At 42.5% G+C, this 234363-nt stretch overlaps 5 protein-coding genes across 11 annotated transcripts; 2 read left to right on the plus strand and 3 right to left on the minus strand.

The window, feature by feature from the left end:
• Positions 1-76541: 76541 nt before the first annotated feature.
• Positions 76542-91759, plus strand: ATP1B1 (ATPase Na+/K+ transporting subunit beta 1). The gene is made up of 6 exons (XM_062004744.1): positions 76542-76898; positions 79557-79685; positions 86781-86936; positions 87705-87889; positions 89548-89628; positions 90257-91759. Exons 1-6 carry the CDS (start codon positions 76799-76801, stop codon positions 90521-90523), a joined length of 918 nt encoding a protein of 305 aa, XP_061860728.1. The 5' UTR covers positions 76542-76798; the 3' UTR covers positions 90524-91759.
• NME7 (NME/NM23 family member 7) lies at positions 91623-185507 on the minus strand. The gene is made up of 12 exons (XM_062004731.1): positions 185431-185507; positions 167367-167474; positions 163790-163956; positions 158991-159101; positions 155372-155422; positions 152745-152952; positions 149468-149573; positions 132304-132368; positions 131384-131452; positions 126480-126581; positions 108490-108597; positions 91623-91836 (listed from the first exon to the last, which is right to left on the minus strand). The coding sequence occupies exons 1-12, from the start codon at positions 185431-185433 to the stop codon at positions 91804-91806; spliced, it is 1131 nt and encodes a 376-aa protein (XP_061860715.1). The 5' UTR covers positions 185434-185507; the 3' UTR covers positions 91623-91803.
• A 109-nt stretch (positions 185508-185616) lies between these two features.
• Positions 185617-195376, plus strand: BLZF1 (basic leucine zipper nuclear factor 1). 2 transcript variants are annotated; one of them, XM_062004819.1, is made up of 7 exons: positions 185617-185828; positions 188380-188437; positions 189526-189971; positions 190633-190832; positions 192140-192268; positions 192863-193082; positions 193967-195376. In XM_062004819.1, the coding sequence occupies exons 2-7, from the start codon at positions 188389-188391 to the stop codon at positions 194150-194152; spliced, it is 1230 nt and encodes a 409-aa protein (XP_061860803.1). In that variant the 5' UTR covers positions 185617-185828; positions 188380-188388; the 3' UTR covers positions 194153-195376. The 2 variants fall into 2 exon arrangements, with proteins under 2 accessions (XP_061860803.1, XP_061860811.1); XM_062004827.1 differs by having other exon boundaries at positions 189532-189971.
• Positions 195377-196078: 702 nt separating this feature from the next.
• On the minus strand, positions 196079-212934 carry CCDC181 (coiled-coil domain containing 181). Of its 2 annotated transcripts, none has more exons than XM_062004756.1 (6): positions 212850-212934; positions 202410-202570; positions 201089-202066; positions 198636-198782; positions 197452-197606; positions 196079-196841 (listed from the first exon to the last, which is right to left on the minus strand). In XM_062004756.1, exons 2-6 carry the CDS (start codon positions 202545-202547, stop codon positions 196679-196681), a joined length of 1581 nt encoding a protein of 526 aa, XP_061860740.1. In that variant the 5' UTR covers positions 202548-202570; positions 212850-212934; the 3' UTR covers positions 196079-196678. The 2 variants fall into 2 exon arrangements, with proteins under 2 accessions (XP_061860740.1, XP_061860748.1); XM_062004764.1 differs by lacking the exon at positions 212850-212934 and adding an exon at positions 204223-204278.
• Positions 202522-222705, minus strand: SLC19A2 (solute carrier family 19 member 2). 5 transcript variants are annotated; one of them, XM_062004796.1, is made up of 7 exons: positions 222316-222705; positions 221621-222226; positions 217849-218071; positions 213866-214058; positions 213253-213394; positions 212850-213018; positions 202522-202570 (listed from the first exon to the last, which is right to left on the minus strand). In XM_062004796.1, the coding sequence occupies exons 1-6, from the start codon at positions 222496-222498 to the stop codon at positions 212893-212895; spliced, it is 1473 nt and encodes a 490-aa protein (XP_061860780.1). In that variant the 5' UTR covers positions 222499-222705; the 3' UTR covers positions 202522-202570; positions 212850-212892. The 5 variants fall into 5 exon arrangements, with proteins under 5 accessions (XP_061860780.1, XP_061860772.1, XP_061860763.1 ...); XM_062004788.1 differs by lacking the exon at positions 202522-202570 and adding an exon at positions 210498-210734; XM_062004779.1 differs by lacking the exon at positions 202522-202570 and adding an exon at positions 210498-212374.
• Between the last annotated feature and the right edge of the window lie 11658 nt (positions 222706-234363).

The following is a 234363-nucleotide window of genomic DNA, read 5'->3' on the forward strand; positions in this document are numbered from 1 at the left end:
ACAGCCTCCTCTACTCTTCCTTGAAGCCTCTCTGTAGCCTTAGATGAGATAACAAAAACTGTTGTTTTTCATGAGGGAAGATAAAAAAGGAAGATGAAAAGTAGGAAAATAAACTTATCTTAAGATGTAGTTGAAGCTGGTGATGGAGTAAATTATATTTGGTTTCTACTTTGCAGTTGTTTGTCTCTGCCATCACCTACTAATATAGTTGAAAGGTTAACTACTGAAATCATCAAATGCCTTCTGATTTATTCTTCCCTCTGTTTTATATTCAGTGTATATTTTCATCAGTTAGGTTATCATTACAATGAAAGTAAAATTTCTGTCATTTTTCTAGAGACTAAATGTATAAGAAAATAAAACCGCAAAACATTTATAGTATCACAGTGTGTCAGAGTATACTTAGAGTCTAAAAATACTTATTTTAATTAGCAACCTCTTGTTGGTGAGCTGAGAGCTCCATTTTTAGTTACAAGATATTGGAGGAGGTGGAACTCCAGGACAGTTCCAGGGCAATAATGTAGCACGAATTTTGGTAGCATAGTCCCCAGCCCAGCAGAGAAGTGGAGAAAGAAAATATGTGACTTTCATCATCACAGCATGCTTGTACTGTAACTACAGTGTGATTGATACATCTTTAAATCACAATGTTCTATATTAAAAATGCAAACAATGGCTGATTAAAACAGGAGGGAGTAAGGACTACTAGAACCTACTGTTACTGGGAAGCAATTATGAACTAAACACCCAAATGCAGATACATTTGATGGAAGGTATCAGCTTATGGGATACTATCTGCATTGGACTGGGCTTGTAAAGAAAAATTATAAGTTAATCAGTGGCATGAATAAATTTTTTTAAATGGTTATATTGGAGAATTTTCCTTTGAATTCTGCTTTTCCCACTGGCATAAATGTGAGTGTACTCCTGAAGTGAAAATAACACTACTGTGTTAAATTATTTAAATTATTATTAGGTTTATAGTCTGTCACATCCTACTGTCTGACTAACCCTATTGGACAGGGTTAATACTGCTGTGGAAAACTTGATTTAAGACTGTGGGATTTACTAAATATTAGTCTTTATCTTAACAAGTATTATATTATGTAAGTGGGAGCTGGGAGGGGGAGCATTTATCTTGCACAATGCTATAGAACAGTAATTGTAATTGCAAAGCAGTAGTATCTTGAGTAACTCTTATGTTTCTGAAATAGTAACGGTAGTGGACTGTTTCCTTGCTTCCCTCTAGACATAAGTAGAAGTTATTGCAGGGTAGCTAGGGAAGGAGCTTTGCTGTCAGGAGTACCAGCCTGTGTGCATCCTTTGTCCATATGGTAAGTTTCAACAAGCTTGCTTCCTTTCCACTAAGTGTAAGCTGCTTCAAGCTTTTATTTACTGCTGCATAAGAGCACGTAATTGAGAAAGTAGATAATATTGACCTATTTCTGTGCCTGTGCAATAATAGCACTGCGCTGACTTCAGAAGAGTGATGCCTGGTCCTGAGACTGCATGAAGATTGATCTGGGATACACAGACTGGAGTTTTCAACAGTGCATAGATGAGCAGAAATAGTATCCACTAGTTAATAAAGTTCCCCTAGACACTGTGAAAGTACCATGTGCAGTGCTTATCTCTGCATTCCTAGTTATTAGCTCCATGTAGTTTAATAACAATCTAGTTATTGCCCCATACTATGATCAGTATGATACAGTGTTCACGTGCTATCATTGTTGGACATTTGGGCCATTTAGGGACACAGACAGCTATCAGCAGTAGGTTAAGTTACATGGAAGGCTTGAGATAACTCTGCTAAAGCCAATGTGAGTCTTTCCCATAACTGATTTGAAGCTAGATAGAGCCATATTTTGGCGTGAAATTTATGCATACTTCTTAGAAACTGTATCTGCAGGACAGAGTTGAAAGACAAAGTTGAAGGAGGACTTGAGAGGAACTTGTATAGCTGTGGTCAGTGCTATACTTAACACTCTTCTCTCAGACATACAAGCTGGCCTCTTCCAACTCTGTTTACAGAAGGGCCTCTATTTTTTCTAAAGGAGGTGTAATTTTTGGTGATTTGTCCTTTCAGATTCTCTTCCTCCTCCAGCTGTTGTCAAATACACTGTTATTACACAACTGCTGTATTTGTTATATTGTCAAATAAGTTGTGCATTTATAGGCACAAAAAGCCCAATAGATCTGAAATTATCTCTCCTTCTCAATGGCAGGAGCAGTGGCAGCAGCAGCAGATATTTACTAAGAATACCTCTGGAAGAGAGAGGAAGAACAAGTATGCCTGTATGTATCACTTTGCACACTGACACTCCTCTCAAGGGAACTGAGAAAATAAGACAATTAAGCTTGAAAATGGCAGTGTTACTTGCAGATACTTCTGTCTGATTCTTAAAAAGTTTTACCAGATCTCTGGGTTTGGCAAGAGATTAATTTTAAGAAATAACTGCTGAAAGAACTCCCCTTATTCATTTGCTGTCAGTCAGAATCTCAACTTGCAGCCCCAATGGCAAACATTCCACCTTTACACTCTGAGTATCTGTCTTTGTGTCCCCAGCTCTTTTCAGACAGTGGGAACCAACAGTGAGCAGTCAGAATATTTTTATTACTGGAAAGTTACACTATCTGTGTGCGGATGTTGCTGCTGTTAACTTGAAAATCTGGATGTGTAGTGGTAAGAGCAAGAAATTTCTGTAAAACTAGGATTCTGCTCCTGGATCTGCTGCTGAAGCTTCATCATATGATTGTAGTTGGTGCAGGCATCACAAAAGGTACACCAGCAAGACTGTATAGTACTCTCAAAAGAAGTAGTTAGTCAGCTGAACAGAAGGAGCAGTTCAGGTTCATTTATTGCAGGTTAGAAAGTGCACTTAAGGCAAAATCTTCTAACTACTCATGGAATAGGTACAGTGGTGATAACAATTTCTATCAGTGTGTACAAGCTCCGACCATAATTAGACTTTGTGTCATGGTATCTGTCCTTGAATTCATACCTACAGGTTATAGTTATGTGGCTTTATGTGGCTAACTCCCCACCAGGAACCAGATGAGGATGTTCATTTGCTCTGCACAGACTTCTAATTAAACTTGAAATTAAAATAAGTTTTGGCCACAGTATCTTGGACTGATTTTTAGTTAGGAGTTGAACTAGATGATATTTCAAGGTCTTTTCCAATCCTTAAGATTCTGTGATTGTGTGAAAGGATGGTGCATCTCATTTGTATATATCAGAAGATCTCAGAAGAGGAATGGGTATAAGATAGTAATGTTATAGTAATGTTTGCAGATAATTAGTTTGTTTAGGCTAAATAAATTTTCAGTCAGAATCTTCACAGGGACATAGCCAAAGCTGGCCAATCTCTGGAAGTATGCATGTGTATTAGTAACTACTGGGGAGCTAAAGGCAGGTAGGGATTATTAATACATTTCACGTGAGTTAAATGCAGACACAGAGCCAAGGCACTTACTACCAATGTCTGTCTAATGGTGCTTCATTAGTACCATGCTTTTGAAATAAGTTCTATCTGTTAGGGATTACAGACAAATTTATCCTAAGTATTTCGCCCAGAGTTTGGCCTCTCACAGAGAAAGGACCATGGGCTGGATGGTGTTGCATGAACCAATCTGCTACAAAAGAACTTTAAAAGATAGAGGACTTTGCCATCCATTACCATTCTTCTGAATCTTTCATATTATTAAAATAATCTCATAACAATGCCTTTTTTCAACAGGAAGCTATCAAATGGACCTCAAGAATGTGGTCGTTCTGATCCAGCTCATTCAGCTTCACTTATCTCATGATAAACAGCATAGCCAGCATATACCAGCTGTACAGAAGAAGATAAATAGTTCAAACGTCCATTTGGAACCACTGTAAGTAGATCTTTTCTCTCCAGTAATGTAATTTTATCTTGCTGTATCTAATTGTGAGTAGTTACTGAATCTAATGATAAGGTTGTTCTGTTTTCTGTCTTAACAAGGTCTCTAAAGCCTGAAACAATGAGAAAAATCAAGATTATTTAAAGTTGTCCCGAGTGATTCCATTGTTGCACAGGAGTATGTTTTTCTTGGGCTTTCATGGATTTCAGTAGTTCAAAGCTATATTGTCTTATTTTATGGAAAAAAAGTTCTAAAGCCTCTTGTAAGATGAGAAGGTTCATGAATTAGTTCAGTAGACAACCACCGATAAGTGAGACAGAAATTGAACTAGATAAGTGTTCTCTTAAACATATCACACCCCAAAGCCATTTCTAAAAAGTGAAATTACGATGTGATGCTTCTACTTTGCTGATACTTTACTGATTTATCTGTGGTTTGCTTAAGATTTTCTGTGTCAGTAAAAGGGATAACTGCTCTGCATTGTCAAAGCAGATTGGTTACCTCATATTCATGGCCTGCATACCACCTAGAATACAGCTTGGAAGCCTCCTTGCCAGCCATAGACCTCTGATACTTGAGCAAGAGCTGGCTCACGATTGAGCTGTAGGCGTCTGTTCCATTTGTAGCCATTCCCATCTTTTAAATTGTTTGCCAAGTTTGATCCCCGCACTAGAGGGCAGTCAGAGTCAACTGCACCAGCTGGGAGGTACGTCCTCAAGAAAAGTGGGGAAATCTGCAAGCAGAAGGGGTTGCCAAGTATCAGGACTTGTCTTTTAGTCCTTCAAACCCGTAGTATTAGCCCTTTGCCGGGGCCGGGCTGCCATTTCTCAACATGAATGAGAAACCAAAGCGACTGCTGCATCCCTCTCTGTAAGACATATATGCAATCTGATCCCTCTTCCTTGGCTCTTCTTAACCCTAACTTTGCATTATTGGGTATTTTCTGGGCCCATCTGATAAATTTTAATGTAGAAATAAAGGAGAACCACTGGCTAGGAATGAAATGCTGAACAAAACTACTGAATTACATGATTCCAGTGGGACAGGTCTCAGACAACTGTCATTGATTTCAATAGATATTTAAGTGTCTGGGTTTGTCTGGAAAATCAAGTGTGATGTGTTTACATAGTCCCTTATACCACTGTGGAAGTCGTCAAAACATTTCTGCCTCTTGGGAAGCTTTGTGCTTTTCACAAGTCCAATCAACTTGCTCCACATCACCTTCATGAAGGGATACATTCACTTATTTGGAAGGTCCTGCATAATTCCAAATCCTGTTTGATTTCATAGAATCATAAAATCATAGATTTGTAGGTAAAACACCAGGAATATCCATTCCCTTGCCTGCCTTCTCCCCAGAGAGTCTGAAAACATCTGGCTTCTGAATGCAGATTGGTATGGACTGTTGGTCTGTAATGTGTGGCATGTGGCATGCCAAGGGCAAAGGATTTGGTGGATCCCTTTAGAAAGAATGTGGGCTCCCATGAGATAGTGTGTGCCCAAGATTTGGAAAGGAAAGCCATCATATGACTGAGGAAGTGTATGTGAAGCAGAAGTGAAAAGGAGTGTGATGGCAATAGGTCTGAGACACTGGGTACTTCATTTATTTAGAAGAAAGCAATTTTTCTCCCTCATCCTAGCACTGCACTATCCATGGCATTCTGAGTTTACCTCTTGAACAAATATTACCTGATGCCTCAGACAAGATACTAGTCTTTGTGGCTCCTAATGTGACCTGGCCTAGCAGATCCTGTGTGTTGAAGGGAGAACCCTGTCAACAATCTGCCTGGAAATTCCTGCCCTTAGGTGCAGCCAGATTTACTGCACCACAAGCATGAGGAAAGTGTATTGAAATAGGAACCTCATATAAATACCACACTGTCTCAACAGCTTTTGAATGACAGCTTTTCATAGAGCAGTTGACTTTGCAGACCAGCCCCAAACAGATTTCAGGAAAGAGCTATTCTTTTTCCATCAAAAAGGTGATGAAAGGCAGAGAAACAGACACCTTCTTTACCAGCTCTGGTTGAGGGCCCATGCCACCAAGTCATCTTAGTGAATTGTCCTCCTCCCTTTGCACCTCATGTGCAGTGTTCGGGGCTGTCCACAGCCCACTAGCTGCCAAGCTTGGTTTTCCACCATCTGCACTAGACAACATTTCCTTTTGGCTTGCTGCTGACATTCATGGCTCTGTCAGTTTGAATGGCAAACACAGATACAATCCATTACCAAAAGCAAAGCCTCATGTGGAGGTGACAGTGTGGGTCTGGAAGTGGTCCAAATTGACTAAGTCTTCCTTCCCATGCTTAAGCAGGAACCAGGAAATATCTTCAAGGGATTTTTATTTTTCTGATTCCTGCTTATTCTTTTCATAAAGGGCTGGCAATTTGTAAACATCCCCAAAGCATCAGGTGTGTCCCAAGCCTTTGCTTTCTCAGGTTTCATGTCTGTTTACACTATAAGAAGGCTAAATAAATGAAGGACAATAGTAGCATCTCTTTGCTTTGATTTCTGGCTGGCATTTCTAGTCTGCTTCGAAACAGCTGAACCCAGAAAGGGATTCCCACTGTTGTCAAAGGGCTCTGCATGAATATGGCCAGGGCCAGTCTTGCATTTCTTTTATTTTGCACACCCTAAACTCCCATCAGTTTCACTGGACTCTGACAATATTTTTTTTTTGCCAACAGCAGCATCAGATCCCCCAGCAGAGAGCTCCTGTGTTGAGGCTAGAGGAGATTTATGTCTCATTTCCCTGTGCTCTGTGTAATCCTTTGGCTGAAGCATAAGGACATAGAGGGTACAAGGTCCTGCCATTCTGCTTTCATAGTATTTTGCGACAACTTTGTACTCTCTTCATTTTTGTAGGGGACTGCAAGTGATGCAGGGCAATGGGGAGGAGGATTGCTAGGGCCTTGAGGAGTGCTCATCCTGATCTCTGAGTCATATTAGCTCTTGGGCATAAACAAATTAATCCAAAGAAAATAAACTAAATCCTTCTTTAAAATGTTAAACTCTTTTCCCTTTCCCTTTTCCTCTTTTCCTTTTCCTCTCCTTTTCAATTTCTTCCTCTTTTTTTCACTTTTCTTCTTCTCCTGCTGTTTCTCATTTTTTAATCTCCTCTTCTGTGTGCACCAAAATGTCTTTTAACCTTCTCTCTCAAATTTTCAGACAGCTCTGGCCTCAAACAGGAACTGATGTACCAAACCCCCCATGAGACAGGTCTATTCTTACTGTAATTCTGGCCTATTTTTGCTATGAAGAGAGATGGATGCCCTCTGGAGCTCAGAGTGTTATCTAGAGTTTCAGATGCTTCCCCTTACCACTGTGGCACTTGTCCATCACTTGTCCGTCACATATTCTGTTACTTGTAAAGTATTTGTCCACTTACAAGAGGGGAAAAAAATCACTACAGAAGTGAACTGCTGTCAGTTTGGAGAGTAGAAGGATGGGAAATGTCACTCTGTCTTTCTCTTTGGTGGGGTGGAAAAAGCGGGAGAGCATGTAATAAAATAAGCGCTTGAAAGGCAGTAAGAGTAAAGAACAAAAGGATAGAACTCACTCACATTTCAGGTCAGCTAAGTGCTAGGTTTTCCCCCACCCAAAGTACATTATCTGTTTGAAGCATTTTTCTTCACAGTGCTGTTAGTAGACAAGGTACTTGATTTATGGATAAGAAAACAAAAGATAGAGAGATAAAGGGAACATTTGCTCCACACCTTCTCCCTTCCCTGTGTTACCCAGTGCTGCTGCAGGGCAGGAAGAAGGGAGGAGCCCCTTCGAACTGCACTGTACCTGCCCCCACGGGCAAACAGAGCTGTCCTCTTTGCCAAAGTTCTCAGTCTGTCACTTTGCATAAAAAATAACATAATGTCAGATTGATTTCTGGAATATCCTTTTGGGAGCACAGACCTTTTGGCCTCTGTAGCTGAACTTTATATAAAAATTAAAAGCATCTTAAAAAAAAAAAAAAAACAACAACAAAAAAGAGAGTCCTACAGTCTTCCAAAACCCATAGTGGATATGAATCAAGTCTTCCACATAAACTGTCTTGAAGTCTCTACAGGTCAAATCCTGCCTCCTTGATGCTTTTTCTCATAGGTATTGGTGGACCTCAGATGTCATGACTAATTTGAAAGGCAAACAGTATAGTGATGATGCCCAAGGAGGGAAGCCCATTATATTGCCTACATGGTGCAGAATAAATGCAGGCAAGAGCAGAGGGATGAGGGAGCTACACACTTTACTGTGTTTCACTGAAGTGAGAAGAGTTGCTGGAGAACCATTTCCATGGCAGCAGTTCTGTTGAGTTAGTGTCATAGTATCATAGAATCATAGGGATTGGAAGGGACCATTAGAGATCACCTAGTCCAACCCCCCTGCCAAAGCAGGTTCAGCTTGGTCAAGTCACACAGGGACACACCCAAGTGGCTTTTGAAAACCTCCAGAGAAGGAGACTCCACACCCTCCCTGGGCAGCCTGTGCCAGGGCTCCCTCACCTGAACAGTGAATTATTTTTTCCGTATGTTTAAATGTAACATTTTATGTTCCAGCTTCTTTCCATTACTCCTTGTTGTGTCCTGGATTCAATAGAAAAAAAAAAGATGCCCCATCCTTCTGACATCCACCGTTTAGATATTTGTAAATATTAATGAGATTCCCCCTCAGTAGTACTTTTGCATAATAGTTTATCAGACTAGAACTGCAATTAAAAAAAACCAAAAACCAAATAAATAATAAAAATAAAACCAACCAGAAAACCTTAATAATAATCCCTGGGTTTAAAGTAAGATATATTTCACCTTTGGTGTCTCTTTTCGTTTCCTTGTCCTTTGGAAAAATGACTAATGGAAACCATATATGTGTCACTTGGACACAGTAGTACATAAAATGGGAACACTTTTTAGAACTTTTTCTCCTGTTGTTTTAGGAGGCAATTCAGGCCTGTAAAAAGATGCATTCTTCACTGCACTAGCAGTTTATTCCATTTTTAATCAGTCGCATGATGGTATCCAAATATCATTTAACCTATAATGGTCTCTGTCCAGACACCCAAATGTTTGTATCACTGGCAAGAACTCATTAAGTTGGCAGTCAGATTTTCTTTTTGTCCTCTGAATGTTGCCAATCACTTAAGTTACAATATATTCAGAGACTTGAAAGGCTGCAACGTGAGTACTCTCCCTAGTTATAAAATTGCTTTTCTGAGAGCTAAATATCCAGTTAGTACAATTACTTATTTCCAGTAACAGCAGGTCCAACCTGGTTCAAAGGTAATATACTCAGTGATGTGTAATATCATAGCTTATTTGGAAGTTCCTAAGAACAACTACAATCACCTTGAAGCAAGTACATTAGAAGTCCTTCAAGATCTGTACTTTACATGGTGTTGCTTGAAATGCTGCTTTTCTTAAATTCTAATATTTTATTCAAGCAAAAAGTTAGTAGGCTTTTTTCTTATCCAAGAGATTGTGGCAACTTGTAGGACAAAGTGAGGTGGCATTGAATTCTAAAACACCTGACTTAGCAGAGCTGAAGGGAAAGTGAGGAAGAACATGTGCTGTGTGTGCATGGTAAATTGGAATTGTGTACAAAAACAAATAAACTGGTACGATGGATGTTTCAGATCTGAATTATATGCACAGCCTTTAGATCAAAGGATACCTAAGTGTTTTATTATGCTGATCTATCTAATGATATTGTGCAAACTCCAAAGTACTAGTATTTGGTAAACATTCACTTACCCACCTCTGATATGGAGCAATTGCAGGAATCAATTGTAGTTACTGTCTAACAGCATGCAACAAATGAAGCTCAGATTCATTGGAAGAGGAAAGGAAGCTCTTAGTCATATGAAATGACAGGTCAAAGTCTTGTAGCTGACGCCCTTGCCACAGTTTTCTCTATACATATCTTGATCTTTCCTAAGGAGTAGAAAAGATTGAATGGCAGGTTAGGGGCAAGATCTTTTGTCCTCAACTGTGGGAATTGCCCCAGGGGTTCTTATGGGGCAATGCAAAAACACTGACCTAGCACAGGGAGACCAGAAGCAACTGAAATGTTGTTGAAGGTGTTCTGAGCTGTTGCACTGGGGGAGTGAGTTGGGAAAATGAACCTTCAGCTGTGAGTGGGTCAGTTTAGGGAAGGGGCAAAGAGGAGCCTGATGAAGTCCAAGTGTTTGCAAGATGATTCATCTTCACTCCAGATGTTGCACAGGTGGCTGGGCAGGCAGCCATGGGGACATCCACACTTCTATAATGTTTCTGTGAGTTTGGGATACAGAGGGTATATTCAAATGGCTGGCACTGAAGGTGTAGACAGTGCCAGTTGTTGTTCAGAGTGGGAAGAGGTATCAAGGGACTCAAATGGAGCTGGTCTGGAAGTGTCACTGATGGATTAACCGCTGTTGACTGTATTAACACACGAGCTGGTGCAGCAAGAAGCTATATGCTTGTCACAACAGGTCGTTGCAGAAGCTAGAAAGGGCGGTAGGCTTGCTTAAAGAACTGGACAGCTTGATCTTAAGGAGGTAGAGAAATGGCATGAAACTGGTAGAGGAAGAGAAAGGAACACTCATCCAATACTCCTTGAAATCTCACTGGCTCCTCAATCATAAGGCTTAATGGTATAATCATGCTTTTCTGGCATTTTAATTGTGAAAGGTTCAAATGATGTTCTCCTGTTGTCGGATGGAATACTGCAAACCAGCTTAGAATCACCTTGTTTTTTCTCTGCCAGGGGAACAGAGAAGAGCCACAGCTTATTTCCTATGGAAAAAAAAAAAGAGTTAAGCTCTTAGAGCTAGAGTGATCTTTTTTTTCTAGGTGTGGTTGAGTTTTGGTTCGTTGTTTTTTCCTCCATACCAAGTTTTTTCAGGTCTGAATTATTTTAGTTAGAACATGTTACTATTTTAGTCTCTCATCAGCCTAAACCATTGACCTAATGTCTTCTGAGATAAAATGCATTATTTGACACAAGAAAATTTGTGTCAGTTTAAAAAAAAATGAATTACCTGCTCACCAGTAAAGGACACCCTTAAAGATCAGGTCTCAGCTTCTGAATTTGTAAATGAGTGCTGATTCAGGTAATCCAGTTTTTGACAAGTTAGTCTGCTCCCCCACAATGTCACATTGAAGCCTAAAATATATTTCAAGCAGGTGTTTGCTAAGATCACACATGTGTCCACGCATTTGTTTACAGAGTTATCCTAAACACAATGTCAAAACTCCACTGTAGCTTACCTAAGTTTCTGAGAAGAAGGAAAATCCAATATGCTTTTCTTCTTGATTTTAGTACTTTATGTGTTAATTTAAAACTTTTCCACTGCTGTGGAGAGCAAAAAGTGAACCTGACTAGAGGCAAGGGGCAAAGATAAAAATTTTGAATTGTTCTAACCCTGAAAATTCCAAGCACAAAATCAACTCTACTAAGAAAAAAATAAATCAGGTCATTAACATTCTCACAGCTATATCTGAGTCATGGCATTTTAATAACACCACTAAGAATGCTATTGCAAATTATCTAATTATTCAAGGAAGAATTTCCCCAGCCTAGGTTTTCTACTGAAACACTTCTCACCATTACTGGAGGATTGCTCTGAACAGGGATGGCTTAACACTGGCAGAACCCTTGTGGAAGTCTATGGGAGTTTGCTTTCACTGTGAACTGCAGGAAACAGTTGATGAAAAAGCTAAGCTTGATGGTAAGTGCTGTCAGGCAAATGGCCAAGTCCAAGAGGAATTCAGACACTTAAACTCTTATGAGCTCTGTGACAGGCAGTGGATCATATTTCTTCAGGTGGCTGGTCCTGTATCTTCTTTTGTCTTTTAGGATTAACATACCAAAGTTCAAATACATGCTTATTTTCACAAAGTGGTGTGTTTTCAAGAGCTGTGGGTACACTAGACAGAACTGCAGACAGAGTCTTGGCAAGGACAATTGAAAAGCCAGGAGCAATCTTAGGTTACCTGACACACAGATAGGTTGTGTTGAATGCAGAGTCCTTTGGCCATGCTGCTGGACAGAGGATGGAAACGAATGCTGGAGCATATGCAGGGATGCCTTGCAGCTTGCTGATGCACCAGTGGATCTGGTGCATTGATGGCTCCAAGTTTCTTGGACAGCATCCTAGGTGCATCAGGTTTTCTAAAGAAAACCAGGACATGGAAGAAATGAAATACGAGGGAGAGTTGTACCGTCCAGTTGCTTTGCATCCTTACAGAAGTCCTCAGGAGCCACTAAAGCCAAGTGCACATCTCTCACAATCCTTAAGGCAAGAAAATACAATCTGAGGGCAAAAGCTTTCCCTTTACAGAGATCTGGGAATGCATCAGATCTAAGCCTGGCTGGTCTACTGAATTGAACCACTGCATCTTATTGCTGGGGATTCACATACTATACAAGCAAAGTCATCATACAGCACCTTCTTTCCTGTGTTGTTGCTTCTCTACTCTGTATGAAGGGTCTTTTAGACCAGCACTCAAGTACAGAAAAAAATTGCACAAGACATGTATCTTTCCCTGGGCAGGCACAAAGCACCTCTTCATATATCTAGTAGGTTAGTCTTGATAATGATGCAACCTGAGACCTGCCCTTTCCTGAATCCCACCTTTTGTGATCAACAGTCAACTTTGTATTGCTTTGATACACAGTGTCCAGGACTGGGCCAACAACCAGCTGTCTGAGCTCAGAAGAGCATAGCCCACATAAAGTCAGCAATTTTGCCACCTGACTCGATGCAGATCTTTATCTTATTTGTGGCTCCTGTGAAACAACTTGGCTGTAAATCTAGTTAGGCAGCTTGAACAGAAGTTTTGCTGAAGTAAGATTACCAAGTTCAATCCTTGATTAGCATCTAACTTCCAGAAGTGGTTGTGCTCTAAGGAGACACATAAATGTTTTTCTCTGTGAGAAGGTACAATATAATTTAATTCATTGTAACATGTCAGGATTTCTATTAGAATAAGAACCTTGAAGAGGAGTACGTGCCTTATTGAGAGAAAGAAAAGCCAGAAGTACAAAGAATCATCACACATATACAGCTAGTGGAAAAAAATGAAGAAAAATCCAAACCCTACTGCACACATACAACAGAGATTATATAATTTTAAACACTTTAAGTGCAGCACTCATATCTGGAGTGACCAATTATCTGGCTTTTTTTTTTCCTTGAGGAAAAGAAAAGTATTATGATAATTGCAGGCCTTGATCAATGGTAGATGAGTCATATAGTGACAAAACTGCAGCAAAGAGTCCAAACCTTTTAATTCAAGTACATTTTAATCTCCAGTCACATTTAATCATCCAGTTACAGCTACTTGGATGGAGATTATCTGATAGACTGTGTATATCAAGTGACATAAACTCCAGATTTTATTTGTAAGCTATCTATGAAGAGGATGGTATGTGGGACTAGATTCTAACTTCTGCTGAGTGGTACTGCACTTAGTTAATTCAGATGAAGAGCATTCCCACAGAGTTAAAAGGAATTCAGTAAAACTTCAGTGAAACTGGAGAGTCATCACGCTTTGAAAGGAAGAAAGAGGAATATATGACAGCTTGCATTATGACCTAGAAACTTAGTCACTCAATTTGTATAACCATTCTGCACTAAAATCAGAAACATAGCCCTGCCCCAGAAATTATAACATCCAGTCCTACAACCTGTATGGAAAATAGGAGTGTTCTCTGAACTTACCATAGGACTTTGGTTTGCTTTTTGTTTACCCTGTTTTTCCTAGTCTTTGGTCTTCTTTGTTTGCTAAAGCTGTTCAAGAATGCAGTGAGAAACAACACCTATTACTGCTCTGCAGCTTTTAAATGAGAAGATAGCCTCTCAGATGTACTCATCCTAGGCAGTGATGGCTACCTTCACCCACAGTTAAGGTTACACAATCATTTGCATTACAAGAGTCTTTTCTCTTTTTTTTTCTTTTTTTTTTTTCTTAATTTTGAAGTTGCTTGTAACTTTCCTAAACTCATTCAGACTAAAATTTTCCATACCAGTTGTCTACCTCAGGCCTCTTCTGCTTAATTGAAAACAAAACAATTTAAATACCACCCATTTCTGAGAACAAGATGATGCAAAATGTGTACATCTGCCTACACTAGGAATCATACTGTCAGTTGAAAAGCTCTGGTACATTCACTCCTTTGCCTTGCTTAGAGGTCAAGATGAAGCTGCCCTGCTTTTAAAGTGCCTTCGTCATTACTGTGGTATTTCTTGAAAGCTGAAAAAAAGGTAGGACTGAAGCATGCAGGCTGTGCCTGACTAGAAGGAATTTAAAGTTTGGAAATTAAACTCTGCAAAAATGTGCCAACCTTTCATGTGGAAACAAGTGTAGCCTGAAGCTTCACAGCAGTAGCAGCACCCTCCTGGCCTCAGGCAAAAAACACAGGTACCAGAGAGAAGAGAGTTCACCACAGGCAGAAGATTTTCCTCTCCAGTTCTAGAACAGGTCTGGGTCTTTTGTTTGTGTTCAGTGCATTATTTTAAAACTCCCTAGCAAACTGGGTACTTGAGGTACAGGTGGGGAAAGGCTGATGAAGAGCTGATGTTCCAGCTACATATAAAAAGTCTTGTGACGACTGAGGTGAAATTTTGACACTGTCATTGTTGAGTGTTCTTTTAATACTTTGGAAGCATTATGGAATGTGATTCACACATCAGCAACATTGCAAACATTCAGAAACCAAGACTGCCCTTGCAACTGTGTTCAGCCCCCCTTTATGGAATGAGAATGGTGTGAAGAGTATGAAGAAACAGATGAGAAATTGTGATATCAAGGTGACCAACTGGACAGCTACATCCACCTCCAAACTTTCCTCATCAACCCTTCTCCTCTAGGACTTATGACTTCCTTAAGAAGCTTCAAAGTATTGCCATTTTCTTTATGTCAGACTACTTCTCATCCCCTCTCTGTTAATGGAAGTATTACTACACTGCAAATAAAGAGCACACATGTTGCTAAAAGCAAGGGTTATGGCAAGATGTCAGATCTTTCTTCATAATAACTAGATGTTAGAAAGAAAAGCAAAAAGTGGTTTTTTTGAGGTGCATGTGCTGTTTTGTTTACATTTTTCCTCTTCTGACAGAAGCTGTAGGAGCAAGTCTGTGATAATTCAAAGCATTTAAAGACAGATCTACATCGAGCACAGACAATGCAGGTCTACCTGGGGCAGCAGACATATATGGTCTACAAAGTTAACGATTGCCACAGTGCCTATTTGGCCAGTACAAAAACTTTGCCTACTGTTGGATCTGTGGCAGTTGCAGGAGCCATGGTCTTTTCCTGGTGACTGCTGTAGGCACCAGCACATGAGGACATGGTCTCGGCAGATGCAAACCGTGTTCTCCTGTTTCTTTCTTCCTTCTCTCTTCCCTGACACCTGCCTCTCCTTTCCAATCACCAATGGTAACTTTGCCTATACTGCTCAGTTAATTTGTTCTGCCAGGGAAGATGGGGTTATTACTGAAGAAATACTAGAATAAGATTCTTGAAAAAGACCTCACTTATTTAAAAATGTTTAAGAGCTTTTCCTCTAAAATACAGAACACTGAGTTCTCAGAATGAACTATGCATTCGGCTGAGGTTTTGCCACTTATAAGTAAAGCAATCAAAACAACCTCAAGCCACCTCATGAGTCTCACACTGTTGTACCTGCTCTTGCTCTCTCCAACACACTTATGTAAAAAATTATGAAACTTGCAGAGAGGAGTGATGTCAAGAAACAATATACATCTGGTTTTTTTTAAGAATATGAACAAAACCATCAACACAGTTCTCCATATTTTCTTGTCAAGTTTTCTCTTGGGATAAATATTAAAAGATGGATGACTCCACCACCTTCAAATCTGATTTGTGAACTACATCAGGACTGATCATCAAGGTGAGATCACAAGGCAGATCTCCCTCTTACAAAAATTTGCAATGGGTTTTTGAAGCTGGAAGTGTGTGATGCTGCACTACTAGAGGGGCTGTACAATACAGGATCTCTGATATCTTGTTGATGTTTCTTAACTCTTAGTAGTAATGAGTTTTAAGTGGCTTAGTTATCTTAAACTGCTCTAAAGGCTTAGACTGATTTAAGTAGCTTAGCTTATAGTTGTTCCAGTCATGTTTCATAGGGTTGAGAGATCCTGATTAAAGCACTGGATGGCCAGGACATGTCAAGACATGTAGTTCAGCTCTGATGAACGTTCAACATTTTGAAAAGGTAATAATCTTCAGGCTTTTCTCATGATTTTCCTTTTAAATAGAGGACTATCACACTTAAAAATAGAGGCTTTACAGCATCAAGGTTAAGGGCAGATATGAATTTCCTATCAGTAAGAACATTCCTAAATACTCTGGAAGTAAGAGTTGATCTGAAAATCTGAAATGAATATTTCAGCGCTTTTTGGCATCACTAATGATGTTACTTGTGTTACTAAGTATGTTACTCATTTTTGGTTTTGCACTGCTGTCTTAGGAATTTTCCCTAGAAGCAGATCATTGAAACAATGCCTAGCTTGCCTAGTTGTTAAGTAGGGCTTCTCATCTGCATGTTGAAGTAGCTGTTTGCGTTGTCCACTCAAATTTGAGGAAGGCAGTTGACAAAAGCTTTAGAGGTTTGCAACAGCTACTTTGTTTTCACCCTGACATAGTAAGAGGCTAGAAGACACCAATGCCTCTCCTTTCCCTTTGGGAAGGAAACTCTCCTGAAGTAAGGCCTGAATCTAGAAGACCCAGCAGACTACCAGTCTGCCTGGAAGTATTTGTGTAAGAGGCAAAGGCAGATGTCCGTTTTTTGCATCAAGAATTGGTCCAGGTCACACAGAAGAGAATGAGCAACAAAAACCTAGTCTGGGAAGAGAACACAGAGGCCTCCAAAGCTGGTGACCCTGTGGTTGTGTGTTGGAACGTTCTAGCTTTGCTAATCATCTGTATAGCCCAGCTTTTGCCAGCATCAATTGATTACATAAGTGTATTAATGCACTAGCACTGTGATGAAAGGCTTTCTGGAGCTCAAGCTACATAGGAGAGATGCAGCCCTGTGTTTCTTATCTAGTGTTGAAGTAGTCCAGACATTTGGCCTCAACTTCCTATCACAACTTCTGACTCCTGCTGAGAGTATATTTGCTCATTGGCAGCGACCTCCTCCAAGGAGAGATTGTTCTGCCATTGATTCCATTGGAAATGTAAGAATGGACCTTGCTGAGGGAATATTTATATCTGTAAGGTGCTTAACACGCTTGGCACACTGCTGAGAGGAATACTTCTCTAATAATAACAGTAATACTGTCTCTCTAGCAAAGATCTTTACAAACAACAGAGAGGAGAAGGAAAAGAGGAGTAAATCACTACAGCTGTCCATTCATCCTGGGGCAGTTTCAGGAAAATCCTTCACTAGGGACAACTTGGAGCAAGAAAATCCCTTTTGCTAGTGCCAGAGCCTGCATTTGTGCCAAAGTGGTAATGTTTATGTGCTAGTAATTTTTCAGATAATACCACAGAAACATTTAAGAGGGTAAGAAATACAGATGAATAACAAAGAAAAAGATAAAGCCAGTTGTGTTCCCCTGGCCTTTAATTTAGTTTTTAGAGCATATTGGGCACAGATATGTTAGTCATAGGAATACATGATGTGACTTTTGGTACTTCTGTCACTTTAGGATGATGCTGGGAATATTCCCTTGCTCCCCTTTCACTATTCATTCCCAGTCCTTCAGCAACATCATTACATTATAAACACCTTGCCAACTGGCTTGTGAGGAAAGGTACCATTATGGTATCCATGTGACTCATGGGAAACTGAATGATAAGAGTATTAACTGGTTTGTCCAATGATGCATTCAAAATCTGGACAAGTCAAGTAGTTGAACCTGCATCTCCCAAGTTCCAGCCTTTCTGTAAGTACACTGGACTTTAGCAGAGGATGCCTGCACTCTCTTAACAAGTTTGTCAACACACTTACTTAAAATCACCAGAATAAAAGCACACACAGAAATCTGATCCTTTGTGTTAGATCAGAATTTAGGAAAAAAAGGCATTAATTCTTTAAATCTCAAATGTGAGTTGTTGCCTTTAGATAGCCACATTTTATTGTCAAAAGCTCTGGGTTGTATATCCAAGTTTACCTGATACAACAGTACAATCAGTTCCGGAAGAGAATGCAGTAGCAATCTTACAGCATCCAGCAAGATTGTAAGATTTTGTAAAAAGTCACAGAACAGCTTATAAAAAGGATGGAGAGGAGATTATTTGTGTATTTGTAGCCTGGCTTCAGCTTTTCTAAAGAGCTAATGGGTGATAGGGACCAGAAATTCAAACTGCTCACCCTGTTCTACTGGTTCCTAACTGTCTCAGCAAGATCCTTAGTTATGAGAAGTTGTGCAGGAACCAAACAAAGGCAAACAAAAAAACATATCTGGAACTGCAGAACAAAAATGGAAACCACACTGTGAAGCCACAGAAAAATATCTGTACAATTAATGTGAAAGAAGAAAATGTAAAACTCAGAAAAGGTTTTTCTGGTCTGTTGTTTGAGATAACAGGGATTTAGTAAGGAATTAGTCTCCATTAAAAAGTGAAGGTGTAGGACTGCCATCAAAGAGGAAAAAATATATCAGAGCCAGGACCTTCACTTGGTCTGTGATGTCAGCCTGTCATTACAAAGCTGTGAAGTCAGTGATGGGGTCAGTACAATGCCCGCATGACAGATAAGACTTGGATTTCTTTCATAGAGGAGCCTGGAGAAAGTGGGAGAATCAAAGGTGGTTGTGCAAAAGTGATGGTTTCCTAATTTACCTTTCTTACCACCAAGAGGAAAGACAGAGAGAAAGAGGCAATCTAAGAGACGATGCTGGAACGAAAATTTAAGAGAAGTCAAAACTAGGTCCAGAGGACAAGGGAGACCAGGAGGAGACATGAGGATTTATCCCAGTGCCAGAACAAATTCTTATGAACATGACTATATAGTAATCATTCTTGAGCTGAAAGGGTGGATCCTGGAATAATTCTCCAAGGCAAAGAAAGTGATCTCAGAATCAAAAGAGTTTTCTAATTGAAACTTGGTCTAAGACAAGACAAAAGTGCAGACTTGTTCTAGTGTGACCTCAGTTTAGGATTGAGGAGGAGATTCAAAAGACAGCTGAAGATACTTTTTAAGGGTTATTCCAGTTCAAAGAATGAATGGAGCTTGAAGTAAGTTGCTAAATATAAATACAGGAGACTTATAGGTCAAGAGAGTGCTTTTTGTCCATGGCTGGATCTGAGACTAGATGATCTGTCTAGTTAAACCTCTGCTTCTCATTTGCAAAGACTGCATGATACCCTTCACCTCTTGAGGCTGAGAGTAAAGGAGAGCATCTTCCACAGTGGAGTGAGCTGTATTCTACCTACTCAGCTGTTGTCCTTGCAGTCATTTAAAGTCTGATGTGAGAATTTGAAGAGAAAGACCAGCTGTGATTTCTATGAAGTGAATCTTCTTTCTAACAAGGATACTTATCAATACTTAAAACATCCCTTGGATTCTTTTTTACTTTTCTCCCTGCAGACATCAGGCAAGACTTCTCTTTGAGCTTTATGGCTGAATTTTGAAGGCAAATGTGTCCTCATCTGCAAATGTTATTTGCAGATACTTGTCAGCAGGTTAATGAGGAGGTATGGAGAAGAAAGGACATACTATCTAACAGAGATATGAATGCCAAGGACTAGTCTCACAGTGAGCTGTGAAAGATCTATTCCACAAACAATGTCAAAAGAAGCAAAAGCTAATGTTTACCTCCCCCTCAGTTCAATGATCTCAGCTGCAGAGAAACAAAGCATGAGAGAAATCAGGAATAAAATCCAATCAGCTGTGTGATGTTGAATGATTTCACCTGCTCCTGCGAGTACAGGTTGGCCCGGCTGTGGGAGACAGGCCCCATCACTATCCTAGTCTGAAAAAATGACTGCATCAGAGGGACAAACATTGCTGATAGAAGTTTTATGTTGGCAAAATAGCTAAATGAAGCTATAATGGACTATGGTTTTTTCTCACCTTAAGGAATTCACTTTGTGGAAAATCACAAATTACATTGATTGGCCAATTTTACTGAATGGAGAAGGACTTAAAAATTCCTGTAGTTCTTCGTCTGGCCAGCTAGAAAGAGTTAGTTAGTTAGTTGTGATTTCTAAGACTCAATCCTACTTGTCTAAAAAAGGGATAACATCTTCTACCCACCATCTCCTAGAGTTGTTCTGAGGGTATGTTCACTAAGTGCTAGCAAAGAAAAGGTGTGTTTTCACGGCACAGCGTAAGGCTACTTAGCTGGGTATAACGTGGCTACAGGACACATGCGTAATTCAGAGCTGGCCCCGGGTGCTTGGCCTAGCACTTCACTGTATCATGGAGACCCACAGTATGATACTGTGCTGAGAGTACCAGGGAGAAATACATACAGGGAAAATACCAGTTGTGCATTCAATGCAGAATTCTTCTTGTGGGCAGGATACGAGGTGCAGAGATTCATATAGAATGAAAACAGTAAGGAGGAGCACGCCTGTTTATTCAATCCATGACTGTATCAGACAATAAGTCCAATTCTAGGACAAGAGCAAATGTACCATGGATGCACAATGCATGGTGCTGAAACAGTACATACTTACTCTGCTGTGTCAAATGCTTTTTAAAGAAGTGAAGGGACACCCTGTTCTGGCAGATTGTATATCATACGCAGTCTGCCTGCACTTCACTGACTTCATGATGAGTCAAGTATAGTTTGTCCTTCCACAGCTGGTGTAAGTCCCCTATATGAATATAAACCTTCCTAAATGCCATCTTGTGAGCTTTGCCTGAAAAGATTATTAAAATGTGACTGTATGCATGCATCTGGTCCATATGAAATTTGTCCTGCAGTGGTCCAGTGGTGCTCAGGCCACATATCAATGATTCTGGAGTCACTGTTCAGGTTCATCAGTTCCCTGTGCAGAGTTCGAGATGGGTTCCTCAGACAAAACAGTTTGTGAACCTGCAGTTGGAGATTATATCACAGTGCCTTATCTCCAACAGGGAACAAAGGTTTCATAGGTAGTTCTAATCCTGGCATTTCCTACGTTTGAGTGCATCATTTCATGCCTTTGGTGATGTTCTTTTTATGTGTCATATGATCATAAGTCTACGTTTGTGAGCATTTTCCATGCAGTACCTGGATATTTTGTCTATAACTCTTTAACAATGTGCTTTTATGTCTTCCTTTGCAGAACTTTTGCTACCATCCTGTTTGTAATCTTTAGTGATCAATTCTGCTGTGAAACAAAGCAGCCTAAGACATGATTGCTTAGGCATCTACAATAATGAGACTAAATGTTTTGGAATTCAGGAGCTGCTGGGAACAGAGCTTCCTTTGTGACAGCTTTGATCCCTTCTGGAAGTTATTGAGATCTCATATCAGTATTTTTTGTTAAGTTTTAAAACATACTGCTTCCTTTATTACCTGCATCCTTGGCGATTCTCTTTGTCATTCAACAAATTAATAACACAGTTGTGTCAGAAGCCAGTTTTGCATCTGAACTTGAGGGTGACTTTCACCAGAATGCAATTCAGTTATGGCAGGTGCTGTGTCAGCTGACAGGTGCTGGGGCCAAACTGGAACAAATACTAGTTTATTAGATGGCTCTTGGAAGTGAGGCTGCTTTCGTGCCTCTGCCAGGCAGGGATGAGCAGTTTTCCTTACTGTGAGGCTGCTCCTTATGTCCCTAACCAGGGGCTGTGGATGGCTGTTGTCCCAGTAGGAGCCACAGCAGCTAACCTGATTTTCAAATGGGAGCCTGCCTTTTGCAAGAAGAAAAACCTTCACACTGCAAATTTGGTGTACTTTTGAATAACCACAGCACCTCTCCACAGCAGTATCGGGTTTTCCAGCAACATGGCAAAAGTGAATTTAGCTGCTGTTCAGTATGAGAAACAGATACTGTGATCTACTCCTGTGACAGAAAAGGGAAGGAAGGCATGGAATATGGATGCAAGGAGCAGTGGTGGTGACCCTGCATAGAGATCAGAGGATTGAGGACAGATGATGCTGCGAGTCCTGATGCTGGAAATAGCAGTTGTCCACACACTCTGAACTCATTCAATCAGAAGTGATGGCAGCAGAAGACAAACTGGCTCTCCATCACCCTGGAATAGGCAGCTGGGTCATAACTGCTTTGCATGCTTTGGTTTCCTGCTTTGGGATGTTAAATGTTTTATTGATTCATAGAGCTAGCCCTGCACCTGTCTATGCATAACCAGAATTATTTCTCTTCCTGTTTACATTACACTATGCTTTTCCTCTCACTGCTAAATCGCTGACCATTCCTGTGTGTTATCCACTGACAGAGAAAGACCTTACCAGCACTCTCTTAAAACAAGGATGCTCTTTTCTTTCAAATGGTAGCAGTCTGTGTGGTTATGCTAAACATCTTTGTTTCCATCTCTCACTGGTTACCTTTGCAGGGTGGGCTACTCCACACATTCCAGGTCTAGCAGTATCATGATGGATTGTCTCACAGCAGGCATGGCTGAAGCATATGAAGGACAATAAGCATTCCCCCAAACTGCCAATGAGGGTAAATATTAGCTTCACTAATGAGGACTTCTGTCTTTTTTCATGCCAGCACATAATTTCAGTGTTGCAACAGCATCTTTAGTTCTTGTCTGCTAACTGCTGAGGCCACGCTGACTGGCAAACTACTCATGTGCCTGAATCCAGGAGAGTGATGGGAGTGTTTTCCCCTGTGCTGCAGCCAAATCCACTTCCATACAGCATACCAGAGGACTGCCAGACAAGCTTCATGCTATATGTTGAGGGGGGAGGGTGGCAGACTAGGAAAAGATGGAAGTGTGGCCAGAAGGCTGGTGCCCCGGATCTGCCTGGCATGGAAGCTGCAGCTGTGTTTCAACAGTAGCAGCAAAGCACAAGAAAAGTGAGCAATAGCTCTTTTGTCCCTAGTGGCAGAGCAGCACCAACTCTAATCCAGACTATATGATAGAGGGGCAGTCAGTGTTTTGCCTGGACCCTGGGGACCTGCCAGCTGTTCACAGTTGGGAGCCAAGGCAGTGCTTCCATGGGACTGAGGGAATGTGGGCATTATCCAGAGTGAGACGATGAACAGAAAAGAATTGGCAGATGGAAATGGCGAGGATATAATATAGTGGGAAAGTGGCTGATGTTCAGGAATACTTGTCCTGAGGATTTGCAGGGAGCAATTAGGGAACACCCTGGCTACTGGAAGAAATTGGCTCCAATTTCATATGTATAGACATTTTCACCAGCTACACTGTACCAGTTTACTTCCACATCTGAGACTGCATATTACTGAGTTTCCCCAAACTGAAAGAGCCCTCTGGAAACTGAAGAGTTACTACCAAGACTTCTGCACAATCTTAAAACTAATCTTTCAAAATAACTTTAAAAAAAAATTACAAATTAATTTTAAACTTCACTAGTGCAATTTTCTTGTGGTAGCAGAGACAAAGAGTAGGAAAGGGTGAATCACATCTGTGTGTATGTCCATGCTGCCTTTAAAAAAAGGCCTGGCTCAGACAATGTTTGTTTTCTCTTTAGGAATCAGTCTAGAAACTTTTACAAGCTGCCAACTATTGATAATATACCTGAGTGGGATAGCCTCAGTATGTACTCAGTTGTACTCCAAACTGAGTACTAGTTACCTTTTCATTACAACTTCAAACAAGATCAGCAGGGCAGATGAGTGCCCAGAGTTGAAAGAAGGCATAAACAATGTCATTATCTCCTAAAATTATGTTGTCTGCCAATAACTTGCTCTCTTCCTGTGAACAAGTCCTTTAGTTTTTCTATGCCTGGGATGGTGGCTTGATGACACAGTCTTCCTTGGTAATACAGACTTCACATATTGCTACTTTATTTTCCAGTATCATCTCCTCCTTTGCCTTCTCCTTACTCCATAGCACATTTCTCCTCCTATGCCACTGCAAGTTACTACTGTATTCATCATCAGTTAACATTTTCCCTTTAATATTATCAGTCTGGTAACTGCTTAGACTATAAAATACAGCAACAACCAAGTTTTATTAGGTTTGTTTGGTTTTCAATTGAAATAGTTGCACTGTCTGGTTTATGGAGTGGCACACAGTCAAGGGTCAACCTACCGGGAGGTGGCAATGGCACAAGGAAGGAGTGAGGAAGAGGCAGAAGCAGAACTCACTGAAAATCTTGCCGCCATCACATCCTTCACAGTGACAAACTAGGGCCTCCATTTCAGCATTAAATAGCAACGGAGAGAAGGTGCTGTGAGTCACCACTAAAGGATGTTTGCAAAGTGTTTTGAGGTCCTTACATATGCCTCACAGAGAAATGTCCTTGAGGAATAGGCAAACAGTAATAAACAAGAATCACTGTAGGTCATCACTAGCCTTGGAGCATGAACTTCTATTTTGGAAGAAGATGCCTGGATAGTGTAAGATTCACATGTTCTGAGGAAAAGGAAGGAGGAGGAGTTGTTAGGTCGCAGATACTTTTCTGTTGACTAATTGCGAGAAGATAGAAGACTCACAGCTACCAGCCAAGCTTCTGATTCTGTTCAGTATGCAGTGGGCTGACTTCTGTCTAGCAGGCTGCCACTCTTGAGAGCACTAAGGCTATAATTTGCAGTTGCCAGCTTAAATGTTTTAATTCTCCTTTTCCACCATAGTTGTTTGTTATCATTCTCCTTCTCCAATGCAGTTGTCCCATCTGTGGTGCTGGCTTGAGAGTTTGTGTCATAGTGATGTGAACCAAATAGCCATTTTGAGGGGAAAGTTATCTTTCATTCTGAGCTATTTTAGCATCCAGATGTACAAATACTGAGATCAACTCAAGCAAGAGTGAGATGCGGGAGTACATCAAGTTAAGTAGCAGTGATGTCTCAGTCTAACCAGAATGAAAAAGGGAAACGAGCTCTTGTCTATCTTCTGGAAGTCTTGGCTTTTACCTTTTTTAAAAGGCTAGTGAATAGAAAGTAATGCACTGAGATTTGACAGCTAATTACAGACAGGAGAGAAAAGGAGGAACAGAAAATGTGTTTATAAAGGAATACACAGAGGCAGTGCCTTTTCAGTAGCTCCTCTGATTTGGCTGCAAGTCCACTGCTTTCATAAGGTTCTGTGTTCCCAACTGAGGTATTGGAGAAGTGCACCATCGTGCCAATATACTAACTGCTGTGCAGCCCAGCTGCTGCTTTGGGTTACCCAGCAAGCTGAATTACTTTCCTGATCTGTCTGAAAACTTGCTCAGCAGAAATCACTAGACCTAGCACAAAAGAAAGAACTGAATCATGCAGTTTAAGACAATTGTGAAATGACCAGATCTGAGACCTAAATTCATATACCCTTTTCATAGGATAAATAATATGAGAGCAAGAAGGTAGTGTTTAGTGAACACAATTGGCCATGTAATGCACTATATGCAGTGCACTATACTACAACCAAGAAAGAACTCTATTTTACAGAAAGACTGAGATCAGGGTATTGTTGCTTAAACGTTTTGTACATGTGACTGAAATAGAGTGTCTTTACTCTGAAGAGACTCCATGTCTGTGTCCAAATGTGGTAAGAAAGGTTGTCATCTGCAAGGGACCATTCAGCATCCAGCAGGTAACTACTCTGTGGTGATATTTGTGCTGGTTTGGGGGGGGTTGAAATTTTCAGTAAGCAGGGAGTTGTGTTCATGACTGGGAGTAGGGGGAGAATAAGGAGAAAAAGAGAAAAAACAAGTCAGAATCACTTGTGAACGAAGGCTGATATGAGGTGATCAGAAAGGAAGAAAACCACTATTCAAGAATAAATGCTAATTTAAAATTGTAGAGAATTTGGACGACATTGTGAGTACAGCTTTGAGCTTCTTAATGTGGTTCTGTGTCTGTTCCTGCCAGCCTCCAGTATGATGTCCTTTGCATCTGTCTCTTTGCAATATGTATTTTATCTTTTCTTTTGTTCCACACAAGCCTCTATGGCTCTTGTGTAGAAGACTCCCCATGTCTCTCTAAAGGGAGTCACAGAATCACAGAATCTTAAATATTGGAAGGGACCTCAAAAGATCATCTAGTCCAACCCCCGTGCCAGAGCCAGCTACCTATAGTAAGTCACATAGGAGCTCATCTAGGTGAATTTTTAATATCTCCAGAGAAGGGATCTCCACAACCCATCTGGGAAGCCTGTGCCAGTGCTCTGTCACCCTCACAGTGAAGTATTTCCTTATGTTTCTTTGGAACCTCTTATGTTCCAGCTTATACCCATTGCCCCTTGTCCTATCATTGGACATCGTTGAGAACAGCTTGGCTCCAAAGGTCAGAAAGAATATTAGGTCTAGCAAGTGCAGCAGTAAAGTAGGGAAGCTAAGCCAGCATACAGAGTAAAACCTAAGAGATAGTTTAACTATATCATAGGCTTGAATAGAATTGCTCACGAAATTGCTAGGCCGTGCAGATGAACATGTATTGTAAAGCTTTAAAATGCAGCTTTTTATTCCCTTCCCATTTTCTGATACAGAAAGTACACATGGCAGACTTGTTTGGATCTCATAAAAGGCTGGAGGGGTGTTTCTGTTCCTCTAGAAGAGCTATAGGGAGAAGCTTACCACTGTGAGTGGTGGGCAGGCTGAATTGGAGCAGTACCCCTGCTGCTCCCATGCGCGCTGCTGTCCAAGCAGCCTCCCACACAGAGTGTACCATGTGCTCACACGCAGGGAGCAAGTGCAGAACAGTTTGGTTACTGCAAGTAATTCCCTCCATCTTCACATGTATAGGTTTTCCTCACAGAAAGTTGAGCATCAGTGCAGACATTTTCACCAGCTACATTGTACCAGTTTACTTCCACATCTGAGACTGCTCACTGCATGCCCCTGTGGACGTGTTTTCCACCTGGGGATGGACACCAAAGAGGACACGGCAGTGGGGGGATGCTGTCCTCTGTGTGTGGCAGGAGTGCACCTGCAGAAGGGAGGAGTTGGTGGAAGACATGCTGTGCTTCGTCCACCACTCCAAGGAGAAACTGAAGATGAATGAGGGTCCCAGCCTCATAGACACCCTTTGCACTGGCACCTGCTTAGGCATAGAGAAAACGATCTGCTGGTTCCAGGTGTTGGTAAAGCAGCCAGTATGCTTTTGCCTCAGTTGAAGCAGTGCTTTGTAACTGTGCTGCCCTCTCTGTGCTCCTACAAGCTGCACGTGATGAACAATTCTCATGGTACAATCCTGATTGAGATGGTGTTTGAGGGGCAGCAATGTTGCCTGGGCACCTTCCTGAGCTTTAATTAGGCAGAGGCCAGTGTTACCAGCAGCAGGACATGGCCAGAGAGCTGTGTTGGACAGTGGTGGAGTTCTTCGGGCCCAGCGACAGACCTGAAGACATTTCCCGGGAGCTGGAGCTGCAGAACTAAGCACACAGGATATGGAGAAGATGCTGCTCAGTTGGCAGTGGGAAACGTTGCTGCACCTTTGCTCCCTAGCAAAGACACACTCTGGGGATGAGGACCTGATACAGTTGAAGGGACCCTCTCAAAGAGCCTGGCAAGAGAGACTCTCATTAGCATCCAGATAGTGACCACTCTCCCTCTTCGAGAGAGCTTGTTTCCTCTAGGAGCTTGACCCTATACAAAGTTGTTTGTTTGAACAAATGGTTGAATAAATGGTTTTTTGAAGAAATGCTGCATCTGTGAGAGTCTGAGGATCCCTTTGTGGGGAAGGCAGGTACAGGGTGCTGACTGCCCAATGGCCCAAAAGAGTCAGTCTGTGATTACTGGTGGATGTGAGGAATTTTTATTTTGAAGGGAGCTTTTGGAAAGGGAGAGATGAAAGAAAAGACGACCTGTGCAGTAGTAAACTTGTCTGTTTTGTTTGTTTGTTTTCTTATATGCTGCTGCTCTACACTGCTAACCTGGTAGCCCAGTACAGCTGTGTTTCAGGAGCAGAAAAAGTCCTTGTAACACCCTGTGGGATCCCGTGGGATGGGATGCACAAGGCCAATGTGAAAATTGTGCAGCACTTGTCGTTTAATTGCCAGCCTTGTCCTTGCTCATGGAGTCAAATGCTTTTCTGACTGGACTCCCCACAGACTTTTTGCCAGCCCAGTTCTGTACAAATTCTGCCTCATTTTTTATGGTGGTGGTTTTGCAGGGCACAGCTTTAAATATTGCAGGCTGATTATCCTTTTTATTTTTTTCTGTAATCCTGGCTTGCTTTTATTCTGCCCTTTGTTTCTTCCACCGTATTGTCCATTTATTTGTGCTCCCTTTGTGCCCTATCTCAAGGCTGCGATCAACGTCTCAGCGCAGGGAATTCATTGTGCTACCACGTCACAGCGGAAAGAGCTCCCATTCAGATACAAGGAAGTCTTTTTTTAAAGGGGAAACTGTGTTATCCACAGCTTCATGTTTGTACAGCACAATGTACAAAGACTGTTCTCTTTGGCATGGCTTTATCTCCTGCTGTTTATGGCAAAATATTAATTGAGGAAGAGAGAAATTGTGACAAAGGAGCAAGTTGGTGCCAGTTGAAAGGGAGAGAGAGCAAGCAGGGCAAATGTCTGAAGCCACAGGCCACAAAGGGACCACATGGAATACAGCTATGATTTGGTGTAAGCCATCTAAAAAGCAGGTGGGAACAGAAAGCAGAGACTACATCTCTGTGTGAGGTGTTACATTTCTGCTCCTGAGCTGCTGCAGTTTACAGACAAATGCACCTGATGATATTAAAGGTGTCTTCCAACCTAAATGATTCTATGATTCCACGATTACCCTAAGCTCATCTCAGTTTAAACTTGCACTCAGATGTTCAATTGTGAAATACAGCAGCTGAAAAACAGGTACACGCCCCTGCTTCTGAATAGTGGGAGCAGATAGTGAACTAGCATAACTGACAGAGAGCCCTGGAAAATCTGTCCCTGAATATAAGTTAGTGCCTGGGATTCCCACATGATGTTCCAGACAGTGGGGCCATCGGAGGAGTGAGCTGCCATATCAACAGTGAGAGGATTAAATCCAGTGGATATGATAAAATAAGGGCTAAATTAAGGAAAAAGCTTGCTTTTTTCAGAGTTAAAAGTATGAACAGGGATGTTTGGGAGGGAAAAAAATGATGTTTTGTTAACGCTGCTGCAAGCATATTGCAAAGATGATGCATCCTTGAGGCTGCACTGCAAGATGGTTAATACAAGTCCCATTGGTGCTCACTGTAGCAGCTTAAGCCTGCCCTGAGTTTGGCCTACTGGGGGGCTCCATCAAGAAATAGGAGATGATGGTGAAAAAGGCAATTCAAATGGCTGGTGCCTGTGGGAAGGAAGCTGAAGGAAAGGTCCTGAAACTAGACAGACCTGTAATAGCATAGGCTTTATAAGCAAGGACCCAGCCTACATATTACTTTCTGTAGGTACTTCTGCTGATACCAGTGTGCAGTTACTGGCACAGATAGCAGCACATGCTGCAAGAGAAGGAGAGAAAGTGGTTTGAGTTGATGCCCTGTAGTGAAAGGAGAACTTTCAGAGTTGTTTGGTACAAGTAGAGGTTCATGAAAACGCAGCTTCCAATTTATGTTCTGATATACAAGTACTTAGCAGTAACTGGCTGTCACTGTGACCTGGTATTGGTCCTTGGCAAGACTGCAGCCCTAGAGCTGCTCTTGTATGAATTCACTTGCTGATGTTCACATCTGAACACTTGTATTTGGCTTCCAAGCACTGGTGCTGAAACGTGTAACATGCTGAAAGAAGTTGTGAGCAACTACCTACTGCTTGCTCTTGAGTGAGCTTTTCATGTTCATTCTTCCAATGATGGATATTTCCTTGCATGTTATGTGATTCATAGCCTCCATTTCAGAGATCAGTATGAGTTCTACTAAGCAATTATGTCCATGGCAAGTCGATCACTATAATTAGCTCCAATCTGTGTCCTCATTAGCTGCAACATCCTCTACCCACCATTGAGCAGCCAGCAGCAAAAGGTATGAAAATCTTCATGATCTTGGAAATGCATCTAAAATGATGAAGCAAATTCCTCTGGCCAGATACTTGTGGGCTACTGAGAACACATAGCAGGAACTGTCTGTTGGACAAAGCGTTGCTGAGGAAATCCCCAACTGTGGTATTTTGTAAAGCATAGTTGTTTTTATCAGTCTTGAGAAACTATGACAGGAAATTTAACTAAAGGGAAAGTAATGATAAACAGTCCCCATTAAGGCACTTTTTGTCTGGATGTGTATCAGTTTTGATATAGCTCTGGCTTTACAGGTAGGAATAGGTTTTTTTAAAGTCATATAGTGATGTAAAGACACAGACATTTAATAGGATTTTAAGCTGCTACCAAGCACTATATGGAAAACATACCTGACTCCCACTAAATCCTTAGTTAGATATTGCATAAATCAGCTTACAGCTTAGGTTTGGTTCTCTTGCTACTGTGTCTTTATGTACCAATTGCTTTGAATGGATACTATCTAGTGTTTCTTTAATATACCACAATACAGACATAAACTGGGAAACCAGTTATGCAGCTTAGTAGTATTGTATGTCTTTTTCAACAGATACAAAAGATTACTAAACATACATTGCCTCAGAGAAAACGCCTCTCCTGTGGTCCAGTCAAGAGGTACCTCAAAGAGTGTGAGCAAATCTAAAGATAGGCAGGATTGAGAAAGAAGAGTGTTTCTCATCAGTGCTCCTGCCCACATGCTTTTAATGACAAAAAATACCACTGACAGAAAGATATTAACAGTGAATAGTCTGGACAGCCCATCAAAACCATTCAGTAGGTCTGTACAGAGCATGGGTATCTATAATCAGCTCATTTTTAACTGTGACTCAAGCAACCGTGTGCTCACAGCAGCATTATCCCAATAAGATAAAAGCTGTTCCTCTGCAGAGCTCCCTGACTTCCTAAGTCCTCCTTCATATCCAGCTATCTGTCCCCCTGGAAGTCATGTACCTCACTGTGGTTTGCATGTTTCTGTCTCTGAGGCAACACAGACTAGCTGTCTCAGAGCAAAGGGCCATGATGAGCAGGCAGGAGTTACATGTGCATGGGAGAAACCTTTTGGGTGTGGTAGGAAGCCTCATATCTAAAAGGTGTCAAGTGGACATCCAGCACTATAACAAAGAGCAGTATACTTGTGAAGAAAAAAGCCAGGTTAGGGAACAGAACCTACAAAGATTTTTGGGATAGTAACCTGTCACTACAGCTGGAGGGATGAGAGTAAAGAAGACATTTTGTTCTGCAACATTTTTATTTTTGTGTGTAATTTCTAAACAGTCCACATTGTTTTCCCTAAAGTGCATTTTCTCAAATGTGTAGTTTAGGTTCAGCTGGAGCATTCAGAGTGGCTTAGGGTGCTTCTCCTCACTGTTGACCTTTTTTTTCACAGAAAGTTTTAAAATGAAAAATTCTCTTTTCCATTGTGTTAGACACAATGTCATTGCCATCAGTGTGTGTTCTTGCACAGAAAGTGCAACTTTGTATTTTCCCAAGGAGAATATTTTGCTGAAATATGCTTCTGACTTTCCTTTGAATGGCTTGTGCACACTCTATGAAAGCCTTGGGTGCGTTACAGGGAGCTGGAAAATCCAGAGGATTCTGCAGTAGTTTCCCATGCAATGAGCAGTTTTCTGCACTGGGAGACATCATGTGATTTAATTTACCGCATTCTCCTGATAATTCTTTAATTTAGTACATCTTCCTAGTGAAACTGATGTGTTGTGGTCTAGACAAGTGGTCTATGTAGTGGATGGAGAACTGACTGACAGATTGCACTCAGAGGGTGCTGGTAAATAGCTCCTTTTCAAATGGGGAACCTGGCACAAATGGCGTCCCTCACAGATCAATATTGGGCCCAACACCATTTAGTATCTTCAGAAGCGGTCTCGATTATGGGATCAAGTGAACCCTGATGAAGGTTGCCCATGATACCAAACTGTGTGGGGAAGTAGACACATTGGAAGGGAGAGCTTTCCAGCAGGAATACCTGAATGGGCTGGAAGAGTGGTCTAACAAGAACTGCACGAAATTTAACAAAAACAAATGTAGGGTCTTGCACATGGGAAAACATAATACATGACAGCAACATAGGATTGGATGTACCCAGCTGGGGAGCAACTCTGTGGAAAGGGGTCTGGGTTCCTGGTGAACAAGCAACTCAATGTGAGTGAAGATTGTGCTTCTGCAGCAAAGCAAGACAACAGGATGCTGAGTTGCATCAACAGGGGCATCACCAGCAAAGATAAAGAAGTCATTATCCCACTCCACTCACTGCTTGTCAAGACATACTTGTAATACTATGTTCAATTTTGATCCCTGCTGTACATGAAAGATTTGGCCAGGCTGGAGAGGGTCCAAGGAACAGCCACAAAGATGGTCAAAGGACTGGGAAACCTGTTGTATGAGGAAGGGCTGAAAGGACAGAATTTGTTCAGCCTTGAGAAAAGGCAGCTTAGAGCAGACCTTATCACCATATTCTGGTATTTAATAGGTGGCTACAAAGAAGATGGAGACTTCATTTTTACGAGATGTCACATGGCAAAGACATGGGGTTAGTCCTGAGAAGGTTCCTGTTGAACACAAGAGGAAATTTTTTCATCCTTCATAATAAACTTCCCAGGGAAGTGGTGGATTCCCCAACACTGGATTCCTGTAAGATTTGGCTGGACAAGATGCTTGAGACATCTTGCCTAGACTGTGCTTTTGCCAAGAAAGATTGGACCAGATGATCCTTGAGGCCCCCTTCAACCTGGTATTTAATGATTCTGTGATTCTGACATTGGCTTAAAATGACCCAAAGGAAAGTTTCCCATTCATATGGGATGTCTCATCCAGGCATGGAATAAGGAGTAGCTGCTGCATACTCGGTGAACTCTTAGCAATTTCACAAATACAAATCATAGACAGGTGCTAACTAGGCACTGCAACTGTTACAACTTGGCAGAGTTCCTCAGCAGTTCCCCAAAATTTCATGCCTGAGGGAATATCCTATCTTGTTACACCAGACAAATGGTTTTCAACTTTCTTCCAATGTGTCAGCCACCAAAAATTCCAGCAGAGGTGTGGGCTTCTGTGGGGAGAGTAGGTTTACTTTTCTTGGTCTTTATCTGTGGACTCCTTAAAAGGAATTTGAAGATCCCTGGGGTCTCACATACTGTAGGTTGAAAATCAACACTATTTGATCAGGAAACAGATTCCCTGGTGAAATGAACAGGTCTATTCCTGGCTTCAAGTAGTGCAGAAGCAGGGTATGAAGCTAGTCTTGTTTCAGTTGTTGGTTGTTAGGCAATGTGTTCTTGAGGATAAAGTACTGGTCTGGCAGTCAGGAGATCTGGTAGCAAACGGTACCTTTAGTTGTGCGACACACTCTGCAAAGCAGAAAGTATGGTTGATGCTTGTGGAAAGGTGAGATGGGTACTTAGCCCAATATTTTAGACCCATAGAAGCAATATTAGATAGAAAACTGGCTTCTGAAAGAGGCAAGTGCTGAAGCATTGTTATTGGATGGGAGAAGTTCTGAAATAGACCTTTCCTGAGATACTCTGTTATTACAGAGGGACATTTTTCAATAAAAGCAGGTTTCCTAGGATGATGACAGTAGTAACTGTACTTCAGATTTTGTGTTTCCATGTCCTAGCACCACCAGAAGAAATTTCCTCTTCAATGTGTGGAAGGTCTGTTTCTCTTGTATTACAGGAGACAGTAAGAACACAGTACTTCACTGAGAAGTTCAGTATGTCTCTAGTTAAAAGTGCATGAGCTTGCTGTGGTTCTCGCTTTAAAAAGATCATCAACCTTTTAACTTTTACAACAGGCTTGAGAAGAGCATTGCATTCACCTTATTTAATACAAGGACTAAGTCTTCCATTTTCCTTCCAAATTGCTGTCTGAACACAACCTGCTTGTAGGACATCATCGCCACATCTTACACCTCCCCAGTGAGCTACTGGGCTGATGAAGTTATCTGTAAGAGGTCATGAAAGTTTTCTCGAGAGTTTTGTGTACAAGCAAAGATCCAGGAGTAGGAGAAAGTCTCATCTTCCTACTAAACATGCCTTCAGCCTGATGGGTAGAAATATAGGAACCATCTGAATGTTGCTTTTCCAAGCTGGGATAGGTAAATGAGGACTGCTGTCTTGCTGTTTATATATGCATCAAAATGCTGAACAGGTTCCTGCAAAGCTGCTGCTAATTACTTCATATCTCACAATGCCAGAATGTTTTAAGTGGTTCTTGCTGCTGTCCTGAACAGGCAGTTCTTGCAGCTGGGTGCTTAGAAAGCAGAGAGTTTGTTTTTAGTGAACAGTTTTAAGTGTTGACTAAACAAGAGTTTCTCCCAGGAGGAGGAGGGTTTGGGACCGTTTCCATGGTTGGAAATGAAAGCTTCCAAATGTCTTCAGAAAGGACTTTCTGAATAAGATACAAGGAGGAGAGGATATTTTTCTGTCTTCTCCCTATGGAATCAGCCCTGATTTGGTGGATGAAGAGAAGGGCATGCTTGAGATGTAGTCTATGTGAGGACCAGAAGTGAGGGATGTAGGAGCATCACTTGTTTTGTAGGTGCTCAGGGTATTTTGAACATAATGTCTGCATTCTGGCTGTCCTGCACCAGAATGAATCTGGATTCTTACCACTGCAGACAGAGACAGAACATCCTGCAGTTTCCGTTTGAGTCATCACATTTGGAGGCAATCAGGAAAAACCCCAGACAGTCACCCGTGACCTACTGCACTTCTATGCATTTTTTTATTCTACATTTGACCTCACATCTCCTCCATATATCTGCTAAGAGTTGAATTAAGTCACATTGAATCCTAAGACTTGCAAAGGGAGAGTATTTGTCTGATAATCTTGTAATTCCTGGAAGGCTTCTCAGGAGCAAGATGTGCTGTTTTGGTCTGATATTACCTGTCCCTCACCTCCCTTTTGTCACTCATGCTCGTCTGGCATTAGAGAGCTGCCTCACAGACACTCCTCTGCTGTCACTTTGATGTAGGTCCCTGCTTTTTTGGTTCAGAGACAGTGACACTTGGCATTTACAAAACCATGTAGCCTGTGCAGAGTATTGTCCAGATACGAAGTTGCTGACCCACATGCCATCTGTACAAATTAGATCACCCTGGCAGTTTCGCAGTATAGGTAAGGGAAACAGCTTATCCTTCTGGAAAGTGGGACGGAAGTCAAGTACAAAGATTTTAGTCCCAGCAAGACTTGAGCAGCTTTATTTACCAGCCCTAAGTGGGCATAATAAAAACCAAGCTGGGGTAAAAAAAGTTGTAAAGTGCAAGGTGCATATCATGCCCCAGAGCGAGGATGTCATGTGTATGAGCACTGCCTCTAAGCAGAAGTCCCTATTATTGTGACAACACTGGAAGATCTCAGCAAGAGGCAAGCCTTATTTTAGTGATTTGCCAGGAAAGACATCAGAGTAGACTATTCTTGCCCCATGGGCATTAATGTACATTTGCTGGGAGGAAAGCAGGAAAAAAAATCAGACCACAGAGAACTGAGAGGAGGTATGACTTTTCTCAAGTAATATTAAAACTTGTGGCAAAGCCACAACTTAAATCCCTTCCCTCTTTCAGTGCTCAACCATCCCCCCTCCAAATATCCCTCTGTGGCTGTGCCTGCAAAGCTGTCATTCTGAAGAGCATTCCGATATGCCTCTGAAGTGACTTCAGTGCAGTTTCTCTCTTCCTCACCCCCGCACCCCCTCTCATTAGCTTGAAAACTCCTATTTATAAACCTGCTTAAGCTTGCTTGTTCAGGAAGGAGGAGCCGAAACACTCAGCACACAGACTAGGAGACTCAGCAGAGATGCAGGCAGAGCTGCTTCTCACTCAAAGGGTAATAACCAGATGGAACAAGTCAGCAGGAAGAGTGCCTGAAATGTCACAGAAATGAGATCAAGCAACAGCTAGAGCTTTGTGTCTGACGGCAGGAAGGGAAGAATCATAGGATCTCAGGAAAGAGTAAGAAAGGCTATGTGAAAGCAAAATATTTATGGGGATAAGTACTCTGGACTGAGTCGTCTGATCATCCCCCCAGACCATCACCCCTCTGTTACACATTTCTGACACTTTCTCATAGCCTCTATGACAGTGATGAGCAGGAGGCCCATCAAACTGGCTTGCTGTGAAAAACTGTGCCAAGCTATGAACTGCAGAGTGCCATGTCACCTCTCTTGTTAAACAGAATCTCACTGAGATGCACTTTGTAAGCACAACACTTGTTAAACTCAGGCTTGCCTGCAATTTCTGTAGCACCTGGTGATTTTGTGCTGGCAAGCTAGAGAACGGGCTGATGACAACTTGAACCCCTGTGAGGGGAGAAGTGAGTACCTAAATAGCTGTCCTACATTGTATGGCACTATATACAACAGCCTGACTTCCCTTGGCTTTCCTCCTGACTGTATTTTATGGTAATGATCCAGACACGACCCAGCTATCTCTGGCATCCTGGGAAACCACGGGAAAATTGTGAAAGACCAAGACAAGCTCATCTGCTATGAAGAAAGAGAAAAAGCTAATTCCTGAGTTTTATGTAAAGAATAAACAAAACTGCAGTAACCCATAAGGGGTTACATTCATGGAGAGAAACAAAATCACGTTGTTCAAAAAATCAGAGGAGAACAATGAGATTCAATGAGAATTTAAGACCAAAGCTGTTTCTGCTCAGAAATTTCTTTTCATATCCTGAACGTAACCTCACCTCTTCCCCTTCTGACTTACCAAATAATTTAATGGAGCTTTTTCTGCCGGTGAGCAGGGACCTCCCTGAGCTGCTTCTCTTTCCTGGACTTCTGAGGCAGTGGAGGTTAAAGGACCTGCTGTTCTGAGTGCTCTGCTCTTCTGCAGTCTGGATTTCTCCTGTTAGTCTCAATAATATCAGATTATCTCTCCTTGACATCTATGCTCTTAGGTGCTTTGTCATCTCATACATTATTATGTTACTTCAAAAAAAAAAAACCAAACCCATTTTAATGTGCACAATCTTACCAGACTGAAGTCCCAATGTATGAAGTGACAATTTCCAGACCTAGTAAAGGACAGTCATTCCCACAAAATGCTCACAAGGTGTCAAAAATTAGATACAATTAGTGAATGAAACAGGTAGGCTGAGGGGATGGGACCAAGAGTTTGGGTGGCAAAAGTAATGTGATGTGCACAGTTGTGACATATTCATTCTGGTGATTTTAATGATTGTGTGCTGGACATCCTGGAGTACTGAGAAATTCTCATATTACAAAAAATATTCTAAAAAGAAGTTTATCAAGTTTGCTTATATGCAGTGGCTCTCTTTGCTGGAGAAAACCTGATCTAGTTTGTGGTATCATCTGACTTATCTTAGGTATTTCAGAACCTCTGCTAACATCAGAGGAAAAAAAGTCAGCCTATCTAGAACATGTCTGTGTGTCAGACACTGACTGAAGTGGTTTTAGAAGTAGAGTGATGAAAATTGTCACAGGTCTAGAAAAGCTGGCCAAGGTGAAATTATTGAAGGAATAGGGTTTGCTGAGTTTAGGAGACAGAAAACTGAGGGAGAACATGGAAAACTGTCTTCTAATGAAGCTATAAAAAGAACAAGGAGTTCTCTGTTTCCATGGCAGGAGGGATATGCAACAAATATTTTGCATAAACAAAGATTTTAGTTAAGTATCTGAAGGAGATTTATTCTGAGAATTGGAAAAGAGAAGCAGTGAAGCAATCTTAAACGCTGTGAAGTCCCTGCTTGTGGAGTCCTTTAAGAACAAAGCTTTGTTCGTGGATGATAGTATAGGTATGTTTACTTCATTGTAAGAAAGGGACCTCTGAAGTCCTTCCAGACCAATATTTTTAATATTTTTTATTAAGTCTACAGTTCTGACAACGAGGCTGCAAGCTATAACCTCATTATATAAATAAAGGTAAATGGAAATCTCCATTGGGTTCCCAAAGGCCAGACCTGGAAAGGGAAACAGAAGGTTTTGGGGAAAACAAATGTCACAAATACTTTTAAAGATTTCTTGGTGTAATTTTACATTGTAGTTTCAGGATCACCTGTGAAGAGAGGCCTAGGTTGAGGGAGCTATAGCGTGAAGAAAACCCTACTTTTTGTCCTTAGCTTTTCTGAAGGGACTGACTGCAGGAAATGGTTTTACCCTATGTTTAACCAGGTGTCTTCGGGGCTGGCAGTGGAATCCAGCCTGTATCTCAGGCACTACACTCACAAATGTACAAATAATGAAAATCACAATTAAAAAATGTTATTGATGGAAATATCCTGATGTAGCTAAAGTGGTTCACTGGAATAGGAGAGAAATTCATCAAATTAAAATGGCTGTATTGTTGTTCAAAGTCAAAGGGAAAAGCTGAACAGCACCCAGGTAAAATGGATGAATTTTAATTGACATTGTCAATAACCTATGATATAAGCACTACATTTAAGTTTGTTGAGTCTTTTTAAACAACATCCACTGGGCTTGAGTTGAAATTTTCGATTTACTCCAGTGTAAGTTGTCTTAAGTAGTAAAACTATGTGTGAATTGCCACTGTACACATGAAAAATCTACTATGTTTGCTTTAAGATAGTTTCATTAAGTTTCTTTCTTCATCCCAAGATGCTGATTGTTCGTATTTCTGTCATCTAAACATTCTTGGATTTGGTTTTTTGGTTAGGTTTTTTTATAAGAGTTTTCTGTGTCAAATATAGAGGTTCCTAAACAGTGATAGACCACGATCTTAAGCTCTAAAGCATATGCATAAGACCTGAAACACTGTGGGCTTAACTCTGGAAGATGAACAAATTGCATTTGTCATGGGCATAATCTGATTCAGATGGACCACTTGCATGCTCCAATCTAAGCACCAGAACGGAGAGCAGTTAAATCAGGACCTGTTGGGATAAAGAGAGTCAATGTAGTTCTGATCATAGTAATGAACTGCACTCCCTTGTCTTCAGTGCAGTTCATCTGGTGTATGCAAAGTAAGTAAAATTGCATCTGGAACTCTAAGATCCATTCTCACTTTAGACTCCAGCCTTCAACATGATCTCTTTCACTTTGAATAAGTTAATTGACAAAATAAATATTTATTTTATGACAGAAAGAAGTTTCTCAGCTTCTATAGAAATAATTTATCTTTCTGTTAACAGAACTTAATTAACATATCTCCTACAAGAGATTAAGCTGGGAGTATCTAAAAGTACTGTCTAAAGTCCACGGTGGTGAAAGGAGCAGGCTCTGTCATGCTCCCTTTGTTAATGTCTTGGAAGGATGGACTGTTTAGCCAGATTGGTGTGATGAATCTATGGCAAATCTCAGAGCTGCTTCATGTGAACACCCGTGCTGAGTGAGGGACTCATTTTGTAAACCTTATCAAGTTAAGAGACTTAAAACTGAGGCAGTGTGCTAAGGCTGTTAGCTTTATCCTGTGCTGTTATGTGCTTAGAAAGGTGATATTTTTCTAGGAGTCCTCTAAGATACAGCCATTTGATGTGACTTTTTAGCTTAAAAGGCATGGTGAGGAAAGAACTTTGTAAGTGCTTTCATCTGATGCTCTTAGCACAGGTGTAGCTATTGTAACAATAAGCTATGTTGCTATTTAGATGAAATTTATTGTTATTGTTGTTCCCTGCTACCTGATCTCTCTCCTATTTTTTTCCATCCCTTCCTTCCCTAGCCAACTCAGAAAGTAGTATCCTGTGGCCCAGCAGTGCATTAAAGTAGCTGTACTTATATCTGCACTTAAACTGAGTACATCAGTGTATCAGCATGCTGCAGAGATCTGTGAAGGAGCCTTGGCTCAGCTCAGCCCTGCCACAAGCATCTCTGTCCTATGCTCCCCTGCGCAGCGCAGAGAAGCCCAAGATGTTGGGAAATCTGTAGACCAAACTGTTTCAGATCTACTTCTCTGACTATCAGAACTTTGTTCAGCATGCCATGGAAATGAATACTGCAAAGACTATTTGAATCATTGGCCTCTGCTTGTTCTTAAGGTCTTTTTTGATGAGCAGTAGTATACTGTAATATACTTCAGCACCAGAAATGTATCTAAGACTATTTTTCATGCTTTTCTTGCTTCAGAGTGATAAGGCTTAGACCACTGAAAAAGGTTAATGAAAATGTAGAGCAATATCAAGTCCAGACCTTATGGCTTAGAGAAATGGACATTCTGTGTTTCCTGCCTCTGCTATGCAGGCTGCACGGCCTGGATCAGAAATCTGGTTATCTGGCCTCATTGGCAGTCAAGTCTTTGCAGTTAATCAATCCAAAAAGTCCTAAGTTGGTACAGAGCTACAGGGCCAGTACAGACGGCTACTCAGTAGTGCTTATTGTAGGGGAAAAAAAAAAGAAGAAAGAAAACAACTAACACAAAGTTGTTACAAACTGCAAAGTAAGGAAAACTGCTGTTCTTTCACATACGCTTGGAATTATCTGCTGTTTACTCTCTTTGCTGTTCTCTGCTCTTTCCATAGTCTTTTAGTGTATAAAATAATAATCCTTACATCACATAACTTACAGTGCTGATGTCATTGTGGAATTTGGGGCTTATTGATTGGATTTTTTTTTAATGTAGGGGTTAGAATCTAAGCAGTGGTCATAGCTTTAAAACTTGTTTAACTATGTACTTGTTTCCAGTGGGATTTTCTTTGCTAAATATCTATCTGATTCTGAACACTCATCACAACTTGGGAGAAAGTGTGTGTAGAGAAGCATTAAGAGGAGATTTGGATTTTAAAAGTCTTGTCAGATGACTTAGGGGTAGCAAATTTCTACTGTAGGGTAAGGTGCTTTATTTCTTACAGTAGTGACAAATAGAAAATAGCTTCCAGAAGAAATATATGATCTCAAAAATATTGGCAAGGAGATATCATGTCTCTTTTCATTGCATTGGTGAACCAAAGACAGCCCAAGGCTATTGAGAACTACTAATGAACTTGCTGGGAACCATGGAAAAGGGGTTCAGATTCCAGTGGCTGGGTTCCCAAATGTCAGGTCACCAGTAAAAGATCAAGAATCAGTGTCCATCTTTTCTTTACCTACATCAGATGAGGCGGGGTTCCAGGAAGAGGAAGGTGGGATCTGCACTTCAGGTGAATCCATTTCTGTACATCTGATTCATCTACTTGTGTGTGGATGAACTGGAGTATCCCACCGAGGAAAGGAGGCTAGGTCATAGAATCACTATGGTTGGAAAAGACCTTTAAGATCATTGAGTCCAACCACTAACATAACACTGCCAAGCCCATCACTAAACTAAACCATGTCCCTCAGCACTTCATCTATGTGTCTTAAATATCTCCAGGGATGGTGACTCCATGGCCTCCCTAGGCAGCCCATTCCAATGCTTAATAACCCTCTTGATGAAAAAGTTCTTCCTAATGTCCAATCTAAATCTCCCCTGACACAACTTGAGTTTATTTCCTCTTGTCCTATCATTCATTATTGGAGAAAACAGATCAACCCACACCTCAATAGAGCTCCCCTGCATGTATTTGTACAGAGCAATAAGGTCTCCCCTCAGCCTCCTCTTCTCCAAGCTAAACATCCTCAGCTCCCCCAGCTACTCCTCATGAGACTTGTTCTTCAAACTCTTCACCAGCTTCATTGGTCACTTGAGAAGGGAAACCTATCCTTCTGCATGTATTTGATTTGTTTGGTTTTGGGGGGCTGTATTAAAACTATGTGCCACCACAAGGACAGTTTTTAAAAGAGTTGATTTTCCCACTGGGTTAAAAACAGTGATTTCCATGTTTCATTTTGGTGTTGCCTTTCCTTGGCATGTGATCTCTACCTGCAGTTGTAGTTATTACAGATAAGGAGTACCTTTTTCTAGTTTAAGATAAGCCACTTCTGTACTGGGTTATAGGTGCTGCTCTGTGTTACCTTGACTGGCCTCTTCAGTGCTGTTCACTCTCCCTTTTTTATGGCCATCTTGTCTTTTCGAGCCTTGTCTCTCCAGGTTGACAGGTTTTTTGTCTCTAACTCTCTGCCTGTGCAGTCCTTGGAAGAATCTCTTATCAAGAGAAAAAGAAAAGACTTTTTTTGGACATTTCCCAGCATGCGCTCAAGGGCACATGCAACAGGTATGTCCTTGGGAGCTATCAATTCAGAGTCCATGTTTCAAAATGTGTTCTAGGACACACTGTTCTTTCTGGAGAAGCCATCCATAGGTATTTTTTGAGACACCTACACCTCGTTTATTAGTTCAATGTCATTTGACATTTTCTCTCATCCTTTCACCAGAAAAAAAAAATAAATGAGTGCACACAAAAGGGTCAATGTTTTTGAAAGGTCAGTAATTGCAGATGAAATGCAAACCTAAGGCTTTAAAAGAAAAAAAAATCTCCATTAAGCAATAAAGCACTTAGAGTTTGACTTTGTTACGCAAGAGAGAAACTTTCCAGCTGGCTGGCAGTGGTTCCGAAGGGTGTCTGTGTGGTTATTGATTAATTAAATCTATTGTTACTCACTTCTTTCATTAATCCAAGTGTTTTCTCTTCAATTGTGTCCCTGCATAACCTTGTTTTAAAGACTTAGAATCTCTCAGAGACAACTGCTTTGAATATCATGTTGCTTATTTGAAATGCTAACTCTTCCTATCTTGGATGTTCCTAGGTGTGGCATTTTAGACCTCATTAAAATGAGAAAGCTGCTTAAAGTTGAAGGTGTCTCCAGTCTCATGTTCAGACCAGGAACAACGTGTCCACACGTGGCAGAGAGGAGGGTGCAAAATGCTGGACCGGAGACATGGCTCCACTGCTTTCTGTAGGTCTGCTCTCAGTTCCATTGCCAAAATGAAAACCTTGTAGGGGATTCCCTGCTGAGGGGAGGGGCAGATGCCTCTAGTAGGTTGACACTTGCTGTTCAGTATTATAAATGTCTCGTGGAGCTGTGTGGAGGATGGGCTAATAGTATCAGAGAGTCAGCAGCACAGTTTTGCTTCTCTGTATGCCCACCTCAGCACTAATGAAAATTTACAAATAGCCCTATGCCCACACAGTCCTCTGCTCATGGTCCCAGTAGCTAAACCCTCTGATCAGCACTGCTGCTGCAGCAGTAGGAGGCTGTGTGTAAAAACCCAGAGAAGCCTTCAGCTTTTGCTAAGCCACCCAGTCCCTAGTGTCTCTGTTTGCTGTACTGAGGGTACTTTGTTCACTGGTCCCTGGCTCTGCGCCACTGACTCATGTCACACAGGAAGCTGAACCTCTGCCAGCTGGGAACCATTTCTGGTTGCTATCTCCAGTCATCGGTGCTTGATTGGAGCCAGTTAACCAGCCTCCTGACCTGACAGCCTCCCAGGTCCCAGGCATTTGCTTTCCCTTTCGAGCCCCTTGAGATAGCAGAATCTGTTCTACTGGGATGAATGCAAATGAAATGCTAAATCTGAACCAAGCACTATCAAGTATCAGAATTTTTAGCTGCAAGACTCCAATCGCGACTGGAAACACATGCCAGAAAGTAGGATAGACTGAGTTCAAGCCCAAGAGCAGGGCAGAACTCCTTGATAAAGCTTCCTCACAGCAGCAATGCTCATTCAGAGATTGTTTATCGCAGCAGCCACAAGTCACTCCTGCTTCCTTCCTGCTGTATATCAGCATTATTTCTACTGAAATTCAGGGGTCAGTTCAAGGGTAAAACTGCAGCCATCAGTAAGGTCAAGAGAACACCATCTCCACCTTTCTGAAGAAGGGAAAGGGAGGAAACAATTTGAGTTCATGGCTGTTTGGCTACTTTATAGTTTTGTTTGGTAGACCATAAAAGAGATCTTGAAATTTCAGAGGGCTATATTAGGAAATCCTTTGCAAATTCCTTTAGGTGATGGGTTTTACTTTAACAATTCAGCTAATTACAATTAGTCACTTGATCCTGAATGCAGAAGGAAATCGTATCATGCATACTGCATACAGGATTTACTTAAGCATTCTGTTTTTTTAGCTCTTTGGCACCTGCTGTTAGTCCTTTTGCCTATAATTTCAGCTGGCACTACTTGGGCCTTTGTACCAGAGAAGTGAGCTTCCTCTCTGAAGAGCTTAATAACAATAGTGTCTGCTGGCAAACTCAGTTCTTGTAAAAAATCAGATGCAAACAATCCAGCCCAGTCAGATGCACAGAAAATATTTGTGCCTGGGGACATCCATTTCCCCTCAGCTGTATCGATAGGTGTCCAGAAACTTCCTTGTAGATCACCCTGGTTATGGCAGTACTTCTTATAAACATTGCACTAAACCATCATGCCACATAGTACCAGGAAGGTTCCCTACTTGCCCTAAAACATTTCAAAATGGAACCTTTTAACCATTTCCTAGCCACAGTGCTGTGTTGGCCATCATGAGAGTCCCTCCAGGGGAGCTGAGACCTTGAAGTGGGTTTCACACAGCAGATGGGGAGGAGCAGCTGGTGATGTGTTTGGTCTTAGTGTTTAACTTGTGTGCTTGCTTAGCCGTATCAATGTCTTGAGCACCAAGGAAAGTCGCAGTCAGTTTGGGGTAAACAAAATATTATATTTCAGCATAATTACAGTAATTATACAAGGACACTGCTTCTAACTGAACAGCTGTTACCTTTTTCTGATTGAATTAGATATCTGTAATCCTCCAAGGCTTGCTATCACTCTCCCTGTCTTGCTTAAATCTCTTTTCTCTTGTCCTTTTTATCATTCAGTGGTTATGTGTGAGGATTTTGCAGCATCTCTCTTTGGTCAAGTTAGAAATGTTTGTGGTGCCTTGCTCTCTAAAACCTCACACACACAGGGCAACTTTTCTGGAGAAGTTCCTCAGCCACCTTAGAAGTGCCTGTGTGCTGGCAGCTGCCTGTGCTTCCCCACCGTTGCCCCAACCTCTGTGGAAGAGACCAGCCCTAGAAATAAGTTGATCCTGCTTTGAATAAGCCCATTAGTAGAAGTATCTGATGCTTTGCTTGTACAGCAGTCTCAAACACATTTTAACAAACCCTCAGCAGTTTCCTGAATTAGAGTGATGCTTCACCTGTTTTTGCGGTTGTGTTACAGCAGCATAAGGTGCTATGACCAAAGCAGAATTAGGCAAAACCATTTAACTCTGTGCTATATCAGACAAAGAATTTGACAGTTGCCACCTTCCAACTGAAAAACCTCCACAAGTAAGATGTGAGTGCGAACAGATAGAAAGACAGTAGCAAGAGTGACTCTTCTAGCCTTGCAACCCTTCGGATCATTTTCCACCCCTTTCTCATCATCTTATCCTTACCCTCAATGCTCTCCTCCTTGCACTCTTCAAACTTTTATCTGTAGGTGTTTCAGGTCACCTTAGCAAATCTGGAGGAGAAACTACTTTTGAAAGAGCAACAGTGATGATAACTCAGCAGCACAACTCCTGTGTACTCAGCTCTGCTAGGTTCCCTCAAATGCAAGTGCCTGGCCCCTCCTGACCTGTGGCCCCAAGCAATGCTGTCTTTGCATTGGCTTAATTTTGCTGCAGACAGGTCACCTTATGTAAGAAAGACCGTAAGAAAAGAATCTTGAACATTTTAATTCACTGTCATTTCAGAACTGGCAATACTCCTGGACAGTGCATGGTAGAGCTTATAAACAGCCCTTCGATTGCCCATGATGTCACAAAAACCACGAGAGCGTCTGACCTGTGATTTATTGCATCAAACCATGGCTTGTTCATAGGCTTATTTACAGTCAGTACACCCACTATTATTCCTAAGCCATCCCAGTGTTGAACAGATACATAACTGCTGCCTGGAATTGAAACAGTAAACAACCAATTAAAAGTTTAACCTCTTCCTTTCCAATCTCCATATAATTAAATAAAGATACTATTGTTTAAATTAAGGTTATGTAAGACAATGATAAAGAAAGGCTCTATCATTTGCCCGTGGATCACATTTGCACAAACAATATTTGCAGATTTTTGGAATATTCTTTGAGTATTTGTGCTCAAAAATAACTTCTTGTTAAAATTACATTTCTTTGAAGACATGTTCTTTCCTTTTTTCCAATGCAAGATAGCTGTTTTATAATATTTCCTAGAATAAAAGAGTGTAAGCTCATTTCTAGAACTTAATGAAATAAGAATTTGAATTCTTTTTATAGCTGTTGACATTACACATATATGCACACAAATTAGTTTACCTAAACAATAGTTCACAAAATTATTTTAAGATTGGAAAATTCTTTGTCTTGCTCATTTTCCCTCATATTTCTGAGTTCCAAGGATGATTTGGTTTCCAAAAACCCAGTCACAGAGAAAGGTATGCAGCTAGAAATGTCCTGCAAGAACTGAAACTTTTCAACCAGTGGTTGTCTAACTAGATCCATTTTAATATAAACAACAGCCCACCTAAAAATAAAATGTTTTCTAAAAACAGGTACATACTGGTATCTGACAGCAGGCAGAAGAGTGCACCATTTAGAAATGGGAAATAATTTACATAGCAACTCTCAACTGACTATCACTGGACCTGGCTGGCACATTAGCACATGTTCTCTATCAAAGGTTACCATAGAGCACTCCAAAATGTGCCGTTGCTATTTACTTGTTCTCTCTTAAAAAAATATACAAAAAAAAAAAAAATCAGGTAGGTCTAAGGCTATAGGACAAGAAAAGTAATTAGTGGTACTATTGTTTTGTAAAATATCTCAGGCTGTGCTTCGTGGTTTCATAGTCTGTGATCTTAAAAAGCACAGCCTATGTTCTGAGACCCAAAGCTCCTTTTGTATTCTCACAGGACAGAGTACTCTAAACCAGGTAGTCGAATGAGGTCAAACACTACACGTCCATGTGATTTGCAAGAGGGACACAAAGGAAACTTTCCTGTAGACAGTTGCTTCTTTTTAAATGTTTGTTTATATTAATTAAAGGGTTTACAATGTTAGCAGCCCTTACTGGAGTTGGGACTGAGTGCAGATAAGATGGTTCAAAGTGCATGAGAAATCTGGTTTATTGCAGTCTTCTCTGTACAGATTTTGTGTTTTATATCTAACCTTGTTTAGCAAATACTGGGTTGGCTAGCTAAGGTGTACTGGTGGCTATGAAACTGAAATGTACTGCACAGCATGTCAGTGGTATTTCTTCTAGATGGGTTTGCATACATCTGTAGGTGGCCTCAAAACTATTTTTTATTTATTTTTGTACTGGACCTGCTTCTGAATATGAATGTTTTCTGACTCTTGTTGAGGAAGGCAGAGGGCTTAGTGGAGATTTTGGGAATGCCATGTGCTTGCTGTCTGTGGAAAGAAAAGCCAAGGTGCCTTGAATGTCAAGAAAAATGCTTATCTTTGAGCAAAGAAAAAATATTTGTGTGCAGTACTAATCTCAGATGTTTAGTCATCAAGAAAGCAGCCTTCAAAATTTATAAATCAAAGGATTATTAAATAAATAAATTGGAAAAAAATGCCCCTTTTTTATTCCCTCTGGATATGAGTGCCATCGGGGTACAGAGAAGCTCTGTTTTTAGGCTTTTCTATGCAGTCGTGACAGCTCAAATCCCATTTCCCTTTGATCAAAGCACCTGTGCAAATCCTTGGTACCGGGAAGTGCAGCTTTAGGGAAAATACTGCAAAGCTTTCCTCTGTAAAAGTATGCAGAGTTTTTGGAACATTTGTCATCCAGTTACTAGCACACTGCCACTGTCACAGGGTAGTGCTGGAGGTTGAATGGGTACCTTCAACGATTATCAGTATGTACTTTCCTCTGTGTTACCATCTCCCTGGGCACGTGGTATCAGCCACTGTCAGAGCCAGGACAGTAGCTAGATAAGCATTTACCCTGCTTGCTGAGGCCTTTCTTATGTCTTATTTTGGATTTGGAAGAGTTAATAAATACACAGATTAATTTCTTTTGTCCTCCCAAATTAGATCCCAGAAGAAAAATGCCACAAGACTCTACTGCGTCCTTCATGTCCTGAGCAATAGAAACCATATTAAAACCCCTCGAGTCTCTTCCTGGGAGGAGTGGATGCTTGTCAGTGACCCAGAGCTGTGTTTCTGGTGCAAGAAATGGGCTGGCCTTGGGCAGTCAGGGTGGCCACCCACAGTTGGTGAGGTCCAGGGATGCCTCCTGCCTAGCTGGGCTGGGCTGAGTTCCTACCAGACAGGTATGTGTGGCCAAAAAACTAGCAGGGATCTTTGCAGAAGTGTGGAGAGTTGTCAGGGAAGGGAGAGAGTGGGAAGGTAGGCAAGTAACTTGCTGACCTCCGCAAGAAGCAACTTCCTTCCAGGTCTAGAACACTTTGGCAGAGAGTCCAACCCTTGTCCTCGCTAAAGCAGGTTCACCTCGATCAGGTTGTACGGGAACATGTCCAGCTGGGTTTTGAAAACCTCCAGAGCAGGAGACTCCACACCCTCCCTGGGCAGCCTGTGCCAGGGCTCTCTTACTCTCACAGGAAAGAGTTTTTCCTTAAGTGAAACTTCTTGTGTTCCAGCTTTTGCCCATTACCCCTAGTCCTGTCACTAGAGACAACAGAAAAAAGTGCCACCCCATCCTTTTGACATCACCTTTCAAATACTTGTACATATTAATGAGATCCCTCCTCAGTTTCCTCTTCTCCAGTCTGAACAGCCCCAGGTCCTGTAGTCTTTACTCATAAGGAAGATGCTCCAGTCCCCTGGTCATCTTGGTGGCCCTGTGTTGGACTCTCTCCAGCACTTCCCTGTCCCTCTTGACCTGGGGAGCCCAGAATTGGACACAGGACTCCAGATGAGAGGAACCTCCCTCAACCTGCTGACCACACTGTTGGCCTTCTTGGCCATGAGAGTACATTGCTGGCTCATGGTCAGTTTGTTATCAACCAGAACTCCCGGGTCTCTCTCTGCACAGCTGCTCTCCAGCTGGTCACCCTCAGCCTGTACTGGTGCATGGCCTTTCTCCTCTTCAGGTGCAGGACTCTGCACTTGCCCTTGTTGAACCTCATGAGATGCCTCAGGCTTGCCCAACTCAGCTTCTGGAGAGGTGTCTTCCCTCTCCAGGTCTATCAGTTCCCCAGCACTAAAAATACTTCTCTGAAATGTGCTTCTCTGTAAAGCACTTCTCTGAAATCCTCTGCACACAACCATGCAGACACCCTTAGCTAGGCTGACAGAAAGCAGTCTCCTGGTGTTTTCTTTGTACTTCAGGAAGGGCACAATCAGCTGCCCAAGAGCATTATGAAAAGAATTGGGACAGAGAACTGCACACAACCTAGCTCCTCTTCCTCCTCCCTCTGACTCAACAGCGGTGCAAACTGCAAAGAGTATCCTTATCCAACAAGCATGTTCTTCATTGCCATAACAAATTGAGGCATTAGGAATTTTAAACTCCAGATATTTCTCAGGGTTACATAAAACAAGAAGCACCCATATGCCCACGTAAGAGCAGGAGCTCCCTTTGTGAGCACATGCTTGGCCCACCGCTGCACTGAGCTGCTGAGCAGCATTATTCAAACTGTGAGGTACAACAGGCTGAGATAGCAAAAGCATAAGAAGAATGAGGTGAAGGTGTAAAATGACACACTCTTCCTTTCCTTTTTCCTCAAGACGGGCATTGACAAAACTAGCATGTAGTATAGTTGTGGTTCCCAAGTCAAGAGCCCGGTTCTGCTATGTATGAACTCAGGCAGAAAGCCAACCAGCAGAAAGCGGCCTAAATGCCAAAGTGTGTCAAAAGACAAAAAGGCATAATGAAATGGGTAAATATTACATTCAGCATTTCCCAATATACTATATCTCATTTTCCACTCCTCATTTCCTTCTCCTTTTGGCACTGAGAATTTTCATCTAGAAGCAAAGAGAAATTTTCTCTTGTTTTGTCACACTAGGGTATATCAGGAAGGTTTGAAAATGTTCAGGCTTTTAAATATTAGTTTTTATCTTTAGAACTATCATAAGCATTGAGTGTGCTTCTGGGAGGTCTTTCTTGGTGGACTCAAGACATTGACTAGGGGTTATCTGTATTCTTAGAGAAAGTAGATGAGACTTTAGTTCCTTCCAACAGTTTATTTTGTCCTTCCATTTGAAGGAATATTAATGAACACACATTGTTTAAAAACAGCTGCTCCTGCCTTATCCTAGAGCTCATCTCCACTCTGCTGAAAAAGAGAAAGCAATCTCCTGGTATGGATTCAGTCCTGTGTGAGCTTATGCTCTACTTTCTTCTGAAAGGCTTTGTACATTCCCCAGAACTGGCAGCCTGCCTCTGTCTACCTCCTATCTGCCCCAGGATGTCCTGCATTACAGAGATCAACACTATGACCCAGCCTTATCACGTACTAGGAAATTATCGAGCTATTAGGAACATGGAAAATAACTTTTCTTTCCCTCTCCTCCCACCAGTCAACTGCAATCAGCACAAGCTTTAATGGAAATGCAGTGATAGAGGCAAAAGTGGCAACAGGAGGCTTTTTACTGGTGTGGTTTATTACTATTATCTGAGAAAATAAGCTGCAAATGCAATAGAGAGGTTTTCTAGTTACGGCATGGCCCCTGTAGCTGTACCTTGCTTGGTGGAGTCAAAGAACAAGATTTGAAACTGTGCCGCTGGTGGGACAGGAAAGTATTTTACCAAGAGCTGCAGCACCCTGAGGAACAGAGGAATTAAGCTGTAAGCACATAAGAAAAGGCATTTGTTGATGTCTTGAGGACATCCACATGGACATGGGGTCTTTCTGAGGGGAGCTTCACACAGCTCTATGTGTGCAGCTTCTCATCTCAGCTGGCTTTTGTTGGGATTCTGAGGAATCCATGGTTGGGATACCATTGGGTCTTTATGGCCAAAAGGTACTGACTGTAAAAGCAAGTGGCTGACTCAGTTTCAGTCTAGTGGTCTCCTAAAACTCTCAGTGTGTGTCAGATATAACGAGCAGGTATCTCCAAAGAACCAAATCAAGGCCAACATATCCTGGCATGCAGAGTACTAATCAGTCCTCCAAGGCTGAGTCACCATCCATTCTCACCAGACCAGGTTCTGAATCAGGTCAGAGGATCAGTTGTTTATTGTCAAAATCCTAAAGCTCTCCATCCCTCCTTGCCAGGAAAGCTATTTAACTTTCTGCCACTGTTTCTAAATGTCACTCTTTCAAAGCAGCCTTCTTCTCTTTAATGCTGCTTTCTGGAGAGAAGTAAACACAACATCAGCCCTGTTCAAGGCTGGGTGTCCTGTGTCTGTGACCTTTACCACGCTAACCTGCCCTCATCTTGCCCGACAGCATTAATTGCCTCTTAGGGCAACTTTGTTACCAGCTCTGAGGTTAAGACAGACAGCTCATGCTTCTGATAGTTAGGAACTAGTAATAGCCAGTTTGGAGTCCTGGTATGAGTGAAGGAGAGGCTGGTAATACCCCTGCTTCAGTGTGCCATTAGAGTAGAGGAATCCTCAAAATGTGGGTTAGTTTCAGCTGAACCCCCTCCCTTACCAGCCCAGGCTCTTCCTCATCTTCTGTTTCAGCTCTGCACCACAACCCACGTGAGGAGGGCGTGGTGCTATTTATTCTTGCTTCCTCCCTCTCTGGGATCCTATCAGAAACACCAGCCTGAGTCAGAGGCAGAAGCTGTGACTGAAATGAGAGAGAAAACTTGGAAATGCAGAGATTTTAGCCTAATGTGGCTACCCTAGGTCTGTGAAGGAAAATTAGGCCTCAAAAAATGCATGAGATGCTCAGCAAAATAGCGGCTAACGGAGGACTACGTGAATTAGAAGCTGCCTAGCAAGCAACAAAAAAGGAGTGACTGGCTTGTCATGAGTAATGAACAGGACTCAAAAGAGTGTTGTAGCATGGGTGTTACATGACCTTTTACCCTCTTACAATATCTGCTATTTTTGGACATTTGCTGAGAAGAATTCCTCCAAGTTCACTCTTCTGGTTTATTGGGTGGTGTTAGCTGGGGTTTCCAGCACAAACAGAACTGTGCTACAGTGAGAGGTTTCCAGCAGGGATATTTTTTCACATGCATTTGGATGAGAAGTCATTTAAAAGCCTACTCTCTGTGTTTGGTGGATAGGAGCATGGTACCACACACCAACAACATGTGTCCAAATATTCTAGTCCCAGACATGTAAATCTAGTTGCTTGCAGAGTGTTCCCATTGTACGTTAAGCGGCATAGCTCTGGAAGTATCTGGAATTACTTTCCAGATCCAGATCTCCCCAGCAAGAACCATGTCTTGGGCAGATTGCATTTTTATTGCCTTCACTACTGTGCTCAGATGATATCCTGGTGCCTAGGGTGAGCTGCGTGAGTAATGGGACTTCAACATAATGTAGCCATTTGCTTCTGCCCAGGTAGATTAGTGCTTAATGGTCTGTACAGTTATATGACCTCTGGTCACAATCTGATCAGATATCACAAACTAAATGAACTGGAGTTTTGCTGATAATGGGAGAGGAATTAAGAGTCTTAGGAAGGAGGGTCAGGATCTAGGGTATTGCCCAAAGCAGGGACCATTGGTCAGTAGGTGGCAATCTTATATCTGAAGCAAGAAAGGCCCCCACAGTCCCAGAGAAATCCATTCTGGGGGCCATGTCTTCAGTGGGATGTATAATGGTGAGGTCTAGAAGCTTTGTGTACTGATTCTAATCACATTGATTTGGATTTTAATTTTGTAGTGTGTTAACCTTGCACCCTTGATAAGCACCAGATGTTATCACAGAATCTTAAGGGTTGGAAGGGACCTCAAAAGACCATCTAGTCCAAACCCTCTGCCAGAGCAGGACCACCTACAGTAGGACACACAGGAACTCCTCCATGACTTAGTTTCCCTTCCTTCAATTTTTCCATATACTATAGTTGCATATCTGATAGGTTATACACAGCCTTCTCCTTTGCCAGACAGCAGTACAGGGCCAGAGGTGGAGCCTTGCTACTTACAGCTAGGAAGCTGATGCAAAGCAGACATATTGTGCAAATGTAGTGTCGTGAATTATCATTAATCAAATCTGCTGTTCAGACATGGCATCTGGGTCCTTGCAGTGAATAGCTCACAGGCTTTGCTGGCCTGGTTTGTCCATGCAAAGTCAGTTCACTGCAGCAGTTTGATCAACACCACCTTCAATTCAATGCTGCAACTTAGACATCTTTGCTCATATATTGCTGACTTGAGAAATGTTTTCATTTGGGGCTTTTTGTAATATACAGAAAAAAGTGCTGTAAACCATTTCCAGAGCTTTTGACCTCATTTACAGCCTGTCAGGTGGGAGAGAGGCCGTGAAGCATGAGAGTGATTGAGACCAAGCAGGAAGTATGCAGCAATGGAAGCGTTTATGATACGCCTTGTCCTAACAACAGCAACCTTCTCTAGCCCAAGATTTCTTCTGTTGACATGTTGCAGAGACTTTGGGTTATGGCCTGTTACCTGAAAAGCACTTCATGCACTTGTGGGGAGGGAGGAGGTGAGAAAAAAAAACAGATGCTGCTGCTTTTAAAGCGTATTTAGCATTGATGAGAGTAATTCATTCACAGCCCTGGAGCCTGAAGCTTTGTCTTATCCACAGGGTGTGGAAAACAGGCAAGGCTGGAGAAAATGTCCCTGTTCTGTGTTTGCTTTAGGTGAACTGAGACCTTGTGCCCATGAGAGTGCAGGTGCAGTCCTGCAGGAAAGGTAGAAATATTAGCGCTAGCCAGTCCATTGTGTGGACTCTTCTTAGGTGCCTGTCACCTGTAATGGCCAAACTTCATACAGGCCTCATGAGTACCAGCCCCCAGAACCCTGCTGAAACATGGAGTTTGCTTCAGCAAAGCAAGGTGAGGAGGCTGAAAGCAAGGTGACTCGGGCATAATACTTACATGACAGGTTTGTGGCAAGGCAAGCAGTTATGCTACAGCCTCTCAAATCCTTGCTTTTTCTCTCAGAGCACTTTCAGTTGCCCATTCAGATCTCAGCCCCATAACCAAACAGATAATTTGGGCTCATTGCAAGTGAGATGTGAAACACTGAGGCCTAAAACTCCTTTTACTCAGCCTGCCAAGAGTCACCAACTGGAATTTGACAGCTAAGCACTGCTAGTCTGTGCTTGATTTAAGCTGGCAGCCTTCTTGTTGAAGTCAAGGTCAATGGGAGTAGCGCAGGGAGGTGAAAAGGCTACTACAGCACACAGAAGCCACCCAGGCACTCACATGGGGTTTAATTGCTCGCCCCTTCCGCTGCCTAGTTTTCACAATGCACAGCCACGGATCTAGGTTATAACCCCAAAAGTGTTGCAACAAGTTACGACTTGAAGCACGTTTTGTCTGCAATGTTTGTATGACCTGTCTCGCGAGCAGCCAGGGCTGTCCCAGGCACACTGGCAATGCAGGCTGGGTGAAGCTCCCAGGTAGCAAGCAGGGTTTTAGTTCCCATCTCGCTTGTAATCTGAATCACACCAAGCAGAAGCTCACTAAAACTGACTCCCTGCCCAGGTGTGCACCCCTCTGTCCTGCCCCCCCTCCCCCCCTTCCCTGAGGCCTTTGGCGTGAGAGCTTGAGACTCTGTGGCAGTACAGATCAGAGATGCGTGGGAAGGAAAGGGCAAGCATGAGAGCTACGCTGGCTAGGGCAGCTGTTCACACCCTGCCCACTTGAATCAGTGACCCGTGTTCAGAATCTGACCCAATTTCAGCCCCTGATGGCTTCACTGTGGGTTTTCAGGAGGCACTTGCACAACAGTCGATACTAGGTGAGGTGCAGGTCAAGGCAGACACGTTGTCAAAGCAATGTTGCCACATGTGTTGCAAGGGTGAGAGAAAGATATTGGTATTTTCTGTCATTCATACCCAGGGGACGATTTTCTCCTTCTGAATACAGTCGAAATAGAGGGGAGGGGGGGATAAGCATGGGTGTGACTTTAATATGAGTGGGAATGTGTGCCTGGCATAAAGTCAAGTTGTTCAGTAATGCTTATGTTGCTATAATGTTTGTGGAAAATTCAGAAGTGGATCAGCCCCTAGGAAAGTCTAGAGGCCTTTGCTTTTAGAAAACAGCTTTGGCCTGGTGGTGTGAAATTACTGTGTTTTGGAAAATTTCCCTTCATATCAATCTGCTCTACATCTACCCAGGAGCTCTGACCCAAGCAACAATCTGTCATGAAAGATAACCTTTAACCACACGTAAGCACAAGTGGAGGATAATATTTTCTCTTTCACAAGGATGAGGAGAAAAAGCAGTGACAAACACAACAACTGATAGGAAGAGTCCACCCCTTATTACGAACCAGGTGTCTTCCAACCTGATGCATCGGTGTGTGGCTCACAGTGGAGTGGAGGGGTGCTGGAATATGCAAGAGGGCTTGGACACACACATCTGACCTGGCCCAGTCATGCACACTCCTTGTCACCTTTGGGAAAACACTGGTTGTTTTTCTCTGAAAGCTGTTTGCTTTCCATCCACCTACTGTGTCAGTCCTGAAAAAAGTTGGCCTCGGAAAAAATACCTGATGATCAGCCTGGTAAGGCTTCACATCTCCTCTCTCTCTCAACCTTGCTCCCAGCCAGAAGCACACTTGTCACAGCTCCACAGAGTCCACAGCAGAAATCTCTGCTTTGCCTTCCCTGGAACTGGGAAAAAAGTAGAGCAGCAAAAGAAAGAAATGAGAGGAGATGATGGGATAAGGAGGTAGTAAAAAAAAGTGCACAGGAAAAATGAGATGAATATGTGATCCCAACCTACAGGACAGGTATGTGAAGAAAAGGAAGGGACAGGGCTTTTGTCCGTGCTCAAGAAGCTCTAAGGGAACCAATTGGGAGACATGGGAAATTTTATTGGAAAGGTCTCCAAGGATGAAAAATGATAGAAGCAGGGAGACAAAACGCTACTCATCTTGGCAAATGGGAGGTGTAGCGATAGCTACAGCCCTATAGAGAGCTTCACATTTGTTTCTTTAGATGGCCTTTGCTTAATTATTCTTTGTAGCAGTACTTATAGACCTGCTTATGCTACAAGTTTAACCTGCAACGCTAGCCAGTGACTGTAATGACTGGCCCCAAACCACATGGATCAAGGTGCCACATGGCTTTCCTTCTCAGCTAGCACCCAAGAAGGGGCTGTAGCAGCTCCACAGGCCCCATCCCCACCCCTGTCTTCCTGGAGGCCTCCCCTGTGTCCCAGCCAGCTCTGTGTGGGGGCTGGGAGGACAGTGGTGCTGGTGTAACTGGTTTGGTCAGCATACCAGGCCAGAGCAGCTGCCAGACAGCACTGCTCCAGCCTCCAGCACCTCCTTAGGCTCTTTGTAGAGGAAACTTGGGACATATAGGCGAGGGAGCAAGTTTCCACTGATAAGGGCCCCATGCTGGCCCATGGGCAGTAGAAAGCCAGCAGAGCATCAGAGCGAGCAGGAAAGAGTATGTACTGGCACTGGGTCCAGCCACGGGTCAGGCTGGGCGACCAGCCAAGCAGCAGCATGGCTATTGCACGTTAGGTGCCTCTGCAAGGCCGAGTGGAAGGACAGAGGTGCTTTACGTCAGCCTCCAGCCATGTGTGTACAGGGTCAGGCCACAGCACCGCCCCAGGGAACAATCGGGTGCTACAGGCCGGTTTGCTGGGCAGCAGTGTCCTTGCAGAAAAAATTACTCTCCTGGTCACTCTTTTACTGTCCCAAGTTGCCCTTAAGACCAGTGGAAAAAGCCAAGGCAGGGGAGGAGGGGAGTCCTGTTCTGCAGCATTTTCTCCTTGAACTCCAGAAGGAAAGTTGATGTTGCTGTAAATGCAGCAACACACTTTGCTACTGAGGCATTTCTGTGTGGCTGAGGGGGATTTTGCCTAAATGTCACGCAGGAGGACAGGGATATGTGGTCCTAGCCTTAACAGCTTTTTCTGCTCCTGCTTCTCTGAGAAATGACATGAAATGGTGAAAAGGACACCAGTCAAGGACACCTAGCCCTTGTTTTCTGCCAGTCAAGGCTTGAGCAGGACATTCCTGATCTGGAGGTCACAAGTCAAAGAAGCCTCCTTGGAACATGCAAGAAGACCAGATTCTAAGCCTTGAGCTGAGACTTGGTCTTCACCATTATCATGCTGGAAGGATGAAACCAGACTGGCTTGTTTCCTTTTCTTTTTTTAATTCCTTTTCTCTTGAGGCCCTGATGCTGTGGACCAACAGTAAGAAATCTCCCCTTGATCTCCCTATCTTTGTAGTTTTTTTGCATCCTGCTTATATCCCTGGAGCAGGCAAACTTCCCCCCCCCCCCCCCCCCCCCCTTTTTACCACAGATTCTATTTTTTTAACCAGTGTTAAATGCAATGCAGTCCAGTGAAAGAGGTGTCCTGTAAGTGCTTTGTCTTAGATCATCCTGCCATCCACAAGCCAGGACTTGTGGAAACAGAAATCTGTTTGGGTCAGGAATGTGTTAACGGTTTGCTGTAGGCTCTCCCATCAGGGGCTGTACATTGTGCTGGGGATTTTCCACCAGCTCTGCCTGTTCCAGCTTTTCAGATGGGTGCATTTTCCCACAAAGATGTGATCTCAGAAGTGTCAGGGAAAGAAAATGGTTAGAGTATGGTTCTCATACTGTCTCCTTCCTACACGGCACTTGGCTTTATCTTGCATTATAACTGAGACTAAATCTTCTTGAAAAACTATGTGTCAGCACGGAATTATTTATAGTCATGTCAAACATTCCTGAGTATATGGGTAAAACCCAGGATAAAGTATCCTGGTGTGCCACTGATGCGAAAGACTTGTTTTGCCAAGGAGAGAGCTGACAAAGATGTGATGCAGCCAAAATTGAGGTTTGCCTATCAGGGTAGGGGGTGGGGGTATTGCAGCAAAGTCAAACAAGATGTCATGTTTTATCATTACCTTAATAATCACATATATGGTAATATATTTTTTTCATCATTGGAATGCAGCAGGAGATTAAAGCCTAGAATTACAATTTGTGAATCTGACTGGAGGAGGTTGCAGTCTGTTTCCAGGCCATGTTTCTTCTCTTCACCAAAACAAAGTATTACTTAAACAGAAGGCTAAAGATACCATGCTGTAGCTGAAATATGACCCATTAGGAATGGTTCATATTAAAATACGACCAACTAAAAACTCAAGTAATTTAAAATAAGTTCTCTCAAGTAAAACTGGAGGAAAGGGGAGTAATTTTATTGGTGCGTCAGTTACAAATTCAGATCTTGCTTTGTAGCCACTCATTCTGTTCCTGTGCTATTTGCCATTTTGAAAGAACAGGACAGGCCTTATACACGTGCTTATAAAGTATATACTAATACATCATTATCCTGTTTGCCTTTTATTAATTTTCTATTTTAAGGTCTTACAGAACTTAGAGTGCTTATTCTTGTATTCAAGAACTGCTTGGCTGTAGTGACTGCGCTCTCCTGTTCTCAAAATAGTTAAGACCTCCACATCTCTGAATTTTAATGTTCTGATGTGTATTGACCAGCCCACCAGTAGAGGAAACTATTAGATAGATGTGGTAGATGTCATAGATCATGTCTTCAGTTAGAGAATGTCTCTTGTCTCTCTCATCATGAGCATTTTTACTCCCTGCTTTGTTGTTCAGTTCTCGGTGCATTGCTCACATGAATGGGCTGGATAGTTGTCAAAGGAACAGTTAAACCTCAGCCAGACCTGAGAGGGTTCAAGTGGAGTCTCCAAGGGCAAGGAACGGTAAACTTTCAACCATTTTGATCTTCTGAATCTTATCATAGCAATATATACTTGCTCAGTCACTCCCTTTTGAAAAACAGTCAGTCTGCTGAAAAACTGTATCCTTTGGTTTTCATTTAGGCAAAACCAGTCCTGATTCCTGGATTATAGAAACGCATGCTTTTTTTGCCACTCTTCAGCTAAGGAGGAAGGGAGAACAAACATTTGAGCAAATCTGTCTATAAGAGTATAATGTTTTACATGTCTGTTTAATAGACAACTACAGCAGTGAAGGAAAGCTCTTTGATCTGGGTCTTCATCTGGATTCCAAGAACTCTGTATCTCCTTGGGAATAAATTTACGCATCGCTGACAAGTCACTGCTGGTGAGTCCAGACACCTTGTGTTGGTTTGTGCCCTGAAGGCTGCTCAGCTTTTCCACTGTCCTGCAGAGTCTGCAGATTGAATTGTGATTTCATGATGGTTTTAGTTCATGGGTATAAATTTGTTTTCTGGTAATGCTTCGACAGAGGTAGAAACTTCCCAACCATAAAGGAATCGTTGGCATCCTCATGGTCCTGAGGACTAAGGACAAACCACCTAATGGAAAGTTTAATAAAGGGTGGGAAAACAGGAGTTACTGCTGTTCACTTTTCAGCAGGGATGTGACTTCTCATACTGGAGTGAATGGTTTTCCTCGGGTTTGTTTTTGCCTTGTCGAAGAGTAATGGTGATATCAATAATGTGCATATGGATTATTCTGCATTGACAATTTTTGCTGTCTGTCTGGGGTATACTAGTTGGGAGTATATGAGAGAACACACATCAAACTCATATCAGCCCTGGCCTTAACATAATTTAAATCGTGCTTTAAGAAAAATTTACAAATTCTACAGCTTAATCTATTTAGGTAGTTGAGAAAATAATTCCTTCAGTGGTATGAAAGGCATCTCCATTACTGAAATAGCTCTGTCATGGTTCTACCAATATATATATATGCTGGAAAACTACTTTTAGCGTAGACACACACTAGAGGAACTGGGTGTTCAACTCCCCGAGGAAGTCACCTAGGTCCCCAAATACATTTGAAATCACTGTCTAAAGCCTATTTTTTTCTCTTTGAATTTGTGGTTTAACACATTTCTCCATGTCTCTGCTGTGTGCATCCGCCTCCTATCCTGTGAGGTCTCTGTGAACAATATGGCATCTTCCTTCTTCAATCCCAAATCCAGCCCACCTGTTGGTCATGCTGCTTTCAGCACCGTCCCTTGGACCTAGCTAGGGGAGGAAGTCTGGTCTGGGCTGGTCCAGAGAGACAGTGGAAGGGTAAGGCTAGATTTGTCAACAACAGGCAGCAAAGCCTATGTTTTTAACTGGCAAACAGAGAGACATTTCCCTTTAGTGAATAGACCTGCCCCTATGATGCAAATGAAGAGGAAGATTTGCAGTGTTACACCAGTGGGTGTAGATTTCACTTGTTTTAAGATACACAGATCTTAAGCCTATTTTACTCTCTTTTTTTTCACCTCTGGAGCTAATGCATTTAACTCTCAAAGAGGAGACAGCTGGTTGTTAGCTTCAGCTTCTCTAGATGTTCATTTTCCTTTTAAGTGAGCTTGCATATTATTCTAGCTTAATTAGATCTTTCTGCAGATAAAATCCTTGGAAGGGGTCCACCCCCCTCCCCCCATTCTGTTAGGTTTCTTGCTTCATTTCCTTCACATGTCCCTTCCCCAGTGAATATATCTGAATGTTACGTGGTGTTAATTAAGAATCTCAATTGCATATTTGTCTTTGCAAAGCTTGCCAGTGTGTACAGGCATGATTGATTGACAGCACATGAAGAACAATGGAGAAGCCTTAACAAGGCTTGGCAAAGCAACACAATCAGTGGAGAGCATGCAGAGAGGAAGAACTTCACACAAGGACTCAGGAAAACCTGTGCTTGGCGACTTATTTCCTTAATCAACGGCAGGAAACAGTTCAGCCCTGCTGCAGCTGGTGATAAAGTATCTGTCCCAAAGCCCACCACTAGATAAAATAACCACATGGCTTGAGGTAGAACAAGCTGTTCTGGAACATACAGTTGTGTGGTTATTCAGGGAAGTCTTAAGAAACTGTGATTCTTCCCAGCAGTGGTGTGGAGCTGGGAGATTTTGGTGTTGGGCTCTGCAGCTGTGCCAGGACAAGGTGCTTGTGATGCTGGTGCAGAGTTCTCTCCTAGCTGAGGTCCTGGCTAGTTTACCCACGGCTATACAGATCAGACATGTTCTGCTTCCATCCTAAGGGAAATTTTGATGAGGAGGGATGAGAGAAAATCTGGATTTACCTCAATTTATGCAGGATAGGGTGAGCTTCAGTTGTAGCCACCTGTCCTGCATGTCAGGGGAAAAGTTCACCCCTGCACTGTTCATCAGGCATTTTCCACGGGGCTTGCTTGTCTCACGTGCTGTGATGGTCTCTGGTACAACTGAATCTGAGCACCTCACAGCTTCCCTTCATCTTTGCACTCTCCTGACATTCCTAAGGGGTTAAAAACTGCTTTGAGCCCTGCTTAACAGAAGGGAAGCAGAGGCTCTGAGATGTCACCTCTTCAGTTTCCAAAGCAATGATGAGAAAGCCTACAGTATAACCAGGAATTGAACCTGGTTTTCCTGTTGACATTCCCTGGGGAGTTACCTCAGGGGCTTCCTGCCCATGGAGACAAGACTATGGCCAGTAGTACAGAGGATGCAGTGGTTCAGGCAAAACACTGAGGAATTAGAGCTGTCTGGGATCTGTTATATTAGAGAGCAGCAGAATAATGCAGCTGCATTAGAAACTCCTTTCTCCATCTGTCATGCCTGGAGTGGCATTGACGCAGGCAGATCTCTATGCTGAGGGGTCACGTTACAGCACAATTCTCTGCTAACCATGTTGCTGCATGTTTTTACCTCACCTGTGTAGGCAAGACTAATCCACGTTACAGCTCAGAGGACAGACTCCTCACTAAAACAGTTTGACCTTATGTGTACCAGTGGCAGCAACCACTATTGCAGCAGGATTCCCAGGCATGTTCTGTTTTCTGTGCAGGGAGGACTGCTCACACCAATAGAGAAGATCGCCCAAGTAAGGTGTGCGCTGTAAACTTTAGTGGGACCTGGTGCATCAACCTATAAAAGTTTGCAATACCCTTTTAGCCAGTTGTGTAATTATTATTTCTTGCCTATTTTACCAGCTTCTCCCTGTCCTACACTTGTCTCCTGAGTTGAGAAGCATAACAGATCAGTTGTTTGGGTGCTGGCAAAGCACTTGGGAGACCCGAAATCAATACCTTTGCCTTCCCTCAATACTTTGTGTCTAGGCTGGGCAAATCCCTCAGACTAAATCTGCACCAGGTGAGCTAAGTGCCTCTTGCAGGCAATAGCTGGACAAATTAAACCAGGCAGAACGTGACATGACTATCTCCCTGTCGATCTAGAGCTTGTCTTTTGAAGAGGTTGCCTGGGCTGCAGGGATGGCTCAGCTGTGTGCAAAGTGGTTGATGAACAATTGTGGTTACCCAGCTTCATCATTAAGGCAAATTACCACCAACATAGAAAGTTTCAAATGAAAAATGGTCACATTGGATCCTGCTAAACCTCTACCTAGTCTAGTATTCTCTCTTCATTGGTGGTTGGTAGCAGATGTTCAGAGAAAACATGTATGTATAGGATAAAGGGAAGCATGTAGTGATAATTCTCTGATGTACTTGCCAGGCTGTGGGTTTCTGAAAGCTTCCTAAAATCTTGCTGTTTAATAGCGCTTAATAGATCTGTCCACGACTTTGTCAAATCATTTCTCAAAATCTATTTTTGGCATCCACAGCACTGTTGGCAGCAAGCTCCAGAATTTAACTATGCATTAGATGAAGCGTTTCTTTTTGTCAGCTTTGACTCTGCCACCTCGTAACTTCATTTTATGCTGTTTCTTCTGCATAATCCTGATGTGAACAGGCTGCATGGAAGCCTTTCTTTAGTCACCAAAAAACTTTCCAGGCTACTGTCTGATCCATAGTTGCATGCCTGCACAACTGCTGTGGTTATGTATGTGTCAAGAGAAGGTTGTTTTTCTCTTAACCAGGTCCATACCAATGTAACTTCCAATTTTAAATTCCATCACAATAGCCTGAATTGGCCTGACACTGATTGGCCTGACACTTCAGTCTTCTTGGAAGTGAAAGCACTGCTGATGTAAAGCACCAACATATGGGTGTGACCACACTCGCTGAGCAGATGTCATGTAAAAAGCACATCTTTCAGCCACAGCTTTGTTACAAACGCTTTTCCAGCACCAGTGATTTTACCAGGGAGGTGTTTCTGCTGTGGAGATGGCACATTGTCAAGCTTGTGCTCTGTGCCAGCCTGTACCCACAGGCAGAAAACAGGACTTTGCTGGAAGAGTGATGCCAGCCATCTCTTTGCTGTCCTGACTGGTACACAGACCAAGAGAAGCCTCCAGTGATCCAGCCTTTTAGGCTAAACCAGCTTGAGGGGATGCATAGCTGAAAGAAAAAGCACAAATATCCTCATGAAGTGGAGGAACTCCTTCCTATACTAAGGAGTCTCCCTGCCCTATAACTGCACTAATGACACAATGTTCAAGGAAGGCTTGTGCCTATGATTTGCATAAAAAGGTATGTCCCAAAGACCATATCTGACAGTCTGTTAAAAGACTTGACTTTTCAGGAATGCTTGAGTTCAGTGAGAGAGATTGAGAGCTTTGCTCATTTGAAATTCAAGCTATTTACTCAGAAGTCTAAACATGGACTTGAACTTCTATTTTATGATATATTGACCTTTGTCTGGACTGTCATAAAACAAACATGATAAGCTAACTACTGGCATAAAATTTTTGGCTACTTTCTAAATGTAACAGTGGCAGAGAACGAGGTAGGGTTACCAAAGGGTCAAAGGCTTAGATTAGAAACATCATCAAGAAATGGCAAGAAAGTTTTCGTGTCTTTGTTTTATTACTTCCCTGCCTCAGTCAGGTCTGCAAACATGCCAATTCATGTTTAATTGAACAACAGCTTCATTGTGAAACCTGCCATTCTTAGCTCCAGCATAGAAAATATCTTCAAAAACACCACCCCCGTGTTCTAACATTGTACAGACAAAGAATTACAGCTCATCTGCCACCGGATATACACTACGAGTGGCATGATCTTCCTTAAGTCTCATTTTCTCCTTCATATGTGGTGTGTCAAACAGCAGTCTGGAGGCCTGTGTGCTGCATATGCCTCTGCTCAGAAGGGTTGCCTTGCTGACAGCCTGCAATAGGCACCTCTCCTTCCCCCACCAATCGTCTACTCTGTGTGCACCTTGTGTCTGCATCTCAGTCACGACCAATGTCCTCTGGGTTGGTGTCCTGTCGTTGCAGACTAAAGCAAGGCAAGTAATGCCATGTGGAGGTGTGTAAGGGTGCCTTTCATTTCAAGTTCCTGAAGCCCTGTCCTTGATCTGGATTGTGCACCAGCCAACATGCCTCCCACTTCCCTGAAAACAGAACAAAATGAAGCATGTTCTGCTCCCTTTGGCCATGGGCTATCGTATGCTGCAACGATTGCTACCTATGATCAGTCGTATATATTTGATTGCTCTCAAAGAAATAAAAAGGATTAGCTGTCTCAGAGCATTTGGCCTGCGTTTCACCATTTTGGTCATGAAGCTGAGCTGGATAGAAGTGTGAAAAAAACAGGACTTGTGAAAGCCCTGGTGCTGACACAGTTATGTCAGCAAAATGAGCCCATTTTTGGCTAGATAAGTAATTTCCTTTTGAGGAATGCATTCCTTTGGTACTCTTAGCTGTGGCTTCCACTGTTGTACTGGCAAGCCCCATCTCAAGTAGATCATGCAATGCATGGATGATAGATAGGGTGCACAGTCTAGCTTGGCTGTGACTCAGGCTATGTGGCGCTGGCAGCGAATCAATCTAGGTAGTAGTCTGATGACCTTGGTGCAACTTCTAGGAGTGGTAGGCTTCTATTGCAAAGTCTAGGCTTGAGGGGAACACTCCACAGGCTTCTGACCTGCCTCTAAATTAGGATACTGCAGTCACGTGCTCAAGAGCACCTTTACTTCAGCTTATTTCACTTCCATCATACAGGGCACGGTGCAGTGGAAGATGGAGTGGTTTGGAGGAAAGTAGATGATCCTTTAGGTCAGAAGACAAATGTAAGCATGTTTGCAGAATGCCTCATGCTGTGTAATACGCCCCTATATCCGCCTTAGACCATGTGAGATTTCACAGGTCTAGTGTCACCATAAAAGTAACTCACTGGAGTCATCTAAATTGACTTAACCAAGGCTAAAAGTGACAGTTTTGTACTGATAAGCATCTCATTTTAAAGTATTATTTACACTAAATCAGCCTGTGTGAGTCATAGCATCTGACCTGAACAACCCATTCCACTACTTGGATAAAAGTTTGCCTTGCACTGTCATTTTTTTGCCATTTTTAAACTCCTCACACAGTCAAGACTAGTAGAAGGAGGCTGGAATCTTCACTGGAACCATAACACCTTCCCTCGTGCTCTCAGCTTTAACCTTCAGTCATTTTACTTGCAAGCAAAATTGCTGAAAGCTGGTTTCTCCCAGTCTGCACATTAAAGATCAGGAAAAGCTAATGAGAAAAACTAAAACTCATTTGCTCAGAAAGAATAATTCCAACTCTCTCCCGTGGCAAATGAGAAAATTAGGCAAAAGTAGTGCATTTGTCATAGACTCAGATAAATATTATATGTTTTATTCTGCTTCATTTAAGGGTACTCTAATAAAGGTCTGAGCATAAGTCCTTGGCAGTTTAATGATGACTCCAACAGTGTTTCTGCAAGGCTTTGTCAGAGTGCTGTAGTTTTCCAAACAGAGAACTGACAGCCTGAGGAAAGGTCTGGGCCCAAGGGATCCTGACAACAGTGAAGGTGGGATGGCTGGATATCTATGAACGTTGCTAGAGGAGATCACGTCCACGGGTCTCTACTTAACGACTGTGCCCAGCTTTGCTGTTGTGAGCTTTGACCAGATGGGCCTATGAATCAGGGTGCCAAACATATTACAACTATCATTTGACTTCTATCTGTTCCCCCTCTCAAGTTCTCTAATAAACATCAGCCTAGGCCCTTTTCCCATCTCTCAGTTTCTACCTCAGGAAAAGGTAAATGCTTCTTGTCCTTAGTATCATGTTAAGATGCAGCACCTGAAAACTTATTATATGTATATTCTGAACACTACTGGTGATCTCAGAATACTGAGACAGTGCAGCATGGTAAATCTAGTCTGATAAGACTAAAACATTTGTGAGTGAATTGCCTACCCTACAGGGAGTATTCCCCATCTTTCTGTCTTGCTCATTGTTATTTGTTATTCCACTGCATATTTGAATCTCTCTGCACTGCCCAACCTCATATTGCCATTTGGGTAGGGGAAGAGGCTAAATTCATGGCTCATGTAACTGCCTTGAAGCTGCCCACCAGGTTCTGCTTTTGACTCCTGTGTAGTGCCTAAGACTGGGACCCACACAGGCTTTAGTGTTCTTGTTTCAGCTGCTTTGCTGACATGGTGAGGTAGACAAATGAGGCCACTGTATGTCCTCAAGAACCTAGATATAGCAGTGACCATAAGAGAGAGGCATTTGAGGTTAAGGGAAATTTACATTCATGCTGGTGTAATGATTTCAGACCCCTGGAAAGGAATGGACTTTCCCCCTCCCCCCCTTTTTTTTTTTTCAAGCTGCTATAGACCAAAGCTGCATCCCCAAGAAAGCAAGAACTATGGGTTTGCACAGAAAGGCATGTCTGTCAGAGGGCAAAAGATTATTTAAAAAATCTGTAGTTTACTAAAAGGAAAAATTGTTTCGATGAAATACATGCATCCAACAAAATGCCTGGAAAAAAACTGACTGCAGCAAATACCTGACTTCATGCTTCAGATAAAGATAAGCTATCATGCTGACTGAAGAAGTAATGCAATGAAATTATACTGCCTGTGTTATGCTGGAAGGGCAAAATAACTGATCCCCAGACTTTGTGATCTTGAAGGACTGTGGCATTTTCCTGAATTTCCTACACACTGTTGTTTGGAGCCAAGCAAGACACCTGCTAGCTGTCCCTTCCTTTCCTGTCTCTGCTGTTCAGGTCTGTTGCAAAGCTTGATGTGATAGGGGTAGAGAAAGAGTACAGTAGTCCTAGATAGGCAGAAAATATTTCCAGCAGTGGCAGAAAGGCCATGGAGAGAAAAGCTGCTTCCCTGAATGCTTGTGTATATCTGGGCTCCTCTGCTTCTGCTCCTGGCGCTTCTTTTGGATGACTCTATACAAGTACCTTCTTCTCTCTCAAATGGCATCTTTACAGAGGAAAAAGTCATTTCAATGAACAAAAAGCATGGCTTTCAAACAGATGAATCAACTGCATTAAAGTGGACACCTTTAGTAAGAATTAGGGAGGACTAAATTAAATGCTCTTCCATTTGCTTTGGAGGTGGAGTATACTGCAGAGAATAAACATCCCTTTAAGTTAAAATGCCTATGTAGGGCTTTAATGTGATTTCATTATGTTTTTAAAGGTTTTGTTAGCTTGCAAAGTTCATACCTGAACTTTATGAAGCCATTCCTGAAGTGGCAAAATACTGGTTCTACTCTTTCTTCTACCACCAGCTTTCTGTGTACCACATGTGCCAGAAACGTACCTGCTAGAAAAGGAGCCAGAACAATATACTGGCGTTTGCTCTTTAACATGCTTTGAAGCTGAGAGACATCTGCAGACCCAGTGTGAGCACTTGATGTGGGGGACTTTCCCTGTGCCCTTTTGTTATGGGAACTCAACTGCAGTAGATTCCTGGAAACCTGATCCCTGAGATAAACGTGGAAGAGTGAACTGAAACAGCAGTATCTGCCCAGTGCTTCAGACTTTCAGTTCAGAGGCAGGTCAGAGACCCCCTGACCTGGAACAAGGCTGTCAGTATAAAGATAGCTGCTTGCAGTCATAGGCACCCAAGGGGCCTCAGTGGAGGCAGAAGTTACATTAAACAGCCACACTGCTTTCAGAGTCACATGAGACCTACTGACATGCATCTTCTAAGAGACTGATGATATTTAAAGCTCTTTGAGTAAACTGTTTGCTTTCCATTTATAATGGGATATTCATCCCACTGATTGGCACAGGAATGAAGTGCCCTGGTGCCCATCCCAATGACCAAATGTTTGCCACCTCAAGAAAATACGCATCTTCATTGTTACATTCTCTCTCATTAGTAATGCTGGGACAGGTTATCTTACAAAGGTATCAGGTTTAAGAGCTCCCATCTTACTAACCACACCAGCCTTTTTCCAGATGGTGTTTTGAACACAATATAGACCAGTGGCTTTTGCTTACCAACCCGTTATTCAATTAATTAGCGCTTATAAATTAAGTATGTGCCTAGCAGAGTGTGTCTTTCCGTGTGGCAAGCTGCTTCTCACAGCACAGTGAGGAAGGACTGAGCCAGTGGGTCACCACGGGTGACATGCAGGCCACCTCAGTTGGTCATCTGAACTGAAAGACAAGAGGCAATTCCCACATGCTAGGAGGATATAGCTGAAGGAAGAGCTCAGGGTCAAGGATTCAGAGCTCTTTGTATACTCTCACATTATGGGCTAGTATGCTATTTGGTGGTGGTGACACGTGGGTGACTGTTCAAACACCAAGGCGAGAGTAAGGTGATGGCATAGCTGGGTACCTCACTCATCAGACACACTACCACATGTCCGCTGAAGTCTACTCCACACCCCACAGGAAGCTCATTCTGTGGACCCCACCAAGGCTGATGGTGGCTTATTCAGGAAGACCAGACACAGCTTTAAACCACCTTGCTGAACCCTGATGAAACGCATCAGTGCAGAAGCCAGGGCAGGCTATAGCTGTTCATGTGTGTGACTATGAGGCCTGTCCTCACCTCCGCAGAGTTGCTGGTCTCTAAAGCTCAGGCGAACTTGCAGAGGCTGCAGTCACACTGCCAAGCTAGAGGTGTAACCTGCCAGATACTAACTGCTTCTCCAAAATGAGATGCAGATTAGGTTTGTGACTGCACCCAGTTTACTTAGCTGTCAGTGTACTTCCTGGCTTGGGAAATCCCATGGCAGCAGGCACCTAGGAGGTCATATCAGTCACTCTGTACCTGCCCCATTCTTAGGCTATTTTCCTAAATATTTGCTACTGGACCCTAGCTGGAGAAGCCATACTAGATCAAATGGACCTTTGGTGCACCCTAGGTTTTGCCAATCTTTTGATTTTACAATCAACAAAACTAGCTTGTAATAAAACTGGTTAGCTAAGGCCATTTAGGTATTGAGTATTCGTTTGTGACGTGCTTTGAACATCAGGTGATGGTAGCTAATCTTCCATTACTAGTAGTGACTGCTTTTTCAAAAGGAAATGCAGGTGGGGAGAAAAGGGAATTTCTGTACAGTCCCTGGTCCTGGTTGCCTGGGGAATACTTTCAACATGCAGAAGAACAGATTTGTGTGTTGGTATTTTGGGGACGTTTCCCATAAGTAATAAAAAAGTGCAATTCAAAACCCTAGCTGAGTTGAGTATCTTGTCACGATTATATTCTCCAAGGGTTTGTGTTATCCTGCTGATAAATAGGGTTTAAACAACTGAAAAACAAATGTATTGTCTTATGTGAAGAACAGTAGCAGCACTGCATGTGCTGTCTTCCTCTACCTGTCCTATTGTTAGACCACACATGATAGAGTGGTTTGCTTATGGTGTTCACTTCCCCCTGCCCACAGCTTGTGGTGTCTTATTCATCCAGAACTAATAGTTTCTGAGAAACATTTGATGGATCTGTGGGTGCCAGTGACACAAGTGCCCAGCTCCCATCATGCCTTTGCAGACGGATGCACTTCAACATGGGCCTGGTACAAATACCCGTGTCAAATGTATCCTGGCTATCTGAGCAGAAAGGCTGAACTGTGGAAAGCCAAAGCAGGTTTTCCAGGGTGCACAAACATCTGAAAATGCAAGCTGAGGCCCACACAGCTTTTGAAATCATCCACGCAGGTCAGGTCCTTAACTCCTACTGATTATAAAGAGGAAGACTTTGGTGCTTTTTAAAGTCATATTAGACGTGTATCTGCCTCCTTTGGCCTGGATGTGAATGCCTCTCAGCCTAGTGTGCCCTGCTGTGGTCCACACAGCACCCATTAAAAGAGAAAAGGGAATTTCAGACTCCAGTGTGGTTATCACAGCACTGAATTTACATCAGGGGAATGAAGACAGGCAGTTCCCATCACAGCTACTTGATGTCTTTTGTCACGATAACCGGATGCTGAGGACTGGAGAGAGATTCTCTAGTCAAAATGTGTTTGTTTTTCACATGCATCATGTTAATGTGTTGCAAGTGAGGCTGCAGTGGAACCAGACAACCCAAACGAAATAAAAGACCACCAAGAAGCCCATAGTGGGCTTCCTGGTTTGCGGAGTCATATACCTTCAGTCAGTAAGAATTTTTAGCGTGGAAGAATTTTTAGCTGGAGGAATCTTTGAAACTATCACAGACATATGTGAGTTGTTTTAGAGGAAGGACCTCCCACAAGGAGAAGGACAAAGGCCTCTGGCAGGCACTGTAAATCATGTAGCATCCCACTGTGGCCCTGACCAAACCATTAAAAGACAATATTTAGGAACAAGATGAACCATAACTTACCATTCCCATTGCCAGCTTCTGTGTGGTGCTGTTTAGAGAAGTCTTGCTCCTGATGGCTAAACATAGAAATGTTTTTCCACTCTGATTTTGTTTTTCTTTTTTCAACTGTATTAGAGCAGGCCTCAAAATAGTTTTGAAGTTTATTTAGTTCTTGTTCTTCAGCTTGGTTTTGTGCTGGACATCCCAGACTGGCTGGCCCTGGAGACAGCAGAGCTCTAACTGGGGCAGCCAAGCAGACTGGTGCCATGGCCAAATACAACCTGCCAAATGGAAACTCCTTACAAACCATGGTTTGGAGTGAGTGGAAAGTGAAGCCTCGTGATCATCCTGCCAAGACAGAAAACTAATGATGGCCTGTTATAATGGTGCATAGTACTGGTTTAATGGTGCTATGTCCAGTAGGAGCTAAACAAGGATCATTTAATTTGCACCAGTGGGGTTGAAGACAAATCGGTCTCCCAGACTTGTAGCTGCTGGCTGTGTCAGGAGCTCATGTAGCTGCCTGAGCTTGGTGGCTGCATACAAGGAAGCTGAATGCTGCTCCAGTAAGGGTTCCAAGTGCCCATTGTCACAAAACAAGTGCTGATCTTGCCGACTTCAGAGCTACTTCCTTGGGTAATGCTTCTTCACCCTGTTGTGGCCGTTTCCAGCTGTGCCAAGGAAAACAGCGTGGATTTCATGCAAAGAAGTGTTTTTTAGTTGGTTTTTTTTTTTCAGTGAGGAGATGAGAGTCATTTTTCCTGCATCAGCCAAAAAGAGAAATTCTGGCAATATGGTTTGTCTTCTGCTGCCTTCACAGCTACCTTTGTCTCTATCAAAACACTGTTGAGAGCTGGCAGATTTAGCTACTGGTTGCTGTGCTCAGCCAGAGGAACTCTGTACTGTCCACCAGAAGTATTTGTCCCCATTATTAAACATCTGGCATACAGCATCACTCTTCTGTCTCCACCTGCCAGCCAGTCCACCCCAGAAACCATCCTTTGTCCTACACCCAGTCTCCAATTCAAAGGGAAGTGATTTTTTTCTTGATCACTGAGCATATAGGTGTTCTGCTGCCAGGGCTGTTCAAAAACTTATGTCAATTACTCACTGTCACAGAGAAAAAAATGGCTCAGTTCAAGTAGGTTAAACCAAATCAGCATTGAAATGGCTGATCAATTTATTAAGGGCATGTAATTAACTGGAAAACGGTGAACTATGTATTCAGGATCTATGTCAGCAATGCAGCAGCACAACCACAATGTTTGACACTAAAAAAACATTAATGAATTCCTACAAGTTCTTAAGACACACTTTTCTGACTACTCCCCAGAAGTTCTCATCCCACACACACACACAGGCACCCAGCATTCTCACACTGGCAGGGGGGTCACTTCTGGTAGTGTGAGTCCCCACACTAAACGCTGCACTCCCACTGTGGTTGTGGCTACTCCAGCTCTCTCTGCTCCGCTAGGAATGTTTATGCTTCTTTCACACTGCTCTTAAGATCAACTCCTTCTTTATTTCAAAATAATCTTTTGTCATTCCCTGGTTACTGTTTAATCCAGCTGATGGCTGCCATCCTCTTTAGCGTGATCAGTTGAGGACTGATGGTTGTTTCCCTCTTAGGAAATGTGCTCTCAAACACTTTTGGATTTTCCATCCACAAGTACTATTTACACTCACTTATCTATCTTAACAGTTGTTGTTATCCACATCATTTTGCCAAGGGTGAGCTGTGCAGGCACTCCCACAAGTTATATTCTACAACTATCAAACTGATACTAAAGAAAACAATACTGTTCCCATGGCTGGATTTGGGGGGAGGTTATTTCTATACATATTGACTTTCTTGGTTCCAGGTCATGATTTTTTTAACTTAGTTACTTCAGCTTGCATAGCTGTATGCAATTAATCTGTTCAAATGCAGTCATTGTACTCAGAGGACCAACCACATCTAAGCCTAATCCCTAGTGACCCCACATCTAGGGGTGGTGGCAAGGAGGAGAAGGAGGAAGCTTTGAAAGCTGTTATTGTTGTCATATTGTGTTCTGGGAGATTACGGATCCTGTTTAAGCCAGTGAAATGTGCAGGAGCCCCTGAGTGGGCTCTGTTTCCCCAGAAGCTCCCAGACAGAAAATCAGAGGACAGCCCTAAGGCAGTGTCCTCTCCTCTTTGTGGCCCCTTGAAGCTCCCAGAGGGCTGTAAAATGTCCATGTGCCACCTGGCCTCTTGCTAGCAGCCTGCAGGCCCACAGCAGCTCCTCTCTCACCTGTTGTGTGTGATGCAGGCTTGGAGCCAAGCCCTTGAGCAGCTGCCCTTTTCCAACTCCCAGGCATGCCAGCCTGAGGAAGCCTAGCCCCAGTTGTTTGCAGGGGCAGCCCATGAGTAGTAAGTACTTGAGGCCGTTTTGCACACTTCTGTCATCTTATAATTAGCACTTGGTCCCGCAGTCTGTGAGAGCCCCTCCCGCTGTGGCATGTCTCTCTCCTTCCCCTGCTGCATATTGCAGCATCATCCACAGCCACCTTCAGAGGTGTTTCTAGATCAGACATTACCCAAAGCTTCTACATGTGACCATCAGCCACAAGGTCTCATTTCCCCCCATAAATGGCACTAATGGGCAGAATAGTCACCAAGATGGACAAATCCTCAGTTTGCTCTGCGCCTGGACCTTCTCTTTTGCCACCACATCAAGAGTAATTCTCCATCCCTCCTTGCCCTGAGTGCTTTCTCCTAGTCCTGCAAGGCAGGACACCCAGAGGAAGCAAGGGATCTCGATGGTGACTATACCCAAACCCAATAGAGAAAATCAGAGTGTTCTTCACATGCTAACCCCTCAGGGCAGCAAGATAAACCCTTAACAATTCCCATCTTGCAGGTTGTTCCTTTCCTTCCTAGGTGCAGGTGCACAGCTTTCTTTTTCCAGCCCAATCCTTTCACACACAGCTAATCTCCTGGATGTGGATTGCTTTGCACATTTTGTTCTTGGCAGTTTCAAACATTGCCTCAGGCCCTTATCGCCTTAAAAAATCAGATCATATAGTGGTGGCCTTAGAGACGGCCTGATTGATATCTGAGCAGCCAAACAAACAGTAAATCTGAATAAAATCTGGCACTCTGTTGCCTACTAGTTCTGCCGATTCTGAGAGGATAATTCACCAGCACCAAGTAAAGTGCATGTCCTGAGCATGCCTGGGAATGAGGTTTCAGGTGTGTATCAGGGTTTGCAGAGATGGTGTGACACCCTCACCAAGGAAGGGTCCTTCACCCATTCCAGATCCTGCAGGCCCCAGCCTGTGCAGTCACAGGGTTTTGGTATCACTGGACATTGCAAACCCAACAGGACTTCTCTGTGTATTTATATAGAAATAAAGACGGTGACAGGAAGAGGAGAGAGTTTCATGGTGATCCTTAAACAAACACTGATGAAGCCAGGAGCTCCTGCAGCTCAGCTTCCACCAGCACTGCTAGAGCTCATAGTGACGATGAGAATGTGCTCAGAGGAAGATCATGTTTCTGGGTGGCCACTTACCATGTTATTGCTATACCATTATTCCAGTATTCTCTAGCTGCTTTCTCCAGACTCGTTCTCTGTGGTCTTAGGAGATAATGCCATAGGAGAGTGTACTCCCATTCAAATCCTCTTTGATTTGAATATTACTGTGAACCTGTCTGAATATCACATGCCTGTTTTAATTCAGATGACCCCATTGCTTGGGCAGAAGGTAAGGGGAGGACTGCACTGACTGCTGCAGTTGCACCTACCCTGAACTAACTTGCATGGTGTTTTCCTCTGCAGACTGGACAAGCTGAGCCCTGTACCATGGATAATGCCAGACACAGCGTCCAAGCGTACGCTGTCTGATTAGTAGACTTTGTGTTTGTGTGGCACTACTGCGGATCCACACATAACTCCCAAACTGCTGCCCTTTGTCAAGTAATATACCTGTGCTGTAAATTGCACCCAGGGCAGGAGAAGGAGAATTAGTTTAGTCCCCCAGTGGACAGTGCAGACCTGGCAGCTCAGCAGCTGAGAAGAATTGCCTAGTTGGCTACAGCAGGGACTGTGCTCAGGTCTGGGAGTTAAAAATGGGTGTTATATCCTCCAGTGGTGCTTGTGTATTCATTGGCTCAATGGTAATCACAGCCGCCTTAACTTGTAACTGATACTATCCTCTGCATCACAGATAGTGTTCATTTAGGTATCAGGTACTACTGCCTCTACCTGCTTTTGTTATCACCCACCATCAGCAGGTCTCTTTAAAAGACCATCTCTGACCAGACACCAAGGAGAAGAGAGAAGTGCCTCTTGTTCTCTTCGATCTAGCTGACCAGTTCTTTCCCATCACATAAATGGCAGCAAGAGCTGATTCACCTAAGCTAGGATGGAAATACATATGGCACACCTTGCTTACTTTGATCACGCTTAATGTATCATGGAGCGTTCAGCAAACCAGATACTCCCAATTAAACACACACAGCCTTCTAGGTACATGACCTCTCTGTACCTCCCGCATGGTATCTATCCTCTTTCTAACCCACAAGCCTGGGCAGCTTTGGGAAATCTGATGATAGTTGGTAAGGTCACGCTCAGCCACTGCCTTGACTAGTGGTGGGACATTGAAGGTACCTGGCCTGTGTGGACCCAATGGGCTAAGGCTGATGACCTAAAAAAGTGGGTTTTTCAGTTGTCTGTTCTGAGTTGTAGCCATGGATCACTTGGAGAAGGGTGCCACATTATGACTGCTAGCTTAGCGGCTTAGGGAGAGTAGGAGGTGATGGTGGCCAGACTACTACTTCAGATCTGAGAAGGGCCTGCTGAGGTTGTTTGGTCAGTTGGTTGATGCGGTGGTTCTCAATTTCAGGCTAGGTCATTTCTGCAGGTAACTTCCAGAACATGCACCTGCTAGGTGTTACCAAGGGAAGGCCCATCTTCTCTGTGGTGTCTTGCTTCTCAGGCAAAAAGAAATATGGACTGAGTTGAAGTTGAGACAATGTATCACTAGCTTACAGGCAAGAAAATACACAGGATACAATATTGCAACCAAACAGGAAGTTCAGAGGTAAATCCAAGTAGGCTTGGATTTACACATGAAACTTTATCTGTCCTGTAATGGTACCCGTGGTCACAGAGCAGATTAACAATGGTGCATTAAATGTCCTTTTCCTTCTTTTTCCCGTTTTCCTACAAGGCACAAACGTAGGGTTGCCGAGAGAGGGGCAGCAGGGCCAGCTGCCAGGTTGCGATGCCGAGGCCCCTGGGGTACGGACCTCCCGCAGGTCCTCCCCGGCGAGACACACGGTAACCCCGGCGCCCCGGCGGAGCGGCGCCGGGCTCCGCGGCGCGCCGTGCAGCAGCGGGGACACGGGCCCCGGGCGCAGGGGAGCCGCCCAGCCAAAGCCTTGTTGACCAAGGGCAGGCAGGTGGCTCCTCGCAGAGAACGCCCCAAAGCCCAGCGGGTCAGGCCGGGCAGCGCCGGCCGGTGTCCGCCGCAGGGGCTACGCCTCCGGCAGCCGCGTCCCCCTCGACTCCGGGACGACAGAGGCGTTTGTGCACCGCGCTGAAGGTCACCCTGCAAGGGCAGCTGCGGCCCTTGTTGTTCCACCCCTGCCGCACCTCGCCGGGACAGACGAGCGGACAGGCAAGTCCCATTCCCCACCGAGCTAGCCTCGGCCCCGGGGCAGCCTCTGCCTGCCCGCACTCCTTTCCCCTCCCGGCAGGTGCTTCCAACGCTGACGCGGCAGAACGCGGAGCTGGGGAGGGAGCGCCGTTTGCATTAAATATTCCGCAGCCATGTTACACGTGAGCCAGCCGGAGCGTGGCGGGGCCGTGAGGAGAGAGAGGGGCGGGCGGGCTGGTGCGGGGCGGCGGCAGGAGGAGGAGGAGGAGGAGGAGGGGCGGGGGGGGAGGAAGACGATGCTCCGCGCCCGGCCGATCAGCCTGGGGCTGGCAGCGCTCTGGCCTCTGCAGGCGCCGGGACCCGCAGGGAGCGGGAGGAGGCTCTCACGTACCGGGCAGCGCCCCGCGGCCCCGGCCGGCGCGCGGACAGGTGTGCAGGCGCGTGCCCGCGCGCCCCCGCGCACGCAGGCGTGCACGCAGCGCGGGACGGGCAGGGGCGCGCCGCCCTCCCCGACGCCCGCCCACCTGCCCGCGCGCGCCCCCCGCGCACGCAGGTGCTCGCCGCAGCACGCGCGGTCCCGGCGGCGGGACAGAGCCGGGGCGCGCGTCGGTGCCGCCTGCGCCGGTACTGCCTTGTGCCGGTGCCGACGCCAGCGCCGGTGCCGCAGCCCCCCGCCCGCTACCGCCCCTCCGCTCCCGCGGGCGACGCGCCCCCACCACGCCCCACCCGCCGCCGCGGCCCGCCCTCTCCCCGCGGCAGGCCCCGCCCCCGCGGCACTCTACCGGCGCCCATTGGAGGCGGCGGCGGCAGGGCGGAGCGGGCGGTGTATATGAAGGGGAGCGGCAGGCGGGGAGCGCGGTTGTTCTGTGCTCCGTGGGCTGCGCTCAGCTTCCCCTCGCTGCCGCTCCAGCGCGCCCGCGCTTCCCCCTTCCTTCCCGCCCCCGGTCGCTCCCTTTCTTCCCTCCCCCGCCGGGCCGGCGCCGCCGGCTGCCCCGCAGAGCGGGCGGGCGCCCGCGTTCACACCTTCCCGGTGCCGCGGGGCAAGGAGCTCGGCCGGGGCCTGCCCGCGCCGCCCGCCGAGGGCTAGACCGCTCTCCGCCGCTCGCCTGCCCGCCCGCTCGCCATGGCCCGCGGGAAGGCCAAGGACGGCGATGGAAACTGGAAGAAATTCATCTGGAACTCGGAGAAGAAGGAGCTGCTGGGCCGCACCGGGGGCAGCTGGTGTAAGTGCCGGGACGGGGGCGGCGGGGCCGGGCCGGGGGGCGGCGGCGATGCGGCGGGCACTGCAGCACGGCCCCGCGGCGCCCCGCCTCCGCCGGCTGCGGTGCGGCTGCGGCCCGCGGCGGGGGAGGGGGCCGGAGCCGGCGCGGCGCTTCCCCGCGGGGGGCCGGGGGGCACTGCCCGCCTAGGTGTGCCTTCAGGTGGGGCCGGGGCCGAAGCGGCGTCGGCACGCGGCCCCGGGATGGAGCCCGGGGCGGGCCGACCTTGGCGAGGGCGCCTCGTCCTTGTGTCTCCTTCCCCGGCGGCTGGCCCGGCCCGGGAGCATCGCCGTCGGGGGAGCCTGCCCTCCCGGCCATCACCTGCTTTAGGCTTCAGGGCGGCTTTTCTGTTTTCATCCCGCTTTCTCTGGATAAAGGAAGCCGAGTTGTGGGTTTTTTTCTGCCTCGTCGAAAGAGAGAACAATTGGCTTTTAACGTCTCTGCAAGAAGGAAGTGGCTATATGTGCGTTCGCGATTAAATGCTCGTGATGTGTTTATTAGATGCTGCACAAACAGCACTTAGACTAAGAGGCTTTTAATATTTTCTTTACGCAAATAGGCAGTCTTCCAGTTGCTGCCAACCACAGCTGGTGTGCCACCCTTGCCATGTTGAATTCGGCTCCCGTTGTAATGGATCAACCGGAGGTGCCACATCCGGAGCTGCCAGCTTTAGCTCTGGCAGGCGGGCGGACTTAGAGCAGGCTTCTGCTGTATCTATACGTGAGCAGAATTGGGTTATGGGTGCGCATGGATAGGTATTTTCTGCTCTCGAGGCACCAGGCAACTGCGCAGTGCTTCAGACGTGGAGGCTGAACCAGGTCCTTCTCCTTGAGCGCCTGTACCTTTCTGCCCAGGACTCGTTTCCGTTTTGCAGAGCCCATCTGCAGGCTGATGATCTCGTTGCTCTGTTATAAGCCTACCTGTTGCGGGAAGCCGTCTCCTTCCACCCCATTGCGTGCGGTCGCTAGACCCGCTGTGTGTTTTCCAAGACCTCAGAGAGCGCTTTTGACCTTCAAGGTGTCTTTGGCGTTAAGAGCATCCTGGCTGGGAACCTGATTAAATAAGCTACCTCCCAGCGTTTGCCTTTTGATGTTACAAAACCCAAAGGCGTTACGCTGCAGACAACAGCATTAGTGTTTGGTTTGTTACAACAGCACCTCCTATGACCGTGCTCTGGAAAAAATTTCCACACGTCCCTGACGTCACGGCCATTTGCTTTACGCTGCCTGGATACCAAAGAGTGCTTTTAACTCCTGGAGCACCACGTTACCGCACCCAGCTCTGCCCTCCGGCCCTGGCTACCTCCCCTGCCTCCAGTGCGCGCTGGGAAGATGAGAGGATGGAGGGCTCTTCTGACAGTGTCCCTCTGCCTCTGTTTCGCTGGCGCTTCCGCCAGCTTGCCCGTCTTTCATAGACTTGAAAAGAAAACAACCAGAACAGCTTGCTTTTGTCGGAAGGCTTCTCAAATGATGGAGGCTTTTTTTATGGTGGGGCTGGAGAGCAGGAGGAATGCTTCCACCTACTGCTTCCTCCCCTTGTTGCTTCGAGACCTTCAAATAAGCCACCTCTTTTATTCGTTTGTGATTAGATGAGGACAGTCCAAGATCAAGCAGGCACTCTTTCAAGACCTTTTTGGCCTCTGAACTGGCCTGCTTGTTCCTGCAGCCTGATTAGCATATAGTTGCCTGGCATGGGCTGACTTATCCTTCCCGTAGGCGGCCTGGTGATGCCTAGTACGGCATGTTACTGTGCAGTTAATCAGTTGAGATAATCCTTAGAAACTGGTAACTGATACCCAGAGTCTGAGCCATGCTGCGTCTCCAGGCTTTTCTTCACTACTACCCCCCCACACACACACACTCCAGATTATTCTAGGCATCTCCCTTTAGACCAAAACTAAATACAATCTCTCATTATTATGTAATTCACTTTTTAATTGCTATGAGCAATGCTGGAGTGCTTTTGTAGTCACACAAGGCTGGAAAACGTGCAGTACTGTGACATGTCTGTGTACTTCCCTACATTTGAGATTGAGTTTTGGAGCTAATTTGGGTCTGAATTCTGTTCCTATTGTCTCTATTAGAGACAATAGCCTGAGTTACTAGGAGACATCAGGATATACAATCACCTGTAAGCCTGAACAAAACATTTACTGCAGGCTTTCCTGGAAATACCTTTGAAGCCCAGAGCTTTGTGGAATGGATGTCCTTCCAAGCACACCCATAGTCTGGCTTTTTGCTGTTGGGCACTTGCTTTGCTGAAAGTTCATCACATGTGACAGTGTGTTATGGTAGTGCTGGGTCAGCCAATAGATAGCCAATATGGAAGAAAGTGTTTTAATCTTCACGTTTTACAATCCCAAATCCTGATTCATGGATTTCTAGGTTCTCAGGGGCTTGTGCTTCCAACTCCTCCCCCTACCCCAAACAACTGGAGTGATTTAGATTTTCTGTCTGCATCAGGACATCATCACCCTGTTAAATACCTGCCTCTGCAACAGGACTTGCTGTCGAAATTCAGTGTGCTGGGCTGTTGCTTGCAAGTGGCAAAAGCTGGAAATGTTGTCCTGAAATCTGACTGCCTTGAGGGATTTATTTGATTCCTGTTTGTTTTCTCTTGCAGTTAAGATCCTCCTCTTCTATGTCATCTTCTACGGTTGCCTGGCAGGTATATTCATTGGGACCATCCAAGTGATGTTGCTCACCGTCAGTGAATTTGAGCCCAAATACCAGGATCGAGTGGCACCTCCAGGTAATTAAATAGGTGGCCCGTGTTTGACTCGGTGCAAGCTGTTCAGGGGAGGCGGGCTGGTTACTCACCTCAAGAAGGAGGATGAAATAAGCACACTGTGGCTGCCACACATTTGTAGGGGGTGGGTATGTTCTCAGCCTTCTGTGTTAACAGTACTGGGGCTTGAAGGAAATCCTGCTAGAATTAAAGGTTGCATGATGTGAAAGATGCTTCCTATCTGAGAGGAGCTCGAACCTGTATCGCTCCTCTGAACCGAAGTGATGGGGTGAGGCTAAGAGGCTTCACTTGGGAATGAGCTGCATGGAGAGGCTGGGTTCAGTTTCTCTTTCTTCACAGCCCCTGTGTTCTCATGGGTAAGTGAAGGGATGAAGGTAAAATGTTTGCTTGTGGAACTGGGGTGCCTAGGGAGACAAGGGGTCAGAACTAATTCTGGGCGTGCTTACTGGATTGTATTAGCCACCCATGAACTAACCACTGCATTGATCTGGAGGAGACGATAGTGCTTACTAATGACTCTTTCAATTGAGGGAGGTTAAAGGTGGGTCTTGTAGCTGCTGTTGTATGGCACATCAAGTGAAAAATAAAGACAAAAGTCTCTGCTCAAAACAACACTGATGGCTTGAGCCGTATCTGTGGGCAGCCTGGCTGGGGTAGGGGCAGGTGGAGTGAGTAGCCCTTGCTTCAGGCTGCCCACTGTGCCCACTCAGGCTCTGCTCTGCGCTGCCTGGCTCCTGCCGCAGCCAGCGACGGTTTGAGCAGAGCGTGGCGGGGGAGCTGCGCCACCACCGCTCACCCACACTACAAATGACCTTGAGGCTGCTTGGCACTGGGGACGGTAACGATCTGTCTCCAGTTGCTCTGTAAAACAGTTCAGAAGCTTTTAATAACAGTGGTATTTAAGCGACAATTGTGAGGCTGATGGCTTGTAGCTACAGAAGTTGAGCCAGTGTCGCAATGGCTTCTTGCAGCCCCATCGTCTGCAGTGCAGCGCTGGGTTTATTCCCCGCTCCAACAACACAAGGAATGCTACCGTCACCAAATGGTCTTGTATCTCAGCAAAAAATCATCTTTTTCAGATGATTGCTTCTCCACCAGCACTTTTTAAAAGGCAGGACAGATGCCGAAACTGCTGTGTTAGCGTGTTGCACTTCTTAATGTACCAGTGTGGCTGGGGTGAATGCCATCTTAAGTGCTGAAAGTGACCGTTTCCACATCTGCCACAAGCTCTGACTTTTGCAGGAAAGACTAAAGTGTTGCTGATGCTGCCCAGAGCCATGAAACTTCATCTGAAAAGCCAACATTGCTAATGGCGGAGTAGGTGTTATTTTGATAATGAGTTTTTCCCTGGCTGAAACCCAGTGGTCTCACCAGATGTGAAACAAACATTTAGCGATGATGCCCATAGATCTTGAGTCACATCCAGACCTGCTGTTTAGCCTGATGTCGCATAATTACTCATTCTAGGCAAGCTGTTTGCTTTCTGTGCAATAGCAGTCTGTGATTCCAGTTTCAAAGCAACTCTGTGGTTAAAGTTCTCATAAGTTTTTAGCCTGCAGAGGATTTTTATTCATCTCATAATCACATGCTGACTGCACCAGTTTTTCTCGGACCTGTTCTTTCTTTCGTTAACCAAAAAGAGGAACTGAGTTTTGAGACGCTCTTGTAGTGTGTACCACAGAAATCAAAACGGAGGAAGAATGAAAAGACGATCAGGAATCCTTGTAATTGGCTTCCAGGACATATGTGGAAATCAAGGGGAACAAAAACCCAGCTCCTTGACTATATGACAGTGGGCAGCCCAATAAACAAGGGTTTTGAACCAAGCAGTGATGGCACATGCATATAACTTCAAGGAAATAATGATAGTTACTGGCACAGGGCCTTTTGCAGGGCATTGTGTGACAACTCTTTCTACAAGCTAGGGGTAAGGTGTGGTGGGGGTTGGCTCTTAATACCAAGCCTGTTCCTTGTCCTATAGTACAGCAGCCATTAGACCACAAAGAGTCAAAAATAGCCTTCTAATGTAAGCTTCCAGAGAGATGGACACTGTAGTGGGTTACTGCACCGCTGTGTTTGGGAGGTCAGCAGTCCCTGTACAGCTCTCCTCTGTGCTGCAAACACCAATGGTCTTCTGGCAACCAACATGTGTGGGGGCACTTTTGCATTTGGGGAGCATCAAACCTGTGTTTTTTGTAATCTAGGATCCCTGCAGACTATGAACTAAATAAAATAAGAGGTCATGCCATTCTAATTCCTGGTTCTTGTGGGAAGATGGGCAAGCCAAGTAACTGTATTGGCAGCTCAACATAGCCCTGGATTTTCTAGGATAGCAGATATAGTTTTATTCTCATTTACAGTGCTCTGTATGTCACTGGTGTGTCAGCCCAAAACAGCTGGGAAAGGGGAAACTACACTCTCCTTCGGTATTTGCAGAAGGAAATGCTGTGGGGTCTGCTATAATATCATTCTTGTTCTGAAATACAACAGATTTCATAACAGCAACAGAACCTACAGGATGTTTTATTGAGTTATTGACACGAGTATAACACTGAAAGCCATAAAGTACTATTTTTGTAGCCAAGTGTCATTAATATGCTAATTGGTTTTTGCATTGAACCCAACAGGAATGTTATAAAGGGCTTGGGGCAAGCTGAGTTTTGTACCTTTCCATAATGTCTTTTTTTTTTACCTCTTTGTCTTGGGGTGGGGGAAGGGACAGTGCAGTTCACCTTCTTGTCCAGCCTTGCCATTGCGACAGCCTCGGCTCCCAGTTCCACGTGTGCTGCAGGCTCGGACTCTGCTTTAAGCACAGAGGACTTACCCTGCTAAGAGGGAAGGATGAGTATACTGCCTCTTAAACACAGCAGACTGAGTGGTTTTTAGTTTGTTAGGGTGTTTTTTAAATACTCCATTCTGTTCCATCCGTTCCTCACCCCAGTAACATTGGGCTGTGTATCCTGCCATCTCGTGGTGTGCAGCCTGTGAAATGCAGGGCCCATCCCTGGGGCCAGAGAGCTCACCGCTGCCCGAGGCCCTTCTTCAGCAAGTGGTAGCTGGAAGAATCCCTGCTCAAGCCAGGGGATTTCAGGTGTCCCTCCACGCTTAAAATGCTGGCTACCTGCACATGTGCCTGGGCAGTGAGTGTGTCATGGAAAGGGCTGCTCTGGTGTGTTCCTCACCCACTTGGCTTATTTGGCTTGAGTAGCTGCAGGAGGTGGCGGGAAGGCCCTGAGGAGTGTGTGCTGCTTCCCATGAAGCTGTGCTTTTCTGCTTCTGTCTCTTGTCATCTCAGCACCTGTGTCTGGGGGAACAAAAAAAAAATACAACCTCTGAGTCTCAAGTTCCAGGGATGTTACCTGCCAAGAGGATTTTGCTGCATTTGTAGCAAACTCGCACCTGCTTTTCGCACTTTAGGGATGAGGTAGAGGATTGCTGGAAGCTTGCCAGGATGTTGCTTGGTATGGAGGCATTTAAAGTCTATCCTCATTTAGTCAGCTGGTGGGGGTGGGTGGTAAATAGGAATAGTGTAGCGACCACTTAATTTGTCATCTGTGTCATCAGGAGCATTCAGACTCATGAACCAAGATTATCCAGTGCTTGGAAATGAGCATTGCACGATGAAGCAAAAGTGGTTACTATGGACTTACACAACCATTCCTAGTAACAAGCTTGACTTCACACTTCCACTTTCTTTCTCTTCACCCCCAGGACACTGTTCTTCTTGAGGTCTTGCACTTGCAGCTTAAAATCATAAAGTCTCTGAGAAAATCTGGTTTAAAATGAACCTGAATGGATGCGATTTTAATCTACAACAGTGTTTTGGAAATGGAACTGTAGCCAAAAAAACCCACCTTTACGTGTGTGGGTTTTTTTTTCTTTGGTATCTCTGTACATTCACTAGAGTTAGAAAGCCAACAGAAGGTGGTGTCTGTTACCACATCAAGGCATCACTACTCTTTCATGTGGACAGTGTCAGTCAAGTGAGGATGGGAATCCTGTTTTCTAGCAATGCACTCTGAGAGCCAATTGCAGAATTCTTTTCAAGTAGTTTTGTCAGCATTTTATCAGTAAGTTACTCAGTTCTTCCATGTGTGAGGAACAGTATCACCACACATGAGAGTATGGTGCATCTCTGTGGCAACAGCATGAGATGCAGAACTGATTATGGCAAACAGATTATGGTCTGAAGATAGGGTGAGGGTTATTTAGACTCCTGGCTGTGAAAGAACTTGAGACTTTCTTTTTCCCCCCACAGGATTTGCTTATGAATAGTCTCCTCATGTGCATGAAGCCCCTAAGAGGCTTGTTCATCCCTGTAACTTACTGGAGCCACATGCTTCCTTAGGTGTCAAGCAACCTTTGGTAGGTAGCACTGGAGTGGCTTAGCTTTGTAATTTCCTTTCTTGTTCCTACTTGCTTCAGTTCCCTAAGGGGGATGAGAAAAGGTTTCTGAAAGGCTCCAGAAGTGTTCTGCAGAAGCTACCTCCTCTTGTCAAACAAACAAGATTGCTTAAGAAGGGCTCAGGGATAATGCTGCCCTGATAACAGTGCTGAAACTTTATATTTTGGCTATGAGATGTACAGATGGCAAACAAGGAAGGAAATGATAAATCTGTACTTTGCATCTGGTCAGTTACAGGCATGTGAGAAGGGAGGTTGGGGTGGAAGCCAGTAATACGATTTTAATCAGGATAAAGCTATTTTTCATAACAAGTCTTTGATACTCACAAAGATTTCCTTCATAAGCGGGAAGGTTGATCTCAACTTTGTTGTCCTAATCAAAGCAAGCACCTGCAGCACCAAAGTCTGCTTCAGTCTGGCTCGTCCAAGTACCTGTAAGTGCCCACAGTTAGTCTGGAAGCGGCCCAGCTATGGCCACAGGCCGAGTCTGCCTGGCAGGAACAGTTGTCCTCTTGGTCTGGCTGCTGGAACAGTGGCACAGAGGTACTGCTTGGGCTTTAGTGCGCTTCTGTAAAAATCTGCCAGACAGAGCTGGATTGGGATGGGAGTCTGTGCTCCCAACCAAGTCACTTGTCTCATAGGCAGAGGGACTCTACATACCAGTTGCCAGGCTCTCCTAACTGGAGAACAGGAATATTTAATAGGTGGCTTCTCTTAAACCCTGGGGTGTGCGTTGCTGACCTTCCCTCCACCTTTGCCGTGCCTTAATGCATAACCTTGGACAAGACAAAAAGACTGAAGGGGAGAATGCCTTCGCCTTAGAAGTCCTGAGCAAAACTTAACAGCTTAACTGCCTGACTGAAGCTTAACAAGCCTGGGCCAAGCTTTCTTGAATTTTATATTTATACACTTGAAGGACACACCTGTAACTTGAACTCTGGAAAAAGCAGATCCAGGAGAGGAACCAAGGCCTGGCCTGCCGTTGCTGTGATTCCAGATAACCACTTCAATTGACTCTGAGCCTGCTGCTTCCCAGCTGAGCAGTAACATGAGGAGGGTTTGGCAGGATGGGGTTGAAGTCCCTTACTAAAATTGAACCCAGCTTATTTATTTTATATATATTTATAACTGTTTGTGAGGCAAGAAAGCAAGTAATTGCTTGAGAAGGGTTTGAAAGCCACCAACTTTGGAGGGTAGGATGTAATTCTGCCAGGAGAGTGGCAAGTTGCTTCTAAATCTGATCAGTTTGTACCAGAGGGATTTTTGAGTGGTTAAAGCTGCTTCCTGGAATAAAACTTGAAACCCCCGAGGTACTTGCTGGATGTCTTGCTATCTTTGGTGACTAGGAGCTGCGTTTAGGGGAACAAAGCTAATCTTTGTCCTAGGTTACAAATTCCAACTCTCAGGGGGTAATGGGGGGGGGGGGGGAAGGAGGGGGGGTGGGAAACGGTGAGCTGGCTTGAGGAGGGACTAAGCAAAAGCACTCAAGTGGCTTTGGAAAAATTGCTGGAGTCACAAGCTCTTGTGGGTTGGAGCCAGCCAGCTAAGCTGCCTGAGTTTTGCACCAGGGGAACTTGTTGGCAATAGGCCGCTTGTGAAAGTTGTCAAAGCAAATGCTGCTCCCTCTGCTCCTTGTTCTTGCTAAAACAAAGATGACAACCTGACCAGAAGCAATAATTACAGTGGCCGCTGCTAAAGCAGCGTGAACTCCCCTTCTCATTACTGAAGTTTAAAGTGTTGGCTGTGCATCGATGCTTTCAATTAAAATGTGACCTAAATATCATGCAAGAGCAACTCTTTCCAAGTCCCATAACGAAAAGCAAAGGGGTTGACACCTTTTATTATCTGTCAGTTTTACTTGTATCTAGTCCTTTCTCTTTCTCCATGCATTTGATTTCCATTCATCTACTCAAAGTCAAAAGCAGAGCTAGTTTCACAGCCTAGAACCTAGCACAGTCTTTTAAACATGTCTCCTGTGTGGTGGTATTTCCTGCTTACCTCCTGGTTACAGAACTCAGCAGGCTGTTTCTGCAATAGGAAATACCTGCTGATGGAGTGAAAAGACCAGAGGAGAGTGATCAGGCTGATGAATTTGCTGAGTGAGAAAAGGTCTCCTGCCCTGCATCCCCCAGGGGAGACTACACAAACACAACAGGGATGCAAACCAGCAGAAAGTGACCATGCCTCATCTTTTATTGTACGAGTGGACATGAGGGGACAGCCCTGATGTATCCTAAATGCATCCTCTGTTTTGTAGGCTTTAAAGTCAGCCTGTTAAGGATACATATGTAAGAGTAGGCGTCTGGGGGACTCACTTGGGTCATTGGCCTCCTTGGAAGACAGCTTCCCTTCTGTCCTTGAGGAGAAGGCAGAGCGGGCAGGGGACCAGTGGACAACTGTTTTTCTTGAGGAAAACCTTGACTTATAGGTTCCTTTCAGGGTTCTGTAATTTTTATCTGCTTAGTGATGCAAACATAACGAATATTCCAGACTGTTGCTGGACAGAGCAGATATGAGGCTGGCAGAGCCTCCCCTCTAGTGAACGTAAGCTGCTCTGTGCAAGTCCTGAAGCCTGAAAAATAGAGATTATTTGAATGAGTTACGTTCTTGGTGTTCTTGGTCTCTTCATTGCTCAGAGACACGGCAGCTCTGAGGTTGTACTTAATGTTTCCTTCCCAATTTTGCTTTTCTTAGGACTGACCCAAGTCCCCCAGGTACAAAAGACAGAAATTTCCTTTACTGCCTCCGATCCCAAAAGTTTTGAGCCATACGTGAAGAACCTCGAGAAGTTCTTAAAGGACTACAGTGCTGATCAACAAACCGAAAGCATAGTGTTCCAGGACTGTGGGGGTAAGTCTCCGTGGTTTCCAGCAGCTGAGGGCTCTGACCAGTGCTTCTATGTCAGCTCCATCAGAAGCTGAGGGGGAGCTGTGGTGGTCTCTGTCTTTGGTTCTTCCTTTTACCCTAAGCAAAGGCATGTTGCTAAACTGACAGGTTTTGGTTATGTGGTTGCTAGTTAAATCAGTTTGGACAGACCAGACGTGGCCAGGGACATACCTAAAGGTTTATTGTAGGGGTTATATCATTGTTAACTCCCAGGTTTCACTTGGAGAAAGTTGCAGCTGGCTCTCAGAAGTGATGTTGACCTTGCCCTTTTGAAAGCCAGACGGGGATGGGGGGAGGTTGGTCCTCTTGATGCAATGCAGCAAAACATCTGTGAGGTATTAACCTTTAATAGAGGATACATAATAACACAAATGAGACTGTCACCTCATAATATGTGCATATAAAACTGGAGGGGAATCCACTTGTAAAGGCTACCAGGAAAAAAAAAGATCATATTAGAGCCAGTGGATTACAGATGTGTTTGTTCTTGTGTCACCTGGAAGAATCCTCAACTGAAAACCAAAACCCCGTGCAAACTTGGTGGTCTGGGACCAGCTCAGGTATGGAAGGGGGCTGGGGCAAGTCTGTGGTGTCAGCCTCAAGAAGATGGTGCCACTGACATGGCTGGGCGAGGGGGAAATCCAAACCATGCAGGGAAGCCTAAGCGTGGCTGCTCCTGACCAGAAGGTCACATTGCATATGGTTGTTTTTGTCATTCCCTTACTGTGACAGATGTACCTAGCGATTACAAAGAGAGAGGACCATACAGCGATGCCCAGGGCCAGAAGAAAGTCTGCAAATTCAAACGTGAATGGCTGGAAAATTGTTCTGGAATAAATGATCCGACCTTTGGGTACAGGGATGGCAAACCGTGCATCCTCATCAAGCTCAACAGAATTATCGGCTTCAAACCTAAGGCAAGTATCTGTTCCCTATCTAGCAGAAGCTGCTGATGAGGAAGAGCTGGCTGCAGATTCGCTCTGCCTGCTTTTGTGTCTCTGGAGAGAGATGAGTGACAAACCCTCTCTGCAGAGGAGAAATTGAGACCATTTCAGTAACTGTGGATTTAAAAACACTTCTCATGAGAAAGCAATGAAAAGTGCACACAGAGAGCTGGTAACAAGCAGCAATGAACCTCACTGTGCGGATTCCTCCTGGTTCTGTACCCAGTACCTGCTCACTGAACTGCTTTCACTGAACTGCTTTCACAGGGTATTTTCATCAAGTGATAAAGCCCATTTTTTAAGTTCCTTTGTGCCTCTGTGGGACTATTGCAGACTGACTCGTATGTGTAGTAAGACCAGTACTTCTTGTCATGGCCCAATCTACTCTGTCCTTTCCTCAGGCAGCGTAGAGTTGCCTGCCTTGCTAAAAACACTGAAATGAGGCAGTGCTAACATTAACTTTCAGGTTATAGAGTGTAAACTACATTAGAGAACCAGGCACAGCTCTTACTGTAAGAAAGACCAAGAGGTTGTTCAGTTATTTAATGCCGTCTCCTAGATGCTGTGGGTTGTCTGTCACCTGCTTGCTCTGTGCTGCACTCGAAGGCAGATCTGCAGCGGCACTGAAGGACAGGAATGGCTTTTACTTCTAGGTTTTAGTTGTGTTTTTTTCTCCCCCAACACACATAAATGCTAAAGATTTCTGTTAAGAAATATCGAATATTGCTACTGAATAAGGTAGTGTGCAACACCTGCCACTTCACCTTCTGGACGGAAAAGGGTGCAAATGAAATGTTGTGCTGAGTTGCCTTCACCACTGCCTGGCTGTGTAGCTAATGAGTTGCGAGGAATGTTCTTCTTTGAAGGGAGCCTGCCCTGTGCTGAAAGGAACGGGTTGGATTTTGGCTCATCTGATGCAGGGTGGAAACAATGGGTGCATCTTAGCAGGAACGCACTGGTGCTTGGTGGGGTGGCTGTAGGGTGGTGTAAAATGTGCACGTTTGGTGATGGGGCAAAAGAAGGGTTTGGCACATTCCTCTTTTCTTTGCTACAGAGCTCTGAAGGGCTCCAGTTTGTGTTAGACAGCAGGATCTAGTCATGGAATTACTTTACATGTTTCATCTAGAAACGAGGCACATATCCAAGGCAGTGTCTTCCTTGTTCCACTCTCCAGCAGAGGATGTGTAGCTCTGGTGTTGGGCAAGATGTGTGTGAAGCAGATCAGAGACTTGCAAGGCTGTGAAGGAAAGCCACTGCACTTGTTAAGACACCAAAGACCAACATCCGCGTTGGCACTCCCACCTTTTTCTGATATCCTCAGAGCCTTTATCCTTCCCTCCCCAGTGACAACATGGGGACTAAACACAGCTTGCCTTGGTATCCACAGTGGCAGAGCATAGAAACAGACAGCAGCTCTGCTTGGATTAAGTTCCCAACTGTTTCTAGTTGTGTAGCACTGCTTGTCTGTCCCAAGGACCGCCACTGAGAGCCGCTGTCTCTGAAACTGAGACAGAAGGGACTCTGGTTAATGGCACATGTTTGGTACCGCTGACCTTTGCTGCTGCAAAGGTGCTCCAGTCTGCAGAGAAGTGTCCAGTATTTAACCTCCCTTTGTTCTGGGTTGCTTCTAGGCTCCGGTAAATGAGAGCCTCCCTCCAGAGGTTATGCCAAAATACAATCCGTACCTCATCCCTGTGCACTGCGCCGCTAAGGTAAGTTGAAATACAACAGAGTCGGGAAGCTGCAGGGGAAGGCTGTTGGAAGCATTTTTTCTGGGTGTAGCTACCCCTCTGCCTTTCTGTGGGTGGCCCTTACTTGAGATATCATCCTCTTCCTCCTTGGGAACAGGAGTTTCTCAAAACCCCACGGATGATGGGCTGCCCTCACTGGGAGGGGTAACAAGCAGGGCCAGATAGTAAAAGGTATCCTCAAAAGTAGCCAAGTGCTGTACTGGAGCTCCTGGTTGGATAAAAGGACTCCAGAGAAGAAGTATTTACTTAGCAGCATTAAAGCAGCTGAGGCACAGTTAAACTTAGTCAAAAACAGACAGATAGTGCATCATCACAACAGGAAGCTGTGGTGGCTTCTGAAAGCATAAGGTGGCTGAGGTTTTAAATCAAGAAAAAGCCCTTCTCCTGGGAGGTGCCTGTTGTGTAGCTCCTGGTTAGCCAGTGCTGAAGCATCCCCTCCACCGCTGGGATACCCTGCTTGTGCTGTCCCACGTGAGGATCAGCGGTGACCAAAGAGAGGTCAAAGAAGATGCTGCACGGAGAACAGGCTGCAAAAGGTCAAAGTTTGGGTTGTCATTGTTTGTCCTTACTGTTTTTCCCTCACCTCTAGAGAGAGGACGACATGGACAAAATAGGCACGGTGGAGTACTACGGGATGGGCGGGTACCCCGGCTTCGCCCTGCAGTACTACCCCTACTACGGGAAGCTGCTGCAGCCACGGTACCTGCAGCCGCTGGTGGCCGTGCAGTTCACTAACCTGACCTACGACATGGAGGTGCGTGTGGAGTGCAAGGCCTACGGGCAGAACATCCAGTACAGCGACAAAGACCGCTTCCAGGGACGCTTTGATATTAAATTTGACATAAAGAGCAGCTGATTGTAAGCACAACTTCTCTTCTCCCCCGCCCTCCTCCAATCCCAGCCCCCACCTTCCTCCTCCTAGCCATTTAAAAAGGTTAAAAAAACAAAAAACCCATTAAAAAAAAAAGAACAAAAAAGAAAACCTACTAGTCTTGAACAAACTGTCATACGTATGGGACCTACACGTAATCTATATGCTTTACACTAGCTTTCTGCATTTACTAGGTTAGAATGTAAACAAAGTGTAGCAATAGCGAAAAATATTTATTCTACTGTAAATGACAAAAGAAAACAAAATTGAGCCTTGGGACATGCCCATTTTTACTGTAAATTATGATTCCATAACTGACTCGTAGTAAGCAGTGTTTCTGGCCCCTAAGTATTGCTGCCTTGTGTATTTTATTTAGTGTACAGTACTATAGGTGCATACTCTGGTCATTTTTCAAGCCATGTATTGTATCTGTTTTCTACTTCTCGTGAGCAAAGACTTTTGCTGTCCAAGGTGTAAATACTCAATGGGACTAGAACTGGCATGATAACTTCTCATTATTTCGTTCCTTTTCGAAGAAAGGCCCACCTGCGAGACTCTATTTCACAGCACTCCATCCGGCTTCTGACTTTTTTCCTGTGGTGTTTGTTTGTTTAGAGTATTTTATTTGGAGGGGTGGCAGGGCAAACACTAACTTAAGCGAAGGCAAAGAGAATAGATGATTGTGTACTGTGCTTCGTAGCGGATGCTGTCTCTCTCTCTCTCTCTCTCTCTCTCTCTCTCCATCTTTTCCCTCATCCTCCAGTACGTTGTGTGAGAGACCGAGTCAGACTATCACTCTCCTGGGTGATAGGTGTGTAACTCTTTGCTTTGTATATGTTCTTTTGGGTTTTTTTTTCTTTTTTTCTTTTTTTTTTGTTCTTTTTCCTGCTGGAGGCATCGCACACTGTGGTGCTAATGTCTTTATTGAATGTTTTAACCATTTTCATGGTGGAAGAGTTTTATATTTATGCAGTTGTACAATTTTATTTTTTCTGCAAGAAAGTGTAATGTATGAAATAAACCAAAGTCACATGTTTGAAAATAAATCTTTATTTTAAACTTTATAAAAGCAATGCAGTACCCCATAGAATGGTGTTAAATGTTGTCTAAAGTGCAAAACTCTATGTTCTAACATGTAATAATAGCCAGGAGTACAGTGCTCTTGTTGATCTTGTATTTCAGTCAGGTTGAAACATTGGACAAATAAATGAATGAACACACTGTTCTGTGTGTGTGTCTTTTGCACGGGGGGAGGATGGAGGTTGTCAGTTGTCCAGGATCTTGAAGAAGTACTGCACCTATTTCAAGTAGAAAACACACACCTTCATCAGTCCTGGGCTGTCTCTGCTGAAGGCAGCTGAAACAGGTGTAGGTACTGCTTTAGCCTCCATTACACATCAGCTCTGCAACCCTGAGAGTTGAGTACTTGTTTTCCCCTCTCTCCCAGCTGCATCAGAGGTGGCTGGGGCACGTGTGCCTGTGATCACACCAGTCAGCAACCCCAAAAGTTCAAGGTATTCACTATTACTGGAGGTTCTCCCCCACAGGAGGCATGGGTCGTGTTCTAATAGTAACTACAGGTAAAAATGGTTTCTCCTGAGTGGGAGTTAAAGCAGCCATTGGCAGCCCATGCTGCAGGGCTGGAGGGGAAGCTGCACACGGAAGGCAGGAGCCAAAGCAGCAGAGTTTTGAGGCAGCTGGGCTGGGAGATGGGCTTGGGGAGCAGGGTGGGCCTGACGAGACACGGCAGGTGCCTTCCATCAACAGCCACCAGTACTGCTGCTGCGGCAGAGAGGTCTGTGAGCAAGGAGACGGAACACGCCTGGTCCCGAGCGAGCTGCTTGGCGAGGCCTTCCTAACCGAGACGCTCGATGCTGGCAGAGCGAGCTGCCAAAGTGTTTGCGCCTGCCAGACGCCGCAGCAGTGACGGTAGGCGATGGGGCTGTGTGGCTGCCTTTGCCTGTTCCACGGTATGCCTGAGGAGCAGGAGCGAGTGCAAACGGCACCTTCTGCTGTTGCATTCGCTGCTGTGTGTTTACAGCCAGGCAAGGCTTTAACAAAGACGGTGTGATTAAAGTGTGTGTTGGGGTAGGGTTGTTGCACGGCTCAAGGTTTGGCAGGATCAGCTGCCCCTACAATTCAATCCTTAGGTATGGGGCTTGGGACAGTATAAAAAAAACCCAAAACAACAAAAATCCCAAAAGCCAAAAAAAATCAAACCTTAAAAAAAACCAACACATCATGTTCCCCACCTGCCCCACACACAAACACACACCTGCTCAGTTTATAAAAGACCTGGTTTATGGTTAGATAATTTATGTCCTTTTAATTTACCCTATATGAGTGCAAAGTCCAAGTATGAACTAACTAGTACTAAAGATGGCAACAGCTTATTCCAGGGAGTGAGACAAATACTGTAGAAGACTTTACAGTGCCAGTGTTGGCTTCAGTGAGCCAGTACCACAGTGGAACGTGAAACAAAGCAAACTCAAACCTTTCCCTGCCGCTGCCATCACTTTCTAGTCCCATGCCAGTGAAAGCAGATCACTAATTAACTAGGCAGTTCCGGCAGTAGCAGCGACCCCAGGCATGCACCGTGGGGCCACCCCCAGAAAGGAGCCAGCTAATCACAGGCCTCATGACCTCTCTGCTGCCAAAAAGCTGCACCCCCCGCCCCCCCAAAAAAAACACCCACAAACCACGTGGTCAGACACGTACCCCCTCTCCCCATGAGAAATGCTGAAGTAATTTCTCAGACCTGGCAGTGATATAGCACGAAAAGGCTGCAGGGTGGTTTTAAAAGAACAAAAAGAAACCCTAAATCCCCCAAAACCCAACACCCAAACCACCCCCCCAATAGCAGGTATAGACTTTTGTCTGGCCAGCCTGCTCGCCCCATGGCACCAGTAGTTTTGGTACACAACGAATGGTACTAAAACAATCTTTGGGCAGAGGGTCAAGCTGTGACATCACATCAACTCAAAATCTGAATTGCTTTAAAGATTTTAAATTAATTTGTTTTCATCTGTGCTGTATTGCCTATATAAAATGTACTGTCTTCAGGAAGGCATCGCTTTCCTCGCTGCCTGATAGGACATTACCTCGTAAACTGCCAGTTTGAACATGTTGTTCTTTTGGCCAGACTGGCTCAACGTCGTTAAGTATAACTGTAGCCATTAAAGTGAATTTTATCTCCCTTGTTGTTGATACAGGGCACCTGCATTTCAAGGTTAGCTAGGCACACAAAAAATACTAACAAAATAAAAAGCAGAGAGATACACACACATACACACACACATTTGGGGGGCAAGAACCTTTAAGGTTGTCTCTGCGTGAACACCTTCACTGTCACACACTAGCCATCCATTTTACAGCTCTGATTGTTGGCACTTCTGAGCTCCTGTTCCCAGTTTAGTTGAGGGCAGCTGCCTGGCACGGGCCAGCCACGACCCTTGGCATGTGCAGGGAGCTGTGCCAGGAGCAAAGAAAAAGGCCCAGCACAGCAGCACCTGCTCCTCTGCGAGCAGTAACACGGGGTTCAGCCTCAGGTTTCCCAGAGATAGGGAAGGTTTAAAGGGGCTGCATCTGCTGCTGCTGGCTCCTGCCAACCTCAGCCAGAGCCTCGTGTCCTCCCGGGGCTCAGTTAACCATCCACCCCTGCAGCACACAGTGACACAACTGAGTGCTGCCCTCACCCCACTCCTGCTCACTTGCTGTTAGAGACAGAAGGTATTGTGCTATTTTAGTCCTTAGAAGCCCCTGATTTTGTAAAACTGATTTCCCCAGGCTTACTTACAACCTAGGGAAAACCCCTTCCTCCGCAATCAGCTTTTATTGGGTTGTTGAAGATGCACGCAGACCGTGCGGGCAAGGCTCAGACATCAGACCAGGCACACTATGTACTGTATCATGCACAAAAGCAGCTGCTGCCATGTGCTCTTCATATATAATTATCTTTATGTGGGTCAGCTGCCACCCAGCTCCCAGTAAAACCAGTTAAGAGCTGGCATATCTGCAGCATGCAGAAAGGATCTTTCTCTCCAAGGACATCACCCCTGGAAGCATGGCACAGTGGTGGACAACAAACACCAGAAGTAAGGGCCATCCATTGTCCCATTCACACCACAACACATGCGGCGTTTTGCAGAACCGAGACCAAGGGTTTCAGAACTACCATCAGATTTGGGGTGTCCTCATATTAGGAAGCCCCAGTTGGAGACAGCTTGAAGAACTCCATTTTAAAAGCACCAGGTCCTGCCCCAAGGGGAACTGGGACTTGGAGGAACTTGTATCGAGCATCCAGATGGAGGTCAGGTATTCCAAAGCACTCTCTATTTCAGGAAATACAGTCACTCTCTTTCCCAGGTCCAAGTACAGTATAAACCACAGCAAAGGCAGCTGCACCTGTACAAAACATCTCCACAAGCCTCACATTTGACCTAGGGCAAGGTCAGCCTCACTGAACCAAACACACCTGTGATCTCATTATAGGGCCCAAAAGTGACAGAGGGCAAACGCGTGCCAGACACTGACCTGACACCAACCAAACACATCTCACAGATGCCACTCAAATGCCCTTCAAACAATGCTGACATCCAGGTGTGCTCAATCCTTCCCTGAGATCGAACAGGATTCATTTTAACATCAGTGCTCTCCTTAGAGATCCCAGGAACCACCTACCTCCTTTACAGCACTCAGCCATGCCTGCTCTAGCTCCTGTTCAGGGACAAATAACAATAATGCTCATGAAGGAGTAACAAGTGAATAACTGTGACCTTCTGGTCACAGCTTCACTGAAGAGAAGCAAAGAGCTGCTTCAGTTCCATGAAGTTTTGCTTCAGCTACACATACCTGCAAAATCCACGTTAATGAAGCTTGCTGCTCCCTCTGAGTGCCTCCCCACGTTACCTCAAAGCTTCAGGAGTTAATACAGCAGGCAATACAAAATCCAGCCCAATGCCCTGGCTGAGCACAAACAGTTACCACTTGAACAATGTGTGCCCTAAGAGGACAGGCAATTTTATTTTTTAAGTTAAAAAAAGAAAAAGAGGGAAGCAAATGAAATGAGGGAGAGCAAAAGATCTTGGGAATAACACAGGATCCAGCGCAGGCACAAAATGTCCTGAAGACTGCAAGTATAAAAATCACAGACACCTACAATTCAATTCTCCTCTGCCCAGAAAAGAAAAGCAGTGCTGGTGAGAGATGCCAGCTGGGCAGAGCTTTTGTCTACAGAAAGGCAGACTAAGGTACACCTTGAATGGTACCAGCGTGTCACACAGGCAGCATGACAGCTTGCCTCGAAGAAAACCCCAGCACTCAAAGAGCACCTTGGCCTTCACACTCCAGCCCCCTTGTTCGCTTGGGCTGACAGTTTTCAGTAAGAAGAACTTGTGAGAAAAACCCTGTAGGCATCATTGGTGGCAGAAGGAAGGGGGATGATGAGGAGACAGACTAGTAGGAAGTATGCTGAGGTCACAGATGCACTTCTCATCCATCACCAGGAAGATGATGGCAATTTCAGACCTTCCTCACCTCTGCCAAGCTAAAATTGGCAGCCGGGAGATGGAAGGCTCTCTCATCCCTGTATTCATTTAGAGCCTGGCAGTCAACTTAGTGCCTTCCACATAGCTGGACAGACACTCACCAGTACCCTCTCCCCAAAATCTGCACAAAACTGTCTCCTTGGTTCAGCATAGCTATCCAGGCACATCATCCAGAGTCTTTGCTGATCTAAAGTTTCAGCATCAGTACACTCTCCCTGAACACTTAGGTCTTGTAATTTTTGACAGGTTATCTCTGTTTGAGGTCTCTAGTAAGAACCAAAACCAAAATCTCTCTTTGCCCATTCATCTTAGCCTGCACAGCAGCATGAATCTTCCAACTCCGTTTGCAAGTGTGCTTGACAACACCTAAAATGCATTTCAGCTACAGTTCACTCAACTAACTCACGTGACTAAACCATTAGATTAACACACTGAAACCCCCTGGATTCCTACTATCCTTCCAGCCACAAGCAGTCCAGAACTAAAAATGGTTGTCAAAGATGAGGGTTGACTTACTTCTTGTATTATTTGTTCTGAAAATAAAGAATTCTTTTCCCACATGAACCTGAAGAGAGTTTAGTCCCAGGAAGTTTGTTCAATAAATGGGGAAATTAGTCACTCCTGCCTCTCTCTCTCTCAAGCATCATGTGCTATAAGAAAGCAAACTGTTCAGGCTGCCCAAGGCAGAACAATTTGTACACAGGCACTGCAACTGTCCAAGTTAATTTCTTAAGTACAACTAGTACAAAAACCCCTATGCACCACAAAATGAAACTCTGTGATGGAAGGTTTTATTAAAGAAACATTGTGGGATAACATGGGAAGCCATTCTGCTTTTATGCTGTGTACTGTTAACACAGTCACCTCAAACGCTGTGTGTGGTTACCATCAACTCTGAAAACACAGTCAAGGGAAGCTGTTTGGAAATTGCACCATAAAATAAAAGACTAAAGAATTGTGAGTTGCAAACAGAATGCAAACAAGAGGACAAGACAATAATGGGTTACACAACAATCAAAACCAGCAAGATTGTGAGTTTTGTGCTATTTACTCTGTAACACTACAAGAAAAATAAGTGAGCCCAAACACTTATTTAAAATGACTCAGCATTGGTTTTACATCACACGTAACTGCTGTGCTGACTCAGGCCATTGACTTCCAAAGTATTGACACTTGTAGGTTTAATAAGAAGGTACAGGTTCATGAGATCTCCCTGCTCCATGGCATAAGCCAACCGCTCAGTAACTGGGGCTGAACACAAAAGCACAGGACTCTCCCCCTAGGAACTCTGTTTCTCCTTTGGCAACATCTTTGGTCACCATCAGAAGAGATCCCTGGCCTGGTAGAGGCACTGGAGTGAAATAACATGGAAGGTCCTGGCTCCCATCACACATAAAAAACTACAATGTGACTGTGAGTACTGCTGTCCTGAGGATCCTAGGCAGCTCACTGAGTCACCATGATCACTGTCTCTGCATTTCACGCTTATCTCGAGGGACACTTGTCTGCCTCAAAAGCAGAAGCTCCTGGGGACCTCTTAAATGATGCCCTTGAACCAGTCAGCTTAGGTCCAGACAAGACGCTAGGCACACCACCACAGATGTAGATGCAAGCTGCAAACACATCCTGAACACTTGATAAGAGCACTGGAAAGGGCTTCTGCTTCTAGGATCTGAAATATTGGAGTAAAGCCTAGTTTGGATGCTGTCACATGAGCCATAGTCATTGTGGGGGCTCCTTGCCAATGCCTAGCTAAGGCTCTCCAGCCTACTTACAGAGCACTGACAGTCATGGTCCTCACAAGCTACCAGATTATGGCTAACAGAGGAGGACGTGGTTGCAGAGAGAGAACAAGAACTCGTTTTCACTCACATCACAGATTCAAGCAAAGATGGAAGCAACAAGCAAATAAATGACGTAGAAGGCAGACAGCATTTGAAACTTTTCCTGAGGAATCAAGATATTCTTCAGGGCAGTATTTGGCCAGGGGACCCAACAGGCTACACCTGGGAACAGTATAAAATTTATGACAAGTAAGACAGTAACAAAATATCCTGAAGAAAAACAGAAACAAAAGAAAAAATCAGTCCACAAGCAGCAGCCTTGCATGCACCATCCAAGCCCCTGTGTTGACTCTGACTCCCTGTGTTAACAGGAAACAGCTCACCAAACTACTGCCATAAATTCACCCAACATAGTGCTCAAAGTACCTTCTGAGAAATGTCTTTGAATCTGGAAAGCTCCACTCCTCTGTGCAATGGGTCAGTATTAAGAGGTCATTTCAAGCCCTCTGTGAATTCAACCCTCCTGCTGCATGCTAAACCATGTACCAACACCATAGGACTAGACTCTTGACACATTCAACAGCTTGTCTGAGTAATGCAGCTAACAGAGAAAGCCCACAGGTTCCTCGTTTGTGGCCTCAGCACACTCCCTCCCCAGCAGAAGAGCAGTAACTACTACTGATGCCACCACGGAAGGAAACTTGCCCACTTAGCAACTCCAGCCACTTAAGAGCATTGCCTCTTGCTCAGAGCCTTGCCTACGTATCACAGTATATCACAAGTACACTTCTAGATACATCATTCCTACATAATTGCCAATGCACTTAGGGTTAAAGAGGAAGAGGAAGAGTCTGGCTCTTACTGAAACCAGAAGTTGTTTGGTGACTTTGAGGAGCCAACATCCTTCCAGGTCGCTCCTGCCACCTTGTTTCGTGTTTGCATAGCTGCCAGCACAAGATCATTCCAGCCAGCCTCTAAGCCCTGAGTATTACCACAGCACAAAACTGAAACACAAAACTAGTGGTATGACAATACACTTTGAAAGAAGAAATGATCAGTCTCTCATCTCAAGATATGCTCACCTACGAGAGACAGGAAAGCTTGTTCACAGCCTTCTATCTGTATTAACACCTTTGGCTTTGGGTTTTTGGTTTTGGGTTTTCCCTCACCTGTTCCACACACATTTCAATACAAATATGTACACAAATAGCTGGCTTAAGTAGTCAGTCAAGGAGATTGCACTGGTGAGGCAAGGTGTAAACCCTACACAGAGAGTACTGATACAGCTCATTTGCCTATTTGACCTCTGAGGGAGAAGTGGGAGGTGCAATTGGCTGATGTCAATAATAGAAATTCCTGTAAAAACATATTTACATCCCACAGTAGCGTGTGCTACAGACAAGAGTGCTTCTCTTACCTGAACAAAAGGGTGCAGAACCCTTTGCTCAAGAAACAAAAGGAGATTCTGAGCTTCTACATGACTGTGTAACTACAGTGTTCCCTCGCTGCTTTTGCTGTACCAACTATTCCCCTGCACTGTTTTCACTTCTTTGCTGTACTTGGCCCACCGTGCAGCTGAGCTGCAGCGAAACTGCTGCTATGCTTCAGCTGGAGAAAGAGGGGTAATGGAAAAAGGATCTGGGATTTTTGGTTCAAAATAAGAACATGCTGAAGGAAAGGAAGAAGGCAGCAGCCCTGAAGACACAAACTGGGCCTCAGATGAGTTATCAAGAAGTGTCACGCCTTCTCTCTGCCTTGACCTCCCCTCCACAAAATTACCTTGCTCAGCGCAACATGAACACGTGCCAAAAGCCAAGCCCTGTTTATCACGTAGGTTACCTTCAGGATCAGGTGAATCTTAAAGAGCTTTGGGAGCTGCTTGGTTCACACTTGTTAACTACTTCTCTCTGGCACTTATAAACCTCAGACTTGGCAGAACAAGGGGCAACTGGACCTCGGATCTTACCCAGAAGAGGAAGCACAAGAACTGAACTGTTTCACAACTGTGTTTAAACAAGTTTCTAGTTTAGTTTGCTCATTTGTCCCACAAGTATAATAATTATACAACCTATGTTCAAAATTAGGCTGCAATAATAATACCAAAAATTGGTTTTTTTAAAAAAGAGAAATCACCACCACGTGTTCAAAGTCCATCTCTCTATTATTGCTATTTCTAATTTTAATTTCTCTTCAGATAGGCCTAGGCAAAAAGATTAATTAATTCTCTGTACAATTCTATATACAGCATCAGGAAACATCATGAGATAGAATTCCAATGCTGGCTGACATCCTCTGAAATGCAAAAACACTACCAAATAAGATTAAGTTTTCCTACACTCCAGATTCTTTCCAACTTTTTCCCACAGCTGTTGGATACAAAGTCTCAGAAAGTTAAAACAGTGAATCACTTGAATCATAATAACCATTATCTGGGAGATCTCTCTAGAAATCGTTTCATGCCAGGGGCGACTGAAATTTCCAACTGACTGACACAACCAGCTACTGCTTTGATGAAAACTAGCAAAAAAGCCCCGCCAAAAACCAACCTCACACAAACCCTCCAACTTTTTATTTCTTTTCACTGGAGATGATTAAAAGCATCTTACCCTGGATTATGCAGCTCAGTATGGGCCCCTAATAAAAGACTTCATTGGAAAATTGCCGTATGACTGAGTGAAACAATGGCTTCTTTATTAATATTTTAAAGACTCCTGAGGGAAATGCTGCACGGCTGAAATGCCCTCAGTGAAAGGTTCATTGCCATGCTATGCACTTCTGCTGTGTAATGTTTTACAGGCTGCGCTGCCCTGTGAATGGGGAGAGTTAGTTCTCAGCTAGTAGAGGCAGCTTGCATAATACCAGACAAGTTAATCGGTAACAAGCAATGCAGGAGACCTTTGTTCTGAGTGTGACATACACAAATTCCACACTAAGCACATTGACGCTTCTGAGAGTTACTCATTGACATGCTTTATTAAATTACTTGGACTATATCTTGACACACCAAAAAGATAACAGAGCTGCATCCTTCTGATGCCTTCCATCCCAAACTGGTGCGCTGTAACCTCAACCCACGTATCAGCTCACTAGTGGTACAAAGGCATTCCCCAGGTAGGATGATAGCAAGAACCTTGCAGCATGCCCGTGTGTCAAGGCAATGGCAGTGGGCAGGTAAGGAAGAGCAAAGAGAAAAATGCCAGCTGGCAGCCAGCAGAATGCTTCTGTAACAGGATTCGACTCTTGCTGGGAAATGGTTACAGGAAGCATTTGTGGAGTCCACCCGCTGCAAGATGAGTACCCCTCTGTCCATCTGAACAGCCTGCTAAAACCCCATGCTCCTCCCAGCCTCCCAGAATAAGGCAAAGGGAAAGGAGGCATAAGGCGTGCTTCCCTGGCACTGTTTGGAATGCCAGATCGAGGACAGCTGGCTTCTAGCAGGTGGCAGACATGCTGCACCAAAAACCCAAGAGCAGCACAGCTCTCAACATTCTCAGAGCATTTAGTTAACACTAAGCCTGAGGAGAACGGTGATGGTTTTTGTCAGCCACAGCACTTGTCTGGACAAAACACATCCTCTCAGCTGGCCCATCCTGTCACCACTTGTATTCCAGTGCTTCCCATCTCCCCATGGCTGGATCCAGACAACTGAACTGCCAGTGCCAGAACCTCAGCAAGTCTCACCCATCAGACCACCACAGCTGGATCTGTGCAGGTAGATGATAGCACTCATTTGATAAATGCTTCAGAAATGGTAAGCCACTGCTGCGAGGCCAAGCAAGGCAAAGGAGAGCTTCCAGCAGTGCCTTGCACAGTCTGAAAGTCACCGCACTCACTCTCAAACACTACTGCATGGCTGATATTCAAAGAAGTGATAGGGAAAAAAACCAACCACCATGACAGCTCTCTCAGAAGACAAAACCCACTCTTCTTTGATTACAGCAAAATCATCCCCCTTTGATAAGCTATTTATTTTCACGTCTGTGGATGCCACAAATAGCTCCAAGGCAAGGAAGAAGGCCAGAAAACGATACTCAAGGAGGTCCTTCCTACTGCCCGCCTGGAAAGCTGCCCACAACATTGCAGAGCGACACGTTTCCCTCCAAGCCTCAACACCCCAAGGGACGGCAGCCGCGCGCAGGCAGCACACAGCGCCCCAAGCAGCCAGCGGCGAGGGCCGCAAGACTGGCACATCCTTCACTCCCATGAGAACTGCCTTAACAGCACACCCCGCTCCGCAGGTTCACACAGAGCCCACCAAACACGCAAAGGCACAGGTAAGCACACTCCCGCAGCAGCTGCCATGCTACTGTCCACTAGGAGAACTAGGTGCTCATAACAGCACCTCCCTCGGCAACAGGGAGAGGCTTATGGCACCTGGAACTCGAGTTTTACCCATCCCACAACAAATCTTTCTTTGTGTATATCTCACTGAGGGCAGCAACCGCTGCTTCTACGTGTATGTACACACACACTTACATGTGTATGACTATGGAGCACTTTTTAATTATGCAAAGAAACCCCATGAGACTCACTGATTGCCCAAACATTGATTGCACAGGAGCCCAGAGCTAGTGGGAATGGCTCAAACACAGTGGGCTGCACCTCAACAGAGAGACCTTTCAGGTTGCCCCATACGTGTGCAGTCTATCATCCCCAGAGTGTTTTGTTGTAGTACAAATGCCCCGATGGAATTGCTCACAAAAAACCCACCTTTAACTGCGCAATGCGAGCGACAAAATACTGGTTTGGTTACAACTGCAGTTCTAGGTTACCAGCTTTTTAATGGTTGCAGATTATGTGGATTCCTGCATAATCTGAAAGGTACTCAGCCACTTGAGACTCAAGGAACTGAGGTGTGTGTACAGCACCACCTCCTGTGGAAAGTTTTACTCACTGTACTTCCAGTGATGTAAGTAAGGCCTTCACTGACTGATTTCTAACTTGTCTTCATTTCTCTAAGGAGGCATATAAACTGTGAAGTCTGCTAGCCACAACACCTTATCTCAATTACTTTGATTAAAACTAGTCCAGGAATGACTAATTTCAAGGAAACTTGCTTTGTCCAGAGAATGATGATTCGCCAGATCCAATGGTTTGCAAACTTCAACAAGATTTGTATCAAAAATGTTCCTCAGGTCAAAGACGATGTTGAGAAATGGAATTAGCTTTTGCTACGTGCACATGAAATACACACACGCAAAATTGTATCTAGTCTGTTAAATAGAATACTTGGCATATAAAACATACATGTTCCAGCCCTTGCTCTACCTGACTCAGAAGGAATGTGAATGCAGGTGAGCACTATAATTGTTTGCTTGCTCCAAATAGTACCTATTTTATACAGAATGCAAACACCTGATCCAAAGGAATGTCCTACACAATACCAGTTGATAGGAAAAAGTAAGAAACTGATGGTTCAGCCTTTACTCATGAAACCTCATCAACTTATAAATACTCTATTGCTAGTAGACTCCTTTCTTCATTTCCTCCTTTCTTTCCTTTCTCAATTAAAATGGGGAACTGATGACAAGGCTGAGAAAACAGACTGTTCTGAGCTATGTGTGTCCATCCATTGTCACCTCTGAAAATACTTTTTTGTACTGATGTGAGGACAAATAAGTCTATGAAGTGAATAAAGAAGTACCTGACCCAAGAAGTCAAGAGGCTTCAGGGCAATGCTTATCCTCCTCTCTTGTATCACTAAACTAGGAATAAAAGAAGTAGCAACAGCTTTCAACAGAAAATACATTGATTTTTCCATTATGACCAGTCGTGTTATAGGGTCAGCTGCATCTCTCCTCCTCTCTTGAGCTGAAGCAAGTTATTAATTAATTCCAGTATGCTTTAGTCACTGCCTACAACATGAAGTAGTTTCTAGAACAAAGACAGAGGAGTTAAAGGTCAAACTGGTGGGAGCAAGTGCTGGTATTTGCATTTGGGGTTGGTTTACTTGTTTATTTGAGAGGTTTTTAAGATTAAAAGTGAATTTTCTTTTTTTCAGGTCCAGGGAATGACATCTAACAAAAAACCCCACCATTGAAAAAACGCTGTACTTAATTACATACAGTGTTCTAAAACTAGGTGCAAAAGCTGACCCTTCCTTAGTTAACTAGTCCTTGCTGTTCTCAAGACAGTGTTCTCTCTCCTTTCCCTGAGTACTCCTCAGTCATGATTTCTGGGAAAAAGGTCACTACCTGCCCTTCCTAGTGACTGTCAAGTAAGTATGAACCACCAAAGTCACCTAGAGTTTGGCTATTAACTTCAGCAAGCCTTTGATCTAGCCTTCAATTACCCATCTCTTCTAAGAAATGTCCATTTGTGGACAATCAGACAGCAGCTGCCATTGCAAACACTTCTCAAATTTCAGCTAGATCTTAAACTAGGGGTGATGAAAACTGCAGAGAAGGGTAAAGAAATCTTAAAACAAGAAATAGCTCACACTAAGGATATGTGACTCCTCAGGAAAGCACTGGTGTGTTTCTCTCTACACAGGAACATGCCTTTGTTGTGTTTCCATAAATACTGTGCTTTTAAGTCTCACAAGAGCAGAGTAGGTCAATCAGATATCTCCCCTCTCCATCTCCATTTGGTTCTGGAAGTTCAAAAGTCACAAAACCAATTAATACACAGACCAAACTATTCAGCTTCCTATCTACAAAGTGGCAACAGCAGCAATCCCTTTGACTATCTTTCCTCCCAACTTCTTTGGGCACTGCTGACCCTGCAGATATGCACACAGAACACGCATCCAACAACAAAGTCAGGACTGTGGCAGAGACTTCTAAGAAGCTGCTTTAACAGCGTAATTACTCCACATGCCCAGCCAACACACACAACTAAGGTTTTGCACGAACCCACCAAGCTCAATTCCGGCCCAGAGATACTGGGACTTCCACTCCACAGCCCTTACACTTGTAAGGAGAGGCTGCACTGGAAATGAGAACTTCTGGAAAAGGATGACTCAGTCATCAAACACAGTCAAGGTTGTGCAGAAGCTCTGAATCAACAGCAGTGAACATCTTTATTCACAGTGTATCAGACTGGCTCTGCCTGCTTTTGGGCTATAACAGTTCCCTAAGACTCATCTCTCTGGTTCAGCAAGAGTTTCAGAGAGCTTACAAACACAGCATCCTCTCTCCAAGAAAGCTTACCGTGTTTCATAACAGCAATTAAGCTACTTTCTATTCTGGAAAAAGAAAACAACAAAACACCCTACCAAATCATCCACCACCACTAAAAACCAACCCAAAACTAACCAACAAAAAAAATCAAACCAAATCCCATAAAATACCAAAGCCAATCGACCCCTCAAAACACACCGTCAACATTTTTGTAGTGGGAACTGGGGGGTTAAAAAGTGTTAGAAATTTGGTGATGTTATTTGTAATAACAATTCTGCAGTTTCCTTTCTAAAATTTACTGCATTTAGTATTTGTTTTGGAGAAGAGAAACAGAAATCAGAATATCTTCATACAAAATTTTAGAGACATGCACTTTCATGTCAAAATTTGAAAAGTGGCTTAGTCAAGCTTCAACAAAGTCAGCATCACAGTTAGATATGAAACTCTGGGGTTCCTAGCTCTTGTGCCTGGATTCAGATTATCAAAGTTATCTTTCACCAGCAAAACAGGAGTGCAATAAGTCCAAAACTCAGTGTATACACAAATTTCTACATTGATATCGTAAAGCTTTTCTAGCAAAAGCAGCGTTGACATCTCAGCCACAGCAACATCTCCTACCAGAACGTGCACATAGCAAATATATGTAACTCCATATTGAAAGAAGTCAGTTCCAATGCACCAACATAGCCAAGGTCATTTCCATCAGTAATAAGTGCCTTGTCTACTTCTGAATTCACCCAAGGTCATTTCCATCAGTAATAAGTGCCTTGTCTACTTCTGAATTCACCCAAGGTCATTTCCATCAGTAATAAGTGCCTTGTCTACTTCTGAATTCACCTCCTATCATGTTGAGAAAATTGTACTGTTAAACTCAGCATACTAAAATATTCAGTTACCCAATCAAGAATGAAAACATTCATTACCATCTACTAAACAGTATACTTCTTGAAAATGTTAGTCTGGCTCAGTTTCCCTCTACGGTTGTCTTGCATGCCACACAGTTATTCTGCTCTAGCCCGGTGTATCTAATGTTATTACAGTTACTGGGGCTGAGTGGGAGAGAAGAGTCTGGCTTCTGCTTGTCTGCAAATGAGACTTCTGTGTCTGGATTGGAGCTCTTCTCACAGAACAGCACTGAGGAAAAAGTCTTTCCCAAGGATGATCTCTGTGTATATAGTATCATTTCTTTTTCATCACTTGTGACAAGCCACAGAATGACAAAATGGTAGGGGTTGGAAGGGACCTTTAGAAATCATCCAGTCCAAATCCCCTGCTCAAGCAGGTTCACCTCGATTAAGTCATTCAGGAATGCATTTCAGGTGGATTTTGAAAACCTCCAGAGAAGGAGATTCCAGAACCTCCCTGGGCAGCCTGTGACAGGGCTCCCTCAATCTAACAGGAGAGAAGTTTTTCCTTAAGTTTAAGTGGAGCTTTTGTGTTCCAGCTTTTGTCCATTATCCCTAGTCCTATCACTAGACACTACATCCCCTTGACATGCACCTTTCAAATACCTACAAGTATTAGTGAGATCCCCCCTCAGTTTCCTCTTCTCCAGTCTGAACAGCCCCAGATCCCGCAGCCTTTCCTCATAAGAAAGATGCTCCAGTCCCTTGCACTTAAGCAAATCCAGGGGTTAGTTTTTATTAGTTTTCAGGCAACTGCATTTCTAACAGTACACAGACCTAAAGATACTCCAAGAATTAAACTGTTAGCAGTGAAACAAGGTTATAGTCTACAGTTTACATTATAATGCTTGCTTGCCAAACAATCAGAATGAAACACTCACTGAGTTATTTACTCTTTGAAGAACATTGGCCCATGTCCTTTACAACTGCTGGCTCAACCTGTGCTGTTATAGAAGAAACTACAGATAAATGAAGAGCCATATTCCATATACAATTATGCCTATGGTATAAAAAAATATTTTATATCCTTCTCCCCCTCAAAAATACAATCAATAACTGGCTGTTAAAATGATCATTCTGCAATGGGAACTATGAGGTGTATAGTCAGAGTAATACTGGATGAAGAACTCAGCGTACAATTCAGCTGTGGGATTCAAAGGACAAACATCTGTAGTGGAGACTGTGAGAAAGAACTCCAGACACAATTCTTGTTTCAGAGAAGCAATTCAACCGCTTTGTCCCACCCACTGCACTTACAGTAGCTGTAAAATCAATTTAAATAAATGGTAAACTGGAGTCATATCTGCTTTGCACCAGCATACAGGAAAGAGACTATGGAAGTGAGAGAGAAAGAATTCTGCTGAAGTACTAAAATGCTCTGTAAATTTTGACGAGACTTTCGTTTCTCCCTTGTAGGCTATGTCTTTTCTTCTGTTGCCATTGAAAAGTCACAACTGAGGGATTTTAGGCATATGGTGACAAATACCTGTTTGCTTGTTTAAATTCAGTCTCTTTGAACAAAAACTAGTTGTCAACTTTTAAAGACAGTTTGGAAATGGTTTAAAAAGCTGAGACTTTGTTGATACTGGCTGCCGTTCTTGGTGTTAAATATCACTAGTCTGTTCCTTAAACTTGATGCAATTTCCTGGCAAACAGCACTTTAACCTACATATGTGACTATTTCATGAAGGGAGACGGTGAGGCAGTTAGCTCTTCCCCTCCCCTCAATGACAACACATCTTTTTCAGTGTAAAATTATCCAAGGTAGGAAAGCTCTTGCTGATCCACCAGTCTACTATAGTCTGACAGCAAAACATTCACAAATCCATGTAGACAGTAAAGCCCAAGCTACACATGGAAAAACACTTGCATTGATACAGAGATCACCCAAGATAAGCTAACACAGCTCTTTAAACTCCCTTTACAGACATTACTCTTGAGATGTAGAGTTAAGTGAGTCAACTTGGTCTAGCTTTCATAGCACGTACTTAGTATATAGTTTCAGCAAACTCCATTAATTTAACATTTTCCCATTTTGGGGGACTTTAATGAAAGCAAAAAAAGCCAAAATCAGATGACAAACAGTAAGTTAGTATCAAACACAGGAAATATCAACCAATGTGCACAGTATGATTGTCTACAAATAAACCTGGACCCTAGCTGAAGAATTTGAATCCCTAGTGCTATTAATATTCCAAGCTCCACACAAGCTCACTGCAGAAACAATCCAGATCAGGAATAATGGTGGTCTCCCGAGAAAGGGTTAAGAAGGGTGTCTCTGCAGACACACTGTTAGGTGGTGATATCCAGTCCCAAGGACATACTCAACCAAAGAGAAGACTCAACTTCTGTTTCATATACCTCTTTGTACTATATTCACTCAAGAAAACTGTATGGATGATTTTTTTACAGTACCAGAATTTAGTTAAATGCACTTAATAAACTGTTTGCTTTTGTTTCTGGTTGGTCATTGGCCTCCAGTATGGATGCTCCACAAATAAAAACACCTCAACTGATCAAAACAGTGTCAAGTATAGCTTTTCACTTTTCAACTTCTTATGACATAAAAGCACATCTTTGTCTAGCAGGCCTTACCTCCAAAAGTCCATCATCAGGTAGGTCTGTGCAGTGGACAGCATTCTGAATCTTGTTCTTCCCAAAGAGAGCACGCAGAGTTCCTGGACGAAGGTGACGGGCTATTTCCTATTGAACACAAGAAAACCCAAAGACCTTTGTGAATCACACTGGTTCCTTTATGTTGTGGATTTAATAGAATTTTATAATGGAAAACATCATTGTGCTGTTAACATGTGCAGTACACTACAGAAGAAAACAAAGAAGGAAATTCCACCTTGCACTACACAGACACATACACACACACAAAACAGGTGAAAAAACAAGACAAAGACTGTGAAAACTAACTGCTTGAAATTGGGCCAATTGACACCTTGGGTGAAATGCAGAACCCTTCATAGACACACCTTCCTTGTACTTAGAATCATAGAATGGTAGGAGTTGGAAGAGACTCTTACTGATCATCCAGTCCAACCCCTGTTCTAAAGCAGGTTCACCTAGATCATTTCACGCAGGAACACATCCAGGCAGGTTTTGAAAACCTCCAGAGAAGGAGACTTCACACCCTCCCTGGGCAGCCTGTGCCAGGGCTCCCTCACCTGAACAGTGAAACAGTTTTTCCTTATGTTTAAATGAAACTTTTTGTGTTCCAGCTTCTCTCCATCACCCCTTGTCCTGTCACTAGATACAACAGAAAAAAGTGATGCCTCAACCTCCTGACATACACCATGTAGATATTTGTAAATATTAATGAGATACCCCACAGTCTCCTCTTCTCTAGACTAAACAGACCCAGTTCTCTCAGCCTTTCCTCCTAAGGAAGATGCTCTAGTCCCTTGATCCAGTCCCTTGGTGGCCCTGTGCTGGACTCTCTCCAAAAGTTTTCTGTCCCTCTTGAGCTGAGGAGTCCAGAATTGGACACAGTACTCCAGATGAGGCCTCATCAGGGCAGATTAGATGGGGAGCAGAACCTCCCTTGACCTGCTGGTCACACTCTTCTTGATGCATCCCAGGATTCCATTGGCCTTCTTGGCCATTGCTGCCTCATGATTAGTTTAGTTTCAATCACGACTCCCAAGTCTTTCTCTGCAGAGCTGCTCTCCAGTAGGTCAGTCCCCAGCCTGTCCTGGTGCATGGGGTTGTTCCTTTCCAGATGCAGGACTCTGCACTTGTCCTTGTTTAACCTCATGAGGTTCCTCTCTGCCCAACTCTCAAGCCTGTCAAAATCCCACTCAATGGTAGCACAGCTTTTTGGTATTAATAGTTGTATTATACAATTGTATCATTTTAACATCTTTGCAGCTCTCAAGCACAGAATCTGTTGCCTTTAGTAAGCAGACACAAGCATATCACCTTGCAGTCTGCCTCCCCTAACGCTGAACTATTTGCCTCTAAACCTGCCATTTGTGAAGTCCATCTACTGAATAGTCTCTTGGTCTTTTCCTCTGCAATGCTTCACTGACATCATTACTAATACCAACATCTGATCTCCTCTGAGGAACAGGCCAGATCCTCTCTGCGTGTTCTTTGGAGTTGACAATTCAATACTCTTATTCATCTACAATGCCAAACTTCTCCCTGTCTTTTCATTGTGTGTCTTAATACAGCAGGTGCTGCTCAGGTCCTGAGATAACATTCGTCTCCTGCTTCTTTACTATGGTATATCTCTCATACCAGAGAAGTGCCTTCATTGGCTCTCCACTCCACCATGCTCTTTCTTTCAAGGCAGAATGCAGTCCTGCCATACTTCTCTGTATCATCACCTTGCAGTGTTGTCTTTAATCTCTTTCCAGTGCCAACTGTGCCACACCCCATTGGCCTCTCTTCCCAACATCCTGTAGCTCTTCTCACAGTGTGCCTCCATTTAAAATTCAGTGGTGATGACATTAACCCTGTTTTCTCTCCTTTGGCCATTTTTCCATGACTGTCACCTGAGCGCTGCCACCTTTGAGGGGACAGGCTGACGACAAACTCACACTACAGCTACCGAACAAACAAAAGTATCCTTCTTTGCCAACAGAGCCTACACCAGCCCCTTTCTATAAAGGCACTGGGATGTAATCACTGTGGAAGGGGCCAGTGTGGTTTCAGTGTGCCACTCCCAGGTTGGTTTTTGTTTCAGTGTCACAGACCGCCCCCACAGTTGAGTCATCAGACTGGATTTCTTAAGCATTTCCAAGCATTTCTTAACTTTCAGTGTCAAATAGGTTCACAGTGACTTCAGCAGTGGCTCTTGGCTGACCTGGAAAACTTACAGGTTCGGACGAGAACCACTTGCGTGTTGATGCACACTGTCTTCTGGAATGGTAGTGAATGTTTTAAGCTAGTCCCAAGAGACCTCACAAGAGCATTATCTGACAATACCCTTTAGCCACTTTCTATCTTAACCCACTTGTCATGTCACAGTACTAAACTGAGACAATTTGACTTTGAGGACAAGACCTGCCCTTAGCCCAGCAAGTCCTAGATATTTTCCCATAATAACAATTACAGTGATCTGACACCTAGTAACCTAGATCTGTTACCCATGATGATCTGTTACTCAGATGGAAGACAATTAAACTGTTTTAATACTTGGATTATGTCTAACCCAAGATGTGATATGTGAAGAAGTTTCAGTTCCCTGTTGTTATTATATGTCACAGGTTATATAAGGACTTTTGGATACAGATGTCAAGGGTTATTTGAGTAAGATATTCTCAACATCAAACAAATTTTGCTTCAGAGGAAAGTTCAAGAGTTTCACTTTAAAAAAAAAAGCCCTAAGGAGAAAAAAAAAACCCTACCCCTCCTCTACATGGTTCTCATTAAAGGCTTGCGATAAGAAAGTCTGCTGGAGAAAAAAAAAAGTCACATGTCAGTTAACAATAGCTATGTGACACTTTGATCAAGCCTTCCTTGAAACAACTGTTGATTCCAGTAACAACTAGCTGTCAGGAAGCCACAATAGCACCAGGCTTTCAATTATTTTAAGAAAAGTTTGGGCATATTAGGAAAAAGTATTGTGGCTATGAAACTGTTAGAAACACTTTAGCAAGAAACAGCTCAGATCTATAAAGCTAAATCTTAGTATTTCATATTCTATTTCCAATCCAAAATCTTTTGCTCCAAGTGTTTCATCCTCCAACAGGTCCAAAAATACAGCTTGTTATGAAGCTTTCCCAAGTTTTCCCTTGATCCATATTCCTCATCAAACCTTTTTTCCCTTTTTTTTAAAAGCAGTCAAGGCCTCCAGTCCTATCATTTGTCCTAAGCTCTCATTTCTACTTCACAACCTCATAACAGAAGATCTCATGTTTCTTCTCTCAGACTCACTTTCTCACTAACATTGGCAAAAGCTCCTGCTGTTTCAGTATGCTATCTCCTATTCTTCCTTCAGTTTTTGAACATGGGTTGCTATGTATTCTCCTGTCCTCCTGAAACACATCAGCCATCTTGCACAAAAAGGGACTAATTCCATTCTGTCTGGGATTTCATTAGATCAGAAGTACAGAGAGGTCAGTCCTCCAGAACTTTACACTGTTAACATCTGATTAATAACCTAAATCAGCTGTCCTTGTCATCAATTACCAAACACAATGAAAGGTAGAGCAGTCTCGGTGGATACTTATACAGCCAAAAAAGGACAGCAATTGTCAATTCTGAAGTTTTACTATTCCATTGCTTTCTTGCTACACCACTGAGGAACCCTGAGGAAACAAGGCCTCTGTAAATGATGGAGATACAAAGAGATGTATGGATCATATATAGGTGTCCTTGCATATGCATGACTGGAAATCTTGGGAATGTTTCAGGGAAGGAAGAGCAGAGTTCCTTGCAGAATTTACTGCTCATAGCACATATTAATACACACTCCTTCTGTCCCACAACAGGAAGCATTTTATTTATAGGGCCTCATTTGCAACAGCAAGGACAAATACAATAGTGGGGCTCCCCCACACCCCTCCATCTCCTTTTGAAACCTCTTTTTCCTAAGCTTTCTTCTGAGTCTAGTTTCCAGAGCATGCATTTTATGCACTGGTTTTCAAACACTTTCTGAAAACAGTTGAGAGGAGGATGACAGAGGAGTTAAGAGCAGTCACAGCTCTACCACATGCATGAGAGGAGAGTGTGTGCTGGAGCTTCATGTGCACGTGTAAATGATGTCACAAACTCACACCTCAAAGAATAAATACACTGCAGCAAAACAAACCAGGGCTGCTGTAGCAAAAGGCTTCACTCTCTTTGGTCTTATTCAGCTGGCTACTTGATCCCGTCTTACAGGAAGGGCTTTGATCTACAGCTAGCTCATTGGAGCTAGGCCATCTTGTCCTACACAAGATACAGATTGATACATTTCTTGTTTCTCTCTGTCATGTTAACTGTGCACAGTGTAACACTGCCTGTATAAAGTATTTAGCACATTCTCAAACATTTCTATTTCTATGTAAGTAAAGGGAAATAAAAATGCCAGCATTGTCAGTAATATGTTAAAATAAGACTCATGAGCAAATCTGATTAACTGTTTTTCATCCAAATATCTGTCTTTTCATGGGTTGGATGGGAAGTTGCATAGAACAGTAATGTGTATACCAGTGAAAATTGCAGATTTCAATAAAATTTGACCAGGCTTTCAAAAGCATCTGCCTTGAATACTTAACTGGGTATCTAGAAAGGCCAAAAGGCCACTGCTCTTAAACATTTCTGCATACTCTGTTGTTTGTTTAAATGGCATTCATGGAAAAGTCAAAGAGGAGACCATTGTCTGTGCAGCAACCATTCCCTCTTCAGTGGCAAACCACACAAAGGAACTTCTAAGGCCTAATACTTTGTTCTATTTGACTATGAACCACAGCAAGGGAACCTTGAAAATTCATTTCTGGTTCTCTTGAGTAAATTAGAATAAAAATAAGAGTCTGTGACCAAATCTTGTCCTACCTACAGTATGCTCCAAGGGCAGGTTCATTCTTTTACATTTGCTTTCAGAACAGCAACATTGAGAGGACTTCTTGGGCTGCAATAAACTGCACAGTCTCCTCTAAGCACCTTCTTTCCTTCTCTATCTGAGCCCCGACTGTGCGTCTGCTCCTTGCTGTTCATGGCACTCCTCATTCATCACTCTTTCTGAAGGCTTTATGTTGACTCGATCTCCCCACCTCCACTTTCCCTATCCTGCACTCATGAAGCTTTTTTTCTTCTGCAGTTTCCCATGCTCTGCTGCTGTCATGAAAGAGGTGGTTTCTCTTTCCCTTTGAGAGTGCCAGCTGATCTAGAAGTAGGTAGCCAACCTCAGGCAAACAAGCAAGCGCCTCTTCCATTTTAAGGACCAGCTATGCCCTTGTCAAGAGAACAGAAAACAGATTAACTGTGAACAAACAAAATAACATGAATTCCACCACTCACCATGGAATCTGACTGAACTGTAGCCATCAGAAATATGACTATCTAATCCAAGCAAGGCACCTGAACTTCCTCTGTCATGAGAGGAAGGTGGTAAGTCCTTTTGAGGAAAAAAATCCCCAAACCGAACCAAATCCCAAGCAAGACTCTTTTGCAGTACAACAGCTATGAAAGTTAGGTAGGATAAGTGCCTCTCTCTTCTCTTCCCATCATCACAGTTCTTCAGTTGGCTTTTACTTTCAGGGGATTTTAGCACTAGTCATATCACACACTGCTGGTTGCAGCAGCAAGCTGCACAAATTATTCCTACACAAGACATCAGCAAGAAGAAAAATTATAAAAGCAGCAGAGTCTCTGTCATGTAGAATACAATACTAGACAAGCATCTACTGTAATGCTTATTCAAGCTAAGAAACACTCTGACATTACTGTTACTGTGGGAACAACCTCAGTTGATCAGTTTGATATATCATTCCTGGAAATTCCCATCCAAAGACAAAGGCTTAATTGTCAAAGCGAAGTCTATGGTCACAGATGATCCAGTGCATGATACCACAAGGGCTTGCTTGCCTTAGCTTGCTTTGCATCTTTTCTGTGCCATCCATACTCCTCCCAAACTCCAGCCAACCAATTTTGATGTGTGTGCTTCCCCCGTAGTTACCTCAGGTCTGAACTGGTTTATGTTCCCCATGTTTCATGCGATGAGCCACCTTACACTCAACATCAGCTGCTGTAGAACACAACAGTTTTCTACTCCTGCATAAATCCAAGGTCCATTTAATCATCCTTAAATGCAGTACTAAGCCTTCGGTCTGTACTATGGAGAGAAAATTCTACCTAAGAAGGGGCTGTCACAACCATAGTTTTTAACTGGGGAAAAGCACATTTTGCTCTGAAAACTGGGGCCCATCTGTTGAAAGGTACTTCAGAAAGTGTCTAAATATGAAAACAGGTCGATGTCAAAGAGAATACAATAGGTGTCCTTCAGCTTACATTTCACGGACCAATCCAGAAGTCTCTTTAACAGTGACATGTTTTCTCCTTCCACATGAACTCTAGTAACGTCCTGGACACATATGGAGTCAGTATCAAATGCCTTATGCACACTTGCAAGGGAGTCAATGCTATTAGAAAGTCTTTTGCATTTTCCATATATTGCAAAAAAAACCCTTAAACCAAAGCCATTTCCCCCAAACTAACCCGTTCCACATTAAACCTCATTCATCTTTAAACACAAAACAAACAGATACACAGGTTCTCAAGAATCTGGAAAGGTTGCATTGAAAAATCTTTATAATATTTAGCCTAATCTTCTGTCTCCCAAGCACTCTGCATTTGACCTAGACATTCATATTGTCTTCTCCTGACTGATGGTAAAATACCTGTGCCTCCAATGCTATTCTGGTAAGCTTCTCATATCTTCAACTGAGCTATGTCTATGTGTGTATAGTTACGTACTTGAAACAATGTGGCTTTAAAGGTTTGTTCAGCAAGTCAAATGATCTGATAAATATAACAGCAGCTAAATTTTCAATTGCAAGGCTGTAAACAGTGCACCTGAGGCTCATACCCTTCCAAAATAAAATAGCTTTGCAACAGTAGCAGCAAGTACTCAAATTTATTATGTTACAAAAGCCTACTCTGGTCTGAGTATTTTTTTTTTAATCCATCTGCTTTTCTGTTTATTTTAAAGTCAGCCTACTTCTGAACTATCAGTCTGAAGCCCTGGATCTTTTGGAAGTTTTTGTGAACAGACCTAAAATTATCTTCCATACTAGTAATGTTGGCAGGTTTTTTGGAAGCTCACACTTTTGTAGAAGTTGTTACACTCTCTCTTTCTCACCCTCCATCCCTTTGAGGCACATTCATTCTCTCTGCTTCACTCCCACACATTCCCTACCACTCCTCCTCTCTGGCAGCCCAAAGGTGCTGCACCAGCTCTCCTCAGACTCTCTGCTGTGGGCAGCAAACGTGGCACATTTGCCAGCCTGAGATAGTATTTTTACTGGTCTTGGTGCTTCTGGTTGATGCTTAAGCAATTGTAATGATAAGTGCCTGCTCAGAAACAACTGTTTTATTTGTGTGCCTATCTGCCACTGCCCAGGGGTTGAATTTAGATAAGAGCAAACAGCCAGTGCTTCTGAGTTAAGTGTAAACTAGATTGGACAGTGAAGTCTTGAGGATAACTGACATACTAAATGTAAGTTTGTCATAAAATAATAATAAAGAATAAAGAGAAAATATCTAGTTACCTTGTTATATTATCTATGTGTAATTAGAGATACTTACATAACTTGACAAGTCGGAAAAAGGAAGCATTTAGAACTGAAAAGCAACTAACCCCACAAGACATCAGAAAACACAGTATAATTGTAAATTTTATTATTATTTGCTTCATTTTAAGCTTTAAAGGTGAAATATTGGCCCTACTGATGATTTTCTGGTGCCTTCAAGGCATCTAGAATTTCATCTATTTATTAATTCACCTGTAACACAATGACTAAAAAAAGTCACTAGGCTGCAAAGGATATTTTGGCATTTCATTAATTCATGTTATCAAAATATCTGGAGAGTCTCCCATGAAAGTCTCTTGGAAGTTGCAAGACATTATTTTTAGCCTGCAGACATCTTGGCTGGGTTTTCCATTGTAAGAAGAGTAAAAATGAGTAAAAATCTTTTCCTCTGAAATTGTTGAGATAGAACCTTACATTTGCAAAAGCAGTCCAGATATCAGAGATTTACACTCTGCAAAGCAGCAAAAACTGCTTCAAAATTTTACTGAGACTTCCTTAGCTGAACCAGCTTCAGACCATCCACTTCAACAGAAGATGCAGACAAACTGAAAGACAAAACTCACAATTCTGCTGCAAACCCCAGAGATCCTTCTCATTTGGGGCTTAGCATAGGAGAGTCATTTCCCTTCTACTCTGTGCCCTGAAGCCTCCCAACCCAACAGCAAACTTCTCCTTGGAGATGGCAGTGCTGCCACCTCCAACCACACAGTTGTGAACAGCCCTGTTCTGATGGAAGGGATCACTCATAATTTGTGTTACAACTGTTTTTTTAAAAGCCTTTGTGGTGTTCAGGACTAGCTGTACTAGTCAGGGTTTGTATATATAGTATGGACAGTTCCTGGCCTGAAAAAAATATGAAAAGAAACAAAGAACAGAAAACAGGACCAGAATGGATGCCAACTTTTGGAGTGGGAAACCAAGACAGGGGACAGTAATATCCCAGTGGCACAAAGAAATACACATTTCACAAGGATCACAAAGTTAATGTCTAGCTCTTAGCTCAGATCTTTTCAATTCAAGATCAGTTCCTCAACTATTCTCTTTCCCTGATTTAACACTGCTTTAATTCCTGCATAGCACTCGGATGATAAGCCTGCAAAACCCAGGTAATCCAGGGGAACTTGAGAGCTGCCATAGGAATGTGAAGAACCACTGCTCACCTATCTTCTATCCCAAAGTCATTCTAGTCCCTTGATCTGGGAAGTCAAGGGACTCAGAGAAAGGGAAAGACTCTTAGTAGGAGTATCCAAGGAAAGTCCTATGTGCACATCGGATGCAGTCTATCATACTGTAAGTGAAAGAAGCTGCTAAAAATTCTGCTCAGGTCACCCTGCAGTAGAACACAGAATGTCAGCATAAACCAAACAGATCAGCAAGCAGTACCTCAAATTATTCAGTAGGCTCTCAGCATTTGAATTACTCATTTTATATCCACTTTTTTAAATGCCTTTGTTTAGTTAATAGCGCCCACAGTCAATTAGGACAGTGGTAGAAAATGAAAACTATTTCTGCAGCTGTTTTCATGGCTGTCAGCCACTGCACAGAGAAGGGTTTTAAATAAACAAACAAAAGAAAAGAATAATGTCCACCATAATCAGAAATGCAAAACCAGGCTACCTCCTTCCTTTTGTTACAGGAGGGGAGGCTTAGGCCACAGTAATTGCTTTCACCCACTTTGAAGCTTTCAATAATGTAGCTCAAGCAGAAAATAATTGCAGATACCTTCTAGCCACAGCATGTACTTCTTGCATTACTACAATGGCATGCAAAGCACCTAGGGAATTTCAGTCCATACACACCCTCTTGCAATATACAGTACAAGAATATCGCCTATGTCACCTAGAAAGCCAGTTGATCCCTCTTAGGGGCAACTCACTTGAGAAACTGATAGATCTCCCTCTAGCAGTTATCAGTTCCCTTCAGATCAAACTCTTTTTTGTACCAATTTATCATAAAGAGTACATAATACTTCTTTTTTATTTGGTTATTATTAGATCTTCCACCAATTTAACCAATATTAACCAAGCAGAGCCTGAGTAAGCAATCCTCTGGAATAAGAGAAAAAGAAAAACAAGGCTCATGCATGTCCAAGAATTGACTAGTCATAAGCTGCCAACTGAAAAACATGAAATCTTTAGGGACAGTCACTGTCAACCTGGGGATGCTCAAGATCAGAACATCATCATGGTTATACAGAAAAGTGCCCTAATGCCCTTTTTCTACACCTTTACAACTTTTTCTATTGCACACTTTCAACAAGCATCTTTGTGTGCTGACTCTTGCTAATTGCTTCTGCAGTGCTCTAGAAAAAGTCCTGCCAGCCTGTTCTACCAAGTCTTACCTTTTTAACACTAGATAACATTAGCCTGGCTTTGTAACCTGAGGCGTGGGTAACAGCACTGCAAAACTACTATGTTCTCATGATAAGTTGGGAAAAATTCAAGTGAAGGACAAAGCTATCTATAGTCAACAAAAGCCTGAGTCAGGCAGGTAAGCTCTATTTCAAAGAGCTTAATCCATTCAAATCAAAGATTCTGCAAACACATAGGGTCAATGTGACCAGGATGCTAAGAAACAGGAGAAAGAAAAAAGAGTTGTATAGTACAGTAACAGTATAATTTTCTTTTCCATACAGAATGATCTCAGCACTTCCCATATCTTCTAGAAACACAGCTCCCTTTTTCCAAGAAAGAATGGAGGTTACAGAGAATTTATTTTTCACTTGCACGCTTCTGGTCAGAGATCAGCTTTTATATATTCAAAAACATCACTATCCAGTGAAAAAGAGAGATTTGATGTCTGCTGTAACCAAACAGAACACAGGGGAAGCAAGGAAAACAATCACATAGATGGAAATTAACCTAGAAAAATCTTGTTCTTGAAAAGGCTCTTACCTTGGGCCTTTGTAGACTGAATATATCAATGAATCTATTCTGAGAAACCTCAGCAATTACAGCAGAACCATAATTGAATAGGAAGGAGAAAAAAGGGAGAAAAAAAAATCCCAAATAAACCAAAAAAATCCACATAATAAACCAATAAGGAATCATGGAGTAAGGCAGACCTCCCAGGACTTCAGGAAGAGACTACAACCTAAGACTTCTGATGACCAGCTCTGTGTCTTACTGACAAAGACTATAATCTCACAAGGGAAGAACATTTTTGTTTTTTAAGTGTAAAAAACCCTCCACAGGCAAGGTAAATTGCATTTTAATCCAGTGTAGCTGGAAGAAACAAGCCCTAGACAGAACCCTGTGGATTCCCTTTGATCAGCCTACTGGTGTAAAATTACATTGTGTCTTTGTCTATAGCAGGCTGGTATCACACAGTCACCTGATAGGTCAAAAGCCTACCTCTTTGTCTACAGTAGCAAGAAACGAAACTGTCTTCCTTAATTCATCTCAGATACATAAGCAGAGATACAATAACAACATGGTCTTAGCATTATTTAAAAAACAAACGGAACAAATGCTCAAAGAAACTAGGGAAGCATGCACTTCTTAAAACTTTGTGTGGTCACTTTTTAAATAAAATACAACCCATCTATATGAGATACTAAATCTGTAATACTGCTCTCAAACTTGGCATATATTCAAAGGTTGGAGAGAACTTAAACAGGAAGATGCAGTGCAAACAGGATCTGGAGGCATTCATTTTGCACCTCCCCAAGGCTGATAGACAAACTTATGTAACCCATAGCAGTTATAAGAATCTTGGGTTCAATATAGATGCTTAAAATGCCACTTTATTAATAACACCCACCTACTACTTGGAGATGCACTCAGTTTGAGTGCAAAGAGAGCCTTTATGATCGCTAGGCCAGTATTTCAGGATTATTTCACACCTATCTATAGATACAATCAGTCTTTGTGATTTCTGATTAAGTCAAATGTCTTCACAAGTCTGCAGAGCTGAACAGTACAAAGTCCTTGACCAAGAAATCGAGTTTTCTTTACAAATAAATAATCTAAATGTGGATTAAACTCTTAAAAAAAGGCTAGCCTTATGATGATTTGCAGGGAAAGGCCTAAAAACCTAGCTCCAGAGGACAAAAGCAGCAGGCTCCTTCAGCTTCATGCCTCTGTGCTGGTAGTGGACTTGCTATGAGACAATGCAACAATTTTTATTATCTACTTTACCAAATGACTGTCATTTTGGACCACTAAATCTAAATTCTATGACCTCTCATCCAAGATTTATTTAGTCATGGTTGACACGTTCAAGGCTGGTAGCTCTGGAGCCTCAGACAAAGAGTAGCAGATAAAAGTATTTTTTGAAACTGTAATCTTGCCAATACGCCTCAATCATGTTGGATTTAAAGCAGAGTTCAGTTTTGAGGGCTCTGTCAGTATTTAGTCTCCTGATGGAAACTGCCAGTCACTACTAATAACAGCAATTTTCAGCACACATGGACCTAATCATGAAGAATCAAAATGAGCCTTCAAACTCCAGTTCCACATGACACTGAATAGCCATCATATGACAACAACTTTCAGACAGTAATAAGCTACATTTAAAGCAAGCCACTTGCAAGGAAAAGGCTCCTCCACCAGTACTAGTGCTCTGATTTTTGTTCTATTCTCCCCACAAACATGTATTTCAGTGAGGCTGAAGCCCTTCTTCCTACCAAAAGACTTCCAGTCACCCACATAGCGTGGCTTGGAGAAGACAAGAAACAGAGCTTTAAGCAAGTCACCTCAAAATTGTACCCAGATCATGCATAGATGCCACCACAAAGCACATACATTCCAAATTAAAACAGAGGGGTGGGGGGAGGGTGTCAGGGGCTGGCAATACCCATTCACAAGCAAGATAAACACATCAGAAGAACTTCCTATGAACACTGAATTCACGCTTGTAAAAATTACTGATCAGATTCTTGACTCTCAGCAGCTCCCACTGCTACACCCAGCTTTGACAGGAAAAACAAATATGACATTTATGTATCAGCCTTGTTTCTGGTGCAGCCAGTGCAGACTCCATCCACTTTAAATCAAGGAAAGCAACTCCCTGCCACAGGTGTGGTTGTTGACACCCACACAGACACAGGCCTGTTTCTGACAACAAGCTGTAACACTTTTGGGGTAAATTTCAAACCATACACCAACATATTCACAAGTCTGAAGTGCTGGTAGCAACTCATGGTTACAGTTGCATTACAGTTGTGCGTCATAAGACTTCCTTCCTTCTAGGTCCAGTCTTAGTAAGGTCCCTACCCATGCCTTAGAAGGGTGACACAGAACAAGGCAAAGAACTCCTGAACACAGTGAGACTTTGGGTTTTATGAATGAGGAGCATCAGCTCAGCAAAACGGGCTGCACTAGAGGGAACAATCTCCCTCCATAGATGTCTACACAGCCCGAAATTACCATAACTACCAACTAAGAAGCCTTAACACCATCTAAAACACATTTTCATTAGACCTGCGGAGGCTGATGTGGAAATTAAAAACTGAAAGGACAGAGTCAGATGGCTGACCCTAAATAACATCTAAGCAATTCAACTGTGTCTTTCCCACTGCAGGCTTAGACAGATGATATCATAACTAGTATCGATCGATCTGTTTGCTACTCTGGCTCATAATGGTCTGACACTGAATTAAAATTTTTAGTATTATTACATGACTCAGGCTATCTGAGCAGATAATTATTTGTATGAAAATCTTCATCATCAAAGAGTTAGATTAATGAATCTTATTTCTCCTGAAATACACTATGTACTCTTCACTGTCAACACTCTGACCAAGGTTCCCTCAGCTACAGGGAAAATCCACATTGAAACAGCTGTGAAGGTATTACAGGAAAAGGAATACTTAGGAGCTCAAAAATAGTACTTCATATTTCTTTGTATCTTCCACTGAGCTATTTTTTATGTGATGTAACACGAAAACGTCATACTGCTAACGTAGTTCTAGAAATGAACAGGATTTTGGCATCACATATTGATACTTCTTGTTTCTAGAGACTCACAGGAAGTCTATACAAACAGAAATCTTACAGCAACAGTGCTCTTTGGCTCGTATTGTTATCCCTGTTTAACTGATGTGATAACTGAGGCAGAAACATATTGAACTTTTTGTACAAGGTCACACAGTGAGGTTAGGAATAGAGCTAAAGTAGACTCCAGCTCTTTTCAGTTCACTGCTTTGTTTTAAACCATCTAATCTCCCTTTTAGCTCTTTGGTGTTAATGCAGAAGTACAAAAGATTGTTAATACATTGTTACCCCTAAAAATTGTAAATCCTCAGTGTAAAAAGAATGCAGGTTAGGGTCTAAAGCAAGTATACGAAAATCCCTTTTCAGTCTATTGTATGTTGAAATATTGCAGCATGTCCCATTGCTTTAATAATATCTCAAAGCAGAAGGTACTTGAGGCACTTTGAGTGTACTGCCAATCCTAACTAAAAGCTCTTAAGACTACTAAAATTTGTGCAATCAGCCAGGAATATGTAACTGATGTAGACTCCTGCAATTGCACGTCAATCTTTTCATTTGTGTGTGAAGATATTGCAAAAGAATGGTTATAAAAATAAAAAAAAGGCAAGACATCTCATTTCTAAAGCATTTTACACCTGTCATGAATACTACGTAATCACCTCAACAATTCCACAGCAAAATGTTACCAGCAGCTTTTTCATAGAACTTGCACGAAGATGTGAAAAATGTAGCTGTAGCTTCACATCAAAGTAATAACAAAAGGCCTCCAAGTGCTCCTGAGGCCAAAAAAATACAAGCACCAATCAAATGAGATATTGATACCAACAAGCTCAAGCAGTGACAGGATTCCCTGGCTACCATCCCCCTGTTGCCAGCTTTTCCATTTTAGCCTTTGCTTTCTGATTAATGGAAAACAATGTCAAATCAATGCAGAATAGTTTGTTGGTTTTTTTTCTTACCACACTTAAACAAAACAGCTTCCTTGCTAGTGCATCCTGTGCTGCATTGACCCCTATCCCTCCAAGGACTTTCATTTCTCTAAAACAAAGAAGCAGCAGCATAGATTCTTTTCAGTTGAACTTTGGTCGCAGTTAACAACTCTTATTTCTAAGTGATAGTGTGTATTAAAATTCCAAAAGGTTTGTGCTCTGTATTAATCTGACTTAATTAACTTTTTAAGTCCTCTTCCTCCCTTTCTAGAGAAGTTACCTCTTTGCCATAGGTGTATTTTTTTCTCTTAACGCCAGAATTGCACCAGTAGAAACAGTGAAATAAGATCCACCATGAAAAACATAATTTAACAACCTGCATAACAAGATTTTACACTATATTTTTGAAAAGGGCTTAAATGATTCAGACACACCATAGAAAATCAGTGTAATTGAAAGTCATTTCAGAAATCCCATTCCTATTTAGCCTGAAGAAAAGAAGGCTCAGGGAGACAGCGATAACGCTGTCTACAACTACCTGAAAGGAAGTTGTAGCGAGGCAGGGGTTGGTTTGTTCTCCCTAGTAACATGCAACAGAACAGGAGGAAACAGCCTCAAGTTGCACCAGGCGAGATTCAGGCTGGATATGAGGAAGGGTTGTCAGGAATTGGAAGGGGCTGCCCAGGGAGGTGGTGGAGTCACCGTCCCTGGAGATGTTTAAGAGACAGTTGGATGTTGAGCTTAGGGAAATGGTCTAGTGGTTGATAGGGCTGGGACAATGGCTGGACTTGATGGTCTTAAAGGCCTTTTCCAGCTGAAATGATTCTATGACTCTATTGGAAATCTAAATATCATATCTCAAACCTGCTAGCTTTGGGTGCACAGGGGAGGCTGTGGGTGCTTCCCCTCCTTGAAAAGCTACAGTCTTTGTTGAATTCAGAGATCTTTTTTAAAGAGTCCTTATTAAAATCACAAAGAAATAGTATTTTCAAGATGGGCACTATAATGGCTGCTGGTCTTTTAAAGGGGTGCTTCAACCATAACTAAAGCATAAATACAGTAGATGTGGAAAGAGCATTCGATTTCTAAGCCCTACACGTTAGCTACAGTGGCATTCCAGGACAGAGAGAAGGGGATTAAGAGTGATACCAAAAGCAATGTTTACATAAAGAGCGGGTGGCAGGAGGATGGAGCCGGGCTCTTCTCAATGTTGTCCAGTGATAGGAAAAGGAGTAACAGGTACAAGCTGGAACATCAGAGGTTCCAAAGAAATACCAAGAAGAATTTGTTCACTGTGAGGGTGAGGGAGCACTGGCACAGGCTGCCTAGATGTGGTTGAGTCTCCTTCTCTGGAGACATTCAAAACCCACCTGGATGAGTTCCTGTGTGACCTACTCTAGGTGGCCTGCTCTGGCAGGAGGGTTCGACTACATGATCTTTCAAGGTCCCTTCCAACCCTTAAGTTTCTGTGATACAATCAGGTGCATCTTGTAGTAAACTTGCTTTTCATCTGTGTTTGTAAACACATTGTACACACAATGAGACTGAAATATATAAACAAATAAGCAAACAAGTTACAGAGAGATGCAGATCTCTCAATGATAGTGTTGCATGATGCTTTACTTTAACCACTGGAAAATCAAGTCCATGGTATCTTCATGGTCTGTATGTAAACATGCCAGATAATTAAACTGCTGTTATGGCTTCTGCTACACAAATTTGAGACAGATACTGTAACCATGATGTTCAGTTGTTAGCTTCTCTGAGAATTCCATGGGAGTGATAAAAGATCACTGAGATACATTAGTCCTTTCTTCCTCAAGGACAAGCTTCCAACACTATCTGAAGAGACAGATAGATTTCAGGCAAAGATCACTCTTGAGAGCAGCTATAATTTCTGCACACGTGCTTTATGTACTTGAAAATCAATTAATTTGCAATTCTTGTAGAAAACAGGAAATATAAAAAAGAGTTGCCTGTCTTCCAAACATAACAGCTATGAAGTTAATGTTCAAAACTTACAATCACCTGCTTCCTCTAGAAGCAGGCAAGTACTCATTTTCACTTCACATCTCACACAGTTAATCATTAAAAGGGAAGTATAAACAACAGATGTGGATCAGTAGCAAGAGGTTTGGGAGACCAGAATTTAGTTTCCTCTGCTATTTTCTTGTGCTACCTAGAGAACTGATATGTTTATACATCACTCAGTTCCTCAGCTCATCAACAATTCCTTCAGTCACGCACATATTGTACGGCCATGACAGAGCTTTCCATTTGATGTAGTATGGCAAACAATAAATTGCCCTTGTTTAGGTACACTTGTTTTAATTTGTAAAAGACAGCTGTGACATTTGCAATTATATTTTGATTTTTAACCCATCAATTATTAAACAAGTAGAAAAATGAAAAGGATATAATAGGCCCAAATAAAACAAATGCATCTTCAAAAGTTTTAAAGACCAGAAACCTTAAACATGAAAATTGAAACAAAACTGAAACTACCGTATTGTGTACATTACTACTGATATATCATCCTGCAGTTAAAACTAAGTCAGATAAACAGGTTGTGCTGTTTACAAGATGCTAATGCAGCAGAGAAATATTTGAATGTTACCAAATAGGAGAGGGAAAAAAAGGTTTGAATAATGCCTTTAATTTGTGCTTTCTGTAATGGAAAATCTGAATCTGAAGAAAAATACATCTTGAACAAATTGTTCTCCCCTTTGCATATTAATCTACGTGACTATTTTCCATGGAAACTAGTAAACCTACTCATTCTCCCATGAAAACGCCAAAACATAACCCAGAATGCTGACCTCATTGCCTCCATCTTGATATTTCATTTCATGGCTCCTCTGTGGTATAGTAGCCTTCATTGTTTAACAAAAAACTGCAAATTTTGAGCAGCACTTTTGCTTACCTCCAAATAGCATGCAGAATCATACATATCCAATTAGTTTTCTCAAGAAATGAAAAATAAAAGGTAGAAGCACTAGCACAGCAAACAGGAACAAGAAATTTGACATATGTTTTTGCTTATTTCCTTCTAAAAACCAAAATGGAACCAGATCTCCTGTTACAGTTTCACTCTAGGAAAATGCTACAGACCACAGTGGACTAACATTTGATTTACACTGGCATGAACAAGCAATAACTATTTGTTCCAGGACTCTAAAATCTTCTGCCAGAACATTTACAAATCTTCAACACAGATTTTTGCCTAGATAGTTTTCCTTTCATGTATATATCATGACAGTACTTTATCATTTAGTTTAGGAAAGATCAGAAGAGTTTCTAGAAGATTTGCCAATCAGTCCACTGAGACTAGGATTGACTTCCATAATACGGTATTACCTACAAGTTTCCAAGGAACGCAACAGGTACATGGCAGCCATACCACACTGTGATCTTTTCATTCACATAGACAGCACATCAAAACTTTAAGCATTATGACTCAAGACAGTACTTACAGGGTCAGAAGGTCCACAGAAGTCTCTGAACACTTTTGGAGGCTCAGACTGTATAATTTCCATTGCTATGCAAGGCCCTGAACACAACTCTGTAACCATCTCCTGGAAGAGAAAAAAAGAAACGAATCTGAGCTTCTTCAGGCATTTTCCCCAAAACTAAACACAAACTCATAGGACAGAAACAATTAAGAAATGTTGCTGCATTTAGGAAAGAAAAGACATGAAACGAAGATGCTGGTAGTATTTACAGCAAAATAAACATTTTCCATTTTGCTACTTGGTTTACAAGGTGGAGACTGAGGTAAATTCAGTATTTGGCTTTGACAAGATAATGAATAACATGCAACAGAGTCAACAACACTTGAAATTCTTTTGTGGATACATCCTTATTGATCCGGACCTAGATTTTACAGAAGCATCTCAGAAGAATCCTGTTACAGTAGCTAGTAACAGGACAAGAGGTAATGGGACGAAGCTGAAACACAAAAAGTTCCACTTAAACATAAGAAAAAAACTATTTTAATGTGAGGGTGATGGAGCAGTGGAACAGGCTGCCCAGAGGGGCTGTGGAGGCTCCTTCCTTGGAGGTCTTCAAGACTCACCTGGATATATTCCTATATGACCTGATCTAGGTGAATCTGCTTCTGCAGGGGGGTTGGACTAGGTGATCTCTAAAAGTCCCTTCTAATCCCCACCATTCTATGATTCTATGATAACTAGTCAAACTAGATTGAATCAATGGAACACACTTTGCTTGGTGTAATTCTGGGGAAAAAAAAAAATATCTCACACTGTGTTCAGCCAGTTCCACAGGCAGCAATGTACTCTGCTGTGTTCCCTATGGGGAGCACAGTACACAGCCTTTCTTTGTTTCCAAATATACACCCATTCCATGGCTATAAGCCATTACAACATCTCTTGGGCTTGTGGTTCTCACTGTCTTTTCCTCACGTATTACTACAGAAGCCAAAACACAACAGAATAGAACTGAAAGGGGTCTGTGGCACAATCTGCTAGGGACAGGGTCCTTGATATGGCAACATTCAGAATCTCAGTTACAGTGAAGTCAACTGTTTCCTGGAGCGCCCTGGGTACTAAAGAGACATTGTTAGTTCTGAGAGGGTGATGAAGATGGGCATTATTTTTCAAAAACTTAAATTAACCCTGGGCATTAGTGCCAGTTTGAAGTTTGTTAATTAGAATTATAGGTTTCACAAGCAGAAAGGACCTATTTTGATGTTATGGTCTGACTTTTTAAAAGTGTCCTTATAATTGCACACTTGTCTAGAAATCTGGGCAGAAAATTTTTAAGCAAACTAGGACAATGAAAAGAATCAAAACCAATGAGGAAAGGGGAAAAGAGAAAACCCACCAAGATGACCAGGAGATTGGAGCATCTTTCTTATGATGAAAGCGTGCAGGATCTGGGGCTGTTCAGCCTGGAGAAGACTGAGGGGATCTCATTAACACTTACTAGTATTTAAAGGTGTTAAGTCAAAGATGATGAGGTGGCACTTTTTTCTGTTGTCTCAAGTGACAGGACAAGGGGTAATGGACAAAAGCTTGAACACAGAAAGTTCCACTTAAAGAAAAACTTCTTTCCTGTTCAGGTGAGGGAGCCCTGGCACAGGCTGCCCAGGGAGGGTGTGGAGTCTCCTCCTATGGAGTTTTTCAAATCCACCTGGACATTTTCCTTTGAGGTATGATTGAGGTGAATCTGCTTGAGCAGAGAGTTTGTACTGGATGATCTCTAGAGGTCCCTTCCAACCCCTACCATTCTGTGATTCTGTGACTCTGTGACAGGGAAAGACAAACAGGGTACTGCAAGCACACCCATCAGCCATGGACAGATCAAGGATGAGCCATGACAAAGAATAAGAGCACACAGATTGGCCAAAAAAACAGTAAGAAAAGAAAGATTAAGTAATTTTCTGCCTTTTATGAACTGTGATGGAAATTAAATACATAAAGATTCAAAGTCAAGCAGGATTGTTTCAAAGAGTTGGTATCTTCAGAACAGATTCCATGATGGGAGCATGCACTTACTCTCCCTACTCTGGAATCAAGAGAACAGCATTTTAGCTAAGTGCCTCTATCATCAACCCAATCCTAGGAAATGTAGGTTGAACTGTTCCTGAGAGAACATGAAAAAGAGTTCAGCCTAGTTTCATGCTCTCAACATGAATAAATATTTTCATTCCAAAAGCAGATGATAAGAACAAGTGAAGGGGCAATATATTTCATTCTGTTAAGAAACAGTAAATTGCCACAAAGTTATTACTCTGCCATCTAAGTAACTTTTAACAAGAAAGTGAAAAACAACCATGCTTTTAACTTCACTTGAGTCAACTGAATTCCTCATTGCAAACTGTGGTTTTTCCTGTTCCTCTCTTTTCTGTTGTTTCTGTATCTGCATTAACATCTCATCAGCAACAGCAAACAGCATAAGCAAAGTTACTCCTGACTCCTTCATTACAATACAATGCAGAAGACTGAAAACCAGGTGCCAACAACTACAGTACACAGACACGTAGTACTATATGAGACAAGCTTACACAGCTTCATTAAGCCCAGAGTTGAATTTAAAGAGCAGACACTGTTTCTCTGGTAAGATTGCCATCTAGAGCCAAATCAATGTTTTTTTCTTCATCAAATAACATGGCTTGTGGTCAACCAAAACCATTCCTTGAGCTGGATGATGCTCAAGTATTTTTGATTAACAAAGTGGATTCTGAGCTGGCCCAAAATAATATCCCTCCTTTTTTCTGGCTACAAAGCTGCTCCATAAGCATCCCCAGCACCAAGGTCATACTAACAAGTCTGTAGTTCCTCAGATCCTCTTTCCAGTCCTTGCTGTGGATGGGTGCAACTTCATTGATGATTTGCTGACTTCCAGTCAACAGAGACTTCTTTGGTTACCCAAGACTGATGCTAAATGATTGAAAAGTGTTTAGTGAGCACTTTCATCAGCTCTTTCAGTACCCTTGGGTGGTTTCCATCTGGCTCCATAGACTTGTCTATGTCTAAGTGGTGTAGTAGACCACTAATCATTTCCTCTGGGAATATGGGGGCTTCATTCTGTCCCCATGCCTGTCTTCCAGCTCAGGGGTCTGGATGAAGAAACAGGAGCACAGTTTTTGAAAAGGATTTCTAGATGCCAAGTATCTTCTGTGCTGAGTTATTTTGGAATGATAAATAAAATTTGTACCAAACCACACGGTTCTGAGTCACAGATCTAAGAGATCATATTCTTTCTTCAATTTCCTACTTTACAACATAGTTCTTCCTATTTGGCCTGCACTGACAGTATCTATCACTGTTCCCATATGTGCCTTCTCTGGATCCCTTTACCATTATGATTAGCTTTCCCACATTTTCCTGTTTCACAGATATCCTGAGTACACGGAGATATTAATTTCATTTCATTTCATTTCATTCCAATGAGTGCACCCAGCACATATGGCTGCAGGACAAAGCCCTAGATTCTCACTTGGCTTAGAATTCTTCTAAAACATATCTTCTTTATTGACTTCTACCCTGTTTAAATGTCACTTTCCCTTCTGAGTAACTCTCCAATTGAAGTCTATAAACTAAAATCTGCAATTTATTAGGGGGTAAGACATTGTACAAAAGAGCTGCAGAAAATTCTCTTTCGAGAATTTCCAATTCGATTCACAGCAGAGATTTTACAGTACCATGGGATTTTTCAGGCCCTGAAATATTGGTTAGATATTATTATATTTGAATTCTGCCATGTACCTACAAGCCTGCTTGATCAATCTTTCTTTAGTCTTTCTAAAAAGCAATGTTACCAGAGGAGACTCGAAGAGTACTCCCCAGTCTGAGAAAGAACTAACGGTACTTCTAATCTATTTAAAGAGAAATCTAAAAATCCCGTTGAAGTAAGTTAGGCTAAACAGTCATAAAGAGAGGAAAGAAAGAAAATAATGCCATTATCAGAGTAATATTAGCAACTGTCAGGAGTAATATTAGTAATCATGTAGAAAATTTTTAATAACTCAACCATTTAAAAATTTAGGATTATTTACATAAACATAGCATGGCTACACTCATTACTATTTGTAAAATGAACCAAAATTCTCTGACAGAAGATGATACAGAAATGCAAGCTTGTCTCCTGTTCTCATTGGTCCATCTGCAGTCAGGGAGCATGTGACAGTACAACAAAGTATAATAACATATTGGATGTCCACTGAGATTACAGTATAACTTCTTAATTTTCTGAAGATCCATAAAAGTCAGATCAATAAACTCAAGAATAGCTCAAAAGGTCATTAGGAAACCACTCAAATACAGCAGCCCCATTGTAAACACAATAATACATATTCTGGTACAAGCCACTATTGCAATATCAAATTGAAGATACAGATGTGACACATTCTCATAGCTATATCACAATAAAATAATTTATCTGAGAGGGTGCTTTTTTCACTCTGTTGTATTTCACAAATTCTTCCTCTGAACAATTTTCACACAAGACTCTCTTAAAATGGAGATAGCATTTTCAAAATCATAGAATCACAGAATGGCAGGGGTTGGAAGGGACTTTTAGAGATCACCTAGTCCAATCCCCCTGCAGAAGCAGGTCCACCTAGATCAGGTCGCATAGGAACTTATCCAGCTGGGTCTTGAAGACCTCCAAGGAAGGAGCCTCCACATCCTCCCTGGGCAGCCTGTGCCAGGGCTCCCTCACCTGAACAGTGAAATATTTTTTTCTTATGTTTAAATGGAATAAGTTAGTTTATTTGAGAACAAGCTAGATCTGGTCAATAACAGGTTCATAAAATAAATCCTATCACAATCCTCAAAAAGGAAAGATACGACTGCTTCCTCATTTAATAACATTTTATTTTTAAACAGATTCTTCTCAAACTTACACTTACCATGTATTCAGCGACAACACCTTTGTAAATCTCATAAAATTCTTCCACATTTGCACGCTCCATGTTGAACTAAGAAAACAAAACTGTCAGCAACTCTGCCTTAAATAAGAACAAAAAAACCCAGACAGACAGCCTTTCTTAACCAGTAAATATTCAGAATACTCAAAATTAAGTTCTACTCAGTAAATGAATGGCTTTACAGCTATACTACAAAGTTTGTCAACAACTTGGTCAAAGATACCACAGGCTACATAGCACACATTATCTTCTCCCGTCTTAAAAATAAGTAGACAATGTGGTGTCAGTTGATGTCACAGAGACATGAAAGAGGTTCTATTTGTTCCATAGTAAAGGAAAGTGGCTGTTCTTCATTTCTGGCAAGGATTTCAGCCATAAGGGGATTTCAGATCTCGAGACTTTCAAAGGACAGGATTTACAGGATTACTCTTGGGAACAATGTTTGTGTCAACTTCCTTTAACTGCTGAGGGTGATCAGGTATCAAACTCTTCTAAATATCTTTTAAAATGTTCCTCTAAATTCACACTAAATGTATTCTTAAAATTGAGGAAAGATATTAACAATCATTATAAACTGTACTGAAATTAGAGAAAAGATATCTCAAACTGCTCCAGAAGAGACAGACATCATCATCATCTCCCTTCTAACTACAAGGAAACTGAGATATAGAACTTTGGTAAAGTGTCTTGGCTCAAGGTCACGCAGTAATGAGAAACAGATCAGCTGATCAATCAAATAATAAAACACAATTATCATAGGGACAGTGCTATCCCAAAACATTGCTACACAGTCTGCACAAGGGTTTTGGATTGTAGGAAAACACCTGTGCATTGCTGTGAAGCACACACAACATTGCTTCAGATTCTCATTATTGGAAAAGCATACACAAAACAAAACCTACCATCTGTAAAGCTGAGATCTGAAATCCTTCATTGGTGATGGCTTTTATAATCTTTCCAGCTAGCCCTAAAGAAAGATACCAAAGACAGTATTCAAATTTAAAAGCAGAATTTACACGTGGAAGGTATTTATGCCAATATATCACTTATTCTCAAACAAAGAAAAAAAACCCCAGAGTGTTTGCATAATGCTGTGAGAGGAAGCAGAGAGCAGAGCTGAGTTCACATACTCCATGTTCTATCTTAAGTAACATGCTGATGATTTCAAACAACTAAATTTCATACAGCTGTTGAAAAGAATCTCTATCAAAGGTAATAAGGCCTTATTTTTTTTCAGATCAACCGCAAAACATGCAGTTGCTTCAAAATCAAGATTTATATTTTTAATTAAATGCCACTGGCAGTACTGACATCAGTTGAGGGTACAGGCTGCCTATTTTGCTGGTTTTATACAGTGGGGAGGGGTGGAGTCTGACTTCAAGCTGGAAACAATGCAGGATGATGACAAATATTCCCAACAAACCAGCACACAAGTTCAGGTCTTCTATGGGAAAAACACAAGGGCAAAATAACCTATTGCGACTATGATTATAACTCACATATGCTACTGACTGACATGGTAAAACAAAATACTAAACTTCAGAGAACAAAGCTACTGATTTTTCCACTGAATATGTATTTTAGATTTGCCTGGGCTTACAAAATCAGGCCACTTGAAAGATTATATCAGCCAAGGACAGTATGAGTGAATTTCATAGAATCACCGTTTTTAGAGAACAAAAATGCCTGTCCTCTAGTACAACTTGTGAGAAACTACACGTCTGGATGTTTATTTAGAGCAGATTTAACCATAGATATACCCTGTAATGAATGACAATAGTAGAATTTCCCTCATTGCCATTAAACCTCTTTATTAATTAGACTTTAAACTGTAGCATGTTTTAGCACTGTGCAAATTTAGTAGATGAGAATAAAACACACCTGGTAACTGGGTTCTAGTATCCTCAAGTCCTAAATTGTACATAGTATGCTAATATCTGTAGCATAGGATTGGTGAGCATCCTACCACATTAAAAGGTCAGTAGAAGCTCTGAGTAAATGAGACAGATAGTTGGACGACTTTCAGAAATTGCATTTACAAATGAGGATTTAAAAAGTTGCCCCTAAAGTATTACCCACCATATTTTTACATGTAAAAAAACCTTGCACTGCTAAAATGGTGCATAATTCACTATATGTAAAAAAAAAAAATCTTCAAACTAATCAAATGAAAACCTGAGATTTTGGTACATACCCAGTCCATACAGCTCCTTGAGTTTACAAAACAAGGAAACAAGCAGAGAGAGGCAATGCAGTTCCTGCCATCTTACTATACTGTTACACCACTGTAACACTCATGTGAAACCTGGAAAATATATTTCCCCTTGTTTTCAAGGTGAAAAAAAACCCATAATTGCATCAGCAAAATGAAGGGACTTGGATAGGCTTGTCCAGAAAATGAAATACTGTGTCAAAGAGAGAAATCAGATAGTTTTTATCCAAATGGGCTGCTCAGGTGGGCTGCTGGGTCTCTCTCTGGAGACATTCAAAACCCACCTGGATGAGTTCCTGTGTGTCCTACTCTAGGTGGTCCTGCTCTGGGAGGGGGATTGGACTAGATGATCTCCCAAGGTCCCTTCCAACCCTTAAGATTCTGTGATTCTGTGTGAAGCCAAACAGCTCAGACACTTCAGGTTTTAGTGAGGCAGTCAGCCTACCGTCTTGACTTCAGAGATGAATGGGCAGTTTATAAAGAGATTAAGTGCCTGGCTGGGGATCATTCAGGAAATAAACATCTGTGACAGAGTATAAACATTTCCTCATTCTCGATTTTCAGAGATAATATTCCAGTCAATAACCACTGCTTCATAAGAAAGGAGCAAAGAAGGAAGAAAGAGCAGTGGCAGAAAAACAACAACCTCCACTTGCAGGGACAAGACTACCTTGGTATGAGAAAGTTGCTCTACATGACATATCTCCATTTTACATTTTATCAGTCAAGAATGGGTCACTTGCATAGGCCTTCACAGCCAGCAAGAATTGAATTAAAATAATCATCAGGTATCAGGTTCTGAGGTACTATGGAGATCTGTTTTTTACAGAACTTTTGTCCTCTGCAGTGTTACGAGCTCAAAGCAAAATCTTTGTTTTAGAGAAACAAAGAGTATCTCAAATCGTCAGCTTTCTGTGTTGTTTCCCTACTGTAGTCATCAAGATTTTTTCTTCTCTGCAGAGAGGAGACAGGCTTCTTTAATGATTGAAATCAAAGCAGGAATATATTTCGCATAAAGGTTGTTAAAACAAGGTTCGTTTAATAATTAACTGTGATAAAGCTATCAAGATTTTCCTCTGCATTGTATTCCTGAGTTTACTTTCACTCATCAGAACAAGAGAACCTTGTTGTTTCAGATAGATTGCCAACACCTGCAACACCCAAAAGATATAACCAAAGGAAGTATTGCTACCATTGTACACAGATAAATGTCTTGGGGAAAAAAAACCCAATTATGTCTTGAGGAAGAGGTAAGAAATTTCATTTATGATTGCAAAGTGAAAAGTTAGCTCCATTTCCCAAATGTGGGAATTAAAACATAGGAGGATAAGTGAGTTGCCAGTGGCAGCACTGACCTACAAATCTAGTGATTTGGCCTCCTTTGCCCCAGTTTAGGTAACACACACTCCTAGCGATGCTTTCCCTTCATATTCTGCCTTAACCAAAATAGAAACAAAAAGCATAGAGGCAATCCCCAAGCAACAGAAGAGTTGAAGCTCAAGGCTTGGTTTAGGATCTGTTTCAGGCTTTCAGCCAGCTGCGTGACTGAACTGGGACGTGTTCTCTCCTTTGTGGGCAGATAAGGTTGAGGAAAGTAAGAACTAATTAGATAGAATGCCATTTCAGCACCTTTCAACAATTTGTTTTTAACTTTCAAATCCAGATCTGCAGTGAAAAAACAACTTTTTAAGTACCCTTAGAAGAAGTCCAGTTCACATTTAAAATGTGATTACAGTAAGAACTCAAATCAAAGCTGCAGATTAGGCACCAGTTATGATGAATTTTCAGTCACAAAGTAAAAAAGAATCACAAGTATTACTAAATACAACCAAGGGAATTTAGTACTAATCCTAACAAATATGAGAGTGAGAGAGAGAGAGAGTGTGCACACTCTTTATGTCTCCTAGGCAGCATTATGTTACTATGCACCTGATACAGGAAAGATAATCTTCCAACATATTTGGATCAGATAAAATACTAAGGCATCAAGACAGCAACAGTCACATTGTTCATCTACAATTTGTTGCTTGACTATATTTGAAAATTGTACTTCCTTAAGAAGCAGAAAGTGTCAGGGAAGACATCACACTGAAAAATGTGAGAACTGTTTGTAGACTGGAATAAAATAAACCAGTCCACGAATGTCATTTTTAAGCTAACGGCACTTCAATTAATGGGATGTAACAGCCGTGTCACTGAGATCCACCAGTTCCAGCACACTACAAACCACCAGCCCTTGCGCTAGGGATGTTACATTCTCTTCCTTTTGTTCTTGGCCTGTTTCCCAATTTAACCATGCCGCCCTTAAAAGCTTATTAAGCAAGACAGCAGATTGCCTTCAAAGGAAGTCAAGAACTAGCTTCCTCATCATAGGTCATTTTTTAAAATATCCTTCCAAGAATAAAAAATAATTCCACTGGAGCGACAACAGGTTTGTGACAGGAATATACAGACTGCTCTGACTGATCAGATCCCTGATCTACCTAATTCAATAACATATTTCTAGAAATAACCAGTACTAGATGCTTTAAGTTGCACTAACTGTAAGTATTGTTTAATTTAATGTCTATTTTTGACACTTTTATAATGAAATTTTGCCTCACAGTATAATGAAATTAACCAATTCCCTACTGTCAGATGTTAAGGTCCTGTCCCAGAACTCTAGAGAATCACGATCAAGCTTGATTCTAAACAAAGTCTTTTCTGAATTCCACAGGAGGAAAAAGTAGGATCCAGAACTGGATCTCCTGCAACGTATTTCAGTTGAAGCTCTCACTAATATTTGTTTCTGACAACACTGTAAAACACTGTGCAGTAGGAAGGTGACAGATAACCCTCTCAAAAAGCCCCCTTCTTCCCATCAGATGATTAATCTGTCCCCCAAAGAACATGGTTTATCTAACTCTTCTCTTAGAAAGTTTTTCTACACAGACAAAAAAAATCACTCCAGGCATTCTTGCTATGCAAAATAAATTCACCTTTTTTAGACTCCCCAAAATTTTGGCCATAGTGATAACCTGCAGCTACTGATCTCCCAGATTCACTGTGCACTCTATGAAAAAGAATACCCAGTCATTTTTTTGTGTTTTTTAAATACTCTGGAGCACTAAGTGTGTCACAAAGGGACACAGCATCACCTGAGTGGCATACGCTGGGCCAACAGAGAGAAGTGGAGCTCAAAAGCTACCCAGCCTAATCATGAGGGGAGAAAAAACAGACAAATGGATGCAGATAGAACATAAAGTGGAATATGTGAGGAAATTATGAGAGAATATTGTTCATAGTGACAGAATCCAAGATTATCCATCATTCCTCATTTCTCTCTAGGTATTGCATTAAAAGAGAACTCAAAGAAGTTTGAAGGGCATCTCTGCAGATATTTATGGAGAACACTATGAACCCTGGAGCACTGATGAAAATCTTTACAAACAATATTCACTTGAAAATACTAAGAGGGCAAGGACAAAAGATATCACCACTGCTTTACTGGAGAACAGAAGTCATCATTTTGTTAGTATAAGAAAAATTATGCATACAAACAGTAAATCTTAAGGGACCTTGAAACCAAAACAGCTAACATTTGATGCAATTGAGAATTGGAATCAACAGAAAGATTCAAAGAGAGTGGAAGGTTCAAAGGCTTAATCTCAGCTACAGCTTTCTGAACTGCTATGAACGAGGCAAGATCACACTTGTGAATGCCAGACAGGGTATTAAGACACTGATGAAAACCTCTGGTAAAAAAACATAATTGTTTTGGGAGTTCTTGTATGGGAACAGACAGGAGTCACACTTAAAACTCAGATACAAAAACCTATTCAGAAACTCAAGTCAAGGATCACAATCAGGCTACAGAAAGTATCCAGCTCTTTGGCTATGCAGTGTGTGCCATTTTGAGAAAGAAAGAAAGAAAGAAAGAAAGAAGAATCAATACCTCTGCAACAGTTATGCTGAACTCAAACTGATGGCTCTATGTTTACAAAAAACCAGAGACACTTGGGATTCTGTCTTTCATTGTTCTTGTGCTAAGAGAAAGCTTAACAACAAATATTTAGTTTGGTTTTCTTTTAACTTCTTTCTTTTCAGTTCTTAATTATCTTGTACTCCTTTAGCTGATCCACTCTGATTTTTATTCACTTGAAAAAATATAGGCAGTCACTCTGGCCAGGAGAATGTTTCTATGGCTATAATGATTTTCATTCACTTTCATTTTTTTCTTAATAGTGTGAACAAAACTAACCATGATATTTTAGTTCATAGAATCACAGAATGATAGGGGTTGGAAGGGACCTGTAGAGGTCATCCAGTTCGCTCCCTTGCTAAAGCAGGTTCACCTAGATTAGGTCATTCAGGTCATTCAGGTGCGTTTTGAAACCTCCAGAGGAGACTCCATATGCTCCCTGGGCAGTCTGTGCCAGGGCTCCCTCATCTAAACAGTGAAATAGTTTTTCCTTATGTTTAAAAAGAACTTCTTGTGTTCCAGCTTTTGTCCCATTACCCCTTGTCCTGTCACTAGACACTACAGAAAAAAGTGTTACCCTATCTCCTTGGCATACACCCTGACATACAGTATTAATGAGGTCCCACCTCAGTCTCCTCCAGGCTGAACAATCCCAGCTCTCTCAGCCTTTCCTCATAACAAAGATGCTCCAGTCTCCTGATCATCTTGGTGGTCCTGTGCTAGACTCTCTCCAGAAGCTTCTTGTCCCTCTTTAGCTGGGGAGCCCAGAACTGGACACAGTACTTCAGATGAGGTCTCACCAGGGCACAGTAGAGGGGGAGCAGAACCTCCCTCGACCTGCTGGCCACACTCTTTTGGATACATCCCAGGATGCCATTGGCCCTCTTGGGCAGAAGGGCACATTGCTGGCTCATGGTTAGTTTATTGTCAAACAGGACTCCTAGGTCTCTCTCTGCACAGCTGCTCTCCAGCAGGTCAGTCTGGCCTGTACTGGTGCATGGGGTTGTTCCTCCTCAGGTTCAGGACTCTGCCCTTGCCCTCATGAGGTTCCTCTCTGCCCAACTCTCAAGCCAGTCAAGATCCTGCTGAATGGCAGCACAGCCTTCTGGGGAATCAGCCAGTCCTCCCTGTTTGGTGTCATCAGCGAACTTGCTGAGGGCATATTCATCCAGGGCATTGATGAAGATGTTGAACAAGATTGGCCCCAGAACCGATCCCTGTGGAACTCCACTGGCCACAGGCCTCCAACTCAATTCTGTGCCACTGATCACCAGCCTCTGGGCTCTGTCATTCAGCCAGCTCTCGATCCACCTCACTGTCCACTCATTGAAGCCACACTACTTGAGCTTTCTATGAGGATGTTATGGGAGACAGTGTCAAAAGCCTTGCTGAAGTCAAGGTAGATGACATCCGCTGCTCTCCCCTCATCTAGCCAGCTGGTTATGAAGGTCACAGAAGGCTATCAGGTTGGTCAAACAGGATTTTCCCTTGGTGAAGCCATGTTGACTCCCCCTGATAACCATCTTTTCCATCATATCTTTTCAGATGGCTTCCAGGATGAGTTGTTCCATCACCTTTCCAGGGATGAAGGTGATGGAACTGACTGGCCTGTAGTTTCCCCAGTTCCTTTTCTTGCCGTTTTTGAAGACTGGAGTGACATCAGCCTTTCTCCAGTCCTCTGCCACCTCAGTTGAGTCAGTACTGCTGGATTATAGGATAGCATTCAGTATTATAATTCAGAACATTTGTGTGCTTACCTAATATTTCTTTCTTTTTCCTGGTTATCCCTACTGAACACTGTGCATGGCACTTTTCATGAATGGTTACAGTTACAGAGAGGAAATGGTTAAAATTATGCCCTGTAGTGTGCATTAGCCCATAATTATAAACAATAATTTTAATCTACTATTGCACTGTCAATTAACTTAACTCTAGAGGTTAAAACCCTCAGGAGATCCCCTATAATCTGCTACAGTCTTTACTAATTTTATATTCCACTTCCTGTGGAAGGTTGGCCAAATCACTGTCCTAGATCAATAGTAAATATACTGTAAGCTCTATTATTTGTTTTTGAGTTGGCAAAAGACTATCACATATTCCTACATTCTATATCTTGGCTCTTTTCAGACTCAATAACTTGTCTTTCTCTTTACACTCTTGATTTGAAAAAGGCAGGAAGAGAAGAGAAGAGAAGAGAAGAGAAGAGAAGAGAAGAGAAGAGAAGAGAAGAGAAGAGAAGAGAAGAGAAGAGAAGAGAAGAGAAGAGAAGAGAAGAGAAGAGAAGAGAAGAGAAGAGAAGAGAAGAGAAGAGAAGAGAAGAGAAGAGAAGAGAAGAGAAGAGAAGAGAAGAGAAGAGAAGAGAAGAGAAGAGAAGAGAAGAGAAGAGAAGAGAAGAGGAGAGAAGAGGAGAAGAGAAGTACAGTGAAGTCAGTCTATGCACGGCTGCATCTTTAAATACTTTTCTAGAATGTTCTCAAAACTTCTGATAACAAAGGTTCCATTACATTCTTGGATAATAGGCCACTGATCTACTCTCAAGTTTTCCTTACTGATTAGATTAAATCTTACATCTTCTAAATTTGTAAATATTTACATTTTTCCAAATTTACTTATAGAAATCTGTATATTCCTGTCTTCTCCATCTTCATTCTAAGGGCTAAATAAATGAAATTCTTCCACTTTTCAGCAAGTTTTCATTGGCTAAACCTCTTATTCTTTTTGCTCTCAGTTTTTAATATTTTTTTTGAAACAGAGTGCTCAGAAACTGGACATGGTACACAAGGTGGATCCTCACCAGCACCACAAGTTACTGAAAAAGAGGTAAATGAAGCATGTCCAATATTGTGAATATTGATTGTGTTTATGATATATTACCATTCCAACAATTTCTCTACACACTTTTCACTACTACCCTGCCAGTTCTTCTCTATTTTATATTTATTAATTTACTTTCACTCCTCTGTAGTAGTGTTACGCAGTGGTTTATATTGTTTCATCTTTTTCACATTGCTTCATTTCTGCAGTTCATCAGGAACGTTCTGAATTCTAACCACATCCTCCAAAACTGTGGTAGGCTCACGGTACCATGTGATAACACTGTATGGTCTATCCTTCCCCATCCAAGTCATGAATGCCAATATTAACAAGAACTGGCCCAAGGATGCGTGACAAGACTTGTAAAGACTTTTTAAATTGATGTGTTTAAGTACAATCCAGTGTCCAGGAAACACTTAAAGCTATGCAGAGGCCTATGCTGCACAGATCTAGGATTACTTCCCTAAAGGAAAATTCTGCTTTCCTAACAGCATGAGACTTTGACCAAGGAAGACACTGATACTCAAGTGAGTAAGACCATTTGGGCTCTGGTTTACCTTCCTTTATGGAAAGCATACTTAGGAGAATTCAGAGATCAGCAAAGCCTATTTTCCTTCAGAAATGTCCATCGTACCATCATCATCTATCATTAACCATGAAATTATAGACTCTTGATTCATCAGTGCCCTTGATATGAAAGAAGTTTCACTAGCCTAAATTTGCCCAGACCACTCTTCAAATTAACTTTTCTGTAACACTTTAAGAATGAAAACCCCAAAATAAAACATCAATAAAATACTCACTCCTAATGTATTTTGGGTTTTTTTTTCACAATAACACCATCACCGCTTCACAGAAATGATTTTCAGCAACACAAGCACAAGTAATGTGAGTCCCCTGGACACTATTGGGAAACACTCGCTTTCCAGCAGTAGGAGGATACTTATGAGCTTCAGAAAGGATTGGTTGTGTCATTTGATCTGTTCTTTTTCTCTGAAGTATACTGCCTCCTCTTCCTTCCAGGCTCAAATTGTCAGAAAGGATTTTCAGATTTATTTCACCTCCACCTCAATCAAATCAAATATCACTTCCTCACTAACTGCTGAGATCCAAAGTCAATCTAAATTGGGAAACCAATGCCAAGCTGCTAAAACTTTATGCAGCAAATAATCAAGAAACAAGACAGGTTTGTTTACAAAAACAAACATCCTAAGCAAGGAATATCCACAATTACAACTACAGCAAAGAATCTGAAAAACAGACGGAAGCGGATGGACTACTGTTCTCTTGGAAGATATTTTTTTTCTAAGAAATGGTGATAGAGTTCTAAAATGGCTTGCTTTTATTTTAATCACTTTTTCATAGCTTCTCTGAAGAGAAAAAAACCCCAATCAAGCAAACAAGAAAATCCCCAATACCACCAGCCATCACCAAACACTTCAACATCCTATACAAAACATGTTAAGGGAACACATAAGAAACAAAAAAACATTTAATTTTGCATAAATAGACTTTCTGTCTGGATAAATCTGAAAGAGTAGTGCTTTACTAGATAGTTTTCACATGATTGTAGCACTGCGATTATCATATTGCATGTGGGGATACTCAGAGGTCTCAAAAAAATCTACTGTAAACTACTGTACTGTACCACTGTACTGCAGATTTGTATTCATTCCACTTATTTTTTTTCCATTTCCATTCAAATAGTTCCTTTCAGACTTCTAATTGTTAAGTGTATCAAGGCTATCACTGAAGCTCCTTTGCACTCAGGCTTGTAGACAACAGGCAAAGAAAACATGTTCATCAATGACCTGGATGAGGGAACAGAGTGTACCCTCAGCAAGTTTGCTGATGACACCAAAGGATTGGCTGATTCACCAGAGGCTGTGCTGCCATTCAGTGGGATCTCGAACAGCTTGAGAGTTGGGCAGAGAGGAACCTTATGAGGGCAAGGGCAGAGTCCTGAACCTGAGGAGGAACAATCCCATGCACCAGTACAGGCCAGACCTACCTGCTGGAGAGCAGCTCTGCAGAGAGAGACCTAGAAGTCCTGGTTGACAATAAACTAGCCATGAGCCAGCAATGTGTCCTTGTGGTCAAGAAGGCCAATGGCATCCTAGGATGCATCACAAAAAGTTCCATTTAAACATAAGGAAAAACTATTTCACTCTTCAGGTGAGGAAGCCCTGGCACAGGCTTCCCAGAGGGGTTGTGTTGCGCCCTTCTCTGGAGGTCTTCAAAATCTGCCTGGAAGCGTTCCTGTGTGACTTGTTCTAGGTGAACCTGCTTTGGCAGGAGTATTGGACCAGATGATCTCTAAAGCTCCCTTCCAACCCCTCTTATTCTATGATTCTATAATTCTATGAAAAGTTCTGCCTATGATGAAGTCCCCGGCACCCACACTCTACTTCCCTATTATAAATATTCATCACAGACAGAAGAAATATTTTCAGATTACTTATGAGAAAATTGCATTCCTCATTTTTTCTCAAGTATGAGAAAATAGCTTTCAAATCTCCTCAAAATTAAAATAGTAAACTACTTAAAGTTATGACTAAAAATCCAGAGTGAAAAAAGAAACAATTTCCAGAGTTTGTTTATAATTTTCAACATATTATCTAATGAATACAAATCATCTTGATAAATAATAATTGGACCTATACCCAGTCCTGAGCACGATTACAGGTTTGCACCTCTTCTGTCTCATCCTCTTTTTCTTTTCCAGCTTATTTTCTTTCCTAACAGCATACATAAAACTATATTTAGTCTACTACAGAGGTGGACTGGACATACTAATGGTGATACTTTATCTCTTTCAAAGAGGAACAAGTATACCATATGTCAGCTCTCTACTTGTCTGCAGTCAGACAAATAATCTACTAAAATGTTGGATTTTAGTCCTTTCCATTTTCTCTCATAAAGAAACTTCATTTTGAGATCTATTTGTAAACTCTGTTTCTTTACCTGCTTCAGATTGAACTACTGTCCATCATATGCTTTTTTGTCAGTTAGGTTTGTCTCTGGAGCAAGGAACTACTCTCTCAATTAATATTTTCCTAAGTCTTCACATAAATAAGGAAATATGATTCCTATGGTTACCTGTCATGCAGCATTTTGTAGATCAATATAAAGGTCTACGAATTTCTAAAGCAGTCCAGTACATGTTAAGGCAGAAGCACTCTCTAAGATTTATTGTCCACTCAAAACAGGTCTAAAATCACATTTCTAAAGAATATCTTTTCCACTTTGGAAGAACCCACTCTGGCCTCTTTTGTTTTCTATAAGACTAACGTTTTCTTTGAAGAATAACATGGAAGACAGCACTGTAAGGTTTGGGGTTTTTTTATTACAAAAGAGGATCATGGTTTAACTTACCAGCAATGTTAGAATAAAATCTCAAGCTTAACACATTCTAGGAGAATAGACCTGTCTAAGTAGCCAGTCCTGCATCTAGGAGTCTTCAAAGTCCATAGAGGCTTCCTTACTTCCAGGCAAGCCTTTCAATTTGCATTAGGTTCAATGCATTTTTTACTAGCAGTTTTGCTTTTCAAGCTCATGGCTCAGTTCTAGCCCCAAATTCATTTTTGTTAAAACTTTGACTTCAGAAGAACCTATGTCTCAGCTTGGGAGTACAGAAAAGGACAAGGGGCAACAGGCACAAGCTGGAACATAAGAGGTTCCAAAGAAACATAAGGAGAAACTTCTTCACTGTGTGGGTGAGGGAGCACTGGCACAGGCTGCCCAGATGGGTTGTGGAGTCTCCTTCTCTGGAGACATTCAAAACCCACCTGCACAAGTTCCTGTGTGACCTACTCTAGGTGGTCCTGCTCTGGCAGGAGGGTTGGACTAGATGATCTTTCAAGGTCCCTTCCAACCCTTAACATTCTGTTATTCTGTGAAAAGGAGGGCAGGATATCACCTTTCAAGTTGAGTAACCTAAGTACAAAACACAAAATATAACAAACTTCTGACCTCAGTCTCTATATCCTGATCATCACCATTTTAATAATTTTTCCCCTGCTCATTTTTCAAAGGAATTAAGTAAAAGTCACATCAGTCATGAAATATCAAATTCTAAATCCTACAGCAAACATGACTAAACAGTTACACATAAATACATTAAAGTTAATCCCACCCAGTGGTCTACAGAGTGCTATTTCTGCTGAGAAAACAGTCAACTTGTAACTCTCCTCAGGGAATTAAACTGAAGTTCATTCACTTTGGTGCATTTATAATTTTGGCTTCTAAGCACTACTGCAACAACTCCAGATCTAACAACATGAGGAGAATTATAAAAAAAACCCAGAATGTCTAAACGATTGCAACTATGACCTTGTATCTGAATTATCAGAGTCTCCAAGCACAAGAAGCAAGTAGGTTACAGAACACAGATCCACACTAAAACTCTCACATTCCTGTGTGACCTGGTTTAGGTGGACCTGTTTTTAGCAGGGGGGTTGGACTAGATGATTTCCAAAAGTCCCTTCCAACCCCATGGATGATTTCCAAAAGTCCCTTCCAACTTAATTTTATGAATTCTATTAAGTCCTACAAACCTAATCAACACACTGAGGAGCTGTGCTTACTAGTTACCACCCTCTTTAACTGAAAACTGGCCTTAGGAGAAGAGAATAAAGAGGCTAAAATACACTGAAAAGTTTCTAGAAGGGTCAAACCACATCTTGCCTCCACAACACAGCTCCAGTCAGAACAAGTCTGAATGAAGGAGAATCAATTGCTTTTGCATTCTTCCAGTTCCCAATAAAGAGGAATTGGACTGCTCTTGCAAACCCTCTTCAGAGTTAAAATACAATCATCTCACCACTGCCAACTTTGCATTCAGACAGGGAAGTACTCCAGAAGGAGCCTTTAGAGAATGATCTAAAGCCATCCAGTCTTACATTGCCTTCAATGGCCTTCCCAGTTGGTTTTCCATCTCTGATCCACCACAGAAGATGTTATGCTGACAGCAGACTGACTAAACAGCTATTGCCTTACTTCTTTAAGAGGCGTGTATGACACACATTCCTAGAGAGCCAGCGATACCAACCCTCCAGCATTACCAGCACCCTTTGACAGCTGAAGTTAAACTTTGCATAACTCCCTCAACACCCTGTATCATACACGCTGTATTATAGTCCAGGGTTCCTCTGCAGCTTGGCAGACATTTTTGGTACTCACACTTAGAGGACTCACACAGGAGTGCTGTGCCAGGTTCTGCTTTAGGTGGTCTGGCTTTGCTGCTGTGGCTGCCAAGCAACAGGTCTTTCTGCACACCTGGCAGAAGAGAGATGGTCGGCAAGGCCAGACATAAAGCCACAGTGATTTTCCACTAAAAATGGATAGGAACCCCTATAAACCCTCTACAGTAATCAAAGTCAGTTTCTAAGAAAGGTCTCTGTTCAAGAACCAGCCAGCGTAAACTAGAGATTAGACTCAGCCTTTTGACAGCAAGACAAACCTGCTGAAAAGCCTCCTAGTTTACAGCTGTGGTTAAAGCAAATGATCCTCCAGGATGGAAAAATAGAAGACTTTTCTTTCTATGAATCAGTTATGCAAGAGAATCTGGAGGAAAAAAGAAACACCAGGAAAAAGGACAGGAAAACAAAATTCAACTCACTGATTCAGTCTAATGTTTCTGCGGAAATGAAAGACTAAAGCTCTGTATAAGCTCAACTATATAAGTGAAACTTCATGTAACTGTAAATGTGTAATGAGCAAATTATATTCATGGTAATTAGATAATCAAGTTCAAAGTCTCAACAGCTCATAGGAAACAGGGAAAAGGTTTATATTTAGATACTCAATACTGAAAATCTGTGGAGCACAAATCAAATCTGCAATGCATAAAAGGCTTTGCTGCTTTGACCCACCATAAATTCCTCTTCATGTCTCTGCCTCTTGCCAAACCACCTTTCCACACTCATGACCATACAAGATTTCCTTCCCTCTCCAGCTTCTGTGTTTCCACTTACATTCTCTCCACCAGAAACAGCAGCGTGGACAACCACAGCTACAAGCACTGTTACTGAGGGTAAGCAAGTTACTTATTTTTAAGACAATGCAGTCTCCTACATGAAATTTTGTCCAAAAAGGCAGCTCACTAGTTGCTATAGCACCTACTTCAACTGATGTACAGCAGATGTTGCTAGTACAACCAGAATGTCTTGGGTATTGCTGAACACAGTTGCTAACAGCCATTAAAAGGGAGACAAGATGAGCAGGGCCTCTCCTCTCTGTCATGGATCACTGTACCCAAACAGTCAGCCATTCATTTCTCAAACCTTCTGCCAACAGAGGCACAATCCATGGGGCCAACCTGCTCCACCATCATGTCTCTGCCCTCCAATGTCTAAAAGCCAAGCTTCTCCCTTCTTGTCTGCTTCTTTCAGACAGGCAGCTGGGACTTCTCCTGAGCAGATTGATTGGTCCTCCCAAACTCTTTCAGCACACTATTCCCTGATTCCAAAACAGTCTGCGCATGGAAGGAGAAATGGTGGCATTTCCATAGAGACAGCCTGCCACTGCCACACAGCATGCTCCAAACTTTAAAAGCTTTCAAATCTACAAGACGCAAAGGCTATCTTCTTTTAGCTTTAAAACAGGCAGTTTAATGATAACAGAATAATTTCAGAATTAAGACTCCCAAAAACTTGCAAAGTAAGTGTGCACCTCTCTACTCTGTCATATGTTTCCTCCAACTGTGACAATACTAAATGCTTTATAAGAAGACCAAAGGTACCAAAAGAGATGTCACTCGGTGATTTTTTTGTTGTTACTCACAAAAACAGGCTGAAGAAAAACATGAGAAAGACTAAGGAAGACAGAAGATAGGCTAAGAAAGCCAAATCCTCTCCCCTACAACACTCCTAGACCATTGAGAGGATGCTGGAGAGTTCCATTTCCTGTAGCCTTTATGAAAAAGGATTCATCACACCTCAAACTGCAGACTGGAACCAGTCCAGTTGGAATATGAAGCCACACCAGTGTTCTCAGCCAAAGGAGGAGGCCACTGCCTAGCCACAGTGACTCTTCCCTTCCCTAAGCCCAACTCCCCACCACAAGCCAGACTTCTGGAAAGTTTTACAAGATGTCCTCAGCCTCATAATCTCTTTAAAAGATGCAGCACCTGTGGAATTTGAAATATTCAAAATAACATATTTGAGAAAACAAGCAGGAGCCACATATCTTCATAAGGTAAAAGCATAGCCAGTCCCTGAATTCCCTCATTCTTGATATTCATTTAAAATCTATAAAATGCTTTGCTGACTTAGAAAAGTCACTTTTGATTTCTTCACTCTGCTAGGGCAGTAATCAAAGTTGTATGGATGAGGAAGGCTTACACAAGGTACACTTTGTCTTTCAAATTTTAGTTGCTCTTTGGCACATGTGGTCTGCCTTTCCAGCCCTCTGGGGTGTAAGAAAAAGGACTATACAGTGGATATTAAGCTCAATTTTAGTCCATTCTTCAGAGTGCTCACATTACAAAGCTACATGTGCACTTAGATGTTCTCTTTATCTCCACTTGTACCTCTTTCTCTCTCACCAACCCCACCTCCTCCAGACACTCACACTCCCAGAGCAGAGTACAAACAGGGCCAGGAATTGTCCCTTGGTGATTCAGAAAAACTATGAAAAGTTCAAGAAAAAGAAAAGACAGAAACTAAATCTACACATACACTATGAAACCTACAGAAATTAAGAAGGCTAAAATTAGGAAGGGACAATCTGAGCTCACTAAGAGAGAGTTTGAGCCCCCATATGTGGTAGAAATTATATCTTAAGTATAAGAAAGCACAGCCCAAGCCACTTTGCTATTCTCACAATCAAATTAAGGACCCCAAAAATTCTGCCAGGGAAAAGTTTGTCTTCTGCAAACATTTAGCAAGGTAAGATCATAGTCCCAGCTGCTGTCCGTAAAAGGAACATTACTCTGTCTTTGCTGCCTGGCAGACTTATCAGTAGCAGATACCACGCAAGGCTTCAAAGAGATAACGGGCATATTATCAGCAGTAAGTTCGAGACTTTTTCTTCTGAAAGCCATTTTTTTTTCTTCAGTGAGCTCTCCAGATACCCCACTTGAGGTGTGAAAGGCCTGGAAACTGCCAAGGCCACTTCTGCTGTTTCCATTCCAGCCATCCACAGAGAAGTGATTAAAACGTTGCGGTGTGCTCTGCATCTTCCTAAGAAAAACCCCAGTGCTCTCACATTGCAATATTTGTATTGCACTCAAAAATACTGTTGCAGTGGCACAGACAAAATATTTTACTGCACTCACTGCTCCTTCACCTAAGTACAGGACCTAAAAGTGAGTTTATTTTTGCATGGTAATAGTGGGGCATTAAACATTTCCAGTATTCATACAGTGAGCTTAAAAAGGCATCCTCCAGCACAGAGACCACCATGGAGTCTATTAAATGTTTTAGGTCTTCAGCTCACTTTCTTAGAGCAAACAAGCCTTTTCGACTTTTTATCCCCACTGTTCATTCACATCAGTACAAACCTCCCTTTGTGAATAGTTTTAATGTAACATGTTACTGCATGAGTGGAAGACCCTGCAAAACAGCCAGGTGTCCTGCTTTCACTCTGCCGTGAGGATGCAAACATCCAGCAGAAACCTCCAGAGTGTGGTGGACAGACAGGAGCAAGGACACGGCAAGCTGTCGCAGTAAGATTCATCAAATCTCATGTATATTTTTATCCTCCTTTTTTTATCTCTCCCTTCTTATTCTGAAATTAATAAGTATCATCATGGAAAGCACACAACCCACTCCTCATGGAAGTGAACTGTAGAGATACTAAAGGTGGATAAAAGACAACTTTTGCATGCATTGTGCTCCTGCAGTCTCATTCTCTAAAAAAGAGGACATAGGAATGATCGTGGATACAATGAAAGTGTCTCCTTCTCTGGAGGTTTTCAAAACCCACTTTGACTCGTTCCTGTGTGACCTTATGTAGGTGGACCTGCCTGAACAGGGGGCTTGGACTGGATGATCTCTAGAGGTCCTTTCCAACCCCTACCACTCTATGATTCTGTGAAGAACACATTGTTTTCATCTCCAGTATCTGCATTGCTTACCTTCGTTAACCGCATGAGGCTTAATAATGCAGCAAGTACAGTTTGTGAATTTTGCACTGTTGACTGGTCCGCGACCTCCACTGGAGGGAAAGAACAACTCCAGCTCCTGAAAACAATTTGATTACATTTTAGGTTTAACTGGAAGCATCCATCAGTTTTTATCGTAGCTAACAACATCTGAAGCATCCATAGTCACAGAGGAGAAATCTTAATTATAGATTTTTGTGGTATAAATACATTTCCCCCCTCCTCCTAATGTTCTCTCAAATATATCTTTCCCTCTTGGGCACCGTGGCACAGTCATAAAAACATTGTTTCAATATTTCTCAAAACAACTTTCTTTTTACTTCTGCAATGCAATCCATTTCCATGGACAGCATTCAAAATGCTACTGCCACAATCCTTTGGTAAGTTTTCTGAATTCTCTTTCTCCTTTCTCAGTACCTTTCCCAAATCCACTCCCATACCTACATATTTTATATTTCCTCTTTTCACATCATCTGTTCCACTATATATGCAAAAACACAGCTACTATCCACTTCTCTGCACATTTTTCTTCCCATACACAAAACTGACTTCCATCCCATTTGTTTATATTTTTCCTTTGTATTAAACAAATAAACTTTGTCTAAAACTCTTGACTCATTCCTCCTGTCTTATTGACCCTTTTTTTTTATCTTACTGAATTGAAGCTGATGAGCTCAATTGCTCTAATTTCTAAGATGAATCAAAACAACCTCTGCCTCTGACCACTTCCTTTCTTCCTATCATCACTATTCATGGTCTTAGACCATACTGGGGTGAGCTTGACAGCCAAGTTTCTTTCCTCAGTGATATTTTTCATTGTTCGCTGCCAGCTTCACACTTGTTACATATCATTTATTCACATATGTTACACAATCTGCCAACTAACATTAGTCAAATGCTCAAAACAAAGATTCCATTTCAGACCTACTGGTCAAATTCAGTAAGAAAATTGATAATTTTTCTATTAAAGGAAATAATAACATCCTAGAAGTAGTACTGCCAAATCTATCTGATTTTTTCCGGTGTAACAATAGCAGTGCTAAAGGTCATTTCCTGGAATTGTCTCATTTAATTTATTAGCTCAATTCAGATGGAATAGACTTAGCCATTTCCCAGTCTTTAGCTCATGACAATCTGATGATTCCTGTAATCCTTACTGGAATAATTATACAATTCAAACTAGTGGATCTTTCAACAGAAGGTAAAATAGCTTTGGTTTTTCTCCTAGCAAACAATTTACAATTTAAGTGGGAATATCTGAGATAAAGGGTTCATTTCCTACATCCTTCTACTAAGGAAATGCTGTATGCTTCAAAGATTTTGTCTAGATTTTTATCTACTCTAAAAACACCAAAATATTTACAGTATTTAACACTTTGTTTCATCCACTGAAAGTCAGTAAAGTAACTAAATAATGCTGAAGGACTAGGATAATGACATGCCTAACTATAACCAAATGTATCCTTAAAGAGAAAATTCTTTTCCTTTCCCTTAATTCCCAACCTAAAGAAATTTCCCAATTGGTCCTGCAAAGAGACACCAGCTTACAATACACCAGAGATGTACTTTCATTTGTCATTTAACAAAAGAATAATGCAGTCTTCCAATTTGACTGTTCAGTTTACAATACATTCAATAAATGTGATCAAGACTTCAGTTTTTCCTTAGAATAGTTTGCTTATCTCCCTTTATCTCATACTTCTTTCTTTCCTGCAAAGCTTTTGCAAGGTGCAGCCAACTAGTTTCCAAGGCAACTGCTACGCAGCCATGTAATACCGGGCCTACTAAATTAAAATAGGCACAGGAGTCTTAAATTCATAATTTTCACTGATTTATTGAAGACTGGTACCCATAACATCATAAAGATGTACACATCTGCAAAAGTTCAGCAAAATAATCCCACAGTCATAAAAATACTGCAGATGAATGGGCCCTCCAAACAGTATTTCAAAAATAATGAAATGCAAAAAGAACAAAGTACACACTTATGCTTCTAATCAAAATTTTATGCTAATAGATACTCTTTCCTATACTCTCACTTCAACAGCTGGCCCAGTTGTCATGGCAGTGCACAGGAACAAAAAGACAAGATTACAAACTTCTGACTATTTTTCTCCATCAGAAAAGATCAAATTTCACCCAAACTCTTTCTGACTGTACCACCTCCATCAAGTCTGTCGGCAGAGAAAGTACTTCGAGTCCAACATACCACTTCTGGTCAAAACCAGAGGCACACAGAGAAGATTCTGCAGCCCGGGAAGGGTGCAGATAAGCGAGATGAGTGCTCAGGCCAGCAGAAAACCACCCATGCTTTGCAGTTAGATTGCTATGCCACACAGCCCAACAACCAGATCAATTCTGCCCTTACCACCAGGATATAACCTCTAGGCACATTTTCTAGTACACTGTACTTGACAATTTATTAGGTATTCTGAAGTAGGTGTCTCTCCAGCTGCGTTGATACATCTGTTCCAATTTAAAGACAGACTAGGATCAAGGAAGCAATAACTGGTATCTTTTCCCCGCTGGTGTAGAACTCAGATACCACAGTGCAATGTCAATCAATCATGAGGTAAACTTTATTCTTGACATCATTTATCAGCCTATCTATCCCAAAACAATTCACACAAATAGTCACCTCTATTCTGTAGAAATGCTGGTAATATCTATCACCCACTCCCAGGGCTTTTTCTAAACATTAAGGAAAGACACACTGCAAATAAAGCAAGAGAGACCTGAGCTCCTCAAAGTCAAGCCTGCTGTATTACCTTTTAAACCACAAAGCACTACAAAGTGGCCTATTTTCATAATTAATCATTCTGAACAAGAACGGCAGAGGAAAAGTAGGTTGCAGGCAGAGGAATAGAGAGAACTGTGGAGGAGAACAGATAAGCAAAACACAGGAGGGCACAAAAGGATTTAATTGTTTAATCCCTTCCTTTTATGATCAACATTGGTAGGCTATAGGCAGATTACGCAGACGATGCAACTAACTCAACACTTGTGATGTACAGAAGTCATTAAAAATGACCAGGCATACTCTTCTGATCGAAGTACCCAAGGTTCTCCTTTGAGACAGAGACAAACAAGATTTCTGCTTTCAGACACTTTGTTTTTCCAAGTTAAAAAGGATCCATGAAGAATATCTAAACTAGTTCTGAAGTGGAGGGAAAAAATGAGGAATTCCTGATCCAGCTGTTACCAGATAAAGTAAAAATAAGCCTCAGTCAAAAAACAGTCAAAAACTTACTTGAGCAGCTGAAGCAACTGAATCTGGGCCATGAGCTGCATTTCTTAGGCCATCATGTCCAAAGTTCACTCTAATGCTGTCTGATGCATCAGTCTGAGCCACTGCAGAGTTTGCTGACCCCAGTAATGTTTTCCATTTACAGACTGCATCGTCTCCTAAGATTTCCATAGCAACAATGGGGCCACTTGTTATAAACTGGAGAAGCTCACTGCAAAATGGAAACAGTACATGGTGATCCACAATACAAAACAAAACCAATAAAAACATATGATACAGTGGAGATGCTCTGAACTCAACTCAGCAAAGCCTGGAGCAACCTGATCTAACTTTGAAGTTGTCTCTACTTTGAGGAAAAGGTTGGACTGGGTCATGTGCAGACACTCCTCTCTTACTATGGCTGTAAAAAAAGAATCAAATAATATAAATTCACTCAAGCTACTTGTGTAGCTGTTAGATTTCAAAAGAATTTTTAAAAGATCGGTACTGGCAACAGTGCAAGAGAAGCTGCTAACCATTTGTAACCATTTGTCTGACAGGACAATGCCAAGCCTGTCTCTTCTGTACAGCGGCATTTCAGGATTTTCACATGTGACCTGTATGTGTTCCCTGCTGACATCACCTCAGCACTGCTGTCAGAATGGATTACTCCACTGCCCCGTGGATCATTCCTGTGGGTTTTGTCCAGTCAAAAACCAAAATGGGAGAGAACAGAGAAGCAAGATTTGGAAAGCTTGTGCAGGAGAGGGGATTTAACCACGAAGTGAGTTATTATATCCTGGTCTAAACAGAAGTCAATTGATTTTAATGGGATGAATGTGAGTAAGGAGAAGAGACTGTCAGGAGCAGCCTGCTTCCTGCCCTAGCCAGCCCACTTACATGGAAAGCCACCACCTAAAATTAGAAAGCCAAAGGTTCTATTCAAAAACTAACCAAAACATCATATCTATAATTCTGTATATTCACAAAACATGCCTGCCTTTTCACTGTGTTGTCTGGACAGAATCAACAAAGGAGAAAGTTGACTCAATACTTTTTGAACTACTTTTTTAAGAAAGAGCTTTACATAATTGTAACGGTGAATGTGTACACTCCTCTGACCATCTTCTGCAATTATGCAATGATCAGTAGGCAAGAGAAGAGAAATCCTACTTTGCTAAAGGAACACTATTAGAACTATGAAAAGGTACACAAATATAAACAAACTACACAGGAAAAAGCTATAGAAACTTCAGTCCTGTTGCTCAGAGACTGCTTCTTTAGGATGCACTTAAATGGCTTACACATACATACATTCAAGAAGAAAACAATTTCTACAACACTGGTTATTCTGCAGACCGATCATAAACTTTAAATTTTTTTAATTAAGTTCATTTAATCTCAACTTCTTTTCCAAACAAGTAGAATTGCTATTTTTCCCTGCTATTCACTAGACTTACATCAACTAATGAACTTGCAAAGTAAATATGAATTTAAAGATGAATAATAAAATGTTAAATATGAGTCAGAGATTTTCCATTTCACTGCCCTGAAGGTTCTTGTTCTGTTTGATTTCTAATGCTTTATAACTATATGTTTCTAATTTAGAGAAAAATCCTACACAGAAGACATAGCAAAAAGGACTCCAGGACAGGAGACAGGCACATCACAGTGGACAAAGCCTACAGAGTTCCTCAGATAATTACCATTAGTATAGACAGACATCTGCAAAATAACACTGCAGGCAAAATTCCTGCTTATTTATCAACATATTCAAACAGGCTTACTCAGCAAACAAAAGGCAATTCTAAATCTTCCTCTGATCTCTAACTTGGTCAGACACAGCCTGGGGCCATGTCTCTGTGAAGGACCTGAGTTTAGATTCACAATAAATCAGTTGCTGTTGCAGAAGAGCACCTGGCAGATCCTAATACTCAAGCACTTCATGACATTACTGAAAACGTGTCTTTTGACCAAGTTAGTGCAAACCCAGGTTCCAATATGGCTGAAAAACATAAAGCAGAGCTGCACTGTCTTCCTCAAAGCGGCAGATCACCAAATCCAAAGGGAGGAAAATTTGCCTGTTGGCACTTTCAGGCAAAGAAGAAATTGCAGTCTCTGAGTCATAAGCATCTATCTGCTCACTTATGGAAAGACTTAAGTTTTTTCATGTTAGGTGGAGCAGTCTAGCAAAATGGAAGTTTGATGCTTTGTCTACAGACATCTACAAACAGGGTAGCAGTAGTGTAGACAACTGCCCCAGGCACTATCCTTTCAGTTACTTGTGATTCAGAGTATTTGCTACCAAATCAGTTCTCACAGCTAAGTGTTCTCCCCTAATTCTCATTACCTGTAAGCCCCACCCTGATCCTCAAGATGCTCCTTCTCTTGGCTTTGAAGTTTGGCCTTGCTAGGAGCATTTTCCCTTGTGAGAGACCAAAGACATTCCCCTGATATCAGGCTGTAAAGACTGTGAGTTAAAACCCTGAATTCCTGACTCTGTCCCTGGAGGAAGAAGAACAGGGTGCATAGTTTGCAAAGGGCTCCACTCAACTAAAGCAAGTTCTGATGCAGCACCAAATACAGTACATGAATCCTGTGCATTCAATAAATAAGCTTAATACATGCCAAGATGAAACTGATATACCTACTTATAAAAAGGTTTTGACTGATGGTCTACGTAGAAATCAGCTGCTTCTTTTCTGGAAAAGTAAAAACACGTAGATATAGATATTTGCACACACACACATATATACATATAAACCCCCCTGAAAATCACAATCTATCCTTCATCAACATGTTTCTACAGGTAGTATCTTCCCCAGTTGGACGGCTTATGGGGTGTGCATGCCTAGAAACAAAAACTCCATTTAACTTTCTGTTACATTTTGCGTTACTACAGGTGTAACGTGTAGCTGACGACTCCTTACGCTCCTGCTTTCAGGCCTGTGACATGGACTTTTAGGGTCACTGATGGCCCTCACATTCTCAGGTTGAAAAACAAACATAGCATGTCACCTTCTTGCCAAGCCATTCACTGTTACATTTTCATTTTCCATGTCAGTTTAGTATGTATGTTGGTTAATGAAGTTTGGTTTGAAAGCATAAACAATTTATCTTCTTCTCTGGAACTTATTTCCTTATCGAGGTTAGTGTTTGATTACAATGATGCACAACAGAGCATTGCATAACTTGGTTCCTATTCAGTATCTTCAAAGGTTACAAACCACATAGGCAGCACACAATATCCTCCAGATTAAAACTTGTTTTAACCAACACTTTCCAACTTGAAAACTCAATTTGGTCTTGCACTGTCCCTTGGGGAACACAACAGCTACTACACATTGCTTTCTCCCAAAGCAAGGGGGCTTCTGTGACAAGGGGCATTCCTTACATCGCCAGGCAAATAAAGGCCATCGGGCATACACAATATGTTTGTATCATAGCTGTTACTTAGCCTTTACTCTGGTACTGGAAACAAAAAAAGATACCCATTTCAGACAGAGTGGTGGCCCTCTCCAAGTTCTGCATTGCCCAATTACATGAGTTTCAGGGCCCATAGTGCAGACCCACCATTCATCCACCAGTGGACACACCATTGTGCAGCTTTTCGCTCCACCACTGCCTGAAGCTAGTCGGTCTACTCTTTTCTCTGCTTTCTCTCTGTCTGCTTCTCACGTTTAACTCTTACTTTTATTGCACTGCTTTTTCTACATAGCAACAGCTAGAAAAATCCATGGAGGTTTTAAGTCTAGCCTTGTTATCTTGTAGTTTCAAAATTCTAGTTGAAAAGCACAGGCTTGGTCTTGGCTTGCTCCAAGTCCCAGTGTGTACCACTTTCTGGAATTTGTGAAGAAAGACAAGCTCTTCAGGAGGACTGATGAGTGAAAGAAAGCAGTATTGCACACCCTCAGTCTGGATACAAAGTTCTTAATCAAAGCAGAGCTGCAGGAAGACTAAAAGATTCCCACTTGGAAAATTGTTTTTACCTGCAGAAACAGTCTTCTAATTTTCTCTGGTCTCCATGATTTTGCTTACTCTGAACAGCTCTTTACTGCAAAAGATTACCTGCATATTTTTCAAATTATAGATTCCATCTATGAACAAAGGCATGGTTCTGTCACCTGCAATGGAACTTGTCACATCTCTCTCCCATTTACAGAAAAGACTTAAGCCCAAGATTGCCAGAGGAAAGAAATAACCTCAAATAGAGTCTAAAATTAATTCAATTTTCACAGTCTTGAAAAATACTTGAACAGTCACAGCTTTTCTATCAAAGTGACTACCAGAACTGAATAATTCCTGGTTTTTTGCTTTCAGCTCAGTGTAAGTACAAGCCATTCAAAACTCAAAAGATTTTCATTGGCCAAACAGCTCATATGCTTTCCTTCCATTTCTTAACTAAGGCAGAAACATGATTTAAAAATTATGCAAGTCACAGGAACTCTCACAATCTCAAGCTTCAAATCTAAACTCTGCAAACAGTATAAATTTTTGTTTACCATTTCACCAGAAAATCCTCTTCTGCAACTAATTCACCAAATAATTTTGGAATATGAAAAAGGTATGCAAACAGATTAAGTCTTATCATTTCTGAAAGCAAAGAAATGCTTGAGGGATCTATTTCTGAAACTCTGAGCTCTGAGCTCTACTCCTCAGTTAAGAATTCCTGTTGCAACAAATAAAAAACTGTAATGCTGTATGACAGTTTCTTTTTCATTTCATCTTTCTCATTAGTCTTCTGCCTTAAACAAGTGGAAAAAAGTATCTGGGAATAATAGATTGAACGGACATATGATTAAATGAAGAGACTAGAGAGCTGACCTATCAAAGCAGGTGCCTGCCCTCATTGGCTACAATTTTTACAGAGGGCATGAATCTACTTAACAGTGATTGCCAGACAAATGTCAGTAATGATCTCTTTAAAGCAGTAGATGACGATGCTGGTTTGAACAAGCATGCCTGCAGAGATCTAAGGGTAAGACACTTTGGCAAAGCCATCGTTCTGTCATTTTAAAATGGCACAATCCCAAGAAACAGAGTATACAGAATGCAGAGAAAGCACAGATACTCAAGACATTATTTTAAATATAATTAATAATTATTTTCAATTTTATAAGCAAGTAGAAAATTTTATATGGAGATGGGTAATAAAACTTTAAGTCTCAAAGTTTCTTCCCTTCACTGTGAGTCAACTCTAAAGCACATGACTTGGCTCAACAGTTTTTCAAGTTCTCAGATAGACATTGAAATAAAGATCCACCCAACAAAACATTTCAGGATCAAATATCTCAGACTGTAGAAGAGAAAGCCAAAAATACTGACTTGAAAGACACTGTGATTTGTAAATCAGCATTAGAAACCTGACTGAACTCATGAACTGGATTTGTTTGAGGGTGGATCTGAGGAGAGTATCATCAAATTCTACAGCAGGTGAATATGGAGACAAGAGGAGAGAGTCGCATAATTGTTGTATTGATATTTCAGAAAGCCAAAAAGGTTTTGAAGTAGGGGAAACTTCTTCCTGACCTCACATAGAAACCATAAGAATACATGGAAATGGTACTACATAAGTAAGACAGACAGCCTTTCTTTTCAGAGACCTTGTATATGAACAGGTTTACCAAAGCAGCAAGTGAGAAATAGTGTAGTAACTTTGGGGAAGCTTTCTAGGGTAAACAAATTATGATTTTTTTCCTCTGCAGTATGCCTTTTTAAAAATCTTGTAGCTCAACAAGATAAGTAGACAACAGTAAAGGCTGGGAGGGATTAGGAAGATACACAAGTAAAATGTCTCCAATCCCGCAACATCAGATCACTTGCTTTGCCTGGGACTTACAGTCATTAAAAAGCAAACAAGTTTGGGTTCTGAGAGCAGAAACTGAGACAAAGGATTTACTGAGTGAACCAAATACTTTAAAAACCGTGCTGTTATAGTCAGCAATATGGTTTGTATCAGGAAGCCACAAGATGAGGACATACAGATGTATTAGAAGTAAACACTGATGAATTGCTAAAGCTATGGTAGTCACCTTGGATTCATACAGAGACATTACATATTTAGTCACCCATACTAATTTGCATTTTAATACTTAGCTTAATTCTCTACATGTCTTCAGAAACCTACATGATTATGAAACTGATGAGTCTTCCCTCTTATTACTCACTGGAATGGATTTGATGTGTGGAACAACACAAGATAGCTTCAGAGAAGGTTCTTAACTGCAAAAAATCACAGATACAATAGAACTAACCTTAAAAATTCCTTACCTTGAAAGCACCATCATTTTGGCCTTAGTTATTGTAAATCCTGCATCAATAATGATATCAATTAATTCTCCCATCTTGGGCACTCCATCAGGTTTAATCAAAGCCAGAGTTCTGAGGGGGGAAAAAAGAAAAAAAGAAAAAAGTGGAGACATACAGACAACACTACTTTCCTTAGAGCATTTCGTGTACATGTTGACTCTATATTCAGACAAAAAAACATCACATCAAAGAGAGAAATTCTGCCACAGTTAAACACTCTAGTCCTGGTGTCTCATCAATTTCCACGCTGCTCCTGAATGCCTGCACAAGACATTATTCTGATAAAAACAAGCTTTGCACATTACAATTTCCTTGGCTTTCTAACCCAAGTCAGCCCACAGTGTTCCACCAGCCATCATTATTTACTGGTTTCTCCCTTCACTGTCAGAGCAAACAATTTGACCGCTTCTTCCTTAGCTAGTGTATATCTCTATAGCTCCTGCCTCATGGCTCCAGCTTAGAACACAACTGATTTGTTAATGTCTCCCTATGCTTGCTCAGCTCCTTTTTTTTTTCCCTAATATTATGTATTTTCATAATGTTACATCATTATGTACATAAAAATGAAGCTGTTACAAATTCCTACTTAAAAATGCTACTTAAATGTATGCCTCTTCCATAAAACTCTCAGGGAAATGATTGCTTCATTATTACTTTTTAAATATTTGGAGGTCTCAACACGAAGAAGGTCTTATTGTGCTTGGCACAGTACAAACATTTCACAGTATACAATTTGCATGCCAAATAGCTGACACTGTTAATAGACACAATAAAAGGTTGGCAGAGGAGGTATTACGTCTCTTATATTGACTGACAGCTATATTCTAAGGGACATCAATCCGAAAAATCTCTACACTCTCCCCCACATACTTGTTTCCAAGTACATTCCGTTTTCTTGATAATTATCTTTTTATACTGTACATTCCCAGGGCCGGGACTGTTTTATTAGTGTGCTTTGCATAGCACCAAGTACACCATCAGCACTAAACATATTATTAATCGAAAATAACAAGCATCAAAAGAAGGTCTGTAAAATGGCATTTTCTATTTGCATTCATCTTGTGGTGAGTCAGCTTCAAATGTGCCCAGCTTACAAATCATCAGATTTATTCAACCCTGTAACTCAAGAAACCTCACATCTCTGACAATCCTAAAGAGCTCTTTCTGTCTTTTACACAGTTTCCAGTAATGAAGGCTACTCAAGATAGCCCCACCTTTAGCTCTGTCTTCAGATTAGGAAAGGCAAATCTCTGGCCAACATTCAGCTACAATTTGCCAGCATACTCCACGCAGCCTATGGCCTGCAGCCTATGGTCTGCAGCTTGCTCTCCTCTTCTCCAAGTATTTCACAGCTCCACCTCCTTTTCTGATATTGTTTTGCAGGTGGCACACCCTGCCATATGATTTGAGGTGCATGACAGGAAGCAGCTGCGTGCTCGACCGATGACATGTACCCGCCTGGTCGTGCAATGCACAACATGCAGCCTGGCATAAGAGGTTCTCAGCTCTGTCCTTTACCATGAACAGTAAGGATCAAACCACTGCAATGAGATCTCCAGGGCCATTTGCACTTCCCTGAGGAATACTTTTTTTAATCTATGTTATTACACGGGCTATTTGAGACTGACTGCTAATCCTTGAAATAAATTGTCCCTTACTTTTCTCACTTCAAGATTTCTAGTAAAACTGTAACTCTTAGCAATATGTAATGAAATATTGCATGATGAAGCAACTTACCTAGAAGATGTTAATAGAAACTGCAATGAGTAACATTTGTTTTTCTAATACTGATAAATAAACATTTCAGCATCAGCTCCTGAGAGGTATGCAGGGTAGGAAAAGTATAACTCAGGATGTTGAACACTTTCTGGGATTGGATTTTGATTCATGTGTCCTATTTTTAGTTTTAATTAGGAATATGTTTCTTGCGGTTTGACATCATAAAAACGACAGAGAACATTTTGAAATAGTTTTATGTCTAGGAACAAAGGAGAAAGAATGAAAATTAAGCTCATTTGCTTATACTTTCAGAGGGACTGTACAACAGTACCACAATGAGTGCTGAAACAACACAAGACGGGAACTGATCAAAGGAACACTGCACAAGGCACACTGTGACTATGCTTTTGAGATCTACTTATTTCTAATAATAGGACTGTTGCATCTACAGTAGCTTATGTATTGTAGGGGAAGAGACACAGATTATGCCAATGACTAGAAGCATAAGAATAACATACTCCAAATAAAAACCGAATTCCAATACTTCTGGTTGAGACACAAGTTTTCTAACACTATTTTCAAATCCAGTGATATTAACTGACTCTTTAGTTTACAACAAACAGGACACACTAGTCAGCCAAACGTTTGCCTCCAGTTGCAGACTGTAGTGACAGACTACAGAAATCCCTGTCCTACACCAGTGATTCCTTGTGTGGTATATTGTAAGCAAGCACATGCTTACTTACCCATTTTAGTCATCCTTTGTCATAATTTCCCTATGACATGCTGGGAGGGGAGCAAGGAAAATGAACATTTAAATATGGCTGCATGTAATAACTGACACAAGACTTGGGAAAAGTAGGTGTAGAAATTGAAACTCCATAGAATCACCTTAATAATTTTTGCCTAATTGTAGAAAAGGCCTGTGTAAATCTAGCCTCTTTTTACACATCTATTTTTGGACCTTATGTACCTACAGTCACAATCACTCGCTTTACTGATAAAAGTCCCCAATTCAAAACATTCAAGATTTTTTATATACATTCCTCAGTCTTTCTCAAAGGTCTTTGCTGAGTCTATCTGTATACATTTTCTGTGACCAAAGAGTGTACTTCCAAAGCTGAACTAAACTGCTGACAGTCCTGTATAGCACAAAGACAAGAAAAAGACAGAGAAATATTCTGCCTCATGTAACATCCTTAAAATTATTAATTGAATTCCAACTACAGATTATTTTAGGCATTAGTCACAGACTGCAGAAATCTCATTGTATCTATTTAAATAATAACTGCTGTAAAACCTCCTACAAACAAGTCAAAAAGACAAATAACTCGTATGTAACTGTTTTACCCAAGGACTCTTAATTTGACCCTGTTTATACAGTGAAAGCTTCTGTGAAGAAACTGGATTTTGAGGATTCCCTGCTTGTCTAAGGCACCTTTCACTATGTTCCTTTGGGCTATTCTGAATATGTAACACCACTTGCATATCTATGTTATCTTTCAGTCGACATTCCTAAAATATTTTCCAAACAGCTGACATGTCATAAATTCCCCTCCTTCTTTCCTTTTGTAGAGCAGTACAAAATTTCACCCCCTCCCAGGACCACTTTATTGACACAAATACAGTGGTACTGTATAGGCAACAACCTCCTTTACAAGAAGAAGAAAACATCATTTTATCACAAGCTGCCATATCCACGTATAACTGCATCAGCAACAGCCCTTATGCCAGTTTAGGCAGTGCAGAAAATACACAACCATAAAAACTTACACTGATACAAAAAACATAAGACAGATATAATCTCAAGGCTTTACCGATGAACAGAGAGAGCAGATACATATACAAAAGCTATTCTCTGATGTTCTCCATCTCCTTTGCTACTCTTCTACCGTGCCCAACCCAGCTTGGAGAAGTAATTCCCTCTAGAAAGATATTATGGCTGTCATTTCCACAGCAATGTTTTTGTGAGGTTAAGACAAAGACATGTGTTAAAACCTGCAACTCTTCCCGTATGCCTGGTTACTCGCAACTCTCCATAAAGAGTTCAAAATAAGCACACTTAGTGGGAGTAAGAAAGTAGGTACATAGGGTTCACTGGAACATCACACTTAAAGAAACATTCTGTCATCTTTTTTTTCTGAAAAAAGATGGAGTAAATTATCAAAAGTTATTAATTTGTAAATTCAGAAATTACCTGTGTCACATTCAAATCAGATTTAAATTCCTTGTAAATTAATCCTATTGTCATATTTGTCATCTTTGTTCTTAGATGGTCTCTTAATGTCTTTTCCAAAGAAACTCTTCCAACCAGAAAGAGATGAGAAGTCTTATTTCCATACATCATAAACAAAACTTGTCTTAACAGACAAGCCTATAGCTTTTATTGACAGTCTCACTCTGTATTTCCTGTCCTCATGCACGCAGAATTTAGGAGATGCTGAAAAAATTCTCAGAATAAATTCTCCACAGTGGGGAAAAAAATGGAGAAATGGCAATGAGCCTCTCTCACTCCTGTTCCTACCATTTTCAGTTGCTACTATTAACACAGAGTACATCTGATTAATAAGGCACTAGGCTTCTGCTCAGATCTCAGATAGGTGCTAATTTTGCAAGATTCATTCCAGCACACATCAGGGTTACCATATCAATTCTGCCCCCAGAGAAGCCAGAAATCACAAAAATCCTATTGCTGCCCATCCCGGAGGAGTAACAAAGGTGAACAGGATGCTCTGTTTTCCTCCTCCTTCTCTTCTTTCCCAAGAGACCTAGAGCAAGCAGCAGCTGACACGTTTGAGAAGCTAGCCTTGAAGATTTTCAGGTAACAATAGCAGTCGTGGGTTTGCCCACAAGCAGGGGCTCATTTGCTTCTCTTCATTCACTCCAGCTATCAGTATGCCAGATCACTTCAAACTGCACTTAAACTTGTAGCTATCTCCTCCTCTCCCTGTAGCACAGAAAACTTATCCCATTTCCAGCAAAGAACAACTACTTTGAAACCCCAACCACAGAGGAAGATATCAAAAAGCATGCTCTCTTACCTCTCTCTGCGACTCCCCAGCTTGCGGGCTGTATACTGATCCCCATAGTCCACTAAGGACAGGTGACGGGAAAAGACGGTGATTTTGTTGCCCACAAATAAATCCTCAAGGTGTAAGCTCTCGTACTTGGTGCGCTTCAGGAAGGTGCGACGGTTCTTCACGTCGTACTGTGGAGAAAAGATGATTAAAATCTGCTGCAGCAAGAGATTTCAACGGTGTGCAAGTGCCACAGAATTTTTACTCTACCTTCAGACATTCCCATAGTACTGGGAAAGTAGAATCCGATCACTAAATTGGTTCTTAACCCTTTGAACTTACAGGTGTATCAGGAAAGCTCGGACAACCAAAGCACATCTACAAATTTATTCCATTTAAATAGTCTCAAGCTGTTGGCTATCTTTGCATTTTTTATTTTTGCATGTGCTCGTGCTAAATCAAGCTGTGATAAGTGGTCCAGGTGCCCAGTGGATATCTTTGCCTAGTCTCACTGAGATAGCCCCCTAGCAGATCTATGCTGTTTCACAGACCAATGGCTCCCACCAGGAACGATCAAGATACACGCTGTGGCAGGTCTCCTCTTCGGGGCACCATTCCAGTGATACTACGCTTTATTTCACCGCATAGACTCGGAATTAAGGATGGATGGATGATTGTAACACTGGGTTGAGATGTTCTCACTGCCTAGAGCTGCAAGCTCAACAGCTTGTCAAGACAATTCAGCTACATACCATCATACCAAGCTAGAAGCAAGATGTTAATATGTAGTTTTCTGGGTGGGCTGGCAAAGCACAAAAGGCAACCGGCTAAACTGTTTCTTTGCTACATGTAGGTATTACAGATGCCATCCGTTTCCCAGGGAAATGGAATCCTGTGAAAGAAAGAGTTTTGTCCTCCTCAGGTCAAACTTCCCCTTCTCTGTCTTGAATTATGTGTACTGTCCCCCACTGCAATGGTGTAAGGACCAGAATAGCATTTAAAAAAGAACATCAGTCTCAAAAATTTTGGAGGAAAAAAAATAATGGAGAGTGAAATTACACACTTCCCCATGTTCTGAAATGTGTGAATGCATTTCTCTCCTAGAAGGGTAGAAGAATGGTAACTTTTTCTAAATAGCCAAAACTTTGCAGATCAGAGAATATCCCTTTCTGCTGAGGCAGGACTACAAGGAAAATTCCTTCCCTGTCTTTAACTCCTCATAGATGCTCCTACTAAGTGTCCTCAATTCAAGTGCAGTAGGGACTGAAATGACAATATGCTGAGGAAAAAAAAAATAAATAAATCACTTGAATTCTGCTGCTTGCTTCTTCCTGCACTTTGCCAGGGTGCTATTAACTGTCTCAACCATATTTGAATTCTTCAATATCTTACTAAGAATCTGAACGTTTCCTCAGTTATCTCACTAACAGTTGTTAGAGAGGCCCTCTGAGCTGTTTGTCTCTTCTCAAGCAGAAGATAAAGGGTGGGGGTGAGCATTTACCCATGTTAAATAATTTCTTTGGAGTGGAATTTTGGATCTGTTTAAAACGCCTTTTTATAAAGTGAATGACAGGTAACAGCAGAAGAAATATAAGATTGTTCAGACTGCTCATCCCCTGTCCATGTACCTGCAGAAGTAAATTACCAAAACCAAAATAGTTCTCTGCTAAGAATGCGTCTTTAAAAAAGTTTTTTTTCCTCTCTTTTTAGGAAATGTCCTGCAGAGAGAACAGTTGTTGAGGTTTTAAGAATACCCCAGAGGCATTTTTAACTATGGAAAATTCAGCAAATGGGACATCTCTTTGTAAAAAAAATACAATTTGATCATAAGAGATGATGAATGTTCTTGGACAAGACTCTATGTTGTCTTCTTCCAGCTGCAATGCAAACTGGAAGCTTGTCTCATTAGTCCCACTTTCTACTATCATTTTTCTTCACAGGAACGAAGGTATGAGAGACTGAGAAAGAAAAGGAAAGCTGAGGACTTCAACAACACTGCTCCACCCTCAGCTGAGGTGCGTAACAAAGGAGAGCTATTGTCACAGAGGCAGGAAAGGAGATGAAACACTTTTTGTGCTAGCAAGGAGAAGTGGGCTTATATCCCTTACTTCCTTCTCCTCAGGTAATTTAGAGGTAAGTGTGGGCTGTCATATCCTCAAGAAGATACCAAATGATACAGAAGAATGAGGCAGTAATATGAAAGAATCACCAAATTCTGCAGAAATTTTAAAAAGATAATTCAAAATTTCATCTCTGTCCACAAACTCACCCTCAGAAGGGATTTTGAGATATTCTTATATGCATTTTTTTGTTTTAGCTTCACACACAGTCCATATACACTCATGACTACATACACATCATGCTATCTTAACCGAAGAGCACACTTCTAAAAGATTGCAGTCTACAAGCCGTAAGTATTTAATGTTGAACGCATTAAGAAGCTCAAGAACACCTTGAAAGCTCTTGGTTTTGAAACATCTAGGTGAAATGAACAACAATTTTGCCAGCCTACACATGGCTGCGTAGGAAGATTATTACGGCTCCTGACTGATTAACTAAATTGTCTCTGGGAAATCAAAAATAAAAATCCACCCTTTCTGACAACTGTGCACACACAGACAGCATACAAAGAACTAACTTCAAAGGCACATCATTATAGTGTTTATTTAAAGAGACTACCAGAAAGAAGTGCAAAGCACATCTCCTCTTGCAGATGAGTACCATGGTTTCAGTGAGGAGTAGTTTGGGTAAAAAAGGCAGATTCCACTAGCTTTCTTTTTTCTTAATTTGATGTTTAGAGCAGCAAAATTACAATTTGATAATGAAATTACTAGATGTGAACATCCAAATCTTGGCTATTCTCAAATCTCTAGATTTTCCTTAAAAAAAAAAAAAATCACAAAAGAACAGTCCAAACCATTCACTCATTCCTAAAAGGAGGCACCAAGCATTGGTTAGTTTATTAGGGTTATCTTTACAGTACATATTACATTTATATATATATGCCTGCTACTGCAAAATGCCTGCAACCTGCTATCAATAAATAGTGCATATTAGTTGTATGAACCACAAGTCAGAAAGATGTGTCCAAGCACCACTGATGGAAAAATTTAGGTCCCACTGTCGGAAATATCCTTCCTTTCAAGTAAATGAAGACCAATTTACCACTTTTTCTACTATGATAAGACTCTTTTGCATTTTAATCTTCAGAGACTTCTGGAATTCCTGCTGAAGCTTATTCCCTTCTTTGGAGTCAGCTTCAATTTCTGTTTCTCAAGGACTAGGTTAGTGTTAGTGAGTTTAAATTCTGAAACCCAAGCAGAGATTGAGTGAAAAGAAGATTTGAGAAAATGGAGCTCTCCATACAAAAGCAAGCTTTAAGGAAAAAAAAATCATAAATGTGGAAGCTATTCCACATGCTTCACTGTAAACTTGTATCTTTGCTTTCCTTTTCGTTTTAGAAATGGAGCAAGATGCATTTAAAATTACATTTTCTTTACCTGGAAAATGAATAGGCATAGGCAGTTGCTTGTCATTTTACAAACTGTTTAACTGGATATTACACTTATAACAATAGATTTTTCCTTTCTTTCATTTTTACCATTTCAATTGATCCATCTTTTGGATAATACAGAAGTTCATAACGCCGAAAGAGTGAAGCATTCGGGTCATACCATTCAGCAGTGAAAGCAAATCTGTCATCTTGACTCTGGAAAATGAAAAGGAGAGAGAAGAGATATTACAGAATGTATGTATGTTTTGTGTGGTTTTACACACAAATAAATAACAGATACAAGGCAGTTATCAGAAAAGAAAAAAAAAACCCTAGTAAATGCACTTGCACACTCTGCATATCATCTTCTGCCTACCACAGCTGGCGATATCTTTTCACTTGTTAGCTACCTCTGTTAATGACGAGATAAACATATTCAAGTTAAGGACAAGCCTGATTACCTACTTCACTTCCTGAAATCTACATAAAGCATAAATAGCCTCATCTCATTTACAACTCATTTTCTGCCCCTAAGGAGCATGACAAGAAAGTTAGACCGCAATGACTCAAAAACTGTAGCTATATGCATAGCTTTTCTCCACTCTTCATCCTTCTGAGGATAATCTCTTAGAGACAAGCAAGCACAAAAGAGACGCAATGTACGTGGACGTGCAGTTCTAACACCTCTTAGTGGTCCGTGTCTTTTAGCTCTTGATATTGCAACATCAGTTATTTAATAGTTGTTGGTCAAAGCTCTAAATTTTTATTTTCCACACCTCCTCTAAATCTGATTGCTGTTCCTGAGGGTAAGCATGTTCTTGTCACAGGCTTCCACTCTTTAGATGTACTTGTACTCTTCTGACACATCTTAAACATTTCAGTGCCACCGAGAGTTTAAGCTGAAGCTGTGCAGGCCTTTTGAGTCCTTCAGATTTCAGAAAACAGTAGAATTTCAGTTCTTTCAAAGACTACTCAATAAGCAACAAGACAGAAAGAGTTCCTGTGGGCTTCCACAGCTATTCTGGAATACCAGCAGGAGAATTATAATACTTTTCCTAGTGAGTGCAAACCTATAGACATAGAAACATTAAAAAACTCCAACCTAAACCAAACCAATAACAGTGACCTTGCTTTTGTTGTCAGTGCATTTCTGTCTTTCAGCATTTTCAACTTAAAATTGACTTAGGACTAAGTGCTTTTGCAGGTTGAAGTCCTAATGCAAGCAGCAGCAGGAAAGAACGAGATAATGAAGAACAATTTCAGAATTTTACGATGTGATGAATACTTGTACCTGTCCAGTTGAAAACATCAAGGCAAGTGCCCCAGACCCCTATCAGCCCTTATGTTACTCCCACACTGCAAAACAAAGACATGATTATATCACAGAAAGACTTATGCAGTGGGGGTAGCAAAGCTTTCATTTCTAACAGTAGAAATCTGTACAGTACTGAAAGCTTTACTTACATGAGCTACTTGAACTTCTGTGTTACCTCCACATTGCATGCTGCAGTCTTTGCCAATACTAAAACTCTTGGTTTAGGTGCAGCATTCAGCACAGAAGCTTCCTAGGGAGTTAGCCTGGTTTCTGGCTCTTACTTACACTAGACACGTTTCTTCATTGTTACTGCAATTGTCCTGCACATATGTAAACCAGAACGGATTCTTTCTTATGTCAAAACTCACACCTTGATTTTGCTATATAGTCATGTCATTGGCCATAAGTAATACTAAGTGTTGGCAGACAATAATAAATGTCTTATTTCAACCCTGATCTTAAATACATTCATACTGCCAGAAGATAAAACATTTGATCAATTATCTTCAAAATCTTGCCAAGAACAGATGCTAGAGAGAAGCAGTCTCTACCAAAGAGGTTGCCTATAATGAAAACCAGTTCTGTTTCTAGAATACTACCTCCAGAAACTGACTAGTAATATATAAGAGTAAAAACAAATGCACCATCCTTTATCAATGCCTCCTCATAACATGAAGATAGATATAATTGCACCAGTTCATGCTACCTGTTTCATACTATAGAATCACTCTCAAATGTATTTTCTAAGTAGCAGTTGCCAGAGGAGGTATTAATTTTCATTGGAGTAAAACTTTAAAAATTTCCAAATGCTTACTTGTCTCAAGGAAGGCCTGTATTTATGAGAACAAGCAAAGAAAACATCATTAGATTTTTCACTTAGTCACCAGTACCGGTCATCAGCACCTTCTTGTTTACAGTGAGAAACTGCATTCTGTGTCCTGTCTAGTAAAAAAATGGTCTGTTTCTTTTCTTTTAACACAATCTTACAACCAAGGTTCACTTGAAATTCATTTTATAAGATTCTACTCTTTGTCCAAGCTATTTACATTTGTTTTTTGGCAAGTTCTGCTGGCCACTGCTTCTTATTCAGATGAATGGCAGAAATGACCATTCTGTATTATCTTATTTTGGCATTGTAAACAAAAGCAAGGTAATAAACGCTACTTAAACTTGTAAAACACTGCAGAGCTAACCCCCAAATGCCCAGTAGTATTACCAGTAAGCAGGAAAAGTTACATTTATTATTATTTAGTATCTGGAAGTTATGGAAAGCCAAAAGTTTTCTGAAACAACCTAAAGAAAGTCTGTGAAGCTTCTCCTGGGCCATAACTAGAGTTTCCTCTCCTTTATAGACATAAAATTATCACAATAAGTATTTCTAAATTCAAGGAACAATATCAAAATAAAACTTAAGAGCTTATGGAAAATGCCGCAAAAATAATTGGAAGCGGATTATGTTTGTCAAGAGGTAGATTGTTTCAGAGGCACACACTTCAAAATGAAGAAATTCAGTATTAAAAGCCAACTAAAGACCCCAACAAACAAGTACAATGTAAAACACAGCAGGATTGTAATTTTGCTATTGCATTACCATGCAAATAGTCTTAAACCATATAGAAGACAATTCTATATACAATCATGTCATGGAGTAATGTGAACATATTCTGGTGTGCACTTGCCAGACCAGATTGTAAAACTGCCACTCCAAGTCATCAAAAACTCAAGCAAATATAAATCATATGTTTTAAGAAGTGAGCACATACTGAACTCCAAGTATATTTTTTAAAATGAGAATTGAGACTTTTGTTTACTTATTTAATGCAGAAGTAGGATCTTAAAGGCAAAAATCAAACACAAAAACGAGACCACTTCCTGTCACATATTCTAAGGATGGATTGCAATAGAATTTTAAGTCTTCATGGCCCTAAAATTATTGTTCATGAACATTCACTTTCAATCATTTTACTGCTCAATCAACAGAACTGCTACAGCAAACAACTTTCTTATATACACTTTCACAGCTGTGCCCTAGACTGCAATGTGAGAAAGAGTCTCAAAGATAAGAAAGTACTATGGCAGACATAGTAAGTTTCATCCTCGGCTTCTATTCATCATCCTAACAAAGGAAACTCAGAGAGAAAATAATTGTCCAGAGCAGAGTGGTTAGAGACCAACAATGACCTGTCAGGTGATACCGTGTTCAGTACAATGAAATTCTCCAGACCAATTCTGAATCCTGAACCCTTGGCCAGAGCACTCAAGTATCTCATTACCCCAAAAACCAGCTAGTAAAATTGCATCACTGTGAACAGCTGGAGTAGTAACAAATCAAGCGCATCTATAAATACATAGACAATTTGTGCTTTAAAGAAGTAGTTTCCATTCATTTCTGTACTATAACCTCATTAAAATCACCTATACCTTCTGCTATCAAGAATAGACAACTAGCCAAGAAATATTTAATGGAGGAGACATAACTTTTCTGAACTTTTCACATCAGTGTAAAAATTACCAACATTAAAAAACCCACTAGTGATTATGCACTTTATATTTACATATTGATAGTTTTAGAGCAGCTCTTTCTAGAACAATTTTTACAGCCTCTAGTAAAATCTAGGGCCATTGAAATCAGTGATGTCTAAAGTTCATCTACTATGAACATGGAAATAATATTTTTCTATCTTCCCTTTACAAGCTGCACAGAAAAACACTTGGATGCATGTGTAGGTTTTGCTATATTACAGGTTTTTGTTTATATTAGTATGTGTGAATATGCAGTAGGATGGTTCTGTGCACGAGTAACATCTTTTGAATTACAGCTGAATTTTAAAAAAATAAGTTTTGTACTTAGTTCCAAAAGTGAGTGTGGAAGCAGTCATTCTTAGCTACCATGGGGCTAAGTTCTAGAAGCTAAATTCAAGCATTTTCGAAGGAACAGAGCTTACAAAAAGCTGCTGCAGAGTGAAATGGTTTGTCTGTCAAGGAGGCTCATAACCAGAAAGCAGAATGCTTAGCAAGTTGGACAGAAGATGATCTCTTGTCCTGCAAACCTTTTAGACTTCCAACGGGCTTCTGTTCTACATTAAAACAAAAGATCCTTCAAAGCTTTTCCTGAGAAGTAACAGTGGTAGAACAGCAGCTCCAGGACTAAGAAACTTGCATGTGAAGGTAGAGAAACAACTTTACCCCTCTGATTTGAACCACGCAGAACATAAGTCTGCATCTGGTTTTCCAGGCATCAAGATGCATCCTGACTGCCACACTATTTTACTATTCTGGGGTGAGTACCGCTGTCCTCTTCCTCTAGCTTTGACTAGAAATTTCACCCTTGAGTTTCTCTTACAATGAAGAACACAGGGAATCAGGACTTGTTTTTCCTGTTGGTCACATGCACTCTCAGACTTACCACAGCCTAAGGGAAAGGCAGTTCAAATTATTCCCCTCGCTATTATATGTGCAACATATTTTTGCTAGGATCCTGCCTTTTGCATGACTTTCTTTTTTTCCACTATACAGATAATTGTCCCATCTGTAAGCTTGCAGTTAGCGTTTTTTTCTGCCAGTTTGACACTTCGTGCTTTTGAGCTGTAATCTCCATGATTTGTAATTGACTGGAAACAACTACCTGTGCTTAAACTACTCATCAGCCTGTGATGTATCATAAATGCTTTAACTTGCTACTCAAGAAAATTTGACATGAAACAGTATCAAAACAGTTCTTAAAATTAGAAAAGCCCTGAGGTATCTAGAAAGGGCATCTTCACATGCTATTAGCAATCTGGTCTTTGTCTATCAGGAACCTTGACACGTATGACATATTTGACACAGGCTCACGGCCCGTTGCTCACATATTTACAAGTGTAGGAGTCATGAAGAATATTGCTACATTTTAAGTGGGCAGCTTCGTGTCTGCTGCTCCTTCAATCTTAGCAGTGACTCAGTGACTCTGAAATAAGACCAGGGATAAAAACAAAGCACCCAAATCAACTCCAAATGAAGCAATAAAGAGACTGCACACACCTCAGTAAAAGCTGAATCAGAACCAAAAGGATCCAACTTCATATCTGTATTCTATGTTCTGTAAAACTCTGTGCCATCATAGGGAAGCCAGTCGTCAAGAACTGATCTTAAGAGTTGAGCTGTTTCTATAAAAATTAATGGGAATGGGATGGACTAGTGGACAGGAACTATTCTCACATGGAGTGGGTATTTCTCCTAACACACAAAAAAAAATCCCAAAAAACCTTTCTGGAAAGATTGCCTGGAAGCTTCCTAAAATTATGGCAATAATTTTAAGAGAAATATTTCCTCCACAACCTCTCCCCCATCCCCCAACCAGGCTGGTGGCACTCCCAAAAATGTTTTGGAAGAGCAAAAATACTTCTATGAAAAATGAGATGGTGCCTTTCAAGGTGAAGGTATCATGAGGCTGACTGGCTCCAATATCAGGCAGTTTGCTTATGCATTAATGTGTAATTATCTCATGTTTTTAGGGAAAAAAAAAAAGAGGAAAATGAAGATCACAAATGGATGCAAGCTTGCTGGCCACTCCCTTTGGCAAAAAAAATAGAATTCATTGAAATTGCCAGTCAAAAGGTATAATTCTTCTTGTCTTTTCTCTTTCTAGTTTCTACAAAAAAACCCAAATTACTGTCATTTACATTTGTGCATTCCTCCCACAGATGCTGGCTTCATGCTCTTCACATAGCAGGCACCTGACCAGCTACCTTCATCAGGAACATTACTCTTAGAATTCAGCCCAGAAGTTACTGTTGTGGATGTATGAACAACCTCTGACTGCAGGTATTTATGAATTATTTGAAAGAGTTTCTCAAAGCTCATAAATCACCAGTCGCTCATCTTCCAGACTTAATTCTACTTTCTAGTCCTGAAAAGGACTTCAGCACAAATGAAAAGATAACTCCTAGTCTGAGAAGCAAGAGTCAGGAATTTCAACCAGATCTACCTTTACCTTCCTCAAGGGCAGCTTAATCACAGTCCTATGCTCCCTCAGCAGGCCACAGATACAAGCATTGTTTGTCACAGTATCACTTGCTTCTTTAAGAGACCCAGAAATACTTTGCTTGCTTTAAATGGACCACTTATTAGCTTTCCTGCTCTCCCATTCCAACATCCTGAGAGCTTTGCTTTATTTTCAGGTTTTAGGTGCACCTGTCTGGGGAAATGCAGGCCGAGCAATATGCCCAGCGTTCCAAGCAGGGCCAAGTGCTCATGAATTCATGAGTAGATAACTTCAATTATCTTTAAAGATGGTCTCAACCAGTGGGTTAGGAGTGGTTTTCTCTCACGTAAAGACATCTTAAATGTGACAGTCCCCCGCAGATAAATCTATACAGCTGAAAAAAGACAATCAAGAACATGGAAAACAATTGGAATTTCTACTAAAATGTTACATAAAAAATTAAGACATCAAATGGCACAAGTCAAGCTCTTCACAGACTTCTGTGCAATCTCAGACAAGTCAGCTTAACCTTTTGTGCATCCTTTTCTCCAGCTGTAACAAAATCTTTATTCTGGGAGGGCTTGCCACTCTGAGTACTAAGAATTATTTGTATTACAAAAGCTGTAAAGCAATTTTAACTCATACAAAACAAAAGCTTAACTTCCTCTTATATAATCTATGCTGAAGAGTTGCAGTCAGATGCAACCCGGAGAGCAAAGGAATGGTTAAGCAAAATAGATGGTGTTACTTCATCACAGTGCAAAGCAGTTGATTTTTCATCAAGTATGTCTAGTTTCCAGGCACTGTGCCTTTGGGTCTGACTGAACAAGAATGGTATTATTAACTATAACACAATTGTAGTATTAATTAACTACAACAGCCTACAATTAACTACAATCTTAAGCAAATAAACTTCTAAACTACTACTCTCTTGTCTTTCTTAGGACAATTTGTCATAACTGAATGACAAATACTTCTGCAAGCATGAGAAATAATGAGGCACGGTTCTCTCATGTTTCTCATCACCAGCTGCTTTGACCACAGCTGCTCTTCATCTCAGACATTTAATAAAGGCTCACACCTCCCTTGATTCTATAATGTCTAAGTAGGATTGTGATCACATTGAAGTCTGTCTTTGAAGATGCCTTAGAGGGTTTCCTAACTCTCCTCATTCTTGTGAAACTTGGCAGAACATTATTATCCCTCTGTCAAATATGACTGAAATCTGCCAGTCAATTTCAAACTTCCCAGGGGAAAAACTCTGTGGTCATATACACACCAATAGACTATGATCACACAGACCTTGGTTTTCTGAGGCAAATAGGCTAAAAGCAGCCGTATGAAAAATACTACTTGTACCCTACAAGTAATTTTCCACCATCGATAATCCTTTAAAAGAAAAATCTCCATTTATGAGAGAAGAGGGGAAAAGTGCAGAAGTAGCTAAGTCAGTAAATGGTCGCAACAATTTTGCAAGACAGAAACAAGAGACTTCAAATTTACCGGTGGAATTTAACAAATAACATTCTGAGTGGCAGAAAGTGCTCCCATTTTCAGCATTATAATGCACCTTAAATCCCGAAATGAATCCTCGGCAGTACACGCTTATTAAGTTATGTTATTCAACCCATCTTCTAGCTTCACAGTTCTTATAACACAGGATATTTTCCAGGCAAAACTTAAATCCACAACACCATGTAGATAGAGCACTCAATTAGCTCTGTCTCTTAAAACTCATTTTCCTCCTCCTCTTCTATTCATGTTTCTGACACATGAGCTGGTATAATTTTTAGAACTCCAATTTTGCAGCCCCCTCGCTGCTGTTGGACCTCCCACCACTTTCTCAATAGGCTTTTCTTTAGTCAAAAAGTAAAATCAAAAGATCACTTTTCAAATGGAGAAACATCTGGCAACTGCAATTTCCATGACAATGTCTTGACTACAGACAATTCTCAATCTAAACCTCATATTCAGAAGCTCACCAATGAATTTTCTAAGTATGTCTCATTAATCCTTCCCTTGTAGAAAGCGAATCCTGCAAATGGAAAATTTCACACAAACTCTAGACAACTATTTCAAAACAATGAAATATTGGTTAAATTCCTAAAATTCTTAAGCATCTTTGGAAATCCATTAAGTGAGGTAAATACTCGACTGCATTTACATTTACCCTCCTACAAAAAAGTGCTGCATCCCTTAGATTTATGGTTATCTAACTCCCAATATTACTAGTACCCAGCCTTCTCAGCTACCTTTTGGAATATATATGTTCATATGGCAATTGCTGCCTGGACCATCTGTTGCCAAGTAACATGGGGGTACTTCTGTCTCTGTAGAGCAAATCAAGTGAATCTTCCTCTTAGACTGGGATCTCAGTTAGGTAAATCATCCCCATATCTTCAGGGGTTATGATGAACACATTCCCAGGAGGCTGAAGGCCTCAACTTTTCTTCTCAGATTTAGGAATCCACAATTCCACCTCACATCAGCAAAATCATCTTGCTGTTCTGTCAATTTACTAAGCAAGAAATCTTCTCTTACTACTAGATTATGTAAATTCTGTGAGCTTCCTATGAAGTGTGTAGGCATGATTAGCGTAACCTATTCTTTCCCCCCCCTAGTCTCTCATGTAAGAGAATCACTAATTCAAATCATCAACCATTAACTCCAATCCTTTGCAACTACATGTTATAATTAAGTACTTAGTTACAGGACTCCTGTTATTTTTCCAATTATGGAACACAATTTCTCTAAAACGCATGAAGAGTGCCATATTGCTGTTCAACACTCTGTGAAGACAGGTTTACCCTTGAAGATCAGCTAAACCTTGTTCTTTAAGGGAATACATCCCCATTTAATGCATGTTTATAAAGCTGCAGATCCCAAGTTATATTATTGTACTCCTAGTTACATGATCACAGGTAATTTCTCTAAGAGAAGTCAGTAGTGCTCACCATGTGCCTATCAGCTTGCACTAACTCAAGAAGACTCTGACGGTGATTTTAGCCAAAGCAGATCTGTTCTCTGACTCAGAACAGCATTCGGAACACAAGTCATCTCACATTTGAGCATAAAGCATAGGCGCTTTGCACCTGATCTGCCAGTAGTGGCAGGACTAATGCTGCCATGGTCAGCTGCTGAACACTGAGTTTCTGAATTTCAGCTATGAGGTTATGTCTGTATGTGATCTCAGAAAGGGAAACAGAGCTATATATACACTGGATTACTCGTGCACATCCCATTACAAGACCCAACCTGTATTGTATTTACAGGAAAAACATTTTTGTGAGGCTGAAAACTTGGCCCAACGTTAAAGTTGATGGCAATGCGCAGAGGTAGTTTTCTTTTAAAGAGGAGGCAAACTTTCATCTTTCAATTTTGAGCCTTTTCAGAACTAAAGCCCTTCAGAGGAACTCTGAATTATTGTTGGCTTTAAAAAAAAAATTAGGATTCTGAATGTCTTCCATTTTTTCCCCCACACATTCTTATTCAAATCTTCTGTTAAATACTCAACCTCCAGTAGAATGTCTGGAAAATTTCAAGCAGAATGGTTAAAATTTCTGAAAGTTATGAGCAGCTAGAAGTAGGGGTTTGAAAGGAAACACCTACAAATCCTGAATCAAAACTACCAACAGCACTTCAAAGTAGTATGATGCCTATAGCATCTTCAGATTATCTCAGCTCATAATAATCTTCTGAAAAACATTTTTTTCAAGAACTGGTTGTTTGCTGTGGAATCACAGCTAAGGAACGAGGGTCCTTCAGCCAGTTGATACCACAAGAATTAGCACGCAAGAGTTTGTGTGAATGCTCTGAAGACCACACTTACTACATCTACCTTGAAAAGTCAGAGTTTATAATAGTCAAGTAGCAATTTACAATCTTACAAGGCATACAAGCAACTCTGCTGGCACATTTCTCATTCACTACTCTGGGCACTTAAAGAAAACATTTTGTATGCACTACTGTTTAAACAAAATGCTGACATTGAAGTACTATTTTTTTTTCCCAGATCACATCAAATATTAATTCTAAGGTAGTTGGGCTAAATCCAGACTTTAGCTAGTACAGATGTTGTGTTCATATATCCTTTATTCTGAAGTTGGACCCATGACAAGTTCTGTGTGAACAGAAGTCGTCGTGCTGCAAGCTGTTCAGCAACTTCCCATTAGTAAAGTTGACCAAAACTTAAAACTTCTGTGGGGTAGAGAAAGCAAAGTGGGTAAGTATAATCACGTTCTTAATGCCAATCCTAACAGGCTTTTACGTGCTCATCTTCAGAAGATTTTTTTCTGCAATTTAAAGATTTATTTCTCTCCCAGAGCACAGGACTTTTGTGATCAGTTTTGAGCAGACTATGTTATTCCCCAGAGATGCAAAGGTCTTTGCTGGATGCAGACGGTGAATAAGAGATTCCAATCCCATATACAGTTTTGGTCAAGGTGCTCAATTTCACTTTCACAGCTGCCCCCTGCATTACTGCATTTGATGTTCAACACTTCTAAAACACAGGAGGCTATATTTTCCACTTTATCCATTTGTAAAATGGGAATAATAGTCATCATTCCTTTCATGGAAGGACAGCAATATTTAATAGCTAAATATCCATACTAGTTAGGCATCACAAATACCCCTTGGTTTTACTGAAAACGTGGCAGAGGTAACTCAGTTCATTCTCATATCCTGCTTCTGCAGACTCTTCATTGCAGCACAGGCATCAGGCATCTGTGGAAGAATAGTTGAGAGGGCCGCAAATGCTGGCAACTCACTACCTCTGCAGTTGCCACCAGGAACCACCACTAATCCAGAATATCAGTAGCTGCAAGGATTGGATCCAGTTCACAGTTCCCCTCCAGTGATTTGGGGATGCTCAGACTTACAAGCCATGGTTCTGTTACCAAAGTGTGTGCGGCAACTGAGAACATCAGACAGGGTGAGGACAGCGTTGCTATTATGTAACTAAAAAACATACAGCATAATACAGACCTGCTCCCAGATACTACAGTAAGAGTACATAGAAAGGATAAAAATAGGAGGGAGACTAAATTTAGTGAAGGACCGCACTTGAACGTTCATGTGGAAAAACAGGTACACAGCCTCAAGTACTCATGCTTACAACTCCCCCCTTCCCATATGTAGACCCCCTCTTCTATGTGGCTCCCATTCCAAATGTGTTAGAATATTCTGTAGAAAAAGTGGTTTTTTAAAAATAAAAGTACCTTAAATTATTCAAGAACCCCATGCAAACAAAGGACACGCAGCAATCTCTCGGAAACACATTCCGGAGGGAGTCACTTCTTTGCAAATACAGGAGCACCCTCTGGCGCTCACAGACAGGTTCAGCATCTTAGTTAAACCTCAAGAACTAAATTCTGAAGTGATCAGTAAGATCCCGTCTCTCTCTGCTATTTCTTCCTCGTGCACTATGCCTCAGAATCTGTAACCTTGTAAGGGGAGGTAGAAGTGACTCAGTTATAAAGCACAGACCACCACAGCCTGAGTGACAAAGTCTTGTCACATAGGAACACTGCTGACACACGGCAATCTTCAACATCCAGCCTCCCAAAATGCCAATGCCACGTGTTTTTAAATGAGTATCAGAGCTCTCCACTTCAGGACAACCTGCAAGGGCCATCTCACAGAGTTAATCTCACTCTGGGAACATACTTTTCTATTAGGCATTAATGTGAGAAAAACATATTTTCTGCCTTTTGTATCTGCTTACCTGATCCGAGGATGTTCTTGTTACACATGCAAATGCTTCCTAAGCTTTCAGTATTAAGCTGCAGCACTGTGTTCCAAAGCCCAGATACACAAAATTTATTCCCTTTACCAAACCTGATGCTGGGTTTTTTAGGTTTGGGGTTTTTTTTTTTGTCTGGGAGAGAACTACCACAAAACACAACTGAGTGACTCTGGCATGTTTCTTAGGCACCAGTGCCTCTGGTTTCCATCTGTTCAAGGACACAAATGAACACAAAATGGTTTGCAAGGCTCAGGCTAAGTACAATTCTTACTCCCAGGAAACTACTTTTGGTGATTATTTCTGGAAGCCACAATTATAGTTAAAGGGAAATGTTCATGGAAAAAGTCCTCTTCAGACTCACCGCAACAGATGTTCCTCACTTCTGCTGTTTCTCACGAGCCAGTTAATGATTAACAGAGAATCCCACCTGGATATACTACATCACCATAATCTTTCAGAAACTGACACTAAAATGAACTGACAAAATCACTTTTCAGAGATGCACCTCTGAAAGGGAAAACCTTGGCTTTAAATGAAAGAGACACTACTGAAAAGAATAAGATAAAAGGTTCGGGTTTCTGCGTTTAGCCATCAGCCATTAAGACAGTTGGGCTGGACAACACCACCACATGAGATGAGGGCAGGAGAACCACACCAACTCAGGTTGAAGAAGCAAAGGCTAAGGGTGACCTTACTACTATCTACACCCACCTAACAGGAAGACACCAAAAAGAAGGAGCCAGATTCTTCTTGAAGGTGCACAGTGATAGCAAAAAAAATGCAAAGGGCACAAGATGAAACACAGGACATCCCAGTTATATATTACTGAAAAAAAATGTACCAAGAGGGTGGTCCAACACTGGCACAGGCTGCCTAGAGGAGGTGTGCAATCTCTGGAGATATTCAGGACTCACCTGGACACAGTCTGGAGCAGCTTGGTCTGGTTAGACCTGTTTGGGACAGGTTGAAGGTCCCTTCCAACCTAAATACAAACTATATGATTCTTATTATTAGCAGCTCCTTGCCCAAAGGTAATGTCTGTTCTTCCAAGCTTCTCCAGAGCCTACACAGATCTGATGGGTTTGTACATTACCAGTGGTCTAGGTGTGCTTTCAAAAAATTAAGAGCTCTAACACAATATTCTTAAGTATAAATTTTATCTATATCAAATCTGCCTGGAACAATTCTCCAAATAACCACTGACTCCGTCATCAAATCCTATTTTTTTTTACTATCAACTGAAAAGTTTACATTTTTTGTTTATTCCTAGCTATGATTCACTGAGTAATTCCTGAATTTCTTCAGTTTCTAACAACATTAAAAAAAACCCAAACCTAACATACAGTTAGAACAGATGTGTCAAATTTATTAAGAACTGCACCTACAGCCTGAAGGATCTGGAGAGACAACTCTGGGTGATAAAGGGAGATCAGTATCGAATTTATCATTAGATAATGTCATATAACTTTGACTATAACACTTTCAACTAATTGAGACACTGCATCTAAAATCACTTTTAGAGAGCTGGCAATTTCTGTAAGCCAAAGCCAAGTCTTGGCTATAGTAGGAGGTAATTTATTTCACAGATTCTGAACCTGTGAGAGCTTTATATTTGTAGGGTGGCATATCACATAGCACATAATGTCATAAAGATGGCAGTAGCAGGCACAAAATGAGCTCCTGGAACAAAGGAAAGTTACCTTTTTAAGCAGTTGCCATTTGTCTGACGAGACAAAAATTCTGTTACTTTATCAGCAACATCTTCAGCAATGAACACAGCCCACCTCTTCAAGAAGTAAATCAGCAGTATTTGGAAATATTACTTCAAGAAGAAACCATGTTACATTTTTGATGCTCATAGGAAGATTCACTATGCAATAAGCACTTAAAAGCTATCTGACAGCATTTTGCTTATTTTTTCCTCACACTACATACAACATTTTATTTTTCCCCGTGATGAAATGCTGCAAATGACAGTTAGCCATTAAGTAAGTAAACTTGTCTTTGTGGGTGGTCATGCAAGTTTACAATTGAAAGGGTCAGGCCACTTTACAGCTGAAAAGAAAATTTAAAAAATCAATGTAATCACAAGCTGGCATTCTAATGAAATTTAGTCCTTTTTTTAAGACCAAAGAAACAAATCTTCTCTAGCATTAGGAAAGCATCTTTGGGGAAGATTTTGCATCTTTTCCTGGAAAAGTCAAAACTGCAATTTTTTTTTTAAATTGTTAAAGAAAAGCTATTTTATAGAAGTGCACTTGATCAGGAAAGTCTATTAGCAGTAAAGAGTTTTGCCTGTTTATATAATTAGCTCTGAATGACAGCTATTTACCAAAGTTATCTCATCTTACCAGCTAATCCAGTATGGTTGAGATTACTAGTTCCCAAATGCAATCCCTGTAAACCAATGTATATTCCACAACTGCCCCATGAGCTGCATTGACTTTATGAAGACTTCAGCTGAAAATTTGACTACATGATGATATGCTGGACCATGAGAAACTCAGGACTCACTGTCAAGCTCTAGAAATGGCTGGTTCGCTTTCCAGTTTCTAAGATCCATTTTTCAAAACATGAAATAAGTCTCTTTCACTGAAGAATAAAACCATTTTTAAAACTTATTGATTTTTCCTCCCTGTGTAAACTGATAATCTCCATGTTGATATTGTCTAAGCTAGGGGTTTTACCAATTAACTGATGATAATGATAACAACAACCATGTAACATGTAAGTTATAACATTTTCCATTAAAGTCAGCTGAAGTGCTCATCTCCAGATACATTCAAGATTGTGGTCAAAATTAAAAGAGCACAAGCTCTGGCAACATACTCCAGGACAGTCTGCTTCATATATATTTTCCCAAAACTTTGCAAAAAGAATTAAGGCAATTGGACACTTTAATTTCACTATCTACTTCTACATCTACAAAATCAAAGCTAGATGGCATCATGCTACACAAGTCACCTGGCCTTTATGTGCCTCAATTTCTTTACAGTCAAGACAGAAGTAATATTAGTCCTGTTGTTCAAAAAGTCTTTGTAATGTAGGCTGCAGCTGTTAGATGTGCAAGGGTAAGAATAGTTTTAAAGAGTGGCAGGAAAGGAAATCATCCAACTGCGCCTACACACAGCCTCTTTAAGTACAACAAGGCTCTGCTTGCATACAGAGGGCACTGTTCTCTGGCAAATGCTGTATATTCTATATCTGGAACACTCTCAAGTGTCAGAGTGCACCAAACTTATTAATAAAAAGAAATTAAAGATGATGGCCCAATATGTCCCTGCAGGTGATTACACGAAAGGCATCATTAAACAATAATGCATTCCAGCAGCCAAGAGAGAAAGCACACCTCTAACAGAAGGAAGTAAGTTTCCCTTTGGGAATTTACTGCTCACCATCTACAGGAGCTGTGTGTCACACGTGTACAATCAAGATGCCAGAATGCATTAGAGCTGATCTGAAATAACTGCCATCTGATGACAATGAAAACTATTTTTCGATGATGAGTAGACCTTTAAGCTAAAGTGCTATCACAGAAAGACAAATAAAACCCCATTTATCTCCTTACCTTAGGTTCCTCCACAGTTATGTGCCCAGTTCCACAATACACACAACTATTTCCAGTGCACAGCTTCCATATGACTGAAGTACAGGGTCTAACACAAGTAGACTCCCAACTGGTTCCACTAAAAGTTACTACATTTTTCTTTCTGTGCTCATGATGTGACTTGTAACAGTTTTTTCTGGGTGGGTATATATATTAAAAATAATGCAATCTATACAACTGATGGGAAGCAACACAGTACTAGTGATTGGCCAAGCTTTCTAGCAGAAAATGTATTACTTTTAGAATGTAATAATTAGGTTCCAGCTTGTAGGTCAATATTTGAATCCACCAGAAAGATTCATTTTTTTTGGTTTTGAGAAAAGATGTTTTGAAAATGTTTGAGATGGATCAGATGTGTAAAGTGCTGGTATCCAACAAGCACAGAACTTATCTCCTTCCCAGGATGCTGTCTCCACACCTAACTGGGAAATACATGTTCCTAAAGCATCTATTTTCCCATTGTCTTACAGCTACCCAATTATTCTTACTGTATTTTAGGAAGCTGGCAGGAGAAAGGGTACATAAGTGAGAAAATTGATGGCCTTTTAAGTATAAAAGACACATGTGGGACTCTGTAATGTTTGAAAGGTCAGAGAAAAACAAGAGAGGTTCCAGGGCACTAGAGAAGGTCAAGAGAGACAGCCAACCTAACTGTAGTCTTTCGGAAGATAATGGAATGAGCTACTAAGCAGTCAGTCATTAAGCATCAAAGAAGACAATATGATAATAAAAAGCAGATAATGGGAATTTGTGAATAATACATTTCTGTCAAGAACAAATCTTTTTTTTTCTGATACAGTAAGTGAGAAGCTACAGATGTGGCAAACTTGGCGTTGATTGAGAGAGTCTGACAAGCTGAGAAGGCAATTATGGCCTAAACCAAAGAGCAATTATGACTACTATATGAAGAAGTAATGAGGAATACTTCTCTTGCAAACTAGAAGTCAAATGGGGTTCCACAGTGATCTGCCATGCACATGGCTTTATTTAATGTTTCCCTAGAAAAATGGACAATGAAAGAGATAAAGCCTATTTTCAGAATCTGAACTGACAATGCAGGTGGGAAAGATTATACACAATTGAGTAAACATAAGCAGAACTCAAATTGATGGTCTGAAATTCTATAGATAGATGCAAAGTACTACAGTGATGATCAAGAGAATACAAGAGAAAAAACTAGCTAGACAACAAAAACATGGGGAAAAAATCTCAGTGTTAGTGGGTTGCAATTACAGTGCAATGAAGTACAGATGGGGGGAAAAAAAGGCAAACATGGCACTAGGAAGATCTAAGACACCAAAAGCAAGTATTCTGCTCTGTTCAGCAGCAGTCAAACCCACGTCAATTGGCAAACCATGTACAGATTAAATACCACATTTAAAGAAAACTGGAAAGAATGGAAAAAAGAAATCTAAACTTTAAAACACATGAAAAAAAAAAGCCTCTGTGAACTATAAATACCACAATGTAATGAAATTATGTCAACAAGTTGTGCAGTTGTTGTCACCGAAGGCTTTTCGAAACAAATTCACCACAAAACATTTTGTTAGAGGTTGCTGTAAGATTCAACAACACTTTATTGCATCTGCTAACTTGGTGCCACCTCAGAAATAAAGGGAGGTTAGAAACACATCGCACTCATAGTGACAGTCAACTACAACAAAACAAACGTTTTGCACAAGCGGACATCTGTGCCAACACCTAAAGCAGGAGCTCTTGTAACTGCTATATTTGAAACCAAACAGGGGCATTCCTACTTCAGTGGCAAATACCAATCTCGAGTTTGTGTTCTGAAAGCCAGGTGCAAACACAGCTGCTACACAGGCTGGAAGAGCTGGGGCAAGGCTGAGCTGCTTGAAGCACGTATTTAAAGCTGAGCACCTTAGCAGGTGCATCACCCAGGCTCTTACATGTATCCGGTTGCATGTGGTTGAGTACAAAATTCGATTCAAAGTTGTCGGCTTTCAATCAGCCTTGCAACACTGGTTTTTGCACGCCATCTTCATCAAAAGGGTCAGTTACATTGTCAGTGCAAACCGTGTTTTCATTATTTCCTCCACGACGTCCTGTCCATCTTTCTTGCACTACTAAATAGAACATGCAGGCAAGAATAAAGACTGCCACACCTAAAGTTTAGGGCATCTTCTTAAAATTCACCAGATGCCTTCCCACTGGGTCCCTCAGGGATTTCTGGACTAGTCTGATCATAATTCAGGGAGGCTCAGGCAGCTTTCCAGATGGGTATCCTGCGCCTCACCAGATCACTCAGAAGAGCGACAGAAAGGGCTACAACGAATCTCCAGCCAGGGCAAACCCCACCGGCACCCACCGGGCAGGCGGAGGTCAGTGGCGACACCTCCCTGTCCCGCTCCGCTCCACTCCACTCCCGCCGCCTGCGCACGGTGGCGTGCGTGGCCCCTGAGGGGAGCGCGGCATCACCTGCCCCGGGGCTGAGCTTGGGGACGCCGTCCACCCCGGCGGAAAGGGGGCGGCACAACCGCGCATCGCTACCGCCACTCGGCCCTGCTCGCCCCGACTCACCATGGCGACGGCAGACGTCCCGCCTCACCCTGCTACCGCCGCCAGCCCGACGTGAAGCGACGCGACGCCGCGCCCTGGCAACCGCGGCCCCGCCGCCGCGTACGGCCCCAGCGATTGGGTGACGGGGAGGCTCGTCACCCGGCAGCGCTCCGCCAGCCGCAGGAAGCGGAAGCTTGCGAAGCGGCGGCCGTGGCAGTCGCGGGGTCGATCGCTACAGTGCTGCCGCCCGGCCCGGTGGCCTCCTCACGGCCCCACCGCCCCTCTCGCGAGGGTCTCCCGGGGCCTGGGGCAAACGGCCGGCCCGGTGGCGGCAAGACCGGAGCGCGAGAGCGGCAGGGACTGGCTGCCTGAGGCAGGCGGGGTAGGACTCGGTCCGCGTTGGCCGGCGCTGTCGTAAGGTGAGAAATCCCTTTCTCCAGAGCGGTGGGTAAGGTCGAGCTCTCGCTTACCGGGCTGAGATGAGAGGGGGCAACTCCTCACCCGTGGTAGCCGAGTTGCGGCAGGGGCTGGGTGGCCGAAGGTGGGTCAGCGGTGGTTTGCCGAGGCCTTCGTGGGTCGTGACTTGGCTGTAGTAATACAGGATTTCCTCGCGTTGAGTGTCGCCTGTGGGGTTCTACAGGGTACGATGTTAGCTGAAAAGTGCAGCTGATACCAGACTTGAGAGAGTTCTCATCGTCTGTAGACCCCTTCTCAGATTCATAGAATCATAGAATCACAGAATGGTAGGGTTGGAAGGGACCTTTAGAGATCATCTAGTCCAACCCACTTGTAGAAGCAGTTCAACCTAGATCAGGTTGCATAGGAACATGTCCAGGTGGGTCTTGAAGACCTCCAAGGAAGGAGATTCCACAACCCCTCTGGGCAGCCTGTGCCAGGGCTCCCTCACCTGAACAGGAAAATAGCTTTTTCTTAAGTTTAAATGGAATTTCTTGTGTTTCAGCTTCATCCCATTACCCCTTGTCCTGTTGCTAGATACAATAGAAAAAAGTTATACCCCAACCTCCTGACGCCCACCAATTAGATATTTGTGAATATTAATAAGATTCCTCCCTCAGTCTTTTCCCCCTCCTCATTTATAGATCCAAATCTCACTCTTCATTTACTATTTCAAGTATGATTTGGACTTTGAGTGATGATTGATGAGGTTGCTGCAAGCAAAGGGTAAAAAGTATGTAAAAGTGCAGACACTTGTGAGCAGGAGACCTTAGAAACCAGCCTGATGAGCGGCTGAGGGAGGGAACCTGGTGACAGCAAGACAGTTATGTTTTGGCTGTAAACTGAGGGACTGAGTAGGCAAACAACCTCAAAACAGTTTCAGCAAGGCCACAGTGCCTAAAATGAGATAGTTGCTTCATTTCTTTCTAAGGTATATAAGGAGTGCTGTGTTCACGATAGGTAGAGAGATCCCCCGTGCACCCAGCAGGGCGAGAAACTAATGTCAGCTTTCTGAACTATAAAACCTGCTTTAGAGAGTGCTTTGCTGTTATAGATTTTGGTAACACCATGGTTAACGATTCAACCAGTGAAGGAGCTTTGCCTGTAGGAGTGTAATAAAAGGGGGATGTGTGTGGAGGCTTATGCTGAGGCTTTGCATGTAACAGGATAGTAAGAAGAGTATTGTAATGTGAACACTGAAGGAGGAGGATCATCAGGTAGTCTCAGATGCAGCACATAAGACAAAATGCTCGTAATCAGTCTTATTATTGAGTATTTTCACCTTTGAGCAGCCACATTTTCGTCCTTCTCGAATGAGTATGAGTAAAGATCTTCAAAAATTAACAGTAGCAGCGATTAACTTATTATGGTATTAAATAAGCAAAAACATAAGTTTAGCTGCAGGAAGTGACAGATAGAGAGATATTCCTCTATCAATAGTTTGAGAAAGCTCAAGGAAGTAAAGGTGTTGCTTTTGTCTTCTGGTCATCACAAAAGATAAACCCATCTTCCACAAAACAAATCTTGAATCCAGAAAGCTGGCAGTTGTGTGCTCACTGCTGCCATTCTCTTTTCAGGGCAGAGAGCTGTAGCAACAGAAGTCAAAGTTGTAGTTAAGCCTTTCAGCTAGTGGTATAATGAAAGGAAGGAAGGGCTTCAGTAACAGAGGGAACTGACAAAAAAACACCAAACAAAATCAAAACAGCAATATATCGATCTCAAACTAATGAAGTAAGAGACTGTGGCTTGTCTGTAGTGACAGACTCTAGAAAAGGGGGATGAAAGAGCTGGGAAATTGAGTGGATGGACATGTGGATAAAGAAAGCCATGGTCAATAGCATTAATGGGTAAGGGAGAAGATGGCCAGGATGGCCACTGGGGGTGAAATTTTACTGTTCCCCCCCAGCAACTGGAAGTAAAGTTTTACGGTTGGGTTAAACTAAGCATGGGCAGCTGCTCAGGGCACTGACTCCTGCTTTGGCTGGGAGTGGTATTAGGAAGTGGTATTGAAGCAATTGTGCAACTGTGCAGTTGTCATCATTTCCTTCTCACTTTGTCAGCTTTAAGCACAGTGTGGGATTTCCCTTTCTTGGCGGTTCTGTGATGGTCTTGGTTTATCTGCACGGTCATGCAGTTGGGCTCTGGGAGTGTTACAGAGTTTTAAAGGGTAAGACGACAGCTCACTCGAAAAAAAAAAAAAGGAGACCAGAAAGATATAAATTGGAGAAATGGAAACTGGAATTGAATGAGGAGCAAGAAATAGGAGTTGAAGTTCAGCTCTTAGCGAAAAAAAGCAGCGACAGAAGCCTCACAGGCCTTTTTTCTTTTAACTTTTTGGGTCCTGCTGTGGTCTTACTAATTTTGAGGTTCTTTTCTTTTTGTTTCAGCATATGTTTTTTCACTGTGCTACTGAACTACAATTTGGAGGTGTACTAGAAAACAGGATAATCCGAAATTAACTGTCACTGTTACCTTACTAAAGATTTTTTTTCCCCCTCCTCATTTCTTTCTCAGTCTTAACATATGTCAGAAGAGCTGGCTGCTGAAGAGAAAATGGCATCTCTAGAAAAAGGTAGGTGGTTTGTTCATGTGATATCTAAGCAGGCTGCATTCAAAGTACTTAAATTCTAAAGGCCAGAGTTACACTATATGCCAGGCTTCATTCATTTAAACTTTTTTTTTTTTAATGTAGCTATTAGTAAGTAGTTATGTGACTCCATTATTGCAGCAAAAACTAGAGCTGCCTGAATGGAACACCTAATTGAAAGTACTTTTCTAATCCATCTTTATATTGAAAAACAAGTTAGTCACTGGTAATCTGTACACTTGTCTGTCAGTCTTCCTCTGGTGTTTAGAACCTGTTGGTACTGATTCAGCCACCTTGACAGTAGGGCAATACAGTGGTGTCACCACAGCATTTTTGAAATACATTATTTGGATAGAAAACACAGGCTCACATTAGCGCCCACAGGATGAAAAGCAGTATGTGTAGCTGTGCTCTAAGAAACTTTCTTCCTTTCACCCATTTTGAGGAAACTTTACTACAATAATATTCAGCTGAAAACTTACTGAACTTAAGCAAAGTTTATTTCACTAAACATTATTGTGCATATTGGAATATGGAAGAATGCAGCATTAGTGGGACTCCTGGGGTCTATGGATTGGAAATGAAGCAAGCTGGCTTGTTGGCTTTTCTTAGGCCTTCACTTTGACAAGTAAAACACCTGTCAGATAGTACTTAAGAGTCTGAAACTTCTTAAGGTGTTAGTAGCTATGTAGCTAACAGCTGCTTTTACTTTCATTTTTGCCTTTAAAATGAGACAGCTCCCAAAACCTGATTTTGCTTTCAGCCTATGAGTAATAATGTCAAGAATTTTCTCTGTACTAGCTCTTTTTCATGTCAGGATTTCATCTGGTATGGCAGCAGGAAATTAAGATTAATATAGTTCAGATCAACATTTGTGTCTCGTACTGTTAGTGTTAATGAACAATACACGCTTGAGTAAGGACTCCTCTAACTTGTGCGTGATAACTGCTGCTGCAGTATTTTACACATGCAGTGTGCAATTAAAATCTTCAACTTTGAAGTACAGAAATTAAGTGAAGAGTTACGGTGAGACTATAAAAAGGTGAAAGGTGGTAAACTTTGCTATTTCTAAGTTGTAGTTGATGATGCCTCGTCACCCATCCGAAGACCTGGAGATGGTATGGAAACAGAGCAGACAGCTGAATCAGTGGAAGTAATCACTGGAGCCAACACCACGAACCATCCAGTTCACCACAGCCCACATAAAAAAACCATCTCCTCACTGAGTCCTGGAGTTCTGCAGCTGGGGAAAGTACACGCTGATAAATCAGTGGAGATTGAAGCTATTCGTATATTAGTCCCCAAAGCGGCTATCACCCACATTGTTCCAACTAAAAATGCTAAGGTAGCTAAATCGGTGGGACATAAAGGAGACACGTTCCATCAGTCAGATGGAGCTGCAGATCCCAAGAAAGAACACGTAGAGCTGAAAAATGCAATTGAAAAGCTAAAGAATTCGGAAAAGCGATTGTTACAGGATAAAGAAGGTCTCTCTAATCAGCTGCGTATTCAGACAGAGGTAAGAAGTGAAAGGTATTTTCTCTCACACAGCTGAAGTGCTTTGGTTTGTATAAGCAGTTTGTGAATGTGACCAAAGAACTGTTGTGATGCTCCAGCCTTGAAACAAACGGTTTCCCTTTTGAACTTACCAGCTAACATACAGAGTTACAAGTACATCTATGTAATGCAGTGCTACTGCTCTGACAACAGATGAAAGAATCAAAGTCTTGAAGCTGGGAGAAATGCGTTAGAGGGCTGCAGGGAAAGGGATCTTTCATGAAGAAAGATTTTGCTCCTCAATGCAACTGCAAAGTGAAAAATGTTATGCCATAGAAGGAGTGACTATAATTTTCTATGTAATATAATCTCTGAATGTCTTGAAAATCCTTTATCTTACTGGTTCAGGACTCAAATGCTACTAAAATTTTGTTTCTTGTAGCAGGCTTTCATCCTTCCTCTTTGGCTTCTGTCTGAATAAAACAGAATGTGTTAAACGCGCATTAGTCTCAAATGTTTATGCTCACTAGAGTGAGGCTTAATATACTCTGCATTGCATGCACCTCATTCTGTAAAGAGAAAACATATTGCTAGCAATTTGCAATGACTTGCACTGCGTTCTTGGAAGTAGAAGGTGTTTCATTCCATATTGATCATTGCAAGGCAGTCTGGTCTAATTGTAGGTGAATCGTGAGCTGAAGAAGTTACTCGTTGCTTCTGTTGGGGACGATCTGCAGTATCACTTTGAACGGATGGCTCGGGAGAAAAACCAGCTGATCCTAGAAAATGAAGTGCTGGGCCGGAACTTGTCTCAGTTGTCTGAACAACTAGAGCGGATGTCTATCCAATGTGATGTGTGGCGAAGCAAATTCCTGGCCAGCAGGTACTGCCTCTTCCACAGCTCTTGTAACGCCCTTCTTGTACTGCCTTTCATTCCATATGCCCACTGCAGTGCCTGGCAATGAGGGTAGATACACAGGGGACAGCCACAGAGCTACTCTGACACCTGCTGTGAAGTCTGAGCATACTGAAAAGTCACAAAGAAAGCAAGGTCCTTGTAAATATCAATAGTTCTGCCTTTCAAAGGTAATCCAGTGGGTCCCAAAACCTTCTAAAATCTTCACTACAGCTCTCGTCAACCTCTCGAGTTAATTCTGATATATTGTCTGCAGTTTAGGGTTTCAAAGTGTCTTCCAGGACAGCTGTCTTGGCTTAAAGGTAATTAGCTTGATTTTCATCCCCACCTCCCCAGTATGATACAATCATCGATTTGCAAAGTTGATTTAAGACCTCTGCTGATAGTGATTCAGGGATCTACTGGGGAGAGTGGCTCAGTATGGGAGAGTGAGCAGGGGAACCTCTTCATTAAAGACTAGTAGTGTTACTTCTGTAACCGTAAAAGCTGGTCTGAAGGTCAAAAACTTCATTTGACAATGGATTAGACTTTTAACTTGTTTCTTTAGCATTAATAGGAGTTCGAAGATCAGGGATGTGAGTCCCTGGCAATGTGCTTAGAGTAACACCCTTTGATATTGTAACATCCTAGTTCACTGAGATGTGAGGTTTTGAACTGGTTCTTGTTTAAATGCCATTCTGGGTTTTGCATTTACATGATTGCAGACATTTTATATACTTTCTTGAGGGGTCAGTGCCAAGCCTCATGGCATGTCAAGATGTGACAGCAGTTGTCTCATTTGTAGCTCTTAAATGTTCGTTTCTGGCACATGTAAACATCTAGTTAATGACCCTGAGAGAGGCAAAGAGGTGAATGAATGCAGTCGGTAGCCATAGCCATCACTTCTAGAGATGTGTATGAAAAGATGTGGTTACAGCACACTTGGGAGAACTCTGTCAGTAAACCAAAATACATTTAGCTTTTTATCTCTCAGAATCTTTGCCCACCATGGTCACATACCCAAGGTATTTTGAAATGTCTGTTAATACAGATCTAGTAAGTGACATAAGACTGTTGAAACGCACCAAGTCAAACACTTGCATTGACTGTAGTTGAACAGAAATGATTCTTAATAGGTATCCTTTGTATTAGGTTGCTACAGGCTCTGTAGTGGTGAGGGAGTGAGAAGAGCAGCTAAATCCGTAGTTTGAGCTGATAAACTATGGTCTGTAATAGAACAAAAGTGACTTTTCAAACTGCTGATTTACACCACTGATTGAAGATTTCTTTTGCAGGGTTATGGCTGATGAGCTAACCAATACCAGAGCAGTTCTTCAGCGTCAAACCAGGGATGCACAAAGTGCAATCCAGGATTTGCTGAATGAACGCGATCAGTTCCGACAAGAGATGATTGATACACAGAGGTATGATTTTTCTAACTCAGACTACCTCTGTTAAAACTTCTTTTTTGACAGCGTGTCATAATTTTCCCCCCTTCCAGTGATATTCAACTAAGGTCAGTTGTGCTGTTTGATAGTATGGTCACTTTCCAGTCTCAGAGCTGAAAGAGCCAAAGCAACATTAATTCTTTCTTCATTCCCTGGAGGTGTGAGGTCTTAAGGGTAATAATATGCTGTTGAACTGACATCCTTCATGTCCTCAGGCTTTCTCTATTTCATCACTTACTGTCTTGACCTCTAGTCTCCTTTGTCTCCTTCGAGAACACAAAGATTCTTCTACTTGTCTTGACTTTTTAGTGCTTATTCTGCCAGATGTTAATAAGTTTTACCAGTATTGAAATACTGTGTTGGTGAGGCTTTGCCTTGGAGAACAGCCTGTTTGCCTCCTTGGTTTTAAGCACTATTTTTCTTATTCCCGTGGTGATTTGATTTTTGTGGGTTTTTTTTTTTTTGGTAACATTTAGCTTGTGGAGTAAGTCTTGGAGGGACAATTCCTCTGAAGCAAGCTGTGTGCTAATAGTATAGAATACAACACTAACAGTGCTTCTTTCTGCACAGGCTGCTGGAGGAGCTGATGGTTTCTCTTCAATGGGGGAGACAACAGACATATTATCCTAGTGCCCAACCATACACTACAACAGAGCTGGCAGCTGTGAATTGTAAACTAGCCAAAGCTGTAAGCTCCCATCTTCTTGGAAATGTTGGCACTAACAGTCCAAAAAAGACTTCAACAGTTGTGGAGTTTTGCAGTACTCCCGCCGAGAAAATGGCTGAAATGGTAAGCACTCTTCAGACATCTCAAGCTGTCAGCACAGAGTGTTCTCCCCAGAAAAAAAAAACCCACTTACTTTGTGTTAACTACTATCTTGCCTTTTCAAAAAACTGTATGCAGAGGAAACATGATCAATAGAGCTGTCTGTTTCCCTCCAAAAAAAAGACTCAAAAAACCCCAAACTGCACAAACCAAAAGAAGCCCAAAACCAACCAACCAAAATTAAAAAAGCATAGAAGAATAACCAGAACAACATAAATAATATGATGACACATACTGTTTCTGTCCCTAGTTCCACAAATGACTGGGTCAAAATTTATTCAGAGTTAATGTGTTGGGAGGAAGCCAATTAAAATTACTTAATTGAGTTAAAAAACTGAGTGGGAGAAGAAATTCAGGTAGGAATATGTCATAACACTTCAGCAGTAGTTTCTGTTGCCCTAAAAATGAGCTCTCTTGAAAGTAAGTGAAAACACAGAGAGATGCTATATGATTATCTTTCAAGATCAGGTTCCACTTTGCTATTGAAACATCAAGCTTCCCAAACTAGATCGACAGTTAAGCCTGTAAGCAATTGAGTAATAGTTGAGAAGTAGGAAGCTCCCAGTGTCTGGAGATCTGTGGTGGTCTTGCCTGCTTATGCTCAACTTTGCTAAAAACATTATAGATTTTTTTCTGTTTAATAAAATCATACCTTGTATTTCTGATGGACGTTACTAACGTATAAACAGTACTTTGTGTCTTTACACTGAGGGTCTGGATAGATGAGTATCTAGTTTTCAACATGGAAAAAAAACCTGAAAAATTGCTTTTGAATAGAAATCCTGTTAGAGAAGGATAAAACTCATTAAACTAAATATATTATCACACTCCATTTTTTCTATCCTTAGGTGCTACGTGTACTGGATCCAGCTGCACGCACAGAAACGTCCACAGAAGTTTCTTTTTCTGAGACTTCCCCATCCTCCTTCCTTTCCCCAAAGAAGAATATTGGAAGATTTCACCCATATACAAGATATGAAGATGTAACTTTCAATTGTTGCAATCACTGTCAAGGAGAGCTGATAGCTCTTTAAAACGGGGCCAATGTGAATGCATATGCACTCTTTCTGAAGAATTACACTAGTTGATGTTTGGCAGGCTTCCCTTTCCTATTTCTTTCCATAATGGGTGGGTTTAACATTGGAAATCAGGCAGTTTCTGCTCCTCTACCCTCTGAAGTTAGGGACTGATAGGATTTCCTTAGCCTCTGGGATACTTCTGCTTTTCAAACTGAAAAGCTCCTTACTGTCTTCTACAAAGCCAAGACCAAAAATGTTTTGCTGGTCCAACTTGTAGAGATGTCCTTGACTATTTAAGGTTTGCAGTCTTGCTAGCAAATCTGAATTTCTCTTTAGAGAGAGACAAAAATGTAACTCTACCAAAGTAAAGGAAGTGCTGACAGGTTATGCGGAAAAAAGTAATAGAAAATGGTCAGCTCCATACTCTTTTTTTCAAATGCTAGCCAAGGTGCTGAACTGTCCCCAAGTCTACACTCAGCCTTTTAAGTTTGGTAATAAAAAGGAACATGTGCAATGACTCTTCATAGCTCTTCAGTTCTGAAAGTAAGAGCATGTGTAGCATTGCAGCTCTCACAGCAGGAAGGGGAAAGCTTGAATGAACTCTAGCTATAATTTATAAATAGTAACTGGTCTTAAATGGATTTGGGAAAACTCTGTGGAGTGAGATTATTGTTGTGTTTGCATAAAGGTAAAATAATGAATTTTCCATCTATTTCAGCTTCTAGAGTGAAGCAGTTGCATAGCCAGCTGATCTTCAGCAAAGCCACACTGATACACCTCCTTTAGTACACAGGGTTAAAACCTGATCTACCATTAGAACTTGGACCTTGCCGAAGGTCTTCCTGGGCGTTAGGAGAAGCTGAAGATAAGCACTAAGTTTGCATAGATCCTGGTAAAAAAATATATTTTTTTACTTGTATGGTTTTATAATGTTGATGTAGGTTCAAAGAGAACCTTCATCAGAAAATCTGCTAAATCCAAAGAAGCCTATTTAAGTTGCAAATGCAAAGAGGAAAGGTGGGAGAATGCAAATATGTATTTTAATTTCTTAGTTTCCTCTCCCAAACTTATCATGTTGCTGTCTAGTTTGGGGGAAGGGTTTCTGAAATGGTTTCTTTTACGTGGTTTTCCTTTGAATCTCATACCATGGTAAAGCTATGTAAGTTATAAGTTCTTGCTGCTGCTGGCCATACTCTGGTTTGCACGAAGAAAGCTACAATAAACTTTGCTCGCTTTCAAGCTGTGACCTGGGATTTAATGTAGCTGTAGCTCTCCCCGTTTTCTCTCCAGAATAAAAGGAACAATAGGACATAGAACTGTGAAACCCTTCACTCAACTAGTCTGAGGTAATGAACCAAGCAGCGCTTCTTTTATAGCTCACTGCAATGAGGGAGATAAAGCCAGCCTTTTCAAACTTTCCCCCTCCATTTGCTGGTCCTTGGTGTCAGGGCAAGGTACAGGAAGGAGGAAGGCAGCTGTTACTTGTGTTTCCCATTAGCATCTGAAATTTTCGTTTTGCGTCCATGCCTGTTTTTTGGCTGTGCTGGCAAAAGTTGCACCCCAGTTCCCTACAGTCAAACAAACACCAGTACTCCCTCAGGATGCCTAGAACTATCTCCAGAAAGAGAAAATACTAATGACAAATGGGCTTTGCATCTACCACACTTCTGCTGGTTGCAGTACTTCCAGAAAACATTTTGAGTGTGGAAAAAAATGTTATAACAAGACCAGCTACTGCAATGTGTTGGACACGTAGCAGGACGGAATGCTCCTCGTCCACTAAGTTTATGACTTCATGAGTGACCTCAGCATGTTCTCTGAGAAGAGCTGACAATTGAACTAGGTAAGGTGATATCATTTATTATAATTAATTTAGCAAACATGGACATACTGGTTTCCTTGTATACTTCCATTGTATTGGTAAAAGTCCTAAATCCAGAAACACAACCTTTTAATTCCACGTGATAGAAAGCTACTGGCTATGACTCACAGAAATACATTTTAAAAACTGTGGCATGTTTACATATACGTTAGCCTTCACTGACCACTCCCCCTGAACTGAAATAAAACAGCCCTCGGGTCTAGCCAGAATTAGCAGCTGGTCAACAGATCAAGAAGAAGTGGTACAAGCAACTGCATTTTCCAACAACATGACACCTCGTACAGTCTTCACCACAAGCAGCAGCGAACAACAATATTAATCCAGCAAAAATTCAATACTTTACGTAATAGCCTGCATCCAGGAATTCATGGTGGACTTGAGTATAAAGTGCCTTTTAAAGACAGGTATTTGCCACCCTTGTATATAGATCTCTCACTCATTTAAATTTGGTCAAACCAAGAAGATCCCTGAGTTACACATAAAAGCAGGCTTTTCAATAAAATTACAAATAAATAAAGTCATTGTCAGCAAAGGTAATTGTTAAACTTGCTTCAAAGCATTAAAAACACCACAAAAAAAAGTCAGTAGCTGTAAAGAGCAAAAGCTCAAGCCATAAAAAAGAGGGTTGCCACCACGAACCTTGTGGTTATATCAAATTTTCAACTGTAGTGGTCTGTGAAGCGAAAGGATTTGGGCTCTGAATTAATACAGTGGATGTTCTGCATCTGTTTGGCCCTTCTGGCTTCTAATCTAAGCTGCCTTGCTCTCTCTTTAGCAGCAAGCTCTTCTGCTCGTTTTTCTTCTCTCTTTCGTTTTAGCCATCTGTGGAGAGAGAGAGAGAGAGGACTAGAAGTACAGATGGTTGCAATTAAAAGTTTTCCATCATTCATGCAAAGCAGACTTGTCCTCGTTTAACACGTCACCTTGTCCTGGAGGATAAAGCTCGGTGTCATGGCTGAGCCAGTCTAAAGGCCTGACACTTCTAACCACAGGATGCACTACTTTTCCATCCCAGTTCTGCTGCTGCACCCACCCTTACTTCCCTCCTTTCATTGAGCTGATTCAACTCACGGACTTGAGGGAAAAAACCCCACATTTTTTTGGATTCACTTTCTGCCTGTTTCATGAACAGAATCAACCAAAGCCCACTCCAGAACACACAAAAAAAGGGGCAGGGGAGAAGGATCTCCCTTTTTCAGCAGGGGTAGTTCACTATTTCAGCTCAGGTTCTGACAATTTCACAACAATGAACAAACATCAAGGAACTGAAGTATTTTTGCTAGGGTGTAAGCTTATGATATTTTTCATATTCATGAAAAAAACCTCATCCACTAATAAGGACTTCAGCAGTAAAGATGTATCATAACTACAGTCTTAGGCTGATGGACTACAGACTTTTACAATATGATTCTCTGGGAATGACCCTACTCACTCTTTAAAGGCTCTGTTGCATTCCTCTGTTCTTGGAAAAAACGCAATTCCCTCAGCTTGGCGTCTCAAAATTTCTATCTGTTTTTCTTTCATATGTTCTTGATGCTTTTTTTTGAGCCATAACTTGAAGGCTTCTTCTGGATTCCTGCTCCTGTCCTATTAAAAAAAAAGAAAAAATATATTTAAAAATATATATAAAGTTATAGATAAGATAGATACATATATAAAGAAGAGGGGGGAATCTCATTAACATTTACAAATATCTAAAGGGTGGCTGTCAGGAGGTTGGAGCACCACTTTTTTCTGTTGAATCCAGAACAGGACAAGGGGTGATGGAGAGAAGCTGGAACACAAAATGATCCATTTAAATATAAGGAAAAACTATTTCACTGTTCAGGTGAAGGAGCCCTGGCACAGGCTGCCCAGGGAGGGTGTGCAGTCTCCTGCTCTGGAGGTTTTCAAGAGCTGCCTGAACGCATTCCTGTGTGACCTAATCAAGGTGAACCTGCTTTGGCAGGGGGGTTGGACTAAGTGATCTCTAATGGCCCCTTCCAACACCCACCATTCTGTGATTCTATTTTATTTACACACAAAGGACTTGTAATTAAATGACCTTTATATTAATCATGTTATATTCATTTTTTGAACTCTGCTGGCACCTCCCATCAAGGAACCACACATTGTAAGCAAACTAGGGCATATGCTAATCTGGCATGGCATATATCCATGAGCAAGCATTCAAAGTGGTATGTCTTAAAAAAATCTTGAATTTAGGTTTTTGAGCCCATCACTGCAAGGCAGAGAAAATTTACAACAGAGCATCTGAAGCTTCAGATTTTGGTCAGATCATGTGCATTAGCTGCCTGCCAACAAGTTCTGATGGTAAGGAATACACTTCAAAGGGTTTTCTGACTGCTTGATCACAGTGGGGTTCAATCAAGTGATCCTCTTGATGAAAAGGTTACAGCTATTACATGCATATATGCAGTTTCTACAACACAAGTCACCCTGCCAAGCAGAACAATCCTAAACACACAAGTCAATCCAGCTCTTCACTAAAAACACTGTGACAAAGCCATTTCCTAGCATGGTGAATTTTCATAGGCTTAGCTAAGAACAATTTGGTTTTCCTATTTAACAGTCCTATGTATTCCTATTCCCAGTCCTACATTAGGGAGACCTTACTTTGCTGTTCAAGTCTTCTAGCTCCTTTGCACGACGAATTCGCTTCTCTTCTTGCACTTGTTCTTTCTTCTTCTGTAACCAAGCCTTAAAAACCATTTCATTCTCTCTTCTCTTCTGTTCTTCTTGTTCCCTTTTCCTTTCTTCCTCCTTAAATGGAACAAAGAGTGAATAAACTTATAAGCTGCAAAGGCCTTCAATAGTCAATAAATATTAAGCTATTTGAGTTATATGAGAGAGACGTAAAAATACTGATGACACAGGAATACTCAGCAATTGCACTGTAGCTGATACTACCTCTAGGGAGAAACAAGTTTGAGCACTTCTGCGGTTCATGTTACATTCAGATACTTTCAGTCTGACCCCTTCTGCGATTACCTCCATTTCCATGATACATCTCAACTCACAGACATTTCAATAACCAACTGGTAATGACTTTTAAAGTCAAGCCTGCGCAACAGCTTTGACTGACAAAACCAGTTTAAACCGAGGAATTTTAAAAATGAATGCAGTTCTCAGGCTTAATGGATGACTAAACCCTAAAAGATATTGAATTACTTACGGACCACAGGCACCACCATATCAGAAAGAACTGTTTTTAATGGACGTGAAGTTTTAATAGATTCACTTAAGGAGTACTCATAGCTTATCACCTTTTTCAACTCCACAAATGAACTGATTTTTACAGAATTGAGAATCGTGGTTTTGATTATTGATGCCATTTTAGCTAACAGCAAGTACCTACAAGGAAAAGTTTTCAAACGATGCTTCAGAAAGCTGGCGAGGACATTTTGCCAGCTTTTGACTCCGTTTGGCACAAAATCAACAATCCCCACTCATTTCAACACTCGTAGAAATCTGTTCTTCCTACAAACAGATGATTTTCCTCCCACCTACACAAAACTTCCAGACTTTCCTCCAAATTTACAATTTGCCATTTACTAAAAGGAAAGAAACCCCACCAAAATGAAGCAGATGCATTAAATTAACGTCAAGAAATGTTTCATTCCTGTGAAATTCATCACAGAATGGAAGAACTCCATTCAAGAACAAAGAAACTAGGTAATACATTCTTACCTTCTCATAAGTCAGCAAACAGAGGAAGAGATTTAGCACACCCTGCTAGGAAAAGAACCTTCCTTGGCTGCACCACACTACCTTTTTATTTTAAATATGCAGAGTGTGGTGTCAAGAGATCGAGTCTCGTGTGTACAAAGAAAACACTTCAGTAACCCTTCACATCTCAGACCCCTTGTTACTGAACTAAGCCCAAGCAAACTTTTCAAATAAAGCAGGTTAGACCCACTGCCACAACTTTGAAGCTACTTAGCCAGCTTACTTAAGAACATCATGGCATGGAAAAAAAAAGGTAGATGCCTCATGCAACGTGCACATAAGTTACCTTTTTATGATTGAATCATCATGAAGCAAAGCAAACATCTACGTTTTAAAAGCTTTGGTAAAGATTTTTGACGTTCCTGTTACAGCTGTCATAGGCTGACAAATCATTTGTTTTTCTGAATAATAAATTCAGAAAGAATTAAAAGGGGATTTTTTTCCCAGTAAGATCCTGATTTGACTTTCTAAAATAGAATACTTCTTTTCTCTTAAATTACTGTCTTTTATAGATACATGAATAATAATCTTGGTACTGGGAATATTTTCTCTTTTTTGTCTTCTGTGTAGTACCCACATAAAACCAGATAAGAAGAAACAGTGCCAGTTAACAGAGAAAGGGTGAAAAAAAAATCAACTTTGCAATAAATTCTTTGAGAAAACTTACTGCAGCACTCATGCAAAACCTTTGCAGGAAAATGTATCCAGTTGTATTATCAGTTAGTGTGGCTTCACCTGCGTGCATGTTATGTGAGCAACAAGGCATGCCACTTGTAAAGCCAGCTACACCTTCCATACATATTGAACACCTCCCTCTCTGTTCATAGTTCTCACAGTCATTCTCCTGTGTAAATCTTATTTTACAACTGAACACTGGCCCGTATGATAAATGCCAGTTACCTACTTCATGAGCACCCAAACGTGCACCTGCATTACTGTGGGCACTGTTTACTTCCTGCCTTGCAGGGTAATCTGTGGAGATGTGATACCATGTGCTACGTTCCAGGGAACGGGGGGCCTGTAATGGAATCCAGGTAGAAAGAGAGTCAATAAGCAAATGCAGTAAGCACAATAAAGCAGAAGGCAGCCTATTTAGGAAGGATATATGAAACAAATACTTATTTTTCCTATGAGCAAGGTACACTCCTATGCCACTCTGTGTGGTGGTTTGTTTCCTTCTAAAGAAAGGACTTCTGAGACTCCAGAGAACTACTGTTATTATTGTTATTGCTGCTGCGTTTATCATGTAAAATCGGAGTACACACCCTGAACACATGGTTTCTGTGAAGCAGAGGAACAGAATAGTCGCTGTAATCTACTTGTTAACTCTAGATCTTTACCTCTTTCCTCAGTTTTTCCTTCCTTTGTTCTATTTGCTTCCTCAATTCTTTCTGTCTGGGAGAAAGACAGTAAGTGGAGCTCCTCACGGGCACATTTGCAGACTGTGCTCTCTGCGGAGCCTTCCGCTTTGCCAGACCTCTTGCAGCATTGACAGCAGAATTCGGACGACACCTGGGGTTAGACGGAGGCTTAGGGAAATACGCACACTCCTCTCCACCAGCAGAAAAAGAATGTGCTCCTGGTCTAACTGCAGGTACTTCCTTCATATGAGAGGCAGTGCCAAAAGGACCACAGTGTGAAGATTTTGGAGACATACGTTGAGTTTCAATATCAGTAAAAGAAACACTTATTGGGGGCAAAAAGCCCTGGCTTTCAATATCATGTAAACTTAAGAGTTCAAACTTCCCATCTTTTTCCACTAAGATTTTACCATCCTTCTTTTCCTCATCCTTGCCAGCATGTGGGGAAAGTGATGCACTTTCCTGCCCCATTTCATTAGAAATATGCAACTGAGATAGCCTATCTGAAACATCATCTCCTCTTGCAAGGTCGGTTTTACAAACTTCAGCATCTTCTAGAGGAGGAACTTCAAGATCCACCAACTTATCCTTAAATTTTAGTTTCCGTTCTCTGTTTTGATCCACAGGAGCCTGATTCTCCAGCAGTTTGTTGGCTTCTTCAATCTTTTCTAAGATATAACGTTTTATTTCTTCATCTTCCTCTTCATCCAGTTCCTGCAGGTTTTCCATCTTGGATTCTTGGATACAGCTTTCACTGTCAGTATCAGACACACTCTCCTCCTGGTTAATATCAGACCTGGATTCCAAACTTGCTTCATTGGAGAGTCTCACTTTCGCATCTACATCTGCCTCTGAAAGTTGACCTGGATTTTCTTCCATTTCCTCATTGTCTTCTTCAAAGTCACCTGCATCTTTAACAATTTGTGTATCAGTATCCTCTTCATTTTTTTCAGGATTCTACAAAAAAAACAAACAAACAAAAAACTAGTCTATTCCCCCAACAAAGAACAGTATCAGAGAGAAAAAAGACATAAAGATAAGAGCGGTACTAACTACCCTAATTCTAAACCAGATACATTCTTTTCAGTGAACATTGAATATTCTGTTCTAAGGCAGTTATAACCAAACTAACCAGTTCACTGAATTATTTTTTCACTATAATTCCAAATAACCTGCCTTGTCAAAATGCAGTGAATCTACCTACACGTTTCAAACCATACTGAATTCCGTGCTTATGATTCCGAACAATAGGCAATTTTGTCTTATTTAGAGGACAACTAGAACTGAATTTGACAAATACCTCTCTTTCACCATTGTCTTCTTTTTCTTCTTCATTAACTAGCCATTCGAGGTCTTTTTCAAAATCATCCTCATATTCTTCACTTTCTGTTAAATCATCCATATCTGCTGGATCTCCTTGGTCTTCCTTTTTATTCATTTTGCTGATGTCTTAGAATAATACTACAAAAAGCAGAGAGTAAAGAAAAAACGGTTTTAAAACTCTAGTGACACTCAGATACAGAATACTGATATCTCTTGTGGCACCCACAACGAACTTTTGAGCAGTATCAATACAACTGTGTTAGACAGAACCACAGTATCTCAGGACTAAGGATCACCAGTGGTTTATAAACATGAATGGGCTTGGCCTCTCCAGCTCCGCCTACCAGGGATGATTGAGGCAAAGCAAACCAAGGTGACCTACTCAATGTCTTGCAGTAAGCCTCTGACAGAGATAAAACTAGAATTCACTATCTCTTAGTCTGGTGCCTGGACAAAGCAGTAGCTATTTTATGTTTCTTAGAGGTACTGTGAACTTTAATTGCTCCCAGGTGGGATTTACATTGTTGTTTTCTATCTGCTTGGCTCTTTTGCCTTTAAAGAAATCTTAACACGTTTAAATTTACAATGCAAAAATACAGGATGCACAATTTCTAGAAGAGCCATGTCATGGCTTAAAGTAGATCAAATTACCAAAAAGCTTGTCATAATCATAGAATTGTTACGGTTCGAAAAGACCTTTAAGATCACAGAGTCCAACCACCCACCTCAAACTGCCAAGCCCATCACTAAACCATATCCCTCAGTATTTCATCTATGTGTCTTTTGAATATCTCCTGGGATGGTGACTCCACCACCTCCCTGGGCAGCCCCTTCCAATGCTTAATAACCCTCTCGGTGAAAAAATTCTCCTAATATCCAATCTAAACTTCCTTTGGCACAACTTGAGCCCATTTCCTTGTGGTAATGACATATTAAGACATTCCTTGATTGGATTTCTGAAACTTTCTGGTAGAGTAACTGAACATTTACAAGCTCTCTAACCATATCACTTCCACTAGCATAAGGGGCAAAGTTCCACAGGCACCAGCTGGAGAAGAATGCAGTTCTGGTTTGAATTTCTGAGGACAACAGTGGGAAATACTCATAAGCCAGCTAATCAGGCTAGAAATAGTCATATTAATGACAAAACTGAACATGAGCCACAGTAAGAACTAAATCTTCTAAACATTCTTTGGGCTGTGGAGCACACAGGTGCCAACGGCTCCTGAAGGAATGCTCAGATGCCAGTGACTGGGGCTCCTTACTGCCTGCCTGTCACCCCTTGTCTTGGTTGACTCTGTAGAAGGCATTTGTCTCCATCTAAAGACACAAAAGGGTTGAAGACATATGGAGAGACACATTAGCCTAGACAGCCGATTCTGCTCTTTTTAGAGCTTCAGCCACTCATCATTCCTCCCCTAATTTATTTTATTACTGTTTGCAAAAGCAACATAAAAGAGACACTGGTTATTCAAAAGCTCCCATTCTTCTTTGTGCCTTCTGCCATAGGCTGGAGTGATGCTTCTAAGGGTCTCCCTAGTAGGACAAATCTGTGTCATTTGCAACATACTAAAGATCACGATATCACCATTAGCATATGGCAACACAATATGGGATGCAAGAGCAAGCTCCGTCCCTGGATGGCCCTGGAAGAGCAAGACAGCTCTTGCTGTGTGACCATTTGGTCCTTCCAGACCAGAGGGGTTGCACCTGGACTTCCCTATCTATCTAAGCATTTTGTAGTCCATTTTGTAAAAAACTCATACACACAGAAGGAGGGGCTTAAATACCTTTAAACTTCTGGTTTAAATTCTGATGAGCATCTCTGAGTTTGAAGTTATTTATTCTCAGGAACATCAGCTCCATTTCTGAACATTCTGCATTCCACGCCTGACAAAAGCACTGCTCTTTTAAACTTCAAAATTTGGTCAAGATTTGTTTAAGAGATGTGCTCTTTTTGATGGGGTAGTTTTCTTCACAGTAGTTAGTACCAGGCTGTGTTTTGGATTTGTTCTGGAAACAATGTTGATAACACAGGTTTGTTTTAGTTACTGCTTAAAAGGGCCTGCATAGAGTCAAGGTCTTTTTTGCTCCTCACACCACCCCACCGGTGAGCAAGCTAGAAGTGCACAAAAAGCTGAGCAGGGACATAGCCTGGACAGATGACCCCAACTGATCAAAGAGATATTCCAGACCATATGACAACATGCTCAGCATATACAGCTGGGGGAAGAAGCAGGAATCAGGGAGGACACTCAGAGTGATGGTGTTTGTCTTCCTAAGTAACCACTACAGGTGATGGAGCCCTGCTTTCCTGGGGATGGCTCCAACACCTACCTGCCAATGGGAAACAGCAAATTAATTCCTTGTTTTGCTTTGCTTGCATGTGTGGCTTTTGCTTTATCTCAACCTATACCTTTCTCACTTTTGCCCTTCCAATTCTCTCTCCCCTCCCACTGTGGGGAGGAGTGAGCCAGGAGCTGTGTGATGCTTCATTTCTGGCTGCAGTTAAAGCACAACAAAAGGAAAGGATGGTAATAAAGCTGGGCACTTTTGTAGCAAACTTGTTTCTACAGAAATTTTATAAAAGCTCTTTTTGTTGTTGTTTGATCCGTATTTTGTTCAAGGCATTTTTTTTTCCCTTAATTCACTTTTTAGCCACCATGTGCCACAAGAATCACTCATCCACACTAGATCTCTCCAAGTTTAAATTCTCAAAGGTTCTTCAGACTGGTGCCTTGGCTTTCCACACCATGACTTATTTCCATCATATTTTTCCTACACCTCTACTCATAATACACATAACCATTTTTTTGCCAGGAAATGCCCCTTCATTCATGAATATCCTTGGTTTGGGTGGCAAAATGCACTTGGGTTCTTAATGAAAGTTACTTTGCTCTAGTACACACTAGCCACGAAAGAACTATTTAACTCTAGCATTACAGTGAGCAGATGCAAAAGCTACCTTGTGCCTTTAACATTCATGTAAGCCTGTAACACTCAACACAAATATTAAAGTCCAAAAGTGTTCAGAAAAACCTCAAGTCGTCATTTTCACCTGCTTCTACAATAATGGGGGTGGTGTGGGTGGGCGGCGATGTGTCTGCTGCGACTGAATCGTTCTGCAAAGCACCCCTCCATGGCTATACTAAAGCACAGGCTGGGCACAGTAACAAGAACAACAAAAAAGAGAAGCATAGCGTCGGGTCTGTTATTTTAGCCCTTTGTACCAATATATACATTTATACGGACTGCTGAACCCCAACCCAATGCCGTCATGGTGGGGGGCCGCCCAGCCCCGCGTCGGGCGCTCAGCGCCCGGCTCCGCATCTTAACTCGGACGGCTTCTGCTTACGAAGACCGGCGAACGCCGCTCCCCCGGGCGAACTGCCTGGCCGCGGCTACAGCCCACCCCCGCGGGCAGCCGGCGCAGCCCATCTCGCCGGGTCGCCCCGAGGGAAGAGCGGCCGCGCGAGGGCCGGCGGCGGCCTCCTGCGCCGGGGCCGCCCCGCGCCCACCCGGCAGGTGCAGCCGCCACGCCATTCGCCTCACCGGCACTCCCCACAAGAGCCGAGCCTATGCCCATGAATGCCGCCGCCAACTCTCCCTCAGCCTGGGGGATGAGGTGTCGCCGCCGAGGCCCGCCCCTTGCCCCCCTCCCCCCTCCCCGCCGGTGCGTCCGACGGCGTTGCCATGGCAGCAGCGGGGCCTGTTCTTCCCCCCCCCCCCCCCCCCCCCCGCTCCCCGCGCGCGCTCACCTTCCCGTAGCAACGGTCACGGCCGACGGCGGCCCCCGAGGGCCAAACTCTTCCGCACCTCGCCCGCACTTGCGTGGGGGTTGTTTTTCCGCCGCCGTCGCTGAGACAGCGGCGGGCGCGAGCGGACTCGCGAGGCGGCACCGTCCCGTCGCCATGGCGACGGCCCTCCGCGCCGTGCGGTCCTAACCCCTCCTCCTCCTCCCCGAGTTTTCACGTCTGAAGGCGCGTTTCTTTTAGCGTTAACACCGCCTCATGGCACGCTCCGAAGTTAACGCGACGCAGAACATGGAGCGGGGGGGCTGGGGACCCACGCCCGTGAGCGCCCAGAGAGGGGCGGCAGCGCGACGAGGGGCCTGTCCTTGCGCGGCTCAAAGCCCTTTGATGCTGTCAAATTACGCACTTATTTGTGAGCAGCCTGAGCGCCGGCAGTTTTTGGTCTTGTATTATTCATGCTCCCGCTGCTGCTGAGCCCTCTGATCAGACCAAAAACTAGCAGTGTCAAAATTTGAGCTTTTGTTAATATAGTGCCGCGTTTCCAAAGAGGCAGCTCTCTGCATTAATCTCACCTCTCTCCTAGAACTCTGAAATGGGAAGAAAAAAAACCCAAAAAACCGCAAAACAAACAAGAAAAACATCCTTAATAAATTCCTTTCTGGAAGAAAAGCCACCAAAATCCACCCCGAGTTACCTTCTAGGCTAGGGTTAGTGCTTCTCAGCAGAGCTGAGGTGGGGGAAGGTGGCATATTGCAGCCCCTTCTATGGAAGACCAAACAGCCCCACAGGTTGTGGTTGCTTTGCCCATGACTATCAGGCCTCACAACAAGCCACATGACCACCAGACCCACTGTGGAGCGCACTGAGGGCTCGCCTTGACACAGAAGCCCTTCTGTGAAATGCTGACTGGGGTGGCACAAGGCAGGAGCAGCCATTGCTGCAGCCTATCGAGGCGTTGCAGAGGGCAGGACTGCACCACCTAGCCTCAGAGAAGTAATAGTGGTATTTAAACAGCTAGCTAAACACATTGATAACTTCCAACAGGCTCCCAGTCCCAATAAGTGTAGCTGTTGGTGTTGCCACCACTTAGCACAGAGCCTCTGGCTTGACTCCGCCAGGTATGGTTCAACATGAGGCAGATACACCTGCTCATTAGAAAAAACAAATAAACGATTTCCAAACGTCAGCTCGTATCGCAGCCTCAGCTTCCACCCTCAGCACCAGCAAAAGGCTGAAGTTTAAACTTCTCAGTGTACAACATGCCTCCACCATCCCCTCAGTCTGGTGGAAGGCAAGCTCCCAGCAAGGGGAAGCAGCCCACAGTGCTAGCAGCCCTTCAGGATATCCAAGGCTTGTGCAGCCACATGAGCTGCTTCCCAGCAACATGTTTTAGAGGATGACTTTCTTCAGCCCTCCCACTAGCATGTGTGCCCAGGTCATGGCAGCATGGACCTCAGGGTGGAGGGACTGAGTCCTTGCTAGCAGCACTGACTTGGCTCTTGTCACACCATTCCCCACACAGTTTTCATTACACTGGCCCGGCAAAGTGAAGGATGACAGTCCTACACACACACCAGAAGGCCATACACCTCAGAGGGCAACATATCCCCTGCACTACAGGGTTAACGTTAATGAAAGAAAATACAGACAGAAAACAGACATGAATACATTTAGCCAAGGCATTGATAAGTCTCGGAGTAAGGCAGGTAGAGTTATCCTTTCACTCAAATGCATGCAGGATAGAAAAGCTAAACCGCTTCAAAGTGGAGTTCAAGAGGTCTCTGAAAACATCTGTCATTGTAGGTCACACAGTACAGGAAGAGGCTGGATTCCACATCCTTGGGGTTTCCTACACCATATGGTAAAAAACAGAAATGGGTTTTGACATTGTTTTCAGTATGTTGAAAGGGCTCCTTGGTATTTACCTGAGATAACACTCAGCTGCCTGCTTGGCAATGGTTCCTGCTGTACCTGGAAAAACATCAACCACTGACCTCACTCAGGGTTGCGTAGTTGAAGACAATATGCTGAACTTCTGATTTTCCACATTTCACAGACAGGTAGCTTTGATAAGTTCATAGCAGACAGATACAGAGAACTGGGCATGATATCAAAGCTTTTTGCTCTGCTTTTATCGTAAGACTACCCTTCATCACTACCCTTCATCTTACAAGCCAGTGCTTCCCCTTTCATTCACAAGAGGTATACTTTATTTGGCTAATTACATATCAGCATGATTTCAAGACAAAGATTAGACTCCATTGTTGGAAAATCAAGCGGTGATGCTTGATAACAATAATTTAACGATATCTTAAGGTCAGTCTAAATTCATGCACACATTCATTAACCCATATGCCGTTAAATTTAGGTTTTAGGATATTCCTGTCTGCAAGGGAGCTACCGAGCACAGCTATGAAAAAACATAACGGAAACAATGGCTGAGCAACGCAAGTCTCCAAGGACGTGCCCAGTCATGTTGGTTGTGCTCTTTTCCATGTCATTAATGCATCAGACACTGTGTTTAGTGAACATTGATTCATGCAGAGCGAGTACATTCAATAGAGCAAGGCTGGGTAACACCACCAGGACAACGTGAAAAAAACACCTTAACACCTTTTGTACATTGTCTAGGAAACAATTGACACTGTTAAGAGTTGCAGGAAACAGGGTCCAGAGCTCCCAGTCTCTTGCCCCTTCCATAATCCAAGTCCCTCTTTCCTTCCCAGTAGTTTGCTACAACCACACCTATAGAGAAGATGGAATCTGTTCCACCCAGAGCTCTTCCCTTTCCCTGAGAGCACTGACAAAGCAGCCAGCTGTTTCAGACATGCACGCAGCCACAGCAGGGTTGGGTGTAACCCTGCCCTGTTTTGGTGGGCTGCCACAGCCAGTGCTAGCCCAGGGGGACACCAGTGGGTGCTGCTCCTGAAACAGCAGCCTCCAACAGCCCTTACAATTCCTCACTTTTTGGACAGAAAAAGCCCAGTATCTGTTGTCTCCCCTAACGGTGATCTTAAAACCCAGGAACTACACCACATCCTAGCAGCATCATAGCAAGCCTGGTGAAGGCACAGATTCAGTGGTAACACTCACCTCCAGCAGCCCCCAGCACAGACCGGAACAAAGAAACAACCACAGCATCCCAAAGCAGACACCCCAGTCGTGTGTTCTATTTACCTCGTCTCTATCAAACCACACCGTTTGCTGTATTGCTAACGCAGGAATTCAGCTCCTTGACAGCAGCTTGGTGTCCCTTTTCAGATCTCTGAGCTGTACTTGGTGTGGCAGGATGCAATGGGAGGAGCAAGGGGGATTACCACAGTTCACGTGGACCTGCTTCACTCCCAGGCAAGAGCAGCCTCAGGGTTCTTGTCACAGAACCTTTCACATGAAACACTTGAATCCACTTTAAAAGGTAGTGCTATATCCCTGCGGGCTACTACTTACCTTCTTGTTGTATGCAAGCAGAGATTTTAATCCCTCACATTGTCAAGAAGCTCATTGCTGCATAGCTTACTCAGGCATTCACTCAGGGAAAGCAGATGGATGCAATTCAGAGCAAGCCTGACATGCTGACAATCCTATCAACTCTCCTGTCTCAGCAATAGGCTATCAAGGAAACACAAGAAAAGCCTCCCCTTAATCCCCAGACCATCCTTTTTGTGATCGTTGGTGGTGGGGAGAAGGCTTGTTGGGCTGCTACTCACAACTAAACTACATGAAATTAGCATCAGATATTCAGAAACCACTTTGCCCTCCAGCCCAGTTTCACAGAATCACAAGGGCTGGAAGGGACCTCAAAAGGTCATCTAGCCCAACCCCTCTACCAGAGCAGCAGCTCCTAGAGTAGGTCACACAGGAACTCATCCAGGTGGGTTTTGAATTAGATACAAGCTATCTCTTCAAGCAGCACACGAAAGGTCCTCCTGCACAGCAAACCTACACCTCCTTTCCCTTACAGTCACCCTCAGTAAGACTGTTGCATCCTGAGCAGAGTCACCCTGCAATGAGTCAGTGATCTTCTACCTCACGGGATCCATCTGCACCTCAACTGCTCAGCAATTAAAGATCCAGAATGCAAGACACTGGCACAGTTCTGCAAACCTACATGAATCAGCTAACAACTATTACCCCCTTGAAGACTTGTTTCTTTTTCGAGGCTTTGTCTTGTATTTTTTGCCTCTTTGTAACAAAGAAGCTCAGCAAAAGCTGCAACAGCAGCAGCAGGTGGATTCTAGCAAGGTATCAAAAGACAAGAACACCGACACCACAGAACATATCAGAATATTTTTATTTAACAAAAATAGCTGTCCAATTAGACACCAACAATGTCAACGTGTTCACAGAATTTCACAGGCAACAGTAACTCTGCATACAGCTCCAGCCAGGCTCTGTAGTACCTCCTCATCACCTCAGCAACAGCACAAAGATCCAGAACATCCAGGTGTGGCTTCATACATCATTAGGTCTGAAGACATATGCAGTGTAGCATGCCTCTCTATTGCAGTTGCCACAGTGTCATTACTTTGGCAGAAGGATCATCATTATAGCTGTAATTCATTAGTGTTTTGGTTTATTTTACTTGCTTTTCAATAATGGGGTTGTTCCCCATCAATGATCTGTCCTCTGTAGGAAAACCGTTATTAAAGCTGAGTTGCTTCTTTCGGCCAACTTGACACGAGTGCCGTATACCCACTCCTCGTGCCCTGCTGCAACTGCCATCAGACCAAGGAATTGGTAGATGGATACGCACTTACTATGGATATGCACCTACTCCCTTTCCCAGGACAGCTCATCAGGTAGCATTTCATGGCTTCAGATTTATATTTAAGAAAACCACAAAAAAAGAGAGTAAAGAAAGGATTATATACATTGGTGGCTTCAAGTTTCCATTTCAGGATCAGGCAGTTGAGTTTACATGTCTAAAGGCCAGTACAGTTGAGCCCTTCTTGAGGGGGTTGTTTTAGGAGGCAGGCTGCAAACACAGAGAAGCTTTGGGGAGTGGGTTCCCCTGAGCAGCTGGCATGGAAGGGCTCCCCAGACCCCAGGCAGCACATCCCAAACATGTATCACTCATACATTCTGTCATTCACCTTGTGCAGTAAAGGCTGAGGCTCACAGAAGTGATGAGAGAGGCTGTACCCAGCCCAGGTGGGGGAGAAACATCTCCCCAGCCCCAACATTGTAAAGTCTCCATGGCACTAAAAGGAAGCAATAAACTAAAGCTACTTTTTCAGGCTCTGACTGGAAAAAGGTCTAACCAGCACACAGAGAAGGTATGGAGGGAAGCACACCAAGTTGCATCTTCTCCCTTGCCAGTTCTCCTGTACGCTTAAACTCATCACAACCTGCACATCAACAGGGACAGTCTGTTGGCTATTTCCACAAGATACTACAGATACCTGTTGCTGTGCTGGTCATGGTGCCCAAGTACCGAGGTGCCTAAGCCCAAGACAACTTTGTGCAACTCGTTCCCAGTGCTTGAAGCAATTTGGAAAGAATAAATTACTTTTAAAAAACCAGGTTTGAGGCACATCCCAAATTGCTTAGACTGGACAAAATAAAACATCTGCCCACCACAAACATTCACTGTCCTGCTTAGGTGCAAAGAAGAGGTAGAACTAGTGGACAGAGACCCATTAGAAGACTACAAGCATTTTAAAATAAGGGGAAAAACTGTTGGCATTTTTGAAAGCCTCAGGCAGTCATGCTACCAACTACCATAACTGAAGGTGTTTATTTAGTTACCAGAGTCACAATTCTTCAACGTCACAAAGAGCAGCTTAAAAAATCTTTCTTCTCCAGTGCTATACTACCATCCAACACCCCACTGAAATAGGAGAGCCCTCAGGGTTGACTCCTGTAATCGCAGCAATTGTTAGCCATAAAGAATAACGGTAAAGATGTCCAAGGGTCCTTGGAATTAGCATTTTGTCAACTTAAATTCCTTTTAAAGTTCCCCTCCAGCTTTACTGTCCCTTGGGCACAGGCCTTCCCAGCAGAAGTAGTACTGCTCATAGCCAATTCACCAGTGTCACAAGTTGCCCCAGGACACAGTCAAGTTTTTGGGGAAGCACCATGATCAGCTGTGGTAAAAGTCTGGCAGCAGGAGTGACAGACAGGAACAGCAGAAAGAGTACACGCAACTCAAGGCAGCACGTGCATATGCAGAAACGTGAGTGTATTAGTCCTGAAAACAGAGCATCCAGCATTACAAGGAAGCCACAGTGAGAGCCACACTGCAGAGCACAGGCCTAAGGCCACCTCCTGCCCCAGGCCTGGGGCTCTCCACAGAGACAGAGGTCTGTTCGTGTGCTCTCACTTGTGCCTTGCAGCAGTACCTCAGTGACAGAGACAGTAACAGTTGACTGGACAGTCATGAAGCTGCCTTTTCAATAGCAGCCTCCAGACGCACAGCCTTGGACTAAAACCTCCCAAGGCTGTAATTCTTTGAGAAATCTTACTGTTCTCTGCTGCACATCACATATATGCAACAGAAGAACAAAAGGCATTTTAGAAAGAAGCTATTTGTTCTTACTTATGTAAGAGCTCATACATTTACCTTCTAAAATGTGCTACTAATATAGTATAAATATGGATCAAATACTATTAAGGTGACTGCCTTGGGAAGAAAAGGCAGAGAGAAGAAAAAAAAAACCACAGACCTATATCTTCAGATGTAGCCACCAAGAGTCTTTGCTTGGTGCACTATTGGCTTTCAGGAGATCTGCTTTGCGTCTGCTCTTGTCTTCTGTAAGCTCTCACAATACTGTATATGCCACTTCCCAAGAACACCAGCGAGATGGCCGCAAAATAAGAGGCATAAATCATGAACTGCAGAGAAGGGGAAAGAAAATTTTGAAAGTAATCATTAAACCAAGCAGTTACCAAATTTGTAAGAAGGTTCATACATGAGCCCCCTTCCCCTTCTAAAATACTAGGAATCTGTGATTATTTCTCTGTCAAACCCTTTGACTCAGGTAGCTGAGAAGCTTTACAGCTCTGTGTACCTTCCTCCCTCCCTCCCTCCCTCCCTCCCATCAGTAAACCTAAGAGAGTCTATCATACCTGGGTGAAGATGTCTAACCCAAGACCACTGGCATCCACAACAATCACAGTGAGCAGAGTTTGAAGTGCTAAGGCAATGAAAGTATTGACCCCAAACACCAGGGCGTACCGTTCCACACTGAGATTTGTAGCTATCTGAAACCTGGAAAGAAAGGGATGACCACAAACGTAAGGACAGAAGGGAAAAAAAAGAGCAAGGGGACACAAAAAATAGGAGTATCTCTGGACAGGAAGACCACGCAACACAATAGCTGCATTTGCCACAACTAAATTAGCTTGCACTGATAATGTACTTTTCTAAATAGGATTGTGACAGACTAGTATAGAAACTAGAAGAGACTCAAAAACACCTGTAAAAAGCTTAAAGAAAACCCCAAAACAAACTATTTTGGGAGCTCTTTGGGCTTCGGTCTTTCTGAAGCAGCCCTCCTGTCTGATGTAGCTAAAGGATCTTGGCTAGCAGAGAAGATACAAGGTGCTCTGATCCCAGAGAGCTGTTGGCATTCTCAGCGTGTCAGCCTACTGCAGTATGGTCCATAACCTCCTGCATCCTTCGAACCAAACTCCTTTTGCAGTTCCCAGCTTCAGCAATGTGAATTAAAAAGGTACTCACGTTGCTATCGTGATGAGCAGCATGTAGATAATTCTGAAGACAACGTAGGATGCATAGCACACCCAGATGTTACGAACAGTGTCCATGATATATACAGCAGCAGCAATAAGAAAGGAGAACAGGGCAAGTGCTACTTCACCCCACATGGCCCAAGACGTTTTTATGTGACCCACAACAAACACTGCAACAGCTCCTGCAAAGGGAAAGGGAAGCACAACTGTTAGTAATTGCAATTGGAATAATTTGGAGACTGTGTATTAGACGCTGTACAAGCCCTAGTAGCCAAACACGATAGAAGTGCAGGACGCTAATGCACACACCTTGGCAGCTCTCCTCCCTGACCTCTACCTCATCTGGAACACTGCTGTCAGCTCCCACTTGCTTTTACAGGAACACATACACACACAAAAAGTATGTCAATGCTGACTGCCTCTGAAGTCTCCCCTCTGGCTTCAGAAGCTCAACAGCCCCAGGACTCAGGTCACTGGCATTCAGCTCTTTGTGCCTCACTGTAAGCAGCATTGTCAATTGGGCTACAGAGCAATGCAAACCCTGCTTCTCAAAAGCACCGAGCCAACTGTTTTGTGGGGCTTCAGTGGAGGGAGGAAGGAAGATGACACTACCTACTTTGATGAACAGCTGTTAGAGCTCTCTCCCAGGAGGCAGAAAAAACCTACATATACCATCATCTTCATGCTGGGCTGTAAGATTAAGAGCAGGAGTCCAAATCCACATCTACTGGGATGCAGCCTAATCACAAGCTACAATCACACCCTGGTGATTGTGCAAGAACGATCCTTTACAATCAGAACCAGTTTGTAACTCCTAGCTGTACTTTTTGAAGGGAGGGTAGAGCGAAAAGACCGATCACAAGACGGAAAGTGTGCGATATTTCACACAACTCAAGGAGCAGGTGTGTTTCACACACTACCATAGTTGTAACTACACGAAGTCCAGATACATATTAGATTACAAGAAAATTCTCATTTGAAATAGGCCTTGTTCTGCAAACAAGCTAAACAGCAATGAACAGCACAACGATGCTGGTGTACACAGCAAACTAGACAAACAGCATACTGACAAAGGGAGGTTTACTGGACATCTCTGAAACACAGGATTGTGTTCAGCATTTGACCACTGCACAAAAGTGCTACAATGCAGCATCTAAGCTGCCCTTGTAGCCCTTAGCTGGCCTGCTATCTTAGAAATCCTTCAAGCACATGAAGGCTCCTTGTGTATAAGTCTGCAGCCCTGTCAGACCTCACATCAATCTTGCAGACTAGTGAAGAAGATGGCCACGCCAAGGGAAAGGAATTTATTTCCACCCACTAAACCTTCTTCCTAGGGCCTGCTGTGACACTACTTGACTGACATTTTGCTCTTACAAAGTCTGTCTTCCTCAGTAGCAAAACATTGAGATGCACAAAGAAGCTATGTCCTAGAGCCTTCTTTCTACTATCTCAGCAATTCTGACACTAGGAATAAGCATCACTCTCTGGGATCTCATGGCAACTCACAAAGTTGTACTACCCTGTGTCTCAAGGCTCTATCAGCCTGACACCTAATTTCAAGAAGATACACAGTCGGTGTTCTGCAACTAGACACCCACAGTTGATCCAGTGGTTTTGCAACCCAATCTGATGAAGGATTGCCACATTCCCAACAAGGGGCAGGGATCCAGCTTAACAGTCAGTTGACCTTACTGAAGGGAATACTATTTATCTTGCCCAGGACAGGAAGCTGACAGCCACATGAGTTGCCACACCAACTTAAATGCCTCTGCAGGGCAGCACAGGTACTGGCAGGAATGGCAACAGCATTGTACACAAAGGCTGCCAACCGTTGCTCATGATTGAGCACAGAATGACTACGAGACATGAACATGGCAAACCATATCTGGGATGCACTAGGAAAGGGAGAAGAACAAACAGTATGTTCTTCTGCAATGGAATCTCCTTCCGTGGAAGTCTTGAAGACCCACCTGGACATGTTCCTATGCAACCTGATACTTCTGCATGGGGCTTGGACTAGATCTCTAAAGGTCCCTTCCAACCCCTACCATTCTATGATTCTATGATAAGTCTGAGGTCTCACTGAGTAAAGCTGAGTGCTCTCAGTGCTCTGTGTTCAGTTACTCAGTGCTCTGGTCATCCACCTTCAAAAAGAATGCAATTCAAACCAAGTTTGCTGCAAAGAGGGGCTTGTAAGATGACAAAAGTGAACAAAGAGTTTAACTTTGCCAAAGAACAACTAGACAAACTCGGCTTGAGCAAAGATTTAGTGCTACCTTGGCATGACTTCAGAGATAAACAAACTGCTCAGTAATAGATTCAAACTGGAAATCAGAAGAAGTTAGAGCATTTGCACTAGTGTCTAGGAAGTCAGGTCACTGTCTGCTCATCCTTATCAGGTCCCTTCCAGTCCTCTTAAACACTTCAAGCTTTTAGTTAAGATTATTACTTCACTAAGCTTCACTTGTTCCAAGCAATGAATATGAGTTAACAAGAAGGATTTTTTTGTTCTGTCTTTTGAGTAGTTCAGGGACACTAGCTAATTTGCTTTCAAGACAGCAAAAACCAAAATGATTCAACCATTTATAAAACTTATAACTGAGAAAAAAAAAAAAGAGTAAAAAGGTTAATCTAAAATTTTCAGGTTTAAATCAGTTTAGTACCAACCATCTTTCTTCCAATAGGTCGATTGTTCACAGGCATTTAAAAAAACTAAAAGGACCTTCATATCAAATATATTAATAATGAAGTTTGAAGAATACGCCTTTCTTAAAAATCTTGCAATCTGCTGATACTTGGCCAAGCTATGAATCTTCTTGCCTTTGATGTCGATTTTTCCTCTTCCTGGGACCAAAGCAAGATGGCAGAGGAAGACAAACCAATCATGAAATAAGAGCCACAGCAACATGTGAGAGTGGTGGAACAGTGTATGACTGCATACTATTGAAGTGCAGGTTTAGCACATCAAAGACAATTTAATAGCCAAAGCCTTCAGAATCAAGTTGCTAATAGTTTCAAACCCAACAATGGGTGGTAGACCAGCTTTTAGAATTATAAACTAGTCACAGCTTCCCACTGAAGTCCAAGAGGTGGCTCAGTATGGCCAAGAAAGTACTAAGCCTTCCTTGTTTGTGTACCTTGGTCTCTTCTGCCCCCAAGCAGGTGACGTCAACAACAGATGGTAGAATCACAGAATGTTAAGGGTTAGAAGGGACCTTGAAAGACCATCTAGTCCAACCCCCCTGGCAGAGCAGGACCACCTAGAGTAGGTCACACAGGAACTCATCCAGGTGAGTTTTGAATGTCTCCAGAGAAAGAGAGTCCATCAAAGAAAAGGAACATACTGCACAACACCTAGAAAGCCTCTGGAAGGGTTTGCTATATTAAAAAAGGTATTATCCTAGTTATGGTAAAGGATTACTATTAAGCAACTTAATAAACAAATGTTTGTGTTGACTGACCTGCCTGTCCCTTTCAAGTCAAGCAGCTTCTTTCATCTTAAATAGTTTTTATGCTTCACGGTGCTGAGGTGACTAAACGTGGCCCACTGCATGCTGCGTGTGTACAGGGGACCTTCATATGTTCCCTACACTGACAGAGAACAAAACAATAAACCCATGGGACCCTCAGTCTGACTTTGAGTGGTTAAAACAAGCATAAAGCCACGGGCCTAGTGACTGCCAAGAGCACAGAGTCAGTCACATACCTGAAGCCTTCTGCTGAATATTTCAGAGTGAGGATTGACTTGGGAGGCTCCTTTAAACACTCATGTACTGCATTACAAGAATTGGGCTGCGTGCAGCAACTACCTCATCACTGAGCACTGTACCTGTGCGTGGCACGGAAGACTCACTCTGAATGCTGGGACTGCCTCTCCCCCATGCTTGGGGCAACACAAGCTGCTCTCAAAGGTGACCTTGAGAGACACGTGGTATTTCTCACTGCAGAGCGGGAGCTATGCCAGCAGCTTACCTAGCAGCGTTGAGGCTGCCTCCACAGCACCATTGTAGATCTCTGTGCTATGAGAAGGCAGCACCATCTCCCACAGGCCCTGAGCGTAGTTGATGACCTGGAAGTAGCCGCAGGTGGACAGTGCCCACCACACGGACCAGCAGAGCATGGTTCGGGAGGAGTAGCACTGCAGGAAGTCCTGCCAGAGATCTTTGAGCACCTTTACGATGTCTACTTTCTGCTCCTGCAGAGAATGGAAAAAGAATAGGAAAGATGTGTTAGTCTTTGTTCTTAAATACTTCACACTGATCCAACAATATTGTCTCTTTCAAGTGGCCTGGTGAGTGGCAGTACCACTCTAGGACACAAGCCTCCATAGAGCTACGAATAAAAAGCTTCCCCATCCTGTGGTCCCAGCAGTTGGTCTCTGCCCTAACCAGGGCCATCTCCTTACATGCAGGGGAAAGGTTCAGTGCAGGCACACCTTGATCTCTGGCCCTCTCAAGCAGACAGCAGTGACCATGAGGTGTTAGAAGTACTACATCAGTAACTGAAGGGTACCAGAGATGAGGCAAGAGAATAGGACACAACATCCACTTTGACAAGACAGAATCAAAAGCCAGTCATTCAAATCATGAAGACAAAAAGCATCACTGACACCTGAACCCTTATTAATATTCTCCTAAATGCGGTGTCCTGGTTTGAGCCAGGATAGAGTTAATTCCCGTGAGGAACCAGGAAAGGGCACAGCCTGAACAGCTGACCCAGGCTGGCCAGCAGGTATTCGATACCATCCTAACCGTCATGCCCAGGGTACAGGTGGGGGCTGGCCGGAATAAGCTCTTGCTCCGGAATAAGCTCTTCCGCGGGGGCGCGGGCTCTCGGTCGCCGGTCGGGGGCGGTCGCTTACGTCGGGTCCCGGGTGGTGAGCAACGGTATCACTCACCAGTTTTCTTTGTAATATTCCCTTGTCTTTGTTATAGTTGTTACTCTTCAATTTCCCCAGTAAACTGTTCTTATTTCAACTTTCGCGGGCTCTTTTACTTTTTTCCCTCCCTCTCCGATCCCCTCCGCATTCCGTCGAGAGGGGGAGGGGGAGGAGTCGCAATTTTCTTCCCCTTTGCTCCGGCTGGGCAAAATCACGACATGCGGTCACACAGAGAACGCGAAAGCCACCAGATAAGTGTATTTCCCCACAAATAAGGCAATTTTCTTTAGTACTAGCATCCAGGACTATAAATACTCAAAAGACACAATCTCATTAACCCTGCTAATATTCTCCAGTGCTCTGACTGAGAAAGCAAGAGATGTTGCCTGAGGATGCAAAGAGAAACAGAAGCTACTTCCACCAGATAGTGCTATTGCAAATGGTAGCTCTCACGTATGAGTGCTCTGACAAACGGCATGAGATAAAAATGAAGCCCTCCCCTCCAAATCTTTCTAGAAAAAGCATCAAAGAGGGCAGACATATGAAGTGGTTTTAGAAAAAAAAAAAAAAAAAGCAACTAGATCAGTTCTACCAGCAAGGAATGACTACAAACAAAAATGGCTTTTTACTTGCAGCCTGCCACAGTCCTGTTCTTAACCACTTCATGCCAACAGCAGCAGAGGAAATGAGCACAACTGTATTTTGTAGACAGAGCTGCTGATTCCATTTGCTGCAAAACCATGCAAATGGTCTTTGTAGACAGGGAAGACCCTTCTTGTGTTGGTAGCTACTTCACGTGGGACTGGGCAGAGCCTCCAACCTAGCATCTCTGCCCCCTCTGAACTTGCTATTCCCTCCAGGGAAATATACAGCACTGTCACAGGGCTGAGCAGCTCATTGTGCTGTTGCACACTCAGTTTCAGAGCAGTTTCCAGACAGTTGCAGCAACTTTGGGCTCTTGGTAGTACGCCATTTCCCTGGGGAAACTGCACAGTGTCTGCTTGGGAAATTCTATTCTCTATGAGCAGTAAGACTCATTTCAAGGTGTTTCTACTAAAAGCTCCAAAGACTATATCCTGACTATCCTTAACTTCCTCTTTTCCACCTCTCAAAGTGTCACTGATTTCTAAGCATCTTCATTAACACCACATAGTCCCGTTGGTGCTTTGCCATGGGCAAAACACTTACTCTGCATGTGGACATCATTCCTCTAGAGGCCAACAGAGAAACCTGGGAAGCAGCTCATGGCCCTGAGACTTCAGCAATGTAACTCCCACACAGAAGGTTTCACACAAAGCTCAAACACAGGGCACGAGAAAACCAGGGAAGGGAACTGTCACATACACTGCAAAAACAGAGCACGTGCCTCATAAGTTGGAAAAATGCATCCTCCTTCCCACCACCCAGCAGTGCTTCTTCAGCACAGTTATTCATGCAGCCATCCATTTCTGTCCGTGAAGCATGGTTGCAGTTACCACATTAAGGATGATTATCATCACACACCAATACTTCTCAGCTTTTATCACCTGCTATAATTGAACTCTGGCAAGTTACGCAAGTGTATTAGCTCCTTTATTAAAATTATCCCCATTAGTTTGGAACCACCCTGGTAAGATAAACAAAAGAGATGGATAAGCTATATTAATACCTTATAGTTATTATCCACACAGAATTTGTCTTACTTAATATCCTTCAGCATGTGAGTATAACATGATTAATAATACTTTTGCTCGCACAAGATCATGCTAGATGTGGCAGGATTAAGTCTCTGGAATGTTAATACCTTTTAATTCCCAGCTGTAGCTGAAAGAAGCCGAAAGCAGACCTGGATGCTGCCTCTCTCGACCCATCTAACTGGGACTTGACAAGTGAAATACCCATAAGAGCCATGTTTACCTTGTGGCCTGTTGTCAGAAAGAGCATAGCCTCCTCCTGATGGAGGAGCAAGGCTGACCCCTGACAAGTGCATTGCCTTCCCCTGCTGTGACAGGCTCTCCAGATGCATGCAGTAGCTATGCCGGGCAGCATGGCACAGGCCTACCCAGCAGGCAGCTCCACGCATACACACACATTGTCAGGCCTCAAAGCTGGAGGCTACTTGCTTGTGACCTAGCAGGTGATCCAACACATGCCACCACCAAACAAGGGCGCCTGGCACACTTGTTAGAGGTTATGTAGCCCACAAAAGACACCAGCTGGGGCACTACTTTGGTGCTCTCCTGGGCTGCATTAAGCTGTTGTTACGCAGGGATCCCTCCTGCAATTTATCTGTATTCTGTCCATCCATATCTAATCAACATCAGTCTGTAAGTGCTCTCAAGGACTACTGCGCTTTCCTTCATGGATCAGTTTCCTTCCAGGAGCATAAAACCCAGTTACTACATAGCTTATTAGTGCCCAACATTCACAACAGTTGAAGTAACAAGTGTTTTCAAAACGCAAGCGAGTGCAAGAATTGCCTCATCTTTGCAAGTCATGGGACGTATGCAAAAGTACACACAGAATTTGAACTAACACTCAACTTTCAGTGCCCCAGAGATGCCCCTTGCTTTGTGTTATTTGATAACAATTTGATGCCCAGAGAATTTTAATCACAGCCATGTGAGACAAGAAAAACAACTTCAGAAAAACTAAGGAGTAGCCTGTCATGCTGAATCAGCAAAAGGAAGCTGTAAATAAATTTTCCTCTGCTATAGATAAGGAAGTAGAATAAGCAATGGGACGCTTTTTTATTGTTGGATATTACATCTCTGATGCTGTATACATATATGCACATATTGCTTCATACATGTATACACATAAGCATGTATGGCAACCACATCAGCATCACATCTTGTACTTATGCAAGCCTAGGGCACAACTCACCGGTTTCTCCACTGAAGGACTCTGCCCGTTTAAGGGAACTTTCGTCTCATCCTCCCAGCCAGCTGCCCTCTGCACGCTGGGATGATCTTGGACAGCCGATCCATTTTTGCAGTCCATGACCTTCATTTCCCAACTCAGCTGCTGACTCGAGGCGTGGTGAAAGAAAAGGCTTTTTTGTGGCATCGGCAGGAACCACGCCGTGCCAAAGGCAATGGATATGCTGGTTAAGGAGATAACATTCAAGCTGAAGAGGGACCATCCTGCCACAGACACAAGGACCTGTCCAGAGACCGAACCCACTGTGTAGCCCACCAAGGTGGCACTTCGGCAGTAGCTGGTGACCTTCTGGTATAGGTTGATATCGACGACACTGTAGATGTAGGAGTAATAGGCAATGTCGGTGGCCGTGCCCATCCCGTAGAAGAACTCCAGTAACTGGACAGCCCGCAGTCCCTGGGCGTACAGCAGCATGAACCAGGTGACGATGAGGCTCAGGCCCTGCAACAGCACCACGGGCTTGTATCGCAGGTAGTCCGTGGCCAGGAACACCGGGAACAGCAGTGCCAGGTAGGAGTAAGTCCATACCGGGTAAATCTCGTTGAATACCTAGGGGAGAAAGAACGCGGCGGTAAGCCTCAGCACGCATGTGCCGCACGGCCAGACACGCGGGCGCGAGCTGCTCTCGGTGGCGGTACCTGGCTCTCGGAGAGACTCTTGTGCGGGTCCAGCAGGTAGCGGGTGAGGAACGGCTCCGACGGCCGCACGCTGCAGAAGAAGCCGTAGGCGCACAACAGCGCCGTGGGCAGCGCCCAGCAGCAGCCGCCGCCGCCAGCCCGTGCGGAGCGCCGCGCCGGCCGGTCCCCCCGTGGCCCCGCCATACCAGGCAGGGGCACAGGCCGGCGCCAGGCCGGGCCACTGGAGCGGCTGGGGACGGCCGCGAGCCGCTCTCAACTCACCTCCCGCCGCCGCCACCTCCCCAAAGGCACCTCTGGCCGGCCACCCGCCGCCCTGATCTTCAACGCCATTCGCCGGTGCGCGGGAGGCGGGGCCGCTCTCTGCCCTCTGATTAAGCGGAACCTCCTCGCCTCGGCAAGGCCGACTAATGGGGAGCGGGGAGGCGGGACGGCCGCGGGGAGGCGGGACGGCCGCGGGGAGGCGGGACGGCCGCGGGGAGGCGGGACGGCCGCGGGGAGGCGGGACGGCCGCGGGGAGGCGGGGCGGGCGCTGTGCGGAAGGATATCGGCGCGTCTACCTGGACGGGGCGGAAGGCACGGCCCCTCAGGGGAGGGGGCAGCGGGCAGCGGGCAGCGGGCAGCGGGCAGCGGGCAGCGGGCAGCGGGCAGCGGGCAGCGGGCAGCGGGCAGCGGGCAGCGCGCTGGAGGGATCTTATTTCACCCGAGGGAAACACCGGCAGTAGTGTGGCATTGCTTCGATCACTGCTGCGGTCCCCCTCGCAGGTTATTCCCTCCTCTCCCCCAATTCCTCGTGTCCCACTTAACCTCAGGGCAGGTACGAGCCCTTCTTGAAAACCATCCTGATAAAGACATCTTTTACCTGCTGTGTTGTTCCCTTTCTTTCTTTTCTGGCCCCAGTGCATTCAGCTGCTGACCTCTGCCAATTTCTTCCCTTTAGTAAGATAAGAAGTGGAACCACTTCTGTGGGTTAATGAAAGCTGCACTTTGTTGTCCAGGTAGAAGAAATATCAGCCAGAAGAAACACTAGACAAAAGGGTAAAATAAAACGATTACATTCAAAATAATTATCTAAAGCTTCGCCCAGGATTTCTGTTCTTAAAGCTTTGCTGCTCATTCTCACAACTGCTTGCTGTTCTGCTACTCTATCCCACATCATCTTTCTGGCTACATGTGTTGCCTTTCGCTGTGCTCCACTCCCTTTATTTTCAGTGTATTGCCATCGCTGCTAGAGCTTCCTGCTCTATACCTACAGTTTATTTGCCAAACTGGCTGATGCAATATAAAGTTTCCATCAGGAGTCAGGCGTCCCACCCGTGCAATTGCATGCCCTGCCTCCTAGCTGGGCCTCAGGCTGCCAGTGCTCCAGGAAGCAAAATAAAGCCCTCAAAAGGCATCTGAGTATGCACATATGGGTGGGTAAGAACCAGTTCAGATTCCTTGAACTGCATCATTTTATTGCTATTTCCATCATCATAGCTTAATAAACATAGCTACAAAAGGTTTTAGGGCCATAAGATTACTCCGTTCTGTGTCAAATGCAGCTAAACACTTCGGTCCTGTATAATCTAACCCCAGTGGTTTGCCACTTTCTCCCTCTCCGCTGGGTGTAGCAAAATTCCCTTTCAGTTATTCTCAGGCCCATTGCTCCTCAGCATCTCTATGTTCTCTTTTGTTTGCAGGTTTGTTTACTAGAAAAAGAGAAGGAAAAAAGATGACAATTGTAATTTCACCATGCTTTAGCTTGAAGCAAAACTTCAAATAGAAAGAATCATCTCCTGTTAATACGGCATCCACTTCAGGTGTTTGCAAGGAACTGTGGATCTCTGAAAATAGCACAGAGTGAAATGAGCCGAAATGACAACTGAGAAATAAATTGCTATGGGGAAGTGAACAGAAACACACAATTCCCTCTCAGTCTGCTCTTAGTGGTCCCTCTGTTATACTGGCATGTGGCCCAGTAGCAGGTAATAAAAGGGTATGGCCCACTAGCATGAGATGGAGTGCACCTTCTTACCATCTTCAAGGAGAGGCAGGGGGAGTTCCCATGGCACACCTTGCCTAGGGGCAGTGGTTCCCACACTTCCAGGATGTTCATGGGATCTGGTGGGCTGCCTCAGTACTTTCCAAAACAGCAGTTCCTGGGGTTCAATCCAGTGGAGCTCAGTTGCTGTTTCTAGGGGATTGGCCTGCAGTAGGAGTTGCGTCAGCTCAACCCCTTTCCTCGAAGCGATACACAGCCAGTCAGGCAACCTGGACTGCTCCTCCAAAATCTGCATACAAAACAGAACCTGCAAACTTTTGATTTAAGTACTTCAGGTTTTCCAAAGGTTTCTTTTGTTTCAAAAAAAAACCACCTTATTTTGTTTTCATATAATATTTTCAGCCTTTAGAAATATAGTGGCTTTGCCTGGGCCAGGTTTTTTGGTAGCGAGTTGAGCTACAGGGGTGGCTTCTTTAAACAAAGATCTGCCAGAAGCTTCCCCTGTAGCTGATAGGACTAGGGACAGTCAATTCTAAGATGGACCCCACAGCTGACCCAGGTCTGGCCAATTAGTAATGGAGGTAACACCTCTGTGAATAACAGATTTGAGAAGGGAAAGAAGTTGTTGCGCAGTTGGTAAACTGCAGCAGCAACAGGGAGACACCAAGGTCAGTGGAGAAGGAGGAGGAGGAGGGTGCTTAGGCCCTGAAAGAAAGCCTCCCCTGTGACCTGCAGTGAGGATCATGGTGGGGCAGCTGTGCCCCTTGTAGTCCATGGAGGCCACCAGGGAGCAGATCCACGCACAGCCTGTGGAGGACCCCATGCCAGAGAGGGTGGATGCCTGAAGGAGACTGTGACTCCATGGGAAGCCCATGTTGGAGCAAGTTCCTGGCAGGATCTGGGAGCTTGTGGGGAGAGAGGAGCCCACATCTGAGGAGGTTTGCTGTCAGGACTTGCGACCCTGTGAGGGACCCAGGCTGAAGCAGTCAGCACCTGAAGGGCTGTTCTCCTGGTTGGTGACCCACGCTGGGGCAGGGTATGAGTGAGGAGCTGCTGCTGTGGGAAGCCCCATGCTGGAGCAGTTCGTGAGGAGCTGCAGCCCATGGGAAGGACCCATGCTGGAGAAGTTCATGAGGAACTGTCTCCTGTGGGAGGGACCCCACACTGTAGCAGTGGGAAGAGTGAGGAGGCCTCCCTGTGAGAAGAAGCAGTGGCAAAGTCCATCTGTAATGAACTGACCATAACCCCCATTCCCTATGCCGCTGCAGGAGGAAGGAAGGGGAGTCCTGGGAAGAGGGAGGGGTGGGGGGGAGGTGTTTTAAGATTCAGTTTTATTTCTCATGTCCCTGTTCTTATTGTTCCTTTAATAAATCAAACCTTTTTCTCCCTAAGTTGAATCTGTTTAGCCTGTGACACTGAATGCTGAGCAATCTCTCCATCCTTATCTCAAATCACAAACCTCTCGTACATTTCTCTCTCTCTCCTGTCCAGTTTAGGAGGGGGAGTGATTTCACAACTTGGTGGACACCTGTCTAAACCACCACAAGAAACAAGATAAAATTTAGTTCCCTGAATTCTGTCTTTCCTTCCTTAGCTTTCCTTACTTTTTCCTCTCTCCATCTCTACTAGAAAAAGTAAGGTAAGCTTAAAGGTGTTTGATAGTAAAGAAAAACTTCCAAACCTTTTTATTTCCAAGATGGAAGACATAAGCTGTGAAAAGTAGGATTTCTCACACTTTCCTTAATTTTACCTGATCTCATCCTGTCTCACCAAGCACCACCTTTTTCAGTAAAATGAGTAATAGGAAGTTTAAAAAGAAAGAAAAGTGAACAGGGAGAAAATCCCTCCACTTCAACTGTGTTTTTTTTTTAAATTCTACCACCTGCCCAAACCTGACAATTTACATTTAACAATGTTAAGCATTTAGCAATAACTGGTTTCATTCCAAGGCTACACGTTTGTCATTTCTACCTTCCCAGACACATTTGAAGAGTGTTTGGAAAATCACTACATTCTGCACAGGGTGAAACCACCTTCCAGACAAAGTCATTCTCTTACCAGAAAGATGTGGACAATTTGAGTGACTGCTTGTATTCTAAACCCTTTCACATAAGTAATATTATGTAAAATTACAGTGAAATTATGTAAAATTATACAAAGAAACAGTTCATGCACTATAATTGGATCCAGCCAGCCTGAGTGTTGTTGGTCTCCTGGTAGCCAGCTGGGGCAAGTGGCATAGGGTTCTGGGTGGATGGTCAGGGCAGGTGAAGTGGAGTTCTTGCTGGCTGACTAGGGGAAATGGTGCTGGTGGATTTGTTAAGCACTCAGAACTGCCTTCAGAGGATATGAGTTTCCTCAAAGAACCTGTGTGTCAGGAGCTTTGTCGTTGTACCACTCAGGGCTGTTGTACACTAGGTGGCTCTCCTGCTGGGCAAGGGCCGTTCCACCGTATTTCCTGGTCCCGTGCTGCACAAAGGAAGCTTGAAACCTGTGTATATGTGCCCAGAAGTCTTTAGATTTCCAGACCAACCTGAGACATTGCTGCTGACACTTGAGAAGACAAGGATCATACGAAGCTCTTCATCAGGGCACTGCTGGTGCTTTCTTAGCATCCCTTTTTTTCTGAATCTAGAGTGAAATCACCCCTTGAGGCTTCTTGATTCAGCATAAGAGTCTGGAGGTTGGGACATCTCTTTTCAATTGCACCTAGCAACAATACAAGGGGTAATGGGATGAAGCTGGAACACAAAAAGTTCCATTTAAACATAAGGAAAAAACTATTTCACTGTTCAGGTGAAGGAGCCCTGGCACAGGCTTCCTGGAGGGTGTGGAGTCTCCTTCCTTGGAGGTCTTCAAGAACTGCCTGGTTCTTGTGCGACCTGATCTCGGTGAACCTGCTTATGCAAGAGGGTTGGACTAGATGATCTCTAAAGGTCCCTTCCAACTCTACCATTCTATGATTCCATGATAAGAGCCAGACAACTCAGCTAAAGGCACGTTGGTCTCGGAGTCAATAACATTTCAAGGTTGCATCCTATCCACACCGTAAATTCTGACAGACTTAATCCAAAAATGGACTAGAGGGAGTATTGTTACAAGAGGGCAGTATTGTTTACCGGTTCTGGCTGGCAAAGTTTATAAAATACATGTGCAAGAAAAGTTCTCTTAAAGTCTTGCCAAGTTGTGTGGATAAAATCTTACCAGTTAAAACTTACCAGTTAAAAATTTTCTGGACTCTCATGAAATCATTCTTGATGAGAAGCAATGAGAGCACCGAGATAGTATAAATACATCAGGAAATCTCCAGAATGAAGAAGTAAAACATATTTGTCTTTTGCTGAGCATGGAAGGAACAAAGGCAGGTTAAGTGTGAGAAATGGCAGCAAAAGATTTCTTTGTTTTTTATGATTTTGGCCATTGTAATTAATTTGGTAGAGGTAGACTATTAACTCACACGTGTGTTGGAATGAAATAGAAGTAGCATCAACAAAAAAAAGTCTTTTTTTTTTTCCTGAAAAGAACAAAGCCTATAGATTGCAGCTGTCTGTAAGAGCTGAAGACTAGATACGACCTTGAAGATCTATGTTTTCTAGTTCCCTCCCAACTGATCCTTTGATAATTTGGGGGCTCTGAACAGTAAACTTACTGTTCTTAATTTCTGTTATTTCTTCTATCCCAAGGATTTGTTCCAAACTTTTAAGATGTCACATATTGAGTAAATACAAGCCCAGATTCGAGAGCCCAGTTCTGCCCTGAACACACAGAGCGTGTCCTTCCCTGGCATCAAAACCAATGCAATTAAGCTATTGCACTGGATAGAGCAATACAGTGTTTTCCTGTATCAGGACCTGAAATACTAAATTACTGTTGTTTTTTTGTAAACCTTAAGAAAGACAACAGAATCGACTCAGCTTCTCGATCCCTCCTTTGAAAGTCCTTTCCCTCTTCAAAAGAGAAAGATGTATAAATCCTGCTAGGATAGTCTTTGAATTCCACAGCTTTTATTGAGCCATTCTGGAGCCATTCTGCCCTTTTGAGAGCAAGAGAACTCTTAGGGATAAGTTCCATTTTTATATTTTAGAGAGGTGAAGGGAGGGTCAGCAGTCGTTGTCATAAATATATGGCTATAATCCAGTCAGTTGTCCTTGCCCAGTGAGAAAAGGTCCCTCGCTAAACAACAGTTCTTCTCTGTAGCATGGACAGAGCATATTTTCTGTTTCTGGAAGTCCAAGATATTTTGGTACTCTAGTTCAATGCAAATTCATCTTTGTATTCTTTTTGGAAACTTGCCTGGTTTTACCTGTAGTTCATGCCTTGATGTCCACACATTTCACCATGTATCTCCTCCAGTGCTGCCCTTGTCACCTCTACTTGCGTACATGTTCGATCTTGTGTTTGTAACCAGACTGCTAAACCAAGTATGTGCATGGGAGGACAAAAAAAGCAGCACTCCAGTTTACTGGAACCCAGCTTATAGAGAAGCCAGTGTAAAAGTCAAGCTATCAGGTCTCTGAAGGCATTCAAAGCCCACCTGGACACATTCTTATGTCACTTGATCTAGGTGGGCCTGCTTCAGCAGGGGAGTTGGACTAGATGATCTTTAGAGGTCCCTTCCAACCCCTACCATTTTGTGAGTCTGTGATTTTATGATTCTGTGACCTGCAGAAGCCTTAGGACAAAGAGCAGCCATCTCTCCAAAGTGTAGGGTCATTAAGAAGCAGGTTGCTATTGAAAACTTCTGGCAGAGAACTTCCCTTATACCCTGCCCCGCACACCAGAGCAGGGTCTGCATTTAAACACCACAAGCTGAATCACAAAGCTATTGGAAATAAGGCATTTGTGGCTGAATCTGTGGAATCACTTGCCACAGGATATCAGGTTGACTCTTGGTCTCTGGTGGTGTTGTACAGCACTACACATTTCCATTCTAGACATAACATTTAAAAAATATTTTGTTGTCAGCTGCATGAGAAAAGGAATGAAAAGTCACTTAAGTTTGCTACAAATGGATACACTGGTGGACAAATTGTAGTGGGAAGTGCTAAAAGAGAGTACAAGAGCAGTGTTACAAAGAAAAGCAAGCAGTGGAACTAGTAGGCTTAGAAGAAACATACCCTGTATTTTTATTAAATATAGAAGCATATGGGTCAGTCTGAATTCTTGGTGCTTTTAGACATGTCTGGGTCACAGTGGGCATAACATAACATTGCTCCCACTTGGAATGGTGTTACAGATGTGCCCAGGATCCCTGAGAATGATCCCGTGGCCCGCTTTGGAGGGTGCTGTACAAACATTCAAGAAGATGGAGTCTCTACCTGGAGGAGATTATTATAATTAGTGCATGATGTAAGTGCTGGGTGTAACAAACAAATGGATGATGTGACACAGGGATGCTGGGAAAGTGGAAGTGGATAAACAGGTTCTGATGTACATCTAGTGTGAATAAACAACAAAAGAAAACACAAGAGTGAGAGCAAGGAGAGGAATATTAAACCTGGATTAAGTGGAACAACTGACTCATAGAAAAGGGCAATTGGTCAGCTCAGGACAGTGTTGCATCTTACCTCTGTGGTGCTAAATAATAACACACTAATAAACAGTCTTCCCTAGCACATATATGGCCATGGGCACAGCCTTTACCTTCTTCCCCTAGCTATGTGTCCAAAAAATCATCTCGTGTCATGAAAGATACCTCATGAGCATCGGTTCTTGTGAAGTTGCAAGCTGTCTTTTTGCCCCATAGCACACTCCCAAAATTGTAACCAAGCCACTGGTGCTCATGGACATTTCAGAGGCTGCTGGAGAATGTTCAAAAGGTTGGATATTTGGAGTCCTGACCAGATTCTCACTCGATACTCCTTCTGTAGAGTTCTCCTGGCACTTCACATGGGCATACTTTTGCCATACGTGCTCACTGATGTCTCTAATATATGCAAGGCGCTCCAGATTCACCTTTGTATCTCTGTCAATACACAGCTCAGGAGAGAGAGTAAACACAGAAACATGGTCTGCATTGACTTCAATCCAAAGGGTAATGCATAGCTTTATGTCACCGTTATGCTTAGCTATGCCAGTGATATGGAGGGAACCACTCATTTTGCAAACTCTTGGAAACCTTGGTGCAGGTGAGCTGGCTCCAGCTACCCCTGCAGTACAGCCAAGGGGTTTCTGAGAGAGTGAACACAGAAACATGATCAGAATTGCCAGAAGAAAAGTTGGCAAAAATGAAAGTTACATCTACTCTATAAGCAAGAGGTGTCCTTACTGATTCATGTAAGCCTTCCCAAATCAGCTTTACTCTTCAGAGAGCAGGCTGTACAAATCTGTCTGATAACTGGACTAATGCGAAAAGGTCTGAAGAAACTACCTGTCAGTAACTACTGTGAAGCTGCTCAGCTGTCTTTACATGTACTTCCATCTTCTTTCCAATTCAAGCACAGGCACAACCAGTTTCACAGACACCATGTCTGGAAAGCAGAAGGAAACACTTGGTGGCACTTAGTGAGTAAAGCATGAGACTTCACACACAGCCATCCATGCAGCATTGTAGCCTGCAGATGGAAACCTTTGGGCCTCCTGAGGCCCCTTTGAAGCTGGAATGAGCATTAGAGTGCAGCAACTCCAGTATAACACTGTTTGAGCCTAAAAGCAGTTAACTTTGGACCTTTGGATCAAAAGGCTAGCTTGAAGGCATTCACTCATTTGTGAGAGAAAGTATTGGCCAGATGTGAGTACTCTGAACTCTGGCACCACATTTCTCTCTCGGTCTGAAAGAGCTTGTGTTTGCTAACTTTCATGCTGTAGTATATATCTTTCTTCTTTAGTTTGAGAAAAGTGCAGGAATTCTTGCTCTCCTTGTATGTTTTGCAAATGATTTAAATGTACACAGGATTACATTCCACAGCGTGTAAAAGTTTGGCCAAGACCGGCTCTTTTAAGTTTCCAAAAGTCTTGGTAGATTCAATCTAAGCTGTCAGCTTCATAAAACTGGTAGAAGTTCTTTGGTGTCTAGTCATCTGCAGGCCCACTAAACATCACTTACCTTTGTTTTTGCAGATCTGGTACAGGTATGTTTTCACATCTCCCTTGTTGTAAACATGGACCAAGAATTTCCTCCCCTGTCTGCATTTGGAAATACTTTGAGTACCTGCTCTGGGTGAGATAGTGTTGTTTTTCTTCCTAGCAGCCTGTACAGTGCCGTACTTTGGATTTGTGACTACAACAGTGCTGACACCACGCTGATGTTTTAGCTGTTGCTGAGCAGTGCGTGCACCGTCTGCCAAGGCCTCTTCTTCACCCTACTGTGCCGCACCAGCAAGCAGGCTGGAACCACACAGGAAGTCAGGACAGATGACCAAAGGGAGATCCCACACCATATGACATCATGCTTAGAGAGAGAAAAGCTAGGGGAAAGGAGAAGGAGGAAAGGGGGATGTTTAGAGTTACAGTGTGGTAAGAAGTGGCTGAACACCTGACCGCTTTGCTTCACTTATTAAATTGCCTCAATATCAACCCACAAGGTTTTCTTGCTTTTGCCCTTCCAATTCTCTTCCCCAGCCTGCTAGTGGGGGAGCGAGTGAATGAGTGGGGGCTTTGCTGCTGGCTGGGGCCAACCCACCACAGTCCTTTCTGGTGTCTGACATGGGGCAAGAAGACTTGGATCAGAGCACACTAGGTAAAATTTATAGCTGTTAATCTGGTAATTATCAGGGTCCTGTGCCTGCTTGCCTTACTGTATATTAGAGTCTGGTGCTTTTTGGTCACTATTTTGGACTTCTGCTGCTTATTGTAGCACTTATTGTCTTCCTCGTCTGTGCCAGGTGACATTTTGTTACAGCCATGGCCATGTGCCCGGACTGGCATAGGGCCCAGGCACTGCAGCTCTTCCTGTTCAGCTACACTGGACATACTGGAACACGAGTGTTACAGGGTTAATTTCACCACAGCAGCCCACAGAGTGCTGTGGTTTGGAGTTCTGAATGAAACACCATTGATAACAAGTGTTTTAGATGGGGTTTGCACAGTGTCAAGGCCTTTTCTTTTCCCCCTCACTCTATGAGAGGTTGTAGAGAGGATGCAACCAGGACACCTGACCCCAGCTGACCAAAGTCCTATCTGTTAGCAAGTAAAAGCAGAATCACCAGCTTGTAAGATTGATCCAGATGTATTAATTCATGCTCCTGCAATGAATTTTGCATTTGTCTAACTTTACATAGAACCATGCATATACATGATGAACTCATTATTTATTTAGACCCTTTAAGATCACGTCTTTCTTAAATAGTTTAGCACTTAGCACACAAAATCCTGGCCCTGCTGAAGATAGCAAGTATTTATTATCTGTTTTCTAGGGTAAAACTTGACTCCAAAGTTTACATTTTTTCTTATTTTACCAAATGTGGTGTCTGTTGCAATTTCATGGTTGTATCAAAAATATTTTTTGTACCATTACAAAGTATTCAGAAACTGATCTTTTAGGATGAAGCAATAATTCATACAGTTTCACCATTTGAAATGAATTCTAATTAGCACTGAAAATTCTGATCAAGCTGAAAATTTTACTTTTACGATGCAAAATTTCATTAATTATTGCGAAAGAGGTACTACTGGGCACCTGCCCACCTGAGCCAGAAGACAGGGATGGGGGACAGAGTGAAGCCCCCTTAGTCTAAGAGGAAATGGTGTGTGACCTGCTGCTCCACTTTGATGCACACAAGTGCATGGGGCCGATGGAATCCACCTGAGGGTGCTGAGGGAGCTGGAGGAATGCTCACCAAGACACTCTCCATCATCTACCAGCAGTCCTGGCTCACCAGGGAGGTCACACGAGACTGGAGGATGTCAAATGCAACCCCTATCTACAAGAAGGGCTGGAAGGAGGATCCTGGGAACTACAAGCCTGTCAGTCTGGCCACAGTGCCAGGAAAAGTTATAGAACAGATTATCCTGAGCAGCATCCTGAGGCACATACAGGACAACCAAGGGTTCAGGTATGGTAAACATGGCTTTATGAAGGTCAGGTCCTGTTTGACCAACCTGATCTTCTATGAGAAGATAACTCAATGGTTGAGGGAAAGGCTGTGTATATGGTCTTCCTGAACTTTAGTAAAGCCTTCAACACAGTCTCTCACAGCATCCTCTTCGAGACACTGGCTGCCCATGGCTTGGATGGATGTACTCCGAGTTGGATGGAAAAGTGGCTATATGGCTGGGCCCAGAGAGTGGTGGTGAATGGAGTTAAATCCAGTTGTGAGACAGTTACCAGTGGTGTTCCCTAGGGCTCAGTGCTGGAGCCTGTTCTGTTTAACATCTTTATTAATGATCTGGATGAGGGGATCAAGTGCACCCTCAGTCAATTTTCTGATGACACCAAGCTGGGCAGGTACGTAGACCCACTTCAAGACAGGAAGGCCCTTCAGAGAGACCTGGACAGGCTGGGTCAATGGGCTGAGATCAATCACGTGAAGTTCAACAAAGCCAAGTGCTGGGTCCTGCACTTGGGCCACAACAACCCCATGCAATGCTACAGGCTTGGGGTAGAGTGACTGGAAAGCTGCCCAGAGGGGAAGGACTTGGGAGTGCTAACTGACAGCCAGTTGAATATGAGCCATCAGTGTGCCCAGGTGGCCAAGAAGGCCAATGGCATCCTGGTCTGTATCAGGAATAGTGTGACCAGCAGGGCCACGGAGGTGGTTGTAGTTGTGTACTCAGAGCTGGTGAGGCCACACCTCAAACACTGTGTTCAGTTCTGGGTTTCTCACCACAAGAAGGACATTGAATTGCAGGAGCATGTCCAGAGACAGGCAATGAAGCTGGTGAAGAGTCTGGAGAACAAGTCTGATGAGAAGTGGCTGAGTGAACTGGGGATATTTAGCCTAGAGAAGAGGAAGCTGAGAGGAGATGTGAGCACTCTGTACAATTACCTGAAGGGGAGTTGTAGTGAGGTGGAGGTCAATCTCTTGAAGCTCAATAGTAGTGAGGTGGAAGCTCAATCTCTCCAGTAATGAATGACAGGACACAAGGAAATGGGCTCAAGTTACACCAGGGGAGGTTTAGACTAGACA

The sequence above is a fragment of the Colius striatus genome, chromosome 1 (genome assembly GCF_028858725.1).
Source record: "Colius striatus isolate bColStr4 chromosome 1, bColStr4.1.hap1, whole genome shotgun sequence".
Taxonomy (NCBI): domain Eukaryota; kingdom Metazoa; phylum Chordata; class Aves; order Coliiformes; family Coliidae; genus Colius; species Colius striatus.

What these genes read in the sequence shown, in the direction of transcription:
- ATP1B1 (XM_062004744.1), top strand. Translation starts at nt 76,799, where the DNA reads ATGGCCCGCGGGAAGGCCAAGGACGGCGATGGAAACTGGAAGAAATTC. An exon ending in TTATCGGCTTCAAACCTAAG is followed by an intron (nt 87,890 to 89,547) that starts GCAAGTATCTGT and finishes GGTTGCTTCTAG; the next exon opens with GCTCCGGTAAATGAGAGCCT. An exon ending in CTGTGCACTGCGCCGCTAAG is followed by an intron (nt 89,629 to 90,256) that starts GTAAGTTGAAAT and finishes CCTCACCTCTAG; the next exon opens with AGAGAGGACGACATGGACAA.
- NME7 (XM_062004731.1), bottom strand. An exon ending in CAGTCAAAACCTTTTTATAA is followed by an intron (nt 152,953 to 155,371) that starts GTAGGTATATCA and finishes TCCATTTTGCAG; the next exon opens with TGAGCTTCTCCAGTTTATAA. An exon ending in CAGTTGCTTCAGCTGCTCAA is followed by an intron (nt 149,574 to 152,744) that starts GTAAGTTTTTGA and finishes AATTGTTTTCAG; the next exon opens with GAGCTGGAGTTGTTCTTTCC.
- BLZF1 (XM_062004819.1), top strand. Translation starts at nt 188,389, where the DNA reads ATGTCAGAAGAGCTGGCTGCTGAAGAGAAAATGGCATCTCTAGAAAAA. An exon ending in AGCAAATTCCTGGCCAGCAG is followed by an intron (nt 190,833 to 192,139) that starts GTACTGCCTCTT and finishes TTTCTTTTGCAG; the next exon opens with GGTTATGGCTGATGAGCTAA. An exon ending in GAGATGATTGATACACAGAG is followed by an intron (nt 192,269 to 192,862) that starts GTATGATTTTTC and finishes CTTTCTGCACAG; the next exon opens with GCTGCTGGAGGAGCTGATGG.
- CCDC181 (XM_062004756.1), bottom strand. Translation starts at nt 202,547, where the DNA reads ATGAATAAAAAGGAAGACCAAGGAGATCCAGCAGATATGGATGATTTA. An exon ending in AAGACAATGGTGAAAGAGAG is followed by an intron (nt 202,067 to 202,409) that starts GTATTTGTCAAA and finishes TTTTTTTTGTAG; the next exon opens with AATCCTGAAAAAAATGAAGA. An exon ending in TAGAAGACTTGAACAGCAAA is followed by an intron (nt 197,607 to 198,635) that starts GTAAGGTCTCCC and finishes TTTTTTTAATAG; the next exon opens with GACAGGAGCAGGAATCCAGA.
- SLC19A2 (XM_062004796.1), bottom strand. Translation starts at nt 222,498, where the DNA reads ATGGCGGGGCCACGGGGGGACCGGCCGGCGCGGCGCTCCGCACGGGCT. An exon ending in AGAGTCTCTCCGAGAGCCAG is followed by an intron (nt 222,227 to 222,315) that starts GTACCGCCACCG and finishes TTTCTCCCCTAG; the next exon opens with GTATTCAACGAGATTTACCC. An exon ending in CTGCTCATCACGATAGCAAC is followed by an intron (nt 213,395 to 213,865) that starts GTGAGTACCTTT and finishes CTTTCTTTCCAG; the next exon opens with GTTTCAGATAGCTACAAATC.